The sequence below is a fragment of the Oryzias latipes genome, chromosome 17, assembly GCF_053564925.1.
Source record: "Oryzias latipes strain Hd-rR chromosome 17, Olatipes_Hd-rR_3.1".
NCBI lineage: Eukaryota > Metazoa > Chordata > Actinopteri > Beloniformes > Adrianichthyidae > Oryzias > Oryzias latipes.
The window spans coordinates 7,967,212-8,221,654 of NC_136253.1; the positions used below are offsets into that span (position 1 = coordinate 7,967,212).

Below are 254,443 nucleotides of genomic sequence, written 5' to 3' on the forward strand. Positions count from 1 at the left end.
ATTACATAATCTTATGAAATTGTGTGATTTTGTGATATGCAGATGCAAATTTATGTCTCTCCACGACTGTTCCACAGATGCCTAACAGACATTTCACCCATGAACCACCGATGTATAACTTTATATCACGTATACGGCGCACATTTCATGTTAAAATTACGTAATTGACACACGAACCACTAATAACTTGTCTATTAGTAATGCAATATTCACACACAGTTTATGTTCTATGTTGATTTACGTGTTCTTTGCGTGGTTCATTCCTACTTCTTCCGTGGTTTTAACATTGTTCATTACTGAGACGTGTGAAAATTTAATGCAAAGACCACAACTTTTCTCTCTTTTTTCACGTTGATTCACGTTTGACCAATTTACATCTGTGCAAAATGCATGTAGTGGCTGTGTGACATGGCCTTAAAGAAAGCTCATCTGCCGAAGCATCCTCCGCCCCTCTTCCTGTTCATGGAGCCAGTCCCTGCTCCTCTCAGACTCCAGAAGATTTCAGCCCTTTAAGGCATCAACTCAGTCATTCTTGGAGCATTAAAATAAGGTGGAAATATTTTTTTTGAAAAGTTATTTTTGGGCAGTAACGCACACATCCACTTCAGTGGAAACCATGCGTTTTAGGCTAACTTGGTAACACAAAAAAGGTCATGTAAAAAGGATTTACTATTTGGTCCATGGTTTATTCATCATCAGTTATATCTATGAGAAATGTGACGGAGAAAAGAAATCACCTTCTCACTTATTTCAACAATGCTAAGGCCACAGTTTTAGGTTTATTTAAGTCGGTGCACTTATAAAGTTCAAGGTTGGTTCTGCAAAAAGAAACCATGAAACTCACCTCTAAAGACCTTGACTGCTATAAACCCAGTTCATTTAAACACTGCAGATGGTTGTATTCCCGTTCAGCCCACATTTTAAAGAGCAGCAGGGGAAGTTGAGGATTTTTGGAGTCTGTGCTGTGCAGGTCAAATGTGACGATCATCATTAGACCAGCAGGATCAGACTCAGAGGGGGTGACCATCCGCCCTGACCAGACCCTCATTGCATCTGGATGAGTTGGGCCTTTGTTTTTTGAGCCAAACCTGAGCTCATGCTGCTTTGGTGGCTGCAAAGTGCTGTGCTGTGTCCTTCATCACCATCAGCATCCTTCCTCTGCACTGAAGCTCCAGTATCATGAGCTGCTGGGTTTCTGTTGTCCTCTGGCAGCCTTTCCTCCTGGTTTGAACCTCAGTAAAATCCTGGGCTTTAAGGTGACGTGTCCGCCTTGAGACGGGTACCCTGTGGTGCTTGGTCATCTGTCATATTTGCTGTTTCCACAACAACCAGTATGGAGCAGCAGAGAACGTCCCGGTGGAAACGACTGCCTTGAGAGGACAAACATCTCTACACAGCTGGAGGCTGCACTGTGTTTGCTGGAAGGCTAGAAGACAGGACCTCACAATCTTCTGATGGTACAAGTCCAGGAGCCTGAAAAACCAGCCAAATCATTATCCCTCCACCACCGTGCCTGAGAGTGCTCTGAGCTCTGTTGTGATGAGTGTGTACGTGAAGGCAGAGCATCTCCTTTTTGCTCTCATCTGTCCAGAGGACAGTTAGTTGAGTCTCATGCTCTCTTTCAGTCTGTCTTCTCTGCCGTCGTTCTTTGTTCCGTCTTTTTCGGTGTTTCAGCAAGTAAACTCAGGTCCATAAAGTCAAACTGTTTTCATTTTCCAGGCTGTTGGGATGTCCTGTCCTGGGACAGAAGGACTGACTGTGTCATCTCTGACCTTTGATCTAAGAGAGCCCTGCTGACCACTTGTGTAGAAATGTACATTTGAATACCTTTGTTTTTACACGCTGCTGTTTATCACATGTTTTTTTTATTCAATGATCTTATGTCTTCATAGGAAAAGTCATTTCTGCTAAAAGAAGACTCTTTTTGTTTTCACCACTTCTCTTTTCTTCATGACTGTTATCCTTTTGTTGGTTTCTAATGGTTGTTTTTCCTAAATATTTTTCCTTTTCTTGTTAGACATGAATTCTTATGGTGGATGAACAGTCGGACTTGAATAAAAGCAGATTTTCCCTCTCCGCCGCTGAAATGTTGCGCTCTCTCTTCAGCTTCTTGTTTTCTAGGGTGGACCGGAAAGGCGTCACATCCGTTTTAAAAAACTCAGATTAAAAATGTAAAAACTGTCATACAGTTGTCCCTGTGTGCTTTATTTTAGCATGAACATTCGTGCAGTGGCAGCCAAGCTGTTCAAAGGCACTCAGGTCTTCAGTTTTGCATCACAAAGTTAATACACTGAGAATTCAACCAGCATCTCCTCAACCCTTCAGGAGGTACTGCTGGATGTAGGAACGCCTCTGGAGAGGTGTTCCGGGCATGTCCCACTGGCCAGACGCCCCGGGGCGTCTGCCCAGTGGGGAGACTATGTCTCTCGGCTGGTCTGGGAACGTCTTTGGGTTCTCCCAGAGGAGCTGGAGGAAGTAGGATAGAGGTGGACTATATCACCAAAAGTATTGGCTCAGCCATCCAAATGATCAGACTCAGGTGTACTTGGTCTGGCCACAGGTGTTTAAAATCATCACTCAGACATGCAGACTCTTTCAGGAATCAGTGAATTCCAGCCTGGAACTGTCACAGGATGCCATCTGTGCAACAGATCCAGTGGTGAAATGTCCTTACTCCTAAATATTCCACAGTCAGCTCTATCAGCTCTATCAGAACAAAATGGAAGAGTTTGGGAACAACAGCAGCTAAGACACCAAGTGGTAGACTATGTGAACTGATGCAGAGGGGTCAGAGGATGGTGAAGCACAAAGAGGTCACAGACTTTCTGCAGTCAGTAGCCACAGAGCTCCAAACGTCATGTGACCTTCAGATTACAAGTCCAGCACGCAGAGAGCTTCATGGAATGGGTTTCCATGGTGAGCAGCTGCATCAGAGCCACACATCACCAAGTGCAATGCATAGCATTGATGCAATGGTGGAAAGCACGCCGCCACTGGACTCTAGAGCAGTGCAGACGCCTTCTCTGGAGGGATGGATCACACTGTTACATTTGGCAATTTGATGGACGAGTCTGGGTTTGGAGGTTGCCAGGACAACGGTACATTTGGGGCCCCATTGTGCAGAGTGTGAAATTTGGTGGAGGAGGTGTTATGGTGTGGGCTTGTTTATCAGGACTTGGCCCCTTAGTTCCAGTGAAAGGAACTCTGAATGCTTCAGGATACCAAAACATTTTGGACAATTCCATGCTCCCAAACCTGTGGGAACCGTTTGGAGCATCTCCTTCCTCTTTCAACATGACTGTGCACCAGTGACCAAAGCAAGGTCCATGAAGACATGGAGGACAGACTGGTGTGGGTGAACTGGACTGATCTGCACAGAGTCCTGACCTGAACCCCATAGAACCCCATTGGGATGAATTAGAGCAGAGACTGAGAGTCAGGTCTTCTCCACCAACATCAGTCTGTGACCTCACCAATGACCTTTTGGAAGAATGGTCCAAAACTATTAGAAACTCTCCTCAACCTCATGGACAGCCTTCCCAAAGAGTTGAAGCTGTAATAAACTATGTTACAAAAGTTTCGGCTCACCTGCCTTGACTGACACATGAACAGAAGTGCCGTCCCATTCCTAGATGTGGCTCCACCTTTTGCAGCGATTACAGCTCCAACTCTTCCTCAGCTTTGGCACTTCAGTTCATATGCGAGTCGAGGTGAGCCAATACATTTGGTGATATAGTGTATGAGTCTTCACTGCTGCATGAAACTGAACTTGATAGGAACCAAAACCTTTGGAACCGAGCAGTTCAGGATGGACGGACTCCAACCTGCAGGGGGAGACAGAGCTCCTCCCTTTTCCCAGGATCTCAGAGTGACGTAAGCATTTCTCACAGACAGTCTTTAGCATGGAACTGTAAACCGGGTTTGTTTGTCAGGTCATTGCTGTCTGTCCCTCACACTGATGCTGGGAGGGACCGACAGCATTGGGCAGAGGCTGGAGCAGATGATCATCAGCATCTTCAGGTGCTGGACTCACCCCAGTCATCTCTGATGGTTCTGTTCACAGCTGGACCACAATCTGGACCACAAACACCGACTCAACACCTCCACTGCTTACCCTGTTAAGGAGTTTGTTTGCATTTTTCTGAACAAAAACATACATTTGCTATATAACACATGAAAACGATGATGAATATTCAAGAAAATAAAATTTAAAAGTATTTTACTTGACATGACACATATTTTAAGGTAACTGATTATTGTTGCTCTACTACATTTATGTAAGTCTTCTCTCTACTTGGACTCCAAAGTCAGCTAATGAGCATTAGTCTACTTATTCATAATTGACATTTTTGTTCTGATTTATTAGCCTGAGTTTGCCAGAGGTAAAAACTCTGGCCAGTGTCTTTGTGGCCTCTGCTGTGGTCTGTTTGGTTCCTGCATCTGTTCATCTCCACGACAAACATGAAAGAATTGTGGGGAAAACATAAAAGGAAAGACATTCTCGTGCTTGAGTTCCTTTAAACTTTTTTGAAAAGTAATGACCCTTATTAAGGAAAAGTGGCTTGGAAGTTACTGCTCGTCTCCTCTGAGAAGGATCTTTGTTCATCTATCCATTTCCCAAACTCTCTTGGTCCCTTTTGGGGTCACATGGTTACCCAGCCGTTGTAGGGAGAAGGCGGAGCTTCAACTGAACAGTTCTCCAGTCCATCCCAGGATCACACAAACTCTCACATTCACACTTGGAGACAATTAAGACTCACCAGAGCGTGGTTTTGGACTTGGAGAAAAGCACGTGTGCATAATGAGAACATGCAAGCACCACACAGAAAGGACTGATTGGAACCAGGGCCTTCTCACTGTGCGTGCTGGAAAACACTCAAATTCATCAAATCAGAAAGGAGAGGAGGTCCTGCGCTTCCTTTATGGTCCCCTTTACTGACCATCCTCTCTGAAAGGACTCATCTTAATCCTGTCTTTTTGTGATCACAACACTAAACACAAAGACATAACATTTTAAACCCAAGCTGCACGTACACAACGCTTGAGCAAGATTATCAAACATGCTGTGATTATATATTTGTTCAAAAATTGCTCTTGCACAAACATAAAATAATATTTAAATATAAGTAACCGTTTATTCGTTTTTTTTGTGAGGTTACATGAAATTGTCTTTTAATAAACTGGAGGGAAAAACAACTACCAAGGCAAGTTTTTAAAATAGAGTGTAGTTTATTTTGAAAACTGAGAAGTACATGGTGATTTTCTAAAATCCTCTTTTCATGGGCCAATTTGTGTAAAAGTGGTTGGAATCAAACAGTGGGCCCTGAATCTTCATTCTAATGTTTGATTTTTGAATGGAAAAGTGGAAATTCAATCTTCCATGCTGTTGTTTTTTTTTTATTTGTAATTGGGAAAGGGTCTGAAGGTCATCACCTTTCAGGTGTCATCACCTGTTTTTAACAGGTGGGCTTGTCTGGAGACGTTAAACATTTAGCATCACGTTCAAATACTTAAACATAAACCTGTGAGGTTAATCTGAAAGTTGAATGTCACTAAATGATGAACTTTCAGCCTTTGGGGAGGCAGGACGCCGCTGTTGGTTCCCCCAGACCACCAACTGGACCTCAGAATCAGAACTTTCTGAGGGTCCAGATAAGGATCCAAACAAACGTCGCGTGAAAGTTTCTCCGCGTGGGTTTTCAGCCTCTGATGTGGACTCGCGCGTGACAGTTCCACACCTTTTGACTTGAATCAATCCAATGCGCCTTCGATCCGTGATCGATACTCGATCCGAAACGGGCCACGGAGGACCCGGACGGCTTTTCTGGACCGGCAGGCAAAGCTGGATCCCAGCACGGGAATGATTTCAGTCGGAAGGTATGAGCTCGGTTCTGGTCACGTGCGCGGTTCCGCGGGGCCGGGCCCGGAGCAGTGCAGCAGTGGGAGCCTCCGCGGCGCTGCTGCTCTGGGCGGACTCTAACCAACGCCTCTTTCTCCTGTCGGGACACATTCTCGGCTGACTTTTTCCGAGCCCGCGCGGGCGGCGTGATGTGAGCGCGCGGCGGGAGGCAATGCTCGGGACGTGGCCGCTGCTTCGCTCGGAATAGCTGCGTGTTTTCGGGGAACCTTAAAGCCAGGCTGGTCGTCGGACTCCCGCCGCCCCCCTCCTGCTTCCCCGTAGGATTTGATTCAAAGGCGAAAAAGCAAGATGGCCGCCGACTCCGTGCAGGTAGGAAAAGTTGACAACTGTTGCGAAAAGTGCGCAAACTTGTCCCGCGCGGTCACGGCGGGGTTCTGGCACTGGTTCCGTGGTTAAACTGGGTCTCCGGTCGCTTCTGGAGCAGTTCTTGAGTCCAGGTTCTGAAAACGATCCCACAGACGGTCGGGGATCTTCCCGGGATCGGGGCCTGGGAAAAACAGTCCTCCCAAATTCTGGAGTTTCCTCTCAAACTCCCGGTCCCAGCAGCGGAACATCCGAACCATGCCGCGTGCATCGGGTAAACGTAGTCACTAGTTTAACATGGGTTCAGACAGTCTGAATTACAATTTATAAATGTGTGTGGAAAAGAAAACGGTGCAACCGAAAAAGCGATGCGGACCAGATGTGTTTGGAAAAGTTCTGGTCCCCAAAGAACCGGGTTCTGCTGTCCCGGAGAAGCTGGTCACGTTTACGCACGCAGAGTCCCAGTCCATGTGGGTTAACGTGGGTCAAGCTGAGCCTCGAAGCATGTCCCGTCTGAGGAGCTGCAGTCAGTCAGGTGTGGAGGTTGTTGTGGTCCTGGTCCAGCCAAAGACAGCAGGATTTTCCATGTGGTCTTGGTCCAGTCAGAGGCGGCAGGATCTTCTGTGTGGTCCTGGTCCAGTCAGAGGCGGCAGGATCTTCTGTATGGTCCTGGTCCAGTCAGAGGCAGCAGGATCTTCTGTGTGGTCCTGGTCCGGTCAGAGGCGGCAGGATCTTCTGTGTGGTCCTGGTCCGGTCAGAAGCGGCAGGATCCTCCGTGTGGTCGTGGTCCGGTCAGAGGCAGCAGGTCCTCCGTTTGGTCCTGGTCCGGTCAGAGGCAGCAGGATCCTCCATGTGGTCTTAGTCCGGTCAGAGGGGGTAGGATCCTCCATGAGGTCTTGGTTCGGTCAGAGGAGCCTGGATCCTCCACGTGGTCTTAGTCCGGTCAGAGGCAGCAGGTCCTCCATGTGGTCTTAGTCCGGTCAGAGGGGGTAGGATCCTCCATGAGGTCTTGGTTCGGTCAGAGGAGCCTGGATCCTCCACGTGGTCTTAGTCTGGTCAGAGGAGCCAGGATCCTCCATGTGGCTCCTCTCTCTGACCGGACGGGCATTCTTCAAGTTTTACAGTCATCAGCTGACCTCTGCTTCAAACCCTTTGACCTTTTCCGTTTTTACCTGCTGAAACAGGTAAACGCACACCTGAGGTGGCCTTACCTGAAGCTGCAGGCCTCTCAGCTGTCACTTCCCTCATTCAGAACTCTGGGGCTCATTTTTGGACTGGTGGTGTTCTGTGTTCATAGGATGTATCAGACCTTTTTGGTTAGGAATGTCTGAATCTTCCCTTGGTTGATCTCACTGCAGGTCATTTGATAAGGTGGCTTATTTCGCATATACTGAACTTAAGAATATTCTTAGCGATTATCTTCCCGGGTAAAATCATTTCGTCTCTCAGTACCTCATTCAGACGAGTCTCCATGTTTCTGAAGGCTGGTAGAGTCACCACCCCAGACCATCCCTGACTTCCTATATTTGACCTCCACTTGTCCTGCAGTCTCTCGCTGGGTTCTGACCCACCTCCAGCCTTTCTTTAGACATCAGGGCCATTCTGGCAGGCCTACTGTTAGCCCTGATGCAGTCCTGACGGCCTCCAGAGGATGTGGAGCTGGTCTGTGGAGAACTTCTGTCCTCAGACGTAGACTCTTTTGTTTTCTAATCTTTTGCCAGTCAGTGTTCAGTGGGTGACAAGCAAACAATGACAGAGAGAAATTGATCTAAAAGTGGTGGAGGAAAGGGTGTGGATTAAAAAACACTCACAGGAAAACTTGACAGGCTTTTGAAAAGCTCGGAGAGTGGCTGCTCTACTCTGCTCTACTACTATTTTAAAAAGCAGTTTGGCCCTGTGAAAACGAGATGTTGTGAATCACGCGTGACCAAAGATTTTGGTTGAGTACCTCCGGCATCAGGCTGTTTGTACCTCAGTGCAGTGGTAGTGATGCTGGGGGGTTTATTGGCTGCACTCGACAAAATCCCATTAGAAGACAGAAATTCCACTTGAATGTAACAATTTCGTCTTTTGTTTTCACTGCACTGGTGAAGGACAGAGAATCATATTTTATACCTGCGTTTTACACCCACATTAGTTGGCAGTAAGGCTGAATCATTTAAAAGAATGCAATATCAATTCATCAAATCTATAAAGAGTCTCTTGTTAAAGGGCCTATATCATACAAAATCAACTTTTTGAGCTTTTAAGTGTATAATAATGTTCATTCCTCACTATAAACAACCCCAAAGTGGTATTTTGATCCATTCATGCATTTCTTAGTATTCCTCTAAAAACCTGCTCTCTGAGCACAAGCTCCTCCCCATCCACCCAAAAAGGAGTGGGTTCTCACATTGTGATGTCACAATGTGAGGACCCGCCCCTTCCAGGAAGAGTCTGTGCTGCAAGCCCCGCCCCCAGGCTAACACACACACATACACTTTCTCAGTGGAGCTAGCTGTGATCGATTAAAAGCTTTAATATTCTTTAAACAATATGAACACCCATCTTTGTAAAAGTTCGGATGATGTTTGTTTTCATGGGAGAAACACAGACATACTGCTGAGGCCGACTATGTGATGTCATAAAAGGGCGGCACCCACAAGGAGAGAAAGGCGGAGCCTCAGAGATTGAGGGATTTTATTTCAGGGTAGGAAAAAAGTCTGTGAGAATAACTCATGTTTCATGAAAAAATTGTTCTTTAGTGCGCCAAAGGTAATATATGATAATATATATGGATATAGTTAACTGTTTAAGAAAAGCAGGATATTGGCCCTTTAATTTAAATACTACTAAAGTTTTGAGAAAAATATTTTTCGAATGGAAATGCCAAAAATGAAGAAATTGAATTGTGTTGACACAAATAGAATAGTGTAAATGTGAATTGAAACCAGATCAATTGGTGTTAGTGTTTGGGGTATCATGGCGGACCATGAAGTGTAATGCTGAATTCATGCTGAACGCCATTGAGGCGGCGGGTTATACAGTTAAATTAATATATAGATGTAGCGAGATGTCCTGTGGTGTGGTGGGAGCTGCCTGTGCAGCCCAATCTGTGGACAAATGGCACGTTTCGGGCGGCGTTATGAAATGTATACAGTACAAATTTTCCTAAATTAGAAAATCTGCTTTAAGGCCCGCACACACCGGGACGAATTTCGCTCGCGATATTCGCCGACGTTTAACGCCTGGTCACTAAACAAAGGGCACCAATGTGAGTGTGCACACCGACGCGAAAAACGCCACGCGTAAAAGCGTCATTTTTAAAAAAAACGCTCGGGTTTGTTTTTTTGGTTTGACGCGCCGCGTCAAAATCTATACGACCAATGAGAACGGCGCTTTTGCACACGTGTCTGGAGCTTCTGAAGTTACAGTAAAACACAACTTGGGGGCGCTCAAACACACAAACTGTCTTGCTGAGCACACATACGTCACGGCGAAGAAGATATTTGCCAAGTAGCGTCTACACTAGGGTTGGCCGATGTCCCCTAAATTGGCCGTTGACGATGTTTGCTGTCAACCATCGGGATGGACGATGACATCGTCGGGGGGGGGGGGGGGGGATTAATGACTAATCCGCGATGATCCAGTATAAACTGAGGGAAGTGACTTTACAAAAAAAGTAACAAACAAAATAGAAAAGAAGTAGTCCGCTCCCGCACTTAACTAGTGAAGTGGACCGGCGGAGCGCGGTCTTACAGCTTTGTGTTTGATGAGAAGGGAGGGGGGGTGCTTTGTTACATGAGCGGTATGTGTGGAAGATTTAAGACTGTGATCCGTCCCGCAGCTCTAGGGGGTACGAGCTACCGAACTCAAAACCGGGTCTAAAAGTGTGTGTCTGAGCACAGCTCGGATCGTCAGCACACACAGGGGTTTGAGCTTCAAAGCAGAAATGTCGGTCAGTCCTTAGAAAACATTCAAACAATGACGTGGATTTGTGTTTCCAGTTGTGTCCCGACTAAATAAAGGCTGATGTTATTCCCACATGTTTACGTGCAGCGCCACCCAAAGCTAACGTTGTTAGCCCGTGTTAGCATACTGCTAATCCTGGCTTCTTTCCAACTCTGTTCAGAAAAAGCACTGACCACACGGATTAAAATTCAAATGATGAGGGAACAGGTGTTTTCAAACCCTACTGCGCATGTGCGAATGATTTATTTTGACCGAAAGTGTGACCTTAGTGAACGTTTTTATATTCTGAAAACATTTTTCTGGGCCCATGTACACGGTTGGATTCTAATCCGATCATTGATCCCATCAAGAAATTTTGTACATGTAACCGCGGCTTATGGTGTTGACTCGCAACGTGGCGGGGCGTGGCATCACGATGGTGTCTCTCCTTCGGGATGTCAGTCACCCATCACGATGGACGATGATATTGTCCATCGGCACAACCCTAGTCTACACTGCCGCGAAGACATAAGACGAAGAAGATGCACTCACTGACGGACATTCTAAAATATCCCCGAAAACGATCATGATACATTTTCAGCTCTTCTACCAGACGATAAAACTCCCCATGTTCTTCTCTTCTCGTAACTATGGGATGTACCCAAAATCTGCGTCTTTTCCGGCGTCTTTCATCATTCAACAGAACAATAATTTCTTCATCGCTGGAACTGGAGCTGGAGCTACTGGTGCTGGAAATATTCATGTTTTCTTTGTATGATTCTGACAAGCGCGTAAATACCTGCTCTCTTCTTCTGAGTGAAAAGCGACTTTAAGAAGCGTAAAGTTGCGCAGCGCCACCTTGTGTACAGGGGTATTTCTGTTTTACATTAAGCGCCATCTAATGTCAGGGAATGAAATTGCATGTTCGCTCGGCTCATCGTCAGCGAAAATCGCCTGGGTGTGAACACAAAAAACGTGTTGAAAAACGCTGGCGAATAGCGGCTGGCGAATATTCGTCCTGGTGTGTACGGGTCTTTACAACAGCCATTCAGGAACTTTGTAGTGACGTGCTGATGATGTGATCAGTGGGTGGAGTCCAAAACCAACATGTAGGAGAAGCCCTCTATTCTTGTTTTGTGGTGAAATCTGCAGACCAAAGTCATCAAACTGGACCGCAGTCAGATTGAAATGCCGTTCAAAGCGGTGACAGGAGGCACCAGCAAGTTCGTCCTCATTCATTTCAATGTAAAACACTCATGAAAAACATTCCAGTCTGATTTCAAACAGCCTGTTTCAGCTCTATCACTACCGGATTGCAAGGACATTTGAATAAAGCTCCTCATTTTATTTAGTTTGACTTGAAATGTGCTCTCCATCAGGGGCATTCTCTTTAAATTGACAGGTAAAACCATCCATTTAGATCTAGTGTTGGGCGTGTTCCAACTACTAACAGGCTTGTTAGTCCTGCCTACCTGCGCACTTTCACAATTAAGTTGATCTCAAATCCAACAGAGATGGCATTTTAAATGTGTTTCAAAACAAACCAGAAGGTCACTTTCCCCTTGCGTAAATTACCCGTGTTGGCATGGTCTGTGTTTTTGATTTTTCACATTTTTAGACTTTTATTTACACAGATAAACTCCACTGAGGGTTGTCTTGTGCAGCTACACACTCACGTGTTGATTCTGTGCTCTTCCACTGAAACAAATAGATCAAGGGCCTTGCTCAAGGGCAGTTCCATGAAAGAACCGGGGTGGGACAAATTCTGCAGGGCATCATGTCAGCAGACACCCTTCAGCTGTGGGATCGTATCACTAACCTCTCGTGGTTTTATTCTGCTTGTTATTGATTCTCATTTTAAGGTGCATAAAAAAACCTGTTTAAGTCTTGTTTATTGGAATAAATGGATGAAGTTGTCTGTGATCCTACCTTAAAATATAGTTGAAAAGCTTCAGTTGTTTTAAAAAAAAATTAAGACTTTACCTATGCTAATGATGCTTGTAACGTATTAAATAAAATCCGGCTGTTCTTCTGCTGCAGGTTTTAAACGACTCCTAACAAGCATTTAGTTTTAAAAAAATATATAAATATAAACTTTGTACTAATATAAAGAAGCAGCATGTTGTCATGACTAGACAGTTTTTTTTCTTTTCTTCTTATTTTGCTGTGGGTACATTTGGCCACTTAGTGTCCTCACTTTTTGTTTTTCTTTAATAGCAGAAAGCCTTAAGCTCTGAATTTTGGTCATCAAATTTCACCAACACAGAACTGTCCGTTTCTCATTCTTCTGTTGATTTTCAAACATCTTTTATGCTGTAGTGTCTGCAGGTGGTAGTCCACCGTTGATTTGCCTGCATATTAACGAGTCACGACAATAGTTCCACTAATAAATGTAAAACGATTAGTTATTGAATTTTTTGCTTCAATAATGCATGTCGTGTTCACAGTTGGGCTGGGTTTATCTTTATCGTCCATGTTATGCGAGAAGTTTAGGGGTTTCTGGAGCGGTGTTGTTCAGTTCAATTCAATTTTATTTTATAGCCCAAATTCACACAACAGTCGTCTCAATGGGCTTCGTACTGGTAATTGTAAAGTGAACATAAAATCATAAGGATGATGAATACATATAATTCAATAGGAACATTTTAAACTGAACTAACACTAGACAGACTAAACTAAACTGGCATCCCTGCCCTTAGATCCTCCTCTGTAAAGAAAAACTCCTAAAAGAACAGAATCCAGAAAAAACTAAGAAACCTTAGGGGTGTCCACATGAAGGAGGGATCCTCCCCCAGGATGGACAGGTGATGTACCTGAACTCTTAGAGAAGAATTAACTTATCTAACTCTACAACGACATGTTTAAAAAGTCCAGCAGATGAGCTTCATCCAGATGAAGTTGGGGGACGGCTGAGGTCACCAGACAAGCCAGAGGCTCAACTGTGTATCATCAGTATAACAGTGAAAATTAATGCTGTGTTTCCTAAGGGTAGCATGTAAAGCATATACAGGATGGGTCCTAAAACTAAGCCCTGTGGGACTCCGTAGCTAAGGTTTGATATTGGTCTATAGTTGGCCAGGTTGCTGGGATCTAAACTGGGATTTTTCAGAAGAGGTTTAACAGCTGCATGTTTAAAAGACTGTGGCACATAACCCGTTTTCCAGAGAGGTACTTATCGTTAATACGGAACCATTAATTAGGGGGAAGGTTTCTTTAAAAGGCCTAGTGGGAATTGGGTCTAACAGACAATTTGAGGTTTTAGAGGACATAACTGATTTTATTTCCGCTAGATCCACAGCAGTGAAGCAGTCCAACATTATAGAAGTTTCTATGGATGCTTTCACTTCTACCACTTCAGTCTGCTCTGGGCTGATAGTAGGAATACCTTGATTCGGCTTATGTCTAATATTTGAGATTTTACTATCAAAAAATGTAAGAAAATCATCAGAGCTGAGAAAAGCAGGAATATGTGGTTCTACCGAGCTCTGACTGCAAGTTAATCTAGCAATTGTACTAAAAAGAAATCTTGGATTATTTCCATTCTCTGATATTAAGGTTGAATAGTACTGGGTTCTAGCTCTACGCAGAATCCTTTTTTATAATTTAATAGGCTATGTTTCCAGGTATTCAGAGACTGCTCTGAACCAGAGCAGCGCCATTCTCTTTCCAACTTACGGGTTACTTGTTTAAGAGAACGTGTTTTTAGGAAGGACACTCAGCTGGCTGATCTCTATACCATGGGTTAAAACAAGGTCCAGGGTGTGCTTATGACAGTGAGTGGGTTCATTTACATTTTGGGTGAAACCAACATGATCTAATAAGCATTTCCTTGACAGTCACTGGGGTCATCAACATGAATATTAAAATCCCCTAATATTATAGTTTGATCAGAATCTAAAACAGTAGTCGATAGGAAGTCTGAAAACTCAGTTAAAAATACTGAATACGGACCAGGGGGGGGGAAATAAATAATTACAAATAAAACAGGTTTTTGAGTCTTCCTGTTTGGGGGATTTATAAACAATATGATGCTTTCGAAGGTATTATAAACATGTTTAACTTTAGTGCAGAGAAGTAAGCTGGACTTTGATATTACTGCCAGACCACCTCCTTTCCTTGCAATCCTGGATTTCTGATAGTTAGCATAGGTTGGGGGGGGGGGGGGGGGGGGTGCTTCATTCAGTCTAACATAGTCATCCTGTTGGAGCCAAGTTTCTGTTAAGGCTAGCAAAATAAGTTTGTCATCATTAATTAACTCATTGACTAAGAGGGACTTAGAGGAAATGGATCGAATGTTCAATAAACCACATTTAATGACATTATAATTCTGCTTGTTACTGAGAGTACTGGTGTCTGTCACTTTAAGGTTTCTGTGTCTCACTCCTTTCACTTGTCTTTCAGCACATACGGTGAAGCTATGGACTGCTTGACTTTCCCTGCATGGGTTTTGCACCGGCACTAACCCTAAGGGAGGCTCAGAGGACAGTTTTACACTGCTGCTCTGCGCCCGGGTCTCGTCTCTGGGTTGTCAGGCACGACTAAAGCTAGCAGAAATGTTCCTAGAAAGAAGAGCGGCACCGTCCAGAGTAGGATGGACGCCTTCTCTCCGCATGAGACCGGGCTTCCCCCAAGACGCGCTCCAAATATCCACAAAACCAACAGTTAACCCAGTTAAACCAGCGGTTAAATGATGAAAACCGGCTGAACATTTCATCACTGACTAAGTTCGGCAGGGGACCAGAGACAATTACAGTCTCTGACATCGACTTAGCAAGTTTACACACCGAAGCTACATTTAACTTAAAAACCTCTGATTGTCTCCGTCGGGCGTCGTTACCGCCTGCGTGAATCACGACTCAATGGAACCTGGACTTGAGTTAACAGAGCTAACATCCTAAGGTTTCCCTCGATGTCACCAACTCTGCCCCCGGATAACACCTGACTGTAGCCGCTGGGAGCTCCACGTGTCTAACTATAGAGGAGCCGATAACCAGAGTTGAGGGTTCAGCGGGTGTGTCCCTGAGGGGGGAGAACCTATTACTAACGTGAAGTCTCGGGTGCTCTAAGTTTTTGCGTTTATCTACTATGCTTACTCCCCACCAGTACAAACCCGTTCTGTGTGTTTCCCGGCTTTTGGAAAGGTACTGGAGTGCTAACTGGGTTAGCACTGGTAGCGCGGCCCGCTTTACAAGTAACGACCTGGCTAGTCGGCTTAGCTTCCACTGTGCTGAGCCGCGACTCTAACTGCTCTAGCCTGGCCTCCAAGTCTAACATAAGACTACACTTTACACACCTACCGCTATCTTCATTGAAGGAGGCAGGATCCTTACTAAACATATGGCACATGGGGCAGGAGAGAGGGGTGAAATCAGAAGTAATAATAGCGTTGCTAAATGCTAAGCTAAGGATAGCGGTGTTTAGCCACATGGAAGCGGTTTACTTTGCAAACTTAGAATAAAGTGAACAACAAGCGGTTGATACAATAGTGTATTTACTACTTACTGTATACTAAAGATGCTAAATGTGAATGTGAATACTAAACCAGATAACACTCAAGTTATAGTAATCAGGCTAATACCAAACAGGAGCAAACAGTCAGGCAACGATCAGGCACTGGATTACGCTCACCTGGAAATGACGTCACAGGAAGTCTTTGTTGTTGGGAGATTTTTGGTTTGGTCAGTAAAATTCTTATAAAAGACTGTTGGCTACCTTTAATGCGATAAGCACCAGTATAATTCAGGTTCCACTTGAAGAACTTAGACCAAATTCATTCTGTTTTGTCCACTCATTAAGAAGAGGATTAATAATGCAGTGGTCACTGCTGGTAATAATTATATAAGTGACTACATCTGAAGCATTGAGGAAACTGTCATTATGTAGAGACTGATAGTTAAGAATGACCAGATAGCTGCTGCTCCAACAGAGGAGGCGTCATTAATCTAGTGTCTCACAGCGATGTATGTTTGTGATCTCGTGCTGCTATTTTTGACCACAGTGGCACACGAGGCCACAGCCCACGCTTTCTGCCGGCAAAGAAAGGCTCAGTGTCAGGTTGTAAACAGAGATAAGTCTTACTCTAAAAAAGCAAAGGGCTTGGCCTTTTAAAGCTGGAGCTTGGCAAAAGGCCTCTGCTTTTCCATTGTCTTACTGTCTGAATGTGGGGTACTTGATGCCTTCTCTCAGCACAGCCGTTGGCCGTTCTGTGCTGACAGCACCACCAAGGCTTTGGCTGCCTGTTGTTCCATTCATGAACTCTTTTTACTGTGAGTGCCCAGGTACAGACGGGGGAGCTGTGCACTCCTGTTGGCTGTGAGATCAGTCATGACTTACAGAACCACTGTTCTGCTACGAGTCCAGGGACCAGCGCCGTGGCTGTCAGGCTGGACCGTACTAGAGGAATCCCAGCTACCACACTTCTACTATGGAGCAGGGTGGACTCTGCTACGCCCAACCTAGCCTAGCTTCTTTGAAAAAACTCTACACCCCCATGGAAACTTTGGGGGTGAAGGTTGCTTTGCTGTGACAAATCAACAGGTATTTTGGTAGAGATTTTAATGCCAGATGCCCACACAACCCTGTATTTTATCCAGGCTGGGGACCAGCACAGGGAGACTCAGACTTGAGACCTCTTCTGGCTACAAAGTTAGGTCTTGCCCAACAACCCACACTGGAAACTCTTATCGCTTTAGTCAAATTGTTGTGAATCAGGAGCAGAAAACTTGTCATTGTTTGGATCTAAACTGAACTGCTGGATAGCTACGATATTGCTGCTGTTTTTGTTGCACTGCTAATGTTAGGTTGGGGTTGTGAGGGTCTGTAAGCTAGCAAGAGAGTCTAAATGAAGAGATGATGGGAAAGGAAAGAAGACTTACTCCGCACCAACAGTCCCATCCATAACTCAGAGGTGAATTTCTAATGAAGTCCTGCTGCTCTTCAGAAACTATGTCCTAGGAAACGAAACAAATTTTTGATTCAGTCTAAAACAGCATCATTATGATTAAAAAAAGCACTGGAAACACTTCTACAAAACAGCAAAAGATGATCGGAGTGGGACTTAAACCAAAAATCCTTTTAAGAAAAAAAACTGTTACCTCGGTTATTGCAGGAGTTGCGTTCTAAAAATAACCTAGGGTAGGTGAATTTATGTTTTACTTTGATTATAAAAGTGTTAAGACTGTAACCCATCAGTCACTACACACTTTACACTTTCCTCAGACATTTTCACACTTCTTTTTTTTTAACTTTCAAAATTCCAACTTTAATAAAAAACAAATCCAGTAACCAAAGATCCGCTCACGACTGAAGATCTATGTACGTACACTTGAATGCATTCTGTGGCATGAGGAACATTGACTGACAATAGCCAATCAGAACGCAGAGCACAATGCACTGTGAAAACAAAGCATGCACAGTTGCACTAACAAAATTCAAACAGCAAATGTGCAGAATGTAACAGCGACACAGCGAGGGAACACTGTATTCAACTAAACATCCTCCGACAAAGTTGCATTCCCTCTTTCTCTGTAGTGAACTTTGAACTGAGTGGAGGCACAGAAACAAGCATGCCATCATTTGTTGGGTCTTTTTTAGTGGGAGGGGAAACATTTGCTTACAATTCTTGGTCGTTTGTTCTCTGAACCTAATAAGTCAAGTTCTTGGCATGACGTCTTTCCCCACAGGAACCAAAACATTCAGGAATAGAATTAGACCTGTGAGTGAAGGAGCGACTGTCGCATGTACGGCTGCAACAAGCAGTGTTCCAGAGGAACGTAAGATATGCAATTAAAAAAATTTGTCAAATTAACCATACTATTTTAGTTTGCAGATGACAAGTTTGTGTTCTGTGCCACAGTCATTCAAATATCCTCTTACTGTTTAACCCGTTTGTTCATGTTGAATGAAGGCAAAGTTCTGGCAGGTCTTTAAACCTTTTCATATTCATTGCTCAGACCGGCCTTTCTTGGAATTGGTTGAACAGGTTCGACGGTGAAGTAGAAGCTTTTCCATGTTCTTGTGCCGCTATTGCAACACTGCGTGAACACATCTACAGTGCAAACAGGTTTGTAGGGCAGTGAGATGAGGGGCAGACGGCCCTCCCAAACCCTCCCCCACCCACCAAAGGATGACCTCTTTCCTACCCATGAATCATCGGGGGAGCCTCTGGAGCAGGATGTGTGCAGAAGGGGGATTGGTTTTTAAAGGGCTCCAGGAGAAAAAGACTCTTCTTGGGAAATCCTTAAAAAATTATGTTCAATGTTGATGCAAATTATGCATTTGTGCCTTTGAGGCCATGTTCTAGTTTATGGAACACAAAGACAGTAATGTACGTGAACCAATGTGATGAAACTCCCCGGGTTTGACGATAGTTTCTGTTGAGGTGGAGCGACTGATCCTGCTATCTGTGGTATCAGACAGTCCCTCCTATACTAGAGGAGGAGCTTTGACCTCAAAGGATGGCTCCTTTGACCTCACTTTGGGTGGACTGAGTGAGCCAGGCCCAAGCTGGGTTACAGAGGTGGTCCAGGGCTCAGTTTGGTCGACTCTGGAGCGGTATGATTGCTGACCGTGCTCAGGCACGTTTTTCTGACAGAATGGAAGCTAAAACGTCTAATCTTGACTCTGAAAGGCTTCTGTTTTCTAAATGTCCACAATTTTTTTTCATTTATTGGTTTATATCATTTTTATTCATAATGGTAAATGGCGTGTATACTTATATAGCCCTTTTCTACCTTCCTCCCAAAGCGCTTAACAGTCACAGTCCCATTCACCCATTCCCACACTTGAGAAACGCTGGCGCCAACCTTCCACCAGGTTCCTTGTCTTGCCCAAGGACACGTGCGATAGGTGGAAGATGGGAATCGAACCTGCAACCTTACGATCAGGGGTCGACCGCCCTACCACTGCACCACGGCCTCCCTTAATAATGAATGTATTAATATTGGAACGCATTTTAATCTTCTGGGCACACTGAGAAGCAATGCCTAGTGTCTCGTTTTTACACAGACTTGACTGTAACATGAGGTTAGGTTGAAAAAGATAGGAAGCATTGTGAGAAGTGGATTAATGAGGGTAAAAGGGGACTGATTGAACCAAAGTGCCACTTTGGTGAATTGTCTGTCATTCATAAAATGAGGTGGTGGGGGGGAGGTTGAGGATCAGGTTCTACTATAAAGCCTTTTCATTTTCAATAGAAATCTTAAACGACGGGAGCCTGCAGGGACACAGCAACAACCATAGACCCAAGAAAATACCTCCTTTTTTTATTTTTGATCTCTCTTTTTATTAAATATTTTTTATTAAAAAGCTACAAAGTAATTTTACTGCACTATCATTTTAACCAGGACAAGAAAGTAAACTGGTTTATCTTTCTGTATCACAGACATGTTTGATACTTTACACAATTTCAAGGCATTCAAAGTCAGAAAGCCTAAAGCTGTTGCCGCGCTCCTCCCAAATACTGTGGAGTTCACTTAAGGTCAGCATCACTTTCTTTCTCAACTCTAGCTTGTAGTTTTTCATTTTCAAAGTGGTTCTGCACTAAAAACACAAAAACCTTTACTTCTACATCTATTTGCGACTCCTTCAGGGGTAACAAACTGCTTTACAATTAAAGAAGGGTCAAAATTAGGCAAATGAACAACAAATATTCAAAAACTGTAAAATTACAAGACGCAACCAGCAGTAAAATACATACAAGATTAGAACACAAGAACATGAATACAAGAAAATAAAAATGCCAACAACTACTGAGTTTTAAAGCCGTTCTAAAAAGGTAAGTTTTTAGTTTAAATTTGTTCAGGTCAGATTTCAGGCGCAGTGCTGGAGGAATATTATTCCATAATGTAGGGTCGGCGGTGGAAAAGGCGGGTCACCCTGATGTTCCTGTGGTGACCCGGCACATCCAGCAGATATTGGTTGACAGTTAAGAGCTCGGTCAAGTAAACTGGAACAAGACCATGAAGAGCTTTAAACACAGACAGTCACATTTAAACAGAATTCTAAAATGAACAGGGAGCCGGTGAAGTGAACCGAGTACCGGAGTGGTGTTCATGCTTGTCGCAGTTGACCAACTGGATTACTGTGATGTTGCGGGCTGAGGGGCAGTACTGCAAGTTCTTTCTCTTGCATATTCAGCGACCTAGCTTGATTTTAGATTATGGATGACATAACTCTGACTTTGCTCTGTGTCTGTGGGAAACAGACAGGTGCAGCGGTAGGGCGGTCGACCCATGATTGTAAGATTGCAGGTTCGATTCCCGCCTTGCACGCCCATGTGTCGAAGTGTCCTTGGGCAAGACACTGAACCCCACCCTGCCTCTGGTGGGAGGTTGGCGCCAGTGTTCGGCAGCGGAGCCGCCATCAGTGTGTGAATGTGTGTGTGCACGGGTGAATGGAACTGTTACTGTAAAGCGCTTTGGGCCTTCAGAAGAAGGTAGAAAGCGCTATATAAGCATACGCCATTTACCATTCTCTGCAAGCACCACAGGTGAACCAGCTAAGCAACGAAGCTCACACTGAACTGGGTCTTTCTATATCAGAAAAACACAAGTGGGAGCAGTGGCCGAGCAAACGCCACTCTTCCCGTCTCCTACCCGTGTTTTTTTTCAAGATGAGAGGGAAGCACAGGCATGTTTTTAGTGAGAAGTTTAGAGAGAATTTCCCCAGAAGAAGGGAAAGGGAAATTTGTTTTAGAAAATTCCAACATGGTGTCACATAGTAATGGGCGGAGCCTGTTTAAAAGCTCCAGGGGATCAGCAATTACTCACAAGGTAACGCTCAACTGTTTAAACTGCAAAAACCTGATTTAAGTAACCGCATAATAATGCTTAAGAGTGGGTTGTGGCTGGAGATTTGTACTTTCAGCTGTTGTCGTTTTAGAGCTCTTGAGCTTAAAGTCCTACTCTGACTATCTTTTGATCTATTTCCAAAGCGTTTCCAGTGGTCTCTTCTTTATCATGATGCCGTTTTTAGGCAAAAAGTTTTAAAAACTTGTGTCATTTTCTAGGACAAAGTTTCTGCAGAGCAGCAGGAGTTCATTAGAAATTCACCTCTGAGTTGGTGGTGGGACTGCTGGTGCAAAGTAAACTTTCCTGCATTTCCCATCATCCCGTTGTTTATCCTCTCTCTTGCTATCTTACAGCCCTCACAACCCACACTTAACATTAGTGGTGCAACAAAAACAGCAGCAATTTCAGATCTATCCATCCGTCCAGTTCTGATCCAGATTCCAGCTCAGACCAGGAACACAAAGACCTTCATGGATCTGTTTGTCTGCAGGTGGATGATCAGTATGGAGCAGAGCAGGGAGACTTTGGCCCCGCCCATTGCAGTTTTAAACTGCAGCTTTTTATCTGTTCATGATTTGAATAAAGAAAAACTCAGAAATTAGGTTTTAATCTTAATTTTCATTACAGATGTCCTCTTATTATCAGAAAAAGGCTACAAGAACATGTTAAAAACACTAAAAACACCATTTTCATTGGAGTGGGTCTTTAAGATGAAGGAACATGTTGCAGCTCCGTCTATTTTCCAGTTTCTACACAACCTCCTCAGAAGCTTAACTGGAAAACCTGTTTCCGTTTTTGCTAATTGGGGGTAGCATTACATACTGGAAGGCCACTTTGAAAAGCAGTTTTTATGAAAATTCTTCGGGATTAGTTTGGGGCGCTCCAGATAGGTTAGAAACAAATTAAGTAAAGATTGTATAGATTACATTAGATATCCAACCAAAAGTTTGTTTTGCAAAATATCCCTGACATCCAATGGCGTCATGGTGAAGTAGGCATTTTGAGGGGATTATTAGCAATAAGGAGAAAATACAGTGTGATGTTATAATTCAGAAGACACAGCCCAACTGTTAATCTTATAAGTAACCACAAGGTGGCAGTACAGTTTTGTTATCTTTTTGTTAGTAGAAAATGTCGAACGAAGGAAGTGTGTGGTCTGGTTAAAATAATTTCTACCGGATCCAAGAAATCACTAATAGGAGTTCTGTTTCTACGACTTGCGGTAAAAGAAGCAAAGACTTCAACGTGTTATGTGCTATACCTGGCCACGTGGTGGCGCTATTGAGCTGATTTTGCTTTAGTTGAAGTAGAATATTTCAAAGTTACTGGTCACCAAATGACATAACATTGGCTTCAGTAGTTTTTTAGATACAGACAATCAAAATTTGGTCCCATTTTTCTCCTCTTGAGGGAGAAGATTTTTTTAAAACGTATAAATAATAACCCGTAATGACAGATGGTACATAAAGTTATGACACAATTTTAACAACAAGCTTTTTAAACTGGCTGGTTGCATGTTGATGGTTGACGTAACAATGAATCCAACAATCAGGTAAAATACTGGTTTCTTCCTGAAATCCATCTGAAAGTCTGGGTGGATTTGTCGTGTCCGATACTTCGGCGTGTCTCCTCCTTGGACTGTGAGTTGTGGTGATAAGAGAGCAGGTAGTAGTTTTGTGTGGGCGTTGTTTTTAACCTGCCGGTAATTTTAGCCCGCTCTCTCCTTGGAGCGAGATTAGGTCCCATTCTGGACCGCTCTGACCTCACAGGGGGGAGAGGCTAAGAGGGATTTGGCTGTCGCTGCTCAGACGGTTTATCTTCCTGTTTGTGTCAATGGTCTGTGGGAGAAAAAGGCAGGACACGAAAGCCATTAGCGAGCAGAAGGAAGGACTGAGACTTTGGAGCGAGCTTTGGCTGGCGGCGCTGCAGCCTCATCTTCCTGATGAAGGACACAGTTTCTTCTGTGGGAGCATTCGGTGTAAAAACAGGACAGCTTGCTAGCAGAACATGCGAGGACTTGTTTGTTCAACTGATTTAGAGATGGATTTGGCTGAAACGGAGGAAGTTGTGGTACGAAATAGCAGTTAGTGAAATCTAGAGCTTTATCCTGCGTGTCATGAGGAAAGCCGGATAATTTGAACCTAAATGTGGCTTTGGGTTGGCCCATTGCCGCGTCTGCAATGAACCTAGACGGCTCTCGTGTTTTCGAAGTGTTGCTATGACTTGTTTGTATGATTAGGAAATAGTTTCCATAGAGTTTCCTGGTTCATGTTGATCCTCTAAGTTGAACAGAAAATGACATTTAAAAACGTGAATTTCATCAGGATATTTCAGAAAGTGAAAGCCTCCGTGTGGTGAATGTGAACTCTTGCATGGAATCAGTTTCAACCCAATGAACATGCTGATCCATGTTCTAATGACATGGAGTGTTGTCCTAAAGGTCTAGCCAGAGGTAAAGCTGACATCTTTCTCAACATGTTATTCTATCAGACTGTGTTAAAACAAAGAACCGCCGTGAATTCCGGATGAGCTCTAAAGCTCCGGCGTTCAGGAAGTGTCTCCTAATCCCTCTTAAATGAAGGTGATGGCTTTAATGATGCAGGTCAGTGACTGACAGCTCCAGTGAAACCAGCATGTGAGGATTCAGGCTCAGGTTTTTAACACGCAACTATGCTGGAAACACGCACAAGACACGGACCGCCCAATCAGTCTCATTATCTCCAGATCTCTTTGTTTGTTTGTTTTTGGCAAATTTACAGTCCGAATTTGTATTTCCTTAAGTCCAAATGGTAGAAAGGAAGAAGTAGGATGATTTAAGATGCTATGATTATATTATGGTCTGGAACGTACAGTGAATAGTTTGCTTTATTCTAAATAAATGTGTAAACTTAAAGGCAGCTCTGCGGCTGCAGGAGCACGTCTCCCTCAGCTGCTTTAAAGCGAAGCTTTCTGAGTGTCACTGAAGAGTTCACGTCATTTCTCCAGCTGATGGGACTGATTTGGATGTTTTGTCGGCGGCTCTTGGCCAGGTCTCTCTTGAAAAAGAGATCTGATCTCTTCTTGACTTCATGCCCAGATAAAAGTTCCACTTAAAAGCCGGTATTCAGACAGAATGATGATTGACAGGACACTAGAAGGACAATCCTGGCCCGTCTTTAGGTTGACCAGCTTATCACTAAACATTTAATATAGAATTTTTTGTCATTGTTTTTACTGCAAAAACGTACTCTAACCATGTTATTTAGTGTTCATTTATTGAATGCAGCTCTGGGTTTGGCGTATACAAAAAAAGAAGCTGAAGATGAGTTTGCTCATCTGGATGTAACTCCAGCTTACAGCCGCTCCAGTGGAGGACTCACATTCACCACAGGAGTCAATGAACGAAGGACTTACCCTCTACTGTCATGCTGTCCTCCAGGGGGATGCCAGGGGCCAGCTGGTGGCAGAGCGACTCGGCCTGGGTCAGAACCTGGACTTGTCTGACTCCATGGTCCAGCAGAAGCTGGACGAGATCAAAGAGCAGATCCGCCGGGAGATCCGCAAAGAGCTCAAAATCAAAGAAGGTGCTGAGAACCTGCGCAAGGTAAGAAGATGAACATTTATTTGTTTTGAAAATCTATTTTGAAAAGCGATTTACAGGTTTGTTCCTTGTAACGACTGTGATAAATGCACTGTTCAGCTCCTCCAGGACTCCTGCGACAAGCTGGCGATCGGTGCAAGGTGTACCCACCTGCACCTGTTTGGATACACCTGGGTGCACCCAGCAGGTGCCAGGTTAGACTCCAGCAGCCCCATGACTGTCTATGGAAGCAATTCTGTTGCATAATTAAAAATAAAAGTCAAAACCAGAAATGCTTTTTCATTTTCAAAATGTAACTGCATCAAAGGACTCAAAATTCAAATGAAAAAGCAATCCGCCAAAATGCTTTTCATTTCTACTTAAAAACCGCTTATTCTTTGTCATAATTAAACGAAAATGCAAAGAGGGGATTGCATTTTAATTTCAACATCCACCCTGCGAACATTGTCTCAATATTCATTTCGAGAAAGCATTTCCAGCGAGGAGGCGGGGCGATGACGTCACTGCTTTCTCTGTGTGTCCGTCTGGTAAGAGACACACCAGGAGCAGTGGAGCTTTGTGTTAGCGCCAGAGACGAGAGCTTTGTGATGGTTGTGAACTTCTGATGATTTTACACAGTTTCTCAGGACTACGCAGCAGCATGTCTGCCTTCTGTGGTCCTCCTTGGGACGCACCGCGGACAAGGTTTTGTTCTTCGGACTGGCAGCAGCCGCATTCGTTCGCATAGCGGAGCGCGAAGCTCCAGATCATGATCGCCGAAGGCCGAAATGCTGCCACGATCTGAGAAACCATCATATGAATTTGTGTTTCCAGTGGTGTCCAGAACAAAATAAATGCTGATGTAATTCACACAAATTTACAAATTTATTTGCAGCTTTGCGCTGATTTTGCTGTTTATGACAGCTGGAGCCCCATCAACAGACAGCAGATTTCACCGTGCTAACGTTTGCTGGTTGGACCAACACTCACTCAGCATGAAGCTGCAGGAGACTATCTTCATAATGTGCTTTTATTACAGTTATGATTATATTTAAGGGTCTGCTCTGCTCGATCATAATGTTTTAAAATCCGTGCGGCAGACGACGCTGAAGTTGGCCTCCGATTCACAGCTTCTGCTTCGCAAGGGCACTGAAGGAACATTCCGCTGCATTAAGATCACCTAAAACCGAGTCCTGTTCTCAAACCGCTGGACCTGGACTGCTCAAACCTGGATTCCTGGATCTTAATGCGAAAAATGCAGCACGAATCTTCCTTTATAAGTGCCCTCGCGAATCGGAAGCTTTGGGAATATGTGGGAATTACATCAGCATTTATTTTTGTTCTGGACACCACTGGAAACACAAATTCATTTGATGGTCTCTCAGATCGCAGCAGCATTTCCGCCTTCAGCGATCATGATCAAGTGCTTCGCGCTCCGCTATGCAAAGGCAGCTGGCGGTCCGAAGAACAAAACTTTGTCCGCGGTGCGTCAGGAGGAGGACCACAGAAGGCAGACGTGCTGCTACGTAGTCGCTGGAAATGCTTTCTCCAAATGAATATTGAGACAATGTTCGCAGGGTGGATGTTGAAATTAAAATGCAATCCCCTCTTTGCATTTTCATTTTAATTATGACACAGAGTAAGCGGTTTTTAAGTATAAAATGAAAAAGCATTTTGAAGGATTGCTTTTTCATTTTAATTTTGAGTCAAAAAATGCAGCTTCATTTTGAAAGTGAAAAAGCATTTCTGGTTTTGACTTTTATTTTTAATTATGCTACAAAATCGCTTCCATAACAGTCAGAGGAATGAAGCGGGTTAAGAAAATGGATGGATGGAGTTCCTCCAGGATTTTATGAGACAGTGGTCCCTCATTTATGGGGCGCTACATTCTTACATTGCCACCTCAAACTGTCAAAGGTCAAACCTTCATCGAAAAATAAGTCCAGTTTTAAAGAATGAAAACAAAGATCCGCTCACTTTTGAAGATTCGTAGTTACTTGGAAAACAGAACGCATCCTGTATAGGAGACACCAGCCAATCAGAGTGCAGAACACAACGCACTGTAAAAAGAATCATGTAAAGATGCACAAAAAAATTCAGTGAAGTAGCAATAATGCTAAAGGTGAACTTTTACATTTACAGTTTATGCAATTATGTTATAATAATGACTTTATTAACAGGTGGAGTTATAAGTGTTTAGTCCAAGTGATTTTTCTATTTGACACAGTTTTTTTTTCATCATTTTCTTCTGTGTTGAATGATACGTTTAATTTCAGACTCAAAGCACCGAAGAGAAAACTGGACGTTGAGATGAAATACAATTAGATAAATAAATAATAAAAGAAAACAGAATTAATGCTAAGTATATTTACATTTTTGGTTCAAACATAAGAAAAATGAATCAATCCTCAGTGTGTCAACATCTTTTTTTATAGTTACAATTGATCTTTTCAACCTATAATGTTGGTAATTTAGGTGTAAATGCATTAAGAACGCTGCTATTGGGATCATGCTGTAGATTTACAGATGCTGTTAACCAATCATGAAGAAAGAGATCACTGAGATCAATGAGGAGTTTTGTCAGTGCTGCTTACTACCTCAGAAATCCTAAAAACACCCCAAAAATCGTGAAGGAACGGAACTATTGTCAGCCATCATCTTCCCACAGTCTTTATAATGAATGCAGTACATAATATTATGGGGTGTTCTGTATCTGAGCAGGGAAACTGGTCATAAATAAACCCCCAGTGCTTCCATATACTTGATGAAAATGTCAGCTAAAGTGTCACTTTTGGTTTAATCATCAGCCTCACAGGGATTTGTTTTTTTTTAATGCCGCAGTGCCAACATAAATGTAATATTGTATTAGGTCTGTTCTACTCACCTGAACGCCTTTCTGATTTTGTAAAAACGAAAATAAAATAAAGGAAAAATAAATAAATAAACATAATTTGAGAAAAAAAAACGAGTTTGTTTTTAAAAAAAATAAAAAAAGTTCATCCTGTTAAGCTGTCATCAAGCAGAGGCTTCCAACCTGTTGGAATCTGACAGAAAGTTTAGTTGTCGTTCACTTGAAACAGGTGCTTGTGTCGAATGAAAGCATCAAACTGTATTCACCTTAGTTGGAGCAGACCCCTGTGTCCGCTCATGAACGCTCACGTTTTCCCTGCGGTGCGTTCAGAACCACTGACAGAACCTTATTGGCTCAGCACTCCTCCTTTACGTTTGGGCTCCTCCAATAACCACCAGTTTAGTGGGAGGATTAGCATTTTCCGGGGTTTTATCTTCTGGGTGGCTGAAAAGATGAACTGCATCAGATTGCTGACGCCACAGTGCCGCTGGCTGCTTCTGGACCGCCTCTGTTTCAGCGCCGCCAGCACTCTGAATGGGTCAGGGCCTAAACTCACCAGCCTTTAAAGGAATGTGACGGACACATCATTTGTGGTCCTCCGAGTCAGCAGCCAGACAGTTGTGTATCGATGAGTCCTTCCCACTAGAAGCTGTTCTTCTCTCATGTCCACATTTCTCTGCCCCCCTCAGGTCACCACAGACAAGAAGAGTCTGGCTTATGTCGACAACATGCTGAAAAAGTCTAACAAGAAGGTTGAGGAGCTTCATCAGGAGCTCCAGGAGCTGAACGCCCATATTGTGGTCAAAGACCCAGAAGAACGACTAGGTAACTACAGAACCAGGAGGACTGAGTCCGTGTGTGTGTGTGGTGGGGGGGGGGTCATTTCTGTCCGCTCAGTAAACTCCCAGCGGCTCAGTGTGGCACAGTGCACCCCCATAATCTTCTGATCGGTTTCTCAAGCGTTCCCAGTCGTCTTTTGATAAAGATGATGATGTTGTTTTTAGCCAAAATCTGAAAAACCTCTGTAATTTATTTTAGGATAGTTTCTACAGAGCGGCAGGAATTCCTTAGAAATTCACCTCTAACTTGTGGACGTTGGCGAGGAAATAAACCTCTGCTGATATCCCATCATTTCTTTTAACACTCTCTCCCACTAGCTTACAGCCCCTCCCAACACCAACCTGACATTACTGATGCAACACAAATGGCAGCAACGTCAGATCTATCCATCCGTCCAGTTTCGGACGGAGATTCCAGCTCAGACCAGGAAAACAAAGCTCTGTTTGTCTGCAGGTGGAGGATCAGAATGGAGCAGAGCAGGGAGACTTTGGCCTGACGGTTGTAGTTCATACAAAACAACCACAAGCTTTTCAAACAACATGTTTTCATCTGATTCACAGCAAAGAAGTAAAGACAAATGCTATTTTATTGTTGGTTTACTTTAAAATCGTCCATCAGAAAAATTCTACAAGAACACGTTAAAAACACCAAAAACAAATTTTTCATTGGAGTGAGTCTTTAAATCAAAATTATTTAGAGATTTTCATAATCAATCATTTGCTTTCAAAGCGTCCGGACGGCTCACTCAGCTGCGTGTAGGACTGGCGCGTAGGAGATCAGGGTTTGATTCCCAGGGTGGAGCGATGAGCTCCTTTCAGTATGGGTCCTTGGGCAAGACTCTTCACGCTGCTGCCTCACTATGGGGCCCAAGTCTGGCCCCCCACAGTGGTGTGGAATTTTAAGGCTGGAAGTCTGTTATACTAAGAAAACATCATAAAGCCACTTTGAAAATACCTCAAATTGAGGCTTTTCACAGCAATTAGTAGGTTTGATTGGAAATAGATGAATTATTTACAGATCATGATTAATTAATCTCACAAAAATTAATCGATTGACCGCATTAGTAAAATCTTTGACAAAACCACCTGTGTGAATCAGTGAAAGCTGATGGCGACCCTGAAGGGAGGAGCCGAAAGGTGAACAACAACAACAACAATAGAAAAGTTCAGTGATACAAAGACACACACTGACTTGGGTAATGGCCCCAGAATCTGAATAGTTTCAGAAGAGTGCCCGTCATTTGCAGCCTTATAGGACTGTGTTTGTGTCGACCACATGATGACAGGTTGATGAATTTGGTAGGTTTGGTAAAAGTGTTGCTTCTTGGCTGTAAACCCGGCAGGTGTGGGTTCCAGTAGGGATGGGCCGCTATCATTTTTTCCATCCGATGAGACTGATATTTCCCCTGCAACTGTGGTCGATACCGATACTTAAGTGTCTACAGTAACACAAAGCTGAGATTTGCTTTTTTTGTTTCTTTATCAGAAATGCACAACTTTTCTTTTACTGGACAATCGCATCGACCTTTTTAACAAACAGTAAAGGATCTCAGAGGAACACGTTTCACTTTAAAACTCTCATTTAAATACATCTGACAGCACTCAGACTAGGCCTGCACAATATACCGCAAATTTATCGTTATTGCAATATCCACCTGTGCAATATCCATATTGCAAAAGTCAGCAAAAATCACGATAAATGGTTACCTTAAATGTGCTAAATCAATCTTATGGCAGCTTGAACTATTTAACGAATCAAATAAATCCATTTATGCATTTGACCAATTGGATGGACCCTTTCACGTTGTTGACCAATCAGATGGAGCTCTTTTATGTTAGATGTTTGCCTCCTATGTCAACGAGAGTCATTTGGATTATAATTCTTAAATTGTTGCAATGAAATGGTAATGATGTTTTTGGTTGTTTTGCTATTTGTACATATACTGCAAATTATATCGTTATCGCAACAATGATCACTCATATCGCAAGTTTTGCTCATATCGTGCAATCCTAACTCAGACCATTTATTGAATATTGGACATGACTCTAACCATAATCTCCCCATTACCAGATGAGGAATGACATGTATCTCTGTCAAAAAGAACATTTACCTGAAAACGGTCCATTACTGACCAGGACTGGAAACATTAGCTTCCCAATCTATGAGGAACAAGTTAACATTTCAAATATAACGTCTTTCTGAAAACAGTCAGAAGAATATCGGTAGACTTTTAAAGATGGGGCAGATACAGATACTTGCACTAGGTTACGGGTTGAAGGTGCTATAACCATCTAGCTGGTTTCACCTCATCCAGGCTCCCAGCTGCTGCTGCTGCTCTGTGTAAACCCATGAGGATGACTCTGCATGCAGCTTCCTCACAGGTGTGCCTCAGGCGGCAGACAGCCTGTGTGTGACCTGCAGGCTCCCGGCGGGCTTTAGGAAGGACGCAGGACCAACCTGAGACGCAGAAGCAAACAACGGCGTGTTTGGAGGTGGCGTGGTTGCGTTGCACATTCCTGGAATGGTTCTGTGAATGGCCGCTGAAAGCTCGCTCCTGTGCATTTGTCAACAATGGAATCTGGAGTTGCGCACGCTCTCTGTTCCGAAGCGAGGGGCAATGCCGTCTGCAGCCATGTTCTCCTGCCTCATCTGACATGAGGAGGAAGATGAGGGGAGGAGGAAGAGAGGCTGTCTCGGAGAGCGGTTATCTTAAGTGGAGACAAATTTAGCCGGACTTTTTGACCTATCTGGGGAGCGACGGCTTTCGGTCTGAATGACACAACCTTCTGGAATGTCAGTGACCATGGTAATGGCCATGATGACACACGGAAACTGAATGTTGCTCAGCTTTTTCAGCAGGAAAAAGATTCTTGTGGAATTTCCAGCTCTCTGAGCCTCAAGAGGCGAAACTTTTTCCTGAACTCCCACCAGAGTTTCTTTGTCTCTGGCTGAATGGGAGCTCCTTTTGTTCTGGGGAAGGTTATTCCTGGACTCTCAGCTGATTTCTCTAAAGCGCTGCTCGCTGTGTTTGGAGGTCAGGATCAGCAGCCGTTACGGCTGAGGTTATTTGGCGAGCACCGCTGGCCGCGTCTGTTTTCTCTCCCCGTTCCCCCGCCAAGCCTCCAGCGGTGACATCAGCCCACGGCGTTCAGGAGCTCAGGATCTCCTCCTGCCGCTCCACATGTGCCTAACTGCTCACTGAGGGTGGGGGGCCTGGAATTCCTTTGAGTTCAACAAACCTGCAGCTCTCAGTCAGTCACATAAATGAACTCACACCGTTCCAGTGGAAGCTTGTTTACTGTCTGGGCTCCAGCGCGACCTTCTGCTGCTGACCTCACATGGTTTAGATGTCATTGGATCATTCTCATTATCTAACTACCCCCCCTCCCTCCTGAAGTACAGAATCGGCTTTGCCCCCACTCCTCTGTGGAGTTCCCACCTAGTTCCACAGGCTTTTCAACAGGTTTATGACTGTTTTTCCTGTTTAGGCTTGTCTGCTTCACTGCCCCCCCCCCCCAGTGACAGCTCTGGCAGTGATACTCTCAGCTTCTTAAAGCCCATTAGATGAGTCACTGCTGGTTCACTGCTTAGGTTTGCTCTGGTTTGTCAGATGGGAGGTGTCTTCACAGCTACAGCGCTTTTTCTGTGTGGGTGACCGGTTGGTGCTCATTTCTGTGGCTGGTCGTTGAACTCTGCAGGTCTGTTTGTGTGCGACGGGCACATCCTGCTTGTATTCTTAGAACAATGCTGAGGAACAGAGATGAGCCACTGATCCAGGCAGAATCTTGACAGTCTGTTCACAGGAAGAGCCAAAGCCCAACAACAGACGGCCTCCCTGTCTGACATCATTTAAACACAAGCGGGGAGGCGGCGGCAGCTGTCTTCCCCCCCCCAGCAGACAGCTGCCGCCTCAGTATTCATAGCTATGAAAAGGAATCAGTTCAGGAGGTTTGTTAGAGAAAAACAAAAAAAAGACGTTAAACCTGCCAATAAAATGACACGAAACAAAGACTTGTTGCGTTCCAACAACATTCTAAAACCGAGATCTTTGAACAGAGTCTGTCATTTAAAATCCCCTGAATGTAAACCGATCCCATCCGTGTTCATGCCACGCATCACACCATCCAGAAAAACCTCAGTGTAAAAGTTAACGGCGGACACACCACACATTGCAGACCATCATACTTCCACCACCGGTGACTGTTTGAGCCGTATGAATGCTGGAGGTGGTGGATGTCCTCTGGATCTCTTAGATCAGTGTTTTTCAACCTTTTTTGAGCCAACGCACACTTTATCCTTGACAAAAATCCCGCGGCACTCCAGCATCCAAAAATTTAAAAAGGAGAAACTCTATAGTCTGTTTTGACAAATATATACACATATATACACAAAAAACCAAATATATTCTTTCTAAATAGGGATTTATTTATTTTCTTACTGTTTGATGTGTGTTCGTTGTGGTTTCAAGACGTTTAACAGGGAAGACTCATTGTGTGCTGAGACGCTGTCACTTAAACCCAATGCATCATGGGAGATGTAGTGCGATTGCAGATAGACTCGCATGTTGTCTGTTGAATGTTTTGTTCACTTGTTCCGCAGTCTGACACCGGTTTCTGTGGAGAGCTACACCGCTAAAGACGAGCTTTAGCTAGTATTATTGGTAGAACTGAGAGACTTTATGAGCAGAATCTGAACAAGGAAGTAAAGACTTTAACCACTTCTGATTGGTCACACTGATGTGTATGATGAAGCCTCCACGAATGATTGGTGGAGACAATTGAAGGGGCGGGACTTTTCAGAAAACAGAGTTGAAGTTGCAGCTAAATCGCAGTACCGTCATTCTTATCAAAATGATTTTAATAGAATCAAAGAAACACAAAGAAAAAAGTATTTTATGATCTTTCATATTCCTAACTACTCAGTGTTTTATCAGGGCCTGTTTGGATGAACACAGACCTTATATCCTGGAGATGGAAAATGTTTTTAGAGCAGTGAAAATGGGTAATTTCCCACGGCACACCTGACCATCTCATGGCACACTGGTTGAAAAACACTGTGTTAGGGTGTATTCAGACTGGAGGAGTCCGTTGGTCTGGACCAAGTCCTGAGTATTCAGACTGCCGTTAAGCGGTCTATTCAGTTAAAAACCAAAGCTTTCAAACAAAACCAAGTGACTAAAGATCTCTTCAGCCAGCCAAGTCCTGTGTTTTGCAGTCCTTGTCAGGATAGTTCACTGATTCATACTTTATATTTCGCTCATCAGTTTTGAACGTCTGGATCAACGTCGGGTTCAACACTTTTTACTTTGACATAAGTCATGTTGCAGGGCGGTTACTCAGGAGACAGCGTCTAAGAAAGTAAACTGACAAATGTTTATGACGTATAGATTGTCAGGAAAACAGTCAGAAGCAATGTGGATCACGTCAAAAGTTGTTTTAATCAACCTGCATTCTTCTGACCACATTTCATTGACTTGCTGTGTCTCATCGTTGCTCTGCTACTCCGTTTACATCCCATAATGACCGGCTGTGTTGGTCCAGTTGTTCCGTCTTGAGCACAGAGCCTATTCAGACTGAGGAATCCCAGAGAGAACCAAAGCTCAGTCCGATTAGAAACAAACCAAGACCACCTCCAAAGATGGGTCAGACAACGGTTCCTGGTCCCGGATCAGAGTCCACTTAGATGGAAATTTGTGCTGGATTATCGAGAGAAATGAACTCTGGTTCACTTCAAGAAACAAATGTGTCCAGGTTCTATTCAGCTTTTATATTTCTCTCAGTGTGGAGTGATATTTCTGCCACTATGTTGCACACAAATCTTTTTTAAGTTGCAAATGGAAATATTAAATATTTGCTTTTCAATTATTTTTTATTTTGCTTTCAAATTTGTTTTTTTGCTTTCAAAAAGGTGGGGGTTCTGTATGTGTTCAAGTTGGGACATGACTGTTTTTCCTAAGCCATGGTCTAGCTTCTACCTTTTACTGTGGCGTGCGTACATGTGTGTGTGCGTGCATGCGTCCATGCGTGCGTACATGTATTACAGGTGAACTGTTCATTCAGAGAAGCAGCAAAATGACAGAATTTGAACCTTTTGTTTCCTCCCAGAATCCCCAGTGACCCCGGACACGCCAAACAGCGAAGCCCGGATGACCAGCAGCAGCAGCCGCCTGGCGGCCCTAAAGCGCCAAAATGATATCGAGCTGAAGGTGAAGCAGGGAGCCGAAAACATGATTCACATGTACTCCAACGGGTCTTCCAAGGTAAGCCAACATTCACCTGACTTTCCAGTTCTGACTGCTTCCGTTCAGGCGGCCAAAAATAACAAATCCGCGTCAGCGCATGGACAGGTGATTAGCAGTCACTCAGCTGATGTTCAGTCATAGTCCCTCTCAGGAAGGGCCTGCTCCACGCTGGGGCACGCCTCCGTCCTGTCTTCCTGCTTTCTTGACACGAGCGTGTGGTGTGAAGGAGAATCCAGATGGAGATGTTTGCAGAGACCTTCTCCCAGTCTCTCAGTTCCATAGCTGCTGTGTTTATGCTCCAATAAACAGACAGAATTCCCGTCGTTCAGGTTCAGTTAGTCACACAGGTGGATCTCTTCAACTGCAGCTAAGCAGGTCAGGCTTGTTGCTGTGGCTTTGATCATAAGGTTGTGCGGGTGATGCTGTCACATTACCGCAACAAAAATGTTGACCTTTAGTTGATCGGAGCCTCGTTATGTTTCACTTCTCTTTGCGTCTCATTTCCTCCTCTTTCTGTGCTTTTTCTTCTTAAAATGAGATTTAAAATGGATAAACGGCGCTCTTACTTCCTGCATGAAAGACGTTCCATTTAGTGACAAATCGTAAATGTGAGCTTTGATCGTCCAGAGACTGATCATAGGATGGGAAAAGGATGGAAGCAGGAAGCAGATCTGGATTTTGTACAGCTGGGTTCCTGTAGATTCTGATGTGATCCTGGGTCTCTATAGCAACCGTCTTCCAGCCTGTGTACGGTGGAAAAAGGCTGAGCGGCCCGAGTTGCATGGTTTTAAAAAGGCTGTCGTTTTCATTGAGCCGTTTCGAACACATCGTCTGCACTGAAGACGATGCAGGCGGCCGTCACGTCTGCATCACGTCTGCATCAACGGATCCATCGCTCGGCTCTTCTTGATCTTTATTTGCATTTCTCGTTTGACTTTTTTTTGTCTTATCTTAGTCTTCAAACAGCAAAAACTCTGGTCTCAACAGGTTTTAGTTTTTATTATAAAATATAATTTTATTGTCTAGTTCACGCAAAATGTTTCCGTTTGAAACATGTTACGTGTTTAACTGGACGCCACAAACCTGAGGCACATTTGTTACAGAAATGTCAACAGCTCTGGCAGACTCTTCCTGGAAGGGGCGGTTCCTCACTTTGTGATGTCACAATGTGAGCACCCACTTGTTTTCATTGGTTGGGAGGGGCTGGTGCTCAGAGAGCAGGTATTTGGAGGAATACTCAGAGATGTGTGAATGGATCACAATACCACTTTGGGGATGTTTTTAGTGAAAGATAAACATGAAACACTTCAAAGCTAAAAAAAAAAAAGTTCATTTGACCCTTGACCATTTGACCAATGGGACCCTTTAAGTCCCATTGGCTGTCACTCACACTGGGTGTGTGACATCACTTTACCTCATTTGACCCTCTGCTGAGGAAACGGTGAGTAACCTCCCCAGCTGGGCCCGTTAACCTTTTAGCGGTTAAAACTGCTGCACCTTAATGCGGAAGCAGGAAGGCATCCGGTAACGTTTTTATAGTCTGTTGCAGTGTTACAGTTTCTCCTCTGAGGACAGACACTGTACCACTAGGCCACTGAGTTCTGGATTCTAAATGTGGACAGTGTATAGCCGTTTCTTACTCAAATCCGTAAATTGAATCAGAATCTGAGTCCAAACAAGTGGGTTCACCAGACAGAAAGCCAGCCGGCTGAATGGTTAGAGTCTGTTTAGGTGATCGTCATGTCAGACAGACGGAGACTAGTTCCAGTCTGGATCAGGTTTCCTGCTGTCTGTCAGGAGGAAACGTCCGCTGGTCAGACGGGTTTCCGTCAGCGGCTCGGCTGAACCGTCACAGGAAGTGGCGTTTGCTATCTGACCTGCTTCTGTGAGAAGAGCCAGAAGGGCATCAATGATGAACGCAGCGCTCCACCTGATCCAATGCGTTTGATCCAGCTGAGAAGCTGAGCTGCTACACAACCACACATTTAAACACACACAGACACACAACCACACATTTATACACACATTTAAACACACATAAACACACAACCACACATTTATACACACATTTAAACACACACAAACACACAACCACACATTTATACACACATTTATACACACAGACCACACATTTATACACACATTTAAACACACACAGACACACAACTGTACATTTATGTACAGACTCAACCACACATTTATACACACATTTATACACACATTTAAACACACAGACCACACATTTATACACACATTTAAACACACAGACCACACATTTATACACACATTTAAACACACACAGACACACAACTGTACATTTATGTACAGACTCAACCACACATTTATACACACATTTATACACACAGACCACACATTTATACACACATTTAAACACACACAGACACACAACTGTACATTTATGTACAGACTCAACCACACATTTATACACACATTTATACACACATTTAAACACACTTTGAAATTCACATTTAAACACACACAGACACACAACCACATATTTATGTACACATTTAAACACACACAAACGCACAACCACACATTTATGTACAGACTTAAACACACATTTAAAAACACATTTAAACACACATTGAAATTCACATTTAAACACACACAACCACATATTTATGTACACATTTAAACACACACAAACGCACAACCACACATTTATGTACAGACTTAAACACACATTTAAAAACACATTTAAACACACATTGAAATTCACATTTAAACACACACAGACACACAACCACATATTTATGTACACATTTAAACACACACAAACGCACAACCACACATTTATACACACATTTAAACACACATAAATACACAACCACACATTTATACACACATTTAAACACACACAAACACACAACCACACATTTATACACACATTTATACACACAGACCACACATTTATACACACATTTAAACACACACAGACACACAACCGTACATTTATGTACAGACTCAAACACACATTTATGCACACATTTATACACACATTTAAGCACACTTTGAAATTCACATTTAAACACACACAGACACACAACCACATATTTATTTACACATTTAAACACACACAAACGCACAACCACACATTTATGTACAGACTTAAACACACATTTAAAAACACATTTAAACACACATTTATGCACACATTTAAACACACTTTTAAATTCACATTTAAACACACTATTGCACACACTTAAACACAAACGCACACACATTCACCTGCAGGTAGTTGCAGAGAGAGTCTTGTTCAAAGCTGTCGATTGGTGATGTCAGAAACAAATGGAAATCCTCTCGGCTTCTTTTCACAGGATCGTAAGTTACTCGCCACGGCTCAGCAGATGCTTCAGGACAGCAAGACCAAGATCGAGTTCATCAGGATGCAGATCCTCAAGGCCAGTCAGGAGACCGAGCTGAGCTTTGAGACCAGCGAAGTGATGGGTGAGCTCACTTCTCCGCAGACGCTCCACCTTCCCACATTCACAGCTTAATGGAACAGAATGAGCAGACAGTAAAGCAGGAAAATCCTCATGGAAACCGATTTCAGATCAAAAGTTTATTCCAAAGGATGTTTGGTGTTGATGTCTTCTGGAAGAATCCCATGCAGTGACATCACTGCTGCAGAAAGGTCCTCTGTAGCACAAAGTATATCAACCAACCTGAACTTACAGAAAATAAAGACCATTTTAAAATAAAAGGATGAAACAACCTGTGCTGTTATTACACGCCCTACAGGTGAAACTTTCCACTGAGGTGCCATCTGGAAGTTATCAAGAAAAGCTTGATGATTGGAGAGGGAACTCCATGTTCTAAATATAGAACTTAATTTGATAGTTAATCTTCAGAAATATCTTCATGTTTGTTACAGCACAAAAACGTTAAACAGGAAGATGTTACAGAGCTGGGTCTGCATAAAGCACAGTAGGCTGAACGTGAACACATGAACACAGACTAAAACGCTTTAGTTCGTCTACAGGAGGAGCTGTAGAGCTCAATAACTGTTTGGATCAGAAATTGAAATGCTTTCAGCTGCAGGAAAAAGTCACACAATTGTCAGAAAATGCTGTGATTGTGCTTTTATTGGTTAAACAGTTGTTACCATGACAGAAGGCTCTCAAAGAGATGGTCACATTTATCCTTAACCTGCTATCAGGAAAAAAGATGCAAAACTCAATCCCAAGTTTTTGTAAAAATGATACAAGTTATTTAAAAAAAATCACTCTTCAATTCCTTTACAATTGAATTATAACTATTTAATTTAACATCTCCATCAAAAAAGCTGTTCTGTTTGGCTATTAAAAACAAAGTATTCTGAGTCGTTTTATCAGATTAAGAAGAACCTGTTCACCAATGAAATGATAAAGTATTAAATTTATTAAACAGAAAACTGTCCTCATTAAAAATCTATACCTACTTTTGATTATTACAGCAAATGCGTTTTTTCTAAGTTGGTTCGGATTTGTACGTCTTTTTTTTTTGAGCAAAAAAGGTGTTTATTTTTACAGTTAAATTACTTTGTTTGCTGAAACTATGTCTGAGAGATGGATGGATGGAAGGATAGATGGAAATATGAATGGATGGAGATATGGATGGACAGACAGATTGATGGAAGGATATATGAGTGGATGGGATGGATGGATGGAGATATGGATGGACTTATGGACAGAAAGATGGATGGATGGATGGATGGATGGAGATATGGATGGATGGATGGATGGCTGGATGGATGGCTGGATGGATGGCTGGCATGGATGCATTATTTGGTATAATTGAAAAAGTGCTCATTGGTTAGTGCATCATTATTTTATTGCAGTATCTTTTCTGACTGAAGGAGAAAGAGTCCATCATTCATTACAAATAACAAGTAATTAATTACAACTAAATACAGTTTTTTTTATTAGGATAGTTTGGTAATATTAAGGAACTGTGGTTTTGCTTTCTTAGCACCCAATGGTTACCACTTCCCTCTCTCAGACATTAAAGCTCCAACCCATCTTCTGAATGAAATGATTCCATTTTGACTGAAATGAGCATCTTAAGAAAGTCTGTCTGGCTTTGAGACTAAGAACGGTGCATTTACCTTCCAGATAAGCCCATCATCAGCCCTTTAGATCTGCGGGTGGAGGAGCTGTGCCACCACGCCAGGATAGAGTCTGCTGTGGCTGAAGGAGCCAAGAACGTGATGAAACTGCTGGGCTCAGGGAAGGTCACAGAGAAGAAGGCTCACTTGGAGGTAAACGCCACGTTTTGGGAACTCTCCAAACAGAAGGGAGTGCTGAACGCCTCCAATTCCGGTCTCTCCCTTTTGGGACTCGTCTTTTTTCAGGCTCAGGCCCGGTTCAACGAGTCCAGTCAGAAGCTAGACCTCCTGCGGCATTCTCTGGAGCTGCGCCTCAACGAGTTGCCGAAAAGCGACCCTCGCAGCCACAGCATCATCGAGGAGCTGTCCCTGCTGTCCTCACCGGCCCTCAGTCCCAGATCCAGCTTCATCTCCACACAGAACCAGTACAGCACCGTCACCAAGCCCGCCGCGCTCACAGGCAAGCATCACCCACCCCACAAACCATAACCAACCAGTAAAGATTGACCTTTTAAAAGACCGGTGGTCCTTTTTTCAGGTTTCTATCAGAGAAAGTCTCAACCAGATTTTATATTATCAAAATAATAAGGATTTTCCCACCTTAAAACTGTAGTTCTGGATTTGATTTGCTGTGTGGGTCAGGGGGATGAACATTCCCAACATTTGGTTTGTTTCCTCGTAAATAAATGAGCTTTTGGACAAAAACGTTGCAGAAATGTGTGAAGGCAGATTTCAGCCTGAATATTTAGTAATAAATGATTTTCTGAAGACGTTCTGGCTGCAGAGCTCAGGTTGTTCATCATCATTTATAGTTTAAAAACAGGAAAATAACAAAGTAAAGCTGTTGGCGAAATGGAATAGATTTGTTTTTACTTCTTAAAATGTAAAACAGCAAAAGCAGAACCATAAGAATTCTGTGGCCTTCCTCCTCCTCATCATCATCAACACTCCTAACATGACAAACGCTCAGTGCCTGATGTTGTGACCTTATGACCTCTGGTTATATTTGTAGTCTTTGTACCAGAATGGTTTGAGTGAAATGAGTCTGTTGCCTTCCTGCTCCTTCAGGAACGTTGGATGTCAGGCTCATGGGCTGCCAGGATCTTTTGGAAAACATCCCAGGACGCCTTAAAACGGCGTCTGTGGTGCTTCCTGGGTGGAGCCCCAGCGAGACGCGCTCGTCCTTCATCAGCAGGGCGAACCGGAACCGCAGCGTGAGCTCCAGGAACCTGGCGAAGAGCGAGGAGCTCTCCAGTGAGTGTCCAGCCTCTTCCCGTCATTTGAAAATAAAACAAGAATAATCCTAATCCGTGTGCTTTCTGCAGATGAGATCAGTGCTGTACTGAAGCTGGACAACACCGTGGTTGGACAGACGAACTGGAGGCCTGCCAGCAACCAAGCCTGGGACCAGAAGTTCACACTGGAACTGGACCGGGTAACAGACCCTGAAGGCCCTGCAGTCAGCAGGCCGCGCTGTGCTGCTGTGCGGTGATGCTGTGTTGTGTTGCTGCGTTGTGGTGCTGCGTTGTGCTGCTGCGTACTGGTGCTACATGTGGCTTTGTCCTGCAGTCTCGGGAGCTGGAGATCTCCGTGTACTGGAGGGACTGGCGCTCGCTCTGTGCTGTCAAGTTCCTGCGGCTGGAGGACTTCCTGGATAACCAGCGTCACGGGATGTGTCTGTATCTGGAGCCGCAGGGGATGCTGTTTGCGGAGGTACACAACGCATTTACACAAACACACACACAGTGTGTACATGTTAGGAGACTAGCACGTGTGTAGCATGCTTTCTGTTCGTTTACTCATGTTTATCTCTAGAAAACATCTTGTTTGGTTTTATGGAGATTTAATAGAGGCCAAAACTAAATGAAGAAATTATTTCCTACATTTTTCACAAATGCATTGAAATTTAACACGAATGTGTCAACACTATCAATCATTTACCATGTTGTCTAGTTGGTCATTCATCTCCTTTAAACAAACAAAAAAACAACACCAAATACATCATTTCGATTGTATGAAATACTTTGACCAAGAAAAGAAAAGGACGGCGTGATCGCTGAGGGTCATTTCACTGGCCCTGCGGTTCACGGCCAGCCGATGGCGCTGTTTGACCGTATCAGAAGCCTTGACAGGTGTCCATACTCTGCAGTGCCAACTTGACTAAGATTCACGAAGCCTCATTTTAACATCCCTACAAGACCAAAGGAGCAGAAAAAAAATGACAGATGACCTGGTAATGAAGAGCAGACCCTTCTGTACACTGAGTAGGGATGGGTACCAAGCCCCGGTATTGAACGACCCTCGGAGCAACATTCTTCAAGACCGTACTGTCGTTAAGATCTGACCTCAACGGTTCTGCTATCGGTACTGGAGAAGTCGCATTTTTGTGTGTCCCACAAGATTTAAACGTTATCTGCCATATTTAACTCACCAAATCAGTAAATTGTCCGATAATTAATGATTATATTAATTTTGCTATTCTCGCTGAAGAGGAGAGGTCTGTCTGGCTATTTGTGTGCACGGGGGGCGGGGCTGTTATTCAGACTGTACGTGGCGCGCGCACAGGAACGCTACCAAAGATATACGATGGCGGAAAGAGCTAAATGGTCCAGAATGCGACTCTTTCCTCCCTGTGCTGTGGCTCTCTGTGGTTTAGTAAAATAACTATCATGTTCTCAGTTTGTCGTGGTGCCTTTAACACCGTCAGATAGGGCGAGCAGGCAGGAGGAAGAGAGCAGCGTGAACACGTGGAGGGGGCGTGTCTGCAGCCATGAACGCCGACCAGAGTCTGTTATGGGATGGAAAGTTTTTCTGGAAAGACAGTCAGTGGTGATCTTGTAGGGGACACATGAGCGCCCAAAAACAAAAAAATTGTTTTATCCCCCTAGACTAAAACCACCCATTTTCACGTAAAATTCATTACATTTTAAACACTATCCTGTCACCTTGCTGCTACGATGACCATGAACATTTAGAGAGGCGAGGGCGGGACTTAGACACACCGCTTATGATTCCAGACCCGCAACAAACTAACAGCTGCTTCCTAATAAAACATAGTTGTCATCCATGAAATTAATATAATTTATTGGGTTTACTGGATTTAAAGAGAAAAAATAAATAAAAATGAGTCTGCATCAAAGTGAATTTGTTTCCATCTTCTCACTCATCTTAACTCTGGGTGTTTGACAGATGGAAAAGTCTATTCAAGGTTGTGGAAAATGGATAAAAGATCAAAAGAAAAACACATCACGCTCATAAAGAATACAAATAATTAAAATAAATAATTATCCCTTGTGCTATCCTATGGGGTCAAGATGAACATTGACGTGTTCTCCCTACCATGACAAAGGTGGATAAAGGTGGAAAGATTTCATGTAATCCATGGACACCAGTGAAGATCACAAATCATTGAAGAAAAAAGGTTCAGAGCACTGTCTAGTGGGTCCAGATGACCCAACTCCCAACGTTAAAGTGCCTAGGATAGCACAAGGGTTAAATAAATATCCTGACAGCATTTTGAATCAATACAAGTATGGCCAAATGAACTATCGCGATATATCGGCAAAAACATTTTTTCTAACACACCATAGTGTTGCGGCTCCCTGTGCCTTCATCTCAGTGGAAACTGATCCAAATGACTCTTTGAGAGGTTCAGGTTGCTGACCCCTGGTCTAGCACATCCTCGTGCATTCCAGGTTTGTATTGTAACATCATGTATAAAGTAAAATGTTTTGTTAAAAAAACAATGCTGTTGTCTAATGAGTACCGTAAATTCCGGGTTATAAAGCGCACCCGATTACAAGCCGCACCCACCTATTTTAACCGCACCCACCTATTTTAACGTGCTTAAATATTTTTGTACATACACAAGCCGCATCAGTATACAAGCCGCTGCCTCGACAAAGCGCGTCCTGACTACCAGAGTGTGCATGGCTCATTACCACACTGTGGGCAGGTACTGGCCTTGTCTCAAGCTCATGTATCTAATTACACCCACATCTGAAACAGCATGGACCTCTATTCTGTTCACAAGTTCCTCAGTTATGGTTTTTTTTATTTGATTTATTTTTTATTTTTTTTAACTTATTGACAAACTAGGTATCATACATAAAATTACTAACAGTAACCATATAATCAACATTACATCCCTCAGTTATGATGAGGAAATTTACATCCGCGATCCCCCATTTCCCATGAGTCTTAGGGGCTAAACGCGGGGGCAACGCCCGGCTCGCCACACTGTTGTTCGTGTTTAAGAATGAGCAAGGAGCAGCAGTGCATGGAGGGGTGAAAAGGAACAGCTCTCCTTCCACTTGTGTCGCGGCAGCATTATGGTACTAACGGGGCTGGTTAAAAAACATCAGTAAAATAGCGCGCGCCTCAGCGCGGCGCGTTCGTCAGAAGCTTCCTTTCACAACAAACACTTGTTGCTCCCCGGACGCCTCTGCGCTCCGCGCTCGCCAAGCGGGCTCCTTGTCTCCCCTTCCTATCCGAAAAGCTCACACGGCGGCTGTGAGCTTTTCAATGCAAAATTCCGCTCAGTCAGAAACCGTAAAAACGACCAAATGGATTTGTGTTTCCAGTCGTGTCCCGACAAAATAAAGGCTGATGTTATTCCCACATATTTACGTGCAGCCAGCCGAGTCACTATGACTCAGAGGTAAATACACTTCTGAGCATGCGCTGTTCTCTCCGTCACGCAGCTGACCGGCATTTCCATTTACTGATGGGGGATTTTTTCACGCTGCTTTTTACGATTGCTTTTAATTTGAAAGCCTTATCATATTGTAGCGGCGATCAAGTGCACGTTGGGTCTAATGGCACCAAAGGATTCTGGGATGCGGCCGGGCATGCGTGTTTCTTTTTGTTGAACCATGACTGAAGTGTCTAAGACCTGAAGTGACCTCCATGCTGTTTGGCTGCTTAGAGGTGTGTTAAAAAAAATGACTTGTGCTTGGTGGTGGATGGCGCATACAAAACCATTCACCGAGCCCGAATGTACGTACATGGCGGCCGCCAATCAAATCCATAAATTAGCCGCGTCACAGAATAAGCCGCAGGGCTGTGAGCGCAGGAAAAAAGTAGCGGCTTGTAGTCCGGAAATTACGGTAAATAAAACACTTTATGCTCTTAATTTGTTATTTATTTATATATTTTTCATGCTCAAAAAGTATCGATAAGAGTATCGTTAAAATACTGATCTATAAGCAGTATCAATAAGAGTAGTAGTACCATTAAAACCTTAACGATACCCATCGCTAGCACTGAAGGTAATGAGCAGCAGCGAGGTTGATGCTGGTGAGGCACCGACTCCTCTAGAGTCACATTTACAATTGTAAGAACTGAATATTTCAGCATGCATCCAACAACAAGTAGCATATGAGATACACACAAGAACATATATGTTCTACATAGAATATTTCTACTTAAAGACATGCATAGAATTCTCTTGTTGTGTATAAATTATTCATAGATGAATGTAGACGAGATAAGATAATACTTTGAAACGCACAACGTTGTACATCGCACCGTGGTCATCATCCCCCCACACACACACACATGGTGTAAAAAAGAAGTATGAACAACAGGAAGAAATAATTACAGGTAAGCGTAAAAAATCCAGATGAAAGGAAACATAGGCTAAAGAAAAAGCCGTGCTCAACCCAACTTTGACTGTATCCCACAATCCCTGCGCTGGGAACGCACCAGTACAGCTACAAAGCAGCTGTTAGCTCAAATGTGTCTTTAGCACAGATCAGTGGAAAACAATATTTACTTCATGTACGTTTTTCTATTTGATCACGATGGCAGGTGAGGCCGAGCCTCACTGGTATTGAGCATGAATGAAGACAGCTGTGGAGGATCAACGTGAACCTGGTGTGACGCGGATCAGAACGGGAAATATCCCTACAAAGAGAACAACAGCGGCACCAGGCCTTCAGACTTGTTGTTTTTCCATGATTCGATGAAACCCCGGGGTTCTGAAGTGACCTGGGTGAAGCTAAAGCCCTAACTAAACCTTTAGATGTTAAATAAACCTCTGCTCCTCTTCCTCATCCTGTTGGGTCTCATGCGTGAAGCTTTCAGAACACCCCGGTTCATGAAGCCCACTCATCTCCCGTTTCCCAGTTCTTCTAGAGTTTTCTTCAGATCTCTGCTGCTTGTTCCACTTAGGTGACGTTTTTCAACCCCGTCATTGAGAGGAGGCCGCGGCTGCAAAGACAGAAGAAGATTTTCTCCAAACAACAGGGTGAGGTGATCCGCAGGCTGAGCACAGCTTGAGCGTCGGTTGAACTCCGCTCCGTTTCCGACAATCTTCTTGCCTCTAAATCTTCGTTTTTGTCTCCTCCAGGCAAAACCTTCCTGCGAGCCCCTCAGATGAACATCAACATCGCCACCTGGGGCCGGCTGGTGAGGAGAGCCATCCCCACCGTCAGCACCAACTCCTTCAGCCCGCAGGGAGCAGAGACGGGACACAGCAGCCTGCCCGGTTCTCCCACGCCCTGCAGGTACGGAACCCCCACCCCGGACCGTCAGATCACCCCGACCGTCAGAACACGGCTGGGTTCTCACGTCTCTTTCATCTCCTGCAGTGACCCGCTTGTGACCAAACTGGACTTTGACAAAGAACCCACTCCAGGACCCAAACACTACCCCGCATCTGAAGTAGCTGTAGAACCACCAGCGCTGCTCAATCTGCCCGACAACAAGGATGAAGTTCGGGTGTGGTTCTGTCGAGTTCTGTCAGCCAAAGCAGAGCCCCTTTCCTCTTATGGTTCCTTTGTCACATGTTTCTCCTCTCGTCCCTCAGAACGCTCTGTCCTCGTTTGACTTCCTGAGCAAGAGGAACAGCGTTGTGATGAACCCGGACATTCTGGACCAGAACTTCCAGGATCCAGAGCTGGAGCTTCCGGTCCACAAACCCAGAGACGTAGATCCAGAGATCAGGTCTGAAGGCTTCTCTGCTGCTGCCTTTCTTGGGGGGGGGGCTGTATAATTGCAAGGGTGGGAAGGTCGTTTCCAGTTCTTTTCTCCTGAGGTCAGAGGTCATGTGGTGCAGGCTGAAGTAACAGGGGCGCGTCGTCACATTTGTCTTCTTGTCCTCTGTTTGCTGTTGTACCGCGCTGGTGGGAGAGCGTAACGGTGCGGTGGACGGCTCTGTTAAGGTGCTCTGGGTGTTTAAACCAAACCCTGTGTGTCTCTGAAGGGACGACGAGCAGTTCCAGTTCAGTCTGCAGGACTTCAGGTGTGTGGCTGTGCTCGGGCGTGGTCACTTCGGAAAGGTTTGTTCTGCTTCTTGTCATCGAACACGACGTTTAAAGCTGGAATTAGTGACAGTTTGTTTGTTTGTTGTCGTCCCTCCTCTCAGGTGCTCCTGGCTGAATATAAAAGCACCGGAGAGATGTTTGCCATCAAAGCCTTGAAGAAAGGAGACATAGTGGCTCGAGATGAGGTGGACAGGTGAGCGGGTCGATGCAGGATCCTTGACTTCCTGTCAGACCGGAAAGATTAACTGTCTCACATTCAGATTAACTTTGTTTATGTCACAAATGATTCTCCTTATGCTACAAAATTTCTGTACACTAAAGGGTCTCTATCTTGCTTTTTTAAGCCTTCCAGAGTAAACTATATCCAAAAATATGATGATAACCTTTGGCACACTAAAGAATATTTTTTTATTAATGTTAGTTATTTTTCAAAGTTCATCTTCCGACCAGGAAGTAAGACTACTCAATCTCTGAGGCTCCGCCTTTCTGGCCTTGTGGGTGTCGCCCATTTCATGACATCATCCCAGAGTCGGCCTCAGCAGTGTGTCTGAGTTTCTCCCACGAAAACAAACAACATCTGAACTTTTGCAAAGATGGATGTTCATGTAGTTCATATAAAGCGTTTAGCCAATCACCGTTAGCTCTACTAAGAAAGTGGGCGTATCTGTTAGCCTGGGGGCGGGGCTGGCAATGCAGACTCTTCCTGGAAGGGGCGGTTCCTCGTTTTGTGACATAACAATGCGAGGACCCACTCGTTTTCATGGATTGGGAGGGGCTGGTGCTCAGAGCGCAGATTTTTAGAGGAATTCTCAGAAATGTCTCAATAGATCAAAGTACCAATACCGTTTTTTTGTGAGGAATGAATATAATAAAACAATTCAAAGCTCAAAAAGTTTATTTTTAATGAAATAGACCCTTTAAAATCAGGACTTGTTTGTATTCATGTTTAAACTCTTTTTGCTCCTTCTTTCTTCTCTTCTTCTTTCTCTTTCGGCTTTTCCCATCAGGGGTCGCCACAGCGAATCATCCTTTTCCACCTCACTCTATCATGGACATCTTCTACCCTAACATTAGCCAACTTCATGTCCTCTGTTAAGACATCCATGTATCTCCTCTTTGGCCGTCCTCTTGCCCTCCTGCCAGGCAGCTCCATCTCCAACATCCTTCTACCAATATATCCACTATCCCTCCTCTGAACATGTCCAAACCATCTCAGTCTGGCTTCTCTGACTTTGTCGCTAACACAGGCAACATGAGCCGTCCCTCTGATGTACTCGTTCCTTATCCTGTCTAACCTGGTCACTCCTAAGGAGAACCTCAACATCTTCATCTCCGCTACCTCCATCTCAGCCTCTTGTCTCTGTCTCACTGCTACCGTCTCTAACCCATAGAGCAGAGCTGGTCTCACCACTGTCTTGTACACCTTTCCTTTGAGTCTTGCTGGCACTCTTCTGTCACACAACACTCCTGACACTTTCCTCCAACCGCTCCAACCTGCCTGCACTCGCCTCTTCACCTCTTTTCCACACCCCCCATCACACTGAACTGTTGACCCCAAGTACTTAAACTCCTGCACCTTCTTCACCTCAGCCCCCTGTAACCTAACGCTTCTACCTTGATCCCTCTCGTTCAGACACATGTATTCTGTCTTACTACGACTGACCTTCATGCCTCTTCTTTCCAGAGCAAACCTCCACCTCTCTAGCTGTTCCTCCACCTGCTCTCTACTCTCACTGCAAATTACAATGTCATTCGCAAACATCATTGTCCAGGGAGATTCCTGTCTTACCTCATCTGTCAGCCTGTCCATCAGCATAGCAAACAAAAAAGGACTCAAAGCTGATCCTTGGTGTAGTCCCACCTCCACCTTGAACTCCTCTGTCTGACCTACAGCACATCTCACCACCGTCATACTTCTCTCATACATGTCCTGAACTACTCTGACATACTTCTCTGCCACTCCAGACGACCTCATACAGTACCACAGCTCCTCCCTCGGCACCCTGTCATACGCCTTCTCTAAATCTACGAACACACAATGCAGCTCCTTCTGACCTTCTCTGTACTTTTCCATCAACATTCTCAAAGCAAAAATGGCATCAGTGGTGCTCTTACGGGGCATGAAACCATACTGCTGCTCACAAATCTCCACCTTCTTCCTAAGCCTGGCTTCCACTACTCTTTCCCACAGCTTCATTGTGTGGCTCATCAACTTTATTCCTCTATAGTTGCTGCAGTTCTGCGTGTCACCCTTGTTCTTAAAGATCGGGACCAGAACGCTTCTCCTCCATTCCTCAGCCATCTTCTCACTCTCTAAAATCCTATTGAACAACCTCGTTAGAAATTCCACTGCTGTCTCTCCTAGGCACTTCCATACCTCCACAGGTACGTCATCAGGACCAACGGCCTTTCCGCTCTTCATCCTTTTCAGAGCCTTCCTAACCTCATCCTTTCCAATCTCTGCTACTTCCTGCTCCACAACAACCACATCTTCCTCCCTTCTTTCCCTGTCATTTTCCACGTTCATCAGCTCCTCAAAATACTCCTTCCATCTTTTCTGTACACTCTCCTGGGTTGTTAGCACCTTTCCATCTCTGTCCTTAATCACCCTTATCTGTTGCACGTCCTTCCCATCTCTGTCTCTCTGTCTGGCTAGCCTGTACAAGTCCTTCTCTCCTTCCTTTGTGTCTAACCTGTCATATAGCTCATCGTAAGCTTTCTGTTTGGCCTTTGCCACCTCTCTCTTCACTCTACGCTGCGCTTCCTTGTACTCCTGTCTACCTTCCTCAGTCCTTTCTACATCCCACTTCTTTTTAGCCAACCTCTTCCTCTGGACGCATTCCTGTACTTCCTCATTCCACCACCAAGTCTCTTTACCGTCTTTCCTCTTTCCAGATGACACACCTAGCACCTTCCTACCTGTTTCCCTGATAATCTCTGCTGTAGTTTCCCAGTCATCTGGAAGCTCATCCTGACCACCCAGGACCTGCCTCAACTTCTGCCTAAATTCCTCACAAGTTTCTTCATTCTGTAGCTTCCACCACTTGGTCTTCTTTTCTGTTTTCCCTCTCTTCTTCTTCCTGACCTCCAGAGTCATCTTACACACCACCATGCGGTGCTGTCTGGCTACACTCTCTCCTACCACCACTTTGCAGTCAATAACCTCTCTCAAATGACCTCGTCTACATAGGATGTAGTCCACCTGAGTACTCCTACCTCCACTTCTGTATGTCACTCTATGTTCCTCTCTCTTCTGGAAGTAAGTGTTGACTACAGCCATTTCCATCCTCTTCGCAAAGTCCACCACCATCTGTCCCTCCAGATTCCTTTCCTTCACACCAAACCTGCCCATCACCTCCTCATCACCTCTATTGCCCTCACCAACATGCCCATTAAAGTCTGCTCCAATAACAACTCTCTCTCCTCTGGGAAAACTCTCTATGACCTCATCCAACTCACTCCAGAATCTCTCCTTCACTTCTAACTCACAGCCAACCTGTGGCGCATACCCACTGACTACATTCACCATCACCCCTTCGATTTCTAACTTTAAGCTCATCATCCTGTCTGAGACTCTTTTCACCTCTAGAACACTGTTTACAAACTCCCCCTTCAGAATCACTCCTACCCCGTTTCTCTTCCTATCAACACCATGATAGAACAGTTTGTATCCTCCTCCAATACTACGTGCCTTGCTGCCCTTCCACCTTGTCTCCTGCACACACAGTACATCTACCTTCCTTCTCTCCATCATGTCTGCCAGCTCTCTGCCTTTCCCTGTCATTGTGCCAACGTTAAGAGTCCCTATTCTCAAACCTATGTTCCTGCCTTTTCCCTTCTCTCTCTGGCCATGGACCCTTCTGCCTCCCCTCTTTCTTCCACCAACAGTAGTCAAATTTCCACCGACACCCTGTAGGTTAACAGCATCGGTGGCGGTCGTTGTTAACCCGGGCCTCGACCGATCCGGTATGTCTAAAGTGTTGTGGATGATTCGCATGGTTATTTTGGCAATTTTTACGCCGGATGCCCTTCCTGACGCAACCCTCTCTATTTATCCGGGCTTGGGACCGGCACAGAGGCAACTGGCTTGCAACCCCTGTGGCTAGATTAAACTCTTTTTGCTCCTGAATTGTTTTAATTCCTCTCTTAATTTATTTCATAATTTAACCCCTCTTATTGATTTGCAAAACTTTTTTAGTTATATTTATGGAATAGCTTTTAGTTTGAATTGATCCCTTGAAGACAGCTGTCCGTCTCTCCTAAAATCCATGGAAACTGGACCAAACGGTTGAAGTCCTTTGTTCTCTGATGTCTGACATCGAGCACAAACACCTGCATGACAGGTGACCAACAGTTTCAGCCCCACATTGTCCTGAGGGGGCTTCATAAACAAACAGGTGTCATTAGGGTGGTCCCACATCTCAGCTCTGCCATGTGGACCTTCAGCTGCTTTCATCAGGTTCCTCTGACGCCAGCCGTGGGGTCTCACCAGTGCAGCGTTCGAGTCCCGGTGGAGCACCACTGCTGGACCTGCAGAGACGGTTCTGAGATGGTTTCTCAGGCCAAAGCAAGGAAGATGATTCCCTGTTTGGTCTTAGGACACACATCAGCATCCTCTCGCAGTCAAACCCAGAAATAATCAATCATAAATACTTCTGAAGCTTTCCGTGTTGTTTTTTCAGCTGCTGTGACGTTTTTCAGAAATGAAAGCTAAACTTGAGCGTTTGTCCTTCCGTTGATGAGCTCCTGGTAGATCTGCTGGATTACTGCAGGGGTTCTGAAAGCCTCCTGGGGTCCCGGCTCAGACCAAACGGGTCTTGACGGCGTTTCTCTGGGAATCATTCTGGTTTCTGTCTCTGTCCTCAGCCTGATGTGCGAGAAGAGGATCTTTGAGACGGTCAACAGCGTCCGCCACCCCTTCCTGGTCAACCTGTTTGCGTGCTTCCAGACTCCGGAGCACGTGTGTTTTGTGATGGAGTACGCGGCGGGAGGCGACCTGATGATGCACATTCACGCCGACGTGTTCTCAGAGCCGCGGGCTGTGTGAGTGGCCGCTCCGCCCCGCTCCTCCTCCTGGCGTGGCGTTGACAGTAAAGTGCATGAAAAGGTAGCCAGGCGAACGCTGGTCTGTCGAACTGACGCCTTCATCTGATCTCTGCAGGTTTTACGCTGCCTGCGTCGTGTTGGGGTTACAGTTCCTGCATGACCACAAGATCGTCTACAGGTAAAGTTTTAGCGTCGCTTTTGTGTGATGTGCCGCTTCGTTTGTGACGTTGACCTTGTAACTTTGCTCAGAGACCTGAAGCTGGACAACCTGCTCCTGGACACGGAGGGTTATGTGAAGATAGCAGACTTTGGGCTTTGTAAAGAAGGTGAGATGAGAATCTGTTCTAAAATGTAAAAGTTATGAGATGAAGTGTTATTTTAAACATGTTCTTTCTCTGTGAACTGTTTGCGTTTGGAGCTCAGACTGAAGAGCAACCAGTCGTCCATCACAGCAGTTGAAGCAGCCGTTAGCGTTCTAGCTGCTAAGTGCTAGCAGAGCGTGGCAGCAGAAGGCGCCACGTTCTGCGGGCACCGCCTCGCATCAGGTGGAGCGGCGGCTGGCGGTTCAATCAGACTGAAAAATGCTCTAAAAATATCGAATGGCGTGTATTTCTTTAACCTTCCTTAAAGGTCGTAAACGCTTTACAGCCACATAAACACACCGCTAGGCTCCGCTGCCGAATTCGGACGCCAACCTGAAACCACCAGGAGCAATGTGGGAGTCAGTGTCTTGCTCAAGGACACTTCAACACATGGGCGTGCAGAGCGGGAACCAAACCTGTGATGTTACGATCAGAGGTGGACCGCTGCACCCCAGCCGTCCCATAAATGAAATCCCGGCTGTATCAGAGCATCAGCTGAGTGCCGCTCACTGATTGGCTGAAGAGTTTTCACTTTGCTACCTGACACACGCAAACTGAAGGGGCAGCGGCCGACCAGGTGTTCAATGATCAGACATGGATGGACCCCGCAGAGGTGTGACCTGTCCCAGGTGAAAGTCCTGCAGTTCCAGCGGCTCCTGGTCGGGAGGCGCGGTCCACATTCCTGGCGATTTGGGTTTTTCCATTCATGCTTCATGTCCGAGTGAGCCTTTGGGGGGGGGGGCAGAGTTTCCCTGTGGATCAGAACCCTACTTCCTGTTCGGACCCAGAGCGTTCTGACGCGTCGGTCCTTCTTTTCTGAACGTCTCTGCTTCCTCTAGGAATGGGCTACAGGGACCGGACCAGCACCTTCTGTGGGACCCCTGAGTTTCTGGCCCCCGAGGTGTTGACAGAGACGTCGTACACGCGCGCCGTGGACTGGTGGGGGCTCGGCGTCCTGATCTTTGAAATGCTGGTTGGAGAGGTGAGCCGTGTGTCCTCAGGCCGCTCAAAGAGTCAACTCTTCATCACCAATCCCTCATTTGCTTTCAGTCTCCCTTCCCTGGTGATGATGAGGAGGAGGTGTTTGACAGCATCGTCAACGATGAAGTGCGCTACCCACGGTTTCTGTCCACAGAGGCCATCTCCATCATGAGGAGGGTACGCGGTCAGCATGAGGGAGGAGGGGGGTCACGGCTGAGCGTGTGCTGCACGCGCTCAGTCCACCGTCACGCACCAGAAATACTTGCTTACGAACGCAAAACAGACAAACGCGCTAAATCTGAACTCAACCCAACCTTCCATGCTGGGAGTCAAGCAGGAAGGCATTGGATTCAAACCTGCAACCTCCCAGTCAGGGTGCAGAAGTTACCACCTCTGCTAGAAAAACAGAGGAATTACTACAAAGTGTGTTAAAAGCTGGCTGAGGATCAAACAACACGTGTGTTTTTAGAGGAGCAACGCGTGTGTGGCATTCAGACAGGGAGGCCGATTGTGCAGGTTTGGTCTGTAATGTTCAAAGAAAGGACACAGTTCCAGAATCTGCATCGTGGATCAGAGCATTCAGTGGGAGAATCTGGGACTAAAATGGTTCTTCATCGTCCCGGGTTAAACTATATCCATAAAGATTTTCATATATGACCTTTGGAACACTAAAGAACCATTTTTAATAATGTTTTATTCCTGAGTTAATTTTCCTACCAGGAAGTAATACGACTCGATCCCTGAGGCTCCGCCTCTCTCTCTTTGTGTGTGCCGCCCATTTTATGACATCATCAACAGTGTGTCTGTGTTTCTCCCACGAAAAAAAACTTTTCCAAAGATGGATGTTCATATTGTTTATACATAAAAAAAGCGTTTAGCCGATCACCGCTAGCTCCTCTGAGAAAGTGGGCGTGTGCGTTAGCCTGGAGGCGGGGCTGGAAGCCCAGACTTTTCCTGGAAGGGGTGGATCTCAATTAGTGATGTCACAATATGAGAACCTGCTCCTTTGCATGGATTGGGCGGGGCTTTTTTAGGGAAATACTCAGATCAAAATACCACTTTGGAGTTGATTATAGTGAGGAATTAACATTCTAAAACACTTCAAAACTTAAAAAGTTGATTGTTGTATGATATCGGCCCTTTAAGTTTAACCTTTTGAACTCTCAGCTTCTGAGGAGGAGTCCAGAACGGCGTCTGGGAGCAGGAGAGAAGGATGCAGAGGAGGTGAAGAAACATCCCTTCTTCAGGGTGAGCTTGAGTCTAGTCCGTCTTGGTTTTAATCTGATTGATCCTCAAACTGAAACAGAAAGCTGAACTTCCCCTGCTCCCCGTACAGAACATGGACTGGGGCGGGCTGTTGGCCAAGAAGGTGAAGCCGCCGTTCGTGCCGACCATCCAGGACGCCAACGACGTCAGCAACTTTGATGAAGAGTTCACCTCAGAAGCTCCCATCCTGACCCCCCCCAGGGAGCCCCGGATGCTGAACTCGGAGGAGCAGGGCCTGTTTTCGGACTTCGACTACATTGCTGACTGGTGCTGATTTCACCCCAACGTACTGTGAAGAGCGCAGCCTTCTTCCGGAGCGCCTCCTCTTTCCTGCCGACATGGAGAAAGGAACCGTGTGCCATTACAGGAGTCCAGGAGAGGCCTGCAGAGGACAGCGGGCGTTTTAACCCACACGAAGAGCTGTTTTCTCTTTTAAAGAACAAATGAATGACAGTGACAGACTGACGGCGGCGGCGGCGTCCGCTGTCTGACCACTGAGAATGTTTTTACCCTGGAACGCTGAGGAGACGCTTCCACCACAACCACGTCTGTAGCCGTGTTCGTACCGGTTGTCCTGTGCCGACTGTTGCTCTGCAGACGACTTGGCCTCATCTGGGTTGAACAGAAGTCTCCCATCAGTCACTTACAGCAACCTTGACTACTACTTCTTCTTCTTGACTTGAAAACCAAGCGAGCCTGAACGCCACACTTCCCTCCTGGTTGTTGGAGTTCAGGTCGGTTAACCCATCAGGCCAGCCGGCTCTGCATCCCACGACTTCCTGCAGAAAGCAGAAACTTTTCAGTTCAAATGCCTTTGGCGCCCTCTAGTGGCTCCGCGTGTTTTCATTACCTCGACACAGTTAGCGGGCGGGACTGGACCCGGTCCAGCTGCCAAAACCAAAATGAGCTCAAGGGGAAGCGGCTCCATGAAGCCAGTGCAGACCGCTGCCGTGTTTCCATGGAGACCGTTTTAACGTGGCGTTGTTGAGAACAGCAGTCTTTCAACGTGACTCTGACCTGTTGACATGAATCACTTCGGGGAGGGGGGGGGGATATGTTATATACATACTGTATGTACACAGTTGAGCTGAAAGCACTAATTTTATCTGTAGTTAAAGTTTAGCAGTTCCTTCATGAGAATAGATTGTACAGTTGTTTTCTGTCTGAACGGTACACCCATCAGTCCCACCTGCTGCCGTTCGTCTCCTCTCACTGTTTGTTACCTATCATGAATGCACAAATTAAACCTTTGGAATAGTGGCTCTGCTTTCAGCCATGATCTGTAAACTCCTGAGGTCTGAAACATCGGCATCACCTCCTGCTGCTCTGCACTAAAACTCTCAAACCTTCTGTTTCAAATCATGATGCAAACCGATTTTATGTAACCCTTGTGCTATCCTGGGCACTTTAACATTGGGAGTTGGGTCATCTAGACCCACTAGACAGTGCTCTGAACCTTTTTTCTTCAATGATTTGTGATCCTCACTGGTGTCCATGGATTAAATGAAATCTTTCCACCTTTATCCACCTTTGTCATGGTAGGGAGAACACGTCAATGCAAGGCTGGGGTCATCTAAGATAGCACAAGGGTTAAGGGGTGTATGATTAATCCATTTTTGTGCCTACGACCCAATCAGATCCATCTGTCTGAGGCAAATCGATAATCAGGTTGACTTATTCCATTAGGAAATCCTTTCAAACTGAGAAATTGATCATCTGTAATGGAAGATACCATCTAGATTGAGGTGGGGTAGGTTTATGTTATTCTAAGATAAAAAACGACCAATCACAGCAGACAACACTCATGTGATGTCATTAACACGGATCAGTCCATCATTCCAGTCCAATGTGTGGAAAGACTTTGAATAAAGTCATGTGACCATCCAGTGTCTAGAATGTTCCCTTTGGATTCTCTGGATGTGGAAAAACAACAGTGGACTGAACTTTAGGAAACTAAAATTTGAATGGATTTAACATTCATTCTAGTTGATTTGTTTGTTTGTTTGGACACAGATTTCATTTCCACTTGATGATCTGGAAGAAATCCAATAATCTGGAAAACTTCACTGTTCAGTAGCAGGAATTTCTGTCTGAGTCTCACTGCTGGAAGTTTGGATGAAGATGATCTGGATCCACTTTAGGTCAGAGGATCAGAACGATCAACATAAAACCATGGTACCCGTAGAGTCAAACATCGACTGTTTTGTCTGCTAAACCACTGAATGCTTTTGAGGAAATTCCACCAGAAGTCACAGGTTCAAGGAGAAAGAACAGGTCCATGTTTATGTGCAACATTTGAAATGTTGATCCATGTCATGAAAACCTAAATCTTATTGTGGAACAGAAGGAATTGGTTAAATTTAAAAAATCTGATGGATTTTTGCAGAAATAAGAAATTTCAGATGAGATCAACAGAGATGCAGGAGACTCCAGGGGGTCCGGAAGAGACTCCAGGGGTCCACAGGAGTTTCTAGGGGTCCACAGGAGACTCCAGGGGTCCACAGGAGACTCCAGGGGTCCACAGGAGGCTCCAGGGGTCCACAGGAGACTCCAGGGGTCTGGAAGAGACTCCAGAGGTCTTCAGGCGTGCATAAGGAGTCCACCGCTCTGAACGGCTCAGGCCTTCCCAGAGGGTTTGGTGGAATGAGGCTCCAAATAACTGAAGGTAGGAAATATCTTTGGCAAAAGCTTTTGATATTTTTCAATAAAACGTAAGCAGAAACTTCTTAAAATTTACACAAAATGTAAGAATTCCAGTTTTATCAAAAGATTTTACATTTTGAACCTCTGGTTATACACAGGAATCTGAAAGTGTGAGTTACGTCTTTGGGGTAAAGAATCCATCAGTGAGAAACGTAATGCTGAAGACAAAGTTGCTCACAAATTTGTCAACATTTTACCGTCCTTCAGAAACATTTCAGCAGAATATTTGCAGAACTTTACAAGATGAAGATTTTTTTATTTTTTATAAAGAACCGTTTATTGTTATTCAAACCACGAGATGATTCATGAAAATCGTCATCTTAAATTACTAATTCAAACAAAATAGAAGCTGCTTCTTTTCTACAAAAACAGTCTTAGGGGTCGAGTCTGACACCAGCCTAAAACTGCGAGCATGGCCCCCCCCCTCCGGGACATTTACACATGGTACAGTCTGTACACACAACTGAAATACTAAACAACAGTCTGGAATGTGTGTCCACTTTATTCTGTCGAGGGATCCTTCCTGGCTGAAAAATCCTCCCACCTTCACAAATTCAAAAGCAGAACCAGAGACGGAGGAAGAGGTTGGAGGTTGGTCTTCCTCACAGCTGGGGAAGCTTGTCGACGGGGGTGTCAAACTTGAAGTCGGGAGGGAAAAGTTCAGCAGCGCGGGGGTAGATGAGCCTGTAGGACTGCCTGATGGTGACGTCCGCCACTCCAGCAATGTCTCCAATTTCTGTAGAACACAAGAACCCGGTCTGTAAACTATCCAGAACATCTGCTCCAACAGGAGAGGATGGACCCAAACGGTCCCCAGCCTCATGTTGCGTTTAGGTGCAGACGGACCTTCTCACCGGTCTCTAACATTGGTAACATTGACATTTGGGTCATTTCTGTCGTGTGGTCTCACCTTTCTGAGTCTTCTTCTCTGCAGACGCCTGAGACGCCATGTAGATGGCTGCTGCCGCCACGGAGATGGGGCTTCGACCCGGAACCAAGTCCAGCTCCACGGCCTTCCTCGCAATAAAGGTGGCCGCCATTTGAACCTGCTTGGGCAGGCCCAGGTTGGAGCAGAACCGGGACATGAAGTCCCCCGTGGTGATGAGGTCCACGCTGGTCTCCAGAGCCTTCAGGATCAGCTTGAAGCACCGACCAATCTCTTTCTTGGAGATTCTGGAGACGGCACAGATCTCTGCAGAGAAACGCTGCCGTTAGCTTGGACGTGTTGAAGAAATCTAGGGATGGCCAACATTTGCAGTTCAACGGTATCGGTCTGATATTAAAAAATCTACCGATATTTTTCTGACTGTTTTCAGGCAAATGTTCTTTTTGATAGAGATATGTGTTCTTAATAGATAGACCTAGTTGAGGGGGAGTTTATGGTTACAGTTATGTCCAATATTCAATAAATGCTCTGAATGCTGTCAAATATATTTACATGACGGTTTTAAAGTGAACCATGTTCCTATGAGATTCTGTGCTGTATGTTAAAAAAGTCAAAGTGATTGTCCAGCAACCTCTGCGTTGTTGTAGACACTTGAGTATCTGCAGACATCACCCATCAGCTGCAGGGGGAATATCTGTTGTCGGTATCGGATTATTATTATTATAAACTGGCTGACCTTTGAAGGTTCTGGGGACTCCTTCCTGTCTGCAGGCGATGTAAAGGCAGGCGGATGCGATGGCGTCGTTGGCTCGGCCCTTCAGGCTCTTCTGCTCATAAACTTGCTTGAATAAGTTGTTGGTTCTGTCCTGCAGAGCAAAGACGTTTGTGAAGCTCAGACTGGAAGTGTCATGGAGGCATGAGCAGTCAGGACCCATGCAGAATGTTTCAGGCCTCTGAAGAGGCCTCCTTCTTCCTAGGACCTGAACCTCAATGGTGTTCAGCTTACATGAAAACCTTTATCGTTGACCTGCTCTTAGGCTTCATGCGGTTTTTAGACATGAAGGAATATGAAATCTAACACGGCGTCAGCAGCAAAGAGGAGGGACAGGAACCGAAGTACGACCGCGCTCAGAGGGCGGGACTTAAACGGTCAGCTGATGTGCTCAGATGTTCCACTCACTACGATGTTCCGGGGCAGGTTGATGCGGTCGGCCATGGTGCTGATCTCTTTGAAGGCGTGGAGCATGGCCCGGTCCGAGCTGCTCATGGTCCGCCGGTTCTGATACTTGGAGTTCCCAAATTCATCAAAGCTTGCAGACCCGGTTCCCTGGAGAGAAGAACCCAGAACCCACATGTGGATGAGCCGTGTTTCACAAGAAAGTAACTTTACTGCAACATGAAAACCAGCAGCAACATGAAAAGCAGAAAACCATCAACTTCATGGTGAACGCACAGATGAAAGACATTCACCCACAAGAGGGGATACGTGCCATCCAACCCTCCCTCCCTCCCTCCATCCATCCCTACATCATCCAACCATCCACCCATCCATCCATCCATCCCTACATCATCCAACCATCCATCCATCCATCCCTCCCTCCATCCATCCATCCATCTATCCATCCATCCACCCACCCCTCCATCCATCCATCCATCCATCCATCATCCAACCATCCATCCATCTATCCATCCATCCATCCATCCATCCATCCATCCCTACATCATCCAACCATCCACCCCTCCATCCATCCATCCATCCATCCATCATCCAACCATCCATCCATCTATCCATCCATCCATCCATCCATCCATCCATCCCTACATCATCCAACCATCCACCCCTCCATCCATCCATCCATCCATCCATCTATCCATCCATCCATCTATCCATCCATCCATCCATCCATCCAACCATCCATCCATCTATCCATCCATCCACCCCTCCATCCATCCATCCATCCATCCATCTATCCATCCATCCACCCCTCCATCCATCCATCCAACCATCCATCCATCCATCCATCCATCCATCCAACCATCCATCCATCTATCCATCCATCCACCCCTACATCCATCCATCCATCCATCCATCCATCCATCCAACCATCCAACCATCCATCCATCTATCCATCCATCCACCCCTCCATCCATCCATCCCTCCATCCATCTATCCATCCATCCACCCCTCCATCCATCCATCTATCCATCCATCCAACCATCCACCCCTCCATCCATCACCTGAACCACAGCTGTCACTCTACCACTAGGGGTGCAATGGATCACAAAAGTCGTGCGAGGTGCACACGAGGAGGTGGGGGGGTTATCTGCAGTAGACATGTGTGCTGAACCGTGGCTAGAGATCCGTAGGAATCATCCGTGATCTGTTGGACCCCTATCTACAGCTAACCACAGGTCTGCTGTCCCACCTTGCCGATCATGGTAGTTAGATCTCCTCCGTTGAGCAGAGGGTTCTGGGCGTCTCCCACTCTGGATGGATCTTTCTGAGCTTTCTCGTTGGAGAAGGTTCTCCACTCTGAACCCACATCAATGACCCGGTCACCTAAGGACAGAAGGCGTGAAGAACCAGAACCGTGATGTTAGAAAGGCTGAGTGGAAACTTTGATTACACGCTGAATTACTTGTAATTGATTTGAGCAACAATCTCGTTTTTCTGTTTAAACCGTACTTTGACGGTTCTGGTGGATATTTGTTGATGTGCTTTTGGTTCTTCTTTGACGTTTCTGAGGGATAAATTGTGCTACACTGATCTGTGCACACACTGCAGACGTACTGCTTTGTACTGTTGTGTGTAAATGATGCAGATTCATCATCAACATTAAAATAAGACAATCAGATAAAGAAAATGAAAACTGTGGTCGTTCCAGATCAAAGTCCTGGAGCTTTGATCTTTCTTTGGAGGAAAAATGGCTGAAAATAGATCCGTGATGAGAATAAAATGGACTTCCTTTACAGGTGACATAATTACCATAATTTCCGGACTATAGAGCGCACCTGATTATAAGCCACACCCATTACATTTTTAAAGGATAAACCATTTTGTACATACATAAGCCGCACCTGTCTAAGCCGCCCGCATGTGCCCACATTGAACCATGTGTTGTAGAATGGATGTGTACGTGCTGAAACCGCTCGCCGGCGTGTGTGAGAAAGAGGGGGGAGCTCGTGCAGCGGGATAGGAAGAGGGAGCATTCTCATTCACTCACGCTCCTTCCCCCTACACACCCAGTGTGCTGACACAAACACATACTCATTCTACAACACCTATGTAGTTAGTTCATTAGGTAGATTTAGTTGTTACTGTTATTTGTTAAAGAATAATGCGTTGTAATTATTACTTATACCGGTATTTATTTGGAAACCGCGACACCGTGACTTCTCCTGCTTCTTCATCACCGCGGTGATCAAAAATCCCACACCGTCACAGCTCTATTCCAAACAGTGCCTGTGACACGGCAGTAACACGGCAGCAATACGGTAGTAACAGCACTAACAGGGCTGGTTAAAAAAAACATCGTGGTAGAAGTCACTGAGAGCAGCAGTAACTTATTGGCGCTCGCCTCTGCGCAGCACGAACTTCCTGTGCACTGAAACCATGGAAGTCTTCCTCCTCAGTGTCGGATTGGAAAAGCGTCAGATATTCTTCACCACACACGCTCTGTGTCTCTCCTTCGTTGTCGCTGTCAGTGTCACTCTCATCCTGAGGTAAATTCTCTCCTGAGTCTGCACTGTCCTCTCTGTCACGCAGCAGACCGGCTTTTCCAAACCCGTTGGTGATGGTGGATTTTTTCACACTGCTGTTAACCATTGCTTTTAACTTGAAAGCTGCCTCATATGCATTTCTTCTTGCATTTTCCATGATGAGGGTCTGTTCGTGCTATTCATTCAGAAAGCGGGAATTTACATTAAACTTGTGTCTTCCTCGACACATATACCTTATCCCCCGTCTCACTCTTTCCTTTTCTGCTCGAGCGCCCCTAGCAGCCGTTAGAAAAAATGCATAAATCAGCCGCATCATTGAATAAACCGCAGGGTTGAAAGCGTGTGACAAAAGTGGCGGTTTATAATCCGGAAATTACGGTAGCAGGGAAAAAAAAGCTTTTAGGTTTGTTCAAAGCGCATGTGAAGGTCTGACTGTGGAGGCCAGGTCACACAGAACTCTTTACAGCTTCAGCATCAAGACAAACCTCTCCAGCTATGGACCCATTTTACCTCCAACAAATGTAGGCCAAGTACAGGTTTATCATTGAAGTACTCACCTACAACAAGCCCACACTCGGGGCAAATCATGTCCCCAGCGCGGTAGTCCTCCACCAGGATGGCATCAGGATGGTTGGGACATGTCACTCTGGGTAAACTGAGAGCATCTCCGCTGCACAAGCAAAACACAAATGATAACAAAAATGTTAAAAAGGAGCACAAAAACAACAAATAAATGACGAACAAAGAAAATCCCTTAAAGTCGATGTTCCGCTACATTCTCCAAGGAAGAAGCCAGACACCTTGATAGGATTAACAAATATTTATTAAGTCTACAAACAGCCTATGTTTCCAGTATTTATCAGTCGCCTGGTTCTGTAGTTGCTTGTGTCATCTACCCACCAAAACAAAACGCGTTGAATTATGGGAAATACCCATTTCACGATCGCTTCAACTTTCCTAGCATAAAGAAATATTAACGAGTTTAAGTCCCGGTAAATGTGCGGACGTGCGCGTTTCCACGGAGTTTCAGGCTGATCCAGAACTCCTTCAGGCCAACGTTCAGATGTCAGAGAAACGACAAAACCGGGAGTTCTAACGGGCAGCCTCTTCCGTGAAGCTGCCCGCGAGCTAGCTGGCTGTCACGGACGGAGTACAAAAGACTGAACATTCCCGAGAAGAAAAATGGAGCCCGACACTTTCTACCGCCAGAGTCCCACGGTCAATCACAAGACGCGGTGGTTTTTTACCACGAGACACTTTGAGTCACATTAACAAAGAAAACCGGGCTTTGAACGGTTAGCAGCCATTGCAACTCACCGACTTGTCGAAGCCATCTTCCTCCGCTCTCTTCTCCCGGACGGATGCAGCACTTGTACTTATAGACTATTCTGATCACGTGACCAACTACGGGAAGTCAAGAAGGCCAAATAAGTTTAAAAATAAATAAATAAATAAAGTCAAAAATATTGTGTCACCTTTGGTGAAAAAAATAAACCTGTCCCTTTCTTTTACATTTCAGACCCAAAGCGAATAAATCATCAGACTACATTGCCTGCAATGTTGTTGCCGTTTACACATTTGACAGGTCTACTAGAAAGTTGAAGTTGGGTGATCTTCTTAGTCTTCATTCGTGTGTTCATGATGAATACACACGTTGTGTGTTGTTGTGTTTCAGCTTTTCAGGTTTATGTTGACCCCACAGAGACCTTCAGACACCTGATCGACCATGAGGGGCAGGCTTTGGCCCCTCGCGGGCCAAAGGGTTGATGTGTAAATGAGCTTAGTTAAGGTCGGGGTAAACTAGTCATGGTTAAATTTGGGTTGGGGAACTGTTCAAACCTGAGTGTGTGCTTCAGTGTCTTTTTTTCTCTTTACATTGTTTTTTTTCTTAAGCTTCTTTCATTTATTTTTAAGCTAGCATTACTAAAACATTTAACCAATAAAAACAAGTTAAAGACCCACTTTAATGGAAATCACGTTTTTGGTGTTTTTAATATGTTCTAATGGCATTTTTCTCATGATATGATATGATGACATATATAGAAAATTAATCTTAAAACTGCATTTCTGCCCCAAAAAATGTTTTTTTTAATGCATTACTGTTCACAACACATAGAACAAGTATGTATGACAAGAACAATAGTCATAAAAACGGGACTGCCAGGGGATGGCATATATTACAATAGAAATATTGTAAAACACATCACAATACATTGAATATGTTCAAAGACAGAGAATTTTCATAAATACGTATTCCCTTTTTTGTTTGTGCTATTAGAAATAGTACATAAATACGATTCTAATTCTTTAATAAATACAGGGGGGAAAAGTTGTGAAATTTTGATTTGTTGATGTCTAACTTACTTTATATTATGATTGGATTAATTTTCAATTTTATGTTTGATTTTATGTTCTTTTTATGTAGGCCAAATATGATTCATTCAAATTTCATCTGAAATTGTGAGTCAAATTTGTGATTTATAAAACAAGTACATTCTTTCCAAAACTTTTTTGTAATATTACAGTTCCAAAATAGGTGGCTGATTGTTTCTGGGTGTTCTTAACAAAGAGTACAGTTAGGATTTGAAAAAGCTTGTAGCAGTGACGTAGAACTTGCAACGGCAAACCAGAAGCTACCTGCTCCATTCTGATCATCACCTGCAGACAAATAGATCCATGAACATCTTTGTTTTCCTGGTGTCAGATAAATGCATCTAGACATTAAAGAAAAACACAATTAGAAAAAACAGACCACAACAATAATCAAGTTTGTCATCCACGAGGGAGAAAAGCAAATGTGGCAGAAAATGTCCACCACATTTCTCTTCTCAAATGACTGCTTCTCCCCGTGCTCCTTTTATTAAGAATTCAAGTAGGAGGTAACAATTTCCAGACAAATAGAAAAGTTCATTAGGGGGTGTCGTATAATGACCCATTTGGGTGGATTCTAAGTTCAAACAGTATTCTTTATCAGCTCAGGACAGTGTGTCGTTAAAGCCCCTCATCCTAGCTGGGGATGAGAAACAGATGAACAAACACAGAACTGTTTTCTAAAAAGGTAAAAAGGTAGCTCTGAGTTAACATTTAAACATACATTTAACCAAATACACTTAAACAATGATAATAATAAAACAATTTCGTTCACACCTGGTCTGAGCTGGAATCTGGATCTAAACTGTACGGATGGATAGGTACGATATTTCTGCCATTTTAGTTGCACTGATAATAGATGTGTACATCCATATGTGGTCTTATCACCCTCTCACGGTGGAAAAATTATTATCTGAGCTTCTTCATCCACTAAATCATCTTCAAATGGACACGCCATGCTGCTTCACCTCTCTGAAAACAAACTAACCTTCAACTAAACCTGCTCCAGACCAGGTTATGTTCAGAGCATGAGTTTCTATGAACTAAGCATACCCTGAAACATACCACTGTTTTTGGAACCGAAAGCTGAGGTTATCCACTTCCTTAGCCTCAAACTTACTGTGGTAACTAGCATAACCTGCTTTCTGGAATACCCCCCTGGTTTTCCTCCTTCAGAGCAGCCTAAAGCAAAAGGTCAGCATTACTTGAACACCGCCATGTGCAACAGCAGATGGAGCTATAACCGAAAGAAACTTATTTGGCTATCCAGTTTCCCAAGCTCACTGTTTTCAGAAGAAGACTGTGTTCTCCTTTTAACGGACAGAGCTGCTCGCCGCCATCATTTAGCAGTCAATTGAATTTAAAGGCTCACCGCTGATGTCAGCTTGGATCAGTGACACGACAGCGAGTCACAGTCTATTGTCACACACGGCATCAGCAGAGCTGAGCAGCCATTTATGACTCGATTTGTTTTGATGGATTCAAAAGACATGCATTCTAGGAATTCTGAGTCAGTCAAAAAGTCAAAAGAGTTCCTGCCGCATCTGTGCTTGTCTCAGAAACAAGTCATGACATGATGGCGAGCATGTGCAACAGGCAGACTTAAGGAAAACAATTTTTTCTTCAGGTTTTCTTATCTTCCTTCAGAAATATGAATCATTTCCTGAAGGCAGCATGCCACCTAAACTCAAATATTAACATTTTTGCAGTTCCTGATGTTTTAATTAAGCAAACCTCATGCAGCTACTGCATTCCTTCAGCCTACCACAAGACCACACATGCAGCCCTTCAGCGCAGAGCCGATGCGAGCTGAAAGCAGAGGTCTGTGCTGGGTAATTTACAACAGCGTCTCATGGGATAACTCGGTAAACTGGTTGCCAGGACCATTTCAGCAGCTTTCATTTAAAGGCCAACCCAGACAGGAAAACCACAGTGATTAACCATTAAACCACATACCTCACATGCACCTCTTCTTCTTCAACCACTAGCATGCCATTGCACCACACAAAAAAGCTAAAAACCACTTAATAATGAATCAAAACATCTCCATTACATTCGTTTCTGTCTAAGATTAACTATTTGGCACAAATGAGACGGTCCGTTTTCATGTGGAGTTTTTAGTTCAATACGTTCTTGCCTGAAAGCACGTTTTGGAGGATAACATAGAAGAAGATGACACCCAGCCGTGAGTAAACATTCTTGTGTCTCACTCACACAATGTAGTTTCTGCAATGCAGATGAAACTAGAGAGAAAAAAATGAATAATCTGTTTATTAGTCTGCCGTGATCCTGGTGGTTAATTTCAGATGGTTTATCCCCCACTTTGGTCATTTTCTCTTCTCCATCAGTCACCGTGCAGAACAGTCTGAGTGGTAACAGGCTGGCAGCAGCCAGCAGGTCAGGACCGGTTGAAACCTGTACGGATCGACTGCAACTGACACTTCCTCCCTCCACCCAGCAGTGCAGCATCGGGCAGGTCCAGGAAGAGCTGGGCGGTTATCTTCAGACACAGTTAGACACAAGGAGAGACTGACAGAAACACACAAGTCCTCATGAGTCAGCTAAATTATTACCAAGTCTCACAAGATTGTGCTGCATTAAAGGACTGTTGGAAATACGACACCAAGATGGAAATTTGACTCTGTTTTGTTTAGTTCTATGTGAACACATTTCCTTTTGCTTTAAAATAGTAACTATTGTAACTGCACTACTGAAGCTACTACTACTAAATTTGCGGCTGTTAACTCGTCCTTAAAAACAGATTATTTTCAGAAGATATTTATTGTATACATACAGATTAAATGTATACAGATAGAGAAGACGGTCAATTAACCAGGGGGGTTACTTCACAGTCCTGTTTTTGTTTCTATTTCTAGCCTGATCTTGGCCAAGAAGCAAAATCCTTTGTGGGACTATCCTAACATTATTCCGTTTTGGAGGAAACATCACTTTTTTCCCCGTCTAGTTGACAATACATTTACTGTATTCAGATTAATAATCAGAATGTTGTTGTTTCCGCGCCTTTGCGGGGTTTGATAGTTGAATGTTAATTTCAAAAGTATCCGTTTTTCCAAGCCGAACGTGAATGCAGCGGCAGATAAAAGTGCAGGCGGGCGTCTACAGGAAGTGGCTCCTCCGTCCTCGTCCAATGAGAGGCGCTGTGCTGGACTCCACCAGCGCAGACTGCGGGGTCCATGTTGGTTCTGTCTGCCCTCCCCAACACTCCTCAGGATGGAAGTCTACCTGGAAAAACGGCACCACGCGCGCACTGAGGTATGGGGGTAACCGTTCGGAAAGCCCCGCGACCACGAGCGCCCCCCTCCCACACGCAGGCGCGCGCGCGTCTCCAAACTGAGCTCCTCCAGTTTCAAAGGCGCCGACAAATGAGGTTGAAGACGCACCTGATGAGCGGCTGAGAAAGAAAGTGGCATGTGGCGGGAAGAGGACAGCACCTGCACCGAGATAACCCTACTGTGACGGTGAGGACACGGGGTCATGCTCCCCTCCTGGAAATGTATAGATTAGTCATTACAGATGAGGTCAAAGCACTTCTTTCTCCCGCTAAGTGAAGGAGGTAACGCCGGATCAATGCTGTTGTACCGGGTAAACAGTTTTCTCTTTGCTGATTCTCTCATCCATGTCTGTATGTCACCTGACCCACAAACTGAAAAAAAGCATTACATGATGAACGAAAATCCTTTTAGTTCCTCTTTTGAAGACCTCGTTGTGTTTTGTTTATAACGTAAGTTTAACCACCACGGCCGTTTTCCTCTGATTTAGCCTCACTTGATTCTATCGGTTAATTCATTTCAGGTTTTTTTTCGTAACTCCGCGGTCACGTGGGAGCATCACTGCGCGTCAACTTACAACTTTTCAAAGCAGGCTGAGACTCCGCCCCCCCCCCCCCCCCCAGGTGACCCCGCCCCCGCTAACGTGAAGCTTTTCTTAACCGTTGAGGTTAAAGGCGACACAAGCCTTTCGGTAAAGTGCGTGTTTTTGTCGAGCAGCTGCAGCGGATGAACACAGGGAGGCGCTGCGTCTGCTGTCCCCCACCAAAGGTCTTTGGTTTATTCTAGGACAGGCGGCGCAGGTTGGAAACTAAGACCTACAAACCTTCAGTTAGACACTCAAGTCTCTGGTTGTCCATTCACGTCTGTAAACTCTTGGGGTTTGACTCGTTCACGTGTTTTTATGAAACTTCGGCTCTATTTTTTTAAAAACATTCCAATCCCCTGAATGGCTCATGTTTCATGCATCCCATAATGCTGCAGTCCAAACAAAGGCTCTCACACAGCTTTCAGGGCTCTGTGAATGAAATGTGTGCCTCACGCCTGCAGTGTCAGGAGAAGAAACCCACGAAAGTCTTCGCTCTGTTCGCTGTAACCGGAGCAGCATGTCCAGACTCGGTGCGGACTTGTTGTGCTCTAGTAAATGAAGCGTCTGAGGTTTAAATGTGGCAGAAAGTGAGACCTCCGCCAGGTGAAAGTCAGCAGTTTTCTCAGTTACACATTTACAGCCTGATGAGGCCTCAGCAGAGAGAACACGGCGCTTTTAGGGGCCTGATCCGGTTAGGCTCCAGCAGGGTCTGTCGGCCCAAACGAGGATTATAATCCTCAATGTTCCTCTTGTCATTTTACCAAAGCTTACTCAGGGTGAAGGGAGGAAAAGCTCTTTTTTCTTTTGTGCAACATTTGTGCGACATTTCTCCCCCAACTGGTCCTCTTTAAGAACCATTGGGGTCTCCAACAATTCTCTTTCAGTTCAAACCTCCATAATTGGGTCAACCAAAGCCACCTTTTGGTTCCATGTGTGTTTGAGGTTTACTTAACAACAACAAACAAAAACATTCAGAAACAACTGTTTTTAAATTTGCCAATAAGAACGTAACACCTTTGAGTTGGCTCATCCTAAGCCTGGCGTAATGTAAAGAATGCAGTAATACACAATCCTTCTTACATTTGGCACAGTGATTGTGTGACACTCTCACCGTAAACATGCTGGTGTTCAGTAGTGATGCAACCGTTCACTTTACCTACGATTCCATTAAACCGTGTAACATATGGCTCGATTTTTGATCCAGAATTGTGGCGTCCCTACTGCTCACAGCTGCCCTGACTGTACCGGGCCCGAGCGCAATGGTTTGTCTGACGGCATCCTGACATGGAGTCCCACTGCTTCCACAGTGGAAGCTGGTGATTCCTCTCTTCCTGGGTTCACCATCCACCACAGATTCTGGACTCAACCTGTCAGAATTTTCTATGTGTTATGGGGGTTTCCATGTAACGGATGTCATATCTTTAGGGAATCTGATTGGTCAGTTTTTAACTAGAAATAAAGAAAAAATATCAGGAAGAAAAAAAAGATGTATCAGATTCAGAATGGTTCTTGTGACCAATAGAATGGCTAACAGCTGTTTATTTCTCTTTAGAAGTCTTTGGGATTCTGGCTTCTTGCAGCCACTTCCTGTTTGGAACACCAGGGGGGAGGAGTCACTCAATCCAGTTCTCTTTATACAGTCAATGGTTTTGAGTCAAAGTTAAATAAAATAATTTTAAAGAAAAGAAGACCCATAACAATAGAAGCTCAGAGAGAAAAAAAGCGTAATGAAAACAGAAACTCTAAACGCTAAAGATCAGAGTCTAGGACTGGATTAAAAGGAAAGGAGTTTGATTGGATTTTATTTTGAATGGTTTATTTCAAGCAATCAAATAAGAATAATACACAAAAACAATACAATGATTAGTTATACATTCATACAATGACATATCAAACTTAGGATAATTAGACATATTAATAAATATTGTTTGAAAGGGAGTGGAAGGAAGCGAAATTATATAATTCCACCCCCGTTATACCATAACCATTTTATTACATGATTTATCCTTATCCGGTTCCAAAATTTTATCAGACAGAATTAAGAATCCTTAAATATCAATAATTCACATGAAAAAGATGAATTACTTGATATATTATGTAAAAAATAACTTTTAGAAATCAACATGGCTAATGCAGATCATTTATCCAAAATATAAGCAGATTATGTTACTTATAAAAGTCATATATATGATTAAAAAATACTATATCAGTAAAATAGACATAAATCTTCATAGCAACATTTAATCAAGTATCAAAAGTTAAAATATGTGCAAAATTATGTTACATTAAGAAAAATCACAAATCAAATTTTCGATTTTTGGAGCAAGTGAAGTAATACCATTAGAAATCAATCAATTTAACCATTTTCAATAATTGAGTTAAAGTGCTTTGGTGGTGAAATCTCCTCACATTAACAATGAGAGTAAAAATGGATGAATAATTGATGAGATAACATCCACAAGCTTTCCTCCAATACATAATTGAGCAGAGAAGAACCGACTTCCAGCGGGTGACTGTTGCTTTCTCTCTATGGGGTAAACATAAGGGATGTTTCTCTAAAACTGGAACTCTGTTTGTTGCAGCAATGTTCACACTCACTGAAGTTGCGTCCCTGAACGACATCAAGCCCACGTACCGCATCCTAAAGCCATGGTGGGACGTCTTCATGGACTACCTAGGGCTGGTCATGCTCATGCTGGCCATCTTTGGGACAACCATGCAGATCTCCAAGGATCAGGTGTCCTGTCTTCCGTGTCTGGGACAGCCAGAAGATGCCTCTGGAGGTAAAGCCAACTCCTTTCCCCAGAAGTGCTCTGGGAAGGCTGGGTCATCGGCACCCATTGGTGACTCCATTGCAACTGCTGTCCCACTGGTCAGCAAGGATCTTCCAGATGAGGCTGTTAATGAGATTCACTCGGTACTACATACCTCTGCAGAACAATACCCAAATCAGCCTCCACCAACAGGTATCAAGACAAACCTGGACTTTCAACAGTATGTCTTTATCAACCAAATGTGCTACCATATTGCCTTGCCTTGGTACTCCAAATACTTCCCATACCTCGCACTCATCCACACCCTCATTCTCATGGTCAGTAGCAATTTCTGGTTTAAATACCCCAAAACCAGTTCAAAGATTGAGCACTTTGTTTCCATCCTGGGCCGCTGTTTTGAGTCACCATGGACGACCAAGGCCTTGTCTGAAACGGCATGCGAGGACTCAGAGGAGCACAAGCAGAGGCTGACTGGGGCCTCGTCGACTCCACACCAAATGTCTTTGGAGGAAAACAACGAAGGGGCCAGTCCCAGCCAGGCCACCCCCATGCTCGGGGTCAAGATTTCGGCAGACAAGCCTGTTGCAGAAGTGCCGAGCAGCATGACAATCCTGGACAAGAAGGATGGGGAGCAGGCCAAAGCTCTTTTTGAGAAGGTGAGAAAATTCAGAGCCCACGTGGAGGATAGCGACTTCATCTACAAGCTCTACGTTGCTCAGACTGCTGTCAAAACGGTCAAGTTTATCTTGATATTGTCGTACACTTCGACCTTTTTGGCTGAAATCAAGTTTTACCATGTTTGTGAACCCGACATCAAACAGCTGACGGGGTACAAGACTTTCTTCTGTACCCACAACATGGCTTACATGCTGCGGAAGCTGCTCCTCACCTACGTGGCTCTGATTCTCATCTATGGAATGACCTGCCTCTACTCTCTGTACTGGGTGTTCCGACGGCCTCTGAAGGAATACTCCTTTGAGAAAGTCCGGGAGGAGAGCAGCTTCAGCGACATTCCTGATGTCAAAAATGACTTTGCATTTCTCCTGCACATGGTGGATCAGTACGATCAGCTTCATTCCAAGCGTTTTGGTGTCTTCTTGTCAGAGGTCAGTGAAAACAAGCTGAGGGAGATCAGCCTCAACCACGAGTGGACCTTTGAAAAGCTGAGGCAGCTGGTCTTTCGTAACGCACAGGACCAGCAGGAGTTGCATCTCTTCATGCTCTCTGGTCTCCCAAATGCAGTCTTTGACCTGACTGACCTGGAGGTGCTGAAACTTGAGCTGATTCCAGAGGTCAGGTTCTCGCCAAAGGTGTCCCAGATGACCACCCTGCGGGAGCTTCATCTCTGCCACTGTCCCGCCAAGGTGGATCAGACAGCTTTCGCTTTCCTTCGAGATCATCTGCGCTGCCTTCACGTAAAGTTCACCGACGTTGCTGAGATCCCTCCGTGGGTGTATTTGCTAAGGAGTCTGAGGGAGCTTAACCTAACTGGAAACTTGAACTCCGAGAACAACAAAATGATCGGACTAGAGTCCATGCGAGATTTGAGGCATTTAAATACATTGTGCCTAAAGAGCAACCTTACAAAAATGCCCACAAACATCACAGATCTTTCCCCACACTTGATCCGTTTACTGGTCCACAATGACGGATCCAAACTGCTGGTGCTGAACAGTTTAAAGAAGATGTCCAGCTTGATCGAGCTGGAGCTGTACAACTGCGAGCTGGAGCGAATCCCCCACGCCGTGTTCAGTTTAACCAACCTGCAGGAGCTCGACCTGAAGTCCAACAACATCAGAACCATAGAGGAAATCATTAGTTTCCAGCACCTGAAGAGGCTGACGTGCCTGAAGCTGTGGCACAATAAAATCATCAGTATCCCAGCATCCATTGGCCAGATCAGATCCCTGGAGTCTCTGCACCTCTGTCACAACAAGCTGGAGGCCTTGCCCCCGGCCCTGTTCACCCTGCCGAAACTGCGACACTTGGATGTAAGCCACAACTCCATCACAGTCCTTCCTCCAGACGTGGGACTGCTTCCCAACCTCCAGCACCTGGCCATCAACTCCAACAAGCTGGAGGTGCTGCCCAAGCCTCTGTTCAGGTGCACCAAGCTGAAGGTGCTGTGTCTGGGAAACAACGGGCTGACCACCATCCCCGAGACGGTGGGCCAGCTGGTCCAGCTCACTCAGCTGGAGCTGCGGGGCAACTGTCTGGAGAGACTCCCCGCCCAGCTGGGAAGCTGCCGCCTGTTGCACAAAAACGGCCTCATTGTGGAGGACCACCTGTTTGACACTCTGCCTGTGGAGGTGAAGGAGACCATTAGCCGAGAGACCAACGTGTCCTTCACCAGTGGCTTGTAGTCCAGAATGTAACCTGATGACGAACCAAACCAGAACTCTGTTTTTAAAACAAAAAAAAAAAACAAAGCATTGTATTGATTCTTTTAATGGATTTTTAGAAGAACTTACTAACTATTATGGCTGAATAGATTGAAATGGCTTTTTCTAAATGCATAATCACTCAGCTCTGTGCTTTTGTACTGCTTTGTAAAGTCCAAACGGAGCTTTCTCTGCTTGTTTCCTTCACTTCAGTAGTTTGTGCCGCTGACGGTGTATTAGACTCCTTGTCCTCTTAGTGCTCAGGTATAAATGAAACCACAAATAATGTTTGCCTTAACTGCTGCTACTTTTGTTTTAAAGGACTTTTACTACCAAAGCGCCAAAAATGAATGAAACCTTTTCTTTTTCATGCAGTCTCATAGAGACAGATTCAATGTAAAGTTTAGTTTTTGTTTCATCTCCAAAGGAAAAAAAAGATGTAGAAGTTTGTCTGCAACGGCCTGTACCATGTCATTTTATGTGTAAGAATCTAAAGACTGAATAAATCTTCTTTTCTGATGACCTATGCAGCGAGCAGCCCGCTTCCCAAAGGATCTCAGTAGGTTAGGTGATGTGCTTTAATATATTGCATGCGTCTGAATCTGATGATGATTTTAGAGCAAAGTAGAACCTGCCTCGGTTCTTTGAGTGTTCTCAGAGCGTCTGTACCACCTCTGTGCTAAAGGGTCACAGATTTATGGGACAATAAAACAAGATTCCAGACGGCTGTGTATTCTATATTTGTCTGGCTCGCGTGCACACGGGTGAGCACGGAGCTGCACACAGGATGTTGCTGCAGCGTCTCAGGTTACTGCGCTGCGCCACAAACCCATTAGTGCTGCAGTTGAAAACAACAACCCTTAAGGTTCTTGTTTTTTCTCCAGTGGGCCTTCTTCTCCCTGTGGAGCCGTTTTGATGCTTTTTCTGTCTTCATTTGAGGGCGGATCACGGAAGCTGCGAGGACGTCATGTTTCATCTTCAGTGTGGTTTCAGCTTCTCGTCACTTCCTTTTTCTGGCTTTACTTGATTTTTTTCTGAATGTCAGTGAAAAAGCTGCTTGACTTGCTGTGATGCTGAGGATAAGTCCTGCAATCTTTCATTTCTGCTTTAACTGCAGATTCTCCTTTTACTTGCAACCAATTATGTAGATGTTAGAAATGGAGATCCATGTGAACTTTTCACTGGAATTTCAGATTTTTTTTGTCACTATGTTCACATCCCAGTTCGGTGGGGGAGGGGCTTATCTTTAGTAATAACTGATATGCTCTAGGTGGAGCTCAGGAAAAAGCCTTGCTGGCTGAATACAATGTTCTGTTTCTTAATCTTCAGGGACAAATAACTGTTGGAGCATGCACACATTATGTGAGGGCAACACAAAGCGTTGGGCTGTTTGCTTCACTTCCTGAGAAGAACATTTAACGTGTTGTTGCCAGTCAACACCCAGACATGGCGGCTCTAACCGGGAGCTGTGAGGAGGCAAGGGGAGGCCTGCAGGGGCTTCAGTGGGCCGTGAAAGAAGGAGCCTTGCAGTTTTACAGTGAAATGTTAAATCACACCCTGGAGTCAGTTTAACCCTTTACTGAGTTTGGAACATCTTGTGTAAACTCCACAAAAAAAGCAGTAAAAAAGCGGAAGGGTTGGGAAAAAAGTTTAAAATGTTGAATTTTCAGGTGTTGCAGTTGTCTCCATCTTAAGAGTTAAAGATGTAAAGCAGTTGGAAGTGGTTTGTGTCGTCCTGATCACCACGGCAACACGCCGTCTCTGGAGCAGTTCCAGTCCAGGTTCCGCGTAGAACTACAGCTTTGCTGACTGTTGCTGTTTTTCAGAATGAACATGAGATTTCATTCTAAGAACTTCCAGTTGTCAGCAGCATGCAGTGTTTACGTCAGCGTGTAGACCCAAGGAGAAGGGAAGCACTTCAGGACTGAGGGCCTCTCATACATCACTGCTGTGAACAAAAACAAGATGCTTTTTGGTTCAGCATTGTGATTTAGTTGGTTAAAATGAACAAAAACTAGCTTTGAATGGTGATTATTCCCTCCAACAGCATCTGGACAGCAGCCACAGCTGGATGTATTGTTCCGAAGTTGAAGGTCCTCAGAACTTCAACCAACTTCACTGGATGTGGTTGCAAAGGAACAATTGTGACAAATGACAGGACTGAGGAACTCAAATGGTATTGTGGAGCCAGAAAAATCTCCAAAGACCTTCAATGTGCAAAAAAAAGGTAAAGGTGAGTCGGTTTGAGGGTGCAGCAGTCACCGTTTGGAGCAAAGTGGGCGTCAATCCGACACACTTTTGTCTGGAGCTTCTTGACATTTCAGTTCCAGTCATGCAGATGCAAAAATAAAAGATGCAAAAAGAAGATCAGCTTTTACTATGAATCAGAAAGGAGGCTCTCTTTTGTTCTGTAGCTTTTCTGCATCTAGAACGGTTTAATCAGTTGTTACAGAAATAGTTTGGAATAATTGCTGCAGAAGGATCCAGATGTTTTCCAGACCTGCTTACTCCTGTTTGTGGTCATGGGGTTGCTGGAGCCTGCCCTGCTGCTGTTGGGCAAGGGTGGGGAATGCCCTGGATGGGTTGCCGGTTCATAGCAGAGCCACACAGATGATGAACACGCACACATACCCAAATCTAAGGGGCAAATATAGAGTCACCCTGAAAGCATGTTTTTGTTGGGAAAACCAACACTCATTGGCTACTTTATCAGGCACATCTGTCCAACTGTTCCTTAACGCCAATTTCCAATCAGTCAATCACATGGCCGCATCTCAATGCATGTAGACACGGCCCAGACGATCTGCTGCAGTTTAAACCAGCATCAGAAAGCGGAAGAAAGGTGACTGAAGTGACTTTGAATGTGTCAAAACTAAACAACAGAAGATTGGAAAAATGTTGTCTAGTCTGATGAGTCTCCATTTCTGCTGCCACATTCGAATGGTATGGTCCAAATATGCCCTCATCAACATGAAAGCATGGATCCATCCTGCCTAGAATCAACGTTTCAGGCTGGTGGTGGTGGTGTCATGGTGTGGGGGATATTTTCTTGGCACACTTTGAGCCCCTTTGTACTAATTTAGCATGGTTCCAGCACCACAGCCTACCTGAGTATTGTTGCTGACAATTAAGGCAGTACTGAAGGCAAAGGGGGGTCCAACCCAGTACCAGCAAGGTGGACCTAATAAAGGGGCTGGGGATTGCGTGTGTGCAGAGGGAGAAGATGCAAACTCCACACAGAAAGGATTTGACTTAAAATTGAACCATGGTCTTCTTGCTGTGGGCTAAGGGTAATAACCACTACCCCACCTACAGCCCCTGGGAAAGATTTTGCAACAAAACCTTGAGAGCACGGTATTTGTTCAAGCCTGTTTTATTAGTTTGATTCTAACCCTTTTGATGCCTATTGGTGCAAATATTTATCAAACCACTTCAGCTCCGAGTTGCTTGAATGTAGTATCTACTAAAAAGCAAAAAGATAAGGGATTTTTTTCATAGCTGGAAATAAATTCAGACATAAGATGGTTAAAATGATTCAAGCAACGTCTGACTCTCATTGGTTGATTTTTAAAAGTAAATTTATATGTATTTTGTTAGTTTTAAGGTCTTTATTGTATTTTTTCCCCAATAAACCAACATACTTTCCCCTGCTGGAACATTTATTCAGACTTTCATAACCCAGGTATTTCTTTATGATGTGAACATCACTGAAACAGTAAATCCATTGTTGATCTTTTGTTCTTCGTAATATAGTTAGTTTGCCAAATGAGTTAAACTGGAACCAAACTGTAAATGTCTTTGTCAGCTTTTCTTCTTGTGGTTCACTGTGCTGTAACCGCTCTAACGTCCTTTAGCTGTAATTCCCCTGAAACAGTCATCCATCTTTTTTTACTATTTTTATCAAGTTAAAGCAGGGTACACCAACCTTTTTGAGACCGAGGGCTATTTCATGGGCACCAAGTGGTATGAAGGGCGCCACTAAAAACCTCCTAGCCCCCCCCCCCCCCCCCCCCCCCAAAAAAAAAACCCAACACAATTTGAGGACTTCCTTTTGTGTGCCCTATTTTTATTTGCTCATTTTACACACAAAAACATGCATGAATTTTCTAGACTTGTATTACAGGGGGGGGGGGGGGGGGGGTCAAACTCAGTTGCAGAGGGAGCCTGAATTCAAAACAGACTTTAGGTTGCAGCCGAACAAGATAAATATTTATTGAACACACTAAAGCTAAACTTTTAAACCTTTAAAACTTTAACTTAATTTTAACTTTTTAAACATAAATGTAAATAAAAACAGACAGGAATATTAATCCTCACATTAATGGATTACTCAACCACCTCAACCTATTCTCAAAATCTTTACATTACATGAATCATAAGAATGTCCAGAAATTATGTAATTTATTTGATCTATTTAAACTTTTGTAATAGACCCTTACTTTTATTGATTATTTTTTAAGTTATATTTGTTTACATATTTGGGTTTTCTTTGTCTACCTTTATCTCAGAATTGATATTGTTGTCATTGACAGACATGCCGTGGTTGTTTGTTGAATATTTGCTTCAATAAAAAAAATAAAAAAAAAATTGGGTGCATTCCCTGCTGCCGCCACAAGGGGTGCTCGCGGGCGCACTGGCGCCCGCGGGCACAGGGTTGGTGACCCCTGAGTTAAAGTGTTTGGGCAGAAGATTTTATTCATGACAAAAGTGGAGCTGGTTTTATTTTGCTTTGGAAGCATATCTTGTTGGGTCTCATATCAAAGAATATGCTAAAGGACTTAATCAACTTTTGCTCATCTTGGCCAACTTTCATGTCCTCAAATGTAAATTCTCTGAAAACCATATTTTGTTGTTTTCTTTTCTAGGTTCAATCTATGTAAAATAGTATCTGTAGTATGTGGGTTTGAATTTTGCATTTGTTACTTTTTTGCATAACTGAATGTAAATCTCTGTAATTTTAAACGATGTACAATAAAGTTTAATGAGAAAAAACAGCGTTGTAATGCCCAATAAAGTTTGACAGTTTTGAATGGTTGGATGTTTTTCCGATCCCTCCGCCGCGGCTCTGCTGCCCCTTGGTGGTCATCCGGCGGAAAGGCAGCTGTGGAAGTAGGTCGCGCGCTGCTCCTCCGTCGGTACACTTCTGCAGAAACGATGAAGAAACGGCATTTAAACCCAACGCCCCCGGTTGTTCCCTACAGAGCGGCGTTAGGATACAACCCGCCGCCCCCCATGAGGTCCGGTCCGGCTTTCGTGAAGCTAACATCATGTACAGCCTTTGCTAGCTTTCGCTGCTTCTTCGGCCGGGTCGAACTGGGAACGTTCGCAGAGTCGTCCCGGTTCTTAACTGGATGTTTTCGTTGTTTACCCCCGGAAACTCCGGGCACTGCTGCTGGTCGAGTGTTGCTGAGCTAATGGCTGCTTTCTGTCGGGGTTTGTGACAGAGTTCCGCCGCGGTTCATCGAGGCCATGCGGCGCATCACCGGGACGGAGCCGGCAGTTAACCCGGCAGAACCGAAGCGGAGCGAGCCCACGAGAACTGCAGGTTCGAGCTGCACTCAAACACAAGAGCCGCCACGTCGGTGCTGGACCGGAAAAACTCCCCCCAGGCGGCACCTAGGGGACTTCGGCCAGCACCACACCCGCTACTCCTCTGCAGAAATGCCCTGCAGAGGAGCGGCCGGTGTGGTGCTGGCTAAAGCCCCCCTAGGTGCCGCCTGGGGTTTTTTTTTCCGGTCGAACACAGGCTGCCGGGGGGTGGGGTGGGGGGTTACTTTTTTGATTTTGAGAAATCTGATTGAGATAAAATATTTCATCCCTCCCTAACAGGATTTCCTCCTAACTTTGTTTGGTCTCATATTTGGTGGCTTCTTAATCACACTTAATGATTAAACCGAACTTTTCAACCATAAAACAAATAGTGAAGACAAAGTTGAATTAACCAAAGCAAACAGAGCGGGGAAAGTAACCCTAAAGCAAGGGGCCCCTGAGCCAAATGGGGCTCTTTCATCCCTCTATGTGGCTCCTAAAATTCTTATTTCTGCTTCATGTCAGATAAATGAGCAAAAAGATGCACATATTGATGCACATGCAGCTCACATTCTTCTCTTCAGTGTGTATGAGCTGTTCACAGACCAACTTCTACTAGATCTACCAAAACCTGCATTCCCACACCATTGTTCTCATGTTTATATGCAGTATTCAAAGAAAAAAAGACCAAAGTCACGTTTGACTCGACGTTCTTGCAGAGTTAATTCAGTAAATGTGCTACAGCAGCTCTGTGTTGTATTTGACATGAGGTGTTTTTTACTTTGAAAGGACACACAAATCTCTTCATCACTACAGTCTGCCCCAGGGCAGCTGTGGCTACAACAGTAGCTACCATCACCAAGTATGAATGAGGAGTGAATGAATAAAGGACACACTGTAAGCGCTTTGAGTGTCTTGAAAAGCGCAGATAAATCCAATCCATTATTATTACTATTATTATTAAATGTACTTATTACTATAAATCAATGTTTGTAAATATTCAAAGTCATATTTTATGACTGAGGGGCTTAATGGTCACAAAGACATAAAAAAGGATTGTTTTCAGATGGGGACTTGTGGTTATGGCTGGGTTCTAGTCGCTAAGACACTGGATCAATTGGATCTCTTGGTGTTTAAAGGTGCAGACCCCTCCCTATAGTGAAAACAGAGGAGCACACCCCTCCCTATAGTGAAATCAGAGGTGCAGACCCCTCCCTATAGTGAGAACAGAGGTGCAGACCCCTCCCTGTATTAAAAACAGAGGAGCACACCCCTCCCTATTGTGAAAACAGAGGAGCACACCCCTCCCTATGGTTAAAACAGAGGTGCAGACCCCTCCCAAAGTGAAAACAGAGGTGCAGACCCCTCCCAAAGTGAAAACAGAGGTGCAGACCCCTCCCAAAGTGAAAACAGAGGTGCAGACCCCTCCCTATGGTGAAAACAGAGGTGCAGACCCCTCCCTATATTGAAAAAAGAGGTACAGACCACTCCCTATGGTGAAAGCAGAGGTGCAGACCCCTCCCTATGGTGAAAACAGAGGTGAACACCCCTCCCTATATTGAAAACAGGGGTGCAGACCACTCCCTATGGTGAAAACAGAGGTGCAGACCCCTCCCTATGGTGAAAACAGAGGTGCACATCCCTCCCTATATTGAAAACAGGGGTGCAGACCACTCCCTATGGTGAAAACAGAGGTGCAGGCCCCTCCCTATGGTGAAAACAGAGGTGCAGGCCCCTCCCTATGGTGAAAACAGAGGTGCAGACCCCTCCCTATGGTGAAAACAGAGGTGCAGACCCCTCCCTATGGTGAAAACAGAGGTGCAGACCCCTCCCTATGGTGAAAACAGAGGTGCACATCCCTCCCTATATTGAAAACAGGGGTGCAGACCACTCCCTATGGTGAAAACAGGGGTGCAGACCACTCCCTATGGTGAAAACAGAGGTGCAGGCCCCTCCCTATGGTGAAAACAGAGGTGCAGACCCCTCCCTATATTGAAAACAGAGGTGCAGACCCCTCCCTATGGTGAAAACAGAGGTGCAGACCCCTCCCTATGGTGAAAACAGAGGTGCAGACCCCTCCCTATGGTGAAAACAGAGGTGCACATCCCTCCCTATATTGAAAACAGGGGTGCAGACCACTCCCTATGGTGAAAACAGGGGTGCAGACCACTCCCTATGGTGAAAACAGAGGTGCAGGCCCCTCCCTATGGTGAAAACAGAGGTGCAGACCCCTCCCTATATTGAAAACAGAGGTGCAGACCCCTCCCTATGGTGAAAACAGAGGTGCAGACCCCTCCCTATGGTGAAAACAGAGGTGCAGACCACTCCCTATGGTGAAAACAGGGGTGCAGACCACTCCCTATGGTGAAAACAGAGGTGCAGACCCCTCCCTATGGTGAAAACAGAGGTGCACATCCCTCCCTATATTGAAAACAGGGGTGCAGACCACTCCCTATGGTGAAAACAGAGGTGCAGGCCCCTCCCTATGGTGAAAACAGAGGTGCAGACCCCTCCCTATATTGAAAACAGAGGTGCAGACCCCTCCCTATATTGAAAACAGAGGTGCAGACCCCTCCCTATGGTGAAAACAGAGGTGCACACCCCTCCCCTATATTGAAAACAGAGGTGCAGACCCATACCTATAGTCGAAACAGAGGTGCAGACCCCTCCCTATGGTGAAAACAGAGTTGCAGACCCCTCCCTGTAGTGAAAACAGAGGAGCACAACCCTCCCTATTGTGAAAACAGAGGAGCACACCCCTACCTATAGTGAAAACAGAGGTGCAGACCCCTCCCTATGGTGAAAGCAGAGGTGCAGACCCCTCCCTATATTGAAAACAGAGGTGCAGACCCCTCCCTATATTGAAAACAGAGGTGCAGACCCCTCCCTATGGTGAAAACAGAGGTGCAGACCCCTCCCTATATTGAAAACAGAGGTGCAGACCCCTCCCTATATTGAAAACAGGGGTGCAGACCACTCCCTGTGGTGAAAACAGAGGTGCAGGCCCCTACCTATAGTGAAAAAAGGGGTGCACACCCCTACATATGATGAAAACAGAGGTGCACACCCCTCCCTATGGTGAAAACAGAGGTGCAGACCCCTACCTATGGTTAAAACAGGGGTGCAGACCCCTCCCTATGGTGAAAACAGAGGTGCAGACCCCTCCCTATGGTGAAAACAGAGGCGCAGACCCCTCCCTATAGTGAAAACAGAGGTGCAGACCCCTCCCTATAGTGAAAACAGAGGTGCACAGGTTTACAGACGTGGCGAATATCAAAAACACAAAGTCTGAAAGTTTGCTAGTGTTGACGTGAAGATGACGGAATCACACCTGAGTTCTGAAGACCCGCCTCCTTCTCCATTTCAGCGCCACCTTCAGTCAACAAATGGAAGTCCTCGTTCAAAGTCCTGGGTGATCAGGAGGACAGTCCTCAGATGCAAACCGCTAACAGTCCAGAGAGGTACAGTCCTTTGTGCCGCTTCAACACCAAAGTCTGGAATGTTTTTTGGCATATTTTCAGGAAGAAACTCTGCAGATGTGACGACTCTCATCGTCCGCCACTGCTTCAGCTTCCAGATGCGTTTGTCAGAGATCCTCTGTCTTTCGCCGTCATCTCCAACAGTCCATCCTCTCCTCATTTCCTCACAGGACGGAGCTTTACGATCCCAGCAGTCCTCTGTCGTCAGACTCCGAGCCCGAGGGGCCGCGGGCCCCGCCTCCCACCCACTCCCCGCCCAATCTGGAGGTCATCCTGCCCCGTCAGCATCACGACAGCGGAAGGTGGGACCGCGAGAGCCGACTCCCGGACAGACTGGACTTGGTCCCTGGAAGCAGCCCTGCCGGGAGCAGAGGGCTCAGTCCAGGTTTTCGGCCGGCCCAAAGACCAGCATACAGCGCCGAGGCGGAGCCGCTCGGATGCACGGGTTTTGGGTTCAACTCCCTGGACAAACATAACCACCTTCCTCCTGACAGAACCCCCTTACAGCAGCTAGGGGCCTCTGCGGAGGAGGAGGGGAGGATTGTGCCTGAATGCAGGAGAGAGGTAGTTCTGACAGCAGGAACCAAAGCATGTGTGATGTGACTGAGTGCTGACGGCTGTCTACCTGCAGGCAGCAGCTCCACCCACAACATCTCCACCCAGATTCAAGAGAGACTACCTCAGACCTCTGGAAGCAGGTAAACCAGGACAGACGGCAGAGAGGAGACTCTTTCAATGTGTAACTGAAGACGTTCTCTTGACAGTAGAAGTGGATCAGGACTTACCTCGGACTAAAGTGACCAAAACGGAGGAAACCGCTGCGGCACAGAGCAGGTACGCCGCCTATAGGAGGTGCAGAGCAGGTACGCCGCCTTAAGGAGGTGCAGGGCAGGTACGCCGCCTATAGGAAATGCAGAGCAGATACGCCGCCTTAAGGAGGTGCAGAGCAGGTACGCCGCCTTAAGGAGGTGCAGGGCAGGTACGCCGACTTAAGGAGGTGCAGAGCAGGTACGCCGCCTTAAGGAGGTGCAGAGCAGGTACAACCGCCTTAAGGAGGTGCAGAGCAGGTACGCCGCCTATAGGAGGTGCAGAGCAGGTACGCCGCCTTAAGGAGGTGCAGAGCAGGTACGCCCCCTATAGGAGGTGCAGAGCAGGTACGCCCCCTATAGGAGGTGCAGAGCAGGTACGCCGCCTTAAAGAGGTGCAGAGCAGGCACGCCGCCTATAGGAGGTGCAGAGCAGGCACGCCGCCTATAGGAGGTGCAGAGCAGGTACGCCGCCTTAAGGAGGTGCAGGGCAGGTACGCCGCCTATAGGAGGTGCAGAGCAGATACGCCGCCTTAAGGAGGTGCAGAGCAGGTACGCCGCCTTAAGGAGGTGCAGGGCAGGTACGCCGACTTAAGGAGGTGCAGAGCAGGTACGCCGCCTTAAAGAGGTGCAGAGCAGGTACAACCGCCTTAAGGAGGTGCAGAGCAGGTACGCCGCCTAAAGGAGGTGCAGAGCAGGTACGCCGCCTTAAGGAGGTGCAGAGCAGGTACGCCGCCTATAGGAGGTGCAGAGCAGGTACGCCGCCTTAAGGAGGTGCAGAGCAGGCACGCCGCCTATAGGAGGTGCAGAGCAGGCACGCCGCCTATAGGAGGTGCAGAGCAGGCACGCCGCCTATAGGAGGTGCAGAGCAGGCACGCCGCCTTAAGGAGGTAAAGAGCAGGTACGCCGCCTATAGGAGGTGCAGAGCAGGCACCCCGCCTTAAGGAGGTGCAAAGCAGGTACGCCGCCTTAAGGAGGTGCAGAGCAGGTACGCCGCCTATAGGAGGTGCAGAGCAGGCACGCCGCCTATAGGAGGTGCAGAGCAGGCACGCCGCCTATAGGAGGTGCAGAGCAGGTACGCCGCCTTAAGGAGGTGCAGGGCAGGTACGCCGCCTATAGGAGGTGCAGAGCAGATACGCCGCCTTAAGGAGGTGCAGAGCAGGTACGCCGCCTTAAGGAGGTGCAGGGCAGGTACGCCGACTTAAGGAGGTGCAGAGCAGTTACGCCGCCTTAAAGAGGTGCAGAGCAGGTACAACTGCCTTAAGGAGGTGCAGAGCAGGTACGCCGCCTATAGGAGGTGCAGAGCAGGTACGCCGCCTTAAGGAGGTGCAGAGCAGGTACGCCGCCTATAGGAGGTGCAGAGCAGGTACGCCGCCTTAAGGAGGTGCAGAGCAGGCACGCCGCCTATAGGAGGTGCAGAGCAGGCACGCCGCCTATAGGAGGTGCAGAGCAGGCACGCCGCCTATAGGAGGTGCAGAGCAGGTACGCCGCCTATAGGAGGTGCAGAGCAGGCACCCCGCCTTAAGGAGGTGCAAAGCAGGTACGCCGCCTTAAGGAGGTGCAGAGCAGGTACACCGCCTATAGGAGGTGCAGAGCAGGCACGCCGCCTATAGGAGGTGCAGAGCAGGCACGCCGCCTATAGGAGGTGCAGAGCAGTCACGCCGCCTATAGGAGGTGCAGAGCAGGCACGCCGCCTTAAGGAGGTTCAGAGCAGGTACCCCGCCTTAAGGAGGTGCAGAGCAGGCACGCCGCCTATAGGAGGTGCAGAGCAGGTACGCTGGCTTAAGGAAGTGCAGAGCAGGTATGCCGCCTTAAGGAGGTGCAGGGCAGGTACGCCGACTTAAGGAGGTGCAGGGCAGGTACACCGCCTTTAGGAGGTGCAGAGCAGATACGCCGCCTTAAGGAGGTGCAGAGCAGGTACGCCGCCTTAAGGAGGTGCAGGGCAGGTACGCCGACTTAAGGAGGTGCAGAGCAGGCACGCCGCCTATAGGAGGTGCAGAGCAGGTACGCCGCCTTAAGGAGGTGCAGGGCAGGTACGCCGCCTTAAGGAGGTGCAGAGCAGGCACGCCGCCTTAAGGAGGTGCATAGGAAGTACGCCGCCTATAGGAGGTGCAGAGCAGGCACCCCGCCTTAAGGAGGTGCAGAGCAGGTACGCCGCCTTAAGGAGGTGCAGAGCAGGTACACCGCCTATAGGAGGTGCAGAGCAGGTACGCCGCCTATAGGAGGTGCAAAGCAGATACGCCGCCTTAAGGAGGTTCAGAGCAGGTACGCCGCCTTAAGGAGGTGCAGAGCAGGTAGGCGCCTATAGGAGGTGCAGAGCAGGCACGCCGCCTATAGGAGGTGCAGAGCAGGCACGCCGCCTTAAGGAGGTTCAGAACAGGTACCCCGCCTTAAGGAGGTGCAGAGCAGGCACGCCGCCTTAAGGAGGTGCAGAGCAGGTACGCCGCCTATAGGAGGTGCAGAGCAGGTACGCCGCCTTAAAGAGGTGCAGAGCAGGTACGCCGCCTTAAGGAGGTGCAGAGCAGGTACGCCGCCTTAAGGAGGTGCAGCGCAGGTACGCCGCCTATAGGAGGTGCAGAGCAGGTACGCCGCCTATAGGAGGTGCAGAGCAGGTACGCCGCCTATAGGACGTGCAGAGCAGGTACGCCGCCTATAGGAGGTGCAGAGCAGTCACGCCGCCTATGGGAGGTGCAGAGCAGGTACGCCGCCTATAGGAGGTGCAGAGCAGGTACGCCGCCTATAGGACGTGCAGAGCAGGTACGCCGCCTATAGGAGGTGCAGGGCAGATACGCCGCCTTAAGGAGGTGCAGAGCAGGTACGCCGACTTAAGGAGGTGCAGAGCAGGTACGCCGCCTTAAAGAGGTGCAGAGCAGGTACAACCGCCTTAAGGAGGTGCAGAGCAGGTACGCCGCCTATAGGAGGTGCAGAGCAGGTACGCCGCCTTAAGGAGGTGCAGAGCAGGTACGCCGCCTATAGGAGGTGTAGAGCAGGTACGCCGCCTTAAGGAGGTGCAGAGCAGGCACGCCGCCTATAGTAGGTGCAGAGCAGGCACGCCGCCTATAGGAGGTGCAGAGCAGGCACGCCGCCTTAAGGATGTGCAGAGCAGGTACGCCGCCTATAGGAGGTGCAGAGCAGGCACCCCGCCTTAAGGAGGTGCAAAGCAGGTACGCCGCCTTAAGGAGGTGCAGAGCAGGCACGCCGCCTTAAGGAGGTTCAGAGCAGGTACCCCGCCTTAAGGAGGTGCAGAGCAGGCACGCCGCCTATAGGAGGTGCAGAGCAGGTACGCTGGCTTAAGGAAGTGCAGAGCAGGTATGCCGCCTTAAGGAGGTGCAGGGCAGGTACACCGCCTATAGGAGGTGCAGAGCAGATACGCCGCCTTAAGGAGGTGCAGAGCAGGTACGCCGCCTTAAGGAGGTGCAGGGCAGGTACGCCGACTTAAAGAGGTGCAGAGCAGGCACGCCGCCTATAGGAGGTGCAGAGCAGGTACGCCGCCTTAAGGAGGTGCAGAGCAGGCACGCCGCCTTAAGGAGGTGCAGAGCAGGTACGCCGCCTATAGGAGGTGCAGAGCAGGCACCCCGCCTTAAGGAGGTGCAGAGCAGGTACGCCGCCTTAAGGAGGTACAGAGCAGGTACCCCGCTTATAGGAGGTGCAGAGCAGGTACGCCGCCTATAGGAGGTGCAGAGCAGGTAGGCCGCCTATAGGAGGTGCAGAGCAGGCACGCCGCCTATAGGAGGTGCAGAGCAGGCACGCCGCCTTAAGGAGGTTCAGAGCAGGTACCCCGCCTTAAGGAGGTGCAGAGCAGGCACGCCGCCTATAGGAGGTGCAGAGCAGGTATGCTGGCTTAAGGAGGTGCAGAGCAGGTATGCCGCCTTAAGGAGGTGCAGAGCAGGTACGCCGCCTATAGGAGGTGCAGAGCAGGCACGCCGCCTATAGGAGGTGCAGAGCAGGTACGCTGGCTTAAGGAGGTGCAGAGCAGGTACGCCGCCTATAGGAGGTGCAGAGCAGGCACGCCGCCTATAGGAGGTGCAGAGCAGGTACGCTGGCTTAAGGAGGTGCAGAGCAGGTACGCCGCCTTAAGGAGGTGCAGAGCAGGTACGCCGCCTTAAGGAGGTGCAGAGCAGGTACGCCGCCTATAGGAGGTGCAGAGCAGGTACGCCGCCTATAGGAGGTGCAGAGCAGGTACGCCGCCTATAGGACGTGCAGAGCAGGTACGCCGCCTATAGGAGGTGCAGAGCAGGCACGCCGCCTATAGGAGGTGCAGAGCAGGTACGCCGCCTTAAGGAGGTGCAGAGCAGGCACGCCGCCTATAGGAGGTGCAGAGCAGGTACGCTGGCTTAAGGAAGTGCAGAGCAGGTACGCCGCCTATAGGAGGTGCAGGGCAGATACGCCGCCTTAAGGAGGTGCAGAGCAGGTATGCCGCCTTAAGGAGGTGCAGGGCAGGTACGCCGACTTAAGGAGGTGCAGAGCAGGTACGCCGCATTAAAGAGGTGCAGAGCAGGTACAACCGCCTTAAGGAGGTGCAGAGCAGGTACGCCGCCTATAGGAGGTGCAGAGCAGGTACGCCGCCTTAAGGAGGTGCAGAGCAGGTACGCCGCCTATAGGAGGTGCAGAGCAGGTACGCCGCCTTAAGGAGGTGCAGAGCAGGTACGCCGCCTTAAGGAGGTGCAGAGCAGGTACGCCGCCTTAAGGAGGTGCAGAGCAGGCACGCCGCCTATAGGAGGTGCAGAGCAGGCACGCCGCCTTAAGGAGGTGCAGAGCAGGTACGCCGCCTTAAGGAGGTGCAGAGCAGGTACGCCGCCTTAAGGAGGTGCAGAGCAGGTACGCCGCCTTAAGGAGGTGCAGAGTGGCCTCATTCTGCTTACATTACCTGCATGAGGGTAATACATGCCTGAAACATTTACCGTAAATTCCGGACTACAAAGCGCACCCGATTATTAGCCGCACCCACCCATTTTCACGTGTTTAACTAATTTTATACATACACAAGCCGCGTCGGGGTACAAGCCGCATGAATTAGGCAACATTGTCATCCTGACGGATCACTTCCTGACTCAGAGTGTAAGTGTGATTTATTAGCACACAGTGGGTGGAGTCAGTTTTGCCTCAGGCTCATGTCTTTGAATCTATCTGCATCTGCCAAACAGTATGCACGTCTATTCTGTTCACAAGTTCCTCAGTTATGGTATTTATTTTATTTTTATTTTTTAACTTATTGACAATCTAGGTATCACACATAAAATTACAAACAGTAACCATATAATCAACATTACATCCCTCAGTTATGATGAGGAAATTTACATCCCCGATCCCCCATTTCCCATGAGTCTTAGGGGCTAAAGGCGGGGCCAACGCCCGGCTCGCCATTCTGTTGTACGTGTTTAAGAATGAGCAAGTATCAGCAGTGCATGGAGGGGTGAACGGGTAAAGCTCTCCTTCCGCTTGTGTCGCGGCAGGGTTATGGGAGTAACAGGGCTGGTTAAAAACACGCTAGTAAAATAAATCAGCGACGACTGAAAAGCGCGCGCCTCAGCGCGATACGCGCGCCTCCTCGCGGCGCGTCAGAAGTTTCCTTCCACAACAAACACTTGCTCCGCGGACGCCTCGAGTAAGCCCTGGCTGCAGCCTGCAGAATGTCTCGACGCCTCTGCGCTCCGCGCTCCCGCGCGCTCCTTGTCTCCCCTTCTTATCTACTCCGACAGCTCTGGCCATGGCGGCTTCAAGGAGGAGCGCTTCGTCCCCATTGCGCCGGTGGACGGAGCAAATCGTGTCTGTGCAGAGCAATCGGACTTAATACTGTACGTTTTTTGTATGAGGGGCGGATGCGTTGTTACGTGTGGGAGCCTTCAGACTGCCATCGGCCCCGCAGCTCACACGACACGCAGTCTCCAGCTCACACGGAGGCTGTGAGCGTTTCAATGCAAAACTCCGCTCAGTCCTTAATAACCGTTAAAACGATCACGTCAATTTGTGTTTCCAGTCGTGTCCCGACAAAATAAAGGCTGATGTTATTCCCACATGCGCTGTTCTCTCCGTCACGCAGCTGACCGGCTTTTCCAAACCCGTTGGTGATGGTGGATTTTTTCACGCTGCTTTTAAGGATTGCTTTTAACTTGAAAGCTTCATCATATTGTAGCGGCGATCACGTGCACGTTGGGTCTAATGGCACCAAAGGATTCTGGGATGCGGCTGGGCATGCGTGTTTCGTTTTGTTGAACCATGACTGAAGTGTCTAAGACCTGAAGTGAGGTCCATGCTGTTTGGCTGCTTAGAGGTGTGTTGAAAAATAAATGACTTGTGTTTGATGTTAGAGAATACAAACCATTCACTGTGTCCGAAAATACGTACACGGCGGCCGCCAATAAAATCCAATAATTAGCCCCGTCACTGAATAAGCCGCACGGCTGTAAGCGCAGGAAAAAAGTAGCGGCTTGTAGTCCGGAAATTACGGTACTTCTGCGAGTTTTCAGCTCGTTTGGGTGTTTTGGATGCATGAAGATGCAGCTCTGCTCCGTCCTCTGGATCTCTGAATGTTTCTCTCTCAGGTGTCCCATCACCTGTGACCTCTGTGATGTGGGAGTGGCCAATGCGCAGGAGCTGCAGGCTCATTTAGACTGCAAGAGCCACTGGGACACTATGCAGTACATCCAGGAGCACAACAGCTACGACGATGTGACTGCGGCTTTTCTTCAGGTAAGAAAAGGAGCTTCAGGTGACCGAACACCTGGGAAAACAGGTTCATTGTTCAGAAAGCAGTCGGCTGTGTTCAGCAGATCCGATACTAAATGTCAGCTACCAGCACACAGGAATGCGCCGGGCGCTCTGGGCAAACTGTCACAAAAGAGGACAATCTACTCAGCTTTAGAGAATTAAAAATTACATTTAGACTGGAAAATCAAGATTTATTTAGATTCCTACAAATTCAAGACTTTTATATAAAGGAACTTAAACCTGATCTAGAACCAAAAAAAATGAGACAGCATAACTAAAGTGATATCAGACGCTTATAAAAACAGTAAAACAAAGGTTATTTCAACATTTTACCGTTCTTTTACTGACAACAGGAAAAGTTCATCACTCTACATTAAAAGTAAATGTGAATCTGAGCTCAATCATAAACCTACTAGGGCTGAAACGATTCCTCGAGTTACTCAATTACAAAAATTCCTCGAGGCAAAATCTCTGCCTCGAAGCCTCGTCAAATTCCTATGACGCGCACTATACGCGCGGCACAGGGATTAGATTGTGTCACACGGACCGTTTATTCACACGGACCTTTTGAATTTAGTTGGCGCGATGGCGGAGAATAGATCTATAAATAAACGGCAGAAATTGTCTAAAGTGTGGGATCATTACACACTTAATAAAGAAGAGAACAAGGTGCAGTGTCTCTACTGCAAAATAGAGCTGGCATACCACAACACCACATCTTCCATGATTCAGCATCTGAACAGAAGACATCCACTCTATGCTGTTTCACCAAGCATCGCTGAAACAAGGTAAATTAACATAGTCTAAGCCTATTGATGTTCGCGGATTTTAATCCCATACTGCATTTGTAGCGATGTCGTGATGCGGACTAGATATGATGTTTAACTTTGATGACGTTTTAAAGTAGTAAACGTAACTATCACGTTCAATTGCAAGAGAGTATAGCCTAAAAAAAGAACCTTTTCACACACAAACACACGCACGCACGCACACACGCACACACAAACACATACATTTGGATGTTTGTTTTGAGATTACAGCTTATTATTTTTAATTGTATTATTTGCATAATTTTTTTATACATTTTATACATTGTGTACCTGTTTGGCTTGATATTTTATGTTCATTTTTTGTTCCCAGGTTAACTAAACTAAATTTGCAGAAGGTGCAATCCTTTTTTTGTAATGTTGTGTATTAAGAAGACAAAAAACCAAGTTTATATTCATATTAGTTTTACAATACATGTTATACATGTTACAGTAAGTTCACTTAACTGTACATTGTTCTATAATTGTTGGCACTTAACTTTTGGCACTTAACTTTTAGAGCCAAACTTTTGGACTTGGAAGTAAATACCTCTGTTGAGAAATAAAAGCCAAATGCTTGTTCATTTTACAGCCACATCATTTTTGTTATGCATTATTTGTTTTGGTTGTTCAAAAACACACACGAATCGTTTTATCCGATTACTCGATTAATCGATCGATTAAGTGCTAGATTAATCGATTACAAAAAGAATCGATAGCTGCAGCCCTAAAACTTACGGAGGAAGACTGGTTTAAAATGTGTCTCAATGCTCTACTACCAGCTCTCAAATATGGAAGGAATTAGCATGAAAGGATCCTATACGGTATTTTAGAACGCCCAAAATCAAAAGAAAACGACTGAAAACTCCCCAGTCTTGTTGGAGACACTATGGGAGTCAGGAAGGAAGACCATTTACTCCATGGAAAATAATGACAGTTCAACTAAAACATTTAGTTAGACATTTACAACAACAAAAAAGAGAAAAAAGGTTGTGGAAAATCACTAAAATTCTGAGAGGATTTTGAAAAAGAAAAATAAAAAACAGCCCAATTATCGTGTATTATGTTTATTTTTGTTGTAGTTGCTGATCCATGTTTGTAAACACTGACAACTGGAAAACACTCAATAAAAAAAAAAGAAAACTCATTTGGATATAAGAATAGAATAAAATAAAATATAAAAACATTCCGTTTTTATGACATATTTCATGTCAAGTTGGTGTTTGGCACAGAGGAATAAACTGGACTTCTTCACCATCTGGAGTTGAAACAGCGAAACGTTTCCATCAGACTTTTTGAAGCTCAGTCGTTTGGAAAGGACTGAGGCCTTCAGGGAACGATGCAGCTCTGTAACCGGGGGTTTGAAACCCGATGGACAGAATCCAGTTTTCCAGCCAGGAGGCAGAAAACGGTTTCAAATGGCTCCACTGTCTTGTTTTGTCTTTGAAGGAGGTGATGCTCTCCAAGAGTCTTCAGTGCAGCCGAGCCATCGAGGACAGCGCGCTGACCGGTAAGTCCCGCTGGAGGAGCTGCCCGCTTCAGATACTCGGTCATTCAGCCCTTCGCCTTCAGCTCTGCAGGAGAACGACCACATGACCAAGGTGGAAATGTTTCACTGCGCCGCCTGCAAACTGTTGGTCCCCACGTCTGGAGCCGACGTGAAAGCTCACATCACGTCTGTGGATCACCTGCGCAACACCAAGGTCCAGCTGACGGCCTTCAGCGGCTGCACGCCGCTCCCTGTGACGGCTGCCTTAGTTTCTGAACTGTTCTTGTTTCCTTGCAGGAGTTCGAGGAGCAGCAAAGACGTGCATGCCTCAGCAAAGCAGAGACCCTCATGAAGGAGTTAAAACCACAGTTTGAACACTTCCTGAATGTTCTGAAACTCAATGGACAGACTTGAGAGAATGGAAAGACAGGTCAGGAGTTTGGGACATCGTGGTGTGAAAACCACACCGGATGATGTGAAACGTTGACTTGAATTGATCTGCCAAGCAAAGCCACGCCCTCTCCCATTTCTGTTGATGTAGTTTGAAATAAAATAACAGCCCTGGACTGTGTTGCTGCTGTCTGTGAGGGTTTAACATGCATCTCTGCACCAAGCCCCCGCCTCACCACAGAGCCAGAGACCTAGACCCAGCAGCCCCCTGGCTGAGGAACAGAGAGCGCGCAGAGCCGGAGCCCCACCCCACCCCACCCCAATGCGCTCCGGGCCCATACCCAATGCCCCAACCGCTTGAGACCTACGCCTTCACACAGACGGGAGGCTCTATGAAAAATATTTTCATGAAATCAAACATTCTTCAACAAGATAGTGTTATCCAACCAAACTCTTCACTCACCCAGAAACATCTGTAGGGTTTGTTCTTTTGTACAGGTTACACACACTGATTCACCCAAACCCAGCATCTGATCAGCCTTCAGAAACCCTGCAGGTCTGGTCTCCAGCGTTTGTGCAGAAACACAAGACTCCAGGATCCACTCACAACTGGCAGTCTGTTCTTTCTCCGCTTCCCTCTGGTGTGGAGGATCCTTAAACAAAAGAAGCCGTCTGCTCAGCGACTGACACCATTTAGCTAAATTCAAGTTCTGCCTGGAAGTCAGAAGCAGACCAGTGATCCCAGAGGCATGGAACGTTTTCTGGCTGAACTCGGCCTCTCTGGCTGGTAGAAGGTGTGACGGACAAATACTGACTGACCTTTTGCTTCTGCAACAATGTGAGGATTCTGTTCTGCTCACTGACAGGTTTTCAGGCCAGCCAGCCTCGCTGACCGTTCCCAGCTGGTACCGACTTTGAGCTGAGAGCTGGGGGCTACTTTTTCTGTCCAGGATCTACATTTATTGTTTCTGCCAGTGGCTTCAACAGTCCTGTGTTGTGTTGGTCACACAGTCACATGGACATGTGTGCAGCATCACTTGAAAGCCCTGGAAGTTGTACTCCAGCATAACTATGTATGACCACCATAAGCTTTTGTTAGTTCACAACCCTAAAATAATGTTGGTGCTTTTTGTGTTTGTCCCACAAACATGTTAAAGACCCATTCTGACAGAAACGCTGTTTGTGGTGTTTTTAACTTGTAGCATTTTTCTCATGACGGAGGACAAAGAGAAAGAAAATTATGATTCAAATTGTGTTTCTGAGGTTTTTTTGTGAATCAGATGCAGTTTGAAGAAGCTTAAATTTGTTAAGTACAAACTGCAATGGGCGGGGCCACAGTCTCCTTGCCCCTCCCCTTTCTGATCATCCACCTGCAGACCCACAGATCCATGAAGGTCTTTGTTTCCTGGTCTGAGCTGGAATCTGGATCAGAACTGGACGGATGGATAGATCTGATGTTGATCCTCAGCTTGGGGGTGTGAGGGCTGTAAGCTAGAAGGAGCGACTGTAAACAAAGGGATGATGGGAAATAAGTGCTGGCTTCCTCCCCGCACAAATGTGAAAAACACCAAATGTGACAGCAGCTCATTGCCCCCCCCCAGGGCAAATACAGAGAACAAATTTCCAGTACTTGGGTTTGAAGACACTGATGAGACGGTAAGTTTCTAAATCAAGATTTTGTCTGTTCACAAGTGAAGCTGCACGTTTACAGAAACATGGGTCCCCCGACAGCCCACCAGTGAGAGCCAAGCTAGCATTCGCCAAGAATGTCCACTGTGCACAAAGAGTTCTTTCCTCAGAACCAGCATGAGCTCCTTTATCCTCTTTAGCTTTTCACATTCTGCTAAAAGGTCTGACAGAACCAGAGAAACCGAAGGCTGTGAATGAAATGAAGGCAGCAGAAGACTCAAGCAAGTCCTGGTAAAATAATCTGAAATGTTGGAGTCCAGAAACAAGGAAAGCACAGAAAAAGATTCGAAAGACTTGATTTCGTTCACTCCCAGGTCATTATTTTACCACAACAACCTCCGAAAGCTGCCATCAAACTCTCAGTCCAACCGCAACTTTCTGTGTGTGTGTGTGTATTTGTGTGTGCAGGGGTGTATTTGTGTGTCTGTGTGTGCAGGTGTTTGTATGTGTGGACAGGTGTTTGTATGTATGTGTGTGTGTGTGCAGGTGTGTATTTGTGTGTGGACAGGGGCCTGTTTCAGAAAGGAGGTTCAACCAACTCTGAGGTTGAACTTGAACTCTGAGTTGGTCAATCGAGAGATTAACAACTCTGAGTTTTCTGTTTCAGAGAAGCTGATCCGCGTTAGGTCAATCAACTCTGAGTGGACTGATTCGGAGGTAAGCGTGCGCACCGCGACTATAAGAAGCCATTATCAATGGAGCGCAGATATCACGAGTCACCATGGCAACCGTGAAAAAAAGAGGTCTGCGTATTTTTCGCCAGCTGAACTTGACGTGCTGCTGCAGAGTTACAGTGAATATGAGCAGATATTCCAGAAGAAAAGCAACACCGCTGCATCTGCAAAACAGAGACAGTTAGCGTGGGAAAACATAGCTGCTCAAGTTAATGCGTAAGTTTGCATTTAAATCATTGTTATAAAATATTGGCTGTAATAACTTTTTAAATAGCGTAAGGAGTGAAATAAAAAATGGGGATATTTAGGTGGTCTTTTGAAGTGTTATTCCTGGTGTAATTGCATGAAATGCTGCATAGTGTACAGAACCAATCTGGGGGAAAATGCATTTAACATCAGTAATGTTTAAAGGACTTTTTTGTTAACCTTCCCCTCTTGCAAACGTTGGTCAGTTTAATATTAATACATGCAATTGTGTTTTTAAAAGTGAACTTTTGTCTACTGTTGAACCTTTCTCTGCGCGAAGACTTCTCATTTCTTTTCTCTCGTCTTTCCGACCGTGGTCAGAAGCGCAGAGGAGATTTCCTTCAGGGCCGAAGGGAATTCTCCTTCGGGGTTCACTTCCCGTTCGAAACCCTCAACCTCCAGAGCGGATTAAGAATGACTCCAAAACAGTTATTCTGGGAATGACACCTTCTCTTTATGTAACTAAGTGCTCCGTCCTCCGAACACCCCCCCCCCCCCCATCTGCACCTGCACTCGCCCCTCCCCTTCTCTCTCGTGGCTCGCACCCCGCTCAGCACACACACACTGCAACACTACCCTTGTATTGATCAAGTGGTATAGGTTTATACGGGATTAAGAAAGTAAGCAGTGCTAGCAAATTGTGTTTCCAAAAAGTAATTGTTACATTAATCTAATTCAATGTCCCTGATTTCATTCTCACGTAGATGCAATCCTGCAGGAATTAAAAGAACATGGCAGCAGCTAAAAATGAAAAAAAATTGAGTCTTCTCAAAATCCTCGTACGAGGTAAAAATAATTCTCTACAAATTAATGCAGCCTCCTTGTCTATTGGGTCCTCCAAAAAAGAACAAGCCATTCTTGTCACTTAGACCGTCTCTGTGTGACGGACATTTGGGCAATGAAGGTTAAAGCGAAAAATACCGCTTCGTCTTTAAAAAGGGGAGGGGACCGGCAGGAACTTTGAGTTTAGGGAATAAAACCTGCTCCCGACCAGGTTAGGTTCACAGCATAAGTAACCATGGATACTGACTCCGAGTAAAAGTTACCTCTCTTTCAGAAACGGGTTTGACTTACTCTGCTTTCTCTGGTTTAACAAACCTCCCATTCTGAAACGGAAAACCCAGGGTTTCCCTGATTTCAGGGTTAACGCACTCAGAGTTTACACTTAACCTCCTTTCTGAAACAGGCCCCAGGTGTTTGTATGTATTTGTGTGTGGACAGGTGTTTGTATGTATTTTGTGTGTGCGGGTGTGTCAAATAATCCCATAAATTTCAATCTTTAAACTCCTCATCCATTATATTTGCTAAACCTCTGATTGTTTATCAGTGATCGTCTAAAAAATGAAGTTTAAATATTTTTTAGTTTTCTTGTTTAACTGGATTTTTTACAACCTTGAATATAAAAATAATAAGTCAACTTGTATTTTGTTTTGTTGTTTTATTTAGAGCCACACAAACGTTTTACGCATTTCTCTAAGTGATAAAGTACAATTCAAATTAAATTATCTTAAAACAGTATATCTGAACATAAAATATAGGTGACATGGAGGGCGTGGTCAGCACAGACCGCCCTCATCCACTTTCAGTTTTATTCTCTATTAGAAACAACACGTTGACTGAAATTCTATAAAAACATTTCTATGCAAACAGGGTTTTATTTTTTTTTGCATCTTCGGGGGAAAGCGCCTCTGTGGGCGCCGCGTTTCTGCAGAGCATCACGGCTGCTGCTCAGAGGAAACCAAAGGAAAAGTGATCAACCGTGAGCAGTCTGAGGTAAAGGTTGCTTCATCTGGAATGGATTCAACACCACTGCAGAAAGCCAGGAGACGGTAGAAAGAATTCAGTGGTGACATGATCCAAAAGAAGAGTGGAACCGTCCAGATGCTCCAACGTGTACGTGTACACGGGCCAGTACTGTACTGATTATAAAGAAAAAGGTGAAAGAACGTCACATGTACATACACATACACTCTAGTGATCTAAAAAAGGTTCCCGTGGGGGAACCGGTTCCCAAAGACCCCCTCTGCCCTCACGAGGCCACATTAGTGACTGCCAGAGAGCTGTCTTCATCAGTCTTGAGAATTGGGGGTTCTGTGATCAGTGGGGGGACGTCCACCATACCCAGCCCCGTGTGAGGGACACCAGTGTTCATGATGTGTCTCTGTAGATGTTTGATCCAGTCCTCCTGGACGGACAGCGGGCCCTGGAAGACCAGGTCGCAGAACCTTCAGAGGAGAAACCAGAGCAGCATTTAGGTTGATGAGCACACAGAAGGAAAGCTTTCTGAGCTGTTGCTTTCCACATACCTGCAGGTCAGTCTGTACATCTCCTCCGGCGTTTGGTTCAACATCGGCGTCTTCTTTTTTGAGCCCGGCCTGGAGCGCTGTCTCACGGCTTTACAGTCAATGGCTGAAAATCACATTCCAGTAATGTAATTCATTGACGTTTCTGATGCTCAATCTGTGATGACAAATGTCAGGTTCGCTCAGGCAGTAGCTGTCACTCAGCCTAAAGATTCCCGCCTTTGGCGTGGCTTTCCTCGTGTCTGCCTCTTTCGTTTGGTGTTTTACGTGTGTGAGCGCCTGAACCTGGAGCAGAAGCAAACGGCTGTCCAACGTGTCACTTCCATGACTCCGCCCACCGTCAGCCAGGGTTGGATGGTGCATCGAGGGGCTCTGTCACTGTTTCATCAACACTTTATTTCATAAAACAAAACTTACTTGTTCCCTCAAGCAAGGCGATCCTCTGTCTCTTTGCATACGCCCGCAGGTGATTGGACAAGCTCACTCCACTGTGGAAGGTGGCATTGCAGTGAATGCACACCTTCCTGTTGAATTCCCCTTTCTCTGTAAGAAAACAGGGAAAACCGTCTTCATTCAGTGTCAGAATTAAGCTGCAAATCTAGCCTTGGAAGAGGTTTTTATTCAAACATCAAGAATTGTTGGTAGCAGAAACTGTCATGTCGCTTTTGAAGGTTTCTTTTCAATAAATGAATGCTTAAAGAAAAGGGTTTCTGAGAAACGAAAAGACTGAAGTCACTGGTATGAAATGCAGTGATTTTTTTCCCATTTGGATGAAGACTTTTTTGGATTTGCTTGCTCTTCATCTCCATCCTAATCAATCCCTATTGGGATCCCTATCCCGCCATCTTGTTCTCACTGCATGTTCCATCCTGTCCACATTTATCGTGCATGTCATGACCTTTGGGTTGGGCCATGATCTCTAGTGTCTGTGCTTGATTCTCCGACCCCCCTGGACTTGAAATGACCTGACATGTTTGTCTGTTAACTTTATGAGTATCCGAGTATTTCTTTGTCCCCACTGTCCTTACAGGTGTCTGTGGGGGAAAAATGCTCAGACCTGTGTGGGGTATGGAGGTGGCCCACAGGGGGGTCAGAATCCAGGCATCGAGGGTCAGTGTCCAAGATGTTTCCAACCAACCTGCCATTGAAGCTCCTTATTGGCTAAACACACCTGATCTGGGTAATCAGCTGTAGATAAGGCCGGCCCTCGAGGCCTGGAGTTTGACACCCCTGATCTATGTCATAGGCCATCGGTGGACCCGTAAAGGGAAAAATGTTTCTGTACATTATTACATGCTGCGAGTGACAGCTCATGGTAAACACTTATACGATTCGCAAGGGTGAGTAAAGGTGAAGTAGGAGGGACACAGGCATGTCATACAGACTATTTTTTTTCTTCAACCACAAATTATGCAGACGGCACAAAGAGCCTGTTGGAGCTGTTCACGGAATACGTGTGCGCTTCTTTGCTGCAGGCTGACTGTTAAAAATGAGGCAATTGGACAATCAGAGTTTAGTTTGTGTGGACGTCCCACAGATGTCCCCCGGGTACTTGTGTATCACCCCGCACACATGGACACTCAGACCTGAGTGTCCATGTGTCATGCACAGTGTTGACTACACACTAGAGGTTCAAGGGATCATGGCTGATTCATACGTATCACTAGACAGGGTTTGGCACACACGTGTAAAATGGATTGCCCCCCAACATGTATTAAAGTCGCTGCTAGATGCATAAGTGTGCTAATAAACCCGACGGTACGGCCACATGTAGGAGGAGGAGCTACCATCAAAGTTTTTCTCGAGCTCATCATGGACGACGTGCTGATGAGGGATCAGGTGGATTTATTTTGAAGAGCTGCACAAAAGACTGGATGAGCAGTGCACGTCTACACGTCTAGGTTCACAAGAGCATTCAGAGACTCTCCCAGACAGGAGCAGCAACTGCGTCTAAATGACAACAGCTTTCAGCCGTCTCTCTGCCGTCTCTCTGTGACTCAATTTGACGACTTGCTGTCCGGCACTGTGGCAGGAGAAAGACTTTACAGCAGCAGGGGACGCAGTAAAGGAGTTTGATGTAAATTCTGACATGCCCTGTGTCAGGTACGTGGGTTGGTGAAAGACCCAAAATGCAGAGTCGGGAGGCAGGCGGTTCCAAGTAAAAGGGGTTTAATTTCCAAACAAAAGACACTGTCGAGCAGGGAAACCAAAAACAAAACCCAACTGTCGCCGTAAACAGGAAGACAGGGAAGCAGATGGTATGGACCAGCACAGAGAAAGGCAATGACAAGACATATATACTAACAAGACTGACGAGACACAGGGGAAAAAGATCACGGGAGATTGGAACAAGTAAAACTCAGAACTGCGACATGCAGGAAACCAAGGATTAAAACAACAACTTTGTAATCTAAAGGGATGTAATGCCATGTAATCTGATATTTTATAAAGGCTGTTATTAATACCGTTTAAAGAATTTGGCCTTTCTGAACTGAGCTGGATTACACTGATGAGTCTAGCTTTGGTTGATGATGCTTCTTGCTTTTGCTTTTGTGTTGGTGCTTCACAAATAAACTGAGTTAAGTTTTCTTAAGAACAGTGGATCCAAGTGTAATGCCAAACTTTGGATGGTTTTCTTTGAAACCACATCAACATCTGTAAGAAATAAAAATTTTACAAGAAGAAAGTTACAGGTACTTACCGGCTCCTGTGGTTGGCAGTGTTGCAACCCTTGATCCTGAACTGAGCTCGCCGTTTGAGGAAACTTTTAACACGTTTCTAGACGCTTGAGAAGACGCCTTGAGTCTGGCTTCTTCCTGGCACTTCCTCCTCTTTAGAATTCCTATCAAATCATTGGTGCCTGTGAGGGAATTTTTGACTTCCAAATCTGTCTCCCGGTGCCCATTTTCAGCCTCACTTTCATCTAATGAAAATGAAGTTGTCAGGGGTTTGGTGTCTGTGTTAACCCTTGTAAAAGAATTGTTTTTAGGGAATTCCGTCAATGAAGATGTGAAGCGATTCGCAGTGTGCAGCTTTGGTGAAGCACCATAGTGGAAATGGTTCCGCCTTTTTCCTAAAATCTGAAGAGCTCGTTGGCACTCCTTCTTGTCGCGCATCAGCTCTCGAAGTAAAACTATTGGGGACTTGCTCTTTGTAGAAAAGCTTCTGCCAAGTTTCTTCAGGTGGCCTCTTATGTGATTGGATTGCCCAGTTCTGTTGTCAAAGGAGTCCCCACATAACGGACAAGCATGAACACCCTTCACAGTCTCAGAATCTGACTCCAGCTGTATCGCTGAGGAGGGGAGGAGAACAAAAGGAAACACAAACATTTGATCATAATGTGCATGAGCATAAACCAATATAAAAACATGACACCATAAATGTAGCACCACAAGCATGGTATGACCCATTGACTGTATATGAGAGCTGGACAGAGTGAGTGTGACGTCACCCATAGAAAATATAGGATCTGCAGATAAATTGGTGTTTTTGGACCAAAAAAGGTTCTGGACTTTTAGTTCCGGCTTATCATCTCTGTCTGGGCACCATGTTGTTGTCTGCAGCCCGGTCCTCTTGAGTCAATTCAGTACCTATTTTGTTGCAGTACGGACACCATCGTGTTGGAACCAGACGTTGTTAGTAAACAGTGATTGGTCCGAGTCAGACTGAGTCAATGTTTCTATGGCGACCGCTCTCACAGATCAGGAGTGAGGTTGGGATGTTGGCATCTTGGCTACTTGGGATTCGGGGGAGGGGGGGTATCAAGCTGGATACACTCACACAATAATGACATTTAGTAGCAGTCCTCACTGCAACTACATTTGCTATCATTGTAGTTGTAGTGAGACATGGTATGTCCTGAGACTGAGCAAATACATCCCACTTTCTTAAGTATTATTAGTGTAACCTTCAAAGTTCTCCAAATAAAGTCCTCCTTTTGATCGAAATGGTGGGGCTCCTGGTGGTTATACATAATGCTAGACCAGGAAGTGTCATTCTCGCAGGCTCTACAAACCACTTTCTGTTGTGAAGAACAACTTGAAGAACAACATTGTAGAGCTTCTCTGGAGGAACAAGCTGCTCACCCTATTTCTGAGGTAGACCCAAGCCACCTCATGTGTGATCCCCACTCACAGCTTAGGGCTATAGATTTGTAAGCATACAGGCTCATTTCTAACTAAACCCTGTTTACCACAATGGACTAGAACAAAGTAAACATTAGTCCAGATGCAAAGGTTATTTTCCATTGCATTTGAAAAGTATGCTCGGATACCTAAAACTACTTTTAGGTACCAAAGCAACTGAATCTCCAGAGGACATTTTACCCTTTCTCTGCTAAAACATGTTGTTGCAGACTTGGACTGCTGATCGTCATTGAGACCACATCACACTTAATTGCTAACCACGTCAACCTAAGTTTATGGTCTGGTTAAACTAAAAAAAAGATTGCGGCATTTGCAAAATAAGAATTACAATTTCTTTTTTGGCTTCCAAAAGTAACTACATGACAGGAAGATTTCTTTATCCAAACAAAAGGTGATAAAGAAATGACTTAAACTCTGACCAGCATTAAATCAATCACTAGCTAGGAGAAACAAGTGCCGTCTCTGTTTGTACAGGCTTAAGAAAGAAATCACCTCAAACTGCTCACTGAAAACCCACCACTTACATACAGCAAGACAAGGTTGAAAACCTTTAAATCTTAAGTACAGTAATGGGCCTGATGTTTCCAAGATTCTCCAGAGTCTCTAGTGAAGATCTGGTGCAGTTTATTATGGATGTCACTGTTCTTCCTGAATCTGTGATTTCACTGATAACCAGATTTTACGATTATCAAAAACAGTCTACAATTATTGTTGAGCTGAGCTTTTTTCCTCTACCGTCATTCACAAACTAACTTCTGACTAATGTTAACTTGTTGTCCTTAACTGTCCTATCGTCAAAATCTTATCTAGATGGGCTTTAGGACAATAGGACAACTTCAAGGAGAAGATTTGCAAAACCAAGTTACAACAATCTCTAATCTCATAGAATTGCCACAAGAGACACAATGCCTCCCTAACTGAAAAATCAAGGTTTTCAACCGCTGGAGGGAAATCCTATGAAGAGAACTATAAAAAAAAGAGATTCTGAAACTAGTGACAATCCCACACAGTCACTGCCTGGAAGTAAACTCAAATCTACAAGGTAGCAATTCTCCCCCAATAGAGCGGGGTCTATCAGATATATTCTCCAAAATTTTGGAATAGCCCACTAAGAATCTTGGAATCCAGCTTGAGAAGCTGTTTGCAGGTAAGACCATCTCAACCATTTAAACTGACTTGTGGCAAATCCTGGTTGAAGTTTGGAACATTTTAGGACATTTTCATGGCACTGTAACTAGCATGAGGACAAGGTTTTTGTAACTTCAGTCATCCAATCCATCAACCACCAAACAAATAAATGACAGAGCAAGTTATTTGGCACTGGAAGAGACGAGGCAATTTTTTCATGGAAGCAACCCATAACCTCTTCTTTGGTCATCCCACAAAAACATACCCTTTACAAACATGGTACTGACTGTTAAAATGATAAGAATGATTAACAGCCATTACAACAATAAACTTTTTTTTGTGCAGAATCATTGCTACAACAAAAGAATTATCTATGGAAACAAATGCTTACTTTTCATGCTTCGTTGAAAAAGAAGTGTATTGGTTTGGCTCTTAATAAAGATGGTAACAAGTACAGAAATGTTGTACTTCTAATAATCAAACTGCTTCTACTAAACAATGTTGGTAAACTGCAGATAATGATTCTTAGTTACTTATCATCAGATCTTCTTTGTTTTATTCAGTGTTATTTCAGATCATCCACATTTCGTTTAATCGTGTTACTTTCTGCGTTCAGATATACGTCTTGTGTTTTTGTGTGTAATGGGTACCTTTTCTCAGTCGACGGAAGGCTGCAATCTTCCTTCGAATACGCGGCCTCCTGTCTTGTGATGCCACCTGCTCAGCAGAAACAATATGGCGTGCATTGTAGCTTAATCCAACCCTATGAAGGTGTCCTCGTATATGATTGGAAAGTCCAACACCAGACTCAAACACAGCCGGACAGTATGGACAATTCTTCTGGCCGGATTCTAATTCTGACAGATCATCTTCAAGGGATTCCCCCAATGGTATTTGGTGGGACTCAAAGGTCTCTTGAAAAACCTCTGTTTCAATGGATTCTTCTTTAATATCTGGGATGCTTTGTTCTTCATCTTCTGTCTTTATCTTTTCAAACAGCCGTTTAGAAGTATGTAGAGCGTCTCTCATGGACATCCTTCTACTATAAGTATAAATGATACTTTTTCTTTCTTTTTCAATACTATTTTCAAAAAGGGTACTACTGGCGTGTGACTCATTGATCTGAAAAATGTTGTTTTCCTCACAGTCAGAAAACTCTTCCTCTAGGTTTACTTTATTGTTACCTGCTAAATGTTTTGGTAAGATGAAGTATGAGTCTTGATCAGAGGTGTTGCGATATGGGGTGGACATCTTCCGTTTTGACTGTGACTTCTTGAAGGAATTTTCAACATTAAGCTTTAGGCCGTTTTCAGACGTAGCAGAATCTTCCACTTTGCTAGACAACATTTCTAGAGAATCACAATCATCAAAGTTGTCAATTGTGGAATCCTGAGCTTTTGCACTACAATTATTGCCTTCTTTCTGATCTGGACATTTTTTTCCCTGGCTTTGTCGAGACAAGAGAACATTAATCGATCTATCAAGTTTTGATTCTGTTGACGGAGTCTTGGGACCTTTCTGAAGCTTGCTGCTAAACAAGTCTGAAATGTCAGTGGACTCATCAGGAGTTCCTTTAGAGAAGTTTTGATTTTGTTTCGTGAAATTAGTTGTAAACTCTTTTTGTGCAGTAGAAGCCTTATGAGATGTGACCTTGTGGCCATGAGATTGAGTGACCTTGCCATTGTTCTGTGCTTCCATATATTCCGTCAAAGTCATCTGATGACGTAGAACTAGGTGGTTATGAAAAACATGTTCAGCAAAAGCTTTATAGGAACAAAGGGTACAGGGGAAGCTTTTGGAATCTTTGCTCTGTAGCTGCTTTTTACCTGTAACAGTAGGGTGCTTCGTAGTCTCGTGTTTTCTGAGTTCATTGTAACTTAGTGTCTTAAAACTACATCTGTCACATCCAAAATTCCTCTTTTCTTTTTCATGTGTTTTTGCGTGTTGGACAAATGTGTTTGGGCAATTCGTTACGAATGGACACTGAGGACAGAAAAGCTTCTTATTATATTTTTTCCTATTGCCTTTGATGTCTTCTGTGTGTCTTGTTTTCTTTACCTGGTGGGTTGCTATGTGATCAGCAAGTGCATTGCTTTGTTTGAAAGACTGCCCACATTCTTCACAGGTAAAAGGCTTTGGTGAAATACCAGGAGGGTCAACATGAGATTTCAAATGACGAAACAAGTGTTCTTGTTTCTTGAATACAAGCTTACATTTTGAACATGAGTAAGATGGAGGCTTCTCCTTAAATTGAGAAAGTCCACAATTTAAACTGTTTTCATGTGAAATTCTCGCAGGTGCTTTATGTAGCATTTCTTTAATGGCAGTTGCAGATCCATTGGGATACTTGGAAGGCTTCCCTGTTGGTGATGTTGGGGGTTTGAAAAGCTTTGGTGTCTTTCTGATAGGACTTGTATCAACCTGTCCTTCAATATCAGATGATTCATCAAATGACTTAGAGCCCAGAGCAGGGTACAAGTCTTCTGATGGATCCACCATAACAACCATGTCCATTTTCCGTTTCCTTCTTTGTCTGTCTGTTGGACTGGTTTGCTCTTTAGTTTCCTCTTCAGGGGAATCGCTATGATTCTCCCACAGAAACTCCATAAAATCTTTGTGAGGGCCCCAACTAAGGGCACTGACACTACCAAAATCATCCAATGAGTCATCTGGAGACTCCGCATCAAAGTTCCAGATTCCTGCAGTGTCTATCTCCTGCACAGTTTTTAGTGTGGTGATGCTTTTTTCCTCATCTTTCTCAACAGATAAGCTATTGTGTTCAATGGCTTGTGAGGCCTGATGCATAGAAGGTCCATTTCCCTGGTCATCAGAAGACAACACTTCCACGTTAGAGAGAACATCAAGGCCACTTTTGTGATGCGTAGCAGGCGTGTTTAAAGAATCAGTGCAAGATGATTGGTGTGCCATTCTCTCTGGCTCCTGCAGTGGCATGAGAGCACTGATTTCAGAATCTGCGTCTTTGTCATCTTCATCAACACCAGACTGACATGACATTTCCATTGCAATAACCTGAAAAAGAAAAGTAAAGCTTTGTGAAACATCGCCTAATCATAAAACTGTAATCATCAGAGTTCCTATGCAAATGATAAAATATCAACTTTTTTTGGTTCACACAAATTGGCTGCAAAAGGAATCAGTCCTTATCAGAAAGAAAAGAGAAATGTAGAACTATATTAAGGGCAAGATAAACATGTGGTGGGCTGGTTTCATTTGGCATGTAGTGCTGAAAATCTTCACACATTCCTAGCATAATCCCATGGAGTTGCTTCAGATGAGGGAGGAATGCTTATTATTTTCACACCAACATTTAGGTTTGATTGCTGATAGCTCTCTAAAAATAAGAAAATTATTGAAAACTAGAAAAATCATGTTTTGCCAAAAGAAATCCTGATAAGGAAAGAAAAAGATGGTCTAAAAAGTTAAATGGGGAATCCTCAAGCCTCTGACTACCAACTATTGGGTTCCTTTCACAAAGGAATTGTACTGTTGTACTCTGTTGAAATGGAAGGGACATGCTAAAAATGTTATCCCTTCATCTGAAGTGATTTTCTTTACAATGCTATCTATAACAAAAAGGATGGTCTCATTTGGGGGTGGTAATAAACCCTGACAAGGAAACAGGAAAAGGCACAAAAATGAAAACCAGCATTCACACTCAAATTAATCGCACCGGACACTGTTTACAACGATCACTGTATGAACAAGTGACCGTTTTAAATAATGGCACAACACTCAATATCCTCTAAGACAGTGCTTTTCAACCAGTGTGCCACGGCACACCAGTGTGCCCTAAGATATGGTCAGGTGTGCCGTGGGAAATTACCCATTCACCGATCTCAAAACATTTACCATCTCCAGGATATCAGCTCTGTGTTCATCCAAACAGGCCCTGACTGACTGCACTGAGTAGTTAGGAATATGAAAGATCATAAAATACTACTTTCTTTCTGTTTATTTGATTCTATTAAAGACATTTTGATAAGAATGACGGCATACCACGATTTAGCCGCAGCTTCAGCTCTGTTATCGGAAAAGTCCCGCCCCTTCAACTGTCTCTGTCAATCACTAGCCGCGTTTACATGGGCAAAAGTAATCGGAAAGAACGCCTGATCGGAAAGAAAATGCGTCATGTAAACACGCCGTTCGGAATACTCTGCCCCGATCAGACTCATTCGGATCAAAATTTCTTTCCGATCGAGATAGGTGGGTTATACCGATCGTTTATCCGATCGTGGAGCATGTAAACGGTCATTCCGATCGTGTGTCACTACTGCTCTGGGTTACGTCACGCATAGATGGTGTTTCGCTGAGAGAAAGCTTTGGAGCACATAGGGGACCGACCAGCTGCTTGGCGGAGGCCCCGTGAAAAGCGCCGCTCTGCTCTCACCCCGCTGGCTCTCTGCCTCTCCCCCCTTCACGAGGGGTATGCGGGGCAGCAGCGCTTCGGTCCACTGGCACCCGAGCCCCGGTGAGCGAGCAGGCGCTTCATAATATTCATAACATTAATAAAAGCACGTTTGGAAGATCGCCTCGTCTCGTGTTACAGAGCTGCTGCAAAAGTCTGTGGCAGCGGTCTGTTTACAACGGGACGCATCTCTTCTTCCGGTTTTTTTTTTTTACCACTACTGCGCATGCCCAAATGATTAATTCCGACCAAAGGTGTGCGCCATGGGAACGTTTGTTCTAATCGGAAAAAGGTTTTCTGATCCCATGTGCACGGGTGAACTTTAACCCGAACATTGATCCGATCAAGATATTCTGCCCATGTAACCGCGGCTACTGTTGGAGGCTTAATCATACATCATCAGTGTGACCAATCATAAGTGGTTAAAGTCTTCACTTCCTTGTTCCAATTTAGCTCGTTAAGTCTCTCAGTTCCACCAAAAATACCAGCTATAGCTCATATTTAGCGGTGTAGCTTTCTACAGAATCCAGTGTCGGACCGTGGAACAAGTGAACAAAACAATGAAGCTCAGAGAAGAGAGTCTGTCTGCCATTGGCGGCAGTTTTTAGCACTACATCTCCCATGATGCATTGTGTTTAAGTAACAGCGTCTCAGCATATAATGAGTCTTCCCTGTTAAACGTCTTGAAACCACAATGAACACACAAACAGTTTTTGAATGTTCTTGATGAAATCAGAGGTCAGCAGTTTAGTTCTCCTTCAAGGTTTGTGTTTATTAACAGCCAAAAATTCCAGAGTTTGGTCCAAGTCATCATTCTAACTGAAACACTTTTCTAATAACGTCTGGATTATTTTATATGTTAAACGTAAGAAGAAGTAATAACAGCATTTAAGAAACAAGATTAAGGTGAACCATTCAATCATCTAAAAAGAGATGAAACATTTTGTTAAAGTTTTCAAAGACTTCCTCTTTGATTAAGACAAAAGAAAAACACAATAAAACTTCAACATGTTCACTTTTTGTGTAGCTACAGAAAACATAAATATAATGTCAGTCTTTTTGTGTAAATTTGATCAAACATATTGTGATCATATAATTGTTCAAAAATTATAGTTGCCTTTCCACTAACATATAAAAAACTAATCACTATTTAGATAGAATATATTTGTTTTTTTGTGAGGTTACATAAAACTGCATGTTAATAAACTAGAGGAAAAAACAACTATCAAGGTAAAATGTCAAATGATTTAGTTGAAAATTATTACTGAAAACTAACTTAACTTTTATTACAACTTTTAGAAAAAAATAGCTGCAACTTCCAGGTTATTCTGCTACAATTATCACAAAAATGCATGTGAGATTGCAGAGGGACTGTAGATCAATACAGACTATAGAGGTTCTCAATTTTTCAATTTTTGTATGCTGGTGTGCCGTGAGATTTTTGTCAAGGACAAAGTGTTCCTTGGAAAAACACCCTAAGACTACGTTCACACTGCAGGCTGAAACAACCCAATTCCGATTTTTTTCCCAGAAACCAGACACAGATCCGATCTTTTCAAATGCGACCCAGGCCACTTGGGTTTTTAGTCCTAAATCCGATACGTATCCGATCTTTTGAAATGCGACCTCCGTCTGAATGGCCAGGCCACAGGTATCCGACCCGTACGTTATTGATACGCTACAAAGGTCATAATTCTGCGTTGAAGTAGGCGGGAATGAGAACATAAACATCAACTATGGCGGACGATGCTGTTGAAACCAGTCAGTGGAAGGGAAGCAAGGTCACCGATTTGATTAAAATTTGGGGTTACAGATCGATTCAGGCCAAACTCAAGGGCTCTTATCGCAACCAGGCAGTTTTTGAAAAAATTTCCAGCGAAATTGCCTAGCGTGGTGTTGAACCTTTCCCGCGATTCCTTATTTTTCCCTTACCGACCGTGGTCAGAAGCGCGGGGGACCGAAAGCAGATCCTCCTTCGGGGTTCATCTCCCCGAATTTTGTTAAATAAATATCCCCCACAGTGCAATTTATACTCTGGAGTGACATAGTGCAGATTTTACGGTAAACATACGACAAAAAAGTAATGCAGTTTGTGGTCAGGTTGAGTCTGGAAACTTAAGGTACTCTGGGTAAACTTAATCCATTCCCGCTGATTTACCACTGAGGTGCTCAGTGATTACCTCCGTGACTTCAGCTTGAGTGATGGACAGCCCCCACCCCAAAGTCCTCAGCCTCTGAGGAGAACCTCAAAGTATTCCTTCCACAACTCGATAAAGTACCCAGTTACGATCACTAGCTCTCCATCTATACTGAAAATGGTGCATGCAGAAAACTACAGTAACCCTTCGAGAGACACCAAGAAGACCTGTTATTCCAAACTCCTATTCAGCCCGTAAGCTGAGACCACAGTCAGAGAACTATCCTCTCCTTACAGAGAATGGTCTGAAAACGACAAAAATATCCAGTGAGCGGCAGTTTTCTGGGCAGAAATGTCTTGTTGATGCCAGAGGTCGGAGGAGAATGGCCAGATTGGTCCCAGATGATAGAAAGACAACAGGAACTCAAAAAAACCATTGGTTACAACCAAGGTCTGCAGAAGAGCATCTGTGAAAGCTAAACACGTCCAACCAGGAGGCAGATGGGCTACAGCTGCAGAAAACCACTCCAGGTACCACTCCTGTCAGCTAAGAACAGGAAACTGAGGCTACAATTCACACAAGCTCACCAAAACTGGATATTAGCACATGGAAGAATGTTCCCTGGTCTGATGAGTCTCTATTTCTGCTGTCACATTCAGATGGTGGGGGCAGAATTTGGTGTCAACAACATGAAAACATGGATCCATCCTGCCTTGTATCAGTGGTTTAGGCTGGTGGTGGTGTCATGGTATGGGGGATATTTTATTGGCATACTTTGTATTTGTATTTATTTATTTAAGGGACAATGCATACAACAAACAGTGTAGAATACTCTAAAGGTAATGAGACACTGTAAATATGCAGGATTGTAGCCTAGGCTAATTTCCATCCTCTGTCCCGTTCTGACCATGGCCAGCCACCTTGGGGCCCCTTAATACCAACTTAGCATGGTTCCAACACCATAGTCAACCATGAGTATTGTATCTGACCATGTCCATCCCTTTCTGACTACAGTGTATCATTTTCTGAGGGCCACCTCCAGCAGGATAAGGCAACAAGTCATAAAGCTGGAATCATCTCAGAATGGTTTTTAGAACATGACATGAGATGTCTGGACTCAAATGGCCTCTATAATCACCAGATCTTGTCATGGTTTGGGTGTCTTTGCCTTTGTTTCTGTCATGTTTAACCCTTGTGCTATCTTAGATGACCCCACCCTTGCATTGACGTGTTCTCCCTACCATGACAAAGGTGGATAAAGGTTGAAAGATTTCATGTAATCCATGGACACCAGTGAAGATCCCAAATCATTGAAGAAAAAAGGTTCAGCGCACTGTCTAGTGGGTCTAGATGACCCAACTCCCAATGTTAAAGTGCCTAGGATAGCAGAAGGGTTACATTCTGTTTCCTGTGTTATTTTGGAAGGTTTCTGTTTTGTCATGCTTTTTGAGTTTTACTTCCCTGGTCCCAATCTGTCCTGATTATGTTCACCTGTGTCTTGTCAGTCCTCTTTTGTATTTAAGTCTTGTCTCTGCTTTCCTCTTGTGCTGGTAAATACCTTCTCTTCCCTGACCGTCTCCTGTCCTGTTTTCCTGTTTAGCCCACAGTAAGTTTAGTTTTGTTTCCCTGCTCTGCAGCGCTTTTTGTTATTATAATAAACCCCTTTCCCTGAAACCGTGTGCCTCCCGTCTGCATTTTGGGGGTCCCTTATGCTCACCAGCCCCCCCTTACATGACAGAATGGACCAGCCATACTTCTTCCTGGACCCAGCAGAGTGGGACATGCGGTTGCTGGAGACCTACTGCCTGGAAGCAGAGAGGACCAGGGCATTCTAGGATTTTGACCTACTTCAGTTGTCCGCTGGAGGGGAGTCATCTTGCCATTAGGGGAGGTCGTCGTTGCTCCCTTCGACATCCCATCCCTGTTCCGGTGATGGTCCTGGACGCACTACAGCCCATTACTGTTCCGGCGGTGGTCCCGGAAAAACCACAGCCTGTCCCTGTTTCAGTGGGGGTCACGCATGCACCCCAGCCCGTTCCTAATCCAGTGGTGGTTCCCAACGCACCCCGGCCCGACACGCCTACCCTCTTCACCGACGACTCCATCAACTGACCCGACCCACCGGAGCTCGGCGACTGGCCCGACCCCCAGGAGCTCGACGACTGGCCGAACCCTGACTTTGCCACGCCGGTCCCAGACTCCATGCCTGACCCGCCAGCTGACTCCATGCCTGACCCGCCAGCTGAATGCTGGCCTGACCCACCAGCTGAATGCTGGCCTGACCTGCCAACTGACTGCTGGCCTGACCTACCTGCCTGGACTCCAAGCCAGCAACTGAACCACCGACGCATCCTGACTTGGCCACGCCAGCCCCAGAGTTTATGCCTGAGCCACCAGTTCCATGTTTGCCTGATCTCCTAGACCTGCATTGTCTGCTTCGCCAGACAGCGCAGCTTCCCGTCCGTCCTCTGGACCAACCTCGCCAGACAGCACGGCCGTCCTCCGGACCCGCTTCGCCGGACAGCGTGGCCTCCCGGCCGTCCTCCAGACCCAATTCGTCTGCCTCATCGGACTGCACGGCCTCCCAGCCGTCCTCCGGACGGAAGCTCTACCTCCTCCTTTGTTAAATTTTGGAACCTTTGTGCGGTTCCTTGATGGGGAGGAGGATACTGTCATGGTTTGGCTGACTTTGCCTTAGTTTTTGCTTCCCTTTGTTTCTGTCATGCTTAAATTCTGTTTCCTGTCTTATTTGGAAGGTTCCATGTTTTGTTATGCTTTTGAGTAAGTTGAGTTTTGTTTCCCTGCTCTGCAGCGCTTTTTGTTAGTTGATAAACCCCTTGCCCTGGAACCGTGTGCCTCCTGTCTCTGCATTTTGGCTCCTTCATGCTCACCAACCTTCCTTACTACTTGATCTTAACCTAACAGAGGACCTTTGGAATGTGGCGGAACGGGAGATTGGCATCAGCAAATCTGTGTATTGCTATCATGTCCATATGGACCAAATCTATGAGGATTCATTCATTTTCTTCTGTTTGTTTCCTTTCGGAGTCACCGGCTGCCGGAGCCTATCCCACCCACTTATGGCCGAAGGCAGGGGACACCATGAACAGGTCTCCAGTCTGTCGCAGGGTCATAATCACACACCCATTCACACTCACAGGTCACAATCACACACCCATTCACACTCACATTCACACCTATGGCCAATTTAGAGTTGCCAATTAACCTATGAAGAATGTTTTTGGATGGTGGAAGGAAGCCAGAGAACCCACGCATGCACAGGGAGAACATGCAAACTCCACACAGAAAAGTCCCCCGTTGATGTTCTGTTTCAGGTCCCCCAGCCGGGACTTGAACCAGGGGCCTTCTTGCTGTGCAGCAAGAGCGCTAACCACTGTGCCACCGTGCAGCCCAAACCTATGAGGAATATTTCCAATACCTTGTTTGCATCTATGCCACAAAGAATTAAGTGAGTGCATGTGCAACAGAATGGCAAAAGCCAGTCAGTTTATAAAATATGAAAAAAACAAAATGAGGGTTTTTCCCAACCAGTAAATGGAACAATTCTGAACAATTCTCGTGTCTTCAAACAGCAGGGTCTCTTATTCTCCATTCAAACTAAAGTATACGTCTGTTGAATTGTTTGGCTGGTAGAAAATTCCTCATTTGGCCGCCATGGTGCAGAGGTAGGACGGTCGACCTCGGATCAGAAGATCACAGGTTCGGTACCCACCCTGCCCTATGTGTTGAACATAGGGACAGGGAAAGACACAGACCCCATATTGCTCCTGGTGGTAATAGGTTGGGGCCAGTGTTAGAGGAGCTGCTATCAGTAGCCGCTGTTACATGGGCAGAATATCTTGATTGGATCAATGGTCGGGTTAAAATTCACCCGTGCACATGGGATCAGAAAACCTTTTTCCGATTAGAAGAAACGTTCACATGGGTCACACTTTCGGTCGGAATGAATCATTTGGGCATGCGCAGTAGTGTCGAAAATACCGGAAGGAAATGTGTCCCGTTGTAAACAAACCTTTGCTGTCACATATATTTATGCAGCAGCTGGGTAAAAGAGGCGATCTTCCAAACGGGCTTTTATTAATGTTATGAATATTATGAGGTGCCTGTTCGCTCATCATTTTATACTTGATCCGTGTGGTCAGTGCTTTTTTTGTTGAAGAATTGAGCTGGAAGAAGAACCCAGTGTTAGGACAGGCTAACAAGCGCTCACAACATTAGCCTTTTGATGGACACAAAATCCAGGACCATGCGGGAAACGCTGCAATCTGCATCTTGGCTGCACGTAAATGTCTGGGAATAACATCAGCCTTTATTTTGTCGGGGCACAACTTTCAACATAACAAAGCACCCTCCCCTCAAACACATTAATAAATCCGGCTGCTCTGCTCAGAGAGGTTCACTCGGTCCACTGGCACCGGAGCCCGAACGCAGAGCTCGGGTGCTGGGTCCAGACGTCAGTGGACACGCATCCCCCCCGCATCTCCCTCGTGAGGGGTTAAAGAGAGGGGAGAGCCAGCGGGGCTAGAGCGGGGCGAGAGCGGGGCGAGAGCGATCGGTCCCGTATGCGCTCCAAAGCTTTCTTTCAGCGAAACACCATCTATGCATGACGTAAACCAGAGCAGTAGTGACACACGATCGGAATGAACCGTTTACATGCTCCACGATCGGATAAACGAACGGAAAGAAATTTTGATCCGAACGAGTCTGACCGGGGCAGAGTATTCCGAACGGCGCGTTTACATGACGCATTTTATTTCCGATCAGGCGTTCTTTCCAATTACTTTTGCCCATGTAAAAGCGGCTAGTGTGTAAACATGTGCATTAATGAATGAATGGGACTGTGAATAGGACTGTGACTGTCCCATGACGCTTTGAGCCTTCTAAGAAGGTAGTTAAGTGCTATGTAAATATACGTCATTTATCATTTAATGTTAATTAACCATTAACCATTGATTAGACATTAACCAGTTAATGCTACATTCACATTGAACTTAGAAATGACCAATCAAGTGACCACTTTCAATGAAAAGTTTGTGTAAAAGCCTGTATGTGAAGATGTTGGGGTTTTGCGTTCTATACTCTTGCATTCACACGTTGCTACATAAGTTTTTAAATCTGCTTTTAGGCTCTTAGTCCAATCAAGGACTCGGATTTGGTGGTGAAGTACAGGCAACATCCTTTTCATATTACATTATTGCCAGCTGTTTGAAAATTGATCACAGAGAGGAAATCTTTTTCAGCAGTTTGTGCCTGGTCAGACTTATTTGACACCAAGTCTTTCATATATGGGAATAGATCTGTGAAAGAAAACGCCAGTAACAAGGTTCGTAAGATTTGAATCGCTTTGACATTTTGCACCAAGCCTCCTCCAACTGTGAGTACATGTATTAGAATTGGGTGGCAACAGTCCAGTGTAAACTATAATGCTAAAAACCCATAAAGAATGCCCGTTTAGCGTATAGAATGCATATTACGTACACGGTCTAGCTTTTTAATGCAGAGAAATTTATAAAAAAGTCGTTTTGTGTACTTTCAATTGGGATAGTTCAATAGTGCTAACATCTTAGAGGTAAAGAAAATCCTTGCAAGAGTGATGGCGAGTAGTTAAAGTTCATGCTAGTTATTAAACAGATATTGGTACTTGTGATTCAGGGCTAGTTGTTCTAGTGTGATTCTTGTGATTCTATTCCATTTTTATGTCATTGTCATCTTCTTGTTTATTGCCACAAAGCTTATGCATCTCGCAAAAATTTCGCACAATTTCTTAAGACTGACGTATCGATTGCATATAAACTCTGTAAAAAACGAATAAAATGCATTATTCTCAACCGACCAAAATTTTTGAACTGCTCAAAACCATATTCACGGAAAGACCACTAGGCTGAAACCCTCGATGGACATTTGCACACATCGACAAATGACGAATGCAAGAAACATTTATGAAAGACGTATATCACACATGTATCACGAAAGACTGATATTTCATATGTGGAAAAAGCACAAAATAGAGTAGTTGCCAGTTGCATGTGTAAAATTACGTCTTCTACTACTAAAAAGTGGAAACAGTCCGATTTGTTGTAATTTAAAGATAAAAACAAACCTCCTAAATCATTAAATGATCTTAGTTCCAAGTTTGACGTCTAATGGAAACACTGCTATTTTTGCTGGATAACATAAGCTGTTCTGCACAGTGTCTTTTTTTGGTGTGTTTTTATGTTAGTGTTGGTTTTTTTTTTGTTACCTAAATTCACAGAACACTCAATGACTAAAGATAACAAATCTTTCGTGACTGCTTACATTTCAAAAGGTATTTGTGTTACAATTTAGAAGAAATGAGAAGTCTTAATTGTGAAGTGCAATAATAAAGCTGTCACTACCCGCAGAGTGTCCTTGTGTCAAACAGAAGCGACCGGAATAGGGCAGAAGGGAGAGAGACTCGGTAAACAGCTTTTCAGGCTTTTTAGGTTTTTAACTGAGCTCAAACTTTCAGCTCAGGACTTCAGTAATATGTCAAACCACTGCAAAAGAACAAAAGTTACAGGAAAAAACGTACTGTTGGAACAAAGCAGACGACTGTTACTGCTGTTCAGTCCTGGTATTGTTAGATTTTTTTGACGTGTATTTCCCGGTGTGTTGTTGGATGCTGTTTGCAGGAGCTGCAGACCATCCATGAAGGCAGTTCCATAGCAAAACCAATTCCTCAGGCTAAACTGTGGCTAAAAGCTATTTCACAAGCTACATACCGTACGCAAGACGAACATCATGTAATGTTTAGGAAAGATACCTTACCTTCTAACGTCGTAGATCGAAGCAGAGAACAAATAAAACGCCACATTTAACAATTTCCTACTTTCGTCTTCCATCTATTTCACAGTCGCCATTTTCCGTGGTGGTCTGGTGTGGGACGGATCATTTGTTTTGTAAGGGCTTTCGTAATTTCCAAGAGCCTTGCTGTTAGAAAATAAATAGTTTCTCAAAAACCTGTTCAATTGTCGACACTGTTTAATAGAGCATTTACAGCCCACATAACTCTCTAGTTACAGTCTTGTAGTCTTATGTGTCGTATTTTGAGCCGTCAGCACCATACTCCCCTAAAAAATTGAAATGGTACATTCCAGATAGGAGCCATAAAACCCGGAGTTAATGTGCAGTTCTTTGGGGTGGCAGATTTTCTCTCTTTTGAGGGGTGATGGCGGCCAGTCGCCGTTTTCTTTGATATAATACATTTATCGTCCAATTCCTGTTCAACTCAAACATTTAAAACATTTGATATTGTCGTGTTGAAATGTCAGCTTGATCCAGGCAGGAGATGTTTGTAACACAGAGTACCCTCCTGTCCCTCCCCACTGTCGCCTTTCATTGGTCTTTGTTGCTTTTGTGCCCGCTGACTTGCCCGTTCTTTCGCTGATCTGGCCTGTTTTCTTAATAACGCCAGTGTTACAACAAACAACCAATAATGACACGTATTTGCTACAATGTAAGAAAGTGTTTATGTCCATTTTGTAAGCGTGCTGTTTGTCAACATTACAAGTGTTAATAAAGTTGTGAAAAATGGTTCAGACCATTGGTTCACACAGTTTCGAGCTGATCGTTCCTTTCTATAAAGCTGGGTCAGAGGTTAAACATTGGAACGTCTAATGTAAATGAACACAGAGTTTGTATATTTTCAGGTGGGTACTTTAAGATAACTCAAAATACAAAAAAATGAAATATTTACTGAATTGAAGTTAAATTGCTAAAAATAAAAATAAAAGTGGGCGAACGCTACTCTGTTAGTTGTGGGCTTTCGTGAAGCTAACAGGTAAAATGGTAAAAACCGGCTAGCATACAGAACCCGGTAAAATGTTACAGGTTTTCTTTCTTTTACAACATATATTTAAATGTTATATTTTTATTATTTTGATAACATTCTTTTCCTCCTAAATAAGATTAGTAGATGGGGCTCCTGTGTTTTTCAGTCCGTTTTAAATCCTCATATTAAGTTAAAAAAACAAAAACTAGTACAACTCTGTTTCATCTGATACCAAATGTAAAACCAATATTTACAAAGATAGTAGGTCCACTTTTAAATTTAATTTTACATGATCATTGATGCTCTAAAATGGTAATACCATTAACAATAACAATGAAATTACAATCATATGCTGAAATACTCGTTTTTATATTGTTATACCTTTATTATTTACATAATATCATACTTGGTTGGTGCAGTGCAACATGAAATCTCTCTGTCTTTAACTGTGTGGTAATTATTTTGAAGGATGCTGGACTCTGACGACTTCACCTTATTTTTTGATAAACCAATTGTGCATCAAGTGTAAGTAATATAACATTTATTGCAGTGCTCCCAGCTCTTTTAAATAAATAAATGCTTTTTATCTGAATTGGCAGGAAACCACTTCAACAGGAGGCTAAGCCATGCCAGCTGAAGGCTCCTCCACCTCTTACTGACTTTCCTGATAGTCAAGATGCAGAGAAGCAGGCAGACACTCTCTCCTCACTATACAGTAGGTTTTTCTCTGAACTGATGCCCATTGACATGCTTACAGTTTAGATCAGTTTGATAGCTTTCTTAAGTACTTAAACATAATTTTAAGAACATGACAAAAAGGTCCAAATAATCAAATATTTGGAGTATTTAAATAGGATTTTTTTAACTTGCACTTTCAGAAATATAATTTAAAAAAATAAAATAAAAAAGAATTTTTTGTGCTCCTTAAAACACAAAAAAATGTATTAGATAAATAAGTATACCTGCAGGAAGATTTCAGATTGTATCTTGGGTTGTTAATAAAATTTCTCATAATAAGGCCAAAGCCATTGTCTTGTAAACAGATCAGATTATGCAGTTTGAATAATTGCCTAAATACTTCTGATAACTTGAAAAGAAAAAGAAAAGAAAACCATATATATATATATATATATATATATATATATATATATATATATATATATATATATATATATATATATATATATATAGATAGATATAGATATAGATATAGATATAGATATATATATATATATAGATATAGATATAGATATATATATATATAGATATATACATATATATATATATTTGTCATTTGTTCGGTTTGGATAGCTTTTTTCAAAAAGTGTAATAATTGTTACGTGGTGCTGGTGCGGCGCCTTGCCGTGTTACCGTGACAACATGAGCTGGCATCGACCTTGACTGCAGCGGCAAAGGAAAGCGATATCTATGCTGATGGTCACGATGGGTTAAAAAAAGCATCAGTTCAGAGAGAAAGTTCACCTCTTACCGCTCTTTTTTGTCCAGATTGACAAGGACCACAGAATGGCGAGGACTCAGATGCAGAGTTCTTGGAAAACGTTTATTCCTGAGAACCTGAGATAGGCGTAGGGTTTGGTAAACATCTACACATGATAATCAGGCACAGGACAGAGGGAGACACAGACCATAAATACATATGAGGAGGGACAGCACAGGTGGGAACGATCAGGGATGATTAGGACTACAGCTGTGGGGAAAACAGACATGAACAGGAAAGGGAGGAACTTTCAAAAGAAAACAGGAAGCGACACACGAGGACACAAATGTCAGACAGGAACTTGACGAAACATGACAGTACCCCCTCCCTAAGGACCGACACCAGATGGTCCTGGAGCCCCGGACCTGAAGAAGTCCGTCAGGAGGGACCTGTCCTCGATGAAACGCTCCGGAATCCACTGGCGGTCCTCTGGACCATAGCCCAGCCAGTCCACTAGGAACTGCCGACCATGACCCCATTTCCTGACGGCCAGGATCTTCCGCACCGTGTACACCAGTCCACCCCCCACCATCCTGGGCGGCGGCGGGGGCTCTGAGGGAGGTACCAGAGGACTGTCCACCACCGGCTTCACCTTGCTGACATGGAACGTAGGATGAACCCGGAGGGACCGGGGCAGACGAAGGCGAACCGCAGCTGGGTTGATGACCTTGGCGACAGGAAACTGCCCCACAAACCGGGGAGCCAGTTTTCTACACGGAACGTGTAGGTTGAGATCCCTGGTCGAGAGCCAAACCTTCTGTCCGGGTTGGTAGATGGGAGCGGGACGCATCCTGCGGTCCGCAGCCCTCTTGACCCGATCCTGTTGTCGAGCCAGGATCTGTCGAGCGGCCGCCCAGATGTGATGGCAGCGACAAACCAGGGCGTGAGCAGACGGGACGGCGACCTCGGTTTCCGCCTCCGCGAACAGAGAAGGATCGTAGCCATGCACTAACTTGAAGGGTGAGAAGCCAGTGGCCGAGGTAGGTAGAGTGTTGTGGGCGAACTCCACCCACACCAGGAGTCTGCTCCATGTCGAGGGGTTCTGGGAGACCAAGCACCGGAGGCCAATTTCCAGCTGCTGATTGAGGCGCTCAGTCTGGCCGTTGGATTCAGGGTGATGTCCCGAGGATAGGCTGACCGTGGCGCCAATGAGCCGGCAGAACTCCTTCCAGAACCAGGACACGAACTGCGGTCCCCGATCCGACACAACATCCCTTGGGAACCCATGGTATCGCACGATTTGGTGCATGACGATCTCAGCCGTGGCCTTGGCCGATGGCAATCTTGGCAGGGCGATGAACCGGACCATCTTGGAGAACCGGTCCACGACAGTTAGGACGGTGGTGTGACCCCGTGAGGGGGGAAGACCAGTGACAAAGTCCATAGAGATGTCAGCCCATGGTCTGGAAGGGATGGGAAGGGGCTGAAGGAGTCCCATGCGACGTCCGGTGGAAGATTTATTCCGGGCACAGACTGAACACGCCGCAACGTACTCCCGGACCTCCGACCCCATGCTTGGCCACCAGAACCTCCGAGAGATGGCGTGCATCGTCCGCCGAACTCCCGGATGACAGGAAAGCAGCGAGGCGTGGGCCCAGTGAATCACCCTAGAGCGTAGCGACTGAGGAACGAACAGACGGTTCTTCGGGCATCCACTGGGCATCTGCACCCCGCCGTTAGCCTGCTTCACCTCAGATTCTATTTGCCAAGAAAACAGGAAGCGACACACGAGGACACAAATGTCAGACAGGAACTTGACGAAACATGACACAGATGATGAAGATAAAGTTTGTTTGAAAGAAGCCAGAATATTTAAGCTATGTGACAGGAACTACTCTTTTAGGCGTGCATTATCACTTTTTAATGCACGCCCAGCAGCCAATCAGAATCGAGTATTCACTCGGACCGTGGTATAAATATATATATATATATCACATGTAGTCTGGAGAACTCGGGGCAGTAACCCCCAAGCTGGAGGAGTGTCTACAGCAGGGGTCGGGAACCTTTTTGGCCAAGAGAGCCATAAATGCCACATATTTTGAAATGTAATTTCGAAAGAGCCATACAATAATGTAGTGTCCCTTCCCCACACTGAGGCACGGAGACTTAACCTCTTTTAAAGTTCTTTATTCCGATTACTGCAGACCACAACAAACGCCGTTCAATTAATTCAGCAACTCCTGAATCTCTCCCGCCGAGACGAGAGCGCGTCTCCCAACTTCATATTCCCCTGCTCCCGCTGCAGCCCTCCCATTTCCCTTATTCGGCCCATAGCTGAACCCCATTGGTCCAAACTACCTAACAACAGGCTGAGCGACAGAACTGAGGGCCAATCAGATCTCTGCTTGACGCGTTCAATGAACTCCAGAACTTTTAACGCGGCCCAACAGCCAAGTTAAACTCAGTCCGCGACAATTTGTTTAAAACTAAATATACAAATGAATGTGTGCATTTGATTTAATTTCAAAATTTTTAAAGTACAATAAGTCTGTGGATTCTTTTTAATAACATTGTTATTCTGTTGCTAATAAATGATGAGTATTTCTCGTGGTAGTTTTGCTGATGGTCTAGTCTGGTTGATACGTGGTGAGTTTCTGCTTCGTGCAGGCGTTGAGACTCTAAACGTGATCGTAGGTCTGAATGTTCTGTAGATGTGAGAAAGACTGCTCACATGCAGACGGGGAGCCAAACCTATACTCACACGCTGCAGTGAGTGACAGGCAGCGGGTTTTACGTTTTTACAATCCCTGCGCGATTCACCTGCTGCCTGTCCCCACAACCCCTCACCCCCACCCTCTGCTTTCTCCCTCACACATCCCGTCCCCGCATCTGCGCGCTCTTTCTCAGAGACGGGAGCGCGCAGTTTTAGGCACGTCAATTCACAGGTTTCCAGCTGGTACAAACTCTGTGAAATAATAGATAATAGTAAATGATAGCGCTGGCGCAGATTTCTCTCTCTAAGCACTGCTACTACTGCGCGCCTCTGGCATCGCATCGCGCCCGAGAAGGACTGGTCTAATGAAAAAAAAAAACTATAATTAAAGATTTGTCTGCGAGCCACATGTGACCATCAAAAGAGCCATAGGTTCCCGACCCCTGGTCTACAGCAAATCTCAGGAAAGACCTCAGACTTTTTAGTCCAGAAAAGTGCTAGGAACAGACGGCCAAACAAGGTCTGGGTCAGGTGCTGGGCAACCAGTGCACCTCGATGGAAAGTGGGTCACTGAAACAAGACGGAAGTGGACTAGATGTGAGAACAAGGTTCTTTTGGAACGCTACACAAGTAATCCTTCTCAGGTTACATGCAGAGAATGTGGAGAGAATGGATGCTTCAAAACCCACAATCAAGGCTAACTGCCAAGTAATTAGTAGCTCAATGTTCCAACATCCACAAACAGCAACTCCCATCACAACTTGACATTGAAGCGGTACAACAACCGCTCTAATCGCTTGCGGTTAGAGTGTACACCCTGTGACTGGAAGGTCGTGGGTTCAAACCCAGGCCGAGTCGTACCAAAGACTTTAAAAATGGGACCCAATGCCTCCCTGCTTGACACTCAAAAATCCACCAAAATGGTTCCCGAGTGCGGCTGTGTCTGCAGCTCACTGCTCCCCCAGGGGATGGGTCAAATGTGGAGAAAAAATTTCACATACCTAAGTGAGTGAAAGATAGTGTGATTTAATTTAATTCAATTAATTTAATTGAACACAATTGCAATACCATGGGAGACCCAGAACACCAGGTCAGAGACAAGGCTATACCACACTACCAACCTATACTGGGGTACACAGCCCCAATAACTACAGTTACACTGAGTGAGGCAGCAACTGACCGTAAAGACAAGATCATGTTTAGAATGAACACCCGGCAACCCTGACACCAGCTACAACGGTTAAGTGATGTACCACCTGAAACTTTCCTGGAAACTGTGAATGAACCATTGAGGGCAATCCCATCCACAACAATCACAGAAACCAATAAACTGGTTGACAATTCAGCAGCAGTGATCCTAGAGTTGCTTGGTTATAAGAGCAACCATGGGAGAAAACAATACCCACCGTGGAAGAAACAGTTGGAGGGTAAAATCAAGGCAACTTGGGGAGATGTGAGTCAGCTGACAGAGGCCCAAGGAGGTACGATGAGAAAGCAAGACATGTGGCTGGACAAGTGGCTGGAATAATATACAGGAACATGTGTATATATATATATATATATATATATATATATATATATATATATATACACCAGTGTTTGGCAGAGAGACCATCAGTGTGTCAATAGGTGAATAGCATTATACAGGTATTCCCCATAAGCAGAAAGTGCATAAAACACTAGCAAAAGATTTGACTCTTTTTTCCTTTTATACTTCACACAGGTTTCTCCCATGAACAAACAGTTCTCCAACCTCTTTCAAAGGGATCGGATGGTTACAACATCTATTCATCAAATGTCAACAGTTCGAGCTTTTTCAGTGAGCAGATCGGACATGAGGAGCTCCCAGGTTTTAGCAACCCAAGAGGATGTGGCAGTTTTTGGATGAGTTCAAGCTACAGCCATTGCTCTCTGGAGGAATTCCACAGTGGCAGAGATGGAGATGAAACTTTTCAGGACTTTAATCAGAAAGCCATGAGCAAATATTCGCCTTTTGACTGTGTCCCATCCTTGCGCAAAAGGCAGGTGTCCTGTCATATGCTAATGATGTTTGTTACAACACAAGTCACACCTCACTTAAACAAGTCTTCCACATGATGTTGTTGCGTTGGAGGTGTGTCACCAAAGCAGCAGGTTGATACAAGTGTAACAGAAAGTCCAAAGCGCCCTGTGATAAATTGGCAACCTGTCCAGGGTGTACCCCGCCTTCGGCCAACAGTAGCCAGGACGGGCTTCGGGAATCTCAGATGTTGGGGGTTCAATATAGTGGATGGAACAAAATTTCAAAGCAAATGTGACAGTTTCTTGATTTAAAATGGTAGATGATTGATAGATGGTTGGAGAAAGCTAGACTAAGAGCAGAAGGGAACATTTGTGACCAGCAGGATGGTTTCATGCCAAGAAAGAGCACTACAGATTGCTTTGAGGATTTTATAGAGAAGGTCAGAGAGAGACACACTGTCTCTGTAGACCTGGAGAAAGCCTATGAAAGGATGTCCAGAGAGGAATTGAATCGGTTAGTTCAAAAGGGGCCCAAGTTCAAGAGGTTTGTTTTTCCAGGAAATGATTTGAATTGCATAGCTTAAAGGGAAGCTACACCAAATGATTACTACTTTACCCAGATTTAGCACCAGTTCATAGCTTACAAATGCTAGAACATGAAGCACCTCACTTTTATAATTTCAGAAGACTTGCAAACTTAAGTCTCAGGACTTGGGCCCTAATTGAATTAAACGGGGGCGCTGCCATATTGGCTAACTTGTGCTGACATCTATGGGATAAAGCTAAACCCATGCAAGAGAAACCCAAGTCCAGGAATTTGCAGTAACCCTTGTGCTATCCTTGACACTTTAACATTGGGAGTTGGGTCATCTAGACCCACTAGACAGTGCGCTGAACCTTCTTTCTTCAATGATTTGTGATCTTCACTGGTGTCCATGGATTACATGAAATCTTTCCACCTTTATCCACCTTTGTCATGGTAGGGAGAACATGTCAATGCAAGGGTGGGGTCATCTAGGATAGCACAAGGGTTAAAGCATTTTAAATGTCAAGCATAGTCAATAGATTACAACAGACTTGGAACTTTTTTGTACATAATCAGATAGCTTTTCCCTTAAGACCATAGAACATATAATATCTATTTTGAAAAATTGTGGACTTGGGCCCCTTTTGAACTAACCGATTCAATTGTGGACAGAGAAGTATGTTAGACTTGTCAGGACATGTATGAGGGTTGGAAGACAGTGGTGAGGTGTGCTGTAGGGGTGACAAAGGAGTTCAAGGTGGAGGTGGGATTACATCAGGAATCAGCTCTGAGCCTCTTCCTGTTTGCAATGATAATGAACAGGCTGACATATGAGGTTAGACAGGAACCACCATGGACTATGATGTCTGCAGATAGTCTAGAATGGAGCGGGTAGAGAAGAACTGAAGAAGCAAGTGCAGGCAGGTTGGAAAGGGTGGAGAAAAGTGTTAGGTTGGATGTGTGATAGAAGAGTTTCATCTCAAATGAAAGGAAAGGTGTAGAAAACTGTGCTGAGAGCAGCCATGTTGTTTGGGCTAGAGACACTGAAGAAAAGACAGGAAGCAGAGCTAGAGATGAAGATGCTGACGTTCTCTTTGGGAGGGACCAGGATGGATCAGGAATGAGGACATCAGAGGGACAGCACATGTTAGAGGTTCTGGAGATAAAGTCAGAGAGGCTAGATGGCTGAGATGGTTCCGACATGTCCAAAGGAGAGACGGTGAATCTACCGGTGGAAGGATGCTGAGTCCAGGACTGCCAGGAAAGAGGTCTAGAGAAGGATCAAAGAGGAGGTTTCTGGATCAGTGAAGGAAGACATGAAGGTAGCTGCTGTTACAGTAAGCAGGGATGGGCAACTCCAGGCCAGTCATGAGTGGGGATTAGATATCTGGACAGAATGCAGACACACCGGCCCACAACACCTGAAGTTGTTCATCCCTGGAGTAGAGGATGCAGAAGACAGGGTTAGATGGAAGAAGCTGATTCGCTGTTTGAAAAGAAGGATTGGTAGATTGTGGATGTGACCACCTTTCCAGCAGGAAAATGCAGAACTTTATCCCAGCAAGACCAAAAGGTATTAACAATGTAAAACCTGCACTTTAAGTGTTACTATTTCATTTCACATTAGGTATTCCTTGATTAGAACCTCAGAGATGATGCTAAGCATTGAGTTAGACCATAGCCCCTTCTCCTTAGAACAGCTTCAGGTCTGCTGAACAGTTAATCTGACCCCCTTTTCTCTCCACACCACAGGTCATTCAAGATGCCAGAGATGACCACCAGAAATGACTCATCCCCCAAAAATGACCCCGGGAACCGCGGCAGCAACCAGACAGCAACCACACCTGAAGCTTGTCTTAGTCAGGTTACCATGACAACAGTCCCTCTTCCTCCTCAGCCACTAAAGGCGACAGTTGGCCACAAGGCTCCTGCTTTCACTCCTAAGCCCTTTCTTCCACAGCCTCTTCTGGGTTTATCTGCACCAAGTGGCCGACTCCCGCAGGCAGCGCAACACGCAGAAACACACAGCGCAAGGAGAGCTGTAGTTCCCCCCATGACGCCTCAGCCGCTGCACATTCAAGGTTTCACACAGCACTGTCACAGCCATGGAGGTTCACTGCAGCCTCTGTTTTAAGTCATACCACTGCTGTAGCTGCTGTACAGTGTTATTATCATCAAAACATAAAATCATAACAAATGTGTTGGATCGGTGCAAAAAGTCTCCATTTAACCTATTAAACATCGTAAAAATCACCACGGACTGTTACTACACAGCGCATGCGCTGTCAACCGAAAAACAACATATTATATATTTTTTTAAAATACAAACTGACCCATGAAAACCAAATGTATTCATATTCTGCATGGTTTCGCTATGAATTTACCTTGATTCCCACAGATTGTTCATTTGGTTAAAGTCATTTCATTTGAGGCAGAAAACGCTTCTTCTGTCATCCTCCTTGAGCAAAATGTGATTCTCCAGGCATCCTCCAAGTGTGTCGCTACAGACTAACATTTAACTTGTTCCGTCAAAGTTGTTGAGTCCGAGGCGAAAATTGTTTTTACATCAAGTCTTTTTATTGGTATTTCGCATTTAAACAGAGGGTGCAAAGCGTACAAAACTGATAACATACCTCCAAACACCCTCTCCTCCCTCCTATTACTGTACCACTCTTTCAAACTGCACATATTTAGTAAAATATACATTTTCAAAAGAAAATAAACCTCTCACTTGCACATTTCCAAAACCCAAGTTCTTCATATATTTTAAGAAGGGATTCCAAGTGGTATAAAAATCTTGTGTACAACCTCTAGCAGAAAAGCGATTTATTTCCAAAACCAATTAATGTAAGAGATCCTTTATCCACATGTTGAAAGTTGGAGGAAATTGATCCTTCCGTTTGAGAAGAATACAAGGCGACATTTTTTAATTACTTTATTCAGTCTTCAGAGGAAGTAACCTGTTTGGTTTGGGAGAAAAAATCTTTTTGACTGTAAAACTTTTAAATCCAGATAGTTTGACTGTTTTGACCAACCCACTGACTACATCACCTTTCTATGAAAGTATCTACAAACCAAACCATCTTTTAATGCATACTTTACTTTTAGCAGTGGATCTGGCCTTGGCTTTCTATTTAAGCTATGCAGTCAGTACAATGACGGCCGCCTGCTGGATGAGTCATACAAGTGCTAGAAGTTTCTGGCATGTCTCCTTCACCTGCAGAAGGAGAGCGTTAGGATTAAAGGGAAAACATAAACCCGCCAATGCAGAAGTACAGTTTAATGTAGTCGTGATGCTGTTCGTTCCTCTACATTAATACTGCAGGCTCTTTTATTTTACATAACTGCTTCGCTTCCTTTTGGTTGATCGATAGTTGTTGGTCATAAAGCGGAACTTTCAAAGTAAATACATGTAGATGTATTTCTTTACATGAGGATTAAACAGGCACCAACCCTAATTAAAAATGACTTTAAAAACATCAGAATTTGAACTAAGCGCTGGACAGTTAGCCCACTTGAAAACACTTAAATACAATTAAAAGTTTACAAAAACGGGAATAAGAACACAAACATAAAGGATAATACAACTGATAAAACCAGTAAAGTGTAAAGTCAAGATCTCAAACTCAGTGTTAGCCTAAAATGGAAGATTTAAAAGTGGACCAAAAAGCATGTCTCATCTACCAGGGGTCCACTGGTAGCACTATGCTTCCTACCTTTTTTCAGAAGAAACTGCTGGATTTATAAACTGAGTGGCCAGTGAATGCACTAAACTGCCATCCCTCTTTTTTTTACTTGGTTTAGTTTAGATATTTGTTTGCAGAAAAAAATGAAAAACACATGAATGTCTTGAGAGAATAAACCAAACAGGACCTAATTTAGAGGGAAAAAAAGTAGAGGCCTCAGAAGGGAGAGCTGGGGGGGGACCCCACATAAGGGAGGAGCAACTGTCCACACTGTCCTCGGTCACATGTTTGCACTGTGACCAACGGCATCAGACAGTGCAGTGAGCCCAGTAATACAAGGAGCACATTATGCCCAGCATCTGAGTCATTAAACAATGAAAGAGATGACCAGTTGCTGTGAGGAAACTGATGGGACGAAAACACCCAATGTGTAAAAATGAAGGGATCTAGCATTTTTAACCAGTGACAAGATTTGAGTGTGTTTGCAGTTCACCAAAGGTAGACTGCTGTCAAACAACAGAAAAATTGAAGTTGGACATCATCTGCAGGAGAATCTGATGGCTTCATGAAGGATGTGTAGGTCATTGCCTGAAACTGTAGAGTAACAGTAATGCCTAGCTGAAGAGTTTTAGGATCCACAAAGGCACTATGAAGGTCCAAGTTTGAGTTCAGCTCTTGATTTAGCAGCAGTCTCTGTCCCCCGCGTCCTGAAATGACCACATCTTATTTTAGGAACATCTGATAACGCTGATGTTAGGAACCCCCAGACTATGATTAACCCTTGTGCTATCATAGATGACCCCACCCTTACAGTGACGTGTTCTCCCTACCATGACAAAGGTGGATGAAGGTGGAAAGATTTCATGCAATCCATGGACAACAGTGAAGATCACAAATCACTGAAGAAAAAAGGTTCAGAGCACTGTCTAGTGGGTCTAGATGACCCAACGTTAAAGTGCCTAGGATAGCACAAGGGATAAGCAAGCAGGCAGCAGGATGCTGAAGCATTCACCTGGTGAAGTTTGTTCCTGCTGGGCTGCTCCTGAGCTTTTCCATGACTGAAGATGCCCGAAAAACAGCTTTTGTGGAAAAAAGCAGAACATTTAAGCATTTTCACAGGATGCTTTTATCGGGCAGTGTTGAATTCAATTCTTATTTTGGGATAGAAAGAGTTTCTCTGTGTCTTTATAGTGAGCAGAGTTCAATGTGGAATCAAAGTACTGGTATATTTTGGGATTTAGAAGGGATTTTTTTCTTTGTTGTTAATCAGCTCAATGAAGCAATAATCAGGTTTTACTTTAGAATGCTAATTTATGAGCAAAATTACTCCATTGTGATATGTAACAATGATATGTAAAGGTTTTTCAACATCAATGCACACAGAGATTGTGAAAACATATGTAAAATGTAAACATGGGTTTTACTCCACATGACCGTGTCAAGGCCGTGTCTCACAGCCACAACTTCCTTTTGGGCACATTGCACGGATGAAAATTGGTCATACGTGGAAAAAGTGAGAAAAGTTGTGGTCTTTATGTTAAATTTTCACAGATGGATCAGGAATAAACCACACAAAGAAACCATAAACCAACATAGAACATAAACCGTGTGATTATTGTGTTGTTTAGACGTAATTCATTAGTGATTCATGCAACAATTACGTCATTTTAACGAGAAATGTGGACCGTAAACGCAATATAAAAGTTATATATCGGTGGTTCATGCGTGAAAACTTCATTTGGCAAACGTGGAACGGTTGTGGAAAGACAGATTTGTGTCTGCATCTCGCAAAAATTACACACAATTGCAGAAGATTTACGTAAGAATTGCGTATAAACTATGCCAAATTTGTGTAAACTGCACAATTCTCAACCAACCAAAAATTTTGAACGTCTCAATACCGATTTCACAAAAAGACCCGTCGGCCGAAACCCTCGACGGACGTCTGAGCTCATCGACAAACTGCTGTCTTCAGTTGAAGACTTAGAGTTCGGTTTTTGTGTGAGCTCACTCAGAATGGAGCAGCTAGATGGAAGCTATGGCTTATTTGCTGTAGAAACCCTTCGCAGAGCATGATATTTATGCTTTTACACAAATGTTTCTTTACGCAACCGTAAGCAAAAGTCTAAATGTTTGTGTTTTTCCCCACATTTTAGGATCTGCGGGAGTTTTGCGTCCTGTTTCTGAAATTCGTATCCTTTCGGCAAAGGCTTTTTTAAAATCTGGACTGTTTCCCATTCAGTAATGGAGTTTGCTGACTTGACACCCGCCACACAGCCATCAAATTCAGATCCGTCTTTAGTGAATTCCCCTTTTTCAATTATGTCCAGTCCCAGGCCCTGGATGATGTAAGCACACCTGCAGGAGCTGAATGACTCATAAGTTCCTAGAAATGTGCTTCTGGAAATCTGCTTGTGAATTCTTCCCAGGTTCTGTACACAAACAAGAACTTTGTGGCGTGTGCTCCTACTGGATCGGGTAAAACGGTGCTGTTTGAGCTCGCCATCATTCGCCTGTTGATGGAGACACAGGAACCGTGGAGGGACGTGAAAGCTGTTTACAGTGAGCGGCTGCCGTTTAAAAGATGCTCAGCTGCAATTTGAAATCTTTCTTTTCAACTTCCTGTTGGTTTTTCTAAAACACATTCAGCATTTTCCTTTGCTTTGAAAAAGTTAGAATCATCACAGAGTGGCTGCTTTTTTTTAATGTCGTTAAAATTGGAGGATGTGTTGAGCGACGTTTGTCCTTTTGTCCTGCAGTGGCTCCTATCAAAGCTCTGTGCAGTCAGTGCTTTGAGAACTGGAATAAGAAGTTTGGTCATTTAGGCCTGATCTGCAAGGAGCTCACCGGTGACACGGAGATCGAGGACTTCTTTGAGATTCAGGACTCCAACATCATTCTGACCACGCCCGTCAGTGACAGCACCCACCAGTGCAGCGTTGTGGGGGGGGCAACAATCTCAGTATTGTCATCAGGACCTTTGTCATGCAGTCATGTCTTTGTGTATTTCCAAAGGAAAAGTGGGATAGTTTGACGAGAAAGTGGAGGGACAACTGTTTGCTGCAGCTGGTCAGACTCTTCCTCATCGATGAGGTGAGTGACTGTGTCGCACACTCAGCCCTGCTTCAGTCATAAACTGTCTGCATCATGGTGGAGGATCAACTCAGCTCCACATCACCCACTCTCCATGTTTTACTGAACACAGTGGAAGGCTTTTGGGTTTTTCGTGGAACCATGTTTATAACTAAGAATATGCCTTTTAAGGTAAACATTTGTTTTTGCTCTAAATAATATTTCCTGTTATAGACGTTATTAAAGATAAACAGAAATACGTTTGTAAGCATGAAGCCCATATTTGTCTTGGCTTTCTTTACGTCTCTCCCAAAGTTGATCAGCATTTCCTAAATTTTCTTTAAGGTGCATGTGGTGAAAGATGCAACCCGCGGGGCCACCTTGGAAGTGGTGGTGAGCCGGATGAAGGCCGTGCACAGCTTTAGAACATCGCAGAACCCAGAGGCAGGCCTTTCCATGCGATTTGTGGCCGTGTCAGCTACCATTCCTAATGTATCTGATGTAAGGACCCCAGGAAGACACTCCCCTCCTCATCAATGGTTATTGGCTTAACTTTGAACTCCATGCCTATTAGATAGCAGAGTGGCTGTCAAATGAAGGAGAGCCCGCCACATACCTGAATATGAACGAGAGCCATCGTCCAGTGAAGCTTCGAAAGGTGGTGCTGGGATTCCCCTGCAGCCCAAACCAAACAGAGTTCAAGTTTGACTTGTCACTTAGCTATAAGATGGCCAACATCATTCAGACGTACTCTGACCAGAAGCCTGCTCTGGTGGTACGTATGCAGACTTTTTGCTTTCATGATCCTGGTTTGTTTTACTGTCTACAAATGCAATCAATAGTCTTTACATATTCAGTCGCTCAGTGAAGAGTTTTTACAACATACAGTAAGTTTTCATTCTGTAGTCACTTAGAACCTGTTTGGGGGGAACCCAGAAACTCCATGACCTCAAAAGAAATTCTGCGGGTTCTGAAAATGGTTGGATGGATGGGTGGATGGATGGATGGATGGATGGATGGAGTGTGGGTGGATGGATGGATGGAGTGTGGGTGGATGGATGGATGGATGGATGGATGGATGGATGGATGGATGGAGTGTGGGTGGATGGATGGATGGGTGGATGGATGGATTTATGGGTGGGTGGCTGGATGGATGGGTGGGTGGATGGGTGGGTGGGTGGGTGGATGGAGTGTGGGTGGATGGATGGATAGGTGGATGGATGGGTGGGTGGGTGGATGGGTGGGTGGATGGATGGATGGATGGATGGGTGGGTGGATGGGTGGGTGGATGGATGGATGGATGGATGGGTGGGTGGATGGATGGGTGGATGGATGGGTGGCTGGATGGGTGGGTGGATGGATGGATGGGTGGGTGGGTGGATGGATGGGTGGATGGATGGATGGAGTGTGGGTGGATGGATGGGTGGATGGATGGATGGAGTGTGGGTGGATGGATGGGTGGATGGATGGATGGATGGATGGATGGAGTGTGGGTGGATGGATGGATGGATGGATGGATGGATGGATGGAGTGTGGGTGGATGGATGAATGGGTGGATGGATGGATGGATGGATGGGTGGATGGATGGGTGGATGGATGGAGTGTGGGTGGATGGATGGATGGATGGATGGATGGATGGAGTGTGGGTGGATGGATGGATGGATGGATGGAGTGTGGGTGGATGGATGGATGGATGGGTGGATGGGTGGATGGATGGATGAGTGAATGGATGGATGGATGGATGGATGGGTGGATGGATGGATGGATGAGTGGATGGAGTGTGGGTGGATGGATGGATGGATGGATGGATGGGTGGATGGATGGATGGATGAGCGGATGGATGGATGGATGGAGTGTGGGTGGATGGATGGGTGGGTGGATGGATGGATGAGTGGATGGATGGATGGATGGATGGGTGGATGGATGGATGGATGAGTGGATGGATGGATGGATGGATGGGTGGATGGATGGGTGGATGGATGGATGGATGGATGGATGGATGGGTGGGTGGATGGATGGATGGATGGATGGATGGAGTGTGGGTGGGTGGATGAGTGCAAGGATGGGTGGATGGATGGATGGATGGGTGGGTGGATGGATGGATGGATGGATGGATGGATGGATGGGTGGATGGATGGATGGATGGATGAGTGGATGGATGGATGGATGGATGGATGGATGGATGGAGTGTGGGTGGATGGATGGGTGGGTGGATGAGTGGATGGATGGATGGATGGATGAGTGGATGGATGGATGGAGTGTGGGTGGATGGATGGATGGATGGATGGATGAGTGGATGGATGGATGGATGGATGGATGGATGGATGGATGGATGGAGTGTGGGTGGATGGATGGGTGGGTGGATGAGTGGATGGATGAGTGGATGAATGGGTGGATGGATGGAAGGATGGATGGATGAGTGGATGGATGGAAGGAGTGTGGGTTGATGGATGGATGGATGGATGGATGGATGGATGAGTGGATGGATGGATGGATGGATGGATGGATGGATGGATGGGTGGATGGTTGGATGGATGGAGTGTGGGTGGATGGATGGGTGGGTGGATGAGTGTATGGATGGATGAGTGGATGGATGGATGGATGGAGTGTGGGTGGATGGATGGGTGGGTGGATGAGTGGATGGATGGATGGATGGATGAGTGGATGGATGGATGGATGGATGGATGGAGTGTGGGTGGATGGATGGGTGGGTGGATGAGTGGATGGATGAGTGGATGAATGGGTGGATGGATGGAAGGATGGATGGATGAGTGGATGGATGGATGGAGTGTGGGTGGATGGATGGATGGATGGGTGGATAGGTTGATCCCCTGGTTTTTTATCAGCTTCCATTTCTTTCACTTTGACACTTAGTGTGCTTAAATAAGCAGTAACTGAGTGCCTCACATCCTGACTGTAGCTTCTTTCTCTGAAGTTTTGCTCCACGAGGAAAGGAGCTCAACAATCAGCTGCGATTCTGGCCAAAGATGTTCGATTTAACCTGAGCATTGAACATAAACAACGGTAAGACTGTGTGTAAATGGGTTCTGTTCAATTACAACTCCAGATGGCATTTTAGAAACCAAATTCATCTTGTCTTTGAACTTTATTTGTACTTTCTTTGCCAAATTGTAGTCTTTCTAACTCTTCTTTGTGTGTGATCTGCTTGACCCCACAGGCTGACGAAATATGCAAACTCTGTTTTAGACTCTAAACTCAGAGGTAACACACCACAGAAACCTCCACTGTAATGTTAACACAAGCCTTTGAACAGTGTTGTCAGCTTGTAGGTTTGGCAGAAACCGCTCAGGATCATCTGTTTTACCACAAACATCAGCCAGAAGGGTTTTTCTGGCTGATGTGACATTAGGAGGCTGTGGGAAGATCTGTGTCTTCTGGAAGATGCTGAGATGAAGCCTTTCAGCCTCATGTGCTGGCTCAGTGTGTACAAACTGTCATTTGGACTGTCTTTCTTCCTGCTCGGTGTTGTTGGATTCTAGTGGAAGCGTGAGGTGATCAATGGTGATTGTGTCAGGAAGTCATGTAGGAAACTTTTCCTCTATGGAGGCAAAGACCATTAGATGTTGGGAAATCGTTCAAGCAGAAGTGAACCTTATGTTTCTTTGTTGCTGGGGCCCAACATTGCAGTGTGAAGTTTACATAACAGAGAAATACCAACAGCGGGGCTGCTTAACCTTGGTCCACAAGAGCCAGTAACCTGCCTGTAACTCAGCTTGATGCTGAGGAGTGATGAATCAGTCAGGATGTGGAATCACCTGACTCAGCGAATCAGCAGCAAGAAGGGAAGGGAGAGCTGGAAAACAGTCAGGACGGCCCCTGACCCTGACCCTGACCCTGACCCTGACCCTGACCCTGACTCTGACTCTGACTCTGACTCTGACTCTGACTCTGACTCCGACTCCGACTCCGACCCTGACCCCGACCCCGACCCCGACCCCGACCCCGACCCCGACCCCGACCCCGACTCCGACTCCGACTCCGACCCCGACCCCGACCCCGACTCCGACTCCGACTCCGACTCCGACCCCGACCCCGACTCTGACTCTGACCCTGACCCTGACCCCGACCCCGACCCCGACCCCGACCCCGACTCCGACTCCGACTCCGACTCCGACCCTGACCCTGACTCTGACCCCGACCCCGACCCCGACCCCGACCCCGACTCCGACTCCGACTCCGACCCTGACCCTGACCCTGACCCTGACCCTGACCCTGACCCTGACCCCGACCCCGACCCCGACCCCGACTCCGACTCCGACCCTGACCCTGACTCTGACTCTGACCCTGACCCTGACCCTGACCCTGACCCTGACCCTGACCCTGACCCTGACCCTGACTCTGACTCTGACCCAGCCCTGCCATAGAGACTCAGCCGCTGCTTGGCCTTGACATCGACAGAAAATGAGGACCAATGGAGGTCCGGACAAAAGTCTGAGCTCCCTCACACAAAGTTAGTATCTTTCAGATCATCTCTTTTAGTTTTTGACAGAATTGACAAGATCTCAACTGTAGCTTGACTCTCAGAACAGTCCAGATCGCGGATCCAGGATAACAAGCTTTTGGTTCGTGTTTTACTTCCTGCCACAATCTCCTGGTTTTGGTTTTAAATCATCCACAATGTTTTAATTTTGAATTACTTCTCCCTTTTTGAACTTCAAAGCTTGATTTGTTTCATGACAAATCCTCTTTCTAACCACCGTTTTGCTGTTTAGTTTGTGTTCTTTCAGGTCTTGTATTTTAATACCGTTAAGTTCATCAATGTGTTTTTTTTTAGTCAAACTATTTTATTACTTGTCTGCCAGCTTCTGTTTTTTCTACACACATAGACGTGTCCGGATGCTTTCAGCCCCGTTTTTTTACCTTCAGTGCGAGGGTCCTCATCAAAGGACCCTCTCACGAGGAATTTGGTGTTTTGTGTTGTCTTAATGTGCAGATCTGGTGCCGTTGGGGATTGGTTTCCACCATGCAGGGCTGGACTTGTCTGATAGGAAACTGGTGGAAGAAGCCTTCACCCAGGGAGATCTGTCTGTCCTGTGTGAGGCCAAACTCTCAGTTCACTCCCAGCTGGGACACACAACCATGAGTGGAGAAAAGCAGTTGATGTTCTGACGGAAAAGTCATGTTTGGGTTGTTAATTATTTTATAACAGCTCCTTAAAAGTAAAATAAAACCCCAAAAAATGTTATTAATGTTAGTGATTCTTCACTTACTGGTGAATTTTAGAGGACAGGGGATTGTTTAAAAAAACAACATGAAATCAGGATACCACTGGTTTGATTCCTGTTTGCTGTTTACACCCTCAGTTACCACCAGGACCCTCGCCATGGGAGTTAACCTGCCTGCTCACCTTGTCGTGATCAAGTCCACCATGCAGTATGTGGTAGGCTCCTGTGAGGAGTACAGCGAGGCAGACATCCTGCAGATGATTGGCCGGGCTGGACGACCACAGGTGTGATCATAAATATCTGGTTTTTGTTGGACCATCGTGAGAGCAAATCGTTTGGTTGTGTCCAATCGAGCCTTTTCTCTTCTAGTTTGACACATCAGCCACTGCAGTAATCATGACCAAAGTCCAGACCAGAGATAAGTACATGAAACTGATGAACGGCGTGGAAGTGATTGAGAGCAGGTATGACAGAGACAGCTTTTAGAGTGTGAGGGACGAGACTGCAGCTCATGACATTCAAGGACGCTCTTATTCTGTAGCTTACATGGTCACCTGGTGGAGCACCTGAATGCTGAGATTGTTCTCCAAACCATCAGTGATGTCAACATGGCTTTAGACTGGATTCGCTCCACCTTTCTGTACATCAGAGCCCTCAAAAACCCCACCCACTACGGTCAGAGCTAACGTGCACCTGCGCATCTGTGTCATTGTCACAATTTTTTAGTTTATTAAAGTCTTTACTTCAGGTTTCACTGCTGACTTCGACAAATATGGCATTGAAGCACAGCTGCAAGGTGAGTGTTACCTGTTTATTGACTGTCAGAGCAGAGATGGTTCAGACCAAAAGCTGACCTCACATTTAGCTGAGAAGGTCTTTATGGAAAACTAGTTTACTGTATATCTTCTCTAATTGTCGCCGGTCTCCAATAAACGCCGGGTCAAACAGTTGCTTGTTACTTTGGACGCCGGGCTCCTTTAAAGCATCCGCGATGCTTTAAGATTTTAAAGTCTCAACTTTTGAGGTGAACTGTGAAAGAGCTACCAAGAAATTGTCATTTGAATCTGATCGTCTTTTGCAAAAAAAACCTTTGTAGAATTCTGTGCTGCAGAGTTTTAAACAAAACGTGCCCGTTTCCAGACCCTTTTTGTCTTGATTGTTGTTCTCCTATATCAGTGCAGAGTTTTGCATTCATGCTTCCCAACTGCTGGAGTGGCTGAAAGCATTGCTTCCTGCAGCCTCAAACTGTTATCCACACATTTAAATAACAGTGGAAGAGTTAGTTATTTGAACAGGCTTTTATTTTGATGAGGGCTTCCATGACCAACAGATTCTTTGGTTTTGTTCCCCGGATCCAGTACACATCAGTCAGTAGCCCTATTGGTTATAAAATGGAAGAATCTCATGTCAGACTAGTCTCCAGTGTGAAAACACATGATCAGTTCAAATATCAGAGTTTGGGGCTTTTTTTATTAACTGCTGTTTGCAGCAACAACCCGCTTAAATTTGAATTTGCTGACATTAAACTGCCAAAACAGCAAATAGTTTGTTATCATGGTGAATTAATTGCTTTTCTAAATCATTGTGTTTATCTTTCCTCTTTCAGAGCTGTGTCTGAAGAACCTCAACTCGCTGTCCTCCATCGATCTGATCAGTATGGACGAGGACATCAACATCAAACCCACAGGTAGAGTCAAAAGGAACTGTTAAAAGGCGCCTCCTTTGGGTTTTTAGTCTTTAGTGCAGTGATCAAAGTGAGTGTAGTTTGTGTTTGGAGACACAGACATTTGTGTAAGGCTTCAACAGATTGGCAGGTTTGCTTTTGTCCTTCTTTCCACCACAGAGGCAGGCAGGCTGATGGCTCGCTACTGCGTGGCCTTTGACACCATGAAGCAGTTCAGCAAAGTAGATGGCTCTGAGAGTCTATCTGACCTGGTATGTCACTGGTTTCCTCATCGGTTACATTTACTGGATCTGCTACCCTCGCAGAGCAGTGCCTCCCTTTTGGTTCCAGTGTTCCATTATCTAAAATAATCCAGACTGTTAAAAAGCTCTACAGAGTAGATCAAGAAGAGGAAGTTGTCTCTGCATTTAGTTTTGTCTGTGCAGGTTGAGCTTGTTTCAAAGAGCAAAGAGTTCAGTGAAATTCAGCTGCGAGTAAACGAGAAGAGACCTTTAAACTCATTCAACAAGGACAAGAACAGAACCACCATCAGGTTGGACAGCACCGGCATCCTCACCCCAACATCTGTTTGCACAGTTAGACCTACTTTTCTGCACAAACAGCCTTAAAACCGCGTCACACTGCCGCTACGCACATTTTCCACCGACGAAAATGCGTCAGCACCATGGTCAGCACCCGCTGCAGGCCCTCGCCATGCTTCGGTTTAACGTGGTGGCACACGCCAAAGAACATTCTGGTGAGGAATCGGCACCACATTTAGGGGCGGATCCTAAACATTTCCGAGAGTGGCGCACGCAGATGGGTGATGTTGAGATGTGGCAGAAAAAGGAGCAAAGTGTTTTCTGGTAGAGATGCAAAGAAACGAGCGGTGAATTAGAAGAACTGCTTTGAATGTGGATTATTGAGAAAAGATGGAAAGGTGGGCGTGTCTTCAGGAAAATGATGCTTCAAAGAGGAAAGAAACGCTCATAAAACATCCGGAAATGTTTGATGTTCATACTGTATGTCTGCCTTTTCTCCCGAGACGCTGGGACTACTAAAGGCAGATATACTTATGAACATCCATCTTTGCAAAAGTTTGGAGAAACGCTGCTGAGGCCGACTCTAGGGTGACATCATGAAATGGGCGGTACCCACAAGAAACGAAAGGCAGAGCCTCCAATATCGAGTTCTATTACTTCCAGGTTGGAAAATGAGCTGAAAATAACTCAGATTTGTTACGGGAGAGGCAGGAAGTACCCAGGCGCAGAGATGAGAGGAGGCAGGAGGTTCCAGGCAAGCAGGAAATTTAATAAAGTCCACAAACTACAAACAAAAACCCACTGCTAAGCAGGCTAACCGAAACTCGATAACTTGAAATGCACTAAACAGGGGAAGAACATAATAGGACACACAGACAAAGCAGACACAAGTGAACACAATCAGGACAGATGGGGACCCAAAGTAAAACTCATTACTACAACAAAACAGGAAACCCTACAAAATAAAACAGGAAGTTAACTCAAACCTAAACAGAAACAACAAAGAACCAAACACAAAGGAAAAGAAACTGAAACCGTTACAATATTTCCAAAAAACATTGATCTTTAGTGTTCCGCAGGTCATATATGATCATATATATGGATATGGTTTACTCTGAAAGGCTAAAGAGAAGCAGGATGGAGGTCCTTTAAGACAGTGAAGGCCATGTTTGCTTGAAACGTTTCTGCTTTCATGCATAAGGACATATGTAAAATGTATATATTTTTAAAATATATATTTACTTAAAAATGTTATCTATTGTTTCAGATTTCCCCTCAAAGGGAAAATGAAAAGCAGCGACATGAAAGTGAACTGGTGGGTTGGTTTATGCGCACATTAACACTTTATCCACAGGCTGCTCTGATGTTTGTTGTGCTGAAGTTTGATCCAGGCTCAGCTGGGCTGCATCTCCATCCAGGACTTTGGACTGACACAGGACACAGCAAAGATCTTCAGGATTGGGCTGCGCATCAGTAAATGTGTGTCAGAAATAACACACAAGAGAAAGAGCTGGTTCTTCCTTAGTTTCTAACTTTGTTTCTGCCTCATTTTCAGGTCTCTCTGAGTTTCTGGGCCAAAGGTCAAGGGCTGGCTTTACGGCGCTGCTCAACTCCATCATTCTGGCTAAATGCTTTCAATCCAAACTTTGGGAAAACTCCCCCTACGTTTCTAAACAGTTAGAGAAGATAGGTGAATGCTGCTGCTGTGTTTGTTTGCATGTGGGGCTGAATGCCTTCATATGAACAACTTTCATATCAGGACTCTTTCATGCAGTATTGGTTTGGTATTTGTCACTTTAGGCTCTCTTGAGTTTTTTATCTTTTCTGTTTTCAGGCCAGACTCTGTCAGCTGCGATGGTGAATGCTGGACTCACAACCTTCACCAAAATAGAGCAGATCAACCCCAGAGAGCTGGAGCTGGTCAGTCTGCCTCAGATCCACAGAGGGAAACCCGCTCGGCTATTCTGAGCTTTTTCGGGGGGGTGTATGGTCTGTCATTGTAGGAGTCATGCCTGTGAGCTCTCTTTCTACAGATCCTCAACAGACACCCACCGTTTGGAAACCAAATCCGAGACTCTGTGATGCATCTTCCCAAGTATGACGTGTGCGTGGAGCAGGTAAGATCACTACATGCGTTCATGTCCAAACCTGCTTTTCCCCCCCTGTTCTTCTGATGTGTTCACAGAGTGAAGGGTGTGATCCAGAAACAAATCAATATTAAAACACAGTTATCCTGCTTGTTTAGGTGGAGCCTTGTGCTTTGGTCACCGTAGATGTCTCGTGGTTTTACACTTTATTTTATCTTAAACAACACAAACCAAATGTTGTGGCCTCCTGTGGGACGTATAGATCTTTAAGGTTTGGCCACAGATCTCTGCTGCCTTTAGAATCTGGGTTCAGATGTGGTCACTGTGCTTAAAAACCAGCAAAACAACACAAACTTCCTATAAAGCAAGGTTCAAGGATGTGTTTGAACCCATACTGCATGATGCTCCACCTGCACCCACCTTGTTATCGCTCTTATCTGTGCACCAACTGGAATTTCCTCTTTTTACAAGCTGGCAAGTTCTTTAATGCACCTGCCTCTCCTGACTGAGCCCGCTCAGTTTGGATCGTTGGACAATAGCTTAGCTGGTTCTTCAACGGTTCTCATGTGATCTATGTCCCTCTCTCTTCTCACGTTATCCGCTTATTCTGTTGGTTAGTCGGTTTGTTAGTTTGCAACGTGACAAAAAAACCGTAACTGATTGCTGCAGTTCTCTGAACACTATCGATGGTTTTAAGATAAAACCCAAAGCAATGGTAGAAGTGAAACATGCAGCAAAGAAAATAATTTATGTTTGAAAAGGGGATTGAAAAAAGAACAATGCAGGGGAGATTGTTCAGGAAGTGAGGATGAAGATTTACACACTGAAATTAGTAAAGAAGAAAATGAGAAAGGAGGTGTTTTGTCTGCTTTTATCAAATTCTTTTGTACAATAATCAATTCAAATATTTTTCCCCAAAGCCACATCTACATTTTTATTTACAGTCAAGATTTATTCTCAAAGGATTTATCTGCATTAAGGTTAACCATTTATTTGAACACAATTCATATCATAATTTGTGGTCGCTGATCCGATTCACAGTCGATATCAGATTATTATGAATGATCTGATCCTCTGACCTAACATGGATCCAGATCATCTCCATCCAAACTTCCAGCAGTGAGACTCAGACAGAAATTCCTGCTACTGAACAGTGAAGTTTTCCAGATTCTTGGATTTCTTCCAGATCATCAAGTGGAAATGAAATCTGTGTCCAAACAAACAAGTAAACTAGAATCAGTGTTGAGTAAATTACTTTTCAAGAGTAATTGATTACTTTATTTACTGAATGAAATAGTTTTAATATTAATTTACCCATTCCTCAAATTATTTTTTTTTTTATTTTTATTTTTTTTTAACTTGTCCTGTCCAACAGCTGGGCAGACAGACGAGAGCTGAGGGCCTCTTGTGTTGGACATATTTTGCTTTAACAAGAGGGGTTATTCATCTTCAGACAAACCAAAGGTATGTCTGAATAAACCCCTTTTGTAATTGAGGCCAAAATTTATTAATTTCAATCATGTCTGAAAATCTTTGGTGTTGGACCGGACGGAAAAGGAAAGAGGGGAAGAAGAGAGAGGGACGCTAGAGAGAGGGGGGGGTAGGGGGTGATAATAGGAGGGGAAGGGGGGTAAGACCATGAAGCAGCATACAGCAACAAGTTTACTGGTTGTTAATCATTATGGTAAGGCTCAAATGTAGTACAAAAAGGGCGGGGCCTGTCCACACACACACTCAAATGTTATCAACACACCTGCTAGCTGCAAAAATGTCCACCTGTCGACATGTACACAAAACAGATAGTGTTCACACGCATACTTATGCCTTAAAACCAACTAGTGTGAAATATTTCAGTCATTCAGTCATGCAAGCTATTAGTGCAAAGGTGAGCTAACACCAGTGCTCAGGTGAGTGTTTATGTTCTTCTAAAATGGATGGTGGAACGTGAAAAGAAGGAGGGAGAGTTTCCAGCCATCCCCTCCCCAAGACCCCCACCGCAGCAGCAGCGGCAGCAGCAGCGCAGCAGCAGCGGCAGCCGGAATCCCCCCCATTCCCCAAATTAAACAGTAATTCACTACTTATTACTTTTTTACTCGCATACAAATTTTCAAAGGAATAACAACATAAAAACATAGAGTTTATACAAGGGCAGTCAGGTTTTTAGCACCACCTCATTCATTTATTCATTTACTCATTCATTCATTTCACCACATGAACACAAAATAATATAATATAATATAATATAATACAGTATAATATAATATAATATAATGTAAAATAATATAATATAATGTAATATAATGTAAAATAATATAATATAATGTACGGTAATATAGTATAATATAATATAGTAAAATATAATGTAATGTAATATAATGTAATGTAATATCATATAATTTAATGTAATTAATATAGTATAATAAAAACTAATATCTTAGAGCCGCTCATCTCCAGGATATAACTTGCTCTTTAATATTTTTGTCTTTGTTTTCGTCAAATTAACGAATGACCCTACGTACGTATTTGTCCCATATTTCTGCTCCCTTTGACCAATCTCTGACTCTGCATTAGTGTTCATGCATCAGTAGCTGTTTTTATTATCATCAGTATCTGTTTTGTTTCATTTAACAGAGACATTTATGGATTCACTGCAGTAAAATGTGAGGAATGATGTAGGTGTAGTTTCTGCAGTCTAGTCATTGTAATTTATTATGTTACTCTGTTACCAACAAGTAATAGTTCTGAGTTTCAAGGATTTAGTTTTTCTTCCCCCATAGGACTAGAATAAGGCAGAGAAATTGATCTTAGTTTTTCATATCCAAGGTCTTACTGTCTTAAAGTCTTAATTTTAGACGTGTAAGAACCCTGAAAAGGTTCTGGTTTTTCCCACATCGTCCCTCAAGTTTCCCTCAGCTTGTGTTGAAGATGATCCTCCTCCTCTGACCCGTGACTCTGGTGTTTCACAGCTTCCGCGGTACAACATCGCCTCTGCAGAAATCTCTGTCAAAGTGATTTTGAAGAATCAAACCCAGCTGCTGTCCAAGAGGACATCTCCAGACCGTCACTACGTCAGTCTGCTGATTGGAAATGCTGACAACTCTGTAGTCTGTCTACACAAGCTCACGTGAGAGTAGTAACCTGCTTTAATGAGTCACTAACCAGGTCACATGATCAGGAGGCGCTTCCATGTCTTTTTCTAGGGACTCCATTCTGCTCAAATGTGGTACTTGGTCAAAGAAGATTGAAGTGACAAGGGCTTCAAAAGGAGATGAGCTCAATGTCAACCTCATCAGCTCACAATATGGTAAATCATGAAAGGAACTCACACAAAAGCTTATAGTCTTACTTACCTGAAGTCACTCTCTCATTAGAAGGGTCTAAAAGGTCTACGTCCTGCTGTTCTTAAGCCTTCCAGAGTAAACTATATCCAGGTATATGATCACATGTTACCTTTGGAACACTAACGAACCATTTTTATGAAATATTAATTATTTTTAGCTCATTTTCCAACCCGGAAGTAGAAACAACTTGATCTCTGAGGCTCCGCCTTTCTCTCCTTGTGGGTGCCGCCCATTTCATGACATCATCCTAGAGTCGGCCTCAGCAGTGTGTCTGTGTCTCTACCATGAAAACAAACAACATCTGAACTTTTACAAAGATGGGTGTTCATATTGTTCATAAAAAAGAAAAGGGTTTAGCCGATCACCGCTAGCTCCACTGAGAAAGTGGGCGTGTCTGTTAGCCTGGGGGCGGGGCTTCCATTACAGACTCCTCCTGGAAGGGGCGGTTCCTCACTTTGTGGTGTCACATTGTGAGACACGCTCGTTTTGGTGGATTGGGAGGGGCTGGTCCTCAGAGAGCAGATTTTTATAGCAATACTCACAAATGCATGAATGCATCAAAATACCACTTTGGGCTTGTTTTTAGAGAGGAATGAAGATTATAAAACACTTAAAAGCTCAAAACATTGATTTTGTATGATACAGACACTTTAAAGATTACAGCACTCAACTTATTCTCATCCTCCACGTCTTTTTCTATGGAAGCGAATGTGTAGCATAAATAAAAAGCAAAGTCAAAACCAGAAATGCTTTTTCATTTTCAAAATGAAGCTGCATTTTTTGACTCAAAACTAAAATGAAAAAGCAATCCACCAAAATGCTTTTTCATTTCCTTCCTCAACACTGCTTATTCTGTCACTTAATTAAAATGATAAAGAAAGTGGTGTTTGACATTTCATTTTCAAGACGTTCTCTGGTAAATGTGTAGCATAATTCATTTAGAAATGTCTAATTTGACATTTAAAATGGATTAATAGAAATGCTTTTTAATTATCAAAATGAAGCTGCATCATATGACTCAAAATTAAAATGAAAAAGCAATATTTCAAAATGCTTTTTCATTTTATACTTAAAAACCGCTTATTCTGTGTCATAATTAAAACGAAAATGCATGGATGCTGTCCTTCAAGCTCATGAAAGTCATACAAGATATTAAATATGGATCTCACAGTAGCACTACTTAATTCACTGATGTTATGCAACATATTTTTGTTTTTGAAGTAAATTATTTGTTAAATTTTCACATTACTCTCTGTAGGCAACAAAACTTTTGTCTTGCCAAAATGTGACCTTTCTGTGTTCATTAAATGATCAATATTTCTTCAGTGAAGCAATTTTATTTTAGTATATTGAACATAATTTGGGAGGGTTTTAGCTTTCATATGAGACATTTCTAAAACCAATGGATTCATTAACAGTGAGTTTATACGCTTTTGTTTCTACAAAATGGATAAGCGAGAAGACTTTTGTCAGGGACTGTAGTTTTAAGCCTAATTTTCTGTTAGATGTTCTCTGTATTTTTACTAAATTCTTTATTTTTACTCCTTTTCATTTCATGTCTGTCACATTTTTAGTCACGTTTCAGTCATTTCCATTTCCAATCTATTTCTCTCCAATGTCGAGCCTCTGCTAGACCTCTAGAAGGTCTTCTACCCAGGAGAGTTGTGGTCTGAAGGCTCCAAGGACAAAATATGGTCTTTGATTTTGTCCCTAATGTACAGAGACTTCTCTAGGTTGTCTTCAGTCTTTCAATAAACGATGAAATGCAGATTTTTAAAGCTTCTGCAGTTTTAATTTCACAATCTTTCTGCTCATCTTTACTTCTGAGAGTCTCTGCCTGACACAACATACATCATTAAAAGTAAATTATCGTTATAAAAGCATCACATTTCCTTGTTTTACCATGAATTTTGTACCCAAACGGATTTTCAAATGAATCCATAACATGACTGACATCAGAGTCAACAGTTTGACTAAAAGTCATGGAGTAGATGGTTTGTTTTCCAGCACTGGGGGTTTGGTTGCTCTGCATGCAGTCTGGTAGTTCACTTCACAGCTTTGGTGCTCTGTCCCAATGCAAATATCCTGGTGGGTCGTGTGGTCTGAACATATTTAGGTTTTCATTTTATTCAGACTCAAAGAAGAATTTTGGACAGCAGAATAAAATCAGACTGTACCATAAATATTAAATACTGGTAGTGATAAAATGATAAGTTTCATGTTTTAACCCCGCTAACCTAGGCACTTTACCATTGGGAGTTGGGTCATCTAGACCCATAGACAGTGCTCTGAACCTTTTTTCTTCAATGATTTGTGATCCTCACTGGTGTCCATGGATTACATGAAATCTTTCCACCTTTATCCACCTTTGTCATGGTAGGGAGAACACGTCAATGGAAGGGTGGGGTCATCTAAGATAGCACAAGGGTTAAATGAGCCACATGTGTTTGACCTTCTGTTCTGTTCCTGTAGCAGATGGGATGGAAATGTCTGGTTTGTTCTAAAAACCGTTTCCTGAATCCTGACTGCAGAAAGCTCAGCTTTGAAAGAGATGTTTCTATGCTACACTTTTCATCAGCTTTTTTTTCTGTGGTTTGGATCTGTCCTCCTCTGTAGTGGGGCTCGACGTGCATCAGAAGTTGACCCTGCACTACACGGCCCTGAAGGGGTCTGGAGTTCAGAGTCACATCCGCCATGCTGTGGCAGATCTTCATCCTGGACCCAAACAGCTTCTCTCAGCTCCAACTTCCCTGTCTGCAGTTCAAGGAGGGAATCGGAACCAAGGCAAGTTTCTGATGACACATTCCTGCTGTTCCTGTTATCATACTGTTGTTCTTTTCCTTGTCTGACGTCAGATTCAAATCAGAAACAAGCTTGCAGCCATTTGTGCAAGAACAAGTCTGCCTGCGGCCACGACTGCTGTGAGTGAAAATCCAGTCCCGTTCAGACATTTGGACTCTGGTTCCCAAACCGCTGCTTCTTTCAGGTAAAGTCTGTGTGACAGCAGCACAGAGGAGGCCGGCAGACCGAGAATCCAGTTTCTCTTCGTACCTGTCAGACCTGAAAAGCAGGTCGGAAGCCCTCGCTCAGACCCCCGTCAAACGCCTGAAGGTGAACAGAAATCCTTTATTCTGTGCTGTTCACCCTGATCTTTTAGATGAAAACACTCTTTAAGTCTGTGGTTTAATGATTAAAATGACCAGATTTAAAGCCAGATAAACATTTCAGCCTGTCAGTCAGTATGAAGCATTTCATTAAGCCGAGGAGTTCACCGTCAGCTTTTACTCAGCTTATGCACCTTCAGGACAAGCCCAGACCAGCAGCCCTCCACCTCCATGCTCGACATGGTTCAGCTCTGTTTGCTTTTCATTACCATACTGGATGAAACTGAACTTCAAGAACCCTGAGTAACTGAAGTGTGTAACTGTTCATTGGCCGGGTCTGGTTCTTGCCATTGAGCTGGAGTGACATCCCGGTGTCAGTACTGCAGGTCCTGCTGGTGTGGATCAGGGAGTCGATGTCACGCTCGCCCTAAACATATAGCATGATGTCATCCGTGTAGAGGAGGCGATAGACAATCAAATAAATGCTCTAAAGTGGCATATATCGTGCAATGTTTTGCATTATTGTGTGTTCTTACACATCAGTGTGTTGTAGTTGTGAGTCACTTCCATGAGTTACAATGACGTGGAGCAACAAGTGAGTGTGTGTTTGTGTCGGCTGAGGTCAGTGAGAGCAAATGCTAGAAATGGCCTGAATGAAGCAATAGTGAGCTCTTAACGAAAGCACGGAAATGCAGAAATTCCATGCAGCCCCTGAATGCACCTCCTGCCGCAGTGAATGTGAGTATTAAGGGGGGGGGTCATGGCTGTGGGTTTTATGAGCTGAAACTCCAGTTTATGTGACAATAAACAAATACTTGAAACCAATTAAAAGCGGGCCCTACATCTAGATTCTATGGAAGTTTAGTTATTTTTGATGGATTATGGAAATAAAAACACTGTCCCGTGACATTCTGTATGCACATATATTTCACTTTTGGCTGTCTGACATTTATGTTTTGAAATAACTTTGTTCTAAATTAGATTTGCTGTGTTCCTGACTTGAAAATAGTTGTTCTGCTCCTCTTCCTCAGATGAAAATGGAAGAGGAGCCCCTGCTGCTCGGCTTGCAGAAGTTTGCTTTCAGACCTAATGGAGTTCCTCCTCCTCCTCCTCCTCCTCCTCCTCCTCCTCCTCCTCCTCCTCCTCCTCCTCCTCCTCCTCCTTCTTGGTTGGTTGTTCACAGCTGCCTGCACTCCTTTACCTAAAGATCAGATGACTTTTGTGTTGAACTAGTCCGTTGTCTCATGAGTGGTTTAATCTGATCTAAAGCCACGATGGGAGCTGCATTCCAGCGTCTGGAACCCAATGGACAGCAGAGTGTGATGAAGGTGAGTTCAGACTCTGACCTCTGATCAGGAGCTTAACGTCATCACGAGTATTCTGCTTTCTTCCTATTATTTTGACCTCTTCTCTTGGCCTCTTTCCCAGGGTTTGGTTTCCATGAAGAAGATGAGCACCGCTGGACAGCAGAGGCTCCCTCAGGTCTCAGTCTCAGCATCGTCTCCTAACGTTTTTTGGCTCCAACAGACGGGACGGCCTCCGGCTTCATGAACAGCAGATTCCTGCCGGCTGTGGAGGCCAGGCCGCGTTGGCCTGTGTGATCAGTCTGATTAGAGTTCAGATATTCTCCCTCATTAGATCGCCCTCATTGGAGCTTCACAGGGATCCTCGTTCTCCCTCGTTCAGTTGATCCCACACGAGTGAAAGCAGAAACAGTCAGAAACATATCACATTTAGGACAAATGAATCATTTTAGCTGAATCCACCTTCAGGCATGGGCTTGTTTGGAAGTCAGGCAGTCAGGACAAAAAGAAAACGTTCTTATCCCACAACAAAAGAGCTTTAGTGAAAGAAAAAGAACAGGAAAGATGGAGGAAAAACAAGTTACAGAAGTAAGAAAGGAGACAGTAAGAAGATAGAGGCTTTAGAAATGCTGTTGGGATTCACTGACATGTTCACAATAATCTGAGGAACAGTCACCTGACAAAAACCAAAAGCTGAGCGGACATGTCTGAGTGAAAGAGCTGCAGGTTTTACTGTAGAAGATGAAGATAAATAGGATTAATCTGTGGCAGCTTGAAATATGATGCGGCACAGCATGTGTACTCTCCTGTCCAGACCCGTCCGGATCAAGTCTCGTGCTCCTGAATCTGTCCAGGTTCCTGGACGGTCCCGGGCATAAGCAGACAGAACCGGATCAGCACAGCGTACGCTGGAAACCAAAGCGATTTTCTCCAAATGCCCGCGGTGAGCTTCGATCTGGGCAACGAGTGGGACGACTTTGAGGATGAGAAGCTGCTGCGGGCCAGCGAGGGCTTTGGGGCGGATCCTCAGAGGCTGCAGAATGCTGAGCTCAGAGACTCGGGCAGAGCAGGAGGTCTGTCTGTCAGCTTCCCCTGCTATTGTCGGTGATGTTTGTCCCTGTGGAGCACTTAAAAACCCGCTTTGCCTTCCATGTAGGCTGTGCAGCTGCATCAGCACCACCTCTGCCCAACCGCTCCTCCCTCTCTGTACCTCCAGCTGCTCCACACAGGCAATCCCTCCAAACTCCACACTCCAGCATGAATACACAGCATCTGTTTGTCACAGAAAGCACAGCCTCATGTCCTCATGCTCCTGTGTTTCAGTTTAAATCCTGGAATCAGGAAACGGGGATCTGCTCATCTGAGTCAGAGGCTCTCAGCTGACAGGAGAATCACGCTGGACGTCAAGGTGCTGCTCTTACAGTGAACCTGTTGTTGTGGTGAGGCTGCTTGTTGAACGTGTTACCTGTGCAGAAAGCGAACATCTTCAGGGGGCAGTTCCCCCCGGAAACCCCCCCGGAAAGGCTGGCGGTGCAGCGTCCTGCAGGAATCCATTTCTTCCATGCAGAGGTCAGCTCATCTCCCAGCAGAAGGTACGGCAGGCGGTTCCGGTCGCAGCCCCCGGTAACGGGGAATGATTGACGGCTTTTTAAACTGTTTTTTGTCTTTTTTGTGATGCCAGCAGCAGGGAGGAGGAAGCCTTTGTCGGGATTTTTGACGGCCTTTTCTAGAGCGATTGCACCGCTGAAGCCTCGTTATCACAGTTTGTGATGTTTGACAAAGTTCCGAGTGTTCTCACCTCACACCTGTCAGCGTTTGAAGACGGAACTTTTGTTATCTTGTTCATTTGTATTAAAATGTTTGTATTTGTTAGTCTGTCAGACTGAATATTTAGTTTTGCTGTAAAGTTTGTCATGCTTTTTATTGTAAAAATAAAAATATTTTTGCATCTGTTCATGCGTGTCTACTTGTAAAATAAATGAAATAGGGGGTGGGGCTACCAGGCAGTGGTCCCACTCACACACGTGTTGTCGAGCATGTATGCATGTGAATGTGCATATGAGCTGCTCTGTCATTGTGTTGCATACATGATGATATGTACGTATGTATGTATGTTTGAAGGTTTTTGGAGCCAACGGGGATGTTCTGAGTGTGTGGATAAGCGTGTGGGTGGACATCTACATTTGACAGTGATGATGATCAACCTCCAACCAGATCGGTCTGTCTGAGGCAAGTTGTCAATCAAAGCGACCCATGTTCTTCACTTTTCAGCAGAGATTTTTATGCCAGATGCCCTTCCTGACACAATCCTGTATTTTATCCAGGCCTGGGAACTAAAATCAACAATGAATCACAAGTTACGATATGAATCATATTGTTGTCAGAATGAATCGTGACACCCTGAGTATTTTTGTAATTCTACCCCCTCCTACTTTTAAAATCATTATTCAATTTCTTCAACCCCTATTCTCCATCTCTAACATCCCTCTCTCTCCTTCTCCCTCCTCTTTTCTATCCAGTCCAACATGAAATATATGTAGGTATAATGAATATGAATAAGGTTTATCCTCAAATCCAAAAGGGGTTTATTCAAATACACACCTTGTGTGTCAGAAGATTCCTGTTGTAACAGAAACATCTGTCCAACACAAGAGGCCTTAATATAGTTATTCTAAGATTGTCTATATGTTAGGAAACACAAGAAAAAGAAATATAACAATAATCAAATATTAAATAAAATTACTATTGAACACTAAAATATAAGAAGGATGCCAAGAGCTTCCAAGATCCTCTTCCTGTTAGAGGACTGTTTGTGGGATGAATGTCTGACTTTGAGGTAATAAACACTACGATGAAATTACAGAGGCTAAAAAAAAACAAAAATCAAACATTCGATGTGGTTTACCATTCCTTCACATCTTCAAATCATGGTTAGTGGTATGGAAACTCTTTTAAAATGTGATTATGATCTGCTTAACCCTTGTGCTATCTTAGATGACCCCTCCCTTACATTGACGTGTTCTCCCTACCATGACAAAGGTGGATAAAGGTGGAAAGATTTCATGTAATCCATGGACACCAGTGAAGATCACAAATCATTGAAGAAAAAAGGTTCAGAGCACTGTCTAGTGGGTCTAGATGACCCAACTCCCAATGTTAAAGTGCCTAGGATAGAACAAGGGTTACATTATCACCAAACTCTCTGAATATCAGAAACAAGTTTGGGCCAATTAAAAATGTATCTACACACAACTTCCATCCTCACACTTAACCATTTGGATTGATAGATTACAAAAGAAAATCTATGTTTTACAAAAGCTGGATGGACAAAGGAGTCTGGGCCATTGTCCACCTGATGGACAGTGATGGAACGACTGACGAAGGCGGAAGTGATTCCACCGAAACATGTAAGGTATGCTGACAAACACAAGCCGTGTCTGAGAAAAAATAACTTAAGAACTCAGGAACTTTTATCAAATATACAGATTTAAAAAACAATTTGGATTTTATATTCATGAATATTCAAGAGTTATTCAAGCATTTTCTCAGGATACATCACTCTCAGGATACATCACTGAGGATGCGTCCCAGTGCATCCATGAGATGTTTCATGTACAAGTTTATGTTCTGGCGTAGCCAGTGACTCCTAGGAATAGACTAGTTGACAACCAAGAACAGTTTGGTGGACTACTGGAGAGACAGTTGACAGCTCGGAAAGACGGCACCCGGGACAGTATGGGTTAGCACCCCAGCCTGTGTCTTTCGTGAGAGAGAACCCAAACAAGCTACGGAAAGCCCTACAGAAAGATACCCCCAGGAGATCCCGAGAGGGGGGGAGGATGAGATCTCCATCCGGACGGACCTAAGGTTAAGAACTCATGCAAACGGACAAACGTGATATGTATTTGCGGAAAGCTGTGCAAGAATCATCGAGGCCTAAAAATCCATCAGGCCAGAATGAAATGCTTGGAGCGGGAAAGTGAGGTGCAACGCACAGGTCTTGAACCTGGTGAGACGCAGGAGGAGCCCGGCCAGGAGGCAACCCACAGAGCCCAGTCCCTCCACGTACCAAAGCCTCCCAACCCCAGCAGAGTAGTTCTGCAGCAGCGGATTAAGTGGCCCCCAGCCAAAAAACTGAGTGAGTGGCGCCAGTTTGATGAGGATGTGTCCAACATCATCCAAGCCGCAGCCAAAGGAGATGCTGAGAGCCGACTCCAAACGATGACTACCATCATAGTTAGCTATGCTTCAGAGAGATTTGGCCACATAGAGAAAGGACAGACCAAGCATACCCCCTACACCAGGAACCGCAGGGCTACTAAGATACATCACCTGCGTCAGGAGCTGCGCACCCTCAAGAAACACCACAAGAAAGCTACTGAGGAGGAAAAACAATCATTATCAGAGCTGAAAAACATCCTGCGAAAGCAGCTGACGAGCCTACGCAGAGCTGAGTGGCACCGGAGACGGGGTAGAGAGAGAGCCAGGAAGCGTGCAGCCTTCATCGCCAATCCCTTCGGCTTCACAAAGAAACTGCTTGGGGACAAGCGCAGTGGTCAGCTTGAGTGCTCAACAGAGGAAGTGAACCAATTCCTCCAGGACACATTGAGTGATCCCCTTTGAGAGCAAGAACTGGAGCCCAACAAAGCTCTAATTAAGCCAGCCCCACCTACAATTGAGTTCAATCTGAAGGAGCCAAGCCTGAAGGAGGTTGAGGAGATCATCAAGGCAGCTCGCTCGGCATCTACCCCAGGCCCCAGTGGTGTACCTTACGTAGCATATAAACGCTGTCCACAACTTCTCAGACACCTGTGGAAGATCCTAAGGGTGATTTGGCGGAGAGGAAGAGTTCCTGACCAGTGGAGGTGGGCTGAGGGAGTGTGGATCCCCAAAGAGGAGAACTCGAAAAACATCAACCAGTTTCGAACCATTTCGTTGCTGAGTGTTGAAGGGAAGGTGTTTTTCAGCATCGTTTCACGCAGACTGACAGAGTTCCTCCTCAAAAATGACTACATCGACCCTTCGGTGCAGAAGGGGGGGATTCCTGGAGCACCCGGCTGCTTGGAGCATACTGGTGTAGTTACACAACTCATCAGAGAGGCACATGAGAACAAAGGTGACCTAGCTGTTTTGTGGTTGGACCTGGCCAATGCCTATGGATCAATTCCACACAAGCTGGTTGAGCTCGCCTTACACCTCCATCATGTTCCCAGTAAGATCAAGGACCTGATCGTGGATTATTACAATAACTTCAGGATGCGGGTCACTTCTGGTTCAGGAAAATCTGACTGGCATCGAATTGGGAAAGGAATAATCACAGGCTGTACCATCTCTGTTATCCTTTTCGGTCTTGCCATGAACATGGTGGTTAAGGCAGCTGAGGTGGAATGCAGAGGGCCCCTAACCAAGTCAGGTGTACGACAGCCCCCCATAAGAGCCTATATGGATGACCTTACCATCACAACGTCATCGGTCCCAGGGAGCAGGTGGATCTTAAAAGGTCTGGAGAAACTCATCACCTGGGCAAGGATGAGTTTTAAGCCTTCAAAGTCAAGGTCCATGGTGCTGAAGAGGGGGAAAGTGGTTGACAAGTTCCGGTTTTCCATCTCAGGGACGGCCATCCCGACCATCACTGAACAACCAGTTAAGAGTTTGGGGAAGTTTTTCGACTCAAGCCTAAAAGATGCTGCTGCCATCCAGAAGTCCAACAAAGAACTTGGAGTATGGCTCACTAAGGTAGACAAGTCTGGTCTGCCGGGTAGATTTAAAGCTTGGATCTATCAGCATTCCATCCTGCCTAGAGTCTTGTGGCCCTTGCTGGTCTATGCAGTCCCAATGACAACAGTAGAGTCCCTAGAAAAGAAGATCAGTGGCTTTCTTCGGAGGTGGCTGGGCTTTCCACGGTGTCTTACCAGCTCGGCGTTGTATGGGACAAGTAATGTCCTGCAATTGCCCTTCAGTGGCCTCACAGAAGAATTTATGGTGGTACGCACCAGGGAAGTCCTACATTATAGAGACTCCAGAGATGGCAAGGTGTCAGCAGCGGGCATTGAAGTGAGGACAGGAAGAAAATGGAAGGCTGGAAAAGCAGTGGAGGAGGCAGAGTCACGTCTGAGACAAAAGGCACTGGTGGGCACCGTGGCAACAGGCAGAGCGGGCTTGGGCTACCTCCCAAAGACTGTGGTCAGCCAGGCCCATGGCAAGGAAAGACACCGTCTACTCCAAGAAGAGGTCAGAGCAGGTGTGGAGGAAGAGCGAGCGAGCAGGTTGACGGGTCTTCGGCAGCAGGGAGCATGGACTAGGTGGGAGAGTACACTGCAGCGCAGGATTAGCTGGGCAGACATCTTGCAGGCAGACTTCCATCGGGTCCGTTTCCTGGTACAAGCTGTCTATGATGTCCTGCCAAGCCCAGCAAACCTCCATGTCTGGGGAAAGAGTGAAATGCCATCCTGCCTCCTTTGCTCTGGGAGGGGCTCATTAGAACATCTCCTTAGCAGCTGCCCAAGGGCTCTGGCTGATGGTCGCTACCGCTGGCGCCATGACCAGGTGCTTAAAGCACTTGCTGAGAGTTTAGCCTCAGCCATAAAAGCCAGCAAAAACCAGCGCGCTCCAAAGAAGGCAGTACCCTTCATCAAAGCTGGGAAAAACCTCATGTGCGAAAACAATTACCGACAAGCCTTCTCCACAGAGCCTTGGACTGGCAGCTGCAGGTTGACCTAGAAAAACAGCTAAGGTTCCCTCAGCACATTGTGAGAACAAATCTCCGCCCAGATATGTTATTAATCTCGGAGACTTCAAAACATCTGATCATGCTGGAACTCACGGTGCCCTGGGAAGAGCGTATGGAGGAAGCAAACGAGAGGAAACGCGCTAAGTACCAGGAACTGGTTGAGGGGTGCAGGGAAAGAGGCTGGAAAACATTCTATGAGCCTGTAGAAGTTGGCTGTAGAGGCTTTGCGGGACGTTCCCTTTGTAAAGTCCTCTGCCGTTTAGGTATCACAGGGGCGGCCAAAAAGAGGGCCATTCAATCTGTGTGCGAAGCCGCAGAGAAGGCCACGAGGTGGCTGTGGATGAAGAGGGCTGATCCGTGGTCTGCTGCTGGGACGCAAGTCGGGGTCTGATCAACCCCGGCTGGGTCGCCTGGGTGAGGGTGTATGATGTTGTGAGACCCGAAACACCCGATGACCTCAGGATACATCACTGAGGATGCGTCCCAGTGCATCCATGAGATGTTTCATGTACAAGACAAAGTTAATTCATTTAATCAGAGCAAGTGTACAAAATTCATCAATTTTACCTCGAATCCCAAACTGTTAATTGCTGTTTTTTTATTACAGATATAAAATGATAGAGCACATTTAACCCTTGTGCTATCTTAGATGACCCCACCCTTGTATTGACGTTTTCTCCCTACCATGACAAAGGTGGATAAAGGTGGAAAGATTTCATGTAATCCATGGACACCAGCGAAGATCACAAATCATTGAAGAAAAAAGGTTCAGAGCACTGTCTAGTGGGTCTAGATGACCCAACTCCCAACGTTAAAGTGCCTAGGATAGCACAAGGGTTAAGACACACCCAGACAGCTAAGTTGAATTTCTGTCCCAAAATTTTCCAAATTAAAACTCATCTAACCTCCAAAACAATTAACATCTTTCGGTGTAAGGAATTTTTACATATCAAATGTAATTTCAAGATAATTTATGCACCATGTGTGCAAAAGAAAAGGAAACCTAAAAAGCAGATGTTTTTTGGTGATTGTGATATGATTAAGGTTGACTGGAAGTATTTATAAATGTGGCTTTCAACAAACAAACACGATTCCAACATTGACATACCTGAACGTTCAATTTGAAAATGAAAATAAGAAGATATATTCAGTTTATTTTTAACTATTTCGTTTTCTAGGATTTTTTAATTTATAAATATTGTTTTCTGAAAGAGAATCCAAAATGTTTGGTATTTAAAAAATTGGTTTTATGGAAATCACTATAAAAATGCATAATAAGAAAGCTATAAAACTCCTGAATAATTTATTGGTTTATCTGGGTTAAAGCCTTTGCTTCTGTTGATAAATTTTTTCTCATTTACTCTCTAATAGTTGATGTTTACCTATTAGGAAAACTACAGGCCTCTCATCTTTTTAAGTGGGAGAACTAGAACAATTGGTGGTTGACTGAATACTTAAAAAAATAAAAAATAAAAAAGATTCTCCTGGCTCCAAAATACAGTCACGGTGGCGCCACCATGTGGAAGGATAATGTACTGCCGTAGAACGAACATGGTCCATTGGTCACGTGTCGGGAACTGTTACATCGCGAGATCTGGTGACGTCACTTTTAGCGCGTAGTTTTCTTTTTGTTGATGAAGCTTTCCGGAAGGTCGCAAGACAAATACATATAGTTGAAAGTATGGGGTGTTTGTGTTCTGTGTCTGGCGTTCAGAATTTTTTTGTGTTTTAAAGTTTTTTTACTTTGTGTAAAAGTTTTCTCGAAAGCCTCGCTCTTTACAGATAAAGAGGTGAGTTTGTTTGTGAACGCCATTGCATTTCCGAGACTTCTTCCCCACGTAGAGGAGGTTCTGCTCCCGCCTTGTGGAAGCTCATCTGACCCGTGGCACGCGGAGGTGGGAGGCTGTGGTGTCAGATGGACGCGTCCGCGGTCTGCACTGACGGAACCAGCACCACCGGGCCTGGGAGCCAGGACGGCGCTCACAGGAGGAAAGTCTCCAGTGAGTGATTGACAGGCACGCACGCACGCGGCTGAAACGTCCGCAGAACGGGACAGCGCGCGCGCCCTCAAGTTTCTGACCGTTACTTTGAACATTTTTCTACAGATTCTCAAGATGAAAAAGTTATAGTTTACATAAAATTAGTTGACACTGATTTATCCGGTAATAGTTTAGTTTAGAAAACGGAGGAGGTTCACCACACAGTTAATAACCACCTGTATTCAAATCACTATATTCCAAATGTGCTGAAGCAACAGAAGGCAAAAGCATTAATTTGACCTTATATTTAGTGTTTAAATCTGCATTTAGGATCATTTTAACCAGCGGTGGTTAAATGTACTGAGGCCCCTATAGGCCCCTAAAACACATTTATGTAAAAACAGCAGTTTTCCACTTCTGCTGTCAGGCGTGTGACCCGTTGTGTTTTTCAGAGGATGTGCAGATGGACATTGAACATCTCTGCAAAGCTGTTCCTCAGCTGGCCACAGCTTTCAACATCTTGGACAAAATTGGAGAAGGTATGTGGTTTGATAACAGGAGCTTCATGTTGGAGGGGCAGCCCTGTTTTGAGCGTGCATCTCTGTCCCGCTGTGTTCGTCAGGGACGTTCAGCTCGGTGTACCTGGGCGAGGCACGGATGCGGGACGGCAGGAAGGAGCTGTTTGCGCTGAAACATCTCATCCCAACCAGCCACCCCACACGCATCGCTGCTGAGCTTCAGTGTCTGACCGCAGCAGGGTGCGGCAACAGCTCCCTTTTGTGTTTTTTTAACTCTTTCTTCTTAAATAGTCTGAGATTTGAAGAAACTACCTCCTTACTTCCTTTTGCTTCTTCTGCATCACCTTTACCTCGTCTGGCTGGAACTGTCTTCCTGCAAACTGAAGCGATTGACTTCTTTCAGAGGGAGGGAGAACGTGATGGGAGTGACTTACTGCTTCAGGAGGGATGACCATGTGGTGATCGTGATGCCCTACATGGAGCATCGGGCTCTCGTGGTGCGTTGCACAGACAGCAGCTTTAAACCTGGTTTTGGTTTCTCTTTCTGACTGGACTATACAAATGTTAGGAAATCATCGGGTCCCTGAGCTTCGCTGAGGTCCGTCTGTACGTCTATCACCTGCTGAAGGCGCTCCGACACATCCATCAGTTTGGCATCATTCACCGGGACATCAAGCCCAACAACTTCCTGTACAACCGGAGGAGCGGAGTGTAAGTGGGCGCAGAGCATTGATGGCGTCTACAGCAGTGGTCCCACCTCCTCTTTCTCCTGCAGGTACGCGCTGGTGGACTTCGGCCTAGCTCAGGGCACAGCCGACACCAAAATCGAGTTGCTGAAGGTGGTGAGACCGAGGCCTCTGCAGAAAGGTGGAGGGTCTGCCCCACAGAGGAGCCGAGCACCTCCTAAACCCTTTTCCAAAACCACCTCTGGTTCACTCCCTGCGCCTCCACGGCAGACGGGAGCTTTGCCACCGTCCTCTTCTCCTGTGTCCTCTCCGGCCTCGCAGAAACCCCCGGTGAAAAAAGCACGCCTGCCCACCTCCTCTCTTCACACGGCTCGGTCAAAGGTGTCTCCTCTGCAGAAATGTGGTCGCTGGGCTTCGTCCGCGTCTCCCGTCTGAGTTCTTGCACCAACCTGCTGCTCTGACTCCTGTCTCTAGGACCTGGGGGGGCTGCGCAGAACTCCACGACCCGTGTTTGGTGAGAGGAACCTGAACAGCTGCACGCCTGCCCCCTCCACCACAGCGCCGGATGCCAGGAAAGCAGAGGTAATCCTGTGATAGAGCTGCTGCCATGTTTTTCTTTGACGTCTGCAGCGTTTTCACTCCTGTGCCTTCAGGAAGCGCTCAGCTGGAGGCTCTCCTCGGCGAGCCGAGCGGCAGGCCGGACTCTCAGCAGCAGCAGCCAGAAACCTCAGAGGGCCGTCCAGCCGGGCCTCACCTGCGACTGCTTCCTGACCGACCGCGTCTGCAACATCTGCATGTCCAGGTAAACGTCCCAACAGGAAACTGCTGTCCTCTTAGAATTGGGCTGCATTCCAGTCTGAAGTTTTCTGAAGATGACATTCAGACTGGAAATTCAGGGATTCAACTTTCAATCATCTACAATCCTTCATTAAAACAGTAAAAGAATGTTTCTATCAGCTGAAATCTCATTTTCATTTCTACAATTTTGCCTCTGTTGCAATAACTTGTCATGTTTTCTCATCCGATGTTTTCTGAAGAAAGCAGCAGGTGGCGCCGCGGGCTGGAACTCCTGGCTTCAGAGCGCCTGAAGTCCTGACAAAGTGTCCCGACCAAGGCACAGGTTGGTAGCCTCGGCCTGGTGCAGCTCCTCAGGCTGACGCTGCATTTGAAGTAACCTGCCTGTCCTCCGCAGCCATAGACGTGTGGTCGGCCGGCGTCATCCTGCTCTCGCTCCTCAGCGGCCGCTACCCGTTTTTTAAGGCCGGCGATGACCTGACGGCGCTCGCTCAGATCATGACAGTCCGAGGTTCCCGGGAGACCATCCGGGCAGCCAAGACCTTCGGTTTGTGTTGATCTTCTCCATCCTCTAGTGGAGGGGCTCCAGCAGAACCTCCTTGCTTTTCAGACACGGCCGTGAGGTCCGGTGCCTCATTTCAAGCGTCGTCTCTGATTCTGTTCGGGTCCAGACGGCAGATGGAAACACTGACCCAAAAACTGAAAGTGTGCAGAAATCGGGAAGTGTTTTTGAGGGAGGTGTCTTTAAAGTCGACCTTTTTTGGCCTTCCTTCAGGTAAAGCGGTGGTGTGCAGCCAGGAGCTGCCCCCTCAGGACCTCAGGACTCTGTGCGAGACTCTGCGAGGACGCAGGAGGTCCTCCACAGGTGAAGGCGTCCCACCAGCGATGGCAGACGCCTGTCGGAACAGAATGGACGGAGCATCGGCGCGTGGGCCCGCTGACGCAGCAGAACCGAGTCTGCAGAAGCAGGAAAGTCTGAGCAGCTGTGAGCGCACAGAAAGCCTCGTGAAGCCAAACCTGGAGGCTGAGGAGGAGGTGGAGGACTGGGACAGGGTTCCTGATGAAGCCTACCACCTACTGGACCGGCTGCTGGACCTGAATCCAAACACCCGGATCTCTGCGGCTGAAGCACTACAGCACCCCCTGTTTAAGGGCCTGTGAGTCTGAGCACCTGAACGCATCGCAGTGAACTCGGTTGACCTGGAAACCATCCTAGCTAGACTTTGAAAGAACCCTCTGAAGATGTGCTTTTGTCATCACATCCACCAACAGCTCCATGTTCACCGACACGTCACGGCACATTTTATCTGAACCTCTAATAAAAGCTTTTTTTTATTTCACAAAAACTGCAGGAGTTCAGGAACATTTTGAGGTAAACGCAACAAAAACAGGATTATCGGTCCAAAGTTTAGTTAAATGTTTTGTTCTATATTCCAATTGTCCTTGAGTGTCAATTTGTGATATTTAGGCTGATTTAGTAAAAACTAAACTGCAGCTCAGTCAAATGTCTTCTTTCTTAACTTCTAACATGTTTGAAAGTTCAGGAGGAACTTTCTCGTTTTCTGGATGCTTTGATTCATAATTATTCCAGGACTTTGGAGACAAAGAGTTCATAATCCAAAAGTTTAGACATTTATTAGAAACGCTATTAAAAAAGCCTTCATGGACATTAGAAAAGCAAACAGCAGAGGATGAGGAGGATGAAGGCGCTGCAGCTCACGGATCCTCCTTCGCCTCCGTCAGTTCTTCTATCCGAGCCACCACGCTCTCCATCATGTCGAAGGTGTGGAGGGCTGAATGTAGAGCCTGGGGGGGGCAGCCGAGAGTCAAGCTGCAGCTTCTCACAGGTGTGTTTATGGAGAGGAGACAGACGCACCTGGATCTGGGCCGCCGGCGTCATTTGTGGAAGCTTCTCGTTGCTGACGCTCACAGACAGGACCGGCTCCTCTGGAAGAAGATGAAGACTCTTCAGCATCGAAAGCTTCTTCACAGCGGTCCCGTAGGAGGACAGGCCTCACCTGTGTTGCGCCGGCGCTCTGTGTGGTTGCGCAGCTCCTGCTCGTAGTGCGCCCGTGACATGTTGAGCCCCACACGCAGGGGCTGGAGGAAGGAATCCTGGATCTTATAAAGCTCTGTCCAGACTCCCGTCTGCAGCCAGGGCAGACCAACATGTAGAAACTTCATGCAAAGTCCACGGCGGGCTGCGTGTGGTGCGGCGCTCACCTGATTCTCCGTCACTTTGTCCCTGATGACGAGGAAGCGCAGCAGGTTGAGAGCCTCCATGAGCCTGAAGAACAGCCATGAATCATCATCTGTTCTGGTTATCGACTCCCAGCTGGCATCAGGGAGGAAACATGGAGGCTGGCTGAAAGCAACCACACCCTTTATGCAAATGCCAGCACCCCTCTGGTCATGAAGGAAACCCCATAATACTCCATTTGACATCTATCTTCAACCTGATCTTTTCTCCAACCCTTGTGCTATCCTAGGCACTTTAACATTGGGAGTTGGGTCATCTAGACCCACTAGACAGTGCTCTGAACCTTTTTTCTTCAATGATTTGTGATCTTCACTGGTGTCCATGGATTACATGAAATCTTTCCACCTTTATCCACCTTTTTCATGGTAGGGAGAACACGTCAATGGAAGGGGGGGGGGGTCATCTGAGATAGCACAAGGGATAAATGCTCTCCTGCTTTCAAGCCCGGTCAATGTCACGCCCCCAAGAGTCCTATACCCCACTGCGATTGGTTAGTCCATCAGCTCCGTACACAACATTGAAAAGGTGTCATTAAACTTTTATATTAAGGCGGGGGGCACAAAATATTGTCTTGGGGGCAGAAAATAGGCCCAGGGCCGCGAGTTATAGACCCCTGTCGTAGAAGCTCCAGGCTGTGTGGTAAGTCTGGGGGACCCCCCACACCCATAGGGGGTCGCCAACGAGGATTCCTAAAAAAGGATTCCTAAACCAGGACCAACCAGGCTCCAGTTCCCAAGGCAACAATGGCAGAAAAACAAGAAATCAAAGCAGTCCACAAACCCCCCCACCCCAATTCAGAGGTGTAATATTAACCCCCCCCCCCCCCCCCCCCCCCCGGGGTCATGACACGCCACAGATGTCATCCGTCTCGCCATATGCAACCTGAGGGCAACCCAACTCCCACGGGACATAACTACCGCCCCCCTCCCATAAGGGAGGGATCAGTGACATGGAGGGAGGTGTGTTACTACTGTACTTAACCCCCCCCCTCAGCACTCAGGGCACATGCAAGCCCCAACCCGGGGATGTAGGGGCCCTTCCCGCAGTGCAGGTAGGCCCCCCTGCCAACATTTCCTGTATGTCTTCATTATCGGCCCAGATCTTCCACCCGTCTGCCTCCATTGCAGCTCCTGAAACACACTGGGGGGGTGAGGTGTGAGGACAGACCGGTCCAGGTACTGCAGCAGGTCCGTCTCTGGTCCATCGGGCAGACTGAAGACGTTGCGCAGCAGGGGCAGCAGATGGACCCCCTCAAACCAGACGTTACAGTTTCCCGGCTGCAGGCCAACAAAGGCGCATTTCAGTCTGAAGATGACGCAGCAGAAAATGAGAAGGAACGCGGCCTGACCTGCAGGGCGATGTGGATCTGAGTCCGGATGTTTTTGATGATGTAGCCTTCTACTCCGGAGTGATTGCTAGTCCTGAGGATGTACCTGAAAGGCAGCAGGAATGATGGAGGCACAGCGGACAACGTCTGACCACCTGGAGACGGAAGAGTGGAGCTCACTGGAAAAGCCGGTACTTGGCTTCTGTGTCAAACTTCTCGATGCTCAGCTGGAAGACCTTCAGACCTTTAGTCCTCTGAGGGCAGAGAAGAAAACCGAGACTAGAAAAGACAGACAGAGCCACCGCAAACCCGCCACAAAGAAAAGTCTCACCAAATCATGGCGAGGACACAACGTCATGACCTTCACCATGTTCTGAAAACAGACGTTGCAGTCAGAAACACTGCAGGACACAAAGCCTCTGGTGTTCACCGGATCTGAAGGTCTTCATCACCTGCGGGACGGTGAGGAAGGTTCTGATTTGCAGCAGATCTGCTGGCAGAGAGCCGTCCTCCAGCCGCATCAGACTCTCCTCATACAACTCCTGAGAGGCGGGAAACATCCAGTTACTGCAATAATACCAACACCAACAATTCACTGTGATTTAAAAAATGAGTAAATATTTAAAAAAGTACTGTGAAAGTTTTTATATTAATTAAAGTAAAACTTCAACATAAATGAAGAGTTTTCTTAGTGAACAGTTGAATTAAACAGAAAAATGTAGTTTCTTGGCACTGTAGCACTATGGAAGCGATTCTGTAGCATAATTAAAAATAAAAGTCAAAACCAGAAATGCTTTTTCATTTTCAAATGTAACTGCATCAAATGACTCAAAATTAAATTGAAAAAGCAATCCTTCAATATGCTTTTTCATTTCTACTTAAACTGCTCATTCTGTGTCAATCGTTCATTTTTCAACAAGCAATCAGATGTGTTAATAGACGTTTGCGTTGATGCCTTAAAGGTGAGAGCTGTAGATGCTCGTAGCGTGACATGCAGAGGACTGAACATTGGTTTGCATGAACATTCAGAACACGCAGGACAACACTGGAGACGGAGACAGTTCAATATCGGCTTGTTTGATTTAAGAAGGGGCCGAAATTCGGTTGACCCCTAATGGGAACCACAGAAGACAAGGCAGAGTTCTTACTGTCCAAACACGACAAGACCAAAGAACAATAAAAAACACAAACAGCCCCTGCAGAGAAGAGCTTAAGCCGTCTTTACTCACCAGACCTTTCTGAAGCTTTAGATCCTCGGTGCTGTGGAAAAACAGACTTGAAGCTGTCAGGATGAACATCAGCTATGATGTCAGGACTGCTTCCTTTAAGCTAACTTTTATCATGTGTCTGTGATGCGACCGTGTGATGGATCACCTGGACAGCAGCAGGAAGATGTGCTCCATGTTACACCGCAGGCAGAACACCGGACTGCCGAGCACCAGGAGGAAGAACCGTTAGATCCAGAAGCAGCAGCCTCCAACGTCTTAGGAAACCAAGATCCTTCTGCTCACCTAAAAATGCTGGGGAACCTGTCAGCAGCCAGGTGATGCACAAACACCAGGTGAGCCACGCTCGCCAAAGACGCCTTAGGGTAACGCACTTCCTCCTCCAGGAAGCCTGGTACGTGCTTCCTCTTCAACACGGGCTGGAAAACCAGACTGTGGAGGTGCTCTCCCACTGAAGCCAGACCATCCTGCAGCACAAACAACCAGCATGAACCTTCCACCGTCACACCTGCTGCCCGCACTGGACCGCAGCCACCGATGAGGAAACGTCCGTCTGAAAGCTTCTAAGACATGTTTCTTTGGGAAAACATGAACAGTCACCAGTTAGAAACGGACGATGCATTTCTTTGTTCATCCAATCAGAACGGAGAACTCCAGAAGTCTCCTCTACAGAGCATGCAGGAACAGAGCTCTTAAAACAAGAATAACTGTCCGACCATCAGGTGAATGCATTTGGACTATGGATGCTGCAGTCTGGAGCAGAGCCATGTTCTGCAGCAACAAATGAAAACATTTGCCTCCAAGCTCCAGCAGCCGCTGTCCCTAAAGCTACTCTTTCTTATTTCAATGGACGGTAGGACAAACTCAGTACCAGAATGTGGGTGGCAAAGGTCCTGAGTGGAGACTCGGTCAGCTCGTCCGGGCCCCTGAGTTGCACCTCCAGCAGCAGGTGACTCAGCGTCTTCATGCAGCTGCTCAGCACAAACAGTTTATCAGGATGCCGTGAAAACCTCAGCAGGATGTCGGCGCCCGTCCCACATCAAGGTTTTACTCACAACTTCAGAAGCTCCGCCCGCAGCTCGTCCTCCAGACCGCAGTCCCGGTCGCTCCTGCTGCTCAGACTTTGTCTGGCTTCTTGGAAAAAGGGCCTGACAAAGTCTGCGAGCTCAATGCAGCAACGGCAGACGGAGAACTCATCGGTCTCCTCTTGCTCCTTTGTAAGGGGAAGGGGCAGCTTGATCAGCTGGTCCAGCACGGAGGACAGGGTCATGCCCAGAGACGAGGCCTTCCGGCTGCCCAGACGCAGCAGCACTGCAGGGATGCAACGACAGCAGAGCACTCACACGCAGCACCAACGCCTTTCAGCAGCTTTTGAAGCAACCTTCACCTTTCTGAAGAGGCTTCAGCAGCAGGTGGAGGCTCTCAGCTGCTGTGTGAGGATCACTGTGCTCCAGCTGCTCCAGCAGGCCGATCAGCAGCTCTTTAGGTCTGCAGGTCTGAAGAATCAAAAGTTCAGGTCACACGATTCTGTCTGACCTTTTATTTCTATAAGGCTCTAAAGGTAGATGAGAATGAAAAAAAGACCAACCCAGTCATTTACTTTTCCATCCAGTTACAAACCCTCCACTGATTTCCCATCATCCTGTTCTTTACTCTCTCCCACTAGCTTACAGCCCCTCAGGCCCCCAACCCAACATTAGGGAAACGACACAAATGGCACCAACACCTGATCTATCCATTTGGATCTGTTTGTCTGCAGGTGGATGACCAGAATGGAGCGGAGCAGGGAGACTTTGGCCCCGCCCCTTTCAGTTACTGCATCACAACTGAGAGCGGTTTCAGACGGTGCATTTTTATCTGCTCCTGATCAGTTTGATTAAAGAAATACTCAGAAACCCAGTTTTAATCTTAAATTCTTTTGTATTTGTCTTCCATTGTGAAGATAAATGTTTCAGGAGCGCATTAAAAACACCAAAAACGCCGTTTTCATTGGAGTGGATATATAAACTCTGAAAACATTCTCATTGAATTAGCTGCACGGACGGTAAAAGAAAAGCTTTGTTTTCTTGAACCGTCTGTTTTCAAAACCAAAATGTTTTTTAATAAAGCAGATAAATAAATAGGAAATACATGCAAAGTTTCACTTCTTCTAAAGCTGATGAAGCCAATGATGTCAGAAAGATGAATTCTGTCTCCACTTCCAACCCAAAGTCCTTCTTTGAGTTTTTCCAGCTTTGGGTGTTCAATTAAATAAAAGTTTACCATCTAATGCAGTTTGACTTTAAGTAGAGCAAAGAATTCTGGGAAACAAATTCAACAAAATAGGAATTGATCCATAAAGTACTTCTGCGAATAATGTCACGTTTTAAAGGTAAACTTTGGAATATTTTAACCCGTTTGGTCTCCTTCATTCATTTTAAATTTTACAGCGTTCATTGACTAGTTCTTAGTTCTCGATCAGGAGCAGATGGGAAGCCTCTCTCGGTTCGGGTCCGTGACCATGTCGGAACCGAGCTGCTGCTCTGACCCAGACTGACCTCCAGCAGGTGGGTGAAGATGGCCGCCCACCGGGGTAAGTTCTGGTCTTCTTTCTTCAACAGCAGCTGGATCAGTGGAGGCAGCAGAGTCCAGCCCATGCAACTCACCGTGTCCTGCACACAGAGGAGCAGATGCATGCTGGGAGCTGAAAAACACCAACGTGTGTTCTCTCTGACAAATGTACCTGGTTCTTCTCATCCAGCAGAATACTGAGGACGTCGGTGCAGTGTCCCTCCTGGATGCAGGCTCTCCCCGCAGCCGTGAAGCTGTCGTGGTGTTCAGCGGTGTAGCGGTTCTCTGGGAGGGCTTGCTGCGTCAAACACAGACATAAACGGACATCAAGGTATTAACTGTAGGTCAGGTGAGACTTTTTTTGCTTTGCAGACTCGTGTCCGCCTTCACCGACCAGTAAAAGTCTGGATAAACATGCTAGAGACCAGATCAGGACTCTAAATAACAGTGTGTGTGTGGTTGTGTTTCTGTACGGTCATGTGATGGACTGGAGCACTGCCCAAGCAGAACCCCTTCACTAGCGCTTTGAAAAGGTTTCTAACTTCTTCAGAGACTCTTACCAACCCTTCATGCTAACTCCAGACTTCTTGTTCTTCCTTTTTGTAGTTCTTTTTCATAAAAGTGTCCGGCCCTTATGTCCTCGGTCACAAGAAGTTAGACATGTTGTCATTTACGTGAGAGCTTTTCCTGTTTGGTCTGAATTTAAATGAAACACAAAAAGTTCCCTTTGTTATTACTAATAATGATTGAGAAGAAACACCATTTTTATTTGTTTGATATTTATTACTCCAAAAATTAAAACAATTGTAAAGATAGACCTAAAAAACAAACATTGATGGTGTCAGTAAGTATTTCCACCGTTTGCTGCAGTGACAGCAACGTCTCCACATGCAGTTCTGCCAGGTCATCATCATCCATGAACAGAAAGTTGGGGATGTTCTGGTGGAATTGAGGGATGATGATGGTTCTATGATGTCAGAACCTGACCTTCATTTCTGTGCACCGTGACCCGACACTCATCAGTGAACAGGACGGTAGACCAGTGCTGCATTGTCCAGGTCACACGGTTTTGTACTGCAAAGTGACTTGGCGCCAGTGGAGTCACCCTCAACGGTCGACAGTCATTCAAGTCAAAGCAGTGAAGACCAATGGTTAGTCTGGAAACCCCAGTACCCCTCACATCTGGTTAACGGGCCTGCAGCTGTGTGGTGTTTGCTAAACTGTGTCTGAGGTCAGAGGTCCTTAAGTTCTGGTCATAGTCATGGTCTGTCACTGGGGGGGATCCACTCCCGGGTCTGTCCCAAACTCTGACAGTAGTTCAGAGTCTAGATGAGAGTCTGCTGATGACACTCTGAGACAATTTCACCTGAACACCTGACTGTCTACCCCCAACCTGAAGGCGCTGTGGTCAGGTGGAGCTGCTGGTCCGTTAAGTGACGTCGCGTTTTCATGGCTGTTTGATTTATGACCTTGGAATGACTTTCAGGTCAAATCAGCTTTTTATCCCCACAGGATGTACACATTGATGCCCCAATAAGTAAAACACAGTCAATCTTGCTAACTTATAGTGAGTAATGTAAATCTTAACATGTGGATGGTCATCATGATACGGAGCCCGTGTCCTGACATGGATAAAATAAAATATATCGCGTTCCCACAAATTAATTAATTTGTGCGAACGAAATAATTATTACTGTCATAAGTCATGGTCAGCGCTCTTGCCTCACAGCAAGAAGGCCCCCGGTTCAAGTCCCGGCTGGGGGACATGAAAAACACAACACCAATGGGGGACCTTTCTGTGTGGAGTTTGCATGTTCTCCCAGTGCATGCGTGGGTTCTCTCCGGGATCTCCGGCTTCCTCCCACCGTCCAAAAACATGCTTCATAGGTTAATTGGCAACTCTAAATTGTCCCTAGGTTTGAGAGTGAATGGTTGTGTGTTTGTGGACGTTCTACCCTGCGACAGACTGGCGACCAGTCCAGGATGTCCCCTGCCTTCGCCCACAAGTGGCCGGGATAGGCTCCAGCAGCCCATGACCCCGAAAGGAAAAAACGGACTAGAAAATAAATGAATGAATGAATGAATGAATAAGTCATAAACATGGATCGCTGCTTCGCCTAACGGACTTAGCTCCATAAACACGGATGTGAGTAATAGTTGGATTCACAGCAGATACTTTCACATTTCTGTCTGCGCGTGTCTCATTACATTGAAGACTCAGAGGATGTTTAGAGATCAGATTTATTTATTTTAAAAAGCTCTACAAAAGCATCATACTCGTTAGCAGTCACTTTACATCCGAAGGCTAGTAGGCTACATGTATCCCATCATGCATCACTGTTAAGAATAATGAGAAACAGAATAGTTAGAAACTCCCTTTTACTTTTTATTACACTAACTTTTACTTTTATTACACTAATGGTTTAAACTTGATTCATTATGTATTATCATCTCAAAATTATATTACATTTGAAGACAGCACAGCCAAGCTATTTTTCTCACAGTTTCTTCTCATACTCCCTTTTTCTGTGTGTGTGTGTGATGCCTCAGAGATAACTCCATTGCAACCTTGGAGCTTCTTTCCAGCAGCAACCTGTGGGCGTGATTTTCACACCATTGTCCAGTGTATGATCTTCTGAATATGCAAATACAGGGTTTATATACCAAGCCCATCTCTGAGCTCCGTTGTTCAGACTTTGGATGCACCATGTTCATCTGTCTGTCCCTTTCGTGTTTGTACGAAGTAAAACTTCCACAAAAGATAAGTAACTGTCTCTGAGTCATTATTCATTCATTTCTGTGTGCAGGAAATTGAAGGGTACGAACCTAATTTAACTATTTTACAGTCCTGTTTACAATTTCCAGTTTCCTCACATTTGGTCCTTTGAGCACGATTGGTTACGTAGCACGTAGCCTACTAGCCTTCAGATTTAAAGCGACTGCTAAAGTGTGTTAATAACAGACCAGTCCTGCATGTTATTATTTCTATTCGACCCTAAACTACAATATCCCATACAGCAGCTGGCTGGCCGGTAGATGGCCAGTCAGCTGCCCGAATGCCGCCATGACAAGCAGAAGAGCTCTGCTGCGGATTTAGGAGCTATGTCTGGTAGGTGAAGCAGGAAGCTTTGGCATCCAAAATCTTATGATATTTTTCTGATTTTCATCGAGACAATAATAGATGGATCATTCTTGTTTTTTTTCCCCTCTTAAACGAATGTAGGTCACAGAGACACAGAAGTAGCAGCAGAAAGCGGCTTTTGCAGCTGGATGGACGGAGAGTGTACCACCAGGATGTGAATGAACGTGATTACCAATGCTTTTGTGCTTTTCAAAATAAACAAAACTGATCTCTAAACATCCTCCGTGTCCTCAATGCGATGTAAGACACACACAGACAGAAATGTGAAGGTATCTGCTGTCAATCCAACTATTGTTCACATCCGTGTTTATGAAGCTAAGTCCGGTAGGCGAAGCAGGAACCCGTGTTTATGAATGACTTATGACGTAAATAATTCTTTCGTTCGCACAAATTAATTAATTCGTGCGAACAGAATATTATTTTGTGGGAACAATATATTAACTTGTGGGAACGAGATACATTTTATTTGATTCATGTCAGGACACGGACTCCGTATCATGTAAAACATGAATGCTGCTGATGTTGTCTTACAGTTGCATAACATCCAGCAGGTTTCTTCTGTGTGTCTCACAGAAAGAGGCTGAACAAAAATCTAAAAATGTGTCCAAAAAGTTCCAGTGTTATGACGGATCTGGACTTGACTCTTGGAGATGAGATTCCTTCACTCCAAACGTGTCCTCAAATGATGAAAGGTACAGAACACAAGAATATGGCCCATGTGAGACGATCGATCCGAATTCTCAGGAACTCTTTCCTAAACGGTCACACAGGTTTGCTCATATTAAATCTGCAGCTGCTCCTTTCCTCCAGAAGATGCTGACACAGAAAGGACACAGGCTTTAACTTTGAACCTTCTGTCCTGGCTGCTCATGGGATATTTCAAGAAAACAAAACCATAAAATAAAGAAAGTGGACACTCACACACAGCTGGACCACATTGCTGAATCGCTCCAGAGCCATCAGTCCCGTTTGGACAGAGTCTGTCCTTCCTGGAAGTCCTTCAAAAACAACAGTTCAGATCAGAGTGTCCTGATGATGATGATGATGATGATGATGTTTTTCTATGTCTGTACTGATGACTTACTGTCACCATCTGTGCTGGAAGCAAAGTAGAAACCATGGAGATCATACAGAGAAGTGTGTCTAGATCAGGGGAGGGCAAACCTTTTGACCGGGGGGGCCACAAAGAGGTCAACGATGTGACAGCGAGAACCAGGAGCAGATGGGAGGAGTCATTTCATCATCCAAGAAATAACAAGGAATTTGGATGAAAACATGCTTGAACTTTGAAAAAGGAATATGCATATTTGAAAACAGAACGTTTGAGTTTTTTTTTTTGTTTTTTTTTATTTTGGTGCCATTTCCACATATGATGTCCCTCAGCGAAAAAACACAAACTCAGAGAAACGCTGCGTTCATGTGGTGCTGGAATGTTCGGAAAAATGCCTTCCTGACTTGGAAAATGCACAAATCCTCCAGCACCACACCAATGCAGAATAACTTTCCACACCTAAAAGTGCAGAATCTATAGGGAGACACCAGAACTACAGGGAAATGAAAACAATCCTGAGGGTTATCAATATCACTTATTCCAGTTTGGAGGGTCAGATTTAATAGTTCAGTAGTTTGCTGACTCCTGGTCTAGACTGTAGGCTCCATAGATCATCGATGTTGCAGGTCTTTCAGTTATGAAGTTCTAGTTTTATACCAGCAGTAAACATTCATCTACTTCCATTACATTAAGAATGTACCAATTCTGCTGACCAAACTGTGCTTTCTCTGATTTGACTGTTTAAAGTTTAAAACGTTTGAATCATTCTGCAGTTCAAAATTTTAACATTTACAAAGAACACGTTTTTTGTGAGATATTACTTATTCAGACAAGAAGAGAGAGATTCGCTTCGTGAAACTGTAGTCTAGAGGTGTCATGTTACAACATAAACCTACAAACATGTCACGTCTGTTAAGGAAATTAAACAAACGTTTGCCTTTGAAGGACGTAACGACGTGAGCAAAACCATGAAGTTCCTCTGCAGAGTGCAGCCTGCACACAGAAACAGCCTGAAAACGTCCATCCTCTATAAACTCAATTACCCAAAACTCTGTGCGGTGGGACATCAGGGTTTAACTAATGAGGAGGGCTGTTGGATTGGCATTCCTACAAAGAATAGCTCCTCCAATGAGAGAGAGAAGACAGCCAGCTGAGAGAACAGAACGGCGACCATGACTGCAGCTGATGTTTGAGTTCAGAACCGGCGCGGCACCGCCTCGGTCCACACACTACAGAACCGGGGCGGCACCGCCTCGGCCCTCACAGAAGCAGGCCGGCATTGGTTAGCTCGTTCTCGGACTGCTGTCTCGGGTTTTCGTGAACAAACGTTCGCATTAAACTCCTCTTGGAAGCAGAAAACGAACAGACGCGCGGAAAGTGAGAACCTACCTTCTCTCCTGCTGTTGCACGCGACCTGAACGCTGCGTGTTTGAACCACCCCGGCTGCCGTAGAAAAACTGCGTCACAGGTCAAAGTTGAACTGGAAGTGTCATGGCGACGGAGGGGAAGATGAAGAATCCCGGGAAAACGTCCAGAAAAGGTTTGGTTTGAGTAGTTTGGACGGACGTGTTTGGTATTTTATTAGCAGATGAACTGAACTGGGCTCCGTCTATGTCCTGGTGAAATCTCGTGTTTGTGTGACAGCAGGGAGACGCAGCAAAACTCTGACCGCCGAAGAAGAAGCCAGAAGAAGGTTTGGAAGGCTTTCTTCTCAGGTTTATGATCCAGTGTAGGCAGCGCAGTTTGAATGAATCCGTCTCCTTCCCTGAGCCAGGAAGGATGCGCTGAGGGAGCAGCTGGAGCTGGAGAGGAGAGCCCTGGAGGTGGTGGAGCAGCTCCTGGAGAGCAGCGTGGCAGAAGACTTCCTCCTGGAGTCGGTATGAACATCTCCATCTTTAGATAACACCTTCACTTTGATCTGGGTTGCGAGGGAAACCAGCTGAAAAGGCCACGCCCACAAACATTACCAGGTTTCCAGACCACAAACCATCAAACACTGCAAACTACAGCAGAAAGACACAAAACAACTTAAAGATGTAACAGACAGATAGTTGTTAAATTCAACTTAATCCTTTTAGGTTTTTTTTTTTGTATAATTCTTGAAAATTCTGTCTAATGATACATTTATTAAAGATCTTTATAAGGAAATAATTGTTTCAAGTAATTGATAAAATGCACAGAAAGAAAATGAATTTTGCACAAGCTAATGGGGAAAACTTTGAGGTAGAAATTTACAAGAAAACACTAATAAAGAGGTCAACCTGTTGTCAGTCAGGTTAAGAAGGGTTTTAACACACAGGCTCATTTTCTGTTCAGGCCAAGTTCATCACTCCAGCTAATTACAGAGATGCTGTGGAGGAGCGGTCCATCTTAAAGCTGTGTGGTTATCCAACATGTCCAAAGCAGCTGGGCAAAGTAAGACGTCGCCCCTCCACTGAGGGTAATGCTGACGCTCCTGTCTGGGTTTCCTCGTCTAACCGCTGCTGCCTGCTTTGCAGATCCCGTCTCAGCAGTTCAAAATCTCTACCAAGACGAACAGAGTTTATGACATCACAGAGCGCAAGGTGAGTTTCTTCCCAGAAGAAGAACGAACTTTGTCAGTGCAGTCGCAGTTTGAAGACAGAAGAGGTGACCTCATTTGTCATCTTTAGCGTTTCTGCAGTAATTTCTGCTACAAGGCCTCCAAAGAGTTTGAGCTGCAGATCCCAAAGACGCCTCTGTGGCTCAGGAAGTTGGAGAGGTCTGTGAACTGCTCCGCCTTTGTAAGACTCGACGTTCGGGTGGAGTGTCTTTGTAAAAATTCTCTCTTGCCAACAGTCCCCCGAAGATCAGGCTGCTGACGGCAGGACAGAGGTGTGTGCTCGGCGCCCGCGGCCGCACGTCCCTCTGCAGGAGTGAGCGTAACGTGTTGCATGTGTGTGTCCAGTGGGAGCTCCGGAGAGGAGGTGCTGCTGTCAGATCAGCGCCTCAAAGAGGAAGACGTTGAGAAACCACAAGCTGCCGCCCCCGCTGAGCCATGCGGGGATCATCAAAGCTCGGCTGGAGATGAGAGCAGCGGTGGGGAGCAGGACTTTGTCTCCAGTGTGGCCTTCCAGCAGCAGAAACCCCGGGTTCACTGGGCTGACCGCACGGGTGAAAGCAAGAACGGGAGCCAAGGAGAGGAGGGGACGGACGGGACTGAATGTCTGAGTCGCCTTCCACAGGAGGACACGAGGGGGCCGCATCCTGAACCCCCACAGCTGCTCGGTCCCATCACAAGCAAGGCTGAGCCACAGGACTCACCTGAGCGCCCCCAACTGGAAGAGGTAACAGCTCAGATGAGGGAGTGCACTCTTCATGAGACAGCAGCAGCCCCCCTGCCGGGCCTCCACATCACCCAGGTGGGCATGAGCAGGCGAGGAGCTGCAGGGCTGCGGGCTCTGCTGGGGAGGCAGAGCTGCACGGGAGCCAAACGGGAGCCAGCGAGCCTCCTGGAGACCCTGAGGAGGACTCTGAAAGCCTGGTGCACCGATCACACCATCAGGTTCCTGCACGGAGCCGCCTGCTCACCTGCCCCCCGTCATCATAACAGAAAGGAAGAGGGGGAGTTGGATGAAGATGATGATGCAGATGACGTGATATTGACGGACGATAGCGGGGAGAAGAAGCTGTGGGGGACAGAAGGAGACTATGAGACGCTGCAGAGGCTGACCCAACAGATGGAGCTGAGAGTCAAGGAGTTCTACAAGGGGACCTGGGTTATTCCTGTGGAGGAGCCGAGTGCTAACCAGGTGAGGGGGGGGGGTCCCTGTGGACCTCCCATCAGACCTCTGTTCAGTCAAATAAAATGCTGAGAGCAAGTTGAAATAGTCCTGGTTTGTTCTTCACAGCAGAACCTGAAGGAACCGGTCCTGCCGCTCGTGGACTCCCAGGCTCAGCATCTGATCCAGAAACGCATCACCGTGGAGAAGCTCAGCAGCTGGTGCGTGCAGATGTGTCAGACATGAACGTCTTCATCTAAACCTCTGCCTCCCCCAAACATCTTCTGTTTCACAGGAGTCCAGACTCCTGTGACGTTTGATCATATTATATTTATTATAGAAGTCCGGACATTTGTCCAGCCGCCTGCCTGCCTGCTGCTTTGCTCCATAACCAATCTGCTCCTGTCATCTGCAGCCTCAGGACCATCGTAGGCCCGCTGCACCTCACCCTGAGTGATGTCTCCACAGACCTGAACGACTTGGTGAAGACATTCAGGTGGGTGACCTGCACATATGCACCGTTCTCGTCCATTCCAGATCATCCTGCGCGCTGCAGCCTTCCATTCCTGCTCCCCATCATCATGAGACTTGAGGAGGCCCGAGTCCTGCATGAACGTCCCACAGAGCAGCACCGACCCTACTCATTATCCTCAAAGAATAAGAGAAAGCCCAGGAGAGCGTCGTGGTTTCCATGTGGTTGGCTCAGACATATCAGTTAGAGACCTCCAGGGGGGGCTGAAGAACCACAGGTTGACGGGAGCCCCCCAAACCTTTACACCAGGGGTGTCAAACATACGGCCCGCGGGCCATATTCGGCCCGCCAGGTGGTTTAGTCTGGCCCACATGATGAGCAAAAATCTTAAGCATGTTTAAAAAAGAAAGCACGTGTCTAGTCCATTCCTGTGGCGAGTTATGATTTTTTTAAAGAAATAACCGAAATGCGCAATTCTGCCATTAGGGGGGGGGAGGAAAAGCAAAACAGGTGAAACATATGTTTGCGCATGCCAAAGGTGAAACCTAACAGTTCTTCTTCTGGGTAAGATGCAGTTTGTTTCCCTGCGAGCCTCAAAGCTGTTGTGTTGCTATAAGAATGAACAGTAGTGACACAATAATGACCAAAATGTTGTCCAAAAGAAGTGGATTGCTGAGCTTTCCAGGAAAAATGGACAGTTTTCTTTTTAGGCAGGGTGTTTCACTTTTTTTGCGTAGCCCCTCTTGAGGTTATTATCGGGATTGCTTCAGTGTCAGATGTAAAATATTAAGTCAGTACAAAACTGAATAGACCTTTTTCTTTTAAGAGAAATTCATTTTATTTGAGATCCATTGGCCTCTGTGAATGAATGTGTAATAATAAGTGATTAGGTTGGTGATGTTGGTAAACTGAGTAAAAAATCAAATACAAAGCTGTTATTTTGTTTTTATGCTAGTGGTCCGGCCCACTTGAGATCAGACGGCTTGAATGCGGCCCCCGAACCAAAATGAGTTTGACACCCCTGCTTTACACGATGACTTTTTCTGGAAACAGATGAGTTAGTCTCTTTTGGTTCAGAGAGATGAACGGACAAATGTCAAGCCCCTCCTCCTCATGTTTAGGGGCAGAATAGAAGTTTAGAAACTCACCTGCTAGAATTGGACACAAAACCAGTCTGTTAGCTGCTCTGGGGGGGCTCAAAGTCTGGAAAACTTTAAGAGGTTTTCCAGACTTTGAGCCTTTGTGTTCTCAGAGAGGATCTTCAGATGGAACCCCGAGATGTTTTTTTATTATCATCCCCTTTCCTTCAGTTTGTCTTTCTTCTGCGCAGACATCTGCATGTATGTTGTGAGGAGCCTGTGATGGACTTTAGTGCAGAAGGTCAGTCAGTGATCGTTCAGAGCTCTGACCTGCTGTTTCTGACCCCAGAGGAGAGCGAGCAGGCTGTGGTTAAACCAGCGAAGGCCGAGCACGTCCACAGACAAGTGCCGCTGCATTGAAGTTTTTGAGAATCCCATCAGCGATGGAGAAGAATCTTAATGATGACATAGTCCTGTGTTGTGTGAGCAGACGGTCTTTGTTGGGTCTCTGAAGAACATTTCTCCCAGAGGAAGCAGCAGACCTGCTGGGTTTGAGACTCACAGACTGGATCTTCACATCGTCTGACCTTTGTTGTCCCAATAGAACATAAAGCTGCTGTAAACAGGAGGCTGTGGTTGAACAAGGTGAGGTAACAACAGCGGGTCCGTCATTTCACCGTCACAGGACCGTTAGAGGGGGCCAGAATTCCCCCTTTAGAGATGGACAGAGCTTAAACTAATGACTGACAGCAAACTGGGAAAAAACAGGAAAAAATAAATAATAATTGTATTTTATTGGTTTTGATTTTTTGTTTTTGCTCACTCTGCATTTCACTCTGTTGTCCCTGCTCTTCCTGCACATCACTCTGCTGTTTCTGCTGTTCCTGCTGTTCACTCTGCTGTTCCTCCTGTTCACTGCTGTTTCTGCTGTTCAATCAGCTGTTCCGGCTGTTCACTCTTCTGCTCCTGCTGTTCACTCTGCTGTTCCTGCTGTTCACTCTGCTGTTCTTGCATTTCACTCTTCTGCTCCTGCTGTTCACTCTGCTGTTCCTGCTGTTCACTCTGCTGTTCTTGCATTTCACTCTTCTGCTCCTGCTGTTCACTCTGTTGTCCCTGCTCTTCCTGCACATCACTCTGCTGTTCCTTTTGTTCACTCTGCTGTTCCTGCTGTTCACTCTGCTGTTTCTGCTGTTCAATCAGCTGTTCCGGCATTTCACTCTTCTGCTCCTGCTGTTCACTCTGCTGTTCCTGCTGTTCACTCTGCTGTTCCTCCTGTTCACTGCTGTTTCTGCTGTTCAATCAGCTGTTCCGGCATTTCACTCTTCTGCTCCTGCTGTTCACTCTGCTGTTCTTGCATTTCACTCTTCTGCTCCTGCTGTTCACTCTGCTGTTCCTGCTGTTCACTCTGCTGTTCTTGCATTTCACTCTTCTGCTCCTGCTGTTCACTCTGCTGTTCCTGCTGTTCACTCTGCTGTTCTTGCATTTCACTCTTCTGCTCCTGCTGTTCACTCTGTTGTCCCTGCTCTTCCTGCACATCACTCTGCTGTTCCTTTTGTTCACTCTGCTGTTTCTGCTGTTCCTGCTGTTCACTCTGCTGTTTCTGCTGTTCAATCAGCTGTTCCGGCATTTCACTCTTCTGCTCCTGCTGTTCACTCTGCTGTTCCTGCTGTTCACTCTGCTGTTCTTGCATTTCACTCTTCTGCTCCTGCTGATCACTGTGTTGTTCCTGCTCTTCCTGCGCATCACTATGCTGTAGCTACTGTTCACTCTGCTGTTCCTGCTTTTCCTGCACTTCACTCTCTTGCTGTTGTGTGTGTTGATGCGTTGCTGCTGAGCTTATCCCTGTGTTTTTTATTGACAGGTTCACCAACACCAACATCGTTCACAAAAGCCCGGAGTGGACCCTGATAGCAGTGGTGCTGCTGCATGTGTAAGTCTGAGGTCTCGCCTGTGTTGGAAGCAGAAATCCAAAGCGTTCCGGGCTGCTGAATCCTGTTTTTGCCGACACTGATCATTGTTTTGCACTCGCCATATGGTGTGTGTTCACGTGTTACTGGCAGTTCATGAACAGTTCCGTGCTGCTCCCGTCTGAGTACACACATCCTTATCTCGGCCTGATTGCTCCTCTGCAGATCCGTGATGCCTGGAGGAGGACACACACCCGGTTTTAACACACACACTTGGCAAACGGAGGGCTTTGAATTTCCCCAGCTGGGAAATCTTCACCTGATGCTCGACTGAAGAACATTTATGGCTCCTCTTCAGTTTGCTTAGTTAGTATTTATTTTAAAGGAACACAGGAATGCTGCTGCTGAAGAAGCTTGAGGATCACATTCCAAACTATTCTACAAAGAAAACTTTTCCAAGATTTTATAAATAGTCAAAGCAAATAACAGTCAGCATAAAAACATTAACTGTTAGTGTAAATAAAACGTTAGCAGGCATTTCTCCCAATAATAGTGTGTTTTTAATAAAAATTTTAAAATGCACTGTTCCAAATTATTACGCACAACCGTTTTCAAAGATTCTGTAGATGAAAATGATCATTTGACCGCCAATCATTTATTTCGAGGTCATATTTACTAAACTCAAAAGACATTACAATCAAAAACATCTCAAGGGTTCTTCTTTTTGTAGAAAGTGGTCAGTCAGAACAGGTCAGAACAGGTCAGAACCTACTTTTCTGAGGTCATTTTCACACCTAAAGAGCCCGACCAGCTCTTTCCCCATGATTCCGGCCCAAACCATTACTCCACCACTTCCTTACTGACATTGCTGCCTTGTAGGAACACGGTGACCATCCACCAAATAGGTTTCCATAGAACTGCAGGCCTCTGGAGGATCCTACACCTGGATGTTTGTGGGACTCCAGAGACAGCAGCAGCTTCAAACATGTTCTTTCTGCTTTGAATGGTATTTCAGCCGCTTTAGTCTGATGGATTTGTCTGTCAGAAACCAAACTCATTCTGTCTTCATCTGCACCGACCCGCGTGTCTCTGAATCAGCCACAAATCTTTCATAGGACGATGATCACGCTAATGTTTTCCTGAATCGTCAGAGGTTTTATAACTTGTTCAGGCTTTTCAGCAGCAGAGATCCTTTTTTCCCCATATTGGTTGAAAATGTTGGTCTGCTAAATAATGTGGAACGTCCTTCTTTAGTAGTTTTTCCTGAATTGAACTGACCTGCAAACTAATTATCACAGGAGTCTGAGATCCAAAGAGCCCAGAGACACAATATCATCCATGAGTTGAACTAAAAACTTTGATAATCATTTGGAATGCACTGTACAGCCTGCAGATGGACAGACTAAGTGCAAAGAAAAGATAGTTGAATCTTCTATTTAGGTGGAAACGTGTTTTTTGTGGGGGTTTTTCTTAATCAGCTGTGCTCCCTTTGCCACATCTCTGCAGCTCTATGATTTCACCGCCTTCTCTTCGGCTCTGTTCATCTTTTCCATCCATCATGAATAATTTGGTGTGTCGTCTTACCTGTCGGCCGTGTGGCAGCTGTGGAGTTGCTCTGCTCCCTTTTGTTCAGGCCACCTGAATAATAGATGCCCCCCCCCCCACACTGCAACATTAGACCCAGGTTGAACCGGAGATTATCCGGCGGCGCACCTCCACCTTGGACGGGACAGAGTAAAGCTGACCAACAGCTCTGTCAAACAAAGACGGCGTGATGACCTCCGTTTCAGCTGAACGCGAGGCGGCGCGGCGGGGATCGAGGCCATGAACCTGTGACGTAACGCTCTGCTGAATCACATGTTCCCCTGGAAGTTCAGTCTGCAGCCGCTTCATTCAGACTCAACTCCGATTCATATCAGAACCAGAACCAGAAGGAATGGGCGTGTTAGGAATCATACCTCTGATTTCTGATGTTGTGTCCCTCCAGCCTGTCCACAGTGTCTCCTGTGGTGAGGGGAGCCTTGGAGGCCGACTCCTCTGTGGACTACGTGAAGACGCTGCTGAAGGAGCTGGGCCTGGAGGAGCAGCACCTCCTGAGTTTGGTGGAGCTGTTCCAACCCCCCCATCACACGGACAGCCGCCAGCAAGCAGACGTGTATCAGTGACATGCAGAAAGGTGCTTTGCAAATAAAAGGGACTTTTTCATGGATGACTTTTCTGGCTTTCTGCTGCGTTGGAGGTTGAGAATCGGCTCCGTCTGCAGCGAGATGCAGACAAATCAGATCCTTCAGGTCTGACGCTGTTGATGTTTAACCTCAGTGGACCAGATAAATCACACCCAGCCTGTGTGGGTGAACAGCCGTGTGGCCCTGCTGCTGTAATAAAACCAAGTTATATCTCCAGACTTCCTTTGCATGCATCTTTATGGCGCCATAATTCCATTTGTTATATGGGTATGTGTCTGAGGATATTTGGCCTGGGCCAGGTGGCACATGCAGCCCAACAGCACCCAGGTAAATGTGAGGTTGCAGACCGGAGACGTGATTGATGGTCTGTCATCAGCAGCACCAGTGAAGAAAGTTGGACATTGAGTCAGAGGTTGTGGTGAGAAGTTTATCTTCATACTTACAAAGGTTAAAATCAGGACATAAATAAAGAAAGGTGTCAGAACAGTTAAATAGCATTCTAAGAAAAGGGGACCACACCCCCACACTAAAACGGGAGCATCTGTGCTGCATCAGCAGGTTCCCGCTCATTTGAGTTCGTGCTGCGTCTCTTTGTGCCTCCGCAGGTCCACCTTCCTCTGGAAGCCTTTCCCGCACAGGTCGCAGCCGAACGGCTTGAAGCCCGTGTGCTTCCGGCTGTGCGTGATCAGATTGGAACTCTGGCTGAAGGCCTTCCCGCACACCTGACACTTGTGCGGTTTCTCCCCTGCAACGGCGGAGAAACGGCCGTCAGGACATTCTGGCGCGCGCGTTCGGTTGGGTTGCGTCATGACGCCGCGCCTCACCTGTGTGGATGAAGGTGTGCTTCTTCATGTCCGATTTCTGGTGGAACCTCTTCCCGCAGTACTGGCACGGATAGGGCCGCGTGTCCGAGTGGATGAGCAGGTGCGTGGAGAGCGTGGAGGAGCGCTTGAAGCTTTTGCCGCAGATCTTACAGCTGAAGCTCCTCTCCTGAGACACAGAGAAGGTTCAGCGGGGGTTCGGGCTCGGTTCGGAGGACGTCTGCTGGGTGCGGGGTTGCTACCTGGGAGTGGACCGCTCTGTGCTGGTCGAGGCTCACCGCGTGCCCGAAGGTTTTCCCGCAGATCCCGCACTCAAACGGCCGCGTCCCGCTGTGTGAGCGCCGAACGTGGACCTCCAGGCCGTGAGGCGTGGAGAAAACCTGCGGGAAGACGGAAAAACGTCAACAAAATGTTCCACCAGTGACGTCACCAAAGGGGCTTTAAATGCTGGAACTCGCTCGCACCTTTATACACTTTATACACTTGTAGGATCCATTGGCCTCCAGGTGCAGGAAGTCATCCTCAGCCTTGATTTTGCGGCTTTGCGGCCGCACGTTCCCGCACAGCGCGTCTCCGTCCCGCAGCCTGCAGAGCTGTCGGCCTGTCGGAGAGTAGTCCCGGAGGCCTCCAGCCGCGAGGCCCCGCTGCGCGTACAGCCGCTCTCCGCTGCTCTCCTCCCCGCCGAACATGCCGGCGGGCGGCTGGGAGCCCCCCAGGGCCCGCGGGTGGCGCAGAAACGGCCGCGGAACCAGGTTCCGCAGGCTGGAGCCGGAGTACGCAGACCAGGAGAAGGGGAACAGCGGGAGGTCGAAGCCCTCCTCTGGCGCGGGGGGGGAGCATTTATCAGAACCTGGAAATCAATTTTAAGTGTCAGCGCGGGGGGGTCACAGGCCTCTGCACACAATTTCATAACAGGATTTTTTTTCGGGAACAAAATCCAATATGCGCATGTTTATTAATGTATTTGTTTATTTGTTTTTATTTGTGTTGTTTGTTTATTTTTTTTACTTATTCGTTTATTTAATTAATTACGTGTGTGTGTGTGTGTGTGTGTGTGTGTTTATTTATTTAAATTAGTTACAAATCGAATTTTTCTGTTTGTATCAAAAATCACATGGAAAAAGCAAAGTAGAAAAACAGCAGGATAATAATAAATATGGCAGAGCTCCAAACATGTTATTAACTTTGACGTTTCACGAAGTAAAACATTCTATTTTATTAGCCGCAAACCCTCAGAAAATGTTTTCATATATTTGACAATAATCGCAGAACTGTAATAAATAATTATTAGCATTAGTATTTTCTAAAGGTTAGAGTTATTCCCATAATAGTTTTTGATATAATAGTAATAATATCAACTGACGTGGTTTTGTGTTTATTTATTAGTACTATTGTTAATATTTTTGAGAAGTATTATCATCCATGTGTCCAGACCTGGTGAGGAGGACGGAGACGGCGGACGCCAGAAATCACAGTCGGAGGAGCGCTCGCACGCGCTTCCCGCGCTGCCAGCGCAGCTCAGCGGGGAGCTGGAGGACAGGGACCCCGGAGACCGCAGCCGAGTCCCGGGGGACAGGCTGAGGCTGTCAGCGCGGCCGCTCACGTCTTCCTGCTGTTCCACGCTGGAGCCGAACTCCCTCGGACACCTGCTCTCTGGTGGCGGGACGGGGGAAGGTGGTTCAATCCCGAAAGTTCCCGCTCTTCGGAGCGCAATTGTGCAGAAACGTACCTGCGCAAACGTGAGCCAGGATGGCGTCCAGCGGGCCGCCGTCATCGTCCGGGTAGCGCGGCTGGTGGTAGCTGTGGGCCCGCTTGCTCTTCACCAGGAAGGACCTCGGCATGTCGCTGCAGCTGCTGGCCTAGTGTCCCTCTGCTTCCTTTATCTCTGGGGTTTGGACCGTCAGTGGCTGTCAGACGCTGTTAAGATTGTTTTATTTGGCCAGCCATTACGCATGCGCAAAGAAGCCGGCGGCTTTACCAGGTGTCGCCGGGCATGTGGCCAAGGACCAGGACTTCAGAGGCTGGACAGCGTGTCGGAAGAAACGATTGGAGATGTTTCAATCACAAGCCCGCGCCTCGCGTGTCAGATGTTTGCGGCTTACAGCACTTTTAAACTCTAACGCGCTTCAGCCTGGGGAGTTGACAGCTGCTGCGCATGCGCAAAACACCGACGCTGAAGTTCGTAACTTACAGCTAAAGACTCCGTTATGAGGGGGGGGGGGGGTTCTCATCCGGTTACTTTATCATGAGGCATGACACAGGCGCGTGCGCAGGCTGAGATGGATAATGTCCCGTTTGTTTGGCCGGTTGTAACGTGATCCCGTTAATGAGACGCGCGGGGCCGCCGCGCACGGCTGCCAGCCGGCGAAGCGCCCGGTATCGGTTACGGCGCCGCTGCTTCGGCTTACCTTACCCACTTCATCCTGATTGTTTCAGCCACATCACTCAAACGAGCGCGGAGGCCCGCGCGGGGCCAGGCGCGCGCTCATTCTGCAAAATGAAAGAAACAAAGCGGTTTATTTGAGGCAACAGGAGGAACAGCAACTAACTCTCCGGCTGAAATCTGTCCGCTCTGACTGCAAATCTTTGAGGAAAGCAAAGCGCGGCTGTGGGAACACGCGCTGTTTGCCTCAGCTGCAGCTCACGCAGATAAGCGGGGCCGCTGTGGGCACACGTGTCCCGCTCCCAGAACCGCTCCGCCCGAACCAAGTCCCTTTCACGGCCTGTGTCACGCGCACGCGCTCTGACCCCTCCCTCACGAGCGCATCGTGATGTTTCAGCCTCAGAGACTCTGATTGACGCTCTGATACGCGGCCGCCGCGCTAAACTGGGGCTGCTTTGCGTTGGACTAAAATAAATCCCCCAGCTTCTAGCAGCGACTTCCTCCTGCTGCCGGAGGCCGCGGCTCCCTCACTGGCAGATTTCTCAAACACGCGTTCACGATGCGCGCGCACGCACACACACAGTCACACATTCAGCTGCGCAAAAACTCACCAAACACTTCTCCTCCTGATGCGCTTCTGCCCCCCCCCCTCCCCCAGAACAGGACTGATGCTCGTGATCAAGGCCGTTACCGTGAATGGGTTGAACTAATGACGGCCTCCGGTCTGCAGGGACGGGGGTTTATCGATGCTTCTCTCATTGTTGCTCGTCAATCAACCAGGAGGGACAAGACAAATAAACTATGAACATGAAAACATCTGAACAAATGAAAACATGCATCCATCCTCTAAACCCGGTTTGTCCCTTTCTGGGACCAGGGGGCAAACGAACACACAGCATATTCACTTCACTTCCTTTGCAACAGTAAAATAAAATGATCAATAAACACTAACGAGTCTTTTTAATAACCTTTAGGGTCAAAGCTCTAATGTGGAACCCCAGTGCAGAGTCTAACGGCTCACTGCACAGAACAATGACTGGAAATAAAAAAACACAAAGATCATCTCAGTCTGGGCCATTTTCTGGCAGCGGGGGGGGGGGGGGGGGGGGGGGGGGTTGGTCTGTATAAAGGGGAATGTAAGATAATTTATTATTATTGTGGCACAAGATGAACTTATGATAGTTTTTGCAGTGTTTAGCCGTATCCATTTTCCCTCCTTTTTATTCAAATTTCCTGCACTTATCTTTGACACCCCCCGCTGTATTGGCTTTTGCTGAACCTGCTTTGTTTTCAGAGGACTCACTCAGTGCCACATTACAGCCCATAGAACAACAGTTTCCACTGTAAAGCATGGTGGTAGTAGCATCATGGCCAGATTTCCATAAAACTGTTGGGGAAGAAATGAAATGTGCTGCCATTCAGGCATGAGGACAAAAAGATTCCAGTTTTTATTGTTAAACTTTGATCTCTTCTTATAAATGATGTTAGTTTGGGAGCTTTCTATATTAATTATTTTTATTATTATTATTATCATTATTCATCTGTTTTTAAGCATTTTAATGTAGTTTGATGTTGTTTCTTTTTTAAATGGATGAATGCTGCACTGACCAGAAGGCACTTTTAATGCCATTGTTCGTGTGACCAATAAAGATCTGTCTATTTTCAGCTTTTGGGCCACCAGCAGATCTTCCAGTTACCAAAAACTGAATTGGTTGCAGAGTGAAACCGTTTCGTCTGTGTCTGGAGGAGACCAAACAATAATTCAGCGTCCCACAAAACATGAAGCATTTAAGCGAGAAACTTCCCCGAGAAGCGGTTCAAGAGGGCAAATAACTATTTACTTGGCTTACTTATCCTTTATTTGGGTTGAGACTTCAAGTCTTTATTAAACGTCATGATTAAGTCAATGAGTTTTAGCCTTTTGTCGTTAACACCTTTTCATTTCTTGACTTTTGGGTTCATGACGTCTTTTATTCTTCAATGAAATCCACCTGGATGAATGAGAATCTGTTCAGACGCTTTGGCTTTAAGCTTTCAGCTCAGAATCTCTGCTCAAAAACAGTGAACCAGGAGAAAAACGGCACACGACTCCAGAACTTTTGTAATGCAGTGATTTTCTGAAAAACAGAAGACCAGCAGCTGTTTTTTTAACAGCACCCACTAAAGATTTAGAAGACGAAGAAATGATTTAAAACGTGTTTTTATGGGAAATGTGTTCTTGAGACAAAAGTCAATGGAGTGGTCGTTTGTCACTTCCACGACCGCACGCTCTGAGCCAAATTGTTGTCGGTGGATTGGTGCCATAATAAGCTATTGTGGCCAAACTGACTTTCCCTGCTTTACGTCCCTGTTCAGCGGCGCTGCCTCAGCGTAGGCGCTCACCCCCTCTCAGTGTGGCGTCTCAATGAAAACCACATCACGCTATCTTATCCTCTCACACGTTCCTTTGGCTCTAAAACACTAACCACAGTTTAACACCCCCTCTCTTTCTTTTAACTCTCTCCCTTCCTTTCCATGCAGCAAAGCAATCAGATCTCAGTCCTTTCCCTTGACTTCAGCTGCATGCAGTCTCCCCGGCCGGCCGGCCCCCGGGACAGGCTTGCTGAATCCCCTCAAACGCCCCACCTGCAGCCTCCAGATAGGGACTGACTGTGAACACAATGAATGATTTACTGGGTGCTGCCGACCGCAAGACACTTCTTCTTTCACACAAGAGGTTCACAAAGGTGCTGTTTTTCTCGCCTTCCCATCCTGTAACTTTGGGGACTGTGCTCTGCCGAAAAGTGCTTCAGAGTTCTGGCTCCACAGTCCGGTCCAGACGAGGCAGCTCTTTCCCAGACAAAAGAAAAAGATCTGTGACTCTGTGCTGTGAGCCCTCCACAAATCACCTCCTCGTCCATCAGCAGAGAACATTTCAGCCGTTTCTGGTTGTAAATTTCCCCTCCAATAACAAGGACCTCGGGGGCACGTTGGTGTGTGGATGTGAAAAGCTGCGGCGTGTTTCCTGGTCATTGTGTGTGGAGGAGTTGAGGCAAGCACTGGAAAGGTCAGAGTTCAACGGGCACAGCAGGACTGAAATAAGCTTCATCTTCGTCTGTGTCCACTTTCTTGATGCAAGGGTTTCAAAGTAAGGATTCAGAAACGGCTTTGAGTTTCTGGCAGAGGAGTAAATCGCTGTCAGAGCCGGGGGAAACCGAGCTTCAGCTCTGCACAGTTCCTACAACGTTTGTCTGCTGATAAACTTAGCAGCACTTCATTCTGCTTTCTGCAGAACTGATTTGATTTGTGTCGTCTGCAGTTCTGGACTCTACCAGCTTCTGCGTGAGGAGTTCAGAGAGGTTTCCCCCCAACAGCTGAAGCTGGCCTTCATCGATTGACAGCTCAAATCAATCTTTGCAGCAGCGAGAAACACTGGAGGGTTGCATGCTGCAGAGTGCAGTCTTATCTGTGGTGTGCCTGTGAAGACATTTGTTGACATGTGATTTTCCGCAAGTCATTTCTGGTCCGCTGCGACCACAAAGTCATCGTCTTTCAATTCTATTAGTGAACCAGAAGATGAGGCCTGCAGACGAGCGAGATTTGTCTTGATTTGGCAGCACCCGAAAAGCAGTGAGACGAAAAGTCACCGAGGGCTGAAGTGACTGTTCAAGTGACCACCTACACAACGAACATCCCATGAGCCACCTCTCCATCGGCCCACCACACCCTTCAGCCTCACGGTGAACCTCGCAGAACCGCTGACCACCCCTGGTGGAGCGTGACTCAACAATGGCTGCTTCAGTTGCGAAATCAGTTCAGCAGAAAGTGAGCTTCAGCAGCAGTGAAAAGGCGTCAGCAGCAGTGACTGGAGCTTTTTCTTATCTGATGGCGAGAACACATGCAACCAGAGTGACGGTGAGGGATGCTATCGCTCTGCTTCTAGCACAAAAGCAGAAGAATCTGCTTCCTTTTTTCAGACAAACAGTCACAGTGCTGAGAGATTTTTGTGCTCTCCAGCTAAAAGCTGTGACTGCCAACCTCTGTTGAAACCCTGGCTTTGGGCTGCGTCTGGCTTCCTCATTCAATCAGTAGCTTCACAGGTTTATAGCTCCTTCAGCCACACAGTCGATTAGACGCTGAATTCTCACTTGTTGTGATGTGTGATCACAGAGGCAAAGCATCTGAGGCTGTGAGAGCAGCAGAGGACATGTGGGAAGTAAGCCTGTGATGGAGAAGGTTAGACGCTTCTGGCTTCTACTTCTGTGTGAAGCTCTGAAGAATCTGTCTCCAAATCACTCGTAAAGAAAAGCATTCAAGAAAACAAAGCTCATAGAAAAACAAATGCAAATCTTTTGCAAATGTCTGAGTGACAGTTTCTCTGTTTTTAGAACCATTTAAGGCCTTTCAAGGTTTGGGGTGCGTCTCTGAGGACCTGCACCTCCATTCCTGTTAGTTCGGTTTCTTACTAAAGAGACAATTTGCAGTTCCGGGTTTTTGACAGAGCTACACCCAGAGAACGCAAGAAAAAACCCTCAAAGCAAACAATTCAAAACTGTTGTCGTTCCAAAAGCTAAAATTATCCCAACAGTGCCTCAAATGGAAAAACGGCATCATAAAATATGGTTGGTCGGAATTCCGAGACCTAAAAGTGCCAGCAGGAGATGGTGGGATATTACAGAAAAGGTTTAAAGACTCAAACGGTGAAAAGCTTCATGAAATCTTCAGAAATCAAATACCAAAAACATTCACACTGAAGCAGAGCAGCTCCAAACTGCAGGACCTGAGTGTGAGTGACAGCTGACACCATAAGAAAGGATGTAGCTGCAGAGCTGGCAGACGAGGACGTTAGACGGCAGCTGTAATGTGTCTTCATACCAAACATGCTGGAAAAATGTTTGAAAGAAATGCCAAAAGACCCAGAATCCTAGTGCCCAACCTGATCAAACTGTTAAGGCTGTTAGCCCAAATATGTCACGTGACGCGGCAAGACACACGGATCATGTGGTGAACCGGATCTGGTAGTTTTAAAAAGAAAAATCCCTTCTGATTCAGATACTAAAGATGAAAAATCCAAAGTTAGTGGCCCTCGGACCCTGAACCGGTACTGGTTCGCGGCCCGGGGGGTTGGGTTGAACTTAACGGGAACAGGCAGCACTATCACAAAAACGTCAAGTTGGGGACACCAAAAACATCAAAAAGTGAGGCGGAGGGGCCCGAAAATACATCCAATAATGACGAGTTGGGAGTGAGAATGTGTTTTTTGAAACGACAACAAGAGCTGCACCATTGAAAATAAAGGCACCCATCATATTGGTTGTGTTCCGGGTCCCGGTCTGGGTCCACATAACCCAGCGTCTGGGTCCGGATCCGGACCGCAGTCCGTTAGTTAGTGACCCCCCTTGCAATAAAATGTAGATTTTAAAACATAGGTCTTTGTAAATGTCAGCCTAATTCTTCTTTGTTTGTGATTCCACATCGAATCAGGAATCGAAGGAATCAGAAAACCAGAATTTCTTGAACAAAAAACAAACAAACCTGGAATTTAAACTGGAGAGTTGTAAATAAAAGGTAAAAACTTGCACAATTTTCCCTGAGTTGTATGAATTAAGTTGTGTTTTCTACACATCACACAAATACTCAATAACGGCCATCAGATGAATATTTTCCTCTGTGAAATTACAAATGATGATTAAAAACTACTCCAATAAAGTCGGTAAATAACATAGTCAGTAAATCATTATCAGGTGTTTATTTAGATTGTAATGAAAGAATCTTATTACATTATGTTGTTACAATTATGTGAAATATAACATTTAGTAGAATTTTTAAATCTTATGGTAAATGTGACACTTCTCTTCTTGTGTCTTCACTATCATTTGCTTTGTGTTTTTCCTCTTGACAGATTTGTTTAGGAGTGAAAACTGGCAAAATTAAAGATAGATTTTTCTTCATCTATCTTCTTTCAAAGTTGCCTTTTAAATCTTTGTGCCTCATAAATTCATTTAGCCATAAATGTGACAAACATGCTGAGTGAGACTTTTGGCTTTTTGCATGAATTTGTGTGAATCCTGACAGCTGATTTTTAGGATTGATTCAATGGACAAATGCAAAAAGCTTTCATTTGATAAAACTAAAACGACAATCCAAACAATGACAAAAAGGTGAAGTTCCTCATCTATTTCCAGTTTGGTTCTTGCATCTGAGGTTCAGGTTCAGGTTTCTGACGTTTGACTCTCCTCCTTGGCGGTTTTGTGGGCGCCGCTGTCAGAGCGGACGCTGGACTGGACTCTCAGCAAAGGTTGGTGTTTGGGATAAGGTGGACCTGCCGCCCTTCACATCACTCAGCAACTGCTGAGGTGGTGTCAGGTCAGACGGTGGATGAGAAACCTCTCTGGGTCGGCCTTTCTTTCTGTTTGAATCCAAACACGCGTGTTAGTTCTGCACCTCTAAAAATGTGTTTCATGATGAGGAAACCCAGCATGGAGAAATCAGCACAACCTGATCATCTTTAGCTGCACATTGTGAAAATGTCAGAGTGGGTCTGTACAAACTTTGACGATACGTTTGCCTCTGCTGAGAGGAAGATGAGCCTGCAGTGAGTTGGTTTCCGCGGAACAGCGGTGAGCTTGCAGCAGACTTTTTTGGAGCGGTTGAGTCCAAAGGTGAGGTGAGTCTCGCTGAACCCGGTTCTTAACCTGGGTAATCTCAGAGCTGAGATCTGGAGCCTGTTGGAGGTGGAGTCACAAATCTGTCACACATTGTGACCTTTCTCACAGGATTTAAACCCCACCCAACATTCAAATGTCTCATCGCTGACCTTTCTAACCCCACCACCTTCATCATCACTTTTATCATGTACATGACTGCAGCCATGATGCATCAAGAGGTCTGGGTGTCACAGAAAGCTTTAATAAACCGCGCACCTACGGGGAGATTTTTAGCCACTGCATCACAGTCAAGGCTTCTCGGTGACCTTTGATAAACTTCTCCCTTTTAGTAACTGTCCAAAACTTCTCACTTCTTGAAGATAGACCCAAAGAAACTGCTGTGTCATGACTTTTGAACAATCTGACTGCTTTAAATGCACACAGACGTCCCACGAGTTCATCTTTAAATCCACAGACTGCAGCTCCAGGGGGTTCAATCCTCCGAGGTCAAACAGCATTTAGTTGTTTTGAAGACATGAAGCTTTGGTGAATTCAAAGAGACCAGTGCTGATGAAGCCTCAGCCCCAACTGCCCTCACGGGGGCATACGGGCTGGTCTGAGGGGGGAAACGGCTGTTGTGTGGCCCACAGGAAACGTTAAGGTTGGAGACAATGCGGTGAGCCGATGAGCACATTTTGGGTGACGATAAATGCAGGCGTGTCGTATTGATTTTTCCTTTTTTCTGTCCTCCCCCAATCCTGCGCATTTCACAGGGACCTGTTTGTGCTGTTCCACACAAAGTTGTGTGTTTTCTGTACACTCCTTGCTGCAGCCTGACTGTTAGAAAGAGGAAATTAGACAATTAGAGTTTAGTCTGTGTGGAGATCCTATGGGCGTCCTACAGGCACTTATGTATCTCGTGCACATGCCGTACATATATGGCAAGCAAAAAGTATCGCTTTTTCTGGTGATTTATGATTCTTTCCGCTTGCCATATCCACAAAGCATTTGTGTGCGGTCAGTAAAATGCAGCTGATATATATTTATGTTTATATATATATTTATACAAATATATAAATATATAATATATATGTATATCATTTTTATATATATACATCATTTGAGAGTAACAGGCAGCCTTAAAAGCTCAAACTTTAATGAAAAATGCAAAGTTGCAAGACTTCTCACAAAAAACAAATATTACAAAGAATTTTTAAAAATAATTTTTAAACATGTAGAAGTTTTAGACCTCATTGACATGCAATTTAAATTATTTAGAAAAAGCCCAACAATACGTCAATAGGAAGTCAATAATAATTATAAATAAAAACAATATATACATGATAAGTCAATAATTATAATAATAACAATAAATCAATAATAAATAATAATAAAAACAATAGTAATTCAATAATAATAATTAATCATAAGAATAAATCATTAATAAGTCAACAATAAGTCCAAAGGTCAATAACAGATTTACCCTTAAAAAAAGAAGAAAAATAAAGAAAAACAATAGATTTACTGATTCATGTGAGTGATCCATTTGCGTAACACAGATGCTATGGCGTCGGGTTTCAAGCAAACAGTCTGGCCAGTCTTATCAAAATCTGGTTCCACAAAATGTTTTGAACATAACCAGACTGTATTGCTAGTTGGTACCACAGTGATCCATCTGGGTTAGCTCTTTTTATTGCAAAGGCCCACTTTTTCCTTAAGTCTGAATCCATTGGAAATCTGCTAAGTTCAGTCACTGAGTCAGAAATCAAGGTATTCCCACTATCAGCCCAGAGCAGGCTGAAGTGGTAGAAGTGAAGGCATCCAGAGAAACCTCTGTAACATTACACTGCTTCACTGCCGTGGATCAAGCAGAAATAGCATCAGTTATTACTCAACTTGTCTGTTAGACCTAATTCCCACTAGACTTTTTAAAGAAACCTTCCCCCTAATTAATGATTCCATATTAAAGATAAATACCTCTCTGGAAATGGGTCACGGGCCACAGTCTTTTAAATATGCAGTTGTTAAATCTCTTCTGAAAAAGCCCAGTTTGGATCCTAGCAACTTGGCCAACTATAGACCAATATCAAACCTCCCCTTTATTTCCAAAATCCTAGAAAGAGTTGTAGTTAAGCAGCTTTACTGCCACCTACAGGACAACAGCCACTTTGAAGACTTTCAGTCGGGGTTTAGACCTCACCACAGTACGGAAACTGCACTAGTTTGAGTCTCTAATGACTTTTTATTGGCCTCAGAAAAGGGACTATTCTCTATTCTGGTCCTGTTAGACACCATTGACCACAGTATTCTACTCCATAGATTACAGCAGGGGTGTCAAACTCATTTTCACCGAGAGCCACATCAGCATAGCTGCTGTCCTCAAAGGGCCAGATATAACTTATACATGTAACCAAATGTAATGAAAAATAAATGTAACTACTCCTTAATGTTAAATAGCTCATTGTTTATTATAACTTTTTAAAGTGACAATTACAGTTGCAGAAAAAAACATATGTTTGCTTGTTACTCTAGCATAAATCCTTTTACATTTGATTCTGTTAGGTTAGGTTATATTGAAAGTGTTTAAGTCCTAATATATAGTTGCCCAATCCGATAGTTCAAGTCAGATTCCCCCTAGATATGAATAAATACACACCAATTTTAATTTTTTATTTTAAGAAATTAAAAACTATTATGCTCTCGCGGGACACATAAAATGACATGGAGGGCCACATTTGGCCCGCGGGCCTTGAGTTTGACACATGTGGATTAGAGCATGACATAGGTTTGAATCCTATTTATCTGATAGGTATCAGTTCGTTAATGTAAATGGACAGTCCTCTCAGTGCACTCAAGTTAACTATGGAGTCCCACAGGGCTCAGTTTTAGGACCCATCCTGTTTATAATCTACATGCTGCATTAGTTTTCATTGTTATGCTGACGATACGCAGTTGTATCTATCCATGAAGCCTGACCAGAATGACAACATAGAGAAACTGAACGCCTGCATCAGAGACATCAAGACATGGATGACAATTAATTACCTCCTCTTGAACCCAGAAAAAACTGAGGTCATTATACTAGGTCCCAAAAACCTCAGAGATGCTCTGTCTGCTCAGATAGTCTCCCTGGATGGTATAAGTATAGCCCCCAATTCCACAGTTAGAAACCTTGGGGTTTTATTTAACCAGGATTTATCATTAAAGGCTCACATATCTCAGGCGTGTAGAACTGCCTTTTTTCACCTGCGGAATATTGCTAAGATCAGAAATATACTTTCTAAGAGTGATGCTGAAAAACTCATCCATGCATTTGTTACGTCGGGCTGGATTACTGTAACTCCTTGTTAGCAGCGTGTCCTAAGAGTTCCTTAAGAAGTCTCCAGCTTGTTCAGAACGCAGCAGCTAGATTGTTAGCAGGAACTAGCAGAAGAGATCACATCACTCCTGTGTTAGTTTCACTTCATTGGCTCCCAGTTGATTCTAGAATCAAGTTCAAAATCCTCCTGCTTACCTATAAGACCTTACATGGTATGGCCCCATCCTATATTAAAGACCTCATAGTGCCTTACCACCCAAATAGAACACTTGGCTCCCAAAATGCAGGACTGTTTGTTAGATAAGTTAATTCTTCTCTATGAGTTCTGATAAATCGCCTGTCCGTCCTGGGGGAGGATCCCTCCTTCATGTGGACACCCCTGAGGTTTATTCGTTTTTTCCGGAATCCGTTTATTTAGGAGTTTTTCCTTACCATGCAGGGGGGTCTAAGGGCAGGGATGCCAGTTTAGTTTAGTCAGTTTGTTAGTTCAATTTAGTATTTTCCTATTGAATTCTATGTATTCATGATCCTTTTGATTTTATGTTTTACTTTTTCAATTACCGATACGAAGCCCATTGAGACGACTGTTGTGGTGAATTTGGGCTATACAAATAAAATTGAATTGAATTGACTCCTGTTCACTGATGAATGTCAGGTCACGCGGTGCTCAGAAATGACGGTCGTCAGATGGAGAAGACAACGTCAAAATGGTTCCCAGTATTCTCTGGTGAAGAAGCGACAGGCTGGATCATCATCAGGTTATTGGTTCTTGTGGGCGGTCCAGTCACTGCAGGTTCTGACCTCAGAGACATAGAACCATCATCATCCACAAATTCCACCAGAAGACTCCCAACTTTCTTTCCTGATAATGCATGAACAGGTGCCAGAATTGTCTCAGCTGGAGTTCAGGAAGTCGGAGTAGCTCATGCTACGGCCACCAATGACCTATGACCTGAACCCCATAGAACAGGTCTGGGACCATGCAGAGACTGAATGTTAAAGTCCTGTTATCTGTCACACAACTAGATGTGTGACATTTGTTCTCTGCATTTGACCCCTGGGGGAGCGGTGAGCTGTAGACACAGCCGTACTCAGGAACCATTTGGTGGTTTAACCCCCAATCCAACCCCTTAATATGAGTGTAAAGTAGGGAGGCACTGGGTCCCATTTGAACTCACAACCTTCCAGCCACAAGCCGGACACTCTTCCACAAGGCCACTGAGCTGGATGTTTATAGTAGAGCATATAGAACTGTGGCATTCCACTCTTCTACAAGTTCTACAGGTAGAGTGGGGCAAAAAAGTATTCAGTCAACCACCAATTCTGTAAGTTCTCTCACTTAAATAGATCAGAGAGGCCTGTAATGTTCATCATAGGTAAACCTCAACTATGACAGACAAAATGAAAAAAAATCCAGAGAATCAGAAAATTGTCGGATTTTTAAAGGATTTATTTGCAAATCATGGTGGAAAATAAGTATTTGGTCATCTACAAACAAACAAACATTCTGTCTCTCACAGACCTGTAACTTGTTCCAGATTGTTGACCTGCACCAGGCTGGAAGACTGAATCTGCAACAGGTAAGCAGTTTGGTGTGAAGAAATCAACTATTAGGACATGGAAGACATACAAGACCACTGATAATCTCCCTCCATCTGGGGCTCCCCCCAAGATCTCAGACAGACAGACAGACAGACAGACGGACATATTAATAGTCCACTGGGGAAAGTTGTTTTCATAGTAAAAAAATTCTTCATAAGCTACGGAATTATGGTATTCATGCATTTGCCTTTAGTTTGTTTTATTTTTGATAAAACCATGTATGGCGTATGTCTCAACCATTCAGAAAGCAACAAAAAATTACATTTGCGCTGAACTATTTCCCATTTCCACGTTGATTATTACCGACATCTGTAGCTTGTCAGATGTAATTAAATGGAGGGAAATAAAATGCCCCATCACAATGCGTAATGACGCACAATGGCTGATCTTGCGCTCTCAGAAGATGTGGCAAATGGAAGAATTCGGAGTGAACGCATCTTTAGACAGCAAGAAGACTTGCTGGCAAACGAGGACGACTGGCTTATGAGCTGGTTCCGACTTCCTCGAGCCGTCCTGTTGGAGCGCTAGACGTTTTTTTGCCTCGCCTTTGATGTCCGAGCATTTCTTTTTTTATTTCGGCCACGGTCCGAGGTTGTGAGGCTACAGCATTTACGGCGTCTGCCACCGTCTGCCACTCACGTGCCTTTTTGGCATTAGTAATGCCCACACTGTGCCCTCCAAACAACACTTTTCTCCTCTTTTCCACCTCGCCAACGACAACTTCAACTCCACATTGAGTGCAGTTACTTTTTTCTTCATTTCCTCTCGGTGTGTGCCATGGTTTCGCAATCAATGAATATTAATTTGTGGGCGTTTCACGGACTATTTATGGGCAAATATGGGCGTGTCATGAAGCAGCAAAAGCTGCGCTGCATTTAGAATTGGTTGTGATTTATTAAGGGAAAGATGCGTAGGATGTGCGTGCACACGGTTTTATAAATCCGAATATTTCTGTGCGTACGCACGTCCTATGTTTCATCCGTACGCCACTTCTGACGCAAATCCTACGCAAAGTTTTATAAATGAGGCCCCAGGCCCGTCTAAAGTCTGCAAGAGAGCATTTGGATGATCCAGAAGAGGATTGGGAGAATATCCTATGGTCAGATGAAACCAGAATAGAACTTTTGGAAAGAACTCTACTTGTGTTTGGAGGAGAAAGAATGCTGAGTTGTATCCAAAGAACACCATGCCTACTGTAAAGCATGGGGGTGGAAGCATCATGCTTTGGGGCTGCTTTCAGCAAAGGGATTAGGACGACTGATCCATGTAAAGGAAAGAATGGATGGGACGATGTATGGTCAGATTTGGAGTGAAAAACTCCTTCCATCAGCATTGAAGATGAAACATGGCTGGGTCTTTCAGCATGACAACAATCCCAAACACACGTTGCCCGGGTTACGAAGGAGTGGTTTCAGCCTTTCAAGGTCCTGGAGTGGCCTAGCCAGTCTCCAGATCTCAACCCCATAGAAAATCTCTGAAGGAAGTTGAAAGTCTGTGTTGCCCAGCAACAGCCCCAAAACATCATTGCTCTCAAGGAGATCTGCGTGGGGGAATGGGCCAAAATACCAGGAACAGTTTATGAAAACCTCTTGAAGACTTACAGAAAACATTTGATCATTGCCAAGAAAAGGTTTAGAACAAAGTAATGAGTTGAACTTTTGTAATTGACCAAATAATTATTTTCCTCCATAATTTACAAATAATAAGCAAACAGAATGGAAGGCTGGTTCATCTCCCAAACCAGAGATAGTAAGCCTCTTGTTAAAAAACAGACCATAGGAGCCGGGCAGTAGAGGGGTGCTGCTGCCCCCTGCTGGTTATTTTAAGGAGTGCTCCTCCCGGACAGCAGGGGGCGCTGTGATGTCCCGCCAACGAGCTTTTCCAGAGAATAAGGAAGTGCAGTGTGTCCAGAGCCGCACAGACGGAGGACTGAACACTAATAATGGTGCGTAATCAGGGTCCATTTGTCACTTTGTAGTGTAGATGGAGTGTTTGTGGATATTTGTGACGATAGAGACGCGTGTCTGGGAGTTTGAAGGGTGGATGTCGCCGGATTCGCTTGCGGCCGGTTAGCCGCTCCAGCGTGGCGGCGCTGGAGAGGCTAAAGGAAGTGGAGGCCTGTGCAGTCACCGTGGGGTCGTTCTCGTTTGTTACTGGGGGTTCTGTTGACGTTCTCCACCGTTTGTTTGCAGGGCTTCGTCAAAGTGGTGAAAAACAAAGCGTACTTCAAGAGGTATGAGGTCAAGTTCAGGAGGAGGAGAGGTAAGGAGCCTGATGACGTCACACTCTGTCGAGGCAGGATCATCTGAATCTGATTTTCTGAGGAGGTTCCGGTTTCTGAAATGTGTTGATGTTGTACAGAACTACGCAACATTCAACGATCCCTTCATCCGAATGAGGAGCAAACCCGTAAACCACGTGGTACAGTTCCACTAATGAGGCTTTGAAGCTTCAGAAACAAACTACTGTTGACAAAACCACTGATACCCATGTTAACCAGATTCTACACCATAAAGATTAGAAGAAGCTGGTGTAAAAAGCTTACCATTTACTGTTCTTTATCTAATTATGACAGTTTGTTCATTTGTGTCAGAATCATGAAATGAGACGTTTTTGGGTCACATTGTTTATTATTAAAGCAGACTCTTTGACAGCTGGCTGGACTCATGAAATCTATCACACGCTTTGTTACGTCCAAGCCTTTAAGAACCGGGACAGAGGGAGCACCAGCACCCGTCTCACTTTAGGGTTCACCTCTGCTGTCCGGGGCAGGAAGGTCCTCTGGTCCCCATGAGTTTAAACTATTGACTGTCTAGTTTGACTGGATCAATGGCGTGTGACGTCATCATCTTTAGAAGACTCCTCACTTCCAGTTCCAACTAATTGGAGACATTTCAGTCGCCATTTTTCCGCAATATGTCTGTCGCCATGTTGGAACCAGATGTCCTCAGAAGCCAGGATTGGTCCGCCTACATTTCTATGGCAACCACTCTCTCTCCAATCAGGAGTGAGCATGTTAGAAGGCCACACCCCTTCCACTGAAGGCGGGCTAGTTCCTCACCAAACTTCTGAAGATACCTGATGGGTAAACGCAGCCAAAAGTGATGCATTAACTGAAGCTGAGAACTGGACTGACTCCTCCCCCTGGCGTTCCAAACAGGAAGTGGTTCCAAGAAGCTAAAATCCCATAGACTCCTATAGAGAAATGAACAGCTGTTACTCATCGTTCTATTGGTCAGAACAACCGTTCTGGATCTCATGATTTTTATAATAATAATAATTCATTTCATTTAAAGCGCCTTTCATGAAACCCAAGGACACTTTACAAAACAAAGGTTATAAATAGACATTAAAAGCACAATAAATACAAGAGACAAAATCAAAAGTGAATCAGGATGGAAGGCAGAAATAAACAGATGAGTTTTGCGTTTAGATCTTTATTAACATGTTTCTGATAATCCTTTTTTTTTCTTTCATATTTTGTTTGTTGTACACGGTTTTCATCTATGCCCTGTTGGTAGAGCTGTGACGTTGTCGGATTTCTGATCACCGCGGTGATGAACCACCAGGGGGCGCGGCGTCGCGGTTAACCGCAGCCCCCCCCCCCCCCCCCCCCAAAAAAAAAAAAAAAAAAAAAAAAACACAAAATCCCCGGCGGCCGCATCAGAATTACATACAACGTAGTATTCTTTATCAACAAATAACAGTAACAACTATCTGAGCCTTCACCTGTGCTCTCTGGTACAGACATCTTCTCAGAATGTTATATATTGCCCAGACTGCAGACACTTTGTCACCTCTCCGCTGGCCATGAAGTCTGACACCCATGAAGAACGCGGGGCAAGAGGCCCTTATTCATAAAGACACGTAACTTTGCGCTGGACAAAATAGTTCCAAAAAAAACATGTAGTGATATTCATGGAAATCTAACAGTGCGCGTTCATCTTTGGTGTTAGAGTGACTGAGAACAGTAATAACCCCCCCTAACACAAAATCCTCCGGCGGGCGGCCGTGTCGCGCACTTAAGAACGCACGCAGCTTATAATGGAAAGGAATACAATGGAAATTAATAATTAGAACGCAGTAAATTTGTCTTAGAATGAGGATGTGCTTCTGAAAGCGCGCGCCCGTGTGTGTAAAGGGAGCCGCGTGTCACGTGCAGCGCAGAGCGCACGCCGACAAAAGACAGTGACAGGCGCGGTGGGAGAAGAGAATAGTCTGAAGGAAAGTCTGAACACAGGACTAGCAGAAAAAGGAAATTATCAGCAAAGATGAACGTGTTTAATGTGTTTATTATAGTTCAATCACGCACCATATGCTGGACTTTCAACAAAAAAAAAGTGCGGTGATGAGGTCATCACCGCGGTGATGCGGTTATCGTCACAGCCCTAGCTGATGGCTAAATTAAAACCCTCCAAAAATAGCCAAGTTAACAAGAACAAACGTATTTGGAGAGTTTCTTTTAGCAGAAAAGAGGAAACAGAAGGAGGGTCTGTGACTTCAAAAGAAAATAGATCTGCATTAAACAGACAAAGTCTTTATTCCAACGATGGATTTATTGTGACAGTAGTTCCCACAGACAATATTCTGTTATAAGGTTGCTACTAATAAAGGTGGATTCATGTTTATTACATTTAAGAAAAAGCAGCGTATCTGTCACACGAGGATGACCTCACCAGCTTGGTACAGTCCGGTCTGCGGCCTGAAAAGGTCGAAGACCGCTGCTGTCATGAGTGACAGGTCGTGTTTGTGGAGTTGGCTCTTGGTCGTCAGAATTCAGTCGTAGTTGTTCCGACCCAAACTAAAGCTCAGTAATGTAGGGATTTGTCTGGAGAGCCCCGTTTCTTTAGAACATGTGATCTTTACTGGAGTGGAAGTTCAGGTAATCCTGCTTCAGTCTGCTCCTCTGGTCACATGAGATCAGAGTGACTGTGGGGTTTGTGTTGGTAGAAGTTTACCGGGTAATCATTGAAGAGAGAGGTTTCCATCATTGTCAAAGGTCTGCTGGAATCTTGTAAACGCGGTTCTGTTCCTCCCTGATGTGAAGCGCTCACATCTTCCATGCTGAGGCAAAGTCACGATTGAATATTTAACCTTTATTTACAGGAAACGTCCCATTGAGATAAAGAATCTCTTTTTTTCAAGGGAGTCCTTGCTAGGGGGAACAATAAATGACATTTATAATAAAAATGTAAACAATTAAAATTTACAATAAGTAAAAATGAGAGTTGATGTAAAACAGGTACCGTTGACAGTGACTTTCTCCTTCATTCGTCACCATAATAATAAACTCATTCTTTTTTCCCTGCTTGACCAGAGGGGAAAACGGACTTTTATGCTCGCAAGCGCCTGGTTGTTCAAGACAAGAACAAGTACAACACCCCCAAGTACCGGCTGATCGTCCGCTTCTCCAACAGGGACATCTGCTGCCAGGTCAGACGGCCTCGCCGGCGCCAGGCCAGTGGTTTGTTTGAAGTAACTCACGTCTCTGCTGTCCCTCTGCATTGTCCAGATTGCTTACTCAAAGATTGAAGGTGACCACATCGTGAGTGCAGCGTACTCCCACGAGCTTCCCAAATACGGCATCGCGGTCGGACTCACTAACTATGCTGCGGCGTACTGCACCGGGCTGCTGCTGGCTCGCCGGGTAAGCACGCTCACGCTGCGGCGCCCGTCTGCCCGTGGCCTTCAGGCTCCAACACGGTGCTGTGTTTGCAGTTGTTGCACAAGTTTGGGATGGACCACGTCTACGAGGGCCAAGTGGAGGTGACGGGCGACGAGTTCAACGTGGAGAGCGTGGACGGACAGCCGGGGGCCTTCAGCTGTTACCTAGATGCTGGTCTGGCCAGAACCTCCACAGGAAACAAGGTGTTTGGAGCCCTGAAGGGCGCCGTGGACGGAGGACTATCGATCCCTCACAGGTCAGGATGCCGAGCAGAAAAGCTTCACCTCAGCTTTTAGCGGCTTTCATTACAAAGGTGGGAGGTGTTGAGACGCAGCAGAGGTCAGTTTGAGATGAACCGTGCTGTGGCGAGAACAGAGCAGAGCGCCACATCATTTCAGTGTTTGTCTCCTACATAGAGACAAACACTAACTAAACAAACACTAACAAACACACAACAGCCATTTTTACTGAAAGCACCATTTTATCTTAAACTCCAACATGGAATAAAATGCAAACATTGAACTGAGGAAAAAATCCCCAGAGCCTCACCCTGTAGTGTTCTGGAGGCTTTTCCTTTTAATGCACTTCCTGTCTGTGTCTGCAGCCAGCTTAGCTATAGACTCACCTGTTCCCCATAGGACAGCATCATTGACAGGAAAATGATTTTTGTTATCATGCAGAATAGGGCTGCACGATATGAGGAAAACTTGCGATATGCGATATGAGGGATTAATATTGCGATAACGATATAATTTGCGGTATATAAACAAATAGCGAAACAACCAAAAACATCATTCCCATTTTATTGCAACAGTTTAAGAATTGTACTCTAAATGACCCTCGTTGACATAGGAGGGAACATCTAACATAAAAGGGCTCCATCTGATTGGTCAACAATGCTAAAGAGTATCCAATTGGTCAAATGCATAAAGGGATTTATTTGATTCATTAAATAATTTAAGCTGCCATAAGATTGTTTTAGGTAACCATTTATTGCAATTTTTGCTGTGTTTTGCTATATGCATATTGCACAGCTTGATCTTGCGATAACGATAAATTTGCGGTATATTGTGCAGGCCTAATGCAGAACTTTGTGAGCTTGTTGTGTAAAGGCTGTGCAGCCATAAGCAGAATCTACGTCCAGGAAGGAACCACAGCTCAGGTTTTCCCGCTGTACTCTTCTGCTACAGGCTTTTAAAGTCCGGTGTGTCCCACAAGAGAAGTTAGTGATTCTTCTGCTTAGAGACCATGTGTGGTCCATCTGCTGGGTCTGCTTCTAGTCTTTAAGGAGTGTTTTAGAAGATTGTCTTAAGTTCTGCTGCATGGTTTAAGCGGCAGATGCCGACTCACCGATCAATGTTCCTGCAGCGGTTCTCCCTCCTTCAGTCACACGTTTGTCTCACTGGTGCTCTTCTGCTTCTGAGAGGTGGTGTCGGTTCTTCTAGTGGAGGGGTGCCCACGCTACCAGAAGAAACCGACGGCAGAGTGTCTTCATTCAACCTCAAAGTTGACGATTTCTACTATCGTCTTAAAATACTGTTAATGTACTAATAGCTCAAAGTACATAGTAAGAGTACACAATCTTTGTGAGGAGAAAGGTTTGTGGTGTGTATTCATATTATTTTGTAGTAATGCATGATTAGATGAGGTGTTTTATTCTGAAAACAGGAAGCAGTGATGATGATGGCGTTTCACGCTCTGCTCTAAACCGTGTCATGGGGGGTGTATGACGTCTCTACAGCGCGGTGGTACTTCCTCCGAGGGGGCTCGGACCCCTTGGGGGTGAACCGCAGACCCAGCGTCAGGTGCCATGGGGGCGTGGCTGGGTCAGACGGGGCGTCTCTGTCTGGCTTCTCAGGCCGCTGTGCGCTGAGTGTCGTTAAACACAGAGACGTGTGTCAGAGGACGGTTCATTGGCCGTTCTGCATGTCAATCAAGTGACTTACTTCACGCCGAGGATGAAGATTCTCCGATAAGATTTAAAAATACTCATATATTTGTATTTTGTTCATCTTTGCTGGCCTGCGTTCTGCCGTCACACTGCCGTGATGACACCCTGATCTAGTGCCTCGGCGTCGTCTGTTCCAAATCCTCCAGCTCTCTTCTCTTCTTCCAGCCTGAAACGCTTTCCAGGTTACGACGCAGAGAGCAAAGAGTTCAACGCCGACATGCACCGCAGGCACATCCTGGGCATGAACGTGGCCGACTACATGTCCTACCTGATGGAGGAGGACGAGGAGGCCTACAAGAAACAGTTCTCTCGCTTCATAAAGAACGGAGTCACGCCAGACGCGGTAAGACGTTGGAGCTCGCCGTCCTTCAGCTGCTCGTTTGCACCATGTCTGCGGTTTCCATGCTTGGGAAAATCGCCATGCTGATGTTGCACCTTCCTGTCATCTGGCTGAGAAGCGCCTGCAGCGCCACCTTCAGGCTTTTGGTGTGAACCGCTGGTTTCTGTTTTCAGGTGGAGGAAATGTACAAAAAGGCACACGCTGCAATCAGAGCAAACCCGGTCCACGAAAAGAAACCCCAGAAAGACGTCACCAAGAAGAGGTGGGTGTGCCCTTCCTCTGCATCATTAGCCGCGGTTACATGGGCAGAATATCTTGATCGGATCAATGGTGGGGTTAAAATTCACCCGTGCACATGGAATCAGAAAACCTTTTGCCGATTAGAACAAACGTCACACTTTCGGTTGGAATGAATCGTTTGGGCATGCGCAGTAGTGTTGAAAACTCCCGGATGAGGAAGTAGGTCCCGTTCTAAACAAACAGCTGCCACAGACATTTATTTTATGCAGCAGCTCGGTAATATGTGAGACGATCTTCCAATCCTGCTTTTATTAATGTCATGAATAGTATGAAGCGCCTGTTCGCTCATCGTTTTATTTAATCCGTGTGATCAGTGCTGGAAGAAGGGTTAGGACAGGCTATAAACACAGGCTAACAGCCTGATGGACACAAAATGCAGGACCATGAAACGCAGCAATCTGCGTCTTGGCTGCATGTTAATAACATCAGTCTTTATTTTGTCCGGACACAACTGGAAACACGAATCTACGTGATTGTTTGAACAGTTTCTAAGGACTGAGCGACATTTATTTCTGCTTCCCCAAACTCGCTGCGTGAGCTGACGGCTCTCCTGAGTCCTGCAGCCGCTAACCCAGAGCGGCGGGACGGCTCGCAGTCTGAATTCTCCCACACCTAACAAAACAAAACAAAAAACGCATACGTAACAAAGCATCTTCCTCCCATCAGACACGAAGTTATTAATCCGGCTGCTCTGCTCACTCGGGTGCCAGTAGACCGAGTGAGCGTCAGGGGGCAAGCGCTCTTTCCCCACATCTCCCTCATGAGGGGTGAAAGAGAGGGGAGAGCCAGCGGGACGAGAGCGGAGCGGTGCTTTTCACGGGGCGTCCACAGAGCAGCTGATGGGTCCCGTTTGAGCTCCAAAGCTTTCATCTTCCATCCGTCTATGCGTGACATAAACCAGAGCAGTAGTGACACACGATCAGAATGACCGTTTACATGCTCCACGGTCGGTATAACCCACCTATCTCGATCGGAAAGAAATTTTGATCCGAACGAGTCTGACCGGGGCAGAGTATTCCGAATGACGCGTTTACATGACGCATTTTCTTTCCGATCAGGCGTTCTTTCCGATTACTTTTGCCCATGTAAACGCGGCTATTGGTGCACTGGGGGGCCTCAAAGCAGCCCCCCCCCCCTCCTCCTCCATGTTCTGCATGTTAATGGACTCCTGCTGTTCTTCCTGACAGATGGAATCGAGCCAAGTTAACTCTGGCACAGAGGAAAGACCGCGTCGCTCAGAAAAAGGCCAGCTTCTTACGAGCGCAGGAACAGGAAGCGGGCGATGGTTAGCCCCCCCCCACTGCACACACATCACGAGATAATAAATCCGCCTCAAACTCTAGCCTTCCTCGTCTGCTGTGTTGATTGAAGTGACTTTTATTCCAGGAAGAAACGTGTTGTTATGGTTACATTAAAGGGTCTACATCGGGGGTGGGCGATCCACGGCCCGCCTCCATGTTTAGTCCGGCCCTTAAACAGTATCAGAGACGCATGATTTTACTTTTTTCAGTCTGGCCACCCCCGATTGAGACCCACATGGAACACATTTGAATCCACCGTTCTGCAGTCTGTGTCCCGGTCACATCAGGAGACCGTCTTTCTACGTCGCTGTTTCTTTTAGGGAGATTATGCTTTTTGTTTTTTTCAAACGGCCCACCCTGTTCTGCGTCCCTACTGGCTGTGGATCGTGTCAATCTCCTCCGTGTCATGCAGCATAAACCTGATGGTGATCAGATCTTTCATTCTTTATTCCTGCTATGAAGGTTTGAACTTTTAGTATTTAAACATGAGAGAAACGTTCATGTGAGGAGTTTAACTGCCACGGTTATTTTTGGAACCAAACTCCTGCAATAAACAAACACTAGAACATGCAAATATCTGTCCAGAAGAATTGGATTTTTTTTCATTGCTGCTCATGAAGTTTAGAGTAAAATGACACATGAGGAGCTCAGCTTCCAAAGTCTCAACAGGACTAAGAAGGGAGAAGAATATATATTTTCAAAGCACGTTAACGGTCGGGGTCAACAGGAACCTATGAGAACGCCGACTGAACTTTTTTTTTTCCCTTATATTTTTTATCTTCACTGGTCTCCATAGCAGACATGCGGGGAGCGCAGACTCTACCTGGAAGGGGCGGTTCCTAACTTGGTGAGGTCATAATGTGAGAACCCGCTCGTTCTCATGGATTGGGAGGGGCTGGTGCCCAGAGAGCAGGTTTTTAGAGGAAGACTCGGAAAAGATCGAATGGATCAAAATACCACTTAATGAAGATAAGAAGACACTTCAAAGCTGATTTAACATGATGTAGGCCCTTTAAATATAATCCTTTAGAATCAGAAAAACAGGCGTGTCCTCCTTCAAAGCTGCTAGAACAATCAGCATCATGGTGCAGTGACGGGACAGTTCAGAAATCTGAAATAAACTTCTGTTAAAGTACAGCTCGTGCGTGAACGGGTCAGAAACCACTTATTTGTGAGGAATGAAAGTAAGACACTTCAAAGTTCAAAAAGGTGATTTTTTTTTTCCTTGATACAGACCCTTTAAACCAATCCAGCTCTGCAGGAGTCTTCAAGTAAAAATGATGTGGAATTCATTTATTTGTGCAATATCATGCCAGCTTCTTCAAACAGGAAATCCTTTTCAGACTGGACAGCAGCATGAGACAGGAGGATTATGGGAAATGGCGAACAGCATTAGATGTAAACAATCACAAGTGACTGGACTCTCAGTGGCACAGTGAGAAGTAAAACATGACGGATGCTGAGTCAGCATTTTGTAGTGAACAGCGGAGCACGCCTGTGCACGGACCTTCGCATTTCTCTCAGTCCATGAACCGGAATGTTTAGCAGAAACCTGTTCAGGTGGACGTCACCTGAAGGGCGGCCCTGTATTGGTCCCTTCAACAGCAGGGGGAGGAGCCTCAGGTTACTGTGTCTGTAACAGTTTGTTCATCTTTCTAGTGAATGTAAAGGACATCTTCATCTGGCTGGTATGGCTGCAGTTTTTCTGAACATCACTGGATGTTGGTGAAAGTTGTTCTTAGTTTTCATTTCGTATTTTAGTTCTGTTTTTTCTATTCGATGCATTGTTCAAACTGGAAACTCCTCTTGGGTAAAGTGCACTCACAGAAGGCAGGTCACTGCACATCTCTCTCCCTCCAACAGGACTCACGTCAGCTATAGGATGGAGGGGATCATGGGAAAGGTGCCGCTGACTGCAGACAGGTTCATGCCCCAGACCTGTTACAGGACGATGGAGGTAGAACCTGCTGTGAACTGCTCTGAAAAAGAGCAAAACCGTCCTCAGAAATTGATGCTGCTGGTCTGGGCGGCTCAGTCAGCTGCGTTTGGGACCGGCGCACAGGAAACCAGGGTTTGATTCCCAGGGGCTGCGGTGAGCTTCATCCAGTGTGGGTCCTTGGTAAGACACTTTGTGCTACATCCTAATTGTAACCATAGGGGGGCTGGAGTCGGAGTATCCCTGTACCGGTCCCCAGCCCGGATAAAGTACAGGGTTGTGTCAGGAAGGACATCCGGCGTAAAAGTCTGCCAAAGCACCTGTGAGAATCAGTGACGGCTGATTCCCACAGGTGACGGGATGTGCAGAAAGGTGGACAACATTGACATGGATGCTGCAGACACTCGGCATCTGTTCCTCGCAGAGGGAATTCCTCGGTCACGAGTCCTTGGTATGGGAGATCTGTCTCCACAATAGGGCTTTCAGGTTGTTGAGGATGAGGGAATGTTCCATGTCCAGCTGCCTGGAGTTCCCTCTGAGGGCCATGCAGGCAAACAGCTGCCTCTCCAGTTCCTCGCTCATTCCTGACGGTGCTCCACGCAGGAGGTAGTCCTTCAGCGTGCGGCATGCCTTCGCCAGGTTAGGCCGGAGCGGCTGCTCCCCGCACCGCTTCTCCGATAGATCACACGACGTCTGGCAGTCTGCACCGTACACGCAGTCTGCATCCGTCTCACACCTCAGGGCTCGCATGTTGCGCCTGAACTCGTCTTCAGGGACTAGGACTTGAGTGTCGGTCAAGCGAAGCTCGTGCCGGTCTGTGTATCCAAAGTGCACCGCTGCCAGGTCGCACATCAGAAAGCTGCCATAGGTGCCATGAAAGACGTCCTCGACCAGCTCCAGCAGGCCCATGGAGATCTTAGCTTTGCGAGGCCACGACGGGGTGAACCACTGATCCATAGTCCGTTGCAAACTGCCAGGCACCCAGGACACTAGTGGCCACGGCAGTGCGAAACCGTACAGAGGCCCATAGGGGACACGGTCTGTCATGTAGAGGTCTCCACAGAAGCCGAGGAGGCGGGGAGTGTGTCCCCGTTCCTGCAGCACCAGGCCCAGCAGCACCTTGGTGGTCGGAGTGGAGACATTTATGCATCACTTTCCACAGATCACAGGCTCAAAAGCATCCTGCAGCTCAAAGGCTGCACCATACCTCATCCCTCTGCAGGACGGCCCATGTGGAGCGGGCCTCTGGCAGGGACACTCGTCCATCTTTGTTGCCATCCGTGACGGAGAGGATCTGACTGACCAGGCCGGAGAGATTCACCTGCTCTCCCAGCTTGGACTAGAGGACAGAAAAGCTTAGGCTGTAGCTCAGGATGGGTTTTTGGCTCCGCCCACACCTCCGCCCCCTCTACCTTGAGCAGACTGAAGACCATCTCTCTGAACTTCTCCACTGAGGTGCCTTTAGAAGGCTGGTCGAATGCTGGAGCTTCCCTCCGCGGCTCCGGTTCGTCACTCAGATCATAGCGCGCTGCCTCCCCCAGCTGACAACGGATGACGCCGCTGTGGTCCCCCCAGCTCCCCGTGTAGACCTTTGGAGGGAGAGGCACCGTGAACCTTTTACGCACCGTCATGGAGGGAGGGGACAACATCAACAGCCTCTTACCTGGTTGTTTGGCAGCGAGGACAAGCACCTTCCAAAGTAGAGCGTCCCTTTGTCACAAAGACTGCTGCAAGCTGAGCCGTCAATCACTCCTCGTCTGTACTTTTCACACTTCAGAAAAAGACAAATCGTCAGACGGCAAAACCTGAACCAGCTGCTCTCCCTGCAGCAACCAGCTCTGCAGGTTTCCACGTCAGCAGGACACCACATTTTATTGAAGCCAGATGTGAGCCAGCATCAAACAACTGACACTAAGGACACTGGTAGAGTTTCCAAATGGTTAGACGGAACTTGTGGCAGTCATTGAGGGGGCAAAAACCTGCCCCGCCCCCCCAAACCCCTTCAGCCTTAGCAGCTCTTCCTAGCAAAGGCGTATCTGAAAAACGGAAGCGTTAGTGGACAGACGGAGGTTGGAGGAGTGGGCGGAGCAGCTACTCACGATTGCGTTCTTGCACTCGTGTCCTCTGCACAGCTCCGTGTAGGCGGAGTATTGGACGTAGACCACCCAGCTGCTCACCAGCACCGTCAGCCATGTGAGAAACAGGTACTTCACCCGCATGAAGGAGATCCGAGCCTGGGGGAGACCCAAGCGTCACAACATGCTCCAGGACCCCCACCCGTTTAGACAACAGCAGAGATTTACAGTCAAGCCCGACGGCTGAGGAGAAATGCCCCAAAGCAGGATGTGAGCTGCTTGTTGCCCCCCCCCCTCCACACCTTTTGGTTCTAGACGGATTAAGTCAGTCTGGTGGGGGTCACATGCTCCAAACATACCCCCTTGTTCTCAAAGGAGAAACAAAACAACTCTTCCTGCTGACTGTGGCTGTGTGGAGGAAGGCTGTGGATGTAAATACAGACTCAGCAGAAGCCAATGCTGTTCATATGGTCAGTCCATTGACTGTATAGGAGAACTGGACTGAGCGCGTGTGGCGGCACCCACAGAAAACGGCGTCCTCCTTCAGTTCAGTCACCACTTCATGATACGGGTGCCGCCATTTAGAGCCAGATCAGAGAGCAACGATCGGTCCGTGTTGGTCTTAGTCAACGTTTCCATGGCAACTTCTGCCGCCAATCAGGAGTGAGCTTGTTGGAAGGCCACACCCCTTCCACTGGTACGTGGGCCCAGAAAAATCAAACAAAGATTTTGAACGTTGGTTGAGGGGGGCGGCAGGCTCCTCCTACTTTTGTTGAAGAATCTGATTGGTCAGTTTCTAACTTGAATAACATGGACAGAAACGACATCAAAAAAAGAGTATTTTGAAGAAGATTTTAAACAAAAAAAGCTTCTTCTGACCAATAGAATGATGAGTAACAGCTGTTTATTTCTCTGTAGAAGTCTTGGATTTTGGCTTTTTGGAGCCACTTCCTGTTTGGAATGCAAGGGTGGGGGGGGCCACTCAGTCCAGTTCTCATATACAGTCGATGGGTTCCCCCCAAAACATCACTGAACCTGCTTTTACATCGGAAGTTTGCTGGTCGTTCCTGTAGGATTTTTGTCAAGATTCTCCTCCCTTTTCATCGTTTTTCTCGTTCTCAACAACCTCTCACTTCAACAGCTTTGTGCTTCATTCATCGGATATTTTGTTTCTGTTTCACCCTCACACTACAAGAACCGAATCACAATAAAGTAAAGAAACTGTTTCTGGAAAATGTTGTTTTCTATGCTCAAGCATAATAATGAAGAAAGGAGTTTTCTGGAGTAAAGTGACCAGAAAATTTTCTCCAGATGCTTTTCCAACATCAGTAAAATCAAAGTTGTAAGGCGGCATTTCAGACGAGGCTTTGTTGGCGTTGCTCGTGCACGCCGACTGTCTAATCATGTGACAGATATGCAAACAATTGAAGGAGTGAAAGAACACGGTGAAAGTTTGACGCCTGCAGCGCGACAGTCTTCACAGGTTTGTGGTTCCAGGATGCTGTCCCAGAACGACTGATGCGTTCACATCAATGCTGGCACCTTAAATCAAACTCTGCTGGACTGTAGCCCCACGGCCCCCCCCCCCACACAGATTCAGTTCCCCTCATGTGGTCTGTCTGCAGCGCCGGAGGAGCTCCTACCGTCCTCCAACGCCACAGAAACAGGAAGCCGTCACATCCAGCAGCACTGGTTTTGTTCCTGACATCTAAACCTTTGCTCCTCCTGATCTGCAATAGCAGTCGTGGATAAAAGAAGTCAAAGTCCTGTCAGCTTTGTCCTCCCCCCATCCCCTGGGGGGCTGTGGGGGGTGAGACACATCCGTTATTACACCATTTGGTGATTTCCTCATCCAGCCCCTTAATGCTGAGTCTATGCGTGTAATCGAACTCGTGACCTTCCAGTATCAGGCCAGACGCTCTTCCACAGGCCCACGGACCTGCTCCATTCTGAAAATAAGATTCAAACAGTGAGTTAACTGTTACTCCAAAGCAGCTCTCGGGAGGTTTTTCGGACTCCTGGAAGACAGAACCGTCTACTGATCCATCTGGGTTTTGTCCCGTTCGGTTCCGGGTTTCCTCCATCTCCACGGCTGCTGGCCCCTCACTGAGGTCCGGCCATGCCAATTATTTCAAAATAGCAAGAAGATGGCGGGCAGATTAATAATTGATGATTGGGCGATTTCATAACCAGGACAGGCGATTATTTGGCCAAGCCGCGGGTCATGTTGTTGTTGTTGTTTACAGAAATGAGTACCAGCATGTCGGACAGGGGGGCCCGGAGGACGCGGCCCCCAAACTTCCCATTCGGCTGTTTTCCCTCACGTTCGAATCAGCTGACACACCGGGGACTCGGCCTGGACTCTGCTCCGCTCCCGTGAGCGCCGAGGCCGTACAGCCCCACAGACGCCTCCGGCGCGTGCGCCCCCAGCGCGCGCGGACACTCCGGCGAGCACCGCAGCGGCTTACCTGAAAGTAGAAGGACCTTTTCACCCAGGCCCGTGGAAGCAGACCCTTCGCCATTACAGACACGGATCATGTCAGGACGCGGACCGGCCTCTCGGATATCCCACGAACACGCGCACGCCGCGCGGATTCCACATCAGTCGAGCGGAAACGGAGGAAACGTCCACGTGTCGCGGTTTGAGAGCGGGAAGGAGCACAGCGGCTGTTCTGCAGCTGAAGGCTGCGGCAGCTGCGTGTCTGACTGCAGGCGACATACCTCCGGCTGCAGAGGGGAAAAAAAAGAAAGAAAGAACGGGTTGCGCATGCGCAGCGGGCTCCCCGACCTGTCAACGGATTACATCTCAATAAAAGTAAAAGATGAAAGAAGTTATCAACCATTTCACAGAGGATCACAAATATAAAAATGTCTGCTGACGGTTTTCGTGTCTTTTTCGAAATATCTTCCTTTGAGTCTAATTCTCTTCACTCTAAAATGTTGATCTAATGGCTGCTTTTCACATGTTTCAATTTAACCCAAACCCACAGTGTTGAAAGGTTTTTAAAGTAATTGGCATCCAGATGAGGATGAGGATTGATTGATTTCAATAAATTAACAAAAAAGAGAAGAAAAATACAACAAAAACACAAATACATAGAGGCCTAAATCAAATCTATTCAAGATATTAATTCATAAATTCATTAGAAGAACAACAACAAATATTATGCCTAATATCTTCTTGACATTGTGTTTGCTCCACTATATAACAGACATTTTTGCACTGAAATACAGTACAGACACACGTCATGTTGAATGTATTGATTGTCACATAGTTTGATTTATCAAATAGTTTGATTACTTGATTGAAAGGGAGTGGGAAGAAGCAAACCTACCAACCCCATTTTTTCTTTTCCCACAGTTGCCATATTCCGGTTCTTAATGTCTGTTTGAAGCCATTAAACGTTTTATTTTATTTGATCATCAAATAGCACAAATTAAGTTCTTATTGATTATCATTAGAACATATTGTGACAGTTTTACAAACAAAACAAAAACAGAATTATTATGGATTATTGTCAAGTAACAAAAAAAAGTAAAAAATGTTGCACTATTGCAGCAATTATTATGAATCCTGTTGTTGTTGTATGTTCTAGTTTAGTGCCGCACACAGAAACTTTTCTTAATGGTTTTTATCAGTTTGATCTTGAAATTCCCACATCGATACACCTTCAATAAACCCGAACTGGATATTTGTTGTTCCACTGCCTCTGTATAGAAGTTGTGTGGTGTGAAAAACAAGGTCATAGTTTTTTAAAAGTCTGGATTGATCAAATAAAGTGTTTGTGCGATCAAGTGTGGTGGACTGAGGACTATAAGGCAAGGACAGCAAATACATTTATCAAAAATATTTAAATGTTTTTTTCAAAACGTCTAGAGTGACAAAAATGGGCAGTTAAAAGAGGTCAAAGTAACAGAAACAACTGAAGCTTCAAATTTACCAGAGGACAAACTAACTTACTTAAACTGACCTCCTAACTGAAAACACAAGGGATCATATAGAGCGGCTGATCAGACCAACTAGACACACAAGGGGGAACCGAAAAAGACTAAGACAAAATACAGCAAACGAACTAAAGTAATGTCCATCCTGTGGTGAAAAACATACACAAATGAATGAAACAAAGGAACTGTAAAATAGAAACTGAAGTAAAGCAACACAAAAAGAGTTTTTCTTCTCCCCCGGGCGATGGTTCAGTCCAACTAGCTGCCTGCTGACTGTAAGGCCTCTGCTGACTGGCCTGCTTCCTTGTGTCAGGCCTGAATTAATGGTTCCGGCAGCAGATTACAGCAGCAACAACGGTTCCCTCAGCAACACCAACTCAAAAAACATAACAATACATTAATGAAGCAAATTATAAGAAAGTAAACCGAAATGTGTCAATAAATTGATGTTCAACCATATGAGTTTTTGTGTTATGTTTGAAAAAAGAAATCCTCTAAAAGTATACGCAAAATGTGAAGGGAACAGTTATATGTAGGGTGTGGTGCAGGAGGTTATTGCCCTGGTGGGGTGGTAGTGTAGGCCGCCATCACATAAAAATAACGGACTTTACCAATGAGTCTGATGGATATTAGTTTTTAAGTAAAACCAGAGGATGTAGTGACTTCTTATTACCATCGCCCACATTTCTAAAAAAAGGTAAAGTATGGAACTTTCAAAGAGCTGTACAATAAATATCTACAGTTATATCTATAATTAGAATATTTTGGTTTGTGTCTGATGTGCTGCTTCCAGCTTAGTTCATCGTCAACAATTAGTGCTGAATATTTGATATCTATAACACTATTGATTGAGACATTTTATTTCTATTGACAACTATGCTTTGACTTTGTATTGATCAAAAACAGTACTTTTGTTTAGTCTAAGTTTTATGATAAGTTGTTGTTTTTCATCCATGTTTTTTATTTTATTAAGCTAAATATTTACCACATTGCTCTACCTTATAATGGTCTGTAGACTAAACCATTTGTATTTTATCAACTAATAATATGATTTGTAACACTTTTGAAGCATTTAATATGTAATTTATGAAAATGTTGAGTTGTAATGGGCCCAGAATTGCTCCTTGAGGGACACAACAACTAATCTCTTTAGAATCAGATGTAAATTCTTCTCGCTTGACAAATTTTCTTCCATTCAAACTGCTTTTGTTCCAACTCAGAGCTCCTCTTCTAATTTCAAATTTTGCAGATTTTTCAAGTATGATGTCTTGATTGAGTGTTGCTTTTTCTATAGGTTAATAAAAATTCCAACTGTAGATTTTTGAAAATTGTGGAAGAACACAAGAATTACTGCGTCACAAATGATGGTTGTAATAATGATGATTATGATAATTGATTTGATCCCCATGGGAGGCAAATTAGATCCTCTCAATGTCAATGAAAACCTACAGAAGATTTGTTCAAAATCTCGCGCCTAGTCAAAAGTCAAAAATACATTTGTAAAGAACTGAACAACCTCCCATGATGACTCCACAGCGCCACCAACTGTCAAATCCCCATAATATTAATTCATATTTCGATGTTTTGGGTTTTTTAATGCTTTTTTTGTTATTGTTGTTTTCTTTACAACTGTGCCCATTTTTTTCTTTCATTTTTATCTATATGCAGCCTTTAAAGAGTTACAGGTATACAAATTACAAGGCATCTTATAACTACGATTAATACACATTCACATAAACTCAATATACCAAACCTAAGGCTGTTATGCAAACAAGTGAGATTTTTGATGAAAATCTTAAGATTTTAATTTTAATTTTCCCCTTTCTAATTCATATTGGGCCGACCTTGTTTAAGTCCTTCTAGTCTGGGTCAAGAAAGGCTCCCGCACGTTTTCATATTTAAGAAGGTTTCCATTAATCTTGTAAATCAAATGTTCATATGAGGCCGTTTCTGCTCGGGCTCTATACCATTCAGGGTATGTGGGGTTGCTCTGTCCCTTCCAATGTCTCAAAATAGCCCTCTTGGCAGTGGTAAGTTCAATTTTGAGTCGGTTGGCTTTTTTTTTCTAGTTTAACAGTATTTTCAAGATGATTCAGAAGACATAATGTAGGAGTTAATTCAGATCTAATGTAGTGTTTATCTTTCCCATGATTCTGTGCCAAAAGTGAGACTTAGGCAGGTAAAAAAACCATATGAATTATATCTCCACGGTGTTGTTTGCATTGCCAGCAGTGGTTGATGTCACACATCCCTGCTTAATTCAGTTTAAAAGTTGTCCAGTATAATCGATTAACCCTTCTGCTATCTTAGATGACCCCACCCTTACATTGACGTGTTCTCCCTATCATGACAAAGATGGAAAAAGGAAGAAAGATTTCATGTAATCCATGGACACCAGTGAAGATCACAAATCATTGAAGAAAAAAGGTTCAGAGCACTGTCTAGTGGGTCTAGATGACCCAACTCCCAACGGTAAAGTGCCTAGGATAGCACAAGGGTTAAGGATTTGAAGTTGGATTAGTTTAGATTGTGCGTCCCTCATTGGCTTTAACACTTTTTTGACCATTGTACCCCATTCATTTTCCTATGTCATGTTGAATGTATTGATTGTCACATAGTTTGATTAATTGTACCCCATTCATTTTCCTAAGTCTATTCCCCAGACTCTTTTGAGCCCTGAGTTGACCACATTGATACTTTTGGTGAAATATTTATAAATGAGACTTGTGGTAACTTTCCTGTTTTTTTTAAGTAGAATGAGCAGGTGATTCAATAGGTAGGTTATGTGCTCTGAAGAGGTTTAGTTTTGAGAGACAATCATCTTATTTGTAGAAATTTCCAAAGTCTTTATGTATTCTTTATGTCTTTATGTTATATGTATTGTTTAAATCTCTATAAGTAACTAGGACATTTTTTTGAAAAAAACAGTTTATATTTACAACGCCTTTTGTAAACCAACTTGGCCACAAGAAAATTTTGCACCCGATTTTTAATTTGGGGTTGTTCCAAACGGAAGACATGCCCAATAAAAAAGGACAGATGTTTTCTTTTCTACGTGGGCGGTGTCACACATTTCTGGTGTGAATTATGATTGGGTTCGATTTAACCGTTTCGGTAGGCTGCTGGGACAAATAATTGTAAACTTGGATAATTTTTTTCTGACTCCAAGTCCACCCAGATTGGTCTGTCATCTTTGTTTAATAAAAGTGTTGTTATTTGTGCACTGGCGAAGGCCTCTTTGTAGAGCTGCATATTTGGTAATCCTAATCCTTTCGAATTCTAATCTACTCTGGAGGTTTTTCAAAGTCATTCTGGGCCCTTTCCCACCCCAAATAAAGCTGCTTATCATTTTCTCAATGGATTTAAATATACTGTAGATTGTGGAACTTTAAGTGGTAAATTAATAAATAAACTAAATAAATAGTTTAATTTTGGTGCTATAGTCATCTTCATTGCCTGGACCCTACCCCTTAACGAAATCTGCAGTTTATCCCAACCATTCAGACGTAGATTTGTTTGATTGATCAAAGTTATCCTGTATGATATTTTCCAATCTCAGGTTCAAAAGTATACCCAGGCATTTAAGATTTTTTGGGGTCCATTGGAGCTTCTGATCCTGAATCTGAGTCTGTAGCAAAACGTCCTATTTGGTCCAGTTATCTCTGACTATAACTTAACGAGGTTGAATATGAGAACAAGAGCATCTTAAAATGACGTTTTGTCATTAACAAAATGCAAAACATAAAAAGGCATGTTTTTTTCAATCCTAAAACATACTGGTTGGTATGGACCATCATCTTGACTCAGGTGACCCGGCTGATTTTAAAGGTCATTCAAGGTCACCACTCAAGAGATTCCTAGAAATGTAGGATTATTGCATTGCAGATGTGATTTGATGAATTTTCTCTTTAATGGATTGAGGGGCTCACGATCAAGGATACTTCCTGATTGATTTACACCAGATCTGCCTTGCTGAGGTTGTTTCTTCATCTGCTGCCATTGACTTGAGTTATGTTATAACTAATGTTATTGTCTGATGTCAGCTTTGACGACTGGCTTGTTTTAAGTCTGGAATAGGCTGTGAATGTGAGTGTGTATGCATTACATCATTTACTAATCTATTTTTGTTTATGCATCATTCTTGCTTTGGTTTCTTGAACTAAACAATTTCCACATCCTCATTTTTTGGTAAACTGTATTTATAGATCAACCTTGGCAGGAAAAATAGGATCCATGAGTAGCAAAACAAATTTATGAGACAACTTGTAAACATTAAACAGTGATCAGGAAGTCCACCTGCAGACAAACAGATCCATGAACGTCTTTATTTTCCTGGTCTGAGCTGGAATCTGGATCAGAACTGGATGGATAAATACATACGATGTTGCTTCCATTTGTGTTGCATCAGTAATGTTAGGTTGGTGTTGGGAGGGGCTGTAAGTTTGTGGGAGAGAATGTTAAAAAGAAATGATGGGATATCGGCAGAGGCTTACTTCCTAGCCAACGTCCACAAGTCAGAGGTGAATTTCTAAAGAACTCCTGCCACTCTGCAGAAACTATGTCCTAGAAAACGACACAGGTTTTTAGATTTTGACTACAAGTGTCAGAATCATAATGAAAAGACAACTGGGAATGGTTTGATAATAGATCAAAATATAGTTGAAGTGGGACTTTTAAAAAGTACATTTGTTAAAGTCAATATTAAAAGTAATAATATACACGACATGAAATGTGAAATAAAAACAAAGATTTGCAGATGCATTTTACATGAAAGTCACAGCCTGAGTGTTTAAGAGCAACTAAAGAGAAAATGTTGCAGAAAGAAGTCTTTGAGGGACAGACGCGCATGCGCAACGGAGACGCCCCGCCTACATTTTCAAATGTTTGAAGAGTTGAAGCGGCTCGTCTCCCACTACAGCAGGGGAGGGGGTGAGGCTCTTCCCATCATGCACTCCCCGACCATCAGCGGGAAACCAAAATGGCGAATACGCGGGGGGGAAGCGACCAGTTTGTTGTTTTCTGAAGAGGCGCTGGAAGTTATCGGGAAGCCGTCGTGAAGGACGTTGCTGTGCTCGTGGGAGGGGGCAATCGCCGCCGTCCGCTCATTTTGCTGCAGGAGTTGTTGGTTGAAGCGCAGGGGCCGAATGAGGTATTGTTGTCATGTTCTCCTCCCGCGAGGGGGTGGGGTGCGGGTCGTTGAGCTGGCCGGGGTCGCGCCGCGCGGGTGTTCGGCTCGAGTATCGAATCCGCGGCGGTCTGTCTGTGAAGCGTTCGGCCGTGTTCGGTTTCCTCTTGGTCCGTGGCGGACTCGGCACGCGCCCCCTGTTCCTGTGAACTGTCCGCTGGCTTCAGCCCCGCGAACAAAGGGACGCGGGACCGACGGGGGTCTGACGGAGTTTTTGCTCCGGCTGAGTTCCCGGTGACCGGGAGGGCTGTCAGAATGATGACAGCTGCCGCGGACGCCTCAAAGACCGCGCGGCCATTCACGTTAACGGAACGTGCAAGCGCGGCCCGCCGCTCACTAATGACCAATTACCGCTAATGAGCAGAATCTGTTGCCATGTCCGCGCCGAGAGGCTGGACGCTGCAGGACGCTGACGCACTGAGGTCAGTAAAGGTTTGGGGTCACGTCGGTTCAGGAGTCTCATCGGCGATGCACCACTTTATCAGATTCAGACCACATGGATCCTTCTATATAACCATAGACCCTTCTATGGAACCTTCTATACACGGGCGCTTCCCAAAGGACGCGTTCTATGAAACCTTCTACAGAACACGCTCTATGGAACCTGTTCTATAGGACACGTTCTATACCTTCTATGGAACTTTCTACAGAATCCGTTCCATGGAATTAATCTATGGAACGTGTTCCATAGAAGGGGTTCCATAGCACGGGTTCCATAGAACGTGTTCTGTAGAAGGTTGTTGACGGAACCAAATTGTCCACGTTCCATAGAACGTCCGTAGAACCATGGGATGTTCTATGGAATGTGGACAATTTGGTTTTTACGCCGGATGCCCTTCCTGACACAACCTTGTATTTTTAAGACGTGGGGAGACCCAAACAGACAGCAGTGGGAAGGGGCTTATCCTTGCTCCACTAGCAGGGATAGGCTCCAGTAACCTTATGACCTCAAAGGGGATTCAGCGCGTTGTGAAAATAGATGGATGGACTTGACCTCTATCTCAGACCCTGATGCTTTAACACTAGCGTCTACGCATTTATATTTCTGACTATATTCCCTTCCTGCTTGTGTCCTCTGGCGATACCCCTCGGTTTCATCTGGCCATTCCCGTTTTTCAGAGACTCGGGAGTCGCTGATCACCTGTTGGTCCAGCACACATCTCACCTCCATCGGCAGGGAGCTCCTCTGCTACCCAGCAGCCTCTCTGTTAGAGAGGAGTATGGAGAGGAAGGCATGTCTGCCCGGTTCAGAGAGGGACAGGACGTGTTGGCCCGCTGGTCAGACGGCCTGTTTTACTTGGGAACCATCACAAAGGTTGGTGAGAGGAAGCAATGCTTTAAAAACATGTAAAAGTTTAATCGGATGAAATGTGTCCTTCGACATTCCTCTTTAAACGTAGAATTATTTCTAAGTTACTGGAGTTAAACCCTTTGAATCCTCTAAAGTTGTACCTCTTTTCCTGACTGTCTGTGGTCTTTCAGGAGAGTTTGAACATGTCTGTCCTATTTCAGATAGATGAGGAGAAACAGCGCTGCTTCATAGTTTTTGAAGATCAGTCAAAATCCTGGGTTTTCTGGAAGGATATTCAAACGGGTAAGTTATTGCAGCTTCAAAGTTTGCTCTTTAGTCACATTTTTCTGGAAACCTGCTCATCTTTTAACGTTTCTATAATTAACATGAAGTAGTGATGGGTAGATGAGGCCTTGTGAAGCGGTTCGGCAGATTGCACAAACTATTGATACTGTGTTCAGACTGACACTCAATACTGACTCCTGCTGGACCCAAAAAATCATTGCAGGCAACCAAGTTAAGAAACTCTACTGAAAAGAATCTAGTCCAGTGTTTTTCAACTGATGTGCCATGGCGTGCTGTGCGAGATGGTCAGGTGTGCCGTGGGAAATTACCCATTTTCACTGATCTAAAAACATTTTCCATCTCCAGGATATCAGCTCTGTGTTCATCCAAACAGGCCCTGATTGGTAGTAGTTGGGAATATGAAAAGATCATAAAATACTTTTTTCTTTGTGTTTATTTGATTCTATTAAAGACATTTTGATAAAAATGACTGTACCGCAATTTAGCTGTAGTTTTAGCAGATAACAGTAGATCTGTTTTTGGAAAAGTCCCGCCCCTTTCGACTGTCTCCACCAATCATTCTTGGAGGCTTAATCAAATGTCATCAGTCTGACCAATCAGAAGTGGTTCATGTCTTCACTTCCTTTTTCCGATTCAGCTCATAAAGTCTCTCAGTTCCACCAAAAATACCAGCTAAAGCTCGTCTTTAGCGGTGTAGCTTTCCACAGAATCCAGAGCAGGGGTCTCAAAATCATTTTCCCTTGGGGCCACTGAAGGCGGGGTCAGCGTGCACGCACACACGCGCACACAGACACACACACACATGTGCGCAATGTGTGAGTGTCTGAGAGTCAGTAAATTTGTATGGAACATATACTATTAACTATACTCTATTATCTGTTTTCTGTACATAAATTACTTACAAAACTCTCATTCAAGTAAAATAAAATACCCAAATAAAATAAAAATCAATAAGTAAATAAATCAATAATACATTTGTGTTTATTCAGTCTTCTATATCTACTGTTTTCTGATTTGAAATCTATATTTAATATTATTTATTGATTGAATTATTTTTCTCAGCATCAAATGGTTCAGTTGGTCAAAATGTTTCTAGTTTAATAATGACTGACAGATTTTTTTATTTTAGGCACTTTAAGCTTCTTTTCTGTTTTAGACTATAACAGGGTTTCTGTGTCTAAATAAAGTTAGTATTTGTTAAAGGTGGATTTATATTGATTTTTTTTTTCTTTTGTTAATGTTAAAAGATACAATTTTAGGTATACTTGCACATTTGTTTTTATACTAACTTATATATTGTAGCCATGGCGAGTATGTGTGTGTGTGTGTGTGTGGGGGGGGGGGGGGGGGGCAGTTTCTTTTTCCTAAGGGGGGGGCCTTGTAAAACATAATTAAGAAGCACTGGGTTACAGTGACAGCGTCTCTACGATGACCCGGCTCTATTAACTGTCATGAAACCCAACGAATGCACACACGAGTCTGTTTTAACAGTTTTCAAATCTTCTTGATGAAATCAGACGTAAACAGTTTGGTTCTCCTGTGTGATTAGTGTTTATCATTCACAGCCAGACATTCTGGTGTTTGGTCCTCGTCATGTTTCTAACTGAAACAGTTTTCTAATATCTGTAATCCAGGAGAAATTCAGCTTCACTTTTGAAAAATCTGAAGAGTTGATCTTAAATACAAAAAATAACAAAATTAACAGGATTAAGACTAAATTGGAAAACCGACAACAGGCATGTTGTGATCATAACATTTAATAAATAAATAAATCACTGTTTAGAAATATTGTTCTCATTTGGTTTTTGTGAGGTTACATAAAATTGCTTGTTAATAAACTGGAAGGAAAAACAACTACCTGGACACATTTTCAACCAATGTAGTTGAAAATTATTATTGAAAACTCACAACTTTCTTAATATTTAGGAAAAACAGCTGCAACATCCAGCTTTTTCTGCCTCAATGATTACAGAAAATCCAGTGGAGATCTTGGAGGGACTGTACATCAATACAGACTATAGAGTTTCTCCTTATTTAATTTTTGGATGATGTTGTGCCGCGGGATTTTTGTCAAGGATAAAGTGAACCTTGACTCAAAAAAGGTTAAAAAACACTGACCTAGTCTAAACCAAAATTTGTCATTGTGGCGTCCTCTTTGCCATGTCTCGCTCTATAATGCCCCAGCAATAAGGAGGGGCTTTTAAGTTTGACAGTCCTGCTGAACAAATGTGACACTTAACCTCCGAAACATTGAAGGATTCATCAAAAATAAGAGGGTAAAATGGAAGTGTTCTGCTAGATCAAGCGGAAAAATAGAGGAACAGGAAAAAAAAATATAAACCAAAAACACTATTATTAAATAAATCCACAAACTCAACTGAAACACCACATTCAACAAGTAAAGACTCAGTAAAATAAAACACCAAACACAGGTGGGCGGGGAAAATGGCTGGAAGCTGCGCTATCTGAGGCATCAAAAATGGATTTTTTTTCCTACTCTGTTAAACTCACCGCTGGATTGGTTTAACACCCGAGTGACAGAAATGTAACCGAGAAGATCCGGTCATTTTTCAAAATAAAAGATGGCTTAAACCAGTGTTTTTCAACCTTTTTTGAGCCAAGGTTCACTTTATCCTTGACAAAAATCCCGCGGCACAACATCATCCAAAAATTAAATAAGGAGAAACTCTATAGTCTGTATTGATCTAGAGTCCCTCCAAGATCTCACGTGCATTTTTGTGATAATTGTGGCAGAAAAATCTGAAAGTTGCAGCTGTTTTTTCTAAACGATGCAATAAAAGTTAAGTTAGTTTTACGTAATAATTTTCATCTGAATTATTTGACATTTTACCCTGGTAGTTGTTTTACCCTCCAGTTTATTAACTGTAATTTTTGAAAAATTATATGATCACGACATGTTTGATCAAATTTACACCAAAAGACTGACATTTGTTTTCTGTAGCTACACAAAAAGTGAACATGTTGAAGTTTTATTAGTATTTACCGAGCTTTAGCTGGTATTTTTGGTGGAACTGAGAGACTTTGAGCAGAATCTGAACAAGGAAGTGAAGACATGAACCACTTCTGATTGGTCAGACTGATGACGTATGATTAGGGGTCCAAGAATGATTGGCAGAGACAGTTAAAGGGGGGGGGATTTTCCAAAAACAGAGGTGAAGCTACGGCTAAATCGCGGTACCGTCATTCTTATCAAAATGTTTTTAATATAATCAAATAAACAGAAAAAAGTATTTTATGATCTTTCATATTCCTAACTACTCAGTGTTTTATCAGGGCCTGTTTGGATGAACACAGAGCTGATATCCTGGAGATGGAAAATGTTTTTAGATCAGTTAATGAGGATTATTTCCCACGGCACACTAATGTGCTGCGGCACACTGGTTGAAAAACACTGGCTTAGACTCATTATAAAACTAGCTAAAACCCGCTTAAAGCAAAATTACTCTACAGTATCAAAATCAAACCCACCCAATTGGGTAGAAAACCACAGAATCTGGCAACACTGCTGGTCGACGCGTTTCCTGTGTCCACCAACCACAGCCGCTGTGACGCAGCGACTCAGTGGTGTATCGGTCACGTGACTTCTCCTGGAGCGATGCGTGCACAGACACGGTTTCACTCTGTGAGCTCGACACGTGAGGCGGTGTTGCTGACACATGTGGAACGTTGTGATGTGGCCGTTCTTACCTTAGGAGTGTGTGCAGGAAAGATCCACCGGCCACAGCTGGGCTGAAGATCTGCTGCTGTTGGCTCATTTCCACATCCATCAGATAAAAGGAAGATTGGTAGCTGTCTCGCCCCTTGTGGTCAGTTGTTGGCCTTGATTGCGTTCGTCTTTTTTCAGGAGATGAAGATGATGAAGACGAGGAGGACGAGGACATTGTGTGCTCTATATGTCAGGAGGAAGTGTCCGAGGAACCCAATGAGATTGTCATTTGTGACAATTGTGGACAAGGTCAGTTGAGAAACTCTGTGAAGGAGCCAGTTTACTGTTCAGAAGCTGAAAGCAGCTCCAGGATCCTCATGATGGATGGGCGGGGCTTTAGTGACGTGTCAGAAACGTAAAGACGCTGCCTGTCTCTCAGGATACCACCAGCTGTGTCACGACCCCGTCATCGACGCTGCAGTCATCGACTCTGATGACGAGTGGCTCTGCTCGGACTGTGAACATGCATCTCTATCGAAGGTTTGGTCTTCTGAATGGATGCAGCCTTTCCTCTTTATAGGACGCATTTAAAGATGTCCGTCTGTTTGCAGAAGAGGAGTTCACTCAAGAGGAGGGCGTCGGCCACGAAGCACGACGCCGAAGCACAGCAGCACACGGAGCTGCAGCTCTCCTTCCCCTACGCCCTGGACAAGCTGGTGTGGGACCAGGGCCACAAGACTAACCTCCAGCAGTGTTACTGCTACTGCGGCGATCCGGGAGAGTGAGTGAGCCTCCACAGAGCACGGTTCTGCCTCAGGAGATGCTGAGCGTGTGTTCTGTCTGTGCAGCTGGTACCTGAAGATGCTGCAGTGCAAACAGTGTCAGCAGTGGTTCCATGAAGCCTGTCTCCATTGTTTACCTATGCCCATGCTCTACGGTGACAGGTACTGTCCTTTCTGCAAGCATCATCACTTCAACTGTTGGTTTGATTCTCTCCTGGAGGAGCACAGCTCCAGAACCAGAACCAGCGGTGCTTCAGTAACAGATGGGTGCACAGCTTCACACTCAGTTAGTTAATGGATGAAATGACTTGCTGGGTAACACCTGGTTTGTTAGCTTCCATGAAAGCCGCAGAAGTCCTAATCAAACTCAGTATTGTCAGTATTTACTACAGAAGAAGCGCCGTCCAACACCATCAATCAAAATCAATCTGATCGTTCTCCTGAACTTTACTTTTGCATCAAATGCTGTTAAGTGAGTTTTTATTTTTCCCTCCACGAACTCGTTTGGGACGGCAAGTCATCAAACCAGGTTAGAGAAACACGGAGGAACGGCTGGAATTGCTATGACTCGGCAGAAGTTAAAGATGGAAAGAAGTCATGAATTCAGACATGGAGACGTGGCTCTTCACCTTAAGTGATCTCTGGATGTCACCCGTGTGTAAACGAGACATTCAGTCGATGCGTCCATGTTGCTATGAGGCTAAAAACTCGACAGTAGCTTCTCCCACATGTGGCGGGACTGTCTGGTTTATGAACGCGTTTTTGGACGGCAGCATAGGTGACTTGACGTGCGTAGAAAAAGGCAGCAAACTCGCATTTGATGCGAATCAAACCCGATCACGCTGGGTGTGAGCGCAGCATTTCTCGTGATTTATACTCCGGATCGGCTCGAATATGTTTATTTTCCTTACTATCTTTTATTTGACCCTGTGACTTACACTCCAGTGCAACTTGTACTTGGGGAAAATACAGTAATCTGATTACAATAATACGGTGGCCGACAGGGCTCACACTACATACACAAGAAATGACGCAACAGCATTACCCGAACCAATACGGGAAATCTGGATCTAAGGCTTTTTGTCTAACACTATGTAAAGTTACGTTTAGTAGGTATCTAGCTCATTTAGCTCGCCTCGTTCAGTCAGCAAAGAGAGGCGCTGTAGCCGTGTTCTTCAGACTTTCTATTGAACAGTCTCTTTCCAACTACTACACTGTGCAAAGCAATCCGTCTCTAATCAGCTTCCTAGCTCTGCACTGTGCACCAACATGTGACTACTCGCCTAGCATGCTGGGTATTCATGCATGCTGGGTAATACAGTTCTTTATAACTAACGTCAATATACAACAACTTGATATTCATATACAGTACAGACCAAAAGTTTGGACACACCTTCTCATTCAAAGAGTTTTCTTTATTTTTATGACTATGAAAATTGTAGAGTCACACAGTAGGCATCAAAACTATGAATGAACACATGTGGAATAATATACAAAAGAAAAAAGTGTGAAACAACTGAAAATATGTCATATTGTAGGTTCTTCATAGTAGCCACCTTTTGCTTTGATTACTGCTTTGCACACTCCAAGCATTCTCTCTTCTTCTTCTACTCACAGGAATATTTTCTTTTGTGTACATTTTTTCATATGCAAATGTTAATTTTGTCTTTTTAACCCTTGTGCTATCTTGTGGGGTCCAAATGACCCCACCCTTACATTGACATGTTCTCGCTACCATGACAAAGGTGGATAAAGGTGGAAAGATTTCATGTAATCCATGGACACCAGTGAAGATCACAAATCATTGAAGAAAAAAGGTTCAGCCTGGTGGGGTCCAGATGACCCAACTCCCAATGTTAAAGTCCCTCGGAGGTCATCTGGACCCCACAAGACAGCACAAGGGGTTTTAATGAAGCATGTACTAGTTAACCAAAGCAGTCTGTTGACATGCCACATAAAAACATTTGAACTGTTTTTTTTTAATAAAGAAAACTTGACTTTTTTTAGAAAACATTTTCATGCCAACTACCGTAATGCTGTTTGTTTGGTTCTTTTTCCCTCCAGGTTTTATTTGTTCATCTGTTCAGTCTGCAACGGTGGACCAGAGTTTGTGAGCCGGCTGCCGCTCAGCTGGTGAGTTTGTCCGGAAGCCGTCACGCGTCCTCATTGAGGGAGGGGGTGTTCGTCCTCAAACTCTGCAGTAACAAATCTGTCTGCATGTTTTTAGTTGCTGGGATTAAAAACACTGATTTCCTTTTGGGAGCACTTAACTCCGCCCACCTCCACGACCTTATTGACCCCTTTTCTTGGTTTCAGATTTACTTGGAAAGTGCGGCATTGATTCGTCACATCCATCCATCGGTTGTCTTTTGAACAACGGATTCTAATATTTTCAGAATAAAATTGCCTATTCTGTTTAAAATGTGGGATTTTCATAAAGTTCCATCATTATTCGGTTAAACCTGGCAGTTAGAAGAGCATTGAAATCAAATCACCATCTCAGTCTTTTGCCCAGTAATCAGTTATCCCGCCTAAAATGAATGCCAGCATACAGCGACGCAAACTCTGATTCTGCAAACCCCGTCCTGTCTTGCAGATCTTTTGTAGGCTGTTGCTAGGCAACATGAATTGGAACTCCCTCCACGGTTCCTCTTTTGGACTGAAGTCCAGAGACTGGCTAGAACTCTCCAGAACCTTGAGATGCTTTCTATGTAGCCGCTCCTTCACTGCCCGGGCCGTGTGTTTGGGGTTATTTCCTGCTGGAAGACCCAGACAGGCTTCATCCTCCATGACCTCATTCAGTCTTTCCTTAACCCGGGTCAGTCATCTGGCCCACTTAGCATGAAACAAAAGAGCATGGTACCCTAAAGTCTTTCCCTGGTGTTCTCTGACAGCTCTTTGGTCTTGGTCATGGTGGAGGGTTACACTCTGACTGGTTTAGGCTGTGGACAGGCGTCTGATTCTGATAAGGAGTTTGAACAGGTGACATTGATGCAGGTAAACAGTGGAGGATAGAAGAGCTTCTCACAGAAGAAGAAACAGAATTAAGATAAATACTTCTGTTCTGCTTTATTATACAAATAAGTTCATTAAAAATCAATCAGTTTTATTTCTTTTTTTACATTTTAAGAGTGGGAGCGTTTCTGTGATTGACATTTCAGACCAAACTCATCCTTTGAGGGAAAACCTGCAGAGTCTGTGACTGTTGTGATTTGATTTTTTTCTGTTTCTGTGGTAAACTCTGATAATCAGCCATATTAAGGCAGTTTCCCTGAGTTTCTTCAATAATGTAGTTGTAATTTAATTTGTAATAGAAGTTTCTATGGAAATGTTTCAGGAAGGATGTGGCTCACCTGAGTTTGTACAACATGAGTGTGATTCACAAGAAGAAGTACTTTGACTCTGAAAATCACTTGTTGGAGTACATCAACGACAACTGGGAGCTGCTGCAGCCGGGAGAGGTGAGGCTTTATTCTGCACGGAGCTTTTCATAGCAGAAAGATGCTAAAGTAGGATTGGCTGCATGTTAGAGAGCAGATTTTACACATATATGAAAGAACTGCTGCTTATAAGCCAGATGGTTAACCCGGATGTTTGCTAAAATCCTGTTTTTGTCTCACAGCTCGCCGATACGCCGATCGCCGAACGCTGTGAGAATGTTCTGAAGGCTTTAAACAGCAACAGCTGCATGTAAGTCCTTCAGTTCCGGTGGGGTCGTGGTGGGTTCCTGGTTGGGTCTTGGTCCTGGTTGGGTCCCGGTTGGGTCCGGGTCCTGGTTGGGTACGGTGGGGTCCTTGTGGGGTCCTGGTTGAGTCCTAGTTGGTCCAGGTCCCCGTTGGGTCCGGGTCCGGGTTGGGTCCGGGTCCCGGTGGGGTCCTTGTGGGGTCCTGTTTGTGTCCGGGTCCCGGTGGGGACCTTGTGGGCTCCGGGTTGGGTCCGGGTCCTTGTGGGGTCCTGGTTGGGTCCGGGTTGGGTCCGGGTCCTTGTGGGGTCCTGGTTGGGTCCGGGTCCCGGTGGGGGTCCTTGTGGGGTCCTGGTTGGGTCCGGGTCCCGGTTGGGTCGGTGGTCCTGGTGGGGTCCTAGTTGAGTCCCAGTTGGGTCTGGGTCCCGGTGGGGTCCTGGTCCCGTGTGTGAGCCTGTTTGTGTGTTTTTCTCAGCACTGAACCAGAACACAAAATGAGCTCCACAAGTGAAGATTAGATGTTCCTTGGAGGAAAATCCGTCCCTCTTTGTCCCATCAGTGCTCATGTTGGTGCATAAATGGATGCAGGTTGTTTCCGTCAGAAGGATCCCGTTTAGAGTCACCATTTAACCTATGAAGCATTTTTTTGGACTTTGGGAGAAAACCCAACCCATGCTCGAGGAGAACATGCAGACCTCACAGAAAGGACCCAGCTGGGATTTGAACCAGGAGTTCACTGTGAGGTGGGAGTGTTGACCACTACACCACTGTGCAGGCCATTGAGCTGATTCCTGTTGAACAGTTCTGGCTCACAATCCTGGGTTTGCTGTTTATTATCTGTTCTTTTGAACTTTGCAGTATCTCAGCCGTGGGATCAATGACAGATCGATCGATTGATTGATTGATTGCACTTCACAGACCTCGGTTGAGCAGACGGGGTAGGGGGCTGGCTGTGTTTAGGCGCTCCCCCTTTTACGCCTTACTTTGTCTCACATTTCTGATCTAGATTCAAGTCTGGAAAAGAAGTGAAAAAGAAGAAGCACTTGTTCAGCCTGCGGGTGTGTTTCCCGCCCTCCCCCCCCCACAGCAACGAGCCAGCGAACGGACTGATGGACAAGACTTCACATGAGATCGCCGTGAAGGGCTGCAAGCCCACCACCACCCTGTCAGGAATGGGGTAAGATGCGGCGCCCCTCTGAGGCTCTGCAGGGAACTGCAGGCAGCCGGGAGCGCCTGCTTTGGTGCAGTCAGATGGAAGGCAGGACGGATTCGTCCCTCATCGACCTGTTGATGAGAATCATTTAGAGCAGAATAGTGCTTAAACTCTGTACTGCTGTCACTTCAGAAGTCTCGGTACTTTAACCAACGGCACCAAAACGAAGAAGACGAAGAAGAAGAGGAAGAGGAAGCAGGGAGCGTCCTTCCTGGAGACTCCATCCCAACGCTTCAGTGAGCGCCTGAGCCAGGTGTATAAGCATGCCGCTGGATTGATTGGTGCCGAGACGAGTTGACTGGTTCACCTGCCTGTTTAACCCTTTCACTGCACTTTGACAGGAAACCAGAGGCCCCCTCCCCCTGGAGCCCCACCCTTTGCAGCAGTTCCCCTCCGTCAGGTAAGGATCTGCACGAAGGCAGTCAGGACTGTGCTGAACGCTGCGTTCACCGCGGGCACGGAAACGTGCGTGTGAGCGACCAGCTCAATGAAAAGATCACGGAAACGCACATTTGAGGCATTTCCAAACTCTCGTTCACGCATCGCCACGCTGGTTTTCACGACAAAACTTTTCTAGGGAGACCCGAAAGTCATCATGGCAAGACGAAAATACAGTTAAAACATGCATAGAAATAAAAAATGAACAATATAACAACGCTGCGACTGACTGGAGACCTGTCCAGGGTGTCCCCTGCCTTCATCCGTAAGTGGCCGGGATAGGCTCCAGCAGCCCCGTGACCCCGAAAGGGACTAAATGGAAGAAGATGAATGGATGAATATAACGATGATAAACAGTTCATCTGAAACAGCTGCAGTTCCACATTTATTTGCAGGACTACAAAGAAAGTCACTGCATTGTTTCAAGAAGCTCCATTTTCTAGATGCAAACAGGTCTCAGAAATAGCAATTATTTTTTGCCTCTAGTTGCTTTGCCCCGCCCTCATATTTCCTGACCAATGACAGAAGAGATCTTTGGTCACATGGTTTTGTTCGAAAGCTTTTGTCTGGAACAGGAAAGTCTGCTTGATACGGACCAAACGCAGGGATCTGGACCAAACGAAGCGGACCGGGTCCAGACCAAACGGTCTTCCTAGTCTGAATACGTCCGTACAGAGTAGAAATGAAAACTTTGTTCCTGCTCTTGATTTGTTGGTGTGCTTTGTACTTCCAAACTACCTTATTGTAGCGTTTTACATTTTATTAAGTGTTTTTTTTAATGGTGTGTTTATCATCAGAAAAAGTCAGCTTTCATCCCAAACCTTGGAAGTGGAGTCCATTGGAGACCTCAGCGTGTCGGAAACTACCTCAACCAGCATTTCCAGGCAGTCCAGGTACGTGTGGTGCAGCGCTCTGCGTTTCCTCAGCTGTTGGCGAGCTCATCGCGCACCGCGTTGACGCACACCTGCTTCTGTCACGCAGCCTCTGCAGCTCCCTGATGCACAGACCGGCCTATGGCATGCCTGCGTCTTCTCCTCCTCTAAAACGGAAACGTGGGCGGCCACGGCGAGCTCTGCAGCCTCCCCACCCGGAGATCCCCCCTCCCGGCCCCGCAGACGCCAACCCCCCAGCCTCGGAGAGGCTCCATCTTCCCGGGCTCCACTCCTCCAACATAGTCCACGGACTGGATCCCGACAGTCAGCTGTCCCACCTCAGGAGCTCCATCAGCAGCTACTTTGGAGCAGCAGGACGGCTGGCTTGTGGGGAAAAGTACAAAGTGATCGCCCGACGGGTCACCTTCGATGGAAAGGTGCAGTATTTGGTGGAGTGGGAAGGAGTCACCGCCTCCTAGTCCGTTCATGAAGCTGGACTTGTTCACGGAACGGAAGGACGCCGCTGCTGATGGCGTTCAGACGGCGTTCGTGGTCTCGTCTTTCTGAAAAGCCCACAGATGAACGTTCCTCCTGTGAGGAACCGGAGCGCTTTCGGTGACCTGTCAGTCACATGGATGCTGGTCCGGACCAAAAGCAGTCTGCTGCCCGTTGATCCGTTTCAGAGGGGAGTTTAGGTTTTGCACTCTTCCTCTCATAAACGGATGAAGCCCCCAAACTCAGAGAAATCCTGTCCTCCCTCTCAGGTCTGTCAGCTTTTTTCCAGAGGGAACCTTGCATGACCTCAGAGTTCTGCTGCAGATGTTGTTTTAGACTCCTCTATTATGACTGACTTATGCATATCAGCCTCTTTTTTTGGTTTTGGACCCCGTTCTTTGACTGTTTCTCAGCCTTCAGACATTTCATTTCCTCCCAGACGTTTTTCTACCAACTATTTAGATTGAAATGGAATAACGTCTGACTTTAAGGAACCAAAATGTCATTTTATTTAGTCAAACCAAACCATAGTCCCGTACCCTCTGGTCACAGTTTCTTCTGCACATTTGACTCCGTGGTGGTGAGGTGTTTGCCAGCAGAAGGACTGAACAGCAGTATTTTCGGGTGATGCTGGGACAGGTGACGGACCGTCGGACCGCTCAGGTGTGCTCCTGTTCTCACAGGAAGTCGCATTGATCCAATCGCTCAGGATAAGTCCCGGTGAGACTGCAGGCTTTGCAGAATGTTTTGGAAACGTAGTTTCGGGGCGGAGTTTAGCATCCTTTTGTAAGTTTTGTATAACCTTAGCGTTTATAAGCTTTATGATTTGTCTTTTAAAGTAAGCTGACGTGTCAGAAAACCACTGGAAAGGTTCTGCTGGTGGTCACTTCTAAACTCATTGAGTTATTTTTTTAAAGGGATGTTTTGTTGATGAGCAGACGCTCTGGTTCTGACCCGTCAGTGCGCTGGTTCTGTTCCCGCTCGTCCTGCTTCTATCAGGCTTTTGGAGCCAAAGAACACGAGACGTCTTTGCGGTTTTCTCCGTACATTTTTATGCCTTTTTTTTTTGGAAGAAGACGTCACGTGTGAAGCTGTTTTGTTGAAGGTGAATAAAAGTGGATATTTTTAACTTTTTGTGTTTTGGTTTGATTCCTTCATAAAGCAAACAGCAGACAAACCTTTCACTTCAGAATCAGAGCTGCTGTTATTTTCAGGTAGTATTTAATTCAGCTTTTAATCAGATCTCATGTGGGATCTAGAATTTTTACTCTTATATCTTCTATAATATTTTATCATATATTAACCTGTTTAATGCTTCTTAGTCAAGTTGTTCTTTTTTTCTGGAAATGACTGGAGGTCCCCCAGAGGAACTGGAGGAGGTGGGAATTCTTGGGATCTTTGCATCGACTCCCCTCTCAACCCAGTCATGAATGAGCAGATAAAGATGGAGGGGGAACTCTTTTAGAAACTTCCTGAAGATACAAATGAAATTCAATCTTAATAGCTTTCCTTCTTATTAGGTAAACTTTTTTTTCTGTTTTTTTTCTCCACTGTTTCTTTAATATAAACTTTAAATGTATGTTGCAGGTATAATGTGTCTCCAGCTCACATTTCCCCCAGATTAACTGGTAACACTAATTTATTTATGTCTGTTCTGGTTTTTCTTTCTCAGTCTTTTAGGTGAAACTAATTTAAAAAAAATCAGAGCGCTTTGCTACCTAGCTGACTGCATTTGGGATGAAGTGCATAACTGATGCTACCACAGTTAATAGTGGCCAGGTGGTGGCGCCACTCATTAGATGTAACGATTTCCATAAAGGTTTTCCGAACCGCTCTTAGTCTGGCTGGTCTCCTTAGGACCTGTTTGCAATGGGAGACCCTAACAGGAGGGGTCACCCAATACAACACAGCTTCTAGGATCACTCAGCCCTCAAACCCCCCCCACCACCACGGTAAGGTGGCGGTTCACGGAGGGGGTTATTTATTAATTCTTTTTTTACAAGCATTAATTGTAGTCCATATAATAAAAAATAGCGCAGATTTATCACATTCATTAGAGAAATGATGAAATGCATAGATTTAAAAAAAAGAAACAGACTAATAAAGACACACTTGAGTCACATTTGCTTAATTAAATATAGTGATCAGGAACTAAAGTCATGTAGTGCTTGGAAAGGAGCGGGAAGAATCAAGTTTATGTAATCCCACCCCTACTGAATTAGATCATTTCATCGTTTTGCATAGTAATCCAGTTCTCATCAGATTCTTTTCAGGTAACAAAATCTATTTAAGTGTTTGTGCTTTGCTTTCTTGCCTTTTCCTGCTTTGCTTTAGCAGCTGGATTTGTTTCCATCGGTTTATCTGTAAGGATCACAACTTTCTGTCCACACTTATCCTGAACTGGAACTCTCTGTCCGTAGTTATGTTTTGTTCAAAGAGCTTCTTCTGAAGCGTTTCATCATCCATGGCCTAAAGTTTGTGCTCTTCTAGATGAGCGTCTTTCTCAATCAGCTGTTTGTTTTTTAAGTCAGCTATATTTTTTTCTATACCATGTCCATTTTCTTTTGATGTCTTGTCATCACTGGCAGCCAAATATACATAACTGGTTTTCATCCACCCACCCATATTCTTAACCCGCTTTATCCCTTCTGGGGTCTTTGAGTCTGTCCAGCTACTGCTGAGCAAAGCATTGTTCATCTTTCCCTACAAGCATGTCATTTAGATTGTAGTTCATATTGGAAACAATGACACAACACTTTTTGGTAAGTAGGACACGCCCACTAATTATGAGGCGCTCCTGTCCAGTGATCACCTTTTATCTTTACTGTGTAATTGTGCGGCCTTTACTGTGTTAATTTTAGTGCTTCTGTTTCAGGAGGTGGAGGCCGGTTTATCTTCAGACATTTATTATAATTATGATCAAATTATAATTTCTTTTCTTTGTGTTGATGCTCAATTTGCAGAAGTAACTTTGGAAAGCAAAGTGAAATAAAATGTTTTTGTTTTTTTCTTCATACATTCATAACTTAGTACATTTCCTAAAAATGCTTTATCTTTGACTCTAGATTCTTGTGGACTGGATCTCTATTATAATTCAGTCGACTAAACTAAAACTAATAGAATCAACATGACTAAATTGTGACTAAAACTAAAGCTTATTTTAGTCAAAAGGCTATAACTAAAACTAAATGAAAATTGTCTAAAACTAAATTACAATAAAAAGGGCTTTTTTTGCAGGTGTACATTGCAGCAGTGAAACAAGGACTGCGTTTTCACCGTCAATGCTTGTGGGTTTTCTTTGTCTTTCTGATTTCTGTGGCGTGGTTTAAAAAACGTTTTGAAGCGTTTCCACAGTGATGGTTTCTTTGGACTGTTCAGACGGCAAAGCTTCTGGTTCTTCCCTGTCCTGATGTCCTGACTCAACAGCTGCACTTCACTGCCATATTATTTTTTACATATATTTATTTTAATCATGAAGCTTTATCTTTGTCACCATATTTTCCAATTCATTACAGTTTTTCTTATCAAAACCTGTCAAAATGCAGTTGTTCATGAGGTTCTATGGTGTAACATTTAGCAGTCTGGACTCTGAATCCAGTGTTCTGGGTTCAAATCTCAGTAGAACCCAGAAACCCAACCTGCTTTCATCACTGATCTTTGTTACATGGATCTAAACAGTCCAGTGCCACAAACTACTCAATTAAAATAACTGACATAATTTCTGTTTCTGGCCTCTAGCAATGAAATTCTTTTCTACAAAATATTCCACATTAATTTGTCATGAGGTGAATGTATGTAGGGTTCTGTGGTGTAACGGTTAGCCCTCTGGACTCTGACTCTACTAGTCTGAGTTCAAATCTCTGCAGAGCCTTCAAAATGAATCCAGATGACAGACCATCAATGTGACCCCTCAGGGCCACAAGGTTTCACAAGATTGATTATTCCTACAATCGCTGGTTTGCATAAAGAACCGTTCATGAATATGGAGATTGGATTGGAATGGTTTATTCAAGCAAGCAATCAAAACAAGAATAATGCACAAAACAATGCAACCAACACAGCTTTACATCCACGCAAAACGTATCAAACATGGAAGTTCTAAAAAATGACTCAAAGTTATGAGAAGAATAGAATTTGTTTTTCCAAAATATTTCAAAGCGTTAAAGTGTTCACAAAACGGTCCTCACAAGCACACAAAAACACGCGCACGCTCAGTACGCGCCTGTATTCCCGGGTTTCGTTCGCGTCCCTCTCTTCCACCAATCACCACACAGACGTGACGTGTCAGCCAATCACACTACAGGTTGTTGAGAGGTGGGCGTACTCAAAATACAAACTGACTTTGGAGCGTCTGCACTAAGATGCTTAAAGATGTATCAAACTTCTGAGTTAGAAAGGAATCATTTGGGTTTTTGATCGCTTCCGGAAACAGTTAAGTCTAATTTTGTTCCATTTCCGGTGCCTTTGATGACACAATCCCGACTAGTTAACTGTTGCGCTTCCAAACGGACCTGTGTTAGCTAGTTAGTTGTTCTTGTTGTGTCTCCACAGTGGCTATCTGGAGTTTTCAGTTAAGTTTATTGGAATCTAACGTCAGAAAATAATTTTTCACGTTAGTGGAGTTTATTATTTGTTTTAATTCAGCTGCAGACCTGAAAAGTAAAGTCAAGGAGCGAGGAGAACGAGGGCTGAAACGGCGCATGCGCTGCAGATGATCAGATTCTTTGTCATGATGACCACTATAGGCTGTTATCAGATTCCTGTTTGGGTCCACAGAATATTCCACATGTTTCCTATTTAGGTGCAGAACAATGAATACATGAATTGATTTCTATTCCTGCGATCCACCCAGATTGATCTGTCTGAGCCAAAATCCAATCAATCTGAACCATAAAAGAATTGTTTCAAAACGAAATAAACAGATATTATTGATATTGGAAGATATCATTTGGATTGAGGTGGGGTAGGTTTTAGTTACTCCAAGGCACATGTGTCAAACTCAAGGCCTGGGGGCCAAATGTGGACCGCCATGTCATTTTATGTGGCCCGCGAGAGCATAAAGGTTTTCAATTTCCTAAAACAAAAATTGGTGTGTATGTATTCATATCTAGGGGGAATTGGATTTGAAATATCGGATTGGGCAACATTAGGACTTTAACACTGTCCATATAACCTAACCTGACGGAATCAAATGTAAAAGGATTTATGTTAGAGTAACAAGCAAACATATGTTTTCTATGCAACTGTAATTGTCACTTTAAAAAGTTAGAATAAATAAATAATGAGTTATTTAACATTTAACAATAACAGACTTTGAATAAAGTCATGTGACCATCCAGTGTCTAGAATGTTCTATTATTGTTCCCTTTGGATTCTCTGGATGTGGAAAAACAACAGTGGGTTGAACTTTAGGAAACTAACATGTGAATGGATTTGACATTCATTCTAGTTTACTTGTTTATTTGGACACAGATTTCATTTCCACTTGATGATCTGGAAGAAATCCAAGAATCTGGAAAACTTCACTGTTCAGTAGCAGGAATTTCTGTCTGAGTCTCAGTGCTGGAAGTTTGGATGAAGATGATCTGGATCCACTTTAGGTCAGAGGATCAGATCGTTCAGAATGAACCGATATTGACTATAAATCATATCTTCATTCGTCTTCCAAACCTGTTTTGTCCCTTTCGGGTCACGCGGCTGCCGGAGTCTAACCGGCCACTCATGCAGTGGAATCACATGGTCAACGGCAAACTGACTTCTTCAAGTCAGCCAATAGTCAGAAGTGGGTTAATAATACAGACACTATGAACTTTATTGTGTCGACAACAAATAAAGATATGAATTAAATCACTGTTGAAATGAGTCGATGCATAATATTCTTTGTTTCAGAAAACAGGAAATGACAGTTGGCTTCATTCAGAGCTGCCCTTCTGTTTTCTGTCATTATTTAATATATCTGACCCATTTCTCGGGTGTAAACAGTTTTAAAACTTCGTCCCCGCTGGATATAAGATGCCTGGATTGTCCCGCTTCAATAGTCCGATAACCCAAGAGTAACCCGAGGACGGATCCGATTCTCTGTGTGTAAACAGGCTGCCTGTGTCCTGAAGCAGGTCTGCGGGTGGGAAAGGGGGGCGGCGATGACCTGAGGCCCACCCCCCAGAGCTCACAGTCCTGCAGACATGTGGGGGCCCCCTTCTCCTGCCAGGACTCGTGGGAGACTCCTCAGCTCTCTGTCCTCCAGCCATAAGGTGAGGAACCTCCAGGCAGAGTGCTGCAGTTTGGTTCCGTCACATTTCACACAGCGCTGCATGCCAGACTCTGACTTTGCAGTTTCCTGTGTGCTCCTCTGGTGTCAGTCCTCTTCATGCAGACGGCCTCCTCTGGACGTGGCGCCCGTGGATGTGAGGAGACCTGCTGGCTGTGTGCGACAGGAGAACGCGTGTCTGACCGTGCGGGACGAGCAACTCATCTCTGAACCGGACTTTCTGCGCTGTGAAATGGTGGCCCCGGAGTCTCAGGTCTGACTCTTATCCCTGCAAAGAGGCTGTGTTTGAATAAACGGGCTTCACCGGGGGTTTCTCTTTTGAAGGGGTTCCTCCGAGCTTCCAGGGTGGGGGTTCACAGCGCTGTTGCAGCCATGAGTGACCAGATTCGTCAGCTTGAGGCGGAGCTGGAGGCCTGCAGCACGGAGCTAAGGTACACTCACCTGTGGTTTTAGCTGCAGCTGTGTGTTCGGATGCAGAGAAGGTCGCGCTGATTTCCATCCAAAATCCTATTGATTTCTTTTTCTGCTGACATTTACCTTTGTTGTTCCTCTGCTCAGTATTTTCCCATTTAGTTGTTTAGTATTGTAACTTCAAATAACTAGTTACTTGATATTCATATTATAATATTTTTTTTTTGTAAAAAGTCCTGCAACTATGCATTTTTCATCAAAGTTTGAGCTTTTAAGGCTGACTGTTTCTCTTATTTAACAACAACTGATGTATCTATATATTATTTTTTATAGCATATAATGTATTTATATATATGTATAAATATATATAAATATATATATTATGTAAAAGCTACTTAGATGCCACTAAAGGCAATAGAAATCATTGTCATGTGGGCGCCGGCGACCTCACCAAGATGGCGTCGCGCTCCGCCACCGTTGGCCAGGCTTCTCAAGCGGGCGTGTCTCCTCTAGCGACAGAACTCATTGGTTTTGGTGGAGAAACACAGACACGCTGCTGAGGCCGACTGTAGGTTGACATCAAGAAATGGGCGGCACCTATGAAGTGATATTTATGCCAAAACATTGCAGTAAATTATTACTGAGCATATATTATTTTATGCTGCACAAGTGTTTGGAATAGATTAACAGCAGGGATAAGCAGAAGAATGACGGCTCACCAAAGAAGACTCAGTGTATTTAACAGAAGAAGCATTTTTAACTTTATGTTAATTTTCACAGCGTGACTTATTTTTAGGAACCTGCGTGCTAAAAAACAAAATTACTCATGAAAAAATGTTATTCTCTCTCCATCTTTCAACATTTGTTCATGAAAATAAAACAATAGTTCAGACATAATTCTTAGTAGTAATAAAATGTAACTTCCAGCTGGACGGAGTTGGAGCTCTGACGTTTTTTTGGTCGCGACGTTGACATAAATACAAAACTCTGTTTGATTTTAGCTGCTTTGCTGCTCCTTTTGCGTTTCACTCTGAGAGAAATGGGCCAGAATGGTTGAAAACGGCAGAATCCCGGTTGAACGGAACCGATCCAAAGTCCATGTCTGCCTCCAAGCACCGTCAAAATGAGACAGAGACACCTGATTGGTTAGAATGTGGACCAATCAGCAGCTGTTTGATGGCAGAAATGTCAGAAGGGTCAAAAAATAATCCTAAAAAATACGTTTTTGAAAGCAAATATTTCATATTTTCATATGCTACATAGAAAGTTTTGTTTGCAACGTCTTGGCGTGAATATCACTCCCAAGGCACCGACAAGTAGTGAGAGGCGGAGCCTCATGATTGAGTCGTCTTACTTCCAGGGAGGAAAAAACTGTGAAAATAACTCATATTAGATTAAAAAAATTGTTCTTTAGCATTCCAAAGGTCATATATGATCATATTTATGGATAGACTTCAGTCTGAAAGGCTTAGAAAAGCAGGGTATAGGCTCTTTCTGTGTGGAGTTTGCATGTTTTCCATGCAAACTCATGCCGTGTTGATCTGAAATGTGATTGTGAAGGTGATGGAGAGCAGACTGAGGGAGACCTTAATGCAGTGCATGCATGGATTTTCTTTTCAAGCGTTTGGACCTGCGACAGACTGTGACCTGTCCGGGCTTCAGCTCTCCTTTGTCCACCAGTAGCTGGATCAGGCTCCTGCAACCCCGTGACCCTTAAAGGAATTCAGTGGGTTTGGAAAAAGGATGGATGGCCTTTAACCATATTTTAAATGTCCTATTATGTAGAAATAATACGGAGTGCATGAAGATGATTAGGTTTGTGGTGGACATTTGGACTGTGGCTTTCCACAAAGTTCCTGGAGGAAGTGTCTCTTCAGTCTGTGGACTGTTGGACAGACAGGAGAGCCGGACTTTCCTCTTCAGTTTTCCTAAAGTGTTTGAGGTCAGGCTGGGAGCGCATGAGTTCGTGCACATTCACAGAAAAACATGCTGTTCTCTCTCAGTCCCACTGTGAGCCACAGAGCGAGAGAGACGCCTTCAAAGTTCAGACTGACGGATATCTAACCGTGGTGTTGTATTTGTGTTTATTATGTGTGTACTGCTGTATACTTGTTGAGTAGATGTAGTGAAGGAGCGTTTCCTGTGACGGTCCGAGCTTCTGTTTATGTCAGGGCAGCGCGGCTGAGGGCAGACGGCGGTCAGGAAGCGGCGGCTCACGCCCAGATGCTCGTGGAAACGCTCTCTGAGGAGCTGAATGAAACGGCTGCACTGGGAAAGAGGTGAATCCCCAATGACGTCACAAACACAGTCGCCGCCGTCACGTCTTTCCGTCGTATCGAACTTTCACCGTGCCCCCCCCCCCCCCCCCCCCCCCCCCCACAGGGCAGAGCAGCAACGGGATCAAGCTCTTCAGAACGCAGAGACACTGAAAGAAGCTTTCAACGACTACAAAGCATCCATCTGTGTGAAGCTTCAGAGCGTACGTCTGTCTGCATGAGAGCTCTCAGTCCTCGCACGGCCGGCTTGATCTGACATGTGATTCTGAAGGTGGTGGAGAGGGAGACCAGACTTAAGGAGGCCTTAATGCAGACCGAGAGAGAAAAGCAGGATCTGCAAACCAAGTTCACCGGGCTGGAGCAGGAGAAGGCCGATCAGCAGCGGAATCTCAGGTACCCGCCTGATGCTGATGAGCTGGATGTGACTGCAGGTGTTTCCGGCGAATGCAGACGCTCAGACGTCTGCTCTCATCTGCCCCTCAGCCAGCTGCAGCAGCAGCTGAAGCAGGCGGAAGCCGGGGCTGCAGACCTGCGCCTCCAGCTGGAAGAAGCCACACAGAAGGTTCTGAAGCTGGAGCAGCAGCTTACGGAGCAGCGTGCAGCCCGATCTGAAGTGACGTCCCTGCACAGAGAGCTGCAGGAGCTGCGCGCTGCCAGCTGCAGCCAGCAGCAGAAGCTGGCCCAGAGCTGTGCAGAGGCTGAACAGAGCCGAGCCGAGCTGGCCAGCCTGGAGGTGGCACTGAGTTTGCTGCACTTAAAGGAGGTGTGGGGGGGCTCTTCTCACGCTGGGCTTGCTGCTACAGATGTGGTGCTCCCGTTTGATGCTGTGATGCCTGCAGGGCTCTAGCCAGGAGGTCTGCGGTTCCCCGTGCATGCTGCCCCCCCTGGACCGTTCAGGATCTGCTCATCTGCTGAAACTGAAACCAGGTCAGATGATGCTCCTCTGATGGAACCTGCTGAGTTATGAGCAGAAAAACAAAATGGACAAAGAGTCTTAACATTCAGCGTTCACAATAAAATGAGACGATGAGAAAGCTGGACAAACAGCAGCGATCACGTACAAAGATGCTCTCTGACAGGTTACAGCAAATGATGAACAAGAAAAATCATTCAGAGTGTGAAGATGTGAAACCTTTCAGCGTTTCATAACACATGACAGCAGGCGTTATGCAAATGTAAACTTTCATGAAAAAGCATTGATCAAAGATCTTTGGACTTTAGGAAGACGAGCTGCTTCCTCTTGCCTTTGTTCTGTCAAAGAGACTTTACATTTGGGTTGTTGGACAAGAATTTAGGTTTTCACATCTATCTTTTGTATTACAAGGGGAAAAATTAAAAATTTCTTGTAAAATATACAAATTTCCCCTTTTTAACAGGTTAGTACCAAAACGTCACAGAACACTTGGCGCAGTTCTGGAGTGCACCAAAACTAGTGAAAGGAGGATGTTCTAACAGGGATTTAGTCTTTGGAAGCAAAAAGGCGGGAAGGATCACAGAGGAGGCATGGCCGTAAGCTGTGGGTTTGACTTGCTAGGTGAAGGTTACCAGCAGCTGCTGCGAGCGCTGCAGGCGGAGCGCAGCCGGACCAGCGGCCTGAACGACCGTCTGCAGGAGCGTCTGAGTCGAGCGCAGCAGCAGATCGATTCCCTGCAGGACGCCGTGGCCCAAAGAGCCGACCACTATCAGAGGCTTCAGTCCGAGCTGCTGGACAAAATCAACCACGCCGCCAACACTGACAGAGAAGTAAGGTTTCCTCTCCCGCTGGCGTGTCAAATCCGTAACGTGGCCACAGGAACAGCTTGGGTTTTGCTTTTCCTTCCTCCTGGTCCATTGTTCCTGTGATAGTCTGGCCATGGCAGGCAGCAGTGGAGCTGCCAGAAAAGATGCAAAAAATGTGGTTTTATTGTGTTTATGTCTTCGAGTGAAGCATTTCTAATGTTGTTTGCAGCTGAAGAGAAAAAGCGCCCGAGCAGCAGCCCTGGAGATCCAGCTGCAGGAGAAAACCTCTGCATACAGTCTGACTGCTCTGAGGGTCACTGAGCTGGAGAATCAGCTGCTGGTACACAAACCTGCTTTTAGCAGACATTTCCTCTTGACCTCTTTAGACACCAGGTCAGAGTTCACCGCTTCTTTTTCCCCCCCAGGAGAAGACAAACACCCTGCAGCATTATCAGTCTCTGATGAGCCAAAGGCAGAGAGAGCACCGGCAAAGTTTGGAGCGCAGTGAGCAGCAGCAGCACAGGATGGACGCGGTCAGCTCCCCTTTTGTATGCTCTTCTTCTTCCAGCAGAACCAAACCCGCTGCAGGAATGAAAGAACTGAATCCAGTCTGTTTGTGTTTTGGGTGGCGTGCAGCTGCAGTGCTCGCTGGATAAGGCCCGGGTTCGAGGGCTGCAGATGGAGCAGGACCTGGCTGCGCTGCAGAGGGAGAGGGATGCGGCGCAGGAGGCAGCGCTCCTGCTGCAGACCTCTGTGGAAAAGTTGACTCAGGTCAGGCTCTTCTTCACCCCTGAGATGAAGAACATAAGGCCCCCTCTGTGACTTCAGTATAAAATACAGACACATTGAAGCTGCTGAAACGGTGGTTTACCTGGTTCTCAGAATCCAAATCAGTTTAGGAACAAGTGGCCATCCCTGCAGGAGCAGAAGGACGGACTCCTGCTGTCACATCTGCATGAAAAAGTCGGTCAAATCTGCTTTTTGTGTGAGAGAACAGCAGTACGTGGAATCAGCGGTGTCACTGGCTCTGGAGGCTACAGGCTGAAAATCAAAACACCCAAAGAGGCGGACCCCCCCCATGGTGCACTCCTTCACTTCAGCACAGCTTGTTTGGAGCCAGGATGCAGCAGACATACCCAGAGCTCCTCCTGTTCTGCCAGAGGAACCCCCAAAGGGTGAGAGACTTTGTGTCTCCGCTCTACTCCAGTCTTTTCTTAAGTGACAGAGCTCTGCATCCAAAGTCATCCAGGATCTTATCCTTTTGGTCATGACCTTAGACTGCTGTTGGGCTCCTTCTTCACTACAACGGATTAACACATCAACCACACGACTGCAGCCCTGCTTCCAGCTGCCTGGCGGTCTCACACACCATTCATGAACAAGACTCCAAGAAACTGAACTCCTCCACTCTAGGCAGGAGGTCTCCATGTCCCTGGAGAGGGCGACCCTCCTTTTTTGGGTCAAGAACCATTGCTGCCACATGGAGGAGCTAACCCTCATTCCAGCTTTTTCCCACCTGACTGCAAACCCCCCCCCATCCACACTCAGGTGTTAGTTTGGTGAAGCCAACAGAACCTCATCTGAGGCCAACCGATAGTCCATCTCCATGGCCTCCCCGAACTCCTCCCAGACGTGAGTTTGTGCCTCAGCTCGGACTGCCGAAAGCCGTCAGGGGAGTCCTGCGAGCTCTGTCCTCAGCTGGACAGCATCCCTTTTAATGTGGTGACCTCCAGTGGTGACACAGCTGACACCAGAGACCTCATGGCCGTAACCTCCAACAGCAGCATTGGGAACTGAAGAGTCCCTGGAACATCTGCTCGAAGCCAGAGGTTCCTGAGACTCGTACAGCTGCATCTGCCCGCCTCCTCCTCCAATGGCCCGTCAGCTCCAGAACGAAGAGAGTCCAACCGCTCTACAGGGTTTGGGTTTCAGAGCTCCACCTTCCACAGCTCACACTTTACCCGCACAGTCAGGGGACGTTCTGCGACCTGATGGTTTGAATCCATCTCTGTGAGTCAGGTGGGGGGCCTCCAGGAAGGTGGTCCCAAATAGCCAACCCTGATGGGAGGAGGCCTGGCCTGTAAGCCTGACCTCAGGCGTGGCGTGACTCTCAAACCCCTCCACTACGAGAAGGGGGTAGTTTATGGGGAGGGGTGGTCCATCCTCAGATTGTTTCTATCATTCTGATATCATTTAGAGAACAGTCGCCTCAAGCACACGGAGAACAGAGGCTCAGGGTTTTTGGGGGGAAGCACCTCCTCCTGTCAGCTGGAGTTTCACTGCATCTATTTCCTTCAGGAGAAGCAGAATGAAGCCGAACAGAACCAGGAGCTTCTCCAGAGGCTGAAGGAGCAGTCTTCTCACTCTGCTGCCCAGGTTGGTGCAAAGTCATCCTCTGTTAGAACCAGACCGGATCCAACATCTAAAGCACGCTGTTGATTTGCTGTCCAGATCTCTGAGCTGCAGTCCTCCCTGTCGGCCTGCAGACAGGAGCTGCAGTCCTCCCTGCAGCAGATGGAGGCTGTAAAGACGAGCTATGAGGCGGAGCTGCAGAAGAAAAATGACAAGGTGTTGTGTCACACGTGCTTCTGTTCTGTACTTTACCAAAAGCAGCAAAGTCCTGTCAGCATCTGCCACTGACCTTAGCCCTGTGCTTTCAGGTGCGGTCCCTGCAGGAGAAGCTCCACAGCACCAGCCTGGTCTGCAGGAGCTCCAGCGAGGAGAACCTGAAGCTGCAGCAGACTCTGCAGGAGCAGCAGACCATGCTGACCGAAAGCACCAGGCGGGTCTCTGAGCTGGAGGAGAGCCAGAGCCAGCTGCACACTCAGGTGAGGAAGTGGAAGAGCCCGCAGCTTTAAGAGGGGTCTACGATGTGTAGAACAGATCCAGAAGCTGCTTCAATTTCTTTAACTGGTGGCCTTGTGGTAGAGTGTCCGCCTAGAGACTGGGAGGCTCTGAGTTCAAATCCAGGCCAACTCGAACCAAAAAATGGGACCCAGTTCCCTGCTTGACCCTCAGCATTAAGGGGTTGGAGAGGCGGGGGATCCCAGCGGCTGTGCCTGCAGCCCCCCTGAAGATGAAATGTCCCACACCCACTGTAGGTGCATGGCGCCAATGGGACTCTAGCCTCAACTGAAAAGAGACGGAAGTCGGATGCTGATGGGATTCATTTTCAAATCTTTTCAAAGATCTTATTCAAAACAGTCCGTGACAGTTTACAGCAGGACTCTGACTCATTTCATGACATGAAAACGTTCAGGTTAAAGGTCACAAGGTCAGAGTTTTTAGAAAATAACCTCAAATTCTGAAGTTTCATAGGAACAAACAGCAGGACTTCTGCACCAGATGAAACCAGAATGAGAGACGCTGACGTAGAGCATCTCTTCAGTTTTAAAGCAGGCAGCTCTTCATACCAAGCACGGCGGTGGAGAGCTGATGATGAGGGACGGTGTGTTTAACCCCCACAGTAATTTGGTTGATCTCTGAAGGTTTTACGGGAACCAAAGCAATAAAAAAGTTCCCCACTTTGTGAACCTGTGCACCGGACTGCATTCTCCCTGACCACTGCACCAACAGCGGCGGCTGCAGGAAGTGCTGATGCAGGCTGTGTCTGCAGGTAGGCGGTCTGGAGCAGCAGCTGGAGCGAGCGCGAGCGTCTTTGCAGAGGGAAGTCCGGAGCAGAGAGCAGGACGCCCAGCTGGCCGACAGAAACCTGCAGCTGTCCAGGTCCGTCAGGTAAACCTCCGTGCTCTCCGAGTCTCACCTGTCGTGTTTCGCTTTGGTCGTCGCAGCCGTGCAGGAACACGCAGAACCCTGAGCTGCTCTCATGAAATAAACGGGGAGGACGGCTGTTTTAGAAAATGATCTCACCTGTACGTTGAGGTAAAGTAAAGTTTGTGCTGCAGCTCTAAAAGAGTTTTTTTTTTTATCTCATCACAGTTGAGCAGATGGTCAGCAACTATTTGAAGTCCCTCTCTGATTATCTTCTGATCCGGTTCCAAATCGTTCCCAGAGGTCTTTTCATTCTGATGATGCCGCTTTTAGCCTAAATCTAAAACCTGTGACGTTTCTAGACAGAGTTTCTGCAGAGCAGCAGGAGTACATCAGGAGTTGTAGGCGGGACTGTTGGTGCAGAGTAAGCCCGCCCACTTCCCATCACACATCTGTTAACACTCTCTCCCACTAGCTTACAGCCCCTCACACCCCCAAGCTAACATTAGCGGTGCAACAAAAACAGCAATCAATATTGTATGTATCCATCCGTCCAGTTCTGATCCAGATTCCAGCTCAGACCAGGAAAACAAAGAAGTTCATGGATCTGTTTGTCTGCAGGTGGATGATCAGAACGGAGCAGAGCAGGGAGACTTTGACCTGCTGTAATATTTTCTACGTCACAACTACAAATTTCCTACAAAAGCATTTTTTCATCTGCTCCTGATTCACAACAATTTGAATAAAGAAATACTCAGAAATGCAGTTTTTTCTTTATAAATGTCTTCAATCATCAGAAAAATGCCTAGAAACAGTTTTCATTGGAGTGGATGTTTTCAAATGAATGATGTTTTGTTTTTGTGTTGTAGCCAACTCACATCAGAGATCCAGAACTATCAGGCTGAGCTGGTTTCCAAAATGAAGGAGGTGGATTGTCTGAAGGCTGATGTTTGCATCAAGACTCATCACATCGGTGAGCTGGAGGAAACCCTGAAGCAGACGAGGAGCCAGCTCTGCAGCAAGGAGGACACAGGTCAGACATGAAACGGTAGGCAGGACCCTCTTTAGAGTTACGGCTTCATGTTCTTCATCGTTCCTCTCCTTCATCTTCAGTCCGTGGTTTGGAGGAGAAGCTCTGCTGCTCCGAGAAGGATTGCCTCAACTGCAGCCAGCAGCTCCAAACTCTAGAGCTGCAGCTGCAGACCCTACAGGAGGAGCTGGCTGAGAAGGAGGAGGAGCTGCAGGAGCTGCAGAAAGCTCTACGTCAAACTCAGTCCACGTCCAAGGAGCGACAAGCTCAGGTGGATAAACTGAGTTTCCAACTCAGGTGAGCTGGCCGTGCAGATACACAGTGATGTTCTGCTCTGACACCATCTGCATCCACACAAAATGGACATGCACATATGCAGACATGCACACATGCTGACATGCAGGAACTCAGACATGCAGGAACGCAGACATGTTGACATGCACACATGCTGATATATACACATGCTGACATGCACACCTGCAGACTTGCAGGAACGCACACATACTGACATGCACACATGCAGGAACGCAGACATGCACACATGCTGACATGGAGGAACGCAGACATGCACACATGCTGACATGGAGGAATGCAGACATGCACACATGCTGACATGGAAGAATGCAGACATGCACACATGCTGACATGGAGGAATGCAGACATGCACACATGCTAAAATGCAGACATGCACATATGGTGACATGCACACATGCAGACTTGCAGACATGTACACATGCTGAAATGCACACATGCTAACATGCACACATGCTAACATGGAGGAATGCAGACATGCACACATGCTGACATGCACACATGCTGACATGCTGAAATGCAGACATGCACACATGCTGACATGCACACATGCTAACATGCACACATGCTAACATGGAGGAATGCTGACATGCACACATGCTGACATGGAGGAATGCAGACATGGTGACATGCTCATATGGTGACATGCGCACATGCTGACATGCACATATGGTGACATGCACACATGCTGACATGGAGGAACGCAGACATGCACACATGCTGACATGGAGGAACGCAGACATGCACACATGCTGACATGCAGACATGCACACGCAGACATGCAGACATGCACACGCAGACATGCACACATGCTGACATGCACACGCAGACATGCACACATGCTGACATGCACACATGCTGACATGCACACATGCTGACATGGATGAATGCAGACATGCACACATGCTGACAGGGAGGAATTCAGACAGGGACACATGCTGACATGGAGGAACGCAGACATGCACACATGCTGACATGCAGACATGCACACGCAGACATGCTGACATGCTGACATGCTGACATGCACACATGCTGACATGCACACATGCTGACATGCACACATGCTGACATGCACACATGCTGGCATGCACACGTGCTGACAGGGAGGAATTCAGACAGGCACACATGCTGACATGCAGACATGCACATGCTGACATGCACACATGCTGACATGCACACACGCTGACATGGATGAATGCTGACATGCACACATGCTGACATGCACACGTCCAGACATGCACACGTGCTGACAGGGAGGAATTCAGACAGGCACACATGCTGACATGCACACACGCTGACATGGATGAATGCTGACATGCACACATGCTGACATGCACACGTGCAGACATGCACACGTGCTGACAGGGAGGAATTCAGACAGGCACACATGCTGACATGCACACATGCTGATATGCACACATGCTGACATGCAGACATGCACACATGCTGACATGCACACACGCTGACATGGATGAATGCTGACATGCACACATGCTGACATGCACACGTGCAGACATGCACACATGCTGACAGGGAGGAATTCAGACATGCACACATGCTGACATGGAGGAACGCAGACATGCACACATGCTGACATGGAAGAACGCAGACATGCACACATGCTGACATGCAGACATGCACATGCTGACATGCACACATGCTGACATGCACACACGCTGACATGCACACGTGCAGACATGCACACGTGCTGACAGGGAGGAATTCAGACAGGCACACATGCTGACATGCACACACGCTGACATGGATGAATGCTGACATGCACACACGCTGACATGGATGAATGCTGACATGCACACATGCCTCACATGCACGTGTGCTTTCCTTTTATCCTCTAATGAGCAGAAAGGTTCCTCATATCTTACAGTGAGAACCAGAAGGAGCTGGAGGATCGAACCCATGAGGTCTTAGACTTGAACAATGCACTGCAGGAAAGACAGGGGGAGCTCCAGCAGAGAGCAAAGCTGGTAAAACAAATACGTGACTTTGTGGTGACACTTTCCATTTGTGTCATGTGCTGCAACATCTCAGTTTTCTTCTCTTGCGGTGGCGCCCTCAGCTTGGCCGCCTGGACGTTGCCATCAGGGAGCACAAACTGGAGCTGGAGAGGAAAGTGGAGTGTCTGCAGCAGAAGCTAGAATCTAGAGAGACCGAGCTGAGAGACGTCCAGAAGACACTAGTGGACAGGAGGACGAAGGTCAGAATGTCTTAACGCTGCTCATCTTTTCCCTCAGATTCTAAAAACGTGCTGATCTGACCACTTCCACGTGATTTTAAACGGGCTGCAAACAGGAAGTCAAGTGTGGCTTTTGATGCTGCTGCTTGGATCTGGTGCACGTTCAAATAAAGCTGTGCAGTCAGGCACCTCCCCCTGTTTGAAGGAAACAACATTAAACATCAAACTCGTGTCTTCTCTGGCAGGAGCACAACTCAGAGTCTCCTTTGTTTTAGTTTTGCTGACGTTTCTGCTCAGTGAAAGAACTGATCCAGGTTATGGATCCATTCAGGTTTGAATCCCACAGATTACGGCAGAACAGAGATGCATAGAAATGTCAGAAACCTCTGTGTTGTCTAAGACAACAGGGACACTGGAGGACAAGAGTCCTTCATTTGACTTATTCTGAGCTGAGTTGACTGTTAAAGACTGACTGCTAAAAAACAATTTGGATTTTCAGGCTTAATGGAGAGTCCTTTTCTAAATCTTCAGATTTTTGCTGTACTTTAAAGGGGGCTTGCCTTCCCCCCTTTTAGTTTGGCTTGGCTCCCCCTTTTAGTTTGATGAGTCAGCGGTTGTGAATGTCTCTGCAGCTCTGTGCTACAGAATCAGCTTAACACAAGTTGTGTAATGAATTCGGGTCAAGCAGCCAGATGTTGACTCGAGCACCGAGACACGAGTCGCCTTCTGCTGACCCGGACCGGACTCTGGACCTCTTTGGATGATCAGACAAGTCCAAAACTTTTTCCTGAAAACTGCCAAAGAACAAAGAGACGGCGCCTACGTTCCTGGTCAAAAATCAGACATGAACGCCAAGGACAGCATTCCTGTTCTCACTTTCTGATTGGCTGGAAACGGCTGATATGGGTAACCAGGGGGGGACAGAGCAAAGAAAACCCAGACACCGCCCATTGTTGCCCACCCAGATTTATAGTCCCACCGCTGTCGCACGCCTCAAAGTTGTTCTCCTCATTTGACTGCTATTTAACCCCCCCAATCCAGCCCCTAAGTGCTGAGTGGACTAGAGTTGTGATCATGGGGGCATGTGTGCTCATGTCCTGTCAGGAGCAGCAGGAGCTCAGCCAGCAGCTTCATGAGAGTCAGCAGAAACTCCTGAAGGTGCAAGAAGAACTGCAGGAGAGCTGCAGCCAGCGGGAAGCTTTAAGCAGAGAGCTGGACGCCGCCGAGCGTCACGCCAAACACACGGTGAGCTTAAACACTTTGGAGGCCAAAATGTGCAGGGACAGTGAGAAAAGGCAGCAGGTAACAGAAGTGGTGTCGTGTCAGGAGGCTCAGCTGCACAGAGCTGAGGAGGAGCTCGCCCTGAAGGAGGCTCGCCGGCTGCAGGAGGAGGCCAGGCTGCAGAGCACGCTCTCCGCTTTGGAGCAGGAGCTGGAGCAGGAGAAGGAGCAGCACGGCCTGGAGGTACAGTAACCGGACCCGCGCGGCCCAGTCCAGCTGGGACTGGTCACACACTTATGGCACCACTCTGAAGAACAGAACGCCCCGGAAACCAAAGCAAACAGACGGAGGTTCTGCTGAAGAGCCACCATGATAGCCTCTAAACCCAGCAGCACATTTAGTCAGATTCAGCCCAGACCATGAGCAAACCTCCTCCGTGTTTCACAGCTGAGTTCTGGGTCTGCTTGGAGTTTTTCTTTGTTAGACTTTAGTCTGTTTTCAAAAATGTGAGTTGATCTTCGGAAACTCGTGTGTCCACCTCTGTGCCAGAACTCTGCATCTCCATCAAAGGACTGACGGGGATCCAGTTTTCTCTGGAACTTCATCCACGTCAGTTTGGTTTTGTGTGTTTTCAGCTGTACATTTGGGTCACATTCACTTCCTCATTCTTGCCGTTTCAGACAGTTTTAACTTCCTGTTTTAATGTAACTTAATGTTTTCATGTAACTTACTGTTTTCTCTGTCATCACTTCCTCATCACAGTTTTGATCTTCTTTAATTTCCTGTTTTTTGATGCTGCAAACCTTTAATATGTCGACAACCGTCATCCCATCTGCCCCCCCCCCCCCCCCCCCCCCCCAGCTGGAGTCCCTGCAGGAGAGCCGAGGGCAGCTTCTCAAAGTTTCCTCCTCCATGCGCCTCTCCCAGGAGCAGCTCAGTGCCAAGCTTCTGCAGACCCAGAAGCAGCTGGAGGAGGTGACGGCGAGCGCTGAGCAGAGCCGGGTCGAGCTGGACCGGACCCAGCTGGACCTGGATTACACGCGCAGCCAGGCCGCTCACCTTCAGGCCCAGTTCGAGCAGAGCCGGGTCGAGCTGGAGGAGAGCAGGACTCTGATGGAGCAGATGAAGATCCATGAGACTCGCCTGCAGGCCCATGTGGAGCAGCTCCGGCTGCAGGTCGCTCAGCTCCACGCCTCTGCTGAGACCTCCACGGACTCCCTGCTCATCAAGGTGTTTGGGGTTCCTTTCACGAGAACTTCTGGCTTTGGGGTCAAATATTAAAGTCTGTGTTCTCTCTGGGCAGGAATCGGAGGTGGCTCGCCTGCAGGCCCGGATCCTCAGTCTGGGTCGAGCGGCGGAGCGGCAGGGTCTGTCCCGGCCTGCTCTTCACGCGCTCAAAAGCCCTCATGCGTCTCCACACGCCCCTTTTCCGGGCCAGCACCCCTCTGCACCTCCGGCCCCCAACAACCCCCCGGCCGAGAGCCCCCCCGCGGGCTGGCTGAAGGGCGGGGAGGGTTTGAACCCGCAGTCGTTCCAGTCCTCCTTTGTTTTCTCTGAGACTGTGGACCTTAGCTGGCAGGCCCCTAGCCCCTCAGACAGCACCCCCCCCTCTGAGTCCTCCTTCAACCCTTTCACATACATGCCAGTCAGAGGAGGGGGGGGCGAGGACGAGCGTCTCACCGCCTCCAGGGGGGAGTCTGAGAGCAGCATGGAGGACCTGGGTTCGCTCTCGGGCATGCTCCGGTTCGTGGCTCAGACTCTGGCCCGCCAGGACGACCCGGCTGCCAGCAGGTCTGCAGAACCGGCTCCGGTCTGACCCAATCTGCAGGTCATAGTTCAGAAGTTCTTGATCAAAAGTCCTCCAGATGCTGCTGAGGAAAAGCTGAATATGTGTCGTTTTCACAAAGTGCTGAATAATGCAGACCAAGAGGCAAAGACGTGCTTTATAGAGAAAAACACCCAAACCAACCCCAATCTTCAGTTTTTGGTCAAACCAATCCTCCATCTGAGGAACTGCAAGCAGCTGCACTGCCGGGTGTAGAAGATATTTAATGAAACGAAAATCCTTTTGGACGGAAGACTTTCTTGGTGTAGCGTCTTGCTCTGAGTCGCCATGGCGTCAGCTGTTCAGGTCTCTGGGTTTGTGGTTACTGAGGGCTGTAGCCATTGCCATGCAGTTGGCATAAAAAACCGACCCCGTCAGTCCAAAGGGCCTAACCCAACACCAGCGTCTCTGCCTGCTGCTTTCACTGAACTCCAGAACCTAGAACCCTAGCAGAACCTCAACAGCCCGACCAACGTTTTGTGGTTTCACCAGCAGAACGCCGGATGTGAGCGGCGTGAAAGCCGCCACACTAACGCACAGCGTCTGGTCCTTCAGGAAGCTGCTCGCTGTTCACTCCTGATGTCATCATCGTGGCCCTCTGAGTGCAGAAGGTGACGTTTGGACAGCAGCTGCTGTGATGATGAAGTGATGATGAAGAGCGGAACGTGAGCGTGCCCCCCCCCCCCACCCACCCACCCACACTAGCACTTTATGTTCTTTAGGATGTTCTGTTATTTATCAGGTCGTGATGGATTAAAGTTTTTTTTAAAACGCTGATTGTGGTTGATGTGGCGGAAAAACTGCAGCTCATTTTTCACAAGAACGGGGGGGGGGGTCATCAGAGGAGACGCTGCTGTTTGTTGATGATTGACAGACAGAAAGCTCCACCTTCCTCCTCTGTGGAGGAACTACAGGAGCTGGAAAGGTCCACATTCAAAGGGCTGAGCGGCTGGCAGCGGAGGAGTCGTGAGGCCGGAACGGAAACCCAGCAGCAGGCAAAGGGTTGAGTTCTTTTTACCCCTTTAGCCGTGGCGCCCGTGGCCCGGCAGAACCAAACTCGCCGCATCGCTCCTCCTAACGAGCGCTGGTCATGCATGTTGAGAAATACATGCTTTCCCAGAAAATGAGCTCAGCAGGATTGTGACACCTTCCTGCAGGGCCCTGCTGGTGTGATGAGCAGTTTCAGAACCCTGTGGGGGGGTGAGGGGGGGTGTCAGTGCAGAGGATGTGGTGAGATCATGTTCAGTCTAGCTGCCGTTTTCTCAGATTAGGAAATGCAGCTGCATGTTTCTCTCTTTGCTTGTCCTCTGGACTCATCTAAGCGATTACAGGCTTTTCTGTACCTGCCTTATCCCCGGGGGGTCCGTCTGGAAACAAGGGCACCACTAAATCTATGGGTCCATTTGCAATCATCTCAATTTTTTTTTTATTTTTCTGCCTGCATTTTGTCAGTCTGGGTTTTAGTCCTAGTTCTCAAAAACAACCCCAGCTGCTCTTCCAGGTACCTGTGCCCCCGCCCACCTAAAACAGGTGAGGCTGGTCGACAGAAACCACCTCTTACAAGGAATCAGCAGGGGGCATGCTGGGTAAAACTGGAAAACAGAACACCAACGTCAAATCCAGTCAATTACAAAAAAGGGTAGAAACCATGTTTTTGCTGAATAAACAAACCGCTGATCTCTTTCACTCTGACCGAACAGAATCCAGTCTCGGGTCCGTTTAACACCTTTCTCCCCCCACGGACTGACTGGGTCACATGACCCTGCAGCCGTCAGGTGGTTTCCTGGGTGTGGTCTCCAACATTCTCACTGGGACTTCTCAGGGGATTACCCTTCACACAGGCTTCATGTCATCAATTTGACAGATAGAATTCACAGGAGGGGTGGTGTAGTGGTTAGCACTTTTGTGTCAGTGTGCTGGTTCAAATCCCAGCAGGGTCCTTTCTGTGTGGAGTTGCTATGTTCTCCAGCGTCCTCTCACAGTCTATAAACATGCTGTGTAGGGTCATTGGTCATTCTAGGTTAGGTGTGTGGTTGTGCAGCCCCACATGGACCAGGGGCCCAACAGCAGCTGAGATAGGCTCCAGCAACCCCACAACCCCAAAAGGGATTAAGCAGCTTTAGATGGATGAATCCACAAGGGCCAATCAGATAACCAGATGTGTGAAAGTCACAAAATTCAAATAGTTCAACAGGAGAAGGTGTAACCCTTGTGCTATCCTAAGCACTTTAACGTTGGGAGTTGGGTCATCTAGACCCACTATACAGTGCTCTGAACCTTTTTTCTTCAATTATTTGTGATCTTCACTGGTGTCCATGGATTACATGAAATCTTTCCACCTTTATCCACCTTTGTCATGGTAGGGAGAACACGTCAATACAAGGGTGGGGTCATCTAAGATAGCAAAAGGGTTAAAAATACTCAAATTCTTGTGAGTCTGTGTGCGGCCCTCCTGTGAGCGGTTCTGAGGATCTCATAATTGGAGCTGAATCAGCATATTTCCATCAACCACAGATCACATGAAAGCTTCTGACATCTGATGTTGATTGACAAACACAGAAAACGGCTAAACAGGTTCTGTTTTTAATCAGAGCTCCGCCCCGTGTCTCTCCTCCTCGTCTTTGTCTGCCAACATGTCACCGCCGGTATTTACCCTTTCAGTAAAGCAGGCAACACCTTATCTCCGCCACCACAGCTGGCCCAATTTTAGGATTAGTGAGGTTTCAAGGCAAACACCGCCAGTTCCAGGAAGTCCCTGCAGCCCAGAAACCAGAGTCAACAACTACGACTGAGTAAATGTTTGCCGTGTCGCGCTGAGTCTGATTCAAAAGTCAGACTAAAAGGTGTCTTAGACAGAGAGAGCTGGCACGCATCACTCCAGCTTTATTCACAGAGCTGACATTAACGCCATTTCAACTCATCTCTGTCAGAAACAAATATTTTTTAAATGTGTTACATGATCATGTTAGTTTCAAAAAGCATCAGAAGGCATTTTTACTCCCTGAAGAATCAGATTTCTGTCTAGATTTGATGATAACGCTGCATGCTTTGTTCTGAATCTCATTAGAGCATTTGCAAAAATAAACCTAGAGGCTTCAGCTCCCCTGCCACAAATGCACCCAACAGCTTCGTCTCAGAGCGTCTGACACACATCAGAAAACCGCAGCTGCAATAAACCAGTAATGTTCTGACGAACGCGCTGAGTTCCGGTTTTCTCACATCTTCAGGTTCTGTGGGATCTGCTGCTTTGAGGGGTTCATGTGACCTATGAGACGTCGCACGCCTGTGATGCTGCACGGCACGCGCTGTGGTTTCCCTGTTTTACATGTTGAATCCAGAGTCCTGGGCTTTTTTCCTGACAGTTACCCAAACAGACAGGTTGACACAACAATGTGATCCTTTCATTTGAAGAGACCAGCACCAAAGCGACTTTTATGTAGGTTATAAAACATGAGAACTGGATGAGTGAACTCACAATAGTGAACAACCTCCTTCCTTCAGTTAGAGCATTAGAGAAGGGGCGTGGCTGTCTTCCAACATGACAATGACCTAAAGCACACAGCCAGGAGAATCAAGGAAGGGCTCCATAAGAAACAGAACAAAGTTCTGGAGAGTTCTAGCCAGTCTCCAGGCCTCAACCCAATAGAAAGCCTTTGGAGTGAGACTAAACTCCATGTTTCTCAGCAACAGCCCAGAAACCTAACTGATCTAGATGAGATCTGTGAGGAGGAATGGGCCAAAATCCCTCCTGCTGTGTTTGCAAACCTGCTGAAAAGATACAGGAAACCTTTGACCTTTGGAATCCATTGACTGTATATATAACTGGACAGAGTGACCCCTCCCTCCTTGAGTTTCAAACAGGAAGTACCTGCTGGCTCCAAGACGCCAAAATCCCATAGACTTCTATGGAGAAACAAACAGCTGTAAGTCAGTCATTCTATTGGTCAGAAGAGCCATTCTGGATCGGAATCCTTTTTTAAACATATTCTTGTTAATCCTATTTTTTTCTTCATAGTATTTTTCTT

The 254,443-nt window shown here is 45.5% G+C and overlaps 14 protein-coding genes, 2 long non-coding RNA genes and 1 pseudogene across 53 annotated transcripts; 11 read left to right on the plus strand and 6 right to left on the minus strand.

Annotated features, from left to right (window-relative positions):
• The first annotated feature begins 5,541 nt into the window (after positions 1–5,541).
• pkn2a (protein kinase N2a) lies at positions 5,542–55,727 on the plus strand. 4 transcript variants are annotated; one of them, XM_004078725.5, is made up of 23 exons: positions 5,542–6,229; positions 24,362–24,526; positions 28,043–28,178; positions 34,298–34,452; positions 37,776–37,905; positions 39,552–39,697; positions 39,791–40,004; positions 40,613–40,798; positions 40,870–40,979; positions 41,114–41,257; positions 45,719–45,794; positions 45,897–46,053; positions 46,138–46,267; positions 46,356–46,492; positions 46,752–46,827; positions 46,914–47,005; positions 51,679–51,855; positions 51,974–52,036; positions 52,108–52,184; positions 53,060–53,202; positions 53,271–53,378; positions 54,369–54,449; positions 54,538–55,727. In XM_004078725.5, exons 1-23 carry the CDS (start codon positions 6,209–6,211, stop codon positions 54,739–54,741), a joined length of 2,928 nt encoding a protein of 975 aa, XP_004078773.1. In that variant the 5' UTR covers positions 5,542–6,208; the 3' UTR covers positions 54,742–55,727. The 4 variants fall into 4 exon arrangements, with proteins under 4 accessions (XP_004078773.1, XP_020566431.1, XP_078790434.1 ...); XM_020710772.3 differs by having other exon boundaries at positions 5,680–5,877; XM_078934308.1 differs by lacking the exon at positions 5,542–6,229 and adding an exon at positions 6,265–6,497.
• LOC105356115 (uncharacterized) lies at positions 21,535–24,517 on the minus strand. Its single transcript, XR_910365.4, has 2 exons — positions 24,337–24,517; positions 21,535–22,781 (listed from the first exon to the last, which is right to left on the minus strand). It is a non-coding gene; the product is annotated as an uncharacterized LOC105356115 (long non-coding RNA).
• Positions 55,728–57,420: 1,693 nt separating the features above from the next.
• gtf2b (general transcription factor IIB) lies at positions 57,421–63,180 on the minus strand. Its single transcript, XM_004078643.5, has 7 exons — positions 63,094–63,180; positions 62,334–62,446; positions 60,483–60,616; positions 59,237–59,383; positions 58,793–58,922; positions 58,081–58,362; positions 57,421–57,906 (listed from the first exon to the last, which is right to left on the minus strand). The coding sequence occupies exons 1-7, from the start codon at positions 63,108–63,110 to the stop codon at positions 57,773–57,775; spliced, it is 957 nt and encodes a 318-aa protein (XP_004078691.1). The 5' UTR covers positions 63,111–63,180; the 3' UTR covers positions 57,421–57,772.
• Positions 63,181–66,667: 3,487 nt separating this feature from the next.
• On the plus strand, positions 66,668–73,900 carry lrrc8da (leucine rich repeat containing 8 VRAC subunit Da). Of its 2 annotated transcripts, none has more exons than XM_004078644.4 (2): positions 66,668–67,625; positions 70,605–73,900. In XM_004078644.4, exon 2 carries the CDS (start codon positions 70,607–70,609, stop codon positions 73,157–73,159), a length of 2,553 nt encoding a protein of 850 aa, XP_004078692.1. In that variant the 5' UTR covers positions 66,668–67,625; positions 70,605–70,606; the 3' UTR covers positions 73,160–73,900. The 2 variants fall into 2 exon arrangements, with proteins under 2 accessions (XP_004078692.1, XP_078790436.1); XM_078934310.1 differs by having other exon boundaries at positions 67,561–67,749.
• A 4,318-nt stretch (positions 73,901–78,218) lies between these two features.
• LOC101159222 (uncharacterized) lies at positions 78,219–93,557 on the plus strand. Of its 3 annotated transcripts, none has more exons than XM_023964827.2 (10): positions 78,219–78,414; positions 78,622–78,722; positions 82,074–82,167; positions 82,356–82,749; positions 82,817–82,883; positions 82,935–83,019; positions 89,533–89,680; positions 91,954–92,014; positions 92,077–92,207; positions 92,291–93,557. In XM_023964827.2, the coding sequence occupies exons 1-10, from the start codon at positions 78,332–78,334 to the stop codon at positions 92,405–92,407; spliced, it is 1,281 nt and encodes a 426-aa protein (XP_023820595.1). In that variant the 5' UTR covers positions 78,219–78,331; the 3' UTR covers positions 92,408–93,557. The 3 variants fall into 3 exon arrangements, with proteins under 3 accessions (XP_023820595.1, XP_023820596.1, XP_023820597.1); XM_023964828.2 differs by having other exon boundaries at positions 78,220–78,414; positions 82,950–83,019; XM_023964829.2 differs by having other exon boundaries at positions 78,220–78,414; positions 82,953–83,019.
• Positions 93,558–94,830: 1,273 nt separating this feature from the next.
• Positions 94,831–149,562, plus strand: hfm1 (helicase for meiosis 1). Of its 11 annotated transcripts, XM_023964815.2 has the most exons (41): positions 116,311–116,630; positions 117,414–117,470; positions 117,545–117,660; positions 122,820–123,117; positions 125,376–125,487; positions 125,584–125,704; positions 129,466–129,501; positions 129,587–129,657; positions 129,739–129,871; positions 130,069–130,220; positions 130,325–130,402; positions 130,727–130,882; positions 130,956–131,156; positions 133,317–133,405; positions 133,560–133,603; positions 135,336–135,437; positions 135,706–135,851; positions 135,937–136,031; positions 136,109–136,242; positions 136,316–136,363; positions 137,174–137,254; positions 137,411–137,502; positions 137,677–137,783; positions 139,040–139,087; positions 139,154–139,251; positions 139,328–139,462; positions 139,607–139,692; positions 139,806–139,889; positions 142,826–142,983; positions 143,060–143,163; positions 145,817–145,984; positions 146,056–146,121; positions 146,187–146,311; positions 147,336–147,472; positions 147,574–147,632; positions 147,733–147,786; positions 148,463–148,681; positions 148,765–148,837; positions 148,932–149,016; positions 149,082–149,200; positions 149,290–149,562. In XM_023964815.2, coding segments are annotated over exons 1-41 (4,338 nt in total). In that variant the 5' UTR covers positions 116,311–116,628; the 3' UTR covers positions 149,339–149,562. The 11 variants fall into 11 exon arrangements, with proteins under 11 accessions (XP_078790427.1, XP_023820583.1, XP_023820580.1 ...); XM_078934301.1 differs by lacking the exon at positions 116,311–116,630 and adding an exon at positions 94,831–94,962 and having other exon boundaries at positions 125,376–125,704; XM_023964812.2 differs by having other exon boundaries at positions 125,376–125,704.
• znf644a (zinc finger protein 644a) lies at positions 96,411–116,315 on the minus strand. The gene is made up of 6 exons (XM_011486123.4): positions 115,943–116,315; positions 103,219–105,598; positions 99,997–100,587; positions 97,713–97,838; positions 97,299–97,401; positions 96,411–97,217 (listed from the first exon to the last, which is right to left on the minus strand). Exons 2-6 carry the CDS (start codon positions 105,587–105,589, stop codon positions 97,022–97,024), a joined length of 3,387 nt encoding a protein of 1,128 aa, XP_011484425.1. The 5' UTR covers positions 105,590–105,598; positions 115,943–116,315; the 3' UTR covers positions 96,411–97,021.
• Positions 149,563–151,435: 1,873 nt separating the features above from the next.
• LOC111949027 (uncharacterized) lies at positions 151,436–154,904 on the plus strand (annotated as a pseudogene). Its single transcript, XR_013650499.1, has one exon. The product of XR_013650499.1 is annotated as an uncharacterized LOC111949027 (transcript).
• Positions 154,905–155,925: 1,021 nt separating this feature from the next.
• On the plus strand, positions 155,926–159,815 carry cdc7 (cell division cycle 7 homolog (S. cerevisiae)). Of its 2 annotated transcripts, none has more exons than XM_004078646.5 (11): positions 155,926–156,338; positions 156,770–156,856; positions 156,940–157,075; positions 157,239–157,332; positions 157,404–157,546; positions 157,611–157,902; positions 157,996–158,103; positions 158,175–158,323; positions 158,559–158,641; positions 158,714–158,863; positions 159,092–159,815. In XM_004078646.5, exons 1-11 carry the CDS (start codon positions 156,254–156,256, stop codon positions 159,475–159,477), a joined length of 1,713 nt encoding a protein of 570 aa, XP_004078694.1. In that variant the 5' UTR covers positions 155,926–156,253; the 3' UTR covers positions 159,478–159,815. The 2 variants fall into 2 exon arrangements, with proteins under 2 accessions (XP_004078694.1, XP_078790440.1); XM_078934314.1 differs by having other exon boundaries at positions 157,611–157,674.
• Positions 159,816–159,925: 110 nt separating this feature from the next.
• On the minus strand, positions 159,926–171,401 carry glmna (glomulin, FKBP associated protein a). 2 transcript variants are annotated; one of them, XM_078934311.1, is made up of 20 exons: positions 171,262–171,283; positions 169,906–169,985; positions 169,743–169,819; positions 165,852–165,977; positions 165,667–165,780; positions 164,517–164,625; positions 164,185–164,440; positions 164,001–164,100; positions 163,415–163,596; positions 163,278–163,331; positions 163,133–163,163; positions 162,356–162,445; positions 162,235–162,276; positions 162,084–162,157; positions 161,925–162,009; positions 161,744–161,853; positions 160,540–160,603; positions 160,335–160,464; positions 160,193–160,263; positions 159,926–160,122 (listed from the first exon to the last, which is right to left on the minus strand). In XM_078934311.1, the coding sequence occupies exons 3-20, from the start codon at positions 169,779–169,781 to the stop codon at positions 160,033–160,035; spliced, it is 1,767 nt and encodes a 588-aa protein (XP_078790437.1). In that variant the 5' UTR covers positions 169,782–169,819; positions 169,906–169,985; positions 171,262–171,283; the 3' UTR covers positions 159,926–160,032. The 2 variants fall into 2 exon arrangements, with proteins under 2 accessions (XP_078790437.1, XP_023820590.1); XM_023964822.2 differs by lacking the exon at positions 169,906–169,985 and having other exon boundaries at positions 171,262–171,401.
• Positions 164,889–169,037, plus strand: LOC144986664 (uncharacterized). The gene is made up of 2 exons (XR_013650502.1): positions 164,889–166,010; positions 168,903–169,037. It is a non-coding gene; the product is annotated as an uncharacterized LOC144986664 (long non-coding RNA).
• Positions 171,271–179,474, plus strand: rpap2 (RNA polymerase II associated protein 2). 5 transcript variants are annotated; one of them, XM_011486125.4, is made up of 12 exons: positions 171,271–171,412; positions 171,517–171,565; positions 171,647–171,749; positions 172,189–172,287; positions 172,371–172,436; positions 172,524–172,612; positions 172,690–172,725; positions 172,799–173,642; positions 173,742–173,833; positions 174,028–174,108; positions 177,025–177,093; positions 179,058–179,474. In XM_011486125.4, the coding sequence occupies exons 1-12, from the start codon at positions 171,364–171,366 to the stop codon at positions 179,233–179,235; spliced, it is 1,755 nt and encodes a 584-aa protein (XP_011484427.1). In that variant the 5' UTR covers positions 171,271–171,363; the 3' UTR covers positions 179,236–179,474. The 5 variants fall into 5 exon arrangements, with proteins under 5 accessions (XP_011484427.1, XP_011484428.1, XP_020566435.1 ...); XM_011486126.4 differs by having other exon boundaries at positions 173,745–173,833; XM_020710776.3 differs by lacking the exon at positions 179,058–179,474 and adding an exon at positions 177,296–177,652.
• Positions 179,475–179,669: 195 nt separating this feature from the next.
• Positions 179,670–182,181, minus strand: gfi1aa (growth factor independent 1A transcription repressor a). Of its 3 annotated transcripts, XM_078934317.1 has the most exons (7): positions 182,056–182,181; positions 181,807–181,962; positions 181,512–181,730; positions 180,542–180,927; positions 180,320–180,457; positions 180,081–180,246; positions 179,670–180,001 (listed from the first exon to the last, which is right to left on the minus strand). In XM_078934317.1, exons 2-7 carry the CDS (start codon positions 181,916–181,918, stop codon positions 179,823–179,825), a joined length of 1,200 nt encoding a protein of 399 aa, XP_078790443.1. In that variant the 5' UTR covers positions 181,919–181,962; positions 182,056–182,181; the 3' UTR covers positions 179,670–179,822. The 3 variants fall into 3 exon arrangements, with proteins under 3 accessions (XP_078790443.1, XP_078790442.1, XP_078790441.1); XM_078934316.1 differs by having other exon boundaries at positions 181,512–181,962; XM_078934315.1 differs by having other exon boundaries at positions 181,512–182,073.
• A 13,636-nt stretch (positions 182,182–195,817) lies between these two features.
• rpl5a (ribosomal protein L5a) lies at positions 195,818–203,605 on the plus strand. Its single transcript, XM_004078648.5, has 8 exons — positions 195,818–195,952; positions 196,200–196,269; positions 199,325–199,440; positions 199,520–199,654; positions 199,726–199,928; positions 201,789–201,966; positions 202,137–202,225; positions 203,451–203,605. The coding sequence occupies exons 1-8, from the start codon at positions 195,950–195,952 to the stop codon at positions 203,551–203,553; spliced, it is 897 nt and encodes a 298-aa protein (XP_004078696.1). The 5' UTR covers positions 195,818–195,949; the 3' UTR covers positions 203,554–203,605.
• Positions 203,606–204,842: 1,237 nt separating this feature from the next.
• On the minus strand, positions 204,843–210,332 carry dipk1aa (divergent protein kinase domain 1Aa). The gene is made up of 6 exons (XM_004078649.5): positions 210,044–210,332; positions 207,600–207,734; positions 207,164–207,271; positions 206,913–207,089; positions 206,708–206,839; positions 204,843–206,619 (listed from the first exon to the last, which is right to left on the minus strand). Exons 1-6 carry the CDS (start codon positions 210,095–210,097, stop codon positions 205,939–205,941), a joined length of 1,287 nt encoding a protein of 428 aa, XP_004078697.1. The 5' UTR covers positions 210,098–210,332; the 3' UTR covers positions 204,843–205,938.
• A 6,043-nt stretch (positions 210,333–216,375) lies between these two features.
• Positions 216,376–230,580, plus strand: mtf2 (metal response element binding transcription factor 2). Of its 2 annotated transcripts, none has more exons than XM_011486129.4 (15): positions 216,376–216,669; positions 217,825–218,020; positions 218,218–218,299; positions 222,168–222,278; positions 222,409–222,509; positions 222,581–222,750; positions 222,818–222,913; positions 224,816–224,884; positions 226,089–226,212; positions 226,374–226,441; positions 227,440–227,610; positions 227,779–227,899; positions 227,988–228,046; positions 228,882–228,977; positions 229,066–230,580. In XM_011486129.4, the coding sequence occupies exons 1-15, from the start codon at positions 216,665–216,667 to the stop codon at positions 229,433–229,435; spliced, it is 1,839 nt and encodes a 612-aa protein (XP_011484431.1). In that variant the 5' UTR covers positions 216,376–216,664; the 3' UTR covers positions 229,436–230,580. The 2 variants fall into 2 exon arrangements, with proteins under 2 accessions (XP_011484431.1, XP_078790444.1); XM_078934318.1 differs by lacking the exon at positions 216,376–216,669 and adding an exon at positions 216,743–217,127.
• A 3,161-nt stretch (positions 230,581–233,741) lies between these two features.
• On the plus strand, positions 233,742–251,195 carry ccdc18 (coiled-coil domain containing 18). 12 transcript variants are annotated; one of them, XM_078934320.1, is made up of 25 exons: positions 233,742–233,882; positions 235,565–235,702; positions 235,811–235,972; positions 236,044–236,150; positions 238,302–238,409; positions 238,513–238,609; positions 238,678–238,799; positions 238,890–239,169; positions 239,246–239,333; positions 239,941–240,149; positions 240,355–240,465; positions 240,551–240,658; positions 240,762–240,896; positions 242,424–242,501; positions 242,577–242,693; positions 242,786–242,953; positions 243,742–243,860; positions 244,706–244,869; positions 244,950–245,163; positions 247,046–247,163; positions 247,256–247,393; positions 248,477–248,617; positions 248,699–248,836; positions 249,455–249,823; positions 249,897–251,195. In XM_078934320.1, exons 2-25 carry the CDS (start codon positions 235,634–235,636, stop codon positions 250,407–250,409), a joined length of 3,873 nt encoding a protein of 1,290 aa, XP_078790446.1. In that variant the 5' UTR covers positions 233,742–233,882; positions 235,565–235,633; the 3' UTR covers positions 250,410–251,195. The 12 variants fall into 12 exon arrangements, with proteins under 12 accessions (XP_078790446.1, XP_011484434.1, XP_078790451.1 ...); XM_011486132.4 differs by having other exon boundaries at positions 247,064–247,163; XM_078934325.1 differs by having other exon boundaries at positions 247,064–247,163; positions 248,483–248,617.
• The last annotated feature ends 3,248 nt before the right edge of the window (positions 251,196–254,443 follow it).

Excerpts from the sequence above, each read along its gene's own strand:
- pkn2a (XM_011486119.3), top strand. The coding sequence starts at position 22,951 with ATGCGAGGACTTGTTTGTTCAACTGATTTAGAGATGGATTTGGCTGAA. Across the intron at positions 46,268-46,355 it reads ACAACAAGGATGAAGTTCGG|AACGCTCTGTCCTCGTTTGA; the intron begins GTGTGGTTCTGT and ends CTCGTCCCTCAG. Across the intron at positions 47,006-51,678 it reads GCTCGAGATGAGGTGGACAG|CCTGATGTGCGAGAAGAGGA; the intron begins GTGAGCGGGTCG and ends CTCTGTCCTCAG.
- gtf2b (XM_004078643.5), bottom strand. Across the intron at positions 58,923-59,236 it reads ACCTGCCCCGGAACATCGTA|GACAGAACCAACAACTTATT; the intron begins GTGAGTGGAACA and ends TTTGCTCTGCAG. Across the intron at positions 58,363-58,792 it reads AGTCCCCAGAACCTTCAAAG|AGATCTGTGCCGTCTCCAGA; the intron begins GTCAGCCAGTTT and ends GTTTCTCTGCAG.
- lrrc8da (XM_004078644.4), top strand. The coding sequence starts at position 70,607 with ATGTTCACACTCACTGAAGTTGCGTCCCTGAACGACATCAAGCCCACG.
- LOC101159222 (XM_023964827.2), top strand. The coding sequence starts at position 78,332 with ATGAAGAAACGGCATTTAAACCCAACGCCCCCGGTTGTTCCCTACAGA. Across the intron at positions 92,015-92,076 it reads CGAGGACAGCGCGCTGACCG|CTCTGCAGGAGAACGACCAC; the intron begins GTAAGTCCCGCT and ends CTTCGCCTTCAG. Across the intron at positions 92,208-92,290 it reads ATCACCTGCGCAACACCAAG|GAGTTCGAGGAGCAGCAAAG; the intron begins GTCCAGCTGACG and ends GTTTCCTTGCAG.
- znf644a (XM_011486123.4), bottom strand. The coding sequence starts at position 105,589 with ATGGAAATGTCATGTCAGTCTGGTGTTGATGAAGATGACAAAGACGCA. Across the intron at positions 97,839-99,996 it reads ACTGCCAACCACAGGAGCCG|AGAAAGGGGAATTCAACAGG; the intron begins GTAAGTACCTGT and ends GTTTTCTTACAG. Across the intron at positions 97,402-97,712 it reads CGCCTTGCTTGAGGGAACAA|CCATTGACTGTAAAGCCGTG; the intron begins GTAAGTTTTGTT and ends TGTGATTTTCAG.
- hfm1 (XM_023964812.2), top strand. Across the intron at positions 142,984-143,059 it reads GTCTGTCTACACAAGCTCAC|GGACTCCATTCTGCTCAAAT; the intron begins GTGAGAGTAGTA and ends GTCTTTTTCTAG. Across the intron at positions 147,633-147,732 it reads GACAGCAGAGTGTGATGAAG|GGTTTGGTTTCCATGAAGAA; the intron begins GTGAGTTCAGAC and ends CCTCTTTCCCAG.
- cdc7 (XM_004078646.5), top strand. The coding sequence starts at position 156,254 with ATGGACGCGTCCGCGGTCTGCACTGACGGAACCAGCACCACCGGGCCT. Across the intron at positions 158,104-158,174 it reads CGGATGCCAGGAAAGCAGAG|GAAGCGCTCAGCTGGAGGCT; the intron begins GTAATCCTGTGA and ends CTGTGCCTTCAG. Across the intron at positions 158,324-158,558 it reads TGCAACATCTGCATGTCCAG|AAAGCAGCAGGTGGCGCCGC; the intron begins GTAAACGTCCCA and ends TGTTTTCTGAAG.
- glmna (XM_023964822.2), bottom strand. The coding sequence starts at position 169,781 with ATGGCTCTGGAGCGATTCAGCAATGTGGTCCAGCTGTGT. Across the intron at positions 164,441-164,516 it reads GCTGAAGCCTCTTCAGAAAG|TGCTGCTGCGTCTGGGCAGC; the intron begins GTGAAGGTTGCT and ends GCATCCCTGCAG. Across the intron at positions 162,446-163,132 it reads TAAAGCTTCAGAAAGGTCTG|GAGTTGTATGAGGAGAGTCT; the intron begins GTGAGTAAAGAC and ends CCCGCCTCTCAG.
- rpap2 (XM_011486125.4), top strand. The coding sequence starts at position 171,364 with ATGGCGACGGAGGGGAAGATGAAGAATCCCGGGAAAACGTCCAGAAAA. Across the intron at positions 171,750-172,188 it reads AAGACTTCCTCCTGGAGTCG|GCCAAGTTCATCACTCCAGC; the intron begins GTATGAACATCT and ends TTTTCTGTTCAG. Across the intron at positions 172,437-172,523 it reads ATGACATCACAGAGCGCAAG|CGTTTCTGCAGTAATTTCTG; the intron begins GTGAGTTTCTTC and ends TGTCATCTTTAG.
- gfi1aa (XM_078934316.1), bottom strand. The coding sequence starts at position 181,851 with ATGACGGCGGCCCGCTGGACGCCATCCTGGCTCACGTTTGCGCAGGTA. Across the intron at positions 180,928-181,511 it reads GTCTCCGTCCTCCTCACCAG|GTTCTGATAAATGCTCCCCC; the intron begins GTCTGGACACAT and ends ATTGATTTCCAG. Across the intron at positions 180,247-180,319 it reads ACAGAGCGGTCCACTCCCAG|GAGAGGAGCTTCAGCTGTAA; the intron begins GTAGCAACCCCG and ends TCTGTGTCTCAG.
- rpl5a (XM_004078648.5), top strand. Across the intron at positions 196,270-199,324 it reads CAAGTTCAGGAGGAGGAGAG|AGGGGAAAACGGACTTTTAT; the intron begins GTAAGGAGCCTG and ends CTGCTTGACCAG. Across the intron at positions 201,967-202,136 it reads ACGGAGTCACGCCAGACGCG|GTGGAGGAAATGTACAAAAA; the intron begins GTAAGACGTTGG and ends TTCTGTTTTCAG.
- dipk1aa (XM_004078649.5), bottom strand. The coding sequence starts at position 210,097 with ATGGCGAAGGGTCTGCTTCCACGGGCCTGGGTGAAAAGGTCCTTCTAC. Across the intron at positions 207,735-210,043 it reads AAAGGTCCTTCTACTTTCAG|GCTCGGATCTCCTTCATGCG; the intron begins GTAAGCCGCTGC and ends GGTCTCCCCCAG. Across the intron at positions 207,272-207,599 it reads ACGAGTGCAAGAACGCAATC|TGTGAAAAGTACAGACGAGG; the intron begins GTGAGTAGCTGC and ends CTTTTTCTGAAG.
- mtf2 (XM_078934318.1), top strand. The coding sequence starts at position 217,081 with ATGTCCGCGCCGAGAGGCTGGACGCTGCAGGACGCTGACGCACTGAG. Across the intron at positions 224,885-226,088 it reads AGCCGGCTGCCGCTCAGCTG|GAAGGATGTGGCTCACCTGA; the intron begins GTGAGTTTGTCC and ends GAAATGTTTCAG. Across the intron at positions 227,611-227,778 it reads ACCACCCTGTCAGGAATGGG|AAGTCTCGGTACTTTAACCA; the intron begins GTAAGATGCGGC and ends CTGTCACTTCAG.
- ccdc18 (XM_078934320.1), top strand. The coding sequence starts at position 235,634 with ATGTGGGGGCCCCCTTCTCCTGCCAGGACTCGTGGGAGACTCCTCAGC. Across the intron at positions 244,870-244,949 it reads CTGCAGCAAGGAGGACACAG|TCCGTGGTTTGGAGGAGAAG; the intron begins GTCAGACATGAA and ends CTTCATCTTCAG. Across the intron at positions 245,164-247,045 it reads AAACTGAGTTTCCAACTCAG|GTTCCTCATATCTTACAGTG; the intron begins GTGAGCTGGCCG and ends ATGAGCAGAAAG.